General features: G+C 39.1%; 4 protein-coding genes, 2 long non-coding RNA genes and 2 other non-coding genes across 53 annotated transcripts in view; 4 read left to right on the top strand and 4 right to left on the bottom strand.

Annotated features, from left to right (window-relative positions):
- Window positions 1-47800, bottom strand: part of LOC132657239 (uncharacterized) — a 50109-nt gene extending 2309 nt beyond the window's left edge. Inside the window, exons 1-4 of one of the 2 annotated variants that reach the window (XR_009595105.1) lie at window positions 41944-47800; window positions 32112-32248; window positions 28792-28932; window positions 28262-28449 (exon numbers count right to left, since the gene is read on the bottom strand). This is a non-coding gene — a long non-coding RNA (uncharacterized LOC132657239). Of the gene's footprint in view, window positions 1-25368; window positions 28450-28791; window positions 28933-32111; window positions 32249-41943 lie in introns of those variants that run through there. The other variant, XR_009595104.1, reaches the window with a different exon arrangement.
- SAMD7 (sterile alpha motif domain containing 7) lies at window positions 11506-28280 on the top strand. The gene is made up of 7 exons (XM_004003176.6): window positions 11506-11609; window positions 12845-12969; window positions 16624-16702; window positions 17949-18577; window positions 19558-19679; window positions 22720-22830; window positions 27111-28280. Exons 1-7 carry the CDS (start codon window positions 11509-11511, stop codon window positions 27303-27305), a joined length of 1362 nt encoding a protein of 453 aa, XP_004003225.4. The 5' UTR covers window positions 11506-11508; the 3' UTR covers window positions 27306-28280.
- A 69-nt stretch (window positions 47801-47869) lies between the features above and the next one.
- On the top strand, window positions 47870-81440 carry SEC62 (SEC62 homolog, preprotein translocation factor). The gene is made up of 8 exons (XM_004003175.6): window positions 47870-47921; window positions 56673-56781; window positions 57988-58093; window positions 63988-64192; window positions 64439-64531; window positions 72295-72355; window positions 74179-74298; window positions 78550-81440. The coding sequence occupies exons 1-8, from the start codon at window positions 47886-47888 to the stop codon at window positions 79014-79016; spliced, it is 1197 nt and encodes a 398-aa protein (XP_004003224.1). The 5' UTR covers window positions 47870-47885; the 3' UTR covers window positions 79017-81440.
- Window positions 81441-116666: 35226 nt separating this feature from the next.
- On the top strand, window positions 116667-176971 carry GPR160 (G protein-coupled receptor 160). 6 transcript variants are annotated; one of them, XM_027958494.2, is made up of 4 exons: window positions 117575-117683; window positions 171435-171550; window positions 175022-175134; window positions 175584-176971. In XM_027958494.2, exon 4 carries the CDS (start codon window positions 175647-175649, stop codon window positions 176661-176663), a length of 1017 nt encoding a protein of 338 aa, XP_027814295.1. In that variant the 5' UTR covers window positions 117575-117683; window positions 171435-171550; window positions 175022-175134; window positions 175584-175646; the 3' UTR covers window positions 176664-176971. The 6 variants fall into 6 exon arrangements, with proteins under 6 accessions (XP_060249991.1, XP_027814295.1, XP_060249990.1 ...); XM_060394007.1 differs by lacking the exon at window positions 175022-175134 and adding an exon at window positions 126737-126892; XM_060394008.1 differs by lacking the exons at window positions 117575-117683; window positions 175022-175134 and adding an exon at window positions 116667-116859.
- Window positions 167014-167140, bottom strand: LOC114111350 (small nucleolar RNA SNORA40). Its single transcript, XR_003587420.1, has one exon. It is a non-coding gene; the product is annotated as a small nucleolar RNA SNORA40 (small nucleolar RNA).
- Window positions 176972-177760: 789 nt separating the features above from the next.
- PHC3 (polyhomeotic homolog 3) lies at window positions 177761-257490 on the bottom strand. Of its 40 annotated transcripts, none has more exons than XM_042234650.2 (17): window positions 257449-257490; window positions 255230-255306; window positions 254804-254969; window positions 251037-251192; window positions 249880-249957; window positions 233008-233166; window positions 230694-230792; window positions 223999-224245; window positions 215573-216444; window positions 215238-215285; window positions 211107-211260; window positions 206081-206331; window positions 202668-202827; window positions 196601-196715; window positions 192442-192574; window positions 192119-192350; window positions 177761-186660 (listed from the first exon to the last, which is right to left on the bottom strand). In XM_042234650.2, exons 3-17 carry the CDS (start codon window positions 254945-254947, stop codon window positions 186506-186508), a joined length of 3003 nt encoding a protein of 1000 aa, XP_042090584.1. In that variant the 5' UTR covers window positions 254948-254969; window positions 255230-255306; window positions 257449-257490; the 3' UTR covers window positions 177761-186505. The 40 variants fall into 40 exon arrangements, with proteins under 40 accessions (XP_042090584.1, XP_042090582.1, XP_060249836.1 ...); XM_042234648.2 differs by having other exon boundaries at window positions 255230-255291; XM_060393853.1 differs by having other exon boundaries at window positions 251037-251180; window positions 255230-255291.
- LOC114111199 (U6 spliceosomal RNA) lies at window positions 193532-193636 on the bottom strand. The gene has a single exon (XR_003587290.2). It is a non-coding gene; the product is annotated as a U6 spliceosomal RNA (small nuclear RNA).
- Window positions 257061-258323, top strand: LOC114109543 (uncharacterized). Its single transcript, XR_003586210.3, has 2 exons — window positions 257061-257256; window positions 258114-258323. It is a non-coding gene; the product is annotated as an uncharacterized LOC114109543 (long non-coding RNA).
- The last annotated feature ends 30035 nt before the right edge of the window (window positions 258324-288358 follow it).

The following is a 288358-nucleotide window of genomic DNA, read 5'->3' as shown; positions in this document are numbered from 1 at the left end:
CAGGGACCTGGAGGCAGCTTGCTGTGTTAGTTGTAGGGTAGGGGTATCTCAGGGGAGACTCTGCCGAAACTGGATCAAGAGAACTCTTAGGGGCTCAGGGTAGTGGCTATTTCCCAACCAGAAAAGGAGAATATCAGTATTTTAACAATCAACACAGCTAGACTGGTCAAACAGTCAATTCTAAAAGAAACCAACCCTGAATATTCATTGGAAGGACTGATACTAAAGCTGAAGCTCCAATATTTTGGCCACATGATGCAAAGAGTCAGCTCATTAGAAAAGACCCTGATGACGGGAAAGATTGAAGGCAAAAGGAGAAAGGGGCAGCAGAGGATGAGATGGTTAGACAGCATCACCAACCCAGTGGAAAAGAATCTGAGCAAACTCCGGCAGATAGCAGACTTCCCCGGTAGCTCAGCTGGTAAAGAATCTGCCTGCAATGCAGGAGACCCTGGTTTGATTCCTGGGTCGGGATGATCCCCTGGAGAAGAGATAGGCTGCCCACTCCAGTGTTCTTGGGCTTCCCTGGTGGCTCAGATGGTAAAGAAACTCCCTGCAATAATGAGACCTGGGTTTGATCCCTGGGTTAGGAAGATTCCCCTGGAGAAGGGAATGGCTCCCCACTCCAGTAGAATTGCCTGGAGAATCCCATGGATAGAGGAGCCTGGTATGCTGCAGCCCACGGAGTCGCAAAAAGTCAAACACAACTTAGCGACTGAGCATCAGTAACGACAAGAAGACTGATGTGTATTGAGGGGGTACCAGAAGCTCCCACTTCCAGTCAGAGCCCCAGACTCTCCAGAGACTACTGTTTCTCCTACTTCCCGCCTTGTACCTGTCCGGGCTCCAAGCCTTCCTTCCTTCACATAGTCTTGGTCTACCCTCATGGCAGGAGTTGGTACAGAGAAATAAGAGGAATATGACAGCAAGTGAGAATCCAGGTACCTCGTCCAGGGATCGGGGGAAAATGCGTCATTCCTGAACCCCGCGGGTACTCTAAACACATTTCCAGAAAATAAAAGAATTATAAATGATAGCTCCATATTGAAATGAGCACAGCTTATGCCTGGTGTGGGAACCTAATTACCCTCCAGGATGTTGCATATATGGAAACAAAGCATTTTAAGTTCCCACTGAGCAAAATATAAACAAGCCTTTCAGACACAAATCCTCTAAGACTACTAGAATGATGAAAATCTATATGCATTTATTATTTGTTAACAGAAACTTCAAAACATACATATAATCAGAAACTTCAAAACATGCATATAATGCAAGAAATAAGACATGAAGGCAAAAGGAAAATAATATTAGGAAAAACAAGCCATAGATAATTTCTACTTTAAAAATGCAAACTGAAAAGCAGGCCACAAATTTGACTCTGAGCTTTCTAGAAGCTAATGTGAAAAAATAAATCACTAGTTACACAATTCTTGAGATTCTATCTTGGCCAGATTTCTTAGGGAAAAGCCCATTTATTCCTATTTCTATAGGCTGAAAAAAAATGTCTCCTGTGGAACTCAACAGAGGACTTCATGGAATGTAGTTATCTAACACACTAACTAACAGTCAATGGGAAAATACTTTGTCTATATTGTTACCTCACATCAGAAAAACTCTATGAGGCTCTTCTGAGATAGGGAAACTGAAGCTCATAGAAGTTTATAACTTGGGGAGATTGTATAGCTCAGATACAGTGGGCCTAGGTCTAGACTGGATCTTTTAGTCATCTCAAGTCCCAGCTGCCACTGTTTCATGAACAATCACCATAAAATGAAATCAATACATCCCATATTAAATTTGTCATAATGACCTCAATATCCAATGCTAAAAATGTGTGTCAACAAAGCAGCCAATTATCTTCACACTAGAAGCCTAAAGCATTACGTATAACACAACTTTAATTTTTTCATACTGAATTCTTATTTTGTACTGTCCACTGGTAAAATTGTAAGGAATGGTAAAATAAGGATATTCTTTTTCAAGACTTCAGTTGTTTCTTTAATAAAAGAGCAGATCTATTTCAAAATCCCATATTTTCTCTTTCTATAGATTACAGCTCTCACACAGATGATGAAAGATTTTTTCACTGTCTATGAAAATTAAAGTACAGTTGCCAGTTCTAGAAGCTTCTTTCTTAAAGAGGCTGCCATCTTTTGTTTAATTATGCAGGTCTGTGGAAAGTAATTTATTTTCCTTACTTGTAGAAGAAACTTTTCCACTCAAAACCTGTTGATGATATAAAGCAGTTCTGCTGCCATCAAAGAAAAGCTTATTATTTATTCACACAGTATTTTACTTTTGTGTCAAATTGAAAAGTAGCATTAACTGAATGCCCACAAAGCATCTTAAAGGCTAAAGAAGGATTAAAGTAAAGGCTAAACTCTGAGACAGGTTTATGTACACTATTGTGCATTTTCCTGGGGCTTAACGTCTTTTCTCCTATCTGTAGAGGATATAGAGGGCAGCGTTTCTGTCATGAAATAGGACTAATCAACTTAGCTGAGTTTGTATTTAAAGGAAGGTGAATTAATTGAGCAGCCTGACACCCTTGTCAGATGTGTTTTTCAGCCTGCAGTCAGAGAAGCTTCTGCAACTGAAAGACAGTCTCTCGAAGTTTCTTCCATGAGCAATGTCTAAACCAAGACATCTTCTCGGTGGATGTAAGTACACAGGTCAACACACTGATTAGTCCAAACTGAGGCTAGTTACTTTCAGAAAAAATGTTTGTCTGTGAAAATAAATGATCAACTTTATCTTAAAAGGAATACCAGTTCTATGTTGGTCTAATGAAAAATGAAAACATAAGGAAATATTCTTGTGGTTTTTTTTTTATAAAAACCATCAACAACATTCTTCCTCGAATCACTGGGTGTACTGTAAAACACAATACGCTTGGGAAAAATAATTTTTTATAAAGAAGTACTTAGATTTATCTATAAATTTTATTGGTTTCATTATTAACAGTATGTTTAGCTAAAAAATTCTTATTTGGCTCAAGTTACTAAAGAGTAAAGTTGCTATACTGCTCCTGCCAAATAGATATTGCTTTGATTTAGTTTGTTTTTAAGTAAAAGTAAAAGGAAGATTATTTGAAATAAAGCCACTTCAAAGTTGCATGTAAATTTATTAAGTGTTTTATCATCTTTAAGTAGATTAAGTACCTGCTTCTGTGTGTTACTGCTATATGTTTACTCCCCATTCTTACTTTAATGACCTTCCATTACTGCAGATAACTATATACAAAACACTGTCATGATGTATGGATCATGAAATGACAGAGTTGAAAATCTGGGGGAAAAAATCATTGAGGAGCAATCAGTGATAATCATAAAAAAAAATCTTATGTTAATATTTCTTAACTCTTTTAAAAGATCTAACTAAAATATCTAAAATTCTGTTCAATCATATGAGAACTGCTAGAATTTCACTTTATGTAAAAATTTACATATAGTGGGGTTTGCTTCACAATCTTTTGAAGAAAACAAACATGATGTATATATACTACAGAAAGTGAAGTCACTCAGTCGTGTCCAACTCTTTGCAACCCCATGGATGGTAGCCTACCAGGCACCACCGTCCATGGGATTTTCCAGGCAAGAATATTGCAGTGGGCTGCCATTTCCGTCTCCAGGGGATCTTCCCAACCCAGGGATAGAACCCAGGTCTCCTGCATTGCAGACAGATGCTTTACCGTCTGAGCCACCATCCCTCTTCCCCATATAAACTATAGTAGCACTTAAATTATGTGGATTTCAAGAAAAGACATCACATAATTTATACATGCTTAATGATAACAAAAATTTGCCTCTTTTCATTATAACACGTAAAATAGCCCTAAAACTTTTCAGTTCTTGGCCAACTGGGGAGAGGATGTGTCAGTTCAAGAAGTCATGGATGGATCTGATGACAATGAGCTTCCATAGTGAAAAGAAATAGGAGGTGAGGATAGCACGCCCAAGCCATCTGTCTTCCAACGACTCTCTAGGGAAGTGCTGTGATGATGTGATGCATTTAGAAGAGTGCTCAAGTCTATGCCCTCAGGAGAAGTGAAACATACGTCAGGGCCACTGCCAGCTGCCTCAGTATGAACTGTTTTGTTGTCAGCGCTACTTGCCACTATAGTGTTGACACACTTTCATTTATCCCGTGCCTGTATAACAGAGAAAGTGCTTCCGGTTTTTTAAAACCAAAATTAAGCCTATTGCCTTCTAAAGGAAGATGTTAGCAGTATAAATCAAACCAGTGGAAGAGAAGTTAAAATTCTCTCCTATCCTCAGCAAAGATGAGGAGGGGAGGAAGATATGAAGAGACCAGAGTCAAAAGTTCATGACAGAAGGCTCAGAGCTGACCAAGAAGCCAGATTTGCATTGTCAGAATTGCCCAAAGGAATGTTTCACAATGGAGAAGTCTAAGGTTCAGTTTTAAGTTGTTTTTGACACATCCTCTCCCCAGTTGGCCAAGACCTCGGTAAAGTCAGCAACACACACGTTACCTCGCATGAGTGTTTTTGTGTGGGTACTAAGGGAAGGGGACTGCATTCTGAATCAGTGCAGAGCAGATGGGAGAGAAAAGCTAAGGGAGTAGACAGGGAACCCCACAGGGGCATAAACTCAGAATCCGAGTACCCACCAACATGAAATCTCCAGGACTGGGCAGAGCTTTGGGGAAGAGGTGGGGTGGGGGCTGAAGGTGACATCATCAGCTGCTCAGATTTTATGGAGCAATGTCATTCATCTTGTTATCAATGAGCATGCTGCATGCTTGGGTTGAAGATATTTTAAATGTATTTCTTCTACTTCAGATAAGTGCTTGGATAATTTCAGAATTCCCATGTAATCTTCTCAGGAAATATGTGTATCTACATTTAGAAACAGTCAAATATTTTATGCCAATTATCCATCTAGTTTTAGCTTAAACTTTATTTCGATTAACAAATGTATTTTAAATAGCAATACAATTATTTTTATTTTATACAATTAAACAAGAATTAAATAATTATTTTTTTAAAATTTTCCTATTTGTTATAAAAACAGACTCTTCATTTCTATTTCTAACTATACTTCTAACTATATCAATGAATACAGTTATATATATAAATGATATATATAAATATATCAATGCAAAGCTGCTATGATCTCTCTTCTCACAGCTAGGTTTTCTGCTAAAAGTATTTGATCATGAAGTGCTTTGGGGCAGCTCTCTTGGTCTTCTTAATTAAAAAAAAAAAAAAGACCTCCCATTTATTACTATAAAATACTGAAAATATACTTAAGGACATGTGAATTACACTTTAACATTAACATGCTTTTAAGAACTCACATTAATATAGGACACCTAGAAGAGTAAATTTATGAAGCTACCAAGGATTGTTTTTTAACTTGAACAAAAGACCTCTAAGAGTATCTCCCTCTAGTTTTAATTTATATTTATTTTTCTCAGAATTGTAGAAATATTTAATTCTACTGATCACCTTTCAAATGTAAAAACTTACCTACTATAGCAGTTATTTAAAATTTAATTTATCTTAATGAGTATAACTCCAGGATTCATGCCTCATACATGCAACAAGTATTCTATATATAATTGTTCAAATTTTCAGTTTCAGTTCAGTCACTCAGTCATGTCTGACTCTTTGCAACACCATGGACTGCAGCACGCCAGGCCTCCCTGTCCACCAACTCCCAGAGTTTACTCAAACTCATGTCCATTGAGTCGGTGATGCCATCCAACCATCTCATCTTCTGCTGTCCCCTTCTCCTCCCACCTTCGATCTTTCCTAGCATCAGGGTTTTTTCCAAATGAGTCAGCTCTTTGCATCAAGTGGCCAAAATGTTGGAGTTTCAGCTTCAGCATCAGTCCTTCCAATGATTATTCAGTACAGATTTCCTTTAGGATGGACTGGTTGGATCTCCTTGCTTGTTCAAATTTAGGGTTGACTAAACTTAAATTGTACTGACTTTAACAAATGGTTAGAGTAAAGCCATGTAAAGAAATGTAATGAAACTGGCACCTGGTTGCTGTGCACAGGCAAGCATTGTCGGTAGTAGGAGTACTCAAGTCAATATCTGCTGATTCGGCAAGGGCTTTAGTTCATGGAGTTCATGTCTTACTACTATTGCCCTAATCAGTTGAGACAGAATTAGCACTGGCTAAATCGTCTGTGTGCTGCCTGGAGGGGTTTGTTGAGGGTAAGAGTCTGAAGACAGGGATTAAGGAGTCTTCATCCTCCTAAAGTGCTGGGCATCCAGGATTAGAGCTCTAGGTCAAAGAAATCCAGCCCGAATGCAAACCTAAGCATCAGTGCATTCTCACATTGGGGATTATCAGACACGCTCTGCATTCAGAACAGATATCCCAGTCTATACTTTGACTCAAGAGCACTTCATCTGCCACAGCAAAGTGACCTTGGTTCATAACTGTCTACCTGTAGAAGAAGGTACCCTGAAAATGTGAAAGTTAATGTTTAAAGACTCGGGGGTAGATCCATGACTGAGGAACTCCAAAATGGTGAGTTTGTAGAAACATACATTTGGAGTTTCAAATAATTATCTACCTGGCTGGTAAAATGAAAGATATGGTCAACCCCAGAATATTTCCTTAGAGGTGTCCAACTCCATTTGCTTTAAAACATAATTTGGTTTAGAGTAGTGAAACTGTTCTATATGAAACTATAATGGTGGATTCTTGTTGTTGTTGTTCAGTCACTCAACCGTGTTTGACTCCTTGTGACTCCATGGACGGTAGCTTGCCAGGCCCCTCTATCCATGGGATTTCCCAGGCAAGAATACTGGAATGGGTTGCTATTTTCTTCTCCAGGAGGTCTTCCCAACCCAGGGATCGAACGTGCATCTCCTGCTTGGCAGGTGGATTCTTTACCACTGAGCCACCAGGGAAGCATGTCATTATACATTTGTCAAAACCCAAAGAATGTGCAACCCAAACAGTGAGCCAACCCTAAGCTAACCTATGGACTTTTGGTAATAACAATGTGTCAATGTAGGTTCATCACTGTAATGAATGTAAGACTCTGGTGCAGGATATTGATAGTCGGGATGCTATGCATGTGTAGCGGAGAGGTACATATGAATTCTTTCTACTGTCCACTGAGTTTTGCTGTGAACCCAAAACTGCTCTAAAAAATAATGTCTATGTAAAAATAAATAGACATATAATTATAAATATATACATATATGAAATTTGGAACATTCAAAAGATAACAGGTACAACATTTAAAGGTCCCTTCATCCATTCAGGATGCTATAACAGAATAGTATAGTCTGGGTGGCTTATAAACACAGAAATTACTTTTTCTCAGTTCTGGAGGCCAGGAAGTCTAAGATCAAGGCACTAACAGATTCAGTGTCTGGTGTGGGCCTGCTAATGGTCTTTTTCTCACTGTGTACCATGTGGAGGAAAGGTTGGGGGAACTCTCTGAAGTCTCTTTTCTAAGGATACTAATTTCATACACGAGGGCTTCACTCTCATGACCAAATCACCTCCCAAAGACCTCACCTCAAAATACCATTGTTTTGGGGGGTTAGGTGTCAATCTATGAATTTTGAGGGGAGACACAAGGTCTATAGCACTGGGCAATGGTTTTTTTTTTTAATTGGGGCATCAAGAGATGTTATAGTTACATATAAATGAGCACTTACTCACAAGCGTAAAGATGAACAGAAAGTAGGGAAGCCAAGCAGAGCCCAGACAGTCGCACGCAGGTGTAGTAGATGCTAATGACTCCTTGTCCTCCCCAGGGACTTTCCTGACATAGAGACATTTCCCAGACTTTGGAATAGTTCACATCTTAAGTAAAAATTTGGTAGGCCAATTAAAAATAATAAATTACCATATCAGAAGGGTTACAAAATTTTATAGATTATATTCAATCCCCCTGGTATTGCACAAAAGGAAAGAAAGCAGACCCAAGCATTGTGGAATCCGGAACAGGTATGGTACCAAGGAGGGCTTTGGATGAGACTTATCTCTGATGCCTCACTTCTTCAGCTCCATGGGCCTGATACCTTTGAGTTCCTCACTTGTTTCACTGAACACATGAATAACTGAAAAAAATCATGCTGTGTGGTTGCAGACCATGGACCCTACAGAGCCTTGTAGGAACATGCCTCTGCCTGGCGAATCCGGAGGTCCAGAAGAAAGGCATTTGTGTCGATTATCCGGTGGAATGACATTAGAAGGTAATCACCTGGCCTCACAGAACCATGCATCATTGCTGCCTTACCCCGTTAACCTTTCTGAGTTCACCTGTAACCACAGAGGCCATATCCCATCTCAAGCCCCTGCCTCTCTCTGCTTCAGACTGAAGGCTTTCACCCACACTGTAGGAGCTAGTTGGATCTAGCTTAGACATAACCTGGGTGCAAGGGAGAATTGTGCCCTCTAGCAGGGGCTGACAGAAATCAAAGGGTAAATGGCCAACTCTACATCTTTCACTGGGACAGTTATGAGGGGTGAACACAATTTTTTTTCATTAGAGTATTCCCAGCAGGGTTGCCCACAGTGGTAACTCACACTTTAACTCACCTCTTGTGGGCTTTCTTCCCTCCCTGGTCTCACTTACCCACTCCCTCATATAGGCTTCCTGGGATTCCCCTCCCAAATGAATTGCGTGTATGTGTGTGTGTGTGTGTGTGTGTGTGCTCAGTCGTGTCTGACTCTTTGCAACCCCATGGACTGTAGCCCGCCAGGTTCCTATGTCCATGGGATTATTTAGGCAAGAATACTGGAGTGGGTTGCCATGCCCTCCTCCAGGGATCTTCTGGACGGAGGAATCGAACACTCTTGCATCTCCTGCATTGGCAGGCAGATTCTTTACCACTGCACACCTTACCTGCATTCAAGTCCTTGGCCCAGCCTGCTTTGGAGGAATCCCAAAGTGAGATGATCTCATCAACTTTTGGTTAACGAATCTCCATGGCACTTCCCTGTGGTAACACGCGTAAGGTAGCAGGGTGGTCAGCCTCTAGGCAATGCTTGCTCTGGAGGGATTTTGTACTGCTCCCTTTCTTCGTTCCCCTTCCTCCAAATTTGCCTCAGGCATCTCATAACATGCAAGATGAGCATGGTACATTATAGCGTCAAAGATTCTGTCTCACTCGTAGGTAAGTTCAAACTTCTACCAGAATCTGTCAATTCATGACACAGATCAATGTTCAGTAATGTTTCAAAAGGAAACATCAAGTTGTGTCCTTTGTCATTGTTGTTGTTGTTGTTTTTTCCCATGGTGAAAGAACAGAGTTCTCAAACCTTTATTAAAATTACTTTTCCAAAAACTGGAAGAGCCCACTACACCCCGGCTACTTAGCACAAACTGAGCACCCTGGCCTAGCCTGTTGTTCTTTTGTATAATGAACTATGGGAAAAATGATGGCTGTGCACCAAACCTCAGATATGGAGGAGCCAAGCCACGGAACAGCGTCCTCACCAGAGATGCAAGCCCACAGCTGATACACCTGGCCTGTGTTCTTTCCTGGCATCTCACCCTGGCTGGCAGGCATCTGGCAGATATATGTATCCTGAGTCTGACTGGTCACTACCCTGAGGCCACTATCAGAGAAGAAATTATACTGGCTTCCCAGATATACAATGAAAATAAATCCACATAAAGAACTTTTTAAAAAATTTATGAATGTGAAAGCCAGTGTTAAGTGACCTATGGACTTGAATTTCCAATTTGATCAGTAGGTTTAGATCTAGAAAAGAAGCTGAAGAAGTGATTGCTTACTTGCATGCAAGCGTGCTAGGTCACTTCAGTCATGTCTGACTCTTTGCAACCCCATGGACTGTAGCCTGCCAGGCTCCTCTGTCCTAGGGATCTCCAGGCAAGAACACTGGAGTGGGTTGCCATGCCCTCCTCCAGGGGATTTTCCCAACCCAGGGATCGAACCCACCTCTCTTATGTCTCCTGCATTGGCAGGCAGATTCTTTACCACTAGCACTAGCCCGACCTGGGAAGCCCCAATTGCCTACTTAAATACCATTATATTTTTAGTTTTAGAATCATATGAATGTATTAACTATTTTAAAAATTAAATATATACATGAGAAAGAGAAAAAGAAACATTGCTACTTTGAAGAGTAAGAACATTTTCTTCCTAATTTCCTTTTTTTTTTTTTAAACTGTTGTCTATCTCAATTTTTAAAAAAGTAACAATTGAGGATGAAGAAGCTAAAGTGACTTGTTTGACTAGCACTCTTTTAATATTTTAAATTATTCAAAGAATGTTAATAATTAACAAGAAAATATAGGACAAAATTTTATCTCTTTTACAATGGTCACATTTTCTGATCACTAGGTTCTAGATAAAGTTGTGAAAGCTTGTGTTTATGTATTATATGTTTGGATATAACTTGTTTTAGTTAGACACAGTCTCGTGAAATCAGCCTCTATTCATTTTCAGTTCAGTTCAGTTCAGTCGCTCAGTCGTGTCCGACTCTTTGCAACCCCATGAATCGCAGCATGCCAGGCCTCCCTGTCCATCACCTACTCCCAGAGTTCACTCAGACTCGCATCCATCGAGTCAGTGATGCCATCCAGCCATCTCATCCTCTGTTGTCCCCTTCTCCTCCTGCCCCCAATCCCTCCCAGCATCAGAGTCTTCTCCAATGAGTCAACTCTTCACATGAGGTGGCCAAAGTACTGGAGTTTCAGCTTTAGCATCATTCCTTCCAAAGAAATCCCAGAGCTGATCTCCTTTAGAATGGACTGGTTGGATCTCCTTGCAGTCCAAGGGACTCTCAAGAGTCCTCTCCAACACCACAGTTCAAAAGCATCAATTCTTTGGCTCTCAGCCTTCTTCACAGTCCAACTCTCACATCCATACATGACTACTGGAAAAACCATAGCCTTGACTAGACGGACCTTAGTCGGCAAAGTAATGTCTCTGCTTTTGAATATGCTATCTAGGTTGGTCATAACTTTTCTTCCAATGAGTAAGCATCTTTTAATTTCAAGGTTGCAATCACCATCTGCAGTGATTTTGGAGCCCCCCAAAATAAAGTCTGACACTGTTTCCCCATCTATTTCCCATGAAGTGATGGGATCACTTTAATTAGATGTATTTTGGGCCTTTAGGAAGATTTTCCTCCTCTTTTCTGTTTTAATCTTTTCAAATTTAACATATGGGAGTATACATGCATTTGTGCATCAAGAAGTATAGAAATCAAAATGAGTTGTAATAAAAGAAAATGGTATTTCTGGAATCTTGCAAAACTGGTTTAATTTTATTATTGGTCATCGTGTGGTGTGGTCTTTGTGGACTCTCCAACAAATTCCAAAGGCACACAGAGTTTAACAATTGTATCTGGGTGTTTACAATGGAGGGGTTTTTGTGTAACTGAAAGCTTGGTATAGCTAGTCTTCCCAAGTATTGGGAAAATACAAAAGGTGTTCATCATTTCAAGAATTCATTTTGCAAAAAATGGAAGTATATGTTAACATATCTATCTTTTTTTTTTTTAGAACTCCATCAGTGGCGAGAGATATTGATGATAAATCCAATGATGGCCATGAACCCTTTACTGCCAGCATCAGGGCAGCAGAGAATTCCAGTGATTCCCTCACCATTTGAACCTCCAAGTGTGGATAGGTATTCCTTTCCAATGTGATATTCTGGTCTAAGGAGAAAATGGAGGCTACTAAGTTTTCAAACGCTTTAACCTCAGTGTTGTCTTATAGTCTAATGTTATCTCAAGGAACTGTGGTGCAGTAAGTCTGGGGGCCACATCTTCAACAAAGTTCCCATCACTTCCCCTCTGAAGCCTCTTTGACACCCTCTCTCAGTAAATAGCTAATGAGCACCTGCCATTGCACAGGCGCAAACGTGGATGGGAAGTCTGCTAGGGCTGCCATAACAAAATATCACAGGCTGGGTGGCTTAATTTTATGTCTCACAGTTCTAGAGGCTAAAAGTCCTAGATCAAGGTGCTGGCCTGTTTGGTTTCTCCCAAAGCTTCCCTCCTCGGCTTGCAGACTAGACTGCCTTTTCACTGTGTCCCCACATGCCTTTTTTCCTGTGTGCAAGCACTTCTGGTGTCTCTACTCTTTCTTGTAAGGACACCAGTCCTATTGGGTGAGGGCTCTACTCTTATGACTTCATTTAACTCTAATTACCTCCTGAAAGGTCCTATCTCCAAAACAGAGTCACATGGGGTGATTAGGACTTCTAACATGTGGATTTTGGAAGGGGGCACAATTCAGTCCCTAACAGTGTGATATCCTAGGTTTCCTGTGATAGAAGAACTCTTTCTTTGCAATAAAAGTGAAATTATCAGTATTTTGGTTGTACATTCTGGCACCTTCCTACCTTCTTTTCTTTTGAATATATATTCTGGACTCTGGTGAGGAAGTAAAATTCATGATTATACTTGTTCAGGGGGTATGAACAATAGAGTTGGACTTCTAGAGACCACTGAAGTTTGGAGAAGTAAACTGTCCATCCAGGTAGTGACTGATTCCAGATGGCAAAACTCAAGCCAGAGTGTGTTCGCCAAATGAGGAAAGACTGTTATGGTCAAGAACAGTATATAGTCATGAAAAATCAAAGATTGGTATTGATTTGATTCGATCATATTTTCCCTAACATCCCTAAAATTTCCCTGCTTTCTCTGTTATGTTGTCAGGTGGGTCAGTCCTTCCCTCCTAGAGTCCTGCCTCCCCATTTTTCTTCTTAAACCAACAGAGATTGCAGAACTTTCATACCTCATTTGGGGAAGAAATGATAGAATCCCATATGGTAATTTAAAAAAAAATCTCACTGCCTATGCAATGGAAATTTTGTACAAATCCATTTTCATTTTACCTATTTTGTATCTTTTTTCTTAGAGATTTATTGCCTCCTACTGTAGCACCAGCTGACCCAAGACAGTTTTGTATTCCTTCCCAGTTTGGATCTTCTGCTCTATCAAATGCAAACATGCCAAACTTGCTGTCCAATCGTGTCTACTCAGGTATGAGAAACTGATGTCTCTCATCTCTGGAACCACTGTGAACTGGACTGCTGCATTAAGCTTGCCATGAAATTTATTGCTAAATTTTGGAGGTGAAACTGTATGGTGATAATGCTTATAGTTTCTACAATTACTATCTAGGTTTAAATCTTGGTTCCACCACTGTGTAAGTTGCTTAACTCCTCAAACCATCAATTTACTGATGAATAACATGAAAATCTGCAATTAATATCTGTCTTACCTTACAAGAAACTGATAAAGTAATAAGGAGATGAGATCTGAGAGTAAAAGGCCCTGGGGCAGTTTGTATTTGGTCTGATAGGCCAGTAAGAACTTGCCTTCTACTTAGGAGAACAGGGAAAGCTCTTGAGGAGTCTGAGCAAAGGAATGACATGGTCTGACTTACATTTTACCAGGATCACTCTGGCTGCTGTGTCAGGGACAATCTTGATAGGATTCAAGTTCTGGAGTTAAACTGATGGGAGTTGATGGGCTATTAGAATAGTCAAAAGATGATGATGGCTTGGTCCTGGGTGGTTACAGTAGGAATAGTAAGAAATGGTTTGATTCTGGAGGGAGAAACAACAGGATTTGCTCAGAGTTTAGATATGAGATATGAGAAGAGGAGAAGTATTATGGAAGACGTCAAAAATTTTGGCTGAGAAATGGGAGAGGGGAAGTTGCTATTCACTGAGTTGAGGAAGACTGTGAAAGGAAGAGTTTTGGGGTGGGAGAGATAGCACAGGCATTTCCAATGCCTGCTTGACAATCAACAGGAGATGTCTAGAAGGCAGCTGCAGTCCAGAGAGGACATCTGGAGATAACCTGGAAATATAATTTTGGAAACCATCAGTATATATGAGACTCGATGAGATCATTTATAAAATGAGTTAAAAAGGATGAGTTAGAAGTTAAAAGGATGACCCCTAGGACACACCAACAGGATCTAGAAGATGAAGGGAGATATAGAAGGAGCAACCAGTGGGGTGGGAGAAAACCCAGGTGAGGATAGAGGCCTGGAAGCCAAGGGAAGAAAGTGCTTTTAAGGAAAGAGTAAGCAATTGTGTCAAGCATGCAGCTCAGAGATCAAGTAAGACGAGGACCAAGAATATATGATTAGATGTAGCTTTGCGGAGGTCATTAATTATCTCAATAGGAGCAATTTCAGCATAGTGTCAACAAAAACATGAATGTGGGGCTCCAGAGAGAATAAGAGGTGAGAATTTCCTCACAATTTTGAAGATGAAACTGATGCATCTTATCTTCTCAAAACTGTATTCAATGAGTTTCTGTTTGCCCCAGTTCTCCAATTCCAACAACTTTTGATAGGAATAGTATGAGTAAAAAGCCTGAGACAAAAAGAAATATGATTGGTGCCAGGGCCATTGAAGACGCTGACCTGCCTGGATTTGAGCATATTGCATACCGCAGTGCATGGATCCACTTTGATGAGTCTGAGCAAGGGCCAGATCTGAAACTGGACAGGCCCAACAGCTGAACCTGGATGGTAGCCCACTCTGGCAGCAAAACCCCAGTAAATACATAGCCCAAAGTTATAGGTAACAGCTAAGCAGACCTGTGAAATAGTTGCATTGCTGACCCAGAGAGAGTTTTTTAGTGGTTAAAAATCCGGAAACTGCTAATAGCTGGATACGAACAGGCAGGCTGACAACCTGCCCCAGGTACAGAGATCAGTCTCCCACCCCAAGGCTGATGTGTAAGAGAGTAAGCAAGAGCAAGGCAGGGCCTCAGTCCTATAAAAAATGAGCTACTAAGTTAAGTTGGCTTCCCTGGTGGTTCAGTGGGTAAAGTGTCTGCCTACAATGTGGGAGACCTGGGTTCGATCCCTGGGTCAGGACGATCCCCTGGAGAAGGAAATGGCAACCCACTCCAGTACTCTTGCCTGGAAAATCCCATGGACTGAGAAGCCTGGTAGGCTACAGTCCATGGGATCGCAAAGAGTCAGACACGACTGAGCGACTTTCCTCTCCTAAGTTAGCAAAAGAGAAATTGAGACAGGGATCAATCTCAAAAATTGGGATGTTAGGTAAAGAGTGTATTATTACAACTGGACTAGCACTAAATTTGATGTCAACTATTTAAGAAAGAAAAAGAAACTTGAAATAGATTTGATGAGTCCAGATTTTACAGGATGATAAAATCTAGGTGATGAAACCTGTGCCCTCTGCACTGGTCTTTTTACGCGGACGTTCTCTGCATCCTTGGGGATTAGCCCATGGGTTGGCAGGTTCATGCTTGCCTGCTATCTCAAGGAGCATATCTTGAAACCACTGAACAACAAAAACGTAGAGTTTTAGAGTCAGAAGAAGTTTTAGAGGTTATGTCATCTAGCCTCTGAATATTACAACTGAGAAAGAATCTCATAAAAATAGTGTATGGTGTACTTCAAGATAGGTTATTATTAACAGGAGTTTAATGAGCTCTGCTAGCTTGGTGCAAGGCAAATATAAATCTGTTCTAGCCTTCATGATACTAGCCCTCTTGTTGGGGAGAACAGATTTATACATGAAAACTATCACTGGACAAAACTATGTATAATCAGTGTCATTGGTGTGTCTGTTATTGTTAGAGTGTGGTCTGTAGACCTATGCTGGTCTGAGAAGTGTTTGAACAATAAATGCTTAGACAGAAAGGTTTAGAAACTTTTACAGCCATTTGACAGGGTAATTTTATGTCTATTAATCTGATCATTTCAAATTGTGCTTGTGTTCATTCTTGTTTTCATTTCAATTTTCTAAAACATCATTTATGTATTTTTAAAGAGTCCATGATGGGTTGGAAATTTTAAAAGAAAAAAATAATCCTTCACCATGGATTATTTGAGAAGCACCAGCATAGACTCTAAATGTGTTAGGAATCCAGAGAAAGAAAAAAGAAAAAATCAGTATAAGCATGAAGTTACCAGGCAAGAATAGAGCCTTGAATTCTGATGACACTGACATTATTTCAAGACGTTTTGAAAGGTTGACACAAAGAATGTAATTGCTATTCAACTCCATTGAAATTGTTTTGTAAAAAGTATTTGCCTCAGCTGCACCAAAAAGTCAACATAGAGAACTTTGTATTTTATCCCCTTAAATCACTGTATTTATTGCCAGGGATTTCAGTACATCAGGAAGCACTTAGTTACTTTTTTTTAAGGTCAACTAATTCTTCTTGCCGCCCTCCCCCCCACAAAAAAAAAACAAAACAGTCATCAATTTTTACTTCAAAAGCAAGTAGTCAAGAGATCCACAGTTAATTTCATCTTTTTCCTTTTGAAGTATGGTAGGAAAACATTGCCAGTTATGAGACCCATACTTAAAGAAAAAAAATTATCTGGGGGATTTCCTGACAGTCCAGTGGTTAGGACACAGTGCTTTCATTGCAGGACCCCTGGTTCAGTATCAGGGAAATAAGATCCTGCAAGCCATACAGTACAGCCCCTCCCCCCAAAATTATTTAGCGTTATCATGCCATCACCAAAGTGACTCTAAGATGCTGACAGTCATGAATTGACATCATTTCCAACATTGTGCTCAGTTGGTATTTTTTTGCAGATACTGTTTTAAATCATTATATTTTCTTTTTATTATCTTCAAGTGGATATTTTTAATTTGTTCATTGGGTGGGATCGTGGTTTTCTTGTTTAAGGTTGGGGCATTTTGCCACCTGAATCCATAAAGGCAATGGCTAGAAGAAATGAAATGATTCAAAGGCAGCATACTGCCAGGTAATGTAACAATCTTGTTTTAATTATTTTCTTATCATTCACTTGTCTGTGTATTCATTTAATATAAATACATATATATATTATTTATATACTTTTTAATATATTCATTCATTTATTATATTGTGGTTTTTGTATATGTTGTTACATTTGTATATATGTCATTGTTGTTTAGTTGCTCAGTTGTGTCTCACTCTTTGTGACCCCATGGGCTATAGCCTGCCAAGCTCCTTGGTCCATGGGATTTTCCAGGCAAGAATACTGGTATGGGTTGCCATTTCCTTCTCCAGGGATTTGTATATGTGTACTCACCGATTATATACATATACACACATATTCTGATTCCTTCAAAAAGTATTTCAGGAATACTACAAAAAGAGACATATACAAACATGTACACAGGTTGGTTAAAGATAAAAGCAAGATTAGAGATTACACAGTGAAGCTAAGTTTATAGATCATAATAATCAGTCGATGTCTCATAATTAAATGCCTACCTATGATTCTTTTGAAATTCATATTGGCAATTCTGTCTTAAATGACTTCAATTCTGCCCAAAGATAGGAGTCAAGCTTGCCAATCCCACTTCAAACTATGCCATCAGAGCCCAGACAGCCCCCTCATTAGCCTAAAAGCAGCCTTCAGCAATCAGGAGAAGACAGTAATAATGACCAGGGATGGCTGTGGGTGAAAAAAGGCATCAGAGTCAACTTTCTCATCAGTGGACACTAAGGGGTTCAGGTGATGACCAATAAGCAAAGTAAAGTAAGCAAAAATGCCAACAAGCCCTCCACTCCTCCTCCCTTCCCTTATTCTTACCATGTCATTAATTTTAGCAGTTGAGACCCACTGCATTTCTTGAGTCTCACTAAAATTGTCCTGCAACATTTAAAACCTTCTTCCCAGGACTTCAGTTTCTTTGAGGATCAATCTCTGGCAAGAAACTACTCTGTGTTGTGTTCTCCCCATCCCTGCTAAAATTGCCTTATCCAGTAGAGATAATGTTCTAAAGACTGGCCTTGGACTTCCACTGTGAGACTTGGCCAAACCCTTCATCCTCTGATCTTACCCTAAACTCTCTTCCAATGGCTTTCAGGGAGATTCATGTTTATGCCCAACAAACTTCAGATAAATGGCCTAAAGACTTACAGGAAAAGCAGAGATGCTACATTAGGGAAGGCAGAGGGCCATTAAAAGTATTTTTCTAATGGTTTTCTTGGGTTTATAAAATATTTTGTTTTGTTTTTAGGATGGAAATGGAAATGCATGCCATTTACCAGCAAAGGAGAATAGAAAAAGTTAATTCTAAGGGACTAGCAGGCCTAGGGATCCCATTCATTTATGGCTCCAGTATCCCTGTGGGCCCAGCCACCTACCATGGCAGGGGCATGCTCCCAGCCAGTGACCTGCACGTTCACAGAAGCACCCTGAGAAACCTTCAGGGAAACCCCATGATAGTGGCGACTGGTCCACGCTTTACAGAGAACTGGGGGCAGAAATGTCGTCGTCTCAGGAGAGGTACTGGGAGTCAGAAAGCTCTAGACAGTGACCCTGGGAGTTCTAAAAGTCAAGTAGAAGAGAAGCCCCTAGGCCAAACCCATGCAGTTCTCTATGAAGAGAACGAGTATACAAAAGACCCAGAAATGGAGGCTCTGGACAATCACATGTTGGGTGAAACCAGTGAAAAGCCAGCTACAGCTCTTGCTGACACCTGTGGAAAGCTGGAGCCCAGCCACAGAAAGCCTTGGGGAGCTCAGGGAACTCCCCTGGAAGAAAAGGCTTGGGACGACGGGAAGGAGAAGCCCTCAGAGCATGGTTTGGCAGCCTGTGGAGAAAAGAACGGGGTGTACCCCCCAGCTCATCAATCATCTCAGCCAGGTAGGTGTCCAGGGGCCAGTCCTCAGGAACCACACGTTGTCAGGTCCCTGAAATTATTACACAGTGATCTGTAACCATTGTGTTTCTTTTTATCCATCCTACTTAGAATTACCGCCTCTTGAAAAACTTATTACATTAGTTGCAATCAGCCATAACAGTGAAATGTACCTGTTTTTATATATTATTATATAGAGAATTTTCAGTGAAGTCTAGAAAGGTATAAATATGGGGAAAGATGGGAAAACCTACCAGAATTTTTAATTAAAATTTTAATCTAATTTAGTCTCTTCAGCACAAAATAGAGGGGCTTCTTTCTTAGAAGTATGATTCAATCTCCCCTGTATTTAAGTGTAGTAATAGAAAAAGTAGACAAACAGACTCTCTTTCAATGTTCATTATTGTTATGATACAGTTCAATCTAAAAGTATTAACACACTATCCCCTGCCAAACACACTAAATAGTTTTCTAGAACTTTTTTAGTTTAAAAAAAATATAAAACTGGAATTTCTTTAGATAACAATATTTTAAAACACAGGGATTGGGGCGTGTGTAATCTAGCCACCACGCCAGCTTGTTTCCCTGACAAAGTATTAATCTGCCATTTTGATGAAGATGGAGCTAAATTCTTGTATGGCTTAGAGAGCATCATAAATCATGTAACATCATAGAACATGGTGTTAATCTGGAGAATGAAATCCACAGGGTATTTCTATTGAAATCTGAGAGAAGCTGGAACTTTGTTTTTATTTATGATAAGGCAGTCATTAAAGATCCTTTAGAGGAAGAAAAGAAAGGAGACAGCTAAGCTTTTTTAGAAATCATCTCTCAGTAACTCAATAGCTTTTAAGGGGGTTACATAGATCTACATCAAGGAGCCGCTCTGTGGTAATAGAATATGCGACAATTAATGTAACTATATATACAGCTGTACTGTTAGCTTCACCTTTTCCCACAAAATAATTTCCTTTCCATTTTAAAGGAACACACGTCCTGCTTACAATCAAGGAAAATCTATCTTTGAATGAAGATATTCAAAAATGGACCGTGAATGATGTGTACAACTTCATTAGTGGCCTTCCGGGTTGTTCAGACTATGCTCAGGTGATGTAACATTTAAATACTTTTTTTAAAGTAAAGTGACTTAAAAAAAAAATAAGACATTTTGAAATGTACTTTCTTCATAACGAGCTCTAACTTGGTTTTGACCCCAAAGAGCATTCCTAGTGATCTCTTCCTTTTTATGTCATTGGCGCTCCTGGAACAGAAGCCTCCGACTGATGAAGCTTGAGTCATGTACCCACACCCCAGCTTCAGGGAAAGCTGGGAAAGCCAGTGTCTGGCTTTAGTTTCAGTCTCCTCAAGACTCCTGAGATGCGGGGATTCTCCCAAAATTAGGAGGTTCAAAGGTCAAACATCCAAGAAGAATGAGAGAGATCTACTATATTCCCTATTCAACCATTTAGCAAACATTTTGGAGGCATGTACTTCTGTATCACAAGTTTTAGGCTACTCGTCGTAATGACAGAAATATGTACTTTATTCTAAAAAGGACGAGAAGGAAATATATTTGAAAAGTAGGAAATTAACTATTTTAAAATTCCACTTTTGTGCTAGGGCAATATGTTAAAATGTCTACACATATAATTCAATCTGATAGATAAATACTATTTTTTAAATTATAATGAACTGCTAGGATAGTTTAGAGAAGGCAATGGCACCCCACTCCAGTACTCTTGCCTGGAAAATCCCATGGGCAGAGGAGCCTGGTAGGCTGCAGTCTATGGGATCGCGAAGAGTCGGACACAACTGAGCAACTTCACTTTCGCTTTTCACTTTCACGAATTGGAGAAGGAAATGGCAACCCACTCCAGTGTTCTTGCCCGGAGAATTCCAGGGACAGGGGAGCCTGCTGTGTTGCCGTCTATGGAGTCGCACAGAGTCGGACACAACTGAAGTGACTTAGCAGCAGCTAGGATAGTTGGAGACACGACTGAGCAACTTCACTTTCACTTTTCACTCTCATGCATTGGAGAAGGAAATGGCAACCCACTCCAGCGTTCTTGCCTGGAGAATCCCAGGGACGGAAGAGCCTGGTGGGCTGCCATCTCTGGGGTCGCATAGAGTCGGACACGACTGAGGCAACTTAGCAGCAGAAGCAGCAGTATAGTTGGAAAGTAAAACCAGTATCACCTATCAGTGATAAAAATGCAAAAATCAGAGATAAAAATGGTGGATTGGCAAGTTTTTGAGGTTTATGTCAATGTTACATTTTCAAGTATATAGTTTACTTTTTCAAGTGATTTTAATAACACAATTCCAAGCAATAATGTACCAACTAAATCTGACATCATTATCTTTGGTTTATATATTAAAGGGAAAGAAAGCAAGAAAAGGACATTATGATTTAACTACATCATAATCAATTGATGTCAGAGATTATTGTTTTCAGATCTTATTTTGTGATATTTTCCTTCAGTGTAATGCTGTTAATTTTTAAATTTTTCTTTTCTTTCCTCTTTATTTCTCCCTTTGTTCTTTTCATGGGATCAATGGAAAAGTCACAGAGTAGTAATTAAGAGTATGACTTATGAAAGTTCAAGTTCAATTCTTATCTTTTCCACTCTCTGGACATGTGACCTAGGACAAGTTGCCTCTCTCCTTGGTGTCTCATTTTTTTCATCTGTAAATGGGGATAATAGTATAATACTTTCTCCAAGGACCATTGTATTAATGAGTGCCTGGCACCTTGTAAGTACTCAATATATTCTAATTTCATCATTATACCTGAGGCTTCTAGAGAAAGCAGAATCTCAAGTTACTTATGAGGCAAGTTGTATTCTTCAACTCACTTTATTTTTTGCATACCTGCTACAAATGTTTGTTCTATTTTTTCCTACTCAAGGAGTATAACCTTTTTATTTTATTACTAGTCATTAACTGTAAGTAAGTCACTTTTTAACTTTATCTGTGCCACTTATCAAGTGCCACATCAACCACTGGTACAATGGAGTTACAAAATTCTGATAGCCGGAAACATGAAATCCCATGTATAACGAATGTTACATTGCTGACTTCTGACGGACTGAATCTGTTTGAACTCGCTATTTTTAATCAGTAAGTAATTCACAGTCAAAAAATGAAGTTTATAATAACTACTCTAGTAATAAATAATATCACATGCATTTCATACTTTATAATCCCAAATGTTCCCTTGTGGGTACCAAGAAGCCACATAAACTCGAAGACCCCAAACTTTACTGACTCATTATCTCTTACCAACAGGATGTGAGTGCTTCCTTCCCCACCCCTAGGAGTGGCACAATTATTTCTAGGTGTTTCTCAAATGTGTTTAGGATCAAGTCCTGCTCTTGTTTCCTCACTGAAGTTGGTTCCCCTCCCAGCAATTGCTGGTGTTATCAACAGCTCTCACTTGCATTTTCCTCTCCTCCCTTCACTGCTCATCTAAGGCAGGGCACAGAGGCACTGTGTCTGTAAATGTGAGAGTTTGAAACTGGCCTGAAATGGTTTTTACCCATATCCCTTCACCAGACTATTTGTTCATTCGTTGATTTGTCCAGCAAGGAGGACTGCACATCTGTTTTGTACCAGGCACTGCATTACAGATACATCAGTGAGTAAAATATGGGCCTGCTGTCAAATAAGAACTATTCCATGTTGAAATTGAGTTCCATATTGAGAGAATTGGGTGGTTTAGACAGTAAAGAATCTGCATGCAATGCAGGAGATCCAGGTTCAATCCCTGGGTCAGGAAGATTCCCCTGGAGAAGTAAATGACAACCCACTCCCATATTCTTGCCTGGGAAATCCCACGGACAGAGGAGCCTGGTGGACTACAGTCCATGGGGTCACAAAGAGTCAGACACAACTGAGTCACTAACACTTTCATACTTTTCACTCTCATAGAATTGCAATGTACCCCAAGGGTTGTTAAAGAACACAAACAACACGCCATTGGAGCACAGAAAAGAGAGTAACTGAAAATAAGAAATGTTACAATTTTTGTGTCATCCTCAAGCAGTTCTAATGTTTCCTCCAAAGCTGAAAATCTATACGTAAAACAAGATTTTTTAAAAAAAAAAAAGACATTTAAACAAAGTTGACATCTTTTATGTTTAATAAGGTATTTAAAGATCATGCAATTGATGGAGAAACTTTGCCATTACTCACAGAGGAGCATCTTCGAAGTGCTATGGGATTAAAGTTGGGACCAGCACTGAAGATTCAATCACAGGTAGGGTGATTTTTCATAACTAAACATGCATTCATGTTATGAAGCTTAAGAGAAATATGTTACTTGCTTTGGCTATAATATTAACAATACCTGTCTAACTTCTTTACTAAACTTTTGCCCTCTATGGGTGTGGACATAATAGAAAAAGGGAACCTGAAAATATCGGACGGGGCGTGGTACATGTCCCTATGTTCAGTTGGGAAAGCACCAAGCAATGGTGTATTGGGCAGTGTTTAACGACCTGCTCTCTTTAAAAAGGAACCCTGATTCACAGTGTTTGTCAATTTCTGTAGTGTAAAATACTCCCAGCATGGCTGACAAACTCCAAATGCAACTGAATACAGGATTGGGAAGAGATGCACAACAGCACCCTATTTTAGACTCCCTTCACCATGTGGATAGCACAGGTGTACACAGCCTACTCCTTGGAAGAAAAGTTATGACCAACCTAGATAGCATATTCAAAAGCAGAGACATTACTTTGCCGACTAAGGTCCGTCTAGTCAAGGCTATGGTTTTTCCTGTGGTTATGTATGGATGTGAGAGTTGGACTGTGAAGAAGGCTGAGCACCAAAGAATTGATGCTTTTGAACTGTGGTGTTGGAGAAGACTCTTGAGAGTCCCTTGGACTGCAAGGAGATCCAACCAGTCCATTCTAAAGGAGATCAGCTCTGGGATTTCTTTGGAAGGAATGATGCTAAAGCTGAAACTCCAGTACTTTGGCCACCTCTTAAGAAGAGTTGACTCATTGGAAGAGATTCTGATGCTGGGAGGGATTGGGGGCAGAAGGAGAAGGGGACGACAGAGGATGAGATGGCTGGATGGCATCACTGACTCGATGGATGCGAGTCTGAGTGAACTCCGGGAGATGGTGATGGACAGGGAGGCCTGGCGTGCTGCGATTCATGGGGTTGCAAAGAGTCGGACACGACTGAGCGACTGAACTGAACTGAAACAGCCTCAAAAGCAGTGATGATAATAAACAATTATAGTAAAATAAGTAGATAAAATAATTAAGTGATAAGTTTGGAGCATTTAATATTTTGTTGTTCTTTAATTGCTAAATCAAGTCTGAGTCTTTGGGTGCGACCCCATGGACTATAATGTAGTCTGCCAGGATCCTCTATCCATGACATTTCACAGGCAATATTACTGCAGTGGGTTGCCATTTCCTCCTCCAGGGAATCTTCCCAACCTAGGGATTGAACCCACATCCCCGGCATTGCAGGCAGATTCTTTACCACTGAACCACCTGGGAAGTCTATTTAATATTAATACTTCAGCTTTCTATATAATATATCTAATTGTAACTTTATATAATTTAGTTTTTAATAATGGCATTTTTAGGGTTTCCCTGGTGGCTCAGTGGTAAAGAATTCACCTGCCAATGCAGGACACATGGGTTCAATCCCTGATCCTGGAAGATCCTACATGCTCTGAAGCAACTAGGCCACAACTATTGAGCTTGTGCTCTACAGCCCAGCAACCACAACTTCTGAGCCCTTACGCTGCAACTATTGAAGCCTGTGGGCCTAGAGCCCATGCTCCACAGTAAGAGAACCCATCGCAATGAGAAGCCTGTGCACCGCACCTAGACAGCAGCCACAAACACCCAGAGCAGCCAATAAATGTGTAATAATGGTATTTTTAACAATTAGCTGGCAAACTTTTTAAAGTTTACCAGTTGGTCGCAAGAGCTGAAATAAGCCATAGCACCCCTTCTCATCACTGCCTCCACTGCTTCATTCTGGTCTAAGGAACCACTGTCTCTCATTGGATCACTGCATCAGCCTTCTGACTCTTCTTCCTGCTCTGCCCTGCCCACCCAGAGCCTATTCACACAACAGTAAAGAATGATTCTTCTAATACATGACAGATCACGTCACTCTTCTGCTCAAATTCTGCAGTAGCTTCCCATCTCTTTCAAAGTCATATATTATTTGTGCTCCTCCCCACCCGTCACCACCCTTGCCTTCCTGGCCTCATCTTGACATCTCTCTCCATCAGTTACTGCTTTTGCCATTCACCTCTGGATGCTGTTTGAACATCTAGGCAGGCTCCACCTTAGCACATCTCTCTCTGGCTGTGGTGCTTCCCCCACCCCCCAGACATCCTCATGCTTTGCTCCCTTCATCTTTGCTCCACTTTCCCATCTCAGTGAGGTTTGTGTGGTTCATGCTACTTAAAACTGCACACAGCCCAGCCCCATACATCCTCCTGCAATCCCTTTTTCTGCTCTTCTCTTTTCCCCCATAGCACCTATCACCTTCAATCACACAATATAGTTTACTCATTTATTACCTTTATATTTATTTTTGATTTCTCTCTGACCCCACTAGAATGTAAGCTCAATTAGAGCAGAGATCTTTATCTGTTTTGTTGACTGAATAATCTCAGAATGTGCAAAACCCATAATAGGTTAATAATTATTTGTTGAAAGAACGAGTTTCCTAAAACTGAAACCAAGAAGCCTCAACTAATTCTTTCATAATTTATATAGCACTCTACCTATTTACAACACATATTCAGACCAGGTACTGAGTTTCTAAAATGTCCTTCAAAAATCATTTTTATTTATCTAAACTTTTTAGGGTAAAGAAGTTCTTTACTTCTAATGGAAATGCTTCAAGGTTTCCATTGGTGGTGTTTTTTCAACTTCTTATTCTGGAATAACTTTAGGTACAGAAAAGTTGCAAATAGAGTGCAGAGAGTTCACCTAGTTTTTCCCAGTGTTAACATCTTACATAACATGGCACATTTGTCAAAGATAAGAAATTAACATTGGTACAATATGATATTCACTTTTAAATGATTTGTTTTTCTTTAGTTAGGATACTATATCTCTTGGAATACTTACAAAAATACTGCACAGTTCTTTTTCCTCAAATCAGATTTTCTTTGCTTTGATATATCACTTTGGTTGGGTTTTTATTTTGGGGTTTTTTTTTTTTGTCTTCATAGTGTGGCCAACCCCAAGTCATTCTTAATCTTCTCCTCACTTGCTTTTAACATTACCCCTCTATATCATTTTCATGAGGCTGTAGTCATTTCTTCTGTTCTTGATATATGTAAATGCCTCCATGCAGGCCAACTGAGCTATTACATCCCAGGCTCCATCTGCCAGCATAACAAGGAAGGGCTACCACAGAAGCTGTGGGGAAAGGGGAAAGGGAGGGGGAGATCCCACTGATGCCAGATGTTTAACCAAATAGAACAGTTACAGAGTCCTTGGGATTGGGATTGCCCAGGGATCCAACTGAAGCAGGAAAAGTGAAAGGTTATGAGCAACATCTGAAAGTCCCAGAAGGTGAGCAAGCAGGAGTGCATCTCAATCTCCAAAATGGGAATCAAGGGCAAAATTCCATTACAGCGAGAACTGCTAAGAAGGAGGAAACCCACACTTTAGAATAGAAACCTAGGAGATCGACCTGGACTGAGCACACAAGGAGAGGGGTAGGAGAAGAAAACACTGGAATTTGAGAACTCAGATATTATTAGAATGGAGGGAGCTTGGTGTTTGAGCTACAGCAGTGTGAACAATATAGAAATCTCCTGGGTCCCCCTCAGGGTCAGGTTTGTGCACGAGCACACTGGTTAGTACTGGGCACCAAGTCCCAAGGGCTTCCCTGGTGACTCAGTGATAAACTACCTGCCTGCAAATGCAGGAGACTTGGGTTTGATCCCTGGGTCAGGAAGATCCCCTAGAAAAGGAAATGGCAGCCCACTGCAATATTCTTGCCTAAAGAATCCCATGGACAGAAGAGTCTGTCTGGCTTCAGTCCATGGGGTCTCAAAAAGGTCAGACACAACTGAGCAACTGAGCACCTAAGTCCCAGAGCCACCTTATTTATGTCTCAAAACAAAGCCCACTGAAGGCCAGCTGTGTGCTGAGGTTCTAAACAGTTTCAGCCCCAGCCAGAGGAGGATGGTCTGAGTGCTGGTGATGGTGGAGTCTGGTGTCTGTGGGAACTCTTGTGGGACCCCTGGAAAAGGGAAAGCTGGGGGAATGCTGAGTGAAATAATCATGTGTGCTCATGAACCGCAGCAGGACCAAGAACGGGAACTGGTAAGTTCCTACCATCTCTATACCCAGTTTTACATCGCAAACACTATAATTCTGGAAGAAAAAGCCTGCCACATCCTAGAATCATGTCCTCCACAATTGTGTAGATTCCCTATGCCTGGAATTACCTCAGCCTCTCTGCCACCTGTGTCTTTGAAGAATATGCTGAGTTATTGAATGGATTCATAGATTTAATTACTATATTTTGTCTTCAAAGGTATCTCAGCATGTGGAAAGTATGTTCTACAAGAAAAGTCTTTCACTTCCTAACCACACGAAACAAGCATTCAATCAACCAACAGATACAAACCCTCTTTTGGATTTTAACTCCTGGAGTGATACATTGGATGTTCCTTGTTCCCAGGATATGATCGTTCCTAAAGGAACTGAGCGAGATAATATGAGAAATTAAAACCCTCCTGGAGCAAGAACAGTCTTAATTGTTTCTCAAAAAACTCTAGGATATTCTGAAAGGTGTGTAAGAGTTTCCCAGAACCAGATGGAGGCTCAGAGAGAGTGAAAGCCTGTCCACCCGAGCTGTCCCAGAGGGGTCCTTGCTCAGGCTTCAAGGAGTGACCTCAGCTTCAAAGTGTGTGCATATGTGCATGTTAAGTCACTTTCAACTCTTTCTGACCTTATGGACTGTAGTCTACCAGGCTCCTTGGTCCATGGGGATTCTCCAGGCAGGAATACTGGAGTGAGTTGCCATGCTCTCCTCCAGGGAATCTTCCCGACCCAAGGATTGAACCCACATCTCACGTCTCTTGCATTGGCAGGTGGGTTCTTTACCACTAGCACCACCCACCTGGGAAGGCCTCAGCACAAAGTAGCTGGTGTGTGTTAGTCGCTCAGTTGTGCCCGACTCTTTGCAACCCCATGGACTGCGGCCCACCAAGCTCCTCTGTCCACGGGATTTTCCAAGCAGGGATACTGGAGTGGGTTGCCATTTCCTTCTCCAGGGGATCTTCCCAATCCAGGGATCGAACCCAGGTCTCTTGCACTGCAGGCAGATTCTTTACCATCTGAGCCAGAAGGGAAGCCTGACTATGATGAAATCGTTTTTGGTGACCACAAAAATTATGGATGAGAGGCTTATACCTGACGTACAACTGTACTTGACATACAAGTTGGAGTTTTCCAGCTGAGAATTAACCCACTAAAAAATGTGTGGCAAAGAACAAAGAAGACAGAAACGTAGATATGAAAGTGCTCAAACTCTAAAGCACCGCTCAATTACCAGCTATTAGTCAACAATCCAGCCCTATTACTTAGAGTGAAGCTTCTGGTCATCATCTTTGTGCTCAGTTAACAAAATCTAACAACCAAAATTTAAAAATTAAAAGGAAATACTAACATCTATCAAGTTACCTCATAGCAGGCGTCAGAATCTAGACACGTGTAAACGTTCTGTAGCATAGTTAATGTCCTGCAGCAACACTCTCCAGTGAGACTCCCTGACAGGAAGCTGCTTTCAAAATGGAGAGACTTTAGAAACATCAAGAAAGCTGCAGTTGAGTGTTTCCAGGAGGAAATCTGTGCACGAGCCAGAACTGACTCTGGAAAAAAAAAAAAAAAAAAGAGCTTCTTTACCGGTTTCCCATCCCCTAACCCAGAGAGAGACAAAGGCAACCCAAAGGAGCCAGAAGAAGCCAGAGAGCAGATGTAGGAGTACAAGACAGAGAAACAGAGGAGCTGAACACAGACTCCCACCCTTCCTCACTGCAGGCATCCAGCCTGAAGGAGGCCAGAGAGCGGACAGGGCAGAAGCTTTAACTTGAAAGTTCAGTCAGTTCAACTGCTATTCAACATTTCCTTCTGATACGAAACCATGTTATGACTAAAAATATCTGGAGGACTGCTTATTATCTAATAGGGAGAGGAAAAGGCATAGTAACCACCTCAGAGTGCACCCAGGAGGTGGGGGAAGAGTTATCTCCGCAAAGCAGGACTGAATTGGCAAGACGGAGGGGAGGCGACGGCAGCGGCTTCTGTTCATACCCATGGAGCTCCACTCTTCAATTTCACGTTTAACAGAAAGCCTGTGAGAAGAGCCACAGGAGACTGATAAGCGTTTGCTCAATGAGGGGCCTGAGTGTCAGGGAGGTGAGGGAGACTTCTTACTACATACCCTCTGGTATATTTAAAATTTTTAACAATGAGAATGTAGTTTCTGTGTTTAGAATTTATATTTAAAATAAACAAACTGAAGTAGGCAGCCTCTCGGGTGGCCACCCCTGAGCCAGGTTTCCTGGTGTTTATACCTGTGTGATCCCCTCCCCTTTGGCCTGCACACAGGAATCCTTTCTAAGGGGCAGAACGTGGAGGACGTGAAGGGGTGTCTGTAGCCTCTGTCTCAGGTACTCTCTCTTGCTCTCTGGATTACTCACTCTGGAGGCAACCATCTTCTCTATGTTTCCAGGCTGTCTGTGGAGAGGCCAGTGTGACTGAACTTGGAAATGGATCTTCTGAGGCATCCAAAACAGCCCTGTGAGGGAACTTGAAGGTGGCTCTTTCCTATGTCAAGCCTTGAGATGACTATCCAGCTCCTGCCCACAGTTTGATGACAGTCTCATGGGTGACCCTGAGCCAGAGTTCCCCAGCTAAGCTTGGATTCCTGACCCACAGAAACTGTGGGGTGATAAGTATGTGTTTCCAGCCATCAATGGAATAATTTGTTTCACAGCAATATTTTCCTAAAACAAACAAATTTAAGTTGCACTGATAACAATATATAGCAGGCTTCCCACATTCACTTTTTGATTTAGAAGGTAGGCTTTTGAATTCATTTCCCCACAAGTCATGCTAACTTAGTTGATCTTTGCTTTCTTTCATTTTTAACATGAAGACAACAGGGTTTTTGAAATAAAATTATACTATACTACCAAATATGCATATGGACCAAAAAAGGACTGTTGTTCCCTTTATGTGGGGAGAGAGAGACTCAGAAAAAGAAATAATTCTTGCAAATTTCAAAATTTTAAGAACTATTTTGTCACATGACCTTTTACCTACTGTAATTCCCAGCATGTAGAAGTTTCAGCAAATACCAAACGTGAGTTAACAGGTGTTATGGTAAGGGATAAAATAAAAGCTTAATTAATACTTTAAGTGGCAAAGGGATAAGGATCATGTGATTCAATCCATATGATAGTTTTTGAATTTCTTATCCCTGCTACATGAGTCAGTTGAGCTAGTAAATGATTCACTTGAACAGATGTGTCTCAGTGTTGATCTAATGAAAATGTTCTGATATGCCATCCTGGCATGTACTATCACCAAAAAAAGCACTGTGTTTAATTTTAGAACCATGCATAAAAAAAGAAACATGTAAAAGAGGCTCTCCCCAGCTCTCAACACTCTTCTTTGGAAGAAAAGAAGACTGAAATTGCTTGTCCATACTAAGATTCTTTCTTTCCGGATTCATGACTCTAGGGTACTTTTTAAGAAAAGATCCACGTTAGTGATAAAAATTATTTTTAAAAATTATTTTAAAAATTTCACTCATAGTATCATGTAGAAGTAGTTTTTAACTTTTCTGCAAATGCAACTTTAGTCTTGAGTATGCTCTGTACCTTTTGTGAGAATAAAACAAAGAACAGCAAAAACGACAAAACTCTCTCGTGTTTGAAAACCAATCACGATAAAAATGTGTTTGCTAAATAGGATCTTCTAATTTACAGAGCATTCTGTTTAGACAGGTGCAATACATATCCATACAATGGAGTACTATGCAACTGCTCCTCTCTGGAAGTATTATACCCATTAAAAGCAGTGATAGAATTTAAGTATCACCGTTTTGCACACCTAAAAACTAAAGGATCTAAACGATGGTCATAAATGACCTTTCTTATAGAGTGCTACTTTATTTATTCTTTTATTTATTTGACTGAGCTGGTCTTCGTTGCTGTGAGAGGGCTTTCCTTAGTTCCAGTGAGCAGAGGCCACTGTTTGTTGTGACGTGCAGGCTTCTCATTGCTGTGGCTTCTCTTGTGGAGCACAGGCTCTAGGCTTGGGGCTGCAGTACTTGCCTCTTGTGGGATCAGTAGTTGTGGCTCCTGGGCTCTAGGGCATGGGCTCAGTAGTTGTGGTGCACGGGCTTAGTTGCTCCACGGCATGTGGCATCTTCCTGGACCAGGGATCGAACCTGTGTCCCCTGCAATGGCAGGCCAACTCTTATCTACTGTGCCACCAGGGAAGTTTACAAATGACTTTTAACACCACAAAAAGGGAAAGAGATAGTATATACTTCTTCATGGAAGCTTATGAAACAGTTATGAAAACAGCAAAATCCAAACTTTGGAAAAGTGTGTAGTATAAATAACCTAATTTTATTCAACAAATGAATTTCAAGGAAAAACACAACAGGAAAGGAAAACCAATAGATTAAAAGATACTAAGGATTCAAATCACTGAGAATGTAAATGTTTTAGAAACAGATGGTGATGGTGGTACATGGTGACTCATTAATGCCGCTGAACTGTACACTTAAAAAAATGTACAAATTTTATGTTATATATATTTATCTAATAAAGTTTTAAAAGTTCATATAACTCAATACAGTTATGTGTATGCCTATTAAATACACTAAGAAAGAGAGCACGAGAAATAAGTGGGGGAATTTGAACATGATTGGGGATATTCAATGCTATTAAAGAATTATTGTCTGTTTTCTATATGCAATAGTAGTGATTTTTCTATTGTGGTAAGAACATTTAATATGAAATCTTTCCTCTTAACAAGTTTTGAAGTGCACAATACAATATTCTTAAGGAACAACGTCATGTAGCAGATCTGTAGAATTTAGTCATCTTAACTTTTTTTTTTTTTGAGTTCTTATATCTTAGAGCTGTATACTAAAATATGTACAGATAAAATGATACATGTTGGATTGGAGATTGATTTTACCTGAACTACAATCTCCATTTATTATTTTGTGGAGCCTGAGAGAATACTCAAGGCCTTGGGTCAGAGACAAAGGTCTTTATTACTCATGACACAATAACTAACACAAACATCAGCATCTTGCTCTCGGGTGCCACTGGGGTAGCACAGATGGGTCCAGGGGATGCCTGCCCAGGCCCTGAGTTGCTTCACAGCTGTGGAAAGCTGATCTTGGGAAACTCACTAGTTTTTATAGCAAGCAGTAAGAGGAAAAGCAAAAATCTACTCCTTGTCCAGGGCTGAAGTGGTGTGTGGAGGGGTGGGGAGGAGATGTTACCTCATTTCTTAAGGTTCCTGAGCACATAACCAACTTTGAGAAATGGACCTGGTACAAGAAGTCAGGACCTTGCCATCTTCATCCACCCAGCAAGAACAGTAGGGACATAAGAGGCCCATGAATTTGCTTCAAAGAATCTGTTGAGAAAAAATGGCTTGGTAAGTCAGTGGGAGTATAGCGAAACAAGTCTGGCTGTGAGTCGACCCTTGTTGAAGCTGGCTTATGAGTATATGTGAGTACTTAAAGCTTACTATACTATTCACTTGGAGAAGGAAATGGCAGCCCATTCCAGTATTCTTGTCTGGAAAATTCCATGGACAGAATAGCCTGGAGGGTACAGTCCATGGAGTTGCAAAGAGTCAGACACAACTGAGCATGACTAACACACACACACACACACACACACACACACACATACTATTCACTGTTCCTTTGCATATGTTTGAAATTTTTCACAATAAAAATTTTTTTGAAATAAGTTTACCAAATAATTATCTTATACAATATGTATGGGTTCCAGTATTTTTAAATAGAATATGGAAAAATATATATTTGCTATTTTAAATTTATGAAATATTTTGTTCTGCCTAATAATACTAAGAATATACTTCAAGCAAATGTCATACCTCATTATGGTAAACAAATGCATTGTTATTTTCTTACAAATATATGAAATGTCTGTTTTATGGAGAGTTATGATCAATTTACAGTACTTTTCCATCTTGACCTTTGCAAAATGAATCTGTCTTCATATAAGCCAACAACTTATAGGTGCAAGGTCTTTAATGTATCTGCTAAGAGTCTTGAGATGTCATTGTGCAGTGAAAAGCTAATCTCCCCAGGAAAGTTAATAGTTCTCTTAAAAATCACTGGGTGCCATTTTGAAAAAATATGCATGCTCTTAGGCTGTGTGTATATCTTTAAATTTTTTTTTCATGTATTTTGGGCTCTCCTGGGTCTTTGTTGCTGCGTGGGCTTTTCTCTTGTGGTGAGTGGGGGCTACTCTTTGTGTCCGTGCACAGACTTCTCACTGCAGTGGCTTCTGTTGTTGTAGACCACAGACTCTAGAGTACAGGCTCAATAGTTGTGGTGCACAGGCTCAGTTGCTCCTCGGCATGTGGGATCTTCTCCACACAGATCGTACCTATGTCTCCTACACTGGCAGGTGGATTCTTTACCACTGACCACCTAGATAGCATATTCAAAAGCAGAGACATTACTTTGCCGACTAAGGTCCATCTAGTCAAGGCTATGGTTTTTCCTAGTGTCATGTATGGATGTGAGAGTTGGACTGTGAAGAAGGCTAAGCACGGAAAAATTGATGCTTTTGAACTGTGGTGTTGGAGAAGACTCTTGAGAGTCCCTTGGACTGCAAGGAGATCCAACCAGTCTATTCTGAAGATCAGCCCTGGGATTTCTTTTGGAAGGAATGATGCTAAAGCTGAAACTCTAGTACTTTGGCCACCTCATGCGAAGAGTTGACTCATTGGAAAACACTGTGATGCTGGGAGGGATTGGGGGCAGGAAGAGAAGGGGATGACAGAGGATGAGATGGCTGGATGGCATCACTGACTCGATGGACGTGAGTCTGAGTGAACTCTGGGAGTTTGTGATGGACAGGGAGGCCTGGCGTGCTGCGATTCATGGGGTTGCAAAGAGTCGGACACGACTGAGCGACTGAACTGAACCAGGGAAACTGCTGCATATTTTTTTAAACTACATTTCTAATGTATTTTACCACTATCACCTCTTTGGCTCACTCCCTAAGGAGTGATTATATTTTGCTAGCTAGAATGACAAAAAGTTTATTGATTGTTTGTTGTTCATTTCCTCAGTCATGTCCAACTCTTTGTGACCCCATGGACTGTAGCATGCCAGGCCTCCCTGTCCATTGCCAACACCTGGAGTTTATCAAACTTAGGTCCATCCAGTCGGTGATGCCATCCAACCATCTCATCCACTGTCGTCCCCTTCTTTTCCTCCCAGCATCAGGGTCTTTTCTAATGAGTCAGTTCTTCACATCAGGTGGCCAAAGTATTGGGGTTTCAGCTTCCACATCAGTCCTTCCAATGAGTATTCAAGCTTGATTTCCTTTAGGATTGGCTGATTTGATCTCCTTGCAGTCCAAGGGACTCTCAAGAGTCTTCCAGCACCACAGTTCAAGAGTCAATTCTTTAGCGCTAAGCCTTTTTTATTGTCCAGCTCTCACATCCGTACACGACTACTGGAAAAACCACAGCTTTGACTCTATGGACCTTTTGTAGGCTAAGTAATGTCTCTGCCTTTTAATATGCTATCTAGATTTGTCATTGCTTTTCTTCCAAGGAGCAAGCATCTTTTAATCTCATGGCTGCAGTCACCATTCACAGTGATTTTAGAGCCCAAGAAAATAAAGTCTGTCACTGTTTCCATTGTTTCCCATCTATTTACCATGTAGCGATGGGACTGGATGCCTTTTTTTTTGTTTTTTGAATGTTGAGTTTTAAGCCAGCTTTTTCGCTCTCCTCTTTCACTTTCATCAAGAGGCTCTTTAGTTCCTCTTCGCTTTCTGCCACAAAGGTGGTGTCATCTGCATATCTGAGGTTATTGATATTTCTCCTGGCAATCTTGATTCCAGTTTGTGCTTCATCCAGCCTGGAATTTCTGATGAGGTACTCTGCATATAAGTTAAATAAGCAGAATGACAATATGCAGCCTTGGGATACTCCTTCCCAATTTGAACCAGTCCATTGTTTCATGTCTGATTCTAACTGTTGCTTCTTGACCTGCGTACAGGTTTCACAGGAGGTGGGTAAGGCTGCGTGATATTCCCATCTCTAAGAATTTTCCACAGTTTGTTGTGATCTACACAGTCAAAGGCTTTAGCATAGTCAATAAAGCAGAAGTAGATGTTTTTCTGGAATTCTCTTGCTTTTTCTATGATCCAACAGATGTTGGCAATTTGATCTTTGGTTCCTCTGCCCTTTCAAAATCCAGCTTGTGCATCTGGAAGTTCTCGGTTTGCATACTGTTGAAGCCTAGCTGATTGTTTAATTGAATTCAATCAGTATTTTTTTCATTTTGCTAAGAAGTTACTCTCATCAAATAAAACAAAAACAAGAATCTCAAATACCTTGTTACTGTAAACAAGTTTACTTTTGTCTCAGTTCTGGCCACTATAATAAAATAGTATAGACTAGGTGATTTGTAAACAACAGAAATATATTTCTCATAGTTCTGGGAACTGGAAATCTTAGATCAGGGTGCCAGCAATCTCAAGTACTAGTGAGGGTCCTCTTCCAGGTTGTAGACTGATCGCTTACTGTATCTTCAAATGGCAGAACTCAGAAAGTTGGAACAAATTCCTATGTCCCTTCTTAGAAGGGCATTAACGCCATTCTTGAGGGCTTGACCTTCATGACTTCACCACCTCCCAAAGGCCCTACCTACTTCCTCATACCATCACACTTAGGGTTATGATTCAATATGAATTTTGGAAGAACACAAGTATTCAGTCTATATCACCTTCAGAACCCATTTTCTGTTAGTCTTCTCTCAACATTCTTGGGGTTTTTGTTGTCTAAAAGTTATTCAGCAATCTCAGATACCATTCTGTGACTTTTGAGGGGGTAGGAGAAATAGCAAATTTCTGGACTTTTCTTTTATAATTACATTCCTATACAGAGAATAGCCAATATCTCTTCAAAAAGAATGTTTCCCTCTTAAGGTAGACTGGGCCACTTGAAAATGCCATTCAACTGCTCCTTGAACACTGCAAAGGGTTTTGTGGAAGCTAGAAATTTTGGTGCTTTCCATATGGGCCAAGAAGATAATGTGCTGAACCATCAACTTGTTTTTTTGACATTTGTGGGACTAATTCAACCAGTTCTGTGAAAGAAGCACAGTATTTGTAGGAGTTACGTCACATGTAGTGCTGTGTTTTGCCTTGATAACAGAACTTTGTTGCAGTTTTTTTTTTTTTTTCCACTTTCAAAACAGGTATTACAAGTGTTTACGAAAAGCATTGGCATTATTTAATAAATAACAGTGGAAAACAGTTTTCTGATATTTTCAAAACTTCAGTTACACTTGGAGTTGCAATTGGTTACTCCACGATGCAAATGGCAGAAAACCCAATTCAAACTGGCTTAACCTACAAGAAGGACTTGTTGGATCTTGTAACTAGAAAGTCTAGAATTCTGACTTCAGGCAAGGTTTATGCAATGGTTCAAATGATGTAACCAAGTATCCAGTTTCTCTTTGAGCTGCCTTCCTTTAACTCCACTGTTAGCTTCTATAGAAATGGTCCTGGGCCTCTTCTCCTGGTAGTAAAATGCTTGTAGCAGTCAAGACCTAATATTATCAAATCAAAGGACAGAAAGTAAGAAGACTTGATTCTTCTAATAGGAGTGACTGGGAGTCAGTCAGTCTCACTGATTCCTTTGGCTCCTGTGCCCAATACCTATGAGCTAGATACACTAATTGGCTCGTCCTGAAAGCCTGGATTTGTACGTATATTTTAGCTCCTTAATTTTGTTTTTCATTTCTATTATCTCACTCTTTTGGGTTATTAGCCTCTTGAAAGCAGCAACTACGGATTCTAAATTTCTTGCACATTTTAAAGTACCCACGACAATAAACGTTCAACAAACAAGATTGATGTGTTGTGATGATTATAATGATCATTCTTTTGTTTATGAACTGTCTCTAGTATCCCAAAGTACTTCATTAAAATTATGATAGAGTTATAGGATGATGAATGTTCTCCACTGGGAGTAGGAAGAAAGAGAAGTTATAGTATTTATTTAATCCTTGAGTTCCTTTTCTGCAAGACTGCTTTCCTCATGAGGGCCACAGCTCCTTCCAGGCAGCCCATTCAAGGAACAATGGCTACCACCCTTCCCAAGTTCTGGATTCTGGAAAACCAGCCCCTCCTCTTGTCATTTCAGGCTCAGGGATGAAAAGCTGTTCTGCTATGGCTAGTTCTCATTGGTTTCCCTTAACTCCATTCAATGCATCTGTGTAAATGGTCCTTCATTAAACTCCCTTCCATTATCTTGTTTAAGTGTGCCATTTGTGTCCTACTAGGACCCTGACTCACACACACACACAGAATTAGAAAATCAAACTCAAATTGGTTTAAACCATCAATGGAATTTACTGAGTCATATGGCTAAAAAATATAGACATATACACTATGGAGTATTACTCAGCCATTAAAAAGAATACATTTGAATCAGTTCTAATGAGGTGGATGAAACTGGAGCCTATTATACAGAGTGAAGTAAGCCAGAAAGAAAAACACCAATACAGTATACTAACACATATATATGGAATTTAGAAAGATGGTAACGATAACCCTGTATGCAAGACAGCAAAAGAGACACAGATGTATAGAACAGTGGACTCTGTGGGAGAGGGAGAGGGTGGGATGATTTGGGAGAATGGCTCTGAAACATGTATAATATCATATATGAAACGAATCACCAGTCCAGGTTCGATGCAGGATACAGAATGCTTGGGGCTGGTGTACTGGGATGACCCAGAGGGATGGTACGGGGAGGGAGGTGGGAGGGGGGTTCAGGATGGGGAACACGTGTATACCTGTGGCAGATTCATGTTGATGCATGGCAAAACCAATACAATATTGTAAAGTAATTAACCTCCAATTAAAATAAATAAATTTATATTTAAAAATATATATATAGACATCTTGCTTCAAGTCAGTGCAGTGGCTCAAATGATGGCATCAAATCAATTAGAACTGGAAGGAACTTTATTAAATAGATTGTTATCTTGATTACAATATAATCTGTGTGCAGGAGGGATGAGAGGAATAAGGAAAATAGTCTACCGATCCAATTGTTTCAGAATCCTATCTTAGCACTCAGTAAACATTTGAGATAAATAAATGAGACCTTTCAGAGGCCAAAAGCAAAACTAACTCCACAGAAATATATGGAACCTAAAGGAAAAATAATTGTTTCATCATTTCTATTTTTGCACATTATTCACAGTATCTAACACTGTCCTTACAGGGTAGGCTCAGTAAACTGAAGAATGATGGGAAAGCAACTAGTTCTTTTCTCTCATGTGATTCTGAAGATAGTATGGCAACTATACAGGTGGTGCTAGTGATAAGAACCCATCTGCCAATGCAAGAGACCTAACAGACATGGGTTCAATCCCTGGGTCGGGAAGATCCCCTGGAGAAGGGCATGGCAACCCACTCCAATATTCTTGCCTGGAGATCCCATGGACAGCGGAGCCTGGTGGGCTACAGTCCACAGGGTCACAAAGAGTCAGACACAACTGAAGCGACTTAGCACACACAAAGTAACTATACCATGTACCTCTGTTCCCAAGCACTTGTTGGCTATTCCTGCTGATTTCATATAATGGAGAGACTAGAGAAGACCAAGGGCACTGCAAGTAAATGATTTACAGTAACCAAAGACACAGAGAAGGCAATGGCACCCCACTCCAGTACTCTTGCCTGGAAAATCCCATGGATGGAGGAGCATGGATGGAGGGGTCGCTAAGAGTTGGACATGACTAAGCAACTTCACTTTCACTTTTCACTTTCATGCATTGGAGAAGGAAATGGCAACCCACTCCAGTGTTCTTGCCTGGAGAATCCCAGGGACGGGGGAGCCTGGTGGGCTGCCGTCTATGGGGTCACACAGAGTCGGACACGACTGAAGCGACTTAGCAGTAGCAGCAGCCACCAAAGACAGCAAAACATACACCAGGTTTACCTTCTTCAAATAAAAAGACTTTCACTCGGTTCACGTTATTTCCAATAACAATATAATTTGAAAGTTAAAGAACAAGATAGCTTAAAGCATGCTCAAAACTTTCCCATTGTTTCAAGCACTTTGTCTTTCCCTATGAACACAGACAATTGTCCCATTAAACTGAAATGCTTGTATGAGATTTAACACAGCTGACCTTCTCTCTCAAAAACATTCATCTACACTTCTAAGTTAGAAAAAGATTATTTAAATGTTTTTGATTCTTTCATTATTTATTTTAGGTAACCAAAGAATGTGTCTCTATTGTTCCATGTTATGCCATTGATGGCAGTTTTTCCCTTATTTAGCATGTACAAGCATAACAATCAAGAGAGTAATACGACCATGAGAATTAATGCGAAGCACTCACTGCCCAAGAGGTGGGCTTCCCTGGTGGCTCAGCAGTGAAGAACCCACCTGCCAGTGCAGAAGACGCAGGAGATACGGGTTTGATCCCTGGGTCAGGAAGATCCCTTGGAGAAGGGAATGGCAACCCACTCCAGTATTCTTGCTGGGAAAATCCCATGGACAGAGGAGCCTGGCAGGCTACAGTCCATGGGATCACAAAGAGTAGGACACAACTGAAGCAACTGAACACACCCAAGAGGTGGTAGATAGGGTAAGATAGGGCCAACGGAATGCAGGCACAATCCCCTCCTCACCCCACCCAACCAGGGTTTCCCAAAAGCCAGAGCTTTGGGGGAGGCTCGAGATCACCAAGGACACTTCAACCACAGCCCACTTGGTTCTCTGAAGAACTCACATAGCATGTCTTGGCTAATTTTCTTCATTAAAAATAACTTTTTCCCTTATTCCAAAAGCAATGCATGTTTATTATGCAGAATATAAACATTTAAGATTAACAACAAAAAAAAGAAGAAAGTGGGTGAGAGTAGCCTTTAATTTCCCCTCTTAGAAAGGACCAAGGTTAACATTTTGGTGTATAGTCTAAGCTCACTCACTCCGTCTCCCTCTCTGGGATTTTACTATATAAATAGCCTTTTGAATATCTTTATACACCATTCATTTTATTCATCTTTTATTCCTCAGAGAACCAAACACAGTCCTACATGAGGAAGTATTCAATAAAAAGATGAATGGCTGAATGTTCAAATCTGCTCCTTTTTTCACATGCTGCTAGAGCTAACAGAGGAACTTGCTCTATCACTCTGCTGCCATGCGCCTGCCAAAGGAATACCAGCTATTGGGACTCATCTGAAACCACTAAGAAATCGCAGTATTTGCTAACTCCACCAGAAAACCCTTCTTAAAAGGAGTGCTTCACAGTGAGGAAACCCTTACCTTGCAACTAGAAGATTCAGGTTTGACTTCTTTAAGCTTCCACCTTCTAATCTGTAAAGTGAAGGCACTGACCTATGACCTAAATAGGATCCTGAGCAGTTCATATTCTATATCTTTATGTGTCTGTCTATCCATCCAACCAACCAAACATGCATACTTGTGTGTATATATATTTAGAATTTTTTTCAGTGAAGAAAGGAGCCAAGTGCTAGGCTTTGAGGTGCTATGACAAAATCTGGGGTTGTTGCTTCTTTTCTAAAAACTGAAAGTCTTAGACGAAATTTAGCCAACATGTTTTCATGTCCACAAACACTTTCTGTGGCTGATTTGGGAAAATCAAAAGCATGAAAACCAAAAAAGAAAAATAATGAAAGCATCTCTCTACATGTAGCTTTTATTAATTCTCAGTCAGATGATTGTGGTTCTCTCTAAAGCTCCCTTTTTGGTTTCATAACTCTTTCACACTCTGTTGTATCATTTTCAAAATACTCCCTCCCCACATTTCCAAGGTTACAAGCAGAGAATCGTTCTTCACCGATCTGCGAACAATGAGTTCTGTTTGGTAAGAGAACTTGACAACTGAAGCAAAAGAAATCCTAACATTAAAACAGGTTGAGACAGGAAAATGATTAGTAACTCGTGTCTGGGTGGAAAGGGATTATGAACTTTCAACACCTACCCATTCCGTCCTGTCAAGCTCGGAGCCATGTTAAAACCCCATAATTCAGAAAGACACATATAGTGCAGTGTTCACTGCAGCACAATTTACAAGAGCCAGGCATGGAAGCAACTTGAGTCCATCAACAGATGAATGGGTAAAGAAGACATGAGATATATATATGGGTATATATATACACACACACACACAATAGGGTGTATATATAACAAGGAACAAAGCTGGGTCATTTGTAGTGATGTGGATAGACCTAGAATCTATCATACACAGAGTGAAGTCAGGAAGAAAAAAAATAAATATCACTATTAATGCGCATATATGGGGCTTCCCTCATAGCTCAACTGGTAAAGAATCTGCCTGCAATGCAGGAGACCCTGGTTTGATTCCTGTGTTGGGAAGAGCCCCTGGAGAAGGGATAGGCTACCACTCCAGTATACTTGGGCTTCCCTTGTGGCTCAGCTGGTAAAAAATCTGCCTGCAACGTGGGAGACCTGGGTTTAATCCCCAGGTTGGGAAGATCCCATGGAGAAAGGAACAGCTACCTACTGCAGTATTCTGGCCTAGAGAATTCCATGGACTGTACAGTCCATGGGGTCACAATGAGTCAGACACGACTGAGTGACTTTCACTTTCATTAGAAATCTAGAAAAAATGGTATAGATGAACCTATTTGCAGGGCAGGAATAGAGATGCAAACGTTGAGAACCAAATTAAAATATAGCTGATTTACAATGTTGTGCTCGTTTCAAGTGCACAGAAAAGTGATTCAGTTTCATATATATATTCTTTTTTAGATTCTTTTCCATTATAGGTTATTACAGGATAATGAGTGTGGTTCTCTGTGCTATATAGTAGTCCTTGTTGGTTATCTAGTTTATATAAAATAGTATGCATGTTTTAATCCCAAATTCCTAATGTATCCCTCTCTGACACACAGTTCTTTTCATTGATACAGTAAGCAACTTTTACCAAGGGTCATACTCTGCCAGAGGTTTGTGCTCTACATCAGAGGTAAGTTCTACCTCAGTGGTCTCAATCTACATCTCCTCTGAAGCTAGTGTTCTGTTTGGGTCTGACTTACCAGATCAGGCTTTATTTCCTCTTATAAGGAGCTCCCGTTGTCCTCATGCCCCACACTGTTCTTTCCAAAACTCTGACTCCCCATGTCCATCACACATGTTGTATATGCCTTCACAGAGTTCAAGGTCTTTTTCTTGGAAAGATGTTCAGCCCCAGTGCAGATCCATGGATAAAAACAGATTCACAGTGAGAGAGAAATCTCTATCGTCCTCTCTACAAAACCACATAAGTTCTTTCCAGATCAGCCCCAACCAAAAAAAAAAAAACAGCTCCACAGATACCACAAAAGGAAACAATTCTTAGGGGTAGGGATGGAGGTTGTCATATTAATTCTCATTCACAATTCCTAACTGATGGCCTCTAGAGAGTCAAGCCACATAGATAATTGGAAGAGTAAATTAATAAATAAACTATTTCTTACAATATTATTCCAATTAATATATGTAGAAGGAATGATAACAATCGAAAGTCAGCATCTGGCAAACACAACAGTAATAATTATTTCAGGTAAAGATAATTAATGAGTGCTAAAATGAGTGGTCAAAAGTATGCTGGAAAGCAGAATATTTACCTGGTTTCAAAGTAACCCTCCTTAGATGTTAACTAATTTCAAAGGGAAGAACTGTAACTAAGTGGTCAAGGTTAGTATCACCAGTGACAGAACACATCAACTTCCTTCCTCCTAACAGAACATGCTGAGCAGGGTACACTGTCACTTCTGTGACAGTCTTCCCCAAAATGCATAATCTTAATATTCAGTTCAGTTCAGTTGCTCAGTCATGTCTGACTCTTTGCGGCTCTATGAATTTCAGCATGCCAGGCCTCCCTGTCCATCACCAATTCCCGGAGTTCACCCAAACTCACGTCCATCAAGTCAGTGATGCCATCCAGCCATCTTATCCTCTGTCGTCCCCTTCTCCTCCTGCCCCCAGTCCCTCCCAGCATCAGAATCTTTTCCAATGAGTCAACTCTTCACATGAGGCGGCCAAAGTACTGGAGTTTCAGCTCTAGCATCATTCCTTCCAAAGAAATCCCAGGGCTGATCTCCTTCAGAATGGACTGGTTGGATCTCCTTGCAGTCCAAGGGACTCTCAAGAGTCTTCTCCAACACCACAGTTCTAAAGCATCAATTCTTCGGTGCTCAGCTTTCTTCACAGTCCAACTCTCACAACCATACATGACCACTGGAAAAACCACAGCCTTGACTAGACGGACCTTTGTTGGCAAAGTAATGTCTCTGCTTTTGAATCTGCTATCTAGGTTGGTCATAACTTTCCTTCCAAGGAGTAAGCGCCTTTTAATTTCATGGCTGCAATCACCATCTGCAGTGATTTTGGAGCCCAAAAAAATTAAGTCTGACACTGTTTCCACTGTTTCCCAATCTATCTGCCATGAAGTGATGGGACCAGATGCCATGATCTTCGTTTTCTGAATGTTGAGCTTTAAGCCAACTTTTTCACTCTCCTCTTTCACTTTCATCAAGAGGCTTTTTAGTTTCTCTTCACTTTCTGCCATAAGGGTGGTGTCATCTGCATATCTGAGGTTATTGATATTTCTCCTGACAATCTTGATTCTAGCTTGTGGTTCCTCCAGCCCAGCGTTTCTCATGATGTACTCTGCATAGAAGTTAAATAACGGGTGACAATATACAGCCTTGACATACTCCTTTTCCTATTTGGAACCAGTCTGTTGTTCCATGTCCAGTTCTAACTGTTGCTTCCTGACCTGCATATAGGTTTCTCAAGAGGCAGGTCAGGTGGTCTGTATTCCCATCTCTTTCAGAATTTTCCACAGTTTCTTGTGATCCACACAGTCAAGGCTTTGGCATAGTCAATAAAGCAGAAAAAGGTGCTTTTCTGGAACTCTCTTCCTTTTCCATGATCCAGCAGATGTTGGCAATTTGATCTCTGGTTCCTCTGCCTTTTCTAAAACCAGCTTGAACATCTGGCAGTTCACGGTTCACATATTGCTGAAGCCTGGCTTGGAGAATTTTGAGCATTACTTTACTAGCGTGTGAGATGAGTGCAATTGTGTGGTAGTTTGAGCATTCTTTGGCATTGCTTTTCTTTGGGATTGGAATTAGGTTGATCATATTTTATTTTGATTTAAACATATTTATATTAAATTTTTTCTTTGTGATAACAGCATTAAGTCACTGACATTATCAGTTAACATATATTAAAGTGCTTTTATAAAAACAATGCCCCAGAAGATCTGGCCATTATTTGCTATGCTTCCCTACAATTTTTTTCTTTTCAGTTTAGTCATACATATATACTTAACATACCAAATGGACCCAGAGGAAGTGTTATTTAAAACAAAAACCTAAATGTATCAGTGTCCAGTTTGCATATCCCTGATCAATGGGAATACACATTTATATACTATTTATCCCCTTCTACTTCCTGGGATGGTAGCTTCCAGGAAACTGAATTCTTCAAGTCCTCACCTATTCATCAGTCCTCCAGTGAGGGTATCAAATCACAGAACTCTTTGCTTAGCAGAGCATGGTAATGAGTTTTTATATTTATGTATCCAAAGGAATCTTATAAAGAGTAAAGACATCAAATTCTCTACTCCATATGGCAAGAGAAATTCTGAGTTTCAGAGACAGCCCTGGGGAGAAGAAGTGAGAGTCAAGGGGTAAAGAGCAGTTTTGCTTTGACAAAAGAAAGGGAAAGAGGCAATATCCTTCATTTGGGAAAGAAATAAAAGCCAAGTGACAGGAATGAGATTGCAAATTCAAAAGGAAATCAGAGCAACAGGAGAAAACTCACCACTACCACCATCAAAGATATGATGGGGTGATGATAAGAATGCTTGAGCTATTTTTATATAGATATTAAGTGGATGTTAGACCCAGAACGTCACATTTGGGTTATAACTGTAAACTTAGTCATTCTTAATGTTGCTATACACAACTGGGGAGAATGGGCAGGGGGCAGTTAACAATGAACAGAAGATAGTCTATAGAGTATAGAGAGGGTGGAATTGGGGGGAATGATTAGGAGGCTTTTGCAACAACAGTTCAGGTAGGAAGTGATAAAGACTTGATCAAAGCAATGGCAGTAGGAAAGATGAGGAAGGGAAGATTCCAAACATCTCAGCTGTAGACTCAACAGGATTGTTGACTGACCGGTTGGGATAACTTCCTTGAAGGTTTCTAGCATGAGTGATTAAGTGAACAGTGATGCAGTTAAAAGTTTAAAAATACAGTAAAAGGGACAGATTTTGCCAGGGAAATGGTGATTTCTAGTTGGCCATTAATTGGAGATATATAGAAGACAGTTAGAAATATACATTTATGCAGTACTTTGGAATTAAGCTATTAAAATGTAAAAGAATCTCCAGAATGTATAGAGAAAAAGGAAGAAGATGAACGTGGAAGCATGGTGACCATGAACATTGACAAGCTAGGTAAAGAGAGAGGAGTCAAAAGAGAAATAAGAAGGAAGAACCCGATATCACAAATGCCAAAGAAGGAGCATAAATTAAGTGCATGGTCAATATTGTCAAATCCTTAATATGATGCTGCAAAAGAAGCTATCGAATTTGACGTGAATTATTAATGGATGGTGGAGGTATAAACCAAAGTGTTTGAACCTGAGTCTCTTGTGTCTCCTGCATTGGCAGGTGGATTCTTTATCACTGAGCCACCTGGGAAGCCCATTCTCCAAATACAACAGTACAAAACAGATCTACCCTGATTCTGGATGGGGAGGCCTGAAGGAAATAAAGACATTTCATACTGTATTGTTTTGGGTTAATCAGTAAGAATCACTTTTTCCTTCACCCCTCTCTGACTATACATACCTTGATTCTAGATTATAGATGGAAAAGGAACCAAAGGACTTGCTGGGAAAAGGAACCAAAGGACTTGATACTGTTTCTGGAGTGCAGAATTTCATAGTTCAAAAATGAACTTCAGCTATCTTATTTTATAAAAGAATAGGCATCAAGATGCCACTATTCACCTTATTACGTACATACTATGGAAAACAGATAATTTTTTAATGATATATGTTCAACATAACATTAAGTGAAAAAGGCATATTATGCAATATGATCTCAATTGGAGGAAAGGGAGAAATATATAAGTACACACAAAGTATAAATACTAGAAAAAAATAAACTAAAATGATAACAGATTTTTGAGTGGTAGCATTAGGGATTTTTATTTCCTTCACCTTGCTTTTCTACATTTTTCCAATTTTCTACTATTTAAAATGCTTTAAAACCTCCGTTAAAGTCACGAGAATTTCTATCTAGAAACACTTACTAGCAATTTAAGCCCATTCTCTTTATCTGGGCAACTCTAAAATAACAATGATGACACCACCCTTACAGAAGAAAGCAAAGAAGAAATAAAGAGCCTCTTGATGAAAGTGAAAAAGCTGACTTAAAACTCAACATTCAGAAAACTAAGGTCATGGCATCCGGTCCCATCATTTCATGGCAAACAGAAGGGGAAACAATGGAAACAGTGACAGACTTTATTTTTGAGGGGGCTCCAAAATCACTGCAGATGGTGACTGCAGCCATGAAATTAAAAGACGCTTACTCCTCGGAAGAAAAGCTATGACCAACCTAGACAGCATACTCAACAGCAGAGACATTACTTTGCCAACAAAGATCCGTCTAGTCAAAGCTATGGTTTTTTCAGTAGTCATGTATGAATGTGCGAGTTGGACTACAAAGAAAACTGAGCATCGAAGAATTGATGCTTTTGAACTGTGGTGTTGGAGAAGACTCTTGAGAGTCCCTTGGACTGCAAGGAGATCCGACCAGTCCATCCTAAAGGAAATCAGTCCTGCATATTCATTGGAAGGACTGGATGCTGAAGCTGAAACTCCAATACTTTGGCCACCTCATATGAAGAACTGACTCATTGGAAAAGACCCTTATGCTGGGAAAGCTTGAAGGCAAGAGGAGAAGGGGAGGACAGAGGATGAGATGGTTGGACGGCATCACTGACTGGATGGACATGAATTTGAGTAAGCTCCAGGAGTGGGTGATAGACAGGGAAGCCTGGCCTGCTGCAGTCCATGGGGTCGCAAAGAGTCAGACACGACTGAGCGACTGAACTCACTCACTCAAAATAACAATAGTTATAACTAGTCTCCCAGGTACCCTGCGATCTTCTTAATTTCAACTTCTTAGATGTTCTCTATTTATCTTATTAGTTCCTCGTACCTCCCTGAGTTCTGACTCTTGGATTCTAAAAGAGCGTTTTGAGAAGCAACGTGGAAAATGGAATGCGGAATCCAAAGTTTGTGTCAGATGAGCCCAACTACTCTCTACATTGTATGGGGAAAGATAATTGGGCTTCAGTCTAGGATGTGCCATTTACTAACCATGGAGCCTTAGATAAACCAGTTCATATCGCTGCACCTCCGCTGTCTCAGTTTTCCCACCTTCAAAATGGGAGTAGAATTTACAAATGGGGTATGGATAGGGCAGGGCTCACTAGCGAAAAAGGAAGTATCACAGTCGAAGACTGTCTAGAATTCCATCCACTGCTATGCTATGTCACTTCAGTCGTGTCCGAATTCCACAGGTCCCAGTAAATCCTAGGGGAAAAGCTCCACCCCAAACCGACTGACTCCGAGGGGTGGGGCCCCGGAATCTGTATTTTAACAGCTTTCCAGGTGAGTCAGATGTCTAGTGAAGAGGACTCTTTCCAGTCCTCCAGCTCTTTGATCCACTTATTAACTTCCTTCTGGTCCCAGCGATTTCCAGTTCCCGCAAAAAAAGGAGCCGAAGAAAGAGGGGAGAAAAAGTATATCCAGGGTCGGAGCGGCCGATACCGGTCACTCACCAGCTTCCTTCCTCCCCCGGCGCCAGCCGCCAGGTTACATAACGGGTCCCGCGGCGCGCTCTCGCGAGGTTTCCACCGCCCCCCGCCTCGGTCCACGTCAGAGGGAACCGGGCGGAGCGGCCAACATGGCGGAACGCAGGCGACACAAGAAGCGGATTCAGGTAGCAAAGCAGAGCCCTTGGGTAGGGGGCTTTAGGGCGCTCGGAAGTGAAAGATGCTGGGAAAACTCCTGGGAAGGGCGAGCGAAATCGAGGACGAGGTGGGGTGGGGTTCCACCGCGAGGCCGCAGGTTGGGGGCTGCGTCGTTGTGAGGGGCCTGAGGAAGGGCGGCGTTGGAGACGGCGGAGGTGCTGGGGCTGCAGCGGAAGGCAGCAGGAGCTGAGCTCGGAATCGGCCGTGGAGGCGCGGCCGTCAGTTCAAGGTTCCGGTGGAGGCGCCGGCCTGGGCCTGTGCTGGGAGGTCAGCGCCCTCCGAGCACAGACATCGACCCTCTCGAGCTCCTCCCCTCCCTTCTCCACCCCATCTTTTCGCCTTAGCTGTCCCGAAATTGAGGCCACGGTAACTAGGGTAGAACGTGGAGGACTGACCTAAAGCTACCCGTTCTTTGTGCGCGGATAGAAGGACCGTAGGAGGTGGGAGTGAGCGGGATTTGGTCAGCTGTCCCGAGGCCCAGGCGGCGAACTGCGTATCCAGGTGTTCGTTTGCTAGTACCCTCCTTTCTCCTTTTTATTATGAACGTAAGCGTCCAGTTGAAGCTTTGTGGCTTTCTTTCAGCGACACAGTGTAAATAAACAAAACTCTCAACCAGCGGGTACTGCAATGAGCGGGTCGCGCCCAGGAACGTTTGACATGGCAGTGTGTCATCCTCATAACCTACATAGCATCCCTCCCTCATTCCACAGGCCTGTCATCTGTGTATTTCTTCCCTACAATTTTCCCCTGTTGTTCATGCTCTCTGCTGAGAGGATTAAACATGTGGAACATCTTAGACTCAGGATGTGTGTCTGCTTGTTAGTTTATGTGCCTAGAAACCTTCATATGTCATCATAAATTGGGCATGTTGTAAATTGTTAATATGCTAATCACAAATTGTTACACTCATTTTCTTTCTGTTCCTTACTATTTCATTGCTTAGAATGACTTTCTGTCTGATGTTTTATTTCCCTGTTTTAAAAAAGTTTATCACTTACACCATGGGTGATTTAGGTATGCAAGTTAAAATTATCCTTAAAAGTCTGAAGTACTAGGGGAAAAAAAAGATGTGATCAGTAAATCTGGAATTTTGGAATTGGGAAGAAATAAGAAAGTAGTTTCAAATAGAGTACAGAAGGGGACCAAAATGAGACAAATCCTGCCCCCTCCCCCAAGTTCAGACAAGTCATAAAACCAAGGCTTAAGTTTATTGTGAAAGAAGTTTATAATTATACTATTCCTAGTCTTTCAAAATTTAATGTTATTGGTCAGTTGTGGATACATAATATTTTTATTAGAATTTGTATTGAAGTTGTCAAATTAATACTTACTGAATTTCTTATATTTACACATATGGTACATTTTATGGCCCTAAATAAACTTTTTTTTAAATTTCAACTGTTCTTTACTGTGGTCACAAAGGTGATCTTAATTTACTTTGAATAGCTGCTCTATTTCAATTGTGATCTTATATTAAGCAAAAAGATTAAAAACTGGTATAGCAGTGGTAGTGACTGGGAGCTAAAACTTGAGCCATATTGTGCCTGTTTGTACCCCAGTGTCAGTAATTATTAGATGTGTAACTTTGGTCAAATTACTTAGCTTTTTTCCTCTATTTCCAAATCCATAAGAAGGAATATTTACCTTGAAAAGAGATCCTCTTTGGGTTGTGGTGGAAAAAATACATGAGTGGATGACTTGTTATTAAAGGTTATAAAAGCTGTGAAAATAGTATTTGGTACATAACTCTCTTATTCCACCTCCCTGAGGATGAAGGGTTTAGGATAACTTTTTTTGGTTTTTGCTAAGCACTCTGATATGCTGAAGAAAGATTAACAGTTACCTATTCAGTAAATAAACCTTTGAGTTGTGAGTGCCTTAAAAAATTTTTTACTTACTATTGTTTAATTGTGGATTAGCAAAGTATGTGAGGATCTGATTGTTAAAAATCAAGTTGTTATACTGCTAAGTGAAAATAAATGACATTTCTCAAATCCTCCAACTTTTCTGTATAGCTGTGCTGTGTGGAAGGAATGTTATAGAGCTCTTGGGCATGCTACTTGGAGTACTACTATGCAGTCTCAGCAGATTAATAAAAATATACAGTAGCTTATCAATCTCCCTTTTTTTTCCCTCAAAGAATCAGAAACTGTAATATTGGCATTACTTTAGACAAAAAGATCAAATGTAGTGGCCATGTTTACAGTTGAAGTTACAGAAAAAATCCTATTGTAAGACTTTTTAAGACAAAAAGTTCTGTAATATCAACTCGATTTCCTGTTGTTTATTACTTGATATTTCATGTTTACAAAAGATTTCTACATATAATAGAATTAGGGACCTTGAATTGTAATTTGTATGTTGGGGGAAAGGATTGCTACATGTAAGTTCGGGGTTTTAAAAAGTAGTTAATCTGTATGCTTTTTCTAGGATAGACTAATTTTAGATTTCTGGTATTCCATCAAAGTTGGAAGCAAGAGGACTATTTCGTCACATTTCCTTCTTGGACTCACTTTACTGGCCACTGAAAACCAAAAGTGAGCTATGTGTTCATTGACATTACATTGGGAAGTTTTCTTGTTTGAGATTCCCAAGTGAAAGGTATCTCAATTCAAATTAATAAAATATTTGAAAACAAATAATTGTTACTTTTCTAAGATATGCAACCATGTAAGTTCAAGAACGTACAATAAATGCTTATAGGTTAACAAAGTGCTGTTTACTAGAAAGGTTAGCTTAAAATCCTAGTACCATCAAATTTCAGAGTTGAAAAGGATTTTCAAATTGGGTTTTTTGGAAGCCTCAGTAGTCACTACTATACTAGCATTATCCCTCATCCTTTAAGCTACTATGTGACTTTAAGCAAATGATTTATCTAAGATCTCCTCTGGCTTTCAGATTTTAACTTGAAACCTATTTGCATTTTCACGGATATTTTACACTGCTTGTGAAAGTGTTTGTCGCTCAGTCGTGTCTGACTATGTGACCCCATGGGCTGTATGTAGCCCACCAGGTTCCTCTGTCCATGGCATTCTCCAGACAGAAATACTGGAGTAGGTAGCCCTTCTCCAAGGGATCTTCCTGATCTAGGGATGGAACCCTGGTCTCCCACATAGCAGGCAAATTCTTTACCATCTGAGACAATACTGCTTGTATAAAAATACAAATGGACAATTGGTGCCCTAATCTATTTCCTTTGCTCAGTTTATTCAACAAGCTTATTTATTACCTAAAGCCTCTTGATGAAAGTGAAAGAGGAGAGTGAAAAAGTTGGCTTAAAGCTCAACATTCAGAAAACAAAGATCATGGCATCCGGTCCCATCACTTCATGGCAGATAGATTGGGAAACAGTGGAAACAGTGTCAGACTTTATTTTTTGGGGCTCCAAAATCACTGCAGATGGTGACTGCGGCCATGAAATTAAGAGACACTTACTTCTTGGAAGAAAAGTTATGACCAACCTAGATACCATATTGAAAAGCAGAGACATTACTTTGCCAACTAAGGTCCGTCTAGTCAAGGCTATGGTTTTTCCAGTAATCATGTAAGGATGTGAGAGTTGGACTGTGAAAAAGGCTAAGTGCCAAAGAATTGATGCTTTTGAACTGTGGTGTTGGAGAAGCCTCTTGAGAGTCCCTTGGGCTGCAAGGATATCCAACCAGTCCATTCTGAAGGAGATCAGCCCTGGGATTTCTTTGGAAGGAATGGTGCTAAAGCTGAAACTCCAGTACTTTGGCCACCTCATATGAAGAGTTGACTCATTGGAAAAGACTTTGATGCTGGGAAGGATTGGGGGCAGGAGGAGAAGGGGACAACAGAGGATGAGATGGCTGGATGCCATCACTGATTCAATGGACGTGAATCTGAGTGAACTCCGGGAGTTGGTGATGGACAGGGAGGCCTGGCGTGCTGTGATTCATGTGGTCGCAAAGAGTCGGACACGACTGAGCGACTGAACTGAAGATTATTTCTGTTGAATAAATTGATTTTAAAATTTTTTCATCATTTTGAGGGTAGGAGAATGAGGGAGCAGAAATTCTAAGTCAAAAATTCTGTAAGATTGAAGCCCATGGCTTACTGACTCTTGATCTAATTTTTTTTTCTCAAAAAGGTTATCTTAAGTACCGGCTAAAATAATATATAGCTAGAAATGGTAACGGAGAAGGCAATGGCAACCCACTCCAGTACCCTTGCCTGGAAACTCCCATGGACGGAGGAGTCTGGTAGGCTGCAGTCCATGGGGTCACTAGGAGTCAGACATGACTGAGAGACTTCACTTTGACTTTTCAATTTCATGCATTAGAGAAAGAAATGGCAACCCACTTCAGTGTTCTTGCCTGGAGAATCCCAGAGATAGGGGAGCCTGGTGGGCTGCTGTCCATGGGGTCGTACAGAGTCAGACACGGCTGAAGCGACTTAGCAGCAGCAGAAATGGTAACCCCAGTTTCATTGTAGTATTTTTTAATGTTGATGTATTCTGAAATAAAAAATAGTTTTTGTTAAATAATTTAAAAAGAAAGTTCTACCCTAGCTTTCCATTTTTGTAATTTTGTACTGTGAGTTGCAACTGCTGGCATCTTGTTGTTTGGGTTGGCAGTCCACCCTCAAAATGTATTGCTTCTTTGCTTGCTCATTCTAAGATGTTTGGGCTCATTCATTGAGCTACAAAGTTCCCTTCATTGGAGGGTTGATAAACTTGTTTCTCTCTTTTAGTGGCTGATGCTGTTCCCAAAAGACCTTCAATTTTGTCATTAGATTTCTAGAAAAGTTAGGAAAATATTCTGAAGGTAATGTATATATAGACAGGAAGAAGATAAGACTGTTTTAGCCTGCAGCAGGGGAGCAGTGAGAATGAAGATTCTGTGGCAGGCTCTTCTGTATTACTAGCTTCCCAAGTCATGTTATCTTGGTATGCTTCAATAACAGTCTTTCTGGCTTCAAAGCCCAGCAGATGGCACAAATCCTAAACTCCTAGAGGCAGCCCACAATATGTGTAAGTTATATGTGGTATAATGAACATGTCATATTTCACAGAGGATGATAGAAGTTTTTTAAGGATTTGAACTTGAAGGAAGAGCAAGGAAGATATCAGTTCTTTTGTACAAATATCTTAAGAATTCTAGTCAGATGTTTTAGGGAAGTTACTGATACTTTAAGAAAGTATCAATGAATAAGGAACTCTGTGTCTAGTTGAGAGAGATTATTCAGGTCCATGTTTTCTGGTCCTTTTCTATTTATTCATGCTCATTAGTGCCTTTACCAAGGAGGGGAAGGGAAGGAAGATAGAATACTTGAGTATGTTTTTGCAGTTGTGGAAAAGAGCTTGGTGAATTTGAAGTTAATTGTTAAAATGAGGTTTTTAAACTGTTGTGGATTCATGTAGAATCCGATTCCGTACTGTATAATAATAGAGTGAACTTTTCAGTTTCTTTTGGTTCCTTATAACATAGTTCACATGTGATGCCTGTATCAACAGTCAGTAGATTGGTACCATGTTTAGTTAATGGTTTGAGTGTTAGTATGAGTGTAGACTTGTCATGCCTAAAGTTGATGTGATTGTTTCCTCCCAGAATAACCTTCATTCCGAAATTCTATTATTGAAAAACTGTCCTTTTAGTTGATCAAACTAGAAATTTGACATCTTTTATTAATTTCATTCATCCTTTATCATTGAGTCCTTCCTATCAGTTCTACACTTGAAATGTTTCAAATATCAAAATCCTTCTTAGTCCAGAGTATCATGTCACATCCTACTTGAACACTAACTAGTTTCCCTGCCTTATGCATTTATTCCCCAGTTCATTCTACATATAGGCTCCAAAATAGTGTCTCAGTCATTTTTTTTCTCATTATGTCCTCTTCCTAGTCAAAAACTTTCTGTGACTTACAGGGTAAATTTAAAATTTCTCAGAATGCTCTGAATACTATTTAGCCCTATTATACTTACATGTACTTAGCCTCAAAATGCTTTCTAACTTGTCTCTAGTGAAACCAAATTTTATACTCATTTTCAGCCACAGTATTTTTATACTATTCATTCAGCTTATCCTGAACTTGTTCATCTTTCAGAATCTAGGTCCCTCTTCCAGGAGATCTTTCATAGCTCCCATTCTGTACTCCTAAAATATTTTTCCTACCACTCATTTTGAAAAATAACAGTTGTTGTTTTGGATAGTTGTAACATACTGTAGGTATTGTGCCTTAACAAATCTTTGGTATTAACTGTAGCACCCAATGGTATTTTAGGGTAAACAACTCAGTAAGTGTATGTTTGAACAATTTACGTTTATCTCTATTGCCCCACATATCATTTTTATTCAAGCATATCCCAGTAACAAATCAGTCAATTGGATAAATCTTTAGATTGACAACAGATGCATTAACTGAGGGAAAAATTAAACATATATGGGTGTGATTATAAAATAGTTTTGGTCTCTATAAAGCCAATTATACTATCTCATTATTACCAACTACTTATATAGTATGACTTTTTTGGCTGTATATGAACATACAGGATATTGTTTACTAATAGATAAGGCTTCTAGAAATTCAGTGTTACTCAGGCATAATTAAATGCTATCATTTTACGTATACGAATGTATTTTAGTATGATTTCAAAAACCAAAATATAGAATACTTTTTAGCTTGTGAGAACTATATTTTGTGAAAGTGAAAGTTGCTCAGTCTTGTCCGACTCCTTGCGACCCCACGGACTGTATAGTCCATGGACTTCTCAAGGCCAGGATACTGGAGTGGACTGGACCCCAGATTAAATAATTATGAACACTGTAGATGGTAGTGAACTTGGTAGTGTTAAAGTTTGAATTTATAGCTTTTTAAGATTCTATTTTTCTGTGATATTTATTTTTATATATAAAACTAAAGGTCTTTTATTCTGATAAATATTTGGTTTTTATTATAGTCATTTGGATTGAATGGTTTGGGTTTTGAGTTTTTCTCTTTTTTTTTCAATTTTTATTTTATACTGGCTTATAGTTGATTTACAGTGTGTGGGTTTCTAGTTTTTATTGTCACAAATAGTAACCCACAAATGAGTATGACAGTATAAAAATCATGCACTGTGTTAATTGGCTGTTTGAAGCAGAGAAATTGGGAAATGCAAAGGAAGAAATCCAAGAAGTAGCTGCCTGGTGACCCAACAACAAGGGCACAGATTTTCCCTTCATCTCACAAATTACTCCTCTTCAGGATAAAGTTAAAGCTGAGACTTTGTTAGTTGTCCCTTATTTTCCATAGACATAAGTGAATTCAGACTCCTTTGAAATTTGTGGAAAAACTGACGTAAATACAGATGATTTAGATAGTTTATTTTTCCTTTTTTTGTATTATTAGAATGTCTTGCCTAAAAGATAACTGTCTTCAGCATTATTTGTTCTCAGCAGTCTAGATTCTTGGCAGTTAATTCTTCACAGTTATTTGGCACTTTATTCATTTTAAGAAATAGACCTTCATGAAATCATTCACGTTTAAATTATATGTTGCTAGAAATATTGCTTGAGTTCTCTATATATTGTGCTTAAAAATGTGAAGACAGTGCTTTTATTTTGATATTAGTAGCTTACAGCAGTAAGACAACTTCTAAAAGTAAAAAAAATGCAAGATGTATATACAAATGAAAATTGCTCTCATTTTCTTCAGTATATGAGTGGAGAGAATAAGTACACTGCTTTTAACTACTCAAAAGTAGTTCAGAAGATAAGGAAATAACAGCAAGATGGGAAATGATAAACAATGAAGTGGTAGAAAATTTGGAAGAAGGAATGGGAAAATTTTAGAAAACAGGGAAGGATTAAAGCAGCCTTTTCAAAACTCTTTGTTCACTTCCATTAATCAGTTCTTAAAGTGAAAGTCACTCAGCCATGTCTGATTCTTTGCAACCCTCCAGACTATAGTCCATGGAATTCTCAGTCCATGGAATTCTCCAGGCCAGAATACTGGAGCCATTCTCTTCTCCAGCGGATCTTCCCAACCCAGGGATCCAACCTAGGTCTTGTACATTGCAGGTGGATTCTTTACCAGCTGAGCCACCAGGGAAGCCCAGTCAGTTTTAAATGAGATTATAATTTACTTGTCTATTGCATTTAAAGGCAAGGTGAGAAAGGATTCCCTGAAAGTATCTAGAATTTGTAACCCTAAAAGGAAAGGGAATACAAATCTTCAGCATCTCAAGTAGTATCTTGTATCTGGGACCACACTGGGACAGCTATCTTTGGTTAATTTGAGAACTCCTCCTGCAATCTCTAGTCTTTTGTGTAGGGTACATAACTTTGGCTGTTACTTAACATTTATTTATGGCACCTGTTTCTACTTACTTTGGCATTTGGGCACTCGCTATTGACAACCTCTTAGTGTTTTGAATTACTGTCTTATGGCTTGTAAAGAGAGACCAAGCAAGGGTAAAGATGAACTGGTACAAAGTGGTTACCATGCTGAAAAAACAACTCAAAATAAATGCCTTGTAGCTGAAGCCAAGAGAGAAGCAACTTTGGGCCCTGTCAACTTGTATTTGAAAGATGTGTAATTTTTAAAATTTCCGTTCTGTCTTTTGTATAGATTACCAGGTCTGCTCTAGAAAAACCTTGAAAGAAAGGCCTGTAGTACATTTTAAAAGATTTTCCGAAAAGATCTGTAATTTATTCTTCAGTGTATGAATGTCTCAAGTAAATGATTACGTTAAATTTAATATTGTTACTTTGCAGGAAGTTGGTGAACCATCTAAAGAAGAAAAGGCTGTAGCCAAGTTTCTTCGATTCAACTGTCCAACAAAGTCCACCAATATGATGGGTCACCGGGTTGATTATTTTATTGGTAGGATTTCATATTTAAATTACGTTAATGTACATATTTTATAAGGAAAGAAAGAAAGTGAAGTCGCTCAGTTGTGTCCAACTCTCTGCGACCCCATGGATTGTAGCCTATCAGGCTCCTCTGTCCTTTGGATTTTCCAGGCAATAGTACTGGAGTGGATTGCTATTTCCTTCTCCAGGGGATCTTCCCGACCCAGGGGTCGAACCCGGGTCTCCCACATTGTACACAAACGCTTAACCGTCTGAGCCACCACCTAATTTGGGGATAGGCAGATGTTTTAAAAGTGCTTTGCAAGAATGATTAGTGAAGCTAGGTGAGGGGCATATGGCACATGATTATCCTATTCTTTCCTTTCATGATTAAAAATGTCAATAGTAAAAATAAAGTACTTTTTAATGACATTTGAGATATTTTTATAGTATAATAAGATTTATTTTCAGTACTAATTTTTTATCAGATAGTACATGTACTTAATGATATATTTTTTTTAAACTCCAGCATAGAATTTAGTGTGAAACCAGTCTGTTGGAACCAAGTTGGGAGATTTTTTTCTTCATATAATCTGAACAACTTCATTATAAGCTAATATCATCTGTAGTATTGCCCCATAACTTATAAGTCAATAGTTGTTGAGTTTGCCTGTCTGATCAGTTAAGATTGAATTGCCATTATAGAGAAGAAATTGCTTTGTATTCTCTTTAGTGCTATAATTAATGATTTTGCTAGTCATTAAAAGTTTGAAAAATAGACATGCTATTCTTTTCAGATCTCATCTATTTAGCTTTTTCTAGTGACAGCAGTAGATTGTTCACAGAACTTATTCCTTGGTGGGTAAAGCTTAGAGACAGAATTTCTCTTAACTGTAGTAGAGGACGATTTTTGGTTTGTCTTATATTTTGATTATTTGATAAGAGTGATATTTACATTTATTTTGAACTTTTTAAAGAACGTTTTCTCATTAATTTATATTGCTTGAGTTAATATTTTTTATTTATCATTTATTTCACAGCATTACTTTAAAAAGCTGCTTATCAGTATGTTTCACAAATTGAGCTATTTGTCATGATTGTGTCAGACTTAAATTTTCTGTTGAACTTGGTTTTATTTTTGAATGCTAGAATGTTGAAATTTGCCTTATAGAATATTATTTAGATAGACTCAAGTTCTGCTGTATACTAAATTTAAAATAATTAATTTCTTCTTTAGCTTCTAAAGCAGTGGATTGCCTCTTGGATTCAAAGTGGGCAAAGGCCAAGAAAGGAGAGGAAGCTTTATTTACAACAAGGGAGTCTGTGGTTGACTACTGCAACAGGTACTCTTTATTTCTTAGTGAAGGATAATGTGACTAGTAATTTAAAAACGGTCTCCATGGTCCTAAAGCTCCTTCCCTGTTTTCGTTGTTTAGTTCTGTTGCAACATAGCTCAAGCATGACTTTTACACATAACTTGGATATCTTCAGTATCTCAGGAAATGCATTTATTTAGAGTTAGACCATCATATTTTTATAGTTTTTATTTGTGTTCTGTTAAATTTGTATATTTGCAGGCTGACTGAACTGAGGGATTAGCAATAAAAATCATACACCAGTGCCTATCGTGAACATAAAAGTTCTTTCTTTTCTAGAGAAAATAGGTGGGGAGTCTTTTCCAAAACTTTGTCAGGGACTCCTGATTGGCCTGTTGTCCCTGTTGTTTGTGTGTCTACCCACTGAGCCATTAGCCAGGTACACTTTTCCATTTTGTTTGTGATTGCTATTGTATTCCTTCTGAAATCAAGGCAGCTGTGACATCTATCTTTTCTTGATTCCAAGATGAAGTGTAGACAGTTCAGTAACATATCCATGTGTTTTATACATACTTCTTCTTTGGGAAAAATGTTTCATGGTGAATGGTGTAAATAAATCCGTTTTCTGGGAGTCCAGTGGTTAGGACTCTGTTTCCACTGCAGGGGCCATAGGTTCGATCTCTGGTCAGGAATCTAAGGTCCCTCATGCCATATGATATGCGCGGCACCCCCCCAAAAAAAAATCACTTTTCTCTTGGAAAGAAGTATGCTGGTTTTGTGGTCCCCCCCCCCACAGTTTTTCCCCTTGGTTTATTTACTACTTGAACATATTTATTAAGATGTTAGTAAATCAGACTGCTTCTGTGACAATGAATTTTACAATTGTGGGAGTTTGACATTTTAGATTATCTTATATATTTGGTAGGGAGATACACATAGCATTTACTAATATATTGATTAATGGCATTTAAAATGGCAGCCACATTTTAAGTCCTCAGTCATTGAGTTGTGTCTTAGTCTTTGTGATCCCGAGAACTGTAGCCTGTCAGGTTCCTTCTGTCCATGGAATTTTCCAGCAAGAATAGTGAAGTGAGTTGCTGTTTCCTTCTCCAGGGAATCTTCCTGACCAAGGGATCACACCTGAGTCTCCTGTATTGGCAGGAGGGTTCTTTACCATTGAGCCACCTGGGAAGCAGCAGCCACATGAGAACCCTCTTAAAAAACTGTGAAAAAAAATTTCACAGTCTGTCTGCTAAAGCTGTAAAGTTGAAGAATTGTTAAATGTTTCTTAGAATTCTTAGCTGCCAGGGAATTCCCTTGTGGTTCAGTGGTTAAGACTCCTACTTTCACTGCCATGGGCCTGGGGTTCGATCGCTGATTGGGGAACTGAGACCCCATAAGCTGTGCTGCACAGCCAAAAAAAGAAGTTTCTTAGCTGCCAAAAACTGGAATCATGAATGGACCTTTCAGAAACAATGAAAATTTCATTGTTGGGGCAGGGATTAGCTAACAGCAGTACAATCACTATTTTCCTTTGTAGCCATCTGTATATTAGAATTCCAAAGTGCAAATTTCCCTACCTGCCTCAAAATAGACTTATATTTTATACACAGTAGTAAGATGCTATAAATGCACAAACAAAGAACTTAAATCACTTACCCAAAGTCACAAAGCTAGTAAGTGGCGAGCCAAAATTCTAAATCCAGCCATCAGGCTTTGTAGTGTAGTCCATGCTCTTAAACACTGCACTATACGATCTCCTCCAAAATAATGATCCATTTAATGAAGCAAAAATTAAGATGAAGGATTAACCTGTCAGTATTGTTTGAATATTAGTGCTTTCTTTGGCAGCACATACACTAAAATTTAATATAAAATCTGAGCCCAACTCTCCAAGATAAGCAGCCAGTATTAATATATTTCTCTTGGCGTTTTAGGAGACTTGATACTTTGTTATATGAAAAGCAAAAAAAAAAAAAACAAACCTTGAGTATGGAGATGGTTCTAGCAATACACTCACTTTTTGTTGTATATGTTATTCCCATTCATATCAAGCTTTTTGTGTCCTTTTTGCACTAAGATAGAGAAGCATAAATTTTTCAAAACCACTTATAATAATAACCATAGAGACCTCATGATGACCAGCTCTCATGGGTTCCTGACTGACTACAGGCAAAACCACAGAGAGACACTAGTCCTGTCTCATTCTCTGAAGTGTGCTTGAGGGAGGTTGAGGAAAAACAAAAGAAAACAGGAAACTGTAGTATGATACACAAAACAGCCTTTTCTAGTACACTCCATGCCTCTTCATGGCCTGTTTCAAGTACAGACTCTTAAATCTTGTATCTAGTGTCATCCTGACCTTCCTGTGACTTTGCATCTCCAACCCCCCAGTCCACTAATGTCCTTTTCACTCTCATTCATATACCACACTCATTCTCTTTTCTGGTCTTTCTTAGGTAATAGCCTACCACTTCCCCAGGTGGTTCTATCCTGCCTGCCTCTCAGTATAAGTCCCCCACATTCCATCTTTACCATTTGGCATTCCCCAGGTCCTCTAGCTTGCATTAATCTAATATTCGACAGAATTGATAAAGGTAATATCATGCAGTTTGGTCCTTACCTGTTTAAATAGATTTGTTACATGTGTATATGTTTTTTTTAATTTCTTGCCTGCTAAATCTGAAGGCAGTTGGAGGACTGGTCTATACTTTACTGTAACTCCACAGCAGTTAGCTCAATGTGGGCATTTAATAAAACCTCACCCTTGTTAGATAAGTTAAAGTCCTAAACACATGTCTGGCGTTTAATAAACATTTACTAAACCTGGGAAAAAATTCAGAAGTGAAGAAAAGTAATAAGCAATTTAGTGACATTTTGCAGGCTGCTTTTAATCCATTTATTTATTCTACAAGTACTTACCAAATATCTATTACAGGTCAGGCCTCAGGAATACAGAGATAAATGTGACTTGGCTCTTGCCTCCAAAGCACATATTGTTGTCCCTTAGAGACAATCTGTGACTAGTTACAATACGGTGTGTTCTGCAAGAAAGAAAGGAAACTTCAAGAATAGCCTCACAGAGAAAACGTTTTAATAAAATTTTGAAACGTAAAATAGGTGATTACCCAGCAAACAATAGGGGAGTGGACATTTGATCCTGGCAGAGGGCATAGAGCATCCTGAGTTAGGAAAGTATGAATAGTCTGTGAAAATGTCAGTTTATGTAGATGATTTGTTCTATACGGTGTGTTTAAAGCTAAATAAATTGAGGCACTGATTTTATTACAGTAGTGTCATCTCATTTTTTGAGGCATACGGTGAATTGAAGTAGACATTCCCTATCAAGGAATAAGTCAATGATTCTACTTATTAATGAATGGAATGAGGGTATAATGTAATGATTTATAAACCAAATGTGTTTTCCGTATTAAATGAAATTAATGATCTCACTACAGCACTGGTGATGGCTAACATTGAGAACATGCATTCCAGGTACCATGGTATACAATCTGTATGCTTCTCATTTAGTTCTAGAAACCCCTATGAAATAGATAACCCATTTTAGAAATATACTAAAATTAAGTAACTTACCCAATACTGTGAAGCTAATTAGGTGATAGAGGTGATATTTGAACCCATCTACCTGATTGTGAATTTCTCATTACCAATTTGATTGGTTAATAATCTTACTTTTCTCTCATGGCGTGGAGCAGCTGTGCAGGAGAAGTAATAGAAGCAGATGTTCCTGCTGATTCTGTCCTCTTCTGTAACTGCTTGTCAGGGGAAGAATTGTTTTTTTCCCTAAAGTTCTGTGGTTTATTTTTTTAATTATTTATTTATTAAGAACATTTTTTTCACTAAAGCAAAGAAAACTTTGAGAACGCAAAGAAAGCAGAGAAACTTGAGAAAACTTTGAAAATGATGCAGAAGAAAATCCAAAGTACTAATGATGTTGCCCCGGGAATAATTACATTACCATTTGAGACTATATATTCAACTATCTGTATATATACACATGTACTCTTAATATATGGAGAGCTATAATATGAACTGTAATATGAAATACTGCTCTTCAATTAACATACAATGAGTAAGATGTTTTTTCATTTTCATACTAAATTGTAATGAATGATCCTGATAGAAAATCTGGAACTTATGTAAGTGAAAAATAAATTAGAATATTTTCATTATAAATTTTTGTAAGAAAGTCTGAAGTAGAATGAAAATTAAAGATTCCCCCTCATTCAGATACTCACCACTACTCTTAAATCTCACTTTCTGCTCATAAGTAGTTAATTATTAAGGGTCTCATTTCAGATTTTTACTTGTTTACATATATGTGTATATGTAAACAGATATTCATATATGTATATGTAGTAGATATTAATCGGAGAAGGCAATGGCACCCCACTCCAGCACTCTTGCCTGGAAAATCCCATGAATGGAGAAGCCTGGTGGGCTGCAGTCCATGGGGTTGCTAAGAGTTGGACACGACTTCACTTTCACTTTCACTTTTCACTTTCATGCATTGGAGAAGGAAACGTCAACCCACTCTAGTGTTCTTGCCTGCAGAATTCCAGGGACGGGGGAGCCTCATGGGCTGCCATCTGTGGGGTCGCACAGAGTCAGACACGACTGAAGCGACTTAGCAGCAGTAGATATTAATGCTAGATTCTTTGGGGACATTTCAGACAGTTGCACAATTGTATACTATATAGTTCTTCTGAACAAGAAAAAGTCCAAATGAGGAGACCTAGAAATTAGCTTTTTGGCAATGTTCATGGGATGGTCCTAATTGGACAGCAGAAAGAAGCCCAGCCAAGCAGGTCAAAACATGGGTAAGTACAACATAATCATCAGAAATAAGTCGTATTTGGCCAGAAAGGAAGTGTCTAGTTAGCAGGTGCTATGATGTATTGGAGCAGGCACCAGTGGAGGTAGAAAGGTGGATAGTTACCATTAACAGGCCCAGCTGATGACAGTGAGACCTAGCTTCTAGGTTGTGTTTTGATAGTTATCCTTTATCAAGACAGTAAGGAAGGAGCAAATGAGGAACTCTGAAACTGGAACATAAGATTTGAAAAGTTTTTCTTTTAGATTATAAAAATAAGCGTAACCCGGTTGCTTGAGTGGGATTAGAAAAGATTGAGTCAACCAAGGTTGACTTAATTTGGTCTCAGCTGAGCTTCCAAACTCATCAGATAAAAAAATGAACAACAAAAAAAGAACAAAGCAAGCATCTTACTCTTTAGTTTATAACAAATATAACATGAATTGTATTAGAAGAAAAACTGCTGTGGATAAGATAACAGAATGTGTTGAGAGAAACACATAGTGTTGTCTTGCCAAATACTTTATACAGTTTTTATCTTGATACTGTGAAGAATTGTTTTCAGAGTTCAGAAATCTCAGCATATTTAATTATTCATTATTTAATTGAAGATATTTCATTATAGTGGCAGGCTGAGTAGTGAGGTACATGGAGAGAAGAAATTAACATCAAGAAAGACATCTGAAGACACAGTTTGGATCAACAGATCATGAGCACATTTTTTATCTGTTAACATTTAACTGTTTTATTTATTTTCCCCATATATTTATATTCTACTTATGTCTACTCTTGAATTTGAGATTTAACTTTAAATAAAGCAGAATTTTGATAACTCCTTAACCTAAAGAAAAACTTAAGGAATCTCGTTAAATTACATAGTTGAAAATTAGATTTCATATAATCAGGTTGACTGCACAAGTTTTTGAATAGCCTGTTTTTCCATGGACTTACTAGTTGTAATTTTTCTTGTGAGTTGCCAATGTATGTCTTTTCTTTGTTCACTTTATTCAGGTCTTGATATTTTTGCTTTTCAGTCTACATCTACATAATGGATAGGGAATATAATGTCATACCTTTTTTTTTTAAGGCTTTTAAAGAAGCAATTTTTTCATCGGGCACTAAAAGTAATGAAAATGAAATATGAGAAAGACATAAAAAAAGAAAAAGAGAAAGGAAAAGCTGAAAGTGGAAAAGAAGAAGATAAAAAGAGCAAGAAAGAAAATCTAAAGGATGAAAAGACAAAAAAGGAAAAAGAAAAAAAAAAAGATGGTGAAAAGGAAGAGTCCAAAAAGGTGATTTCAACTAGAATTAAGTAAAAATTAAAAATTTATTACATGCACGTTATCACTACTGGCATATCAAGACTTTTAAAATCTTACACAGCAACCACTTAAACCATATTAGGGTTTTTATAAATACCATGATTGAAAATTTTGATTTCTGTGTCTCATATAGTAAAACTTTGAGTCTATGAATGTCATATTCCTTTTTGCTTGTTTGTTAATACTTTTTATTCTATTCAACTTGTTTTTTAATAGGAGGAAACTCCTGGAACTCCCAAAAAGAAAGAAACCAAGAAAAAATTCAAGCTTGAGCCCCATGATGATCAAGTTTTTCTGGATGGAAATGAGGTGAGAGTATCTACTAAAAGTAGAAACCCAATTTTCCATAGGAGTTTTTAGAATTATCTTTGATGCCTTCACTAAGAAAAGAAGTAATTTAGATAAATTTAACCATGTAGATATAAAATTACCCTTTTTAAAAATGAATTTCTCTGAATTTATATTTATAAAAAATTTATTAAATCAGTCAGAAATACGTTCAATTGTCTGTGATAGGTAAAAAACATGAAATAACAGTGACTTAAGATGGATACTTATTTCTCTCCCATTAATGAAATCTGATGGTAAGCAGATACAGCAGCTCCATGGTGGATTTAAGTTTTCTGCCTGTGTGAGGCAATTAGTAAAGATTATCTCCTGGTCCAAAATGACTGCCAGCCTTATATATACATCCAGAGGAGGGAAGGAAAGTGAGGGACATGCTTCTTTTTTCAGTATACTATCCAGAAAACAGGCAGGTTCTGGCCAATGGAACTGAACCATTGGCCAGAACCTACTCACATGGTCATGCCTTCCTGCCGTAAAGTCTTAGAAACATGATTTTCATACTGAGTAATCCTTTGCCCAGTAAAATACAGGGTTTCCATTACAATCAAAAGGAAAAGAAGCAGAATGATTAATGAGGAACACATACTGATTTCTACCTCTCACGGTCAGACAGATTACTATAAGAGTCTAAAATTTTCAGCATTACTTGATGCTTTTCAAAATCATTTTAATGTATTTAATAGAATGTTTGTGTGGTGGTAGCCTTCCATGAAGACCACTTAATTTAGTCATTTAACCATTACAAAAACATTTAGTTATATACTAGCCATTGAGTTGTGAATTTATTTCTGTGCTTAATACAAAGGTAGTATAAATTTAAAAAGTAGTCGTTCTTGGAGCTGTGAGCTTGAAATTCTGGGAAGGCTTTTCAGAAAATGTGCACTAGGCTCATTCCAGACATACTTGCATGAGGATCTCTAGGATGGAATCTAGAGTGTGTATGTGTGTGTGTTTTGTATTATATTTCCCTGATTGATTCTGATGTGAAGCCCGTTTAAGAACCAATGTAATAGAAAACCACAGGTCTTTCTTAATGTGAAAGCTCAAATGCCTTCAGTTAAACGTCAGGTTAACTCTATGCCAAGTCATTTTTATAGGTGCTGGGAATAGCATGATAAAAAGATAAAATTCTCTTCTTGAAAACTCTTAGTCTAGCAAGCATACAGACCAGACATACCTCATTTTGTTGTGCTTCAGAGATAAAGTGTTTTGGGAGGGGGTTTTGTTTTGGTGTTTGTTGTTTGTTTGTTTTACAAGTTGAAGATTTACAGCAGCCCTACATTGCATGAGTCTATCGACTTCATCTTTGCAATAACATTTGCTCATTTTGTATGGGTCACATTTTGGTGTTTCTCACAATATTTCAAATCCTCTTCTAGCAAAAAAAAAAAAAAATTTGACTCACTAAAGGCTCTGATGATGGTTAGCATTTTTTAGCAATAAAGTATTTTTTACTTAGGGTATGTACATTGATTTCTTAGACACGATGCTATTGTACACTTAATATTGACTATAGTATAGTGTAAATGTATCTTTCATATGTACTGGGAAGACCAAAAAATAAAAAATTGTATTACTGCAGTATTACTGGAGCTAATCTTAGAATATCTGAAGTATGCCTGTACTGTATTATGACATGGGATAGTATTATGATGGGAGAATACCAATCAGGGATGGTTAATCTAATCAAAAGAGGATTAAGAATGGTCTGGAGATCCTGGATACTTGAGCTGAGCCTTGAAGGCTGACTGGCAGATTGCCAGGTGCACTGCAAAGGAGTTAGAGGCCTATTAAACAAAGGAAGCACCCTGAGCAAAAGCTTGGGTGCTTGCAGTCCCAAAAAGGCTAAGGTTTTATTCTGTACAAAGAAGTGTGCTTTCAGACTTTTTAAAAAATTTTATCTATTCTTTAGTTGAAGGATAGTTGCTTTACAGAATTTTGTTGTTTTCTGTCAAACCTCAACATGAATCAGCCATAGGTATACATATATCCCCTCCCTCTTTAACTTCCCTCCCATCTCCTTCCCCATCCCACCCCTCTAGGTTGATACAGATCCTCTGTTTGAGCTTCCTGAGACATAACAGTAAATTCCTATTAGCTATCTGTTTTACATATGGTGATGTAAGTTTCCATGTTACTCTCTCCATATATCTCACCCTCTCTTCCCCTCTCCCCATATCCATAAGTCTGTTCTCTAGTTCTGTTTCTCCATTGCTGCCCTGCAAATAAATTCTTCAGTATCATCTTTATAGATTCCATATATATGCATTAGTATACAATATTTATCTTTTTCTGACTGACTTCACTCTGTATAATAGGCTCTAGGTTCATCCACCTTATAAGAACAGACTCAAATGCACTCCTTTTTATGGCTGAGTAATATTCCATTGTGTATATGTACCACAACTTCTTTATCCACTCATCTGTTGATGGACATCTAGGTTGCTTGCATGTTGTAGCTATTGTAAATAGTGCTACAGCGAATATAGGGGTACATGTGTCTTAGTTTTGGTTTCCTCAGAGTATATGCCTAGGAATGGAATTGCTGGGTCATATGGTGGTTTTATTCCTAGTTTTTTAAGGAATCTCCATACTGTCTTCCATAGTGGCTGTACCAATTTACAGTCTCACCAACAGTGCACAAGGGTTCCCTTTTCATCACATCCTCTCCAGCATCTATTGTTTGTAGACTTTTTGATTATGGCCATTCTGACTGGTATGAAGTGATACCTCATTGTAGTTTGATTTGCATTTCTCTAGTAATGAGCAGTATTGACCATGTGTTAGCCACCTGTTTGTCTTCTTGGAGAAATGTCTGTTTAGGTCTTTTTCCTACTTTTTGATTGGGTTGTTTTTCTGGTATTGAGTTGTATAAGCTGCTTGTATGTTTTGGAGATTAATCCTTTGTCAGTTGTTTCATTTGCTATTATTTTCTCCCATTCTGAGGGCTGTCTTTTCACCTTGCTTATAGTTTCCTTTGCTGTGGAAAAGCTTTTAAGTTTAATCAGGTCCCACTTGTTTACTTCTGTTTTTATTTCCATTATTCTAGAAGGTGGGTCATAGAGGATCTTGCTTTGATTTGTGTCATCAAGTGTTCTGCTTGTGTTTTCCTCTTAAGAGTTTTATGTTTCTGGTCTTATATTTAGGTCTTTAATCCATTTCTAGTTTATCTTTGTGTATGGTGTTAGGAAGTGTTCTAATTTCATTCTTTTACATGTAGCTGTCCAGTTTTCCCAGCACCACTTATTGAAGAGGCTGTCTTTGCCCTGTTGTGTATCCTTGCCTCCTTTGTCAAAAATAAGGTACCCATAGGTGCATGGGTTTATTTCTGGGCTTTCTATCTTGTTCCATTGGTCTATATTTCTGTTTTTGTGACAGTACCATACTGTCTTGATGACTATAGCTTTGTAGTATAATTTGAAGTCAGGAAGCTTGATTCTTCCAGCTCCATTCTTCTTTCTCAAGACTGCTTTGGCTATTCGAAAATTACTAGAGCTAATCAGTGAATTTAGCAAAGTTGCAGGATATAAAATCAACACACAGAAATCATTGCATTCCTGTATACTAACAATGAAAAATCGGAAAGAGAAGTTAAGGAATCAATCCCATTCACCATTGCAACAAAAAGAATAAAATATCTAGGAATAAACCTACCTAAGGAGACAAAAGAACTATATACAGAAAATTATAAGACACTGATGAAAGAAACCAAAGATGACATAAATATATGGAGAGATATTCCATGTTCCTGGGTAGGAAGAATCAATATTGTGTGACTCTACTACCAGAGGCAGTCAGTCTGCAGATTCAGTGCTATCCCTATCAAATTATCAATGGCATATTTCACAGAATTAGAACAAAAAATTTCACAATTCATATAGAAACACAAAAGACCCTGAATAGCCAAAGCAGTCTTGAGAAAGAATGGAGCTGGAGGAATCAAACTTTTAAAGATGGGAAATGTCTTTTAAAATTTGTTTCTTTAGAGTGCTAAATGGCAAAAGTGACATCTGTAGATCTGATTTCCCAGATAAATATGCAGAGTTAAAAAAGAGGATTGTTGGAACCAGATCAAAAAGACAGTAACAAAGAGCTTTGGTCAAAATAGAACCAGGAAATGGAGGACTACTGTTATTTATAAAAACCAAGAGAATACAACTAAGAGTTTTATGGTTGATGAACAGAATTCTAATTATTCTAGATGAAATTTCTGCTGTATAAAGTAAGCTTTAAAGCAGCAGTTCCCAGCTTTGGGGCAATAATATTATTGCAGAGAGTCATCTTTTATGTTCACTGAGCATATTTTTTTTTAATATTTATTTTAATTGGAAGCTAATTAATTCACAGTATTGTATTGATTTTGCCATACAACAACATGAATCTGCCACGGGTGTACACGTGTTCCCCCATCCTGAACCCCCCTCCCACCTCCCTCCCCATACCATCCCTCTGGGTCATCCCAGTGCATCAGCCCTGAGCATCCTGTATCATGCATTGAACCGGGATTGGCAATTCGTTTCACATATGATAATATACGTTTCAATGCCATTCTCCCAAATCATCCCACCCTCGCCCTCTCCCTCAGAGTCCAAAAGGCTGTTCTATGTATCTGTGTCTCTTTTACTGTCTTGCATACAGGGTTATCATTACCATCTTTCTAAATTCCATATATATGCGTTAGTATACTGTATTGATGTTTTTCTTTCTGGCTTACTTCACTCTGTATAATAGGCTCCAGTTTCATCCACCTCATTAGAACTGATTCAACTGTATTCTTTTTAATGGCTGAGTAATACTCCATTGTGTATATGTACCACAGCTTCCTTATCCATTCGTCTGCTGATGGACATCTAGGTTGCTTCCATGTCCTGGCTATTATAAACAGTGCTGCGATGAACATGGGGTACACGTGTCTCTTTCAGTTCTAGTTTCTTTGGTGTGTATGCCCAGCAGTGGGATTGCTGGGTCATATGGCAGTTCTATTTCCAGTTTTTTAAGGAATCTCCACACTGTTCTCCATAGTGGCTGTACTAGTTTGCATTTCCACCAGCAGTGTAAGAGGCTTCCCTTTTCTCCACACCCTCTCCAGCATTTATTGCTTGTAGACTTCTGGATAGCAGCCATTCTGACTGGCGTGAAATGGTACCTTATTGTGGTTTTGATTTGCATTTCTCTGATAATAAGTGATGTTGAACATCTTTTCATGTGTTTGTCAGCCATCTGTACATCGTCTTTGGAGAAATGTCTGCTTAGTTCTTTGGCCCATTTTTTGATTGGGTCATTTATTTTTCTGAAATTGAGCTGCAGGAGTTGCTTGTATATTTTTGAGATTAATTCTTGGTCAATTGCTTCATTTGCTATTATTTTCTCCCATTCTGAAGCCTGTCTTTTCACCTTGCTTATATTTTCCTTTGTTGTGCAGAAGCTTTTAATTTTAATTAGATCCCATTTGTTTATTTTTGCTTTTATTTCCAATATTCTGGGAGGTGGGTCATAGAGGATCCTGCTGTGATTTATGTCGGAGAGTGTTTTGCCTATGTTCTCCTCTAGGAGTTTGATAGTTTCTGGTCTTACATTTAGATCTTTAATCCATTTTGAGTTTATTTTTGTGTATGGTGTTAAAAAGCGTTCTAGTTTCATTCTTTTACAAGTGGTTGACCAGTTTTCCCAGCACCACTTGTTAAAGAGATTGTCTTTTCTCCATTGTATAGTCTTGCCTCCTTTGTCAAAGATAAGGTGTCCGTAGGTGTGTGGATTTATCTCTGGGCTTTCTATTTTGTTCCATTGATCTATATTTCTGTCTTTGTGCCAGTACCATACTGTCTTGATGACTGTGGCTTTGTAGTAGAGCCTGAAGTCAGGCAAGTTGATTCCTCCAGTTCCATTCTTCTTTCTCAAGATTGCTTTGGCTATTTGAGGTTTTTTGTATTTCCATACAAATTGTGAAATTATTTGTTCTAGCTCTGTGAAAAATACCATTGGTAGCTTGATAGGGATTGCATTGACTCTATAGATTGCTTTGGGTAGTATACTCATTTTCACTATATTGATTCTTCTGATCCATGAACATGGTATATTTCTCTATGTATTAGTGTCCTGTTTGATTTCTTTCACCAGTGTTTTATAGTTTTCTATATATAGGTCTTTTGTTTCTGTAGGTAGATATATTCCTAAGTATTTTATTCTTTTTGTTGCAGTGGTGAATGGAATTGTTTCCTGAACTTCTCTACTTTCTCATTATTAGTGTATAGGAATGCAAGGGATTTATGTGTGTTGATTTTATATCCTGCAACTTTACTATATTCATTGATTAGCTCTAGTAATTTTCTGGTGGAGTCTTTAGGGTTTTCCATGTAGAGGATCATGTCATCTGCAAACAGTGAGAGTTTTACTTCTTCTTTTCCAATTTGGATTCCTTTTATTTCTTTTTCTGCTCTGATTGCTGTGGCCAAAACTTCCAAAAGTATGTTGAATAGTAGTGGTGAGAGTGGGGACCCTTGTCATATTCCTGACTTTAGGGAAAATGCTTTCAATTTTTCACCATTAAGGATAATGTTTGCTGTGGGTTTGTCATATATAGCTTTTATTATGTTGAGGTATGTTCCTTCTATTCCTGCTTTCTGGAGAGTTTTTATCATAAATGGATGTTGAATTTTGTCAAAGGCTTTCTCTGCATCTATTGAGATAATCATATGGCTTTTATTTTTCAATTTGTTAATGTGGTGAATTACATTGATTGATTTGCGGATATTGAAGAATCCTTGCATCCCTGGGATAAAGCCCACTTGGTCATGATGTATGATCTTTTTAATGTGTTGTTGGATTCTGATTGCTAGAATTTTGTTAAGGATTTTTGCATCTATGTTCATCAGTGATATTGGCCTGTAGTTTTCTTTTTTTGTGACATTTTTTTCAGGTTTTGGTATTAGGGTGATGGTGGCCTCATAGAATGAGTTTGAAAGTTTACCTTCCTCTGCAATTTTCTGAAAGAGTTTGAGTAGGATAGATGTTAGCTCTTCTCTAAATTTTTGGTAGAATTCAGCTGTGAAGTCATCGGACCTGGGCTTTTGTTTGCTGGAAGATTTCTGATTACAGTTTGAATTTCCATGCTTGTGATGGGTCTGTTAAGATTTTCTATTTCTTCCTGGTTCAGTTTTGGAAAGTTGTACTTTTCTAAGAATTTGTCCATTTATACCAAGTTGTCCATTTTGTTGGTATATAATTGCTGATAGTAGTCTCTTATGATCCTTTGTATTTCTGTGTTGAGCATAATCTTTAATAATGATCCTTTGCATCTAATCAGTTGGAGAGAACAGGATGGAATTGAGAGCTGATGGATCTGTCATAGGACCTGACTACAATCTGTCTTAACTGTGCTCTTTGATTGATTTTACGCTGCTCATGCCTATATACATCATTACCTTAGGGACAGAAGGCTGTACAATTGTTGGTCTTTAAGTTGAATAAGTAATGATTTGTACCCAGGAGTAAATTGTTAAAAACATGCAAGTACATGAAAGTGTACTTAACTGTATTACCTAATTTATAGTTTTAAAAATAATTTTCTGACTGAATAGGTACCCAAAAAACCACTGCTACTAAAGGAAAGGTCTTTGAAATTTGTTTAATCTTTAAGTAGTTCTTATGTATTAATAGGTGGGAACTAACTGTTGCTGTAATGTGATCTTAGAACTTTAAGCACTGGAGTTTCTTGATTCTTCTAGGTATTTGTGTGGATCTATGACCCAGTTCACTTTAAAACATTTGTCATGGGATTAATTCTTGGTAAGTACACTCTCTAAAATTTAGAAAGGAAAGTAAACAATGCAGAAGTTAGAAAGAAAATGTTTAACATAAAATGGCTATTTTTTTAAGTACATTTTAAATAAAGCCAGAATATAAATGATAAACTGAGGAAAATATTTGCACTACCTTAAAGCAAAGATCTTTAAGAAATTAACAGCCTGCTAGAAAAATGGTAAAGGTAGCTCACAGATAAAAGAAATACAGTGACCAATAATTGTGAGTGATACTTAATCACCCTCATGTTAAATACAAATTAAAACAATAGCAATTATCAAGAGGACTATAAAGTAGAATAGTACCTATTATTAATGAAGGTCCAACATTTAAGAAAAAGCACTACTATGCTCTAATAGCTGTTGGTATGTTCATTGTTTTATTTTTTATGGAGAGAAGTTTGATAATATCTTTCAAATTTTAAATGTATACACACTGACCCAAGTGTTCTGTTTCTAGGAATTTATCCCATGGCTGTTCGTAGTAATAAAGTTGCATAAAGTGTCTGTTTAGAAATGTGCATTGACATTTAATTCTAATCCAAATTCTTCAGACTGTAGTTAGAAGGATAATTAGCAAATATCTTTCAAGTTTTAAATGCCTTACTTTGTGACCTAATAGTTAAACTTCAGGGAGTTTATCCTATACCTTAATCAATTGCACACATGGGCATTGGTAATTGTTGCACTCTTGTCAATAATAGGATAAAGCTAGAAGCAATTCAAGTCTCTGAATAGGAGGATGGGGAATAAATTACAGTACTAATACATGCTAGAATGTCATGCAGCTTTGAAAGAATTAGATAAGGTGTACTCTCAGAAGGATACTTAGAATATATTAAAATTGTGAAAGAGAATACTGTAAACTCTTTTTTTTTTTTTTTTTTAAATCTGTATGACTAGTTTTAATTGTATACAGGCAGTTTCTGGGCATACAAATAAGAAACAATAATAGTTAACCTCTGGGGAGTGGACCAAGAATTGGGTAAAGACTTCACATTATACTTTCTGGTTTATTTTTAATTGTTTTTTCCTATATTGTTTTATTTATTACCATAGGTGTGTGTTATTCCTGTGAATTTGGTTGGGGGTAGGGGTAGAGAATGATTTAACAAGTAGAAAAAAATAGGTAGCAGTTGAACAAATTTGATCAATATGTTATCATAGGATCCCATTCAAGTAATAAATTCAACCCTTAGCTTGTAAATGAAATAGCCAGAATTGGAATCCTGGTTTCTCTTGCTCTAAACACCTAAATACCAGTCATTAATTTGGTTATTCCATGTGGTCCCACTGTACTTAGGAAGAAAAACTGGAGATGCTTGTATATGGTTTCCCTGTCACCAAAAATTATCTGTATCAGAATCATCTGATGAGCTTTTCATTCAGCAGATGCCAGAGTTTCACCCCAGAACCAATCTCCAGGGAGGGATCTTTGGAATTATTTTTGGTTAGTTTTGTTGGTTGGTTATTTCTTTAAGCATCCCTTTTTGGTAGACAGATATCTTATAGTTGAAGTTGAAAACAGCAGCAGTTGATCATTTAAGGAGCTAACAATTTCACATTTTTAGATAGCACTTTTCTAATTATATGTAATTTATACTAGAGAAATGTTGACCTAATATGAGAATAGTAGTTAAAATGTTAGGTTGAACTATGTAGTGATTGATAACTGAGCATTTTATATGTTTCAATAAGTTTATGTTTTAATTCTCCCCCTAGGGTATGTATATTCACTGTCTTGGCAATTGAGCCATTTAAAATTTTAATCTAATGTTTCTATGTGTAACTTTTCATCTCTTGTTCCAGTGATTGCAGTGATAGCAGCCACCCTCTTCCCTCTTTGGCCAGCAGAAATGAGAGTAGGTGTTTATTACCTCAGTGTGGGTGCAGGCTGTTTTGTAGCCAGCATTCTTCTCCTTGCTGTTGGTAAGTATTGTTACTAGCAAGACTGACCTCAGTAAGAGGTAGCTGTTGAGCAGTTTGGACTATAATCTGGAGCTTCAGTAAAACTTAATAGCAAAATTAATGTAGGTAAATTAAGAAGTATATGGGCCTACCTTTTTGGTCATATCCCAAAACTGACTCAGGCTTCCAGTAGTATATGTGTTTAATTAGATTTACTCTGTGTGATGAAAGGATTTAATATGTCTTAATCTGCAAATGGGCTTTCCTGGTGCCAGTGCAGGAAATGCAGATTTGATCCCTGGGTCGGGAAGATGCCCACGAGAAGAAAACGGCAACCCACTCCAGGAAATCCCTGGAAATCCCTGCCTGGAAAATCCCATGTACAGCCTGGCAAGCTATATAGTCCATAGGCTTGCGAGAGTCAGACATGACTTAGCAACTAAACAAGAGTCTGCAAATGGATATGCTTTAAAATTTAGCTGCCATAAGGACTTTAATATTTTTACAGTGATTGGTCATTTAATAAACATAATACATTCAGTAAACATATTTTTTTTTACTTAAGACAAATGAAACTTATGTTAAACATTTATATTTTATACAGTAAATGATTATAAACAATTGATTTGCCATTTTTAGGAAAAATCAGTTTGTACCATGGACCAGAATAAGTTCTTGATGCATTAACAAGTTTTAAAATCCTTTTTGAAAATTAATAAGAAAATATAAATAATGTTATTTTACTTTTCTGAATGATTAGGGGCTTTCATAGCTAAAAATAAAGCATTATAAAAATAATCCAGTTCAATTCAAAAGAGGAAATTAAAAACAAATGATTAATAAATATATGAAAAATGCTTATCACTGGATGTCAAATAATTAAGATAATGAAGTATTTTGGGCTTATATAATTAGGAAGATTTTTTTTGAAATGGAAATACTCAATGCCAAGAAGGATTTGACTATAAGGAAATACACCTAAATATATACCTAAATATAAATGGTGGTGATAGTTATGAGTGATTTTAGGATTCTTATTTACACTTGTCTATATTTTTTACAATGACCATGTTATTTAATATGAGGAAAAAAACAAGTATTATTTTGCTTAAAATTATAGTCTTTGAAGATTTTGCAAAGGATAAACTGGTCTAATTTAGTTTTTCATTTGGGAAATAGCAATGTTTTTCTGCTTTTTTAAGCTGTTTAGTGATTTTTTTTTTCCTATCATATATAATTCTTTGAATCATTGAGAGCTTATGTTGCTATATAGTAACTAAGTTCTGATTATTTTCCTCAAATGACAAATCAGCTTTTCTACCAGAACATATAGGAGGAGTACTTTATAAAAATATTTTAAACAATCTGAATACTAATTTAATGTCTGTTTTTAGAGGACAAAATTTGACCAATATTGTCTGAATGAGATGTGTGTTACTCTGAGATTCTATGACATGTAGTGTAGTAGATTATTATGTTTATAAAGCATTACTGCTCTAGCCCTAAGCAATAGCCCTAAGCAATTTCCCTCCACCCTGGACATCAAGGGGTCCTGATTTGATGCTACCATCCATAGACCCAGGGATTCATCAAGTATTTTCATTCAGTTCATCATGTTTATGGGCCTCCATTTATGGGGGGAATTTCTGACTCTGTGTGAAACCTTATTCATCCACCTTTCAGTTTTTCCTTCCTCTAGCCTATTCACCTTAAAAATAGACCCTGAAGCTTCTGCATGTAACAGCACATTTGCAGGCCAAAAAAATAAATGTCTAAGAGTGTGAAGCAGGTAACTAGTGGTAATATACTACCTGCACCAAGAATGAGAAGCCATTAAATTTTATCTGCCGTTAGATACACTAGTCAAGTTGATGTCTTCTGATTCCCAGATCCCTGAAAACTTAGAAGCTTTTTGAAAATTTTCAGCAAAGGTTAATTTCCACTGAATAGAATTAACCCACTTGCTTATCTTTCATTTAAACTGATATTCACAATAATATATGGTTATTATCTTGTTTTACTCCTTAAAGTATTGTTTCTTTAGCAATTCTTTCTATAATTTTTCATTTTAAATATATTAGAAGTTTAAGTAGCAATGTATGTTAAAAAGCCTTGTCAATCAAATCAGAAAATAAATCCAACATTTTTGTTACTTCTCTTAGAAAATTCCAAATATACTTTTAAATGGTTTGATCTGTATCCGACTTGTAAATTGGATATCATATTATCTCATGAAGTATTATTTATTGGTCAAATTAAATTTGGTGTTGCTTTGAATATGTATATTTAGTATTGCCATTTAAAATAAGACCTCTAGCAATTTTCTGAATGTGTCACTTTTAGTATAGAAATGGTTCAGTTCAGTCAGTTCAGTCATGTCTGATTTCTTTGCGATCCCACGGACAGCAGCACGCCAGGCTGTAGAAATGGTAGTTTTTCTACCATTTCATATCACATTAGTATATGTGATAATACATATCACAGTAGTTTTTCTCATGATTCTTCTCTTTTTGCCCTCAATAATATACTGGCATATAGAGAAAAACTGTTGAACAAAAAGAATTCTGCTATACCCACAGGGATGCGATTTCATTTGCCACTTTAATGTTGCCTTTTCTTGGATTTCAAGCAAGATTTCATATTATGAACTATTTGTTTTACAACCCTTCAAAACCTATTTTAACATCATAATTCTGTTTAGAGGAAAAAAATATGCAGCTTCCTTAAGAGATGTTCATTATTTATCAGTGGGGTTTATTCACTGGTTTATTTCATAATTTCAAGCATATTTGCCTTTTCTGTTTGTATGCAGAAAAGATACCAGTGTGTATACAGTCTTTCAGAATATTTATGTTCTTTTGTGAAAACAGAAATTACTGCTTTATAAAAGTCAAGGCAGCTATAACTATTTTTGTCTGAAGCTAAATAATGGAAAAAACATAAATGAGCTTTTCTTAGACTCTATTAGAAAACAATGATAGGATTATCTGTAAAGAAAACGAAAACTAAAGTGAAACCCAAGAAACCTGTCATAATTAATTAGCTCATAACATTCACATAATTGTGACCTTTAAGAAAGTAAAATCCAGACAAATCACTCAGCTCCATATATGTGATAAATTAAAAGAAAGCTATATGAAATACTGGGGTTTGTGATAGTTCATTACTATAAACTTAAAAATTCTCAATTTCTTCCATTATCTAACCATTGTTGATCCCATGGACTATAGCCTGCCAGGCTCCTCTGTCCATGGAATTCTCCAGGCAAGAATACTGGAGTGGGTAGCCATTCTCTTCTCCAGGGAATCTTCCCAACCCAGGGATCAAACCCGTGTCTCCTGCATTGCAGGCAGATTATTTACCATTTGAGCCACCAGGGAAGCCCATAGTTGTCATACTGCTCTAAAAGAGTAACTTCAAACCTATATGTTAAACCTATCTGAATTTCATTTGCATTGTATGTTACTTAATATTGGGAAAATGTTGTCCTTAAATAAAAAGAAATTGCTCTTAGGAAAATGTTCTCTTATTGTTCAAAAGTATTTTAACTTAGAAGACTTAACCTTTAGGCAGGGTCAGTACATGCCTTGAACTCATGATACATTTAGGGACCCGTGGAAATAATTTCATTTTCATTTCTTCTAAAATCAAAAGTAACAATATATACACTTCTCTATAATAGTGAGCCTGTGCAGGGTTATATTTGTGTTTATACCAGAATGGTTGTAAAAAGCATAATTTTTTCTATTTTTTAATGGAGAAATTGCCTTATAAAGGCAAAAGTATCTAGAGAAGTCATAGTGCAGCCCTGCTTTCTCCTTTCTAAGACTTCTTAAGATATCATTCATCTCTTATTTGCATTTATTTCCTTTTTTCTTCTACCGTGATTTCACGCATACTTCCAGGGTCCAACTGGCAGCTGTGCTTATTGAACTGTAACATAGCAAAGTATATAAAGTATAAGTATATCCAAGAAATAAGTGGATACTTGGATATAAGTATATCCAAGAAACAGTGCCCAGATGAAAAAAACATAAAAGCACTTTTTTGAATGGCATTGCAGCATTGTGCCCTTAAGTTCAGAGCAGAATGCTATGGGCCCGGAATACTCTTGATAGCTGCTAAACTAAGATTTAACTGTTTATATTTAAGGTGCATGTAATATGCAAATAAGAAGACTCTGAATGTTTTCCCACTTTTTCATTAACAAATATTCCCTGCTGTCTGAGTCAATGCTTGAATTATTCAATTAGAGAAATTTTTCTCCCACAGCTCGTTGCATTCTGTTTCTCATCATTTGGCTCATAACTGGAGGAAGGCACCATTTTTGGTTCTTGCCAAATCTGACTGCTGACGTGGGCTTCATTGACTCCTTCAGACCTCTGTACACACATGAATACAAAGGACCAAAAGCAGACTTAAAGAAAGATGAGAAATCTGAAACCAAAAAGCAACAGAAGTCCGACAGTGAGGAGAAGTCAGACAGTGAGAAAAAGGAAGATGAGGAGGGGAAAGTAGGACCAGGAAATCATGGAACAGAAGGCTCAGGTGGAGAACGGCATTCAGACACAGACAGTGACAGGAGGGAAGATGACCGATCCCAACACAGTAGTGGAAATGGAAATGATTTTGAAATGATCACAAAGGAGGAACTGGAACAGCAAACAGATGGGGATTGTGAAGAGGAGGAGGAAGAAGACGATGGAGAAACAACTAAATCTTCACATGAAAAATCATAATCTGACTAATTTGGGGACTAAATATGTGCAGGAGGTTGGATTTTCTATGTTGGCCGATCATCATAATGTACACATGGCATTTGTAGCATTCTTTAAATCCATTTACTGAAGTGGATTTGACATCCAAGCAGTTGCATTCAGTCCTTCATTTCATATAATACTATTATTGATACAGTCTAAAGCCATTTATAAGTTTTATCTATTTGATAATTTTACAGTAAATAGGTCTCATTTATTTTGACAATTATCAAAGATGCACTTTCCACAATGACATTTAGATTAATGGCATTTTTGATAGTTGTATGGCTTTTTACTGTTAGACTGATCAGAATAACTAAAAGGGATAAAAATAAACACCAGTATTTCAGATTAAGCGTAGTTTTGTAGCCATTTCACAGTTTCTTTGAGATGAAATGCTTAAACTTATTCTTATTAGTTTAGCTTTTGTTGATTATTAAATCATACCAGAAAACTTCTAAGATTCTAACTTAGCAGGGTTCAAAAACATTTTGTGGAAACAAGCCAACTAGTAATAATGCAGCAACACTTTTAGTTTAGCTACAAATTCTCCTTTTCCAACTTAGGAAATCCAAACTGATTTGTATGCCTGATTCAGAGGAAGATGGTCATCTCCAACAGAGGAAGCAAGCAGAATTGGCTGGAAGGTGATGGTTCTTCCCATTTCCTTGTCGTAAAGTAAAATGTATTCTGTACATAATTTACAAATAAACATTTTATTTTAATTGTTACTTATTATTTAGACATTTTCTCAACACTTAAATTTGTACAATTAAGACCATTTAAGGGTATGTTTTTAGATGGAAGTTTCAATAACCCACAGAACATCTGTGATCTTTCTACAGCAGCTTCAGTTTTGTGCCAACATTCCATGTATTTGAATATGAGTTGAAATGATCTTTATTAAATAAGAGCAGACTTAAAGTAGCTGTTTGTACGCCTTAATGTTTATTTTGATTTTATCTTAAATCTCTACATTCAGAAATGGGGTACTATATTATCAGACCAGGAGAACTGCTATGAAAGATAATTTACTGTTCTAAAATATCAATTTAAAATAAAGAGCATAAAAGAAAACATAAGAGAACTATTGGACTCTAATTGCTTTCAACTAGTTTTGCAGTTTGATTTCATGTCTTGCAAACCTTAGTTACAAATCTTTAGGAATATCGTGTGTTTACTTATGAGCATAATCATTCCTTGAAGTTATACTCTTACAAAATGATAGTGAATATTGAATTATTTTCCTTCAGTCACAGAGCGTTTTATAGTTGAAATAGGTGGTCTGTATAGTTCTTCATTTTTCTTTAGGCTGTTTACCATCTAAGTGTTAGACTAAAGATTTAAATTTTTGTAAGTGTGAAAAACTACACTTTCTGTATGCTAACACTTTTCGTTAAACATGTCTTGTTTGCTTCTTTATAGTATTCCTTGTAAGTGGACAGAAATGTGGCTATTTGATGTTAATGCAGCTCTCTCAAGGCTGCAATGAGTTTAAGTTTCCTCCTAGCAAATATTCATTGATTTAAGTGCCTGGGTGTTTTTCCCTCACATTTCAGAGCTCTCCTACTTTATTTCCACAATAAGGGATGTATAATTATAACTTCTGAGCTTCTTAATCATCAGTAGCATTAATACCTATTTTGGGATATGATAATGGTACCAAAAGTGTCTTTCAGAAATAAAAGTGATTTAACCTTTACTGTTGTAACAATGCCCAGGCACTCAACATTCATCCATAAGCTCTTTATAATGTATGTACTACGTCTCATCTTTAAGGCATTTGAAGCCTGACAGGAAAGTCAGCTTCTTATTGATATGTGTGGATTCTTAAAGAATGTTAATCCAATTTTTTGAAATATTTGAAGGTCCCTGGGGGAAAATGTCATTCTTAATGTGGCTAGGAAGCAAGTTAGAAATTTCAGCTCTTTTACTATTCAAAGTTACTTACTTTAAACAAAAAATCAAAAGACTGCCACTATTATATTTCTCAAGAATAATAGATGGCTGTCTTTGTTGACTAACATCAAATATTCTTATGCCAGAGCATGGGAAATTGGTTACATTAGTCAATGGAATGGTGATTTTTTTTTTTTTTAAAAAGACTTCAGGTTTGCTATGCTACTGTAAATAGAAGCATAAAGATTTTGGATAATGTAGGATTTATTGTGGAGTGGGTATAAATTGGCCTAACTAATAAGCAGGATTGAATTAACCAACTGAGTCCAGATAATAATGCATTTGTGATTGTAAAGTCAATGTATTAAATAGATTGTTTTTCCTTTCCCTCCCACTGATTTCTTTAATTTTCAAGCTATATGGCCTTCTAGACAACTTTAATTGAAATAATTTGGATTTAGCTGAATACTATCAAAAAGTAATAAATTTTAATATATCATATTAAAATTATGCTCAGGTTTTAATGTTTTCCCTCTTCCTGGTTTTGCATTATGAGTGCCAATTAGTTGCTAATATAGAAAAATCATCTGTGTCTTTTGTAAATTGAATTTTCTTTCTTGAATCTTTATTAGGAACTAGAAAACAACACATATCATCATTATTCATGGTGATTGGGTTCTGTAAAGTTACCATGTTGCGTGCTTGCCAAGTTGCTTCAGTCATGTCCAGTTCTTTGTGACCCTGTGGACCATGAGTCCTAGAGTGGGTTGCCATGTCTTTCTCTAGGGGGTCTTCCTGACGCAGGCATCAAACCCACATCTCTTACAAAGCCTGCGTTGGCAGGCAGGTTCTTTACCACTAGCGCCACCTGGGAAGCCCATAAAGGTACCCACCAACACAGAATTAGCAGATATGGAACCGTTGCTCCTAGGGGGAATACTGGGGTTATTCTGTGAGTCCCTGGGACTCAGTCCCTGTTTACCAACTAATCAACACATGAACTTGTCTCAGGTGTCTTTCTGTTTTGTTAACTTGCCAGGGTCCAGCCCCGGTGGATCCAGGGTAATTCAAAGGTGGGGACGGAATTGGCGTCCTGGAAAAAACTTATTTAATTACAGATATAGAGGGAGATTAGAAACAGATAGTGTAGTAGAATTAGTGGAGAAAAGAGGCTGAATAACTGGTTTACATGGAATACCAATCACCACCTACATAGGCCACAGGCGTCTTTCCATTCTCCCAAAGGAGAGGAGGCACTGAGGCCTCCCCGGTCCGATCTCAGAAGCCCAGGCAGAATTAGCAGGCTTAGTGAGTACCCACATTTCAGATGGGAATTCAGCCAGGAAAACGGGGAGTGAGAAAGAAACAACACGGGGGAATCAGTCTTTCCAGAAACTGATCCGATTTCTTTATTTTTCAGGTTTGTTTATATATCTTTTTGTTATACATAGGGATGAATACAGAGTCACGTGGGGGTCAGCAGATCTGACCCTTGTCACAATCAGGTGCTTCATATAAAATTATACAAAGGTTTTATGAGTTTCATCATCATCTGGCCATGAGGTCTGCTGACATTTTATGGCCCTTTCTGATACCGGTCAGTTAACCAGAAAACTTATTTTTCCAGGGGTGATTTTTTCTTAAATCAGGCACCACCCTCCAAATAAAGTTGCATTCCTATAGGGTGAGGGTGTAGTGAGTTACAATCAAGAAAGGAATTTACTTAACCTAAGGTTTAACATGATTAATCTTAAAGGTTAATACTTATTTCTCCTATATGCTAGTTATATTCATTATAAGGGCAGGAATATGGAGATTTAGCAGCAAATATTGGCTCAACAAATGTAAACCCTTCACCAATGTTCCCCTTAAGATCTATTTTGTCTTAAGATAGTGATAAAGTTACATTTTTGCATAGCAAGGACACAGTGATTTATAACAAAGTACAGTGGTCTATAATAAAAGAAAATTCATTAACTCAAAAAGTCTAGTATTGCTAACATCAAAAACTATTATATTTCCTTTTCTATATTCCAAATACATTGATTAATATATTCCCAGGTGCCTAAGGATATGGAGGCCTGATGGCTATCACTGACTCATCAATGAAAAAAGCCCTACACTAATACTCCAAACTCTCTGTGCTGTTTATGGTTGAGAGGCTGTCGCACAAGCTAGTCTGTCAGCAGAGAGGTTTGACCTGAGACATCCTTGTCACACCCAGGGCAGGGAATTAGCAGTAATTATTGGCAGGACAAATGAAAAAACCCTTCACCAATATAATTCCTAATCAACCCACTATACTATACTAATGATCTTCTAACTTCTCAAAAGAGTCTGTATTTAGAAAGTTTTAAAACATCCCGTGCCTCTCAGTTGAGAGGCTGTAAACAATCACATGCGGCCGGACGAGCCTGATCAGGCAGGCCAGAGAACCTTCAGAGTTCGTAAGTTGAAACACTCTTGTCATGCCCAGGAATTTTTATTAACTGGAGCTGCAAGTTAACTTCTTCTCTGAGAGAAATGGTTATGGGGGAGAGCTCCCGTAAAGTACTCTGGTTTTGGGGGTAGATGCTCAGGAACAGGGGGTTTCCTGAGGCTTGATCACGCCTTTGCGTATGCCAAGCTTCTTTCCTCATGACCTTTGCCATGGGCGGAGTTCCTCACGCTGGCTCCCAACATTAACATTGAATTCATGGGTCAACAGCACCATAACTTCATGCCCAGGCCAAGTTTATCTAATACATGTGCTTCCTCCATAACATCTGTCACTGCCGTCTAGTACTTACACACTACACAGCATTTCAGCACTTCATTTGGGAGCCATTTTAGGGGCCATTTTAAACAGTAAAATCACCAATTAAAACAACCCAAAATGCAAAAAACAGTGTGCTAAATAGAGCAAAGGATGCTTGTTTAAATTATATGAACTGAACCAAGAACACAGCATGTCATCTTGTCACTCTCAACTGGGAGCATATGCATTGGGCTAGGTCAAATTTTTCACCACTCCATGCATGACTGTGAAAGCACCACAAAAGTTTTAAACCACAGGCAAATTTACAAATAAAGAATCCACAAATGAGGATGAACTGTACTTAACTATTATAAAGCTGTGATGTATCTGATCTACAGAACAAAATTTATTGCTGAACCATGCTCCAGTATTTCCATAATATTTTAAGTATCCATTCTGACTGAAAGTAAATATGTAGTTCCTATTTGTAGTTTTCTTTTACTCTGTGTTTCAGTAATATTTCAGTTCTTCGTCTGTTCATTCAGTAATACCAAAAGCTTAACATGCCAGAATTTTAGGCTAGCTGTAGGTTTTTTTGTTTTGTTTTGTTTTGCCATCTTAGACCATCAAATAGTTTGAAAATCACTGTGGTAGGAATTTGCCAAGTGTACTGGATATCTCTTCCTCTTACAGTTCCACTCTGCTTTTTGTCCCCAAAAGGCTGATGAGTGGGCCACAACAGTGCGCCCCTTCGCCTCCTGGCTTCTGGGTAGGTTTGGCTAAGGAATGTCGTGGCTGGAGATCTGAGGATGGTCAGGGATGGTCTCGGCTCTCCCACAATGAGCTATCTCAGTGCTCAAAGGTAACCACTTCCTCTAAACTTTGCTTATTTCTTTAGATTTGCCACTCCTTGTTCTCTTCCCTTCTGGCCAAGGGGTGATGCCAGATCTGCTGTACTAGCCAGGAGTTGTTGAAGCTATTGTGTTTCCTCTTGTGAAGTCCCCCACACCCCACATCTTTGTTAGTATCTCCTCAAAGTGTCATCATTTAAGAACTATCTGCTTCCTGTTGGGCCTCAAGACCAGTAAACCAAAGAGAAGTTCCTAGAGAACAATTCTGATGAATTCACCCCTGATGGGCCCTTATCAACAAACATTGTTAGAAAGTATCTCACAACCTTACAGAGTGTGCCCTTACAGTTTGGATAACTGAAATCCAATTCTAGTGGATACCTATGCAGGTAACCGCACAAAGAAATGAATTTGTCTTTAACAAGCTCTTAAGCCACTGTTTGTGGCATTTAGTTAACGTGTTTTTGAGTAGATCCAAATTCATTTGCATCTAGAGCTAGACATCCTGGAATGTGAAGTCAAGTAGGCCTTAGGAAGCATCACTACAAACAAAGCTAGTGGAGGTGATGGAATACCAGTTGAGCTATTTCAAATCCTAAAAGATGGTGCTGTTAAAGTGCTGCACTCAATATGCCAGCAAATTTGGAAAACTCAGCAGTGGCCACAGAACTGGAAAAGGTCAATTTTCATTCCAATTTCAAAGAAAGTGCGAAAGAATGTTCAAACTACTGCACAATTGGCCTCATCTCACATGCTAGCAAAGTAATGCTCAAAATTCTCCAAGTCAGACTTCAACAATATGTAAACCATGAACTTCCAGATGTTCAAGCTGGTTTTAGAAAAGGCAGAGGAACCAGAGATCAAATTGCCAACATCCACTGGATCATTGAAAAAAGCAAGAGAGTTCCAGAAAACATCTATTTCTGCTTTATTGACTATGCCAAAGCCTTTGTGTGGATCACAATAAACTGTGGAAAATTCTGAAAGAGATGGGAATACCAGACCACCTGACCTGCCTCTTGAGAAACCTGTATGCAGGTCAGAAAGCAACAGTTAGAACTGGACATGGAACAACAGACTAGTTCCAAATAGGAAAAGGAGTATGTCGAAGTTGTATATTGTCACCCTGCTTATTTAATTTATATGCAGAGTACATCATGAGAAATGCTGGGCTGGAAGAAGCACAAGCTGGAATCAAGATTGCCGGGAGAAATATCAATAACCTCATATATGCAGATGACACCACTCTTTATGGCAGAAAGTGAAGAACTAAAGAGCCTGTTGATGAAAGTGAAAGAGGAGAGTGAAAAAGTTGGCTTAAAACTCAACATTCAGAAAATGAAGATCATGGCATCTGGTCCCATCACTTCATGGCAAATAGATGAGGAAACGGTGGCTGACTTTATTATTTGGGGCTCCAAAGTCAATGCAGATGGTGATTGCAGCCATGAAATTAAAGGACGCTTACTCCTTGGAAGGAAAGTTAGGACCAACCTAGTTCAGTTCAGTCGTTCAGTTGTATCAGACTCTGCAACCCCATGAATCGTGGCACACCAGGCCTCCCTGTCCATCACCAGCTCCCAGAGTTAACTCAGACTCATGTCCATCGAGTCGGTGATGCTATCCAACCATCTCATCCTCTGTCTTCCCCTTCTCCTCCTGCCCCCAATCCCTCCCAGCATCAGGGTCTTTTCCAATGAATCAACTCTTTGCGTGAGGTGGCCAAAGTTTTGGAGTTTCAGCTTTAGCATCAGGCCTTCCAATGAACACCCAGGACTGATCTCCTTTAGGATGGCCTGGTTGGACCTCCTTGCAGTCCAAGGGACTCTCAAGAGTCTTCTCCAACCATAGTTCAAAAGCATCAATTCTTCCGCGCTCAGCTTTCTTCACAGTCCAGCTCACATCCATACATGACCATTGGAAAAACCATAGCCTTGACTAGACGGATCTTTGTTGGCAAAGTAATGTCTCTGCTTTTGAATATGCTATCTAGGTTAGTCATAACTTTCCTTCCAAGGAGTAAGCGTCTTTTAATTTCATGGCTGCAATCACCATCTGCAGTGATTTTGGAGCCCCCCAAAATAAAGTCTGACACTGTTTCCACTGTTTCCCCATCTATTTGCCATGAAGTGATGGGACCAGATGCCATGATGTTCGTTTTCTGAATGTTGAGTTTTAAGCCAACTTTTTCACTCTGTTTCACTTTCATCAAGAGGCTTTTGAGTTCCTCTTCACTTTCTGCCATAAGGGTGGTGTCATCTGCATATCTGAGGTTATTGGTATTTCTCACAGCAATCTTAATTCCAGCTTGTGCTTCTTCCAGCCTTGAGTTTCTTATGATGTACTCTGCATAGAAGTTAAATAAGCAGGGTGACAATATACAGCTTTGACGTATTCCTTTTCCTATTGGAACCAATCTGTTGTTCCATGTCCAGTTCTAACTGTTGCTTCCTGACCTGCATATAGGTTTCTCAAGAGGCAGGTCAGGTGGTCTGTATTCCCATCTCTTTCAGAATTTTCCACAGTTTATTGTGATCCACACAGTCAAAGGCTTTGGCACAGTCAACCAACCTAGACAGCACATTATAAAGCAGAGACATTACTTTGTCGACAAAGGTCCGTCTAGTCAAGGCTATAGTTTTTCCAGTAGTAATGTATGGATGTGAGTTTGAGTATACAGAAAGCTGATTGCAGAAAAATTGATGCTTTTGAACTGTGGTCTTGGAGAAGACTCTTGAGAGTCCCTTGGACTGCAAGGAGGTCCAACCAGTCCATCCTAAAGGAGATCAGTCCTGGGTGTTCATTGGAAGGACTAATGTTGAAACTGAAACTCCAATACTTTTGGCCACCTGATGCGAAGAGCTGACTCATTTGAAAAGACCCTGATCCTGGTAAAGATTGAGTGCAGGAGGAGAAGGGGACGACAGAGGATGAGATGGTTAGATCGCATCACCAACTCAATGGACATGAGTTTGGGTAAACTCCGGGAGTTGGTGATGGACAGGGAGGCCTGGCGTGCTGCGGTTCATGGAATCACAAAGAGTAGAACACGACTGAAGCGACTGAACTGAAGTGAACTGAAAAGGCTCATAATCTCTTAGCCCCGCCTTAGAGCAGGTGGGCTAAGGTTCTCTGAAGTCAGATCATCATACTTTGGTCTCATCTTGTTTCCAGTGAATGCTAGATCACTTCAACTTTTTAGTGCCATGGATCCTGTCTCAGAATGTTGTTTTTAAGTGCAGAAGTAAAATGCATAGCATTACAAACAGAATCAGTTATGTTGAGGTGTAAGCTTTCAAAATATGTGTGTGATAGAGTAATGTATGTGTTCACTTAATAATCAGATCTAGCAGAGGGCTTAATAGCTGCTATGACAGTGAGGCAGCATTAACAATATATTGAGATCTCTGCAACTGCAATGTGATATGAAAAGACTGGAATCCTATTAACGACAAAGTCACATTACTGTCTAAAACATCTCTGGATTATATGCATCTATAATTAAAAGGAATACTAAATTTTAGTTATAGCCTAGTGAAAAAAAAATTTTTTTTCCTAACCAATTCACATATCCTCCAAATTCTGACAAATTCCCTTAGAGTTCTGTGTACTCCAGGTTAAAAACCCTTTACCTAGATAATCAGATAACACCAATATCAAGTAGAACTATAACATTATATTCAAAGGTCAGGGATACTTAATTTAGCGTAGTTTAGTATTTAATGTAATTCACAGCTCACATCTACTTCAGTAACACATACTTAGCAAGTTCCAAGTTGGGACAGCCCGCAGGACCAGCCAGCTGGCATGCCTGTGCACAGCTTCACCTGTAGCAAGATTGTTGGCAACAAGTGGGAGGCCTGCCTGGGGCTGCTATAGGCTGAGTACACCTGAAGGATACCCTGGATGCTGGCCCAGAAGCACTGCAGGGCTGGCCCACGTGGACTTAACCAAGAAGCTGCTCAAGTACATGCCCCTAGAAGAATGATGGTTTGCTTAGAGTCTCTTCCTTTGGGGACCACTCCTCCTTCTGTAGCCTCCTCGTTCCATTCTAGGGAGACTGACCCCATGGAAGAACACATGACCCAATGCAGACCAAGTCCTCTCTTTATTGTCTATAATAGAGTTCTAAGGATGAAGTGTACCTGGAGGTGCCAATGACTCTATTTCCTCCAGGTGGACTGCGCCTGCCTAGAAATAAAACCAACATGAAAACAGCAGAACCAAGGAAGAAAAGACATAATGCCATCATGGAACTCCTGGATCTAGCCCTATCTAAAGCTCACCCTGGATTTTTCATGAGCAAGCAATTTTCTCATTTTTGCTTAGGCTATTTTGTGAGGCTTCTGTCACTTGGAACTGAAACATGACTGACTAATGCAGGATAGTAAGTATGAACAGTGATACTGAAGTACCTTTGGAGGGAATTGATTCAAAGGAAAGTGTCACAGTCTCATTTGCATCTTAGGCTATACTAACCACATGGAAATAGACTGATGACAAGCAAGTCTAGATAGAAGAGAAGATTTGGCTATTGGAGTGATCATATGAATATTTCTTAATAGTTCTTAAATTTAGATGTTCTAACCACAACTTCCCTCCTGCTTGAAAATAATTAGAACTTATTGTCTTAGTACAGAAAAGTCAGATAATACATAAAAGCAAAAAGAAAACCCCCAAATCTACCCTCCAGAAACAACTATTTTTAAAACATACATTTATACTTTCAAACTCTTAAGAGTATAGCTGTGTTCACTGAGGTGGGAAAATGTATTAAATGAATTCAAGAAACTTGCACTTAGAATATGCAAAAATTACTGATCTGGAAAAGGAACTTGTGTGAAACTACAGACTTAATATTTTGTCAAGAGGAAAAATTAACCAGCTTATGATTTTAAATTGTATTTCTGTTCACAAATTTCAAGTTTTGAAATATGAACTTAATGTTAACTTGAGACTTAGTATATACCAAATGCATGTTACAAAGATTTCACATTACACTATGTTTGATGATCGACACAAGAGGGGATTGGAAGAGGAAGATTTAATAATTAATATAACCAAATCTTCACCTCTTACAATTATAGCACTTTGTACTTCAAAGAAAAAGTTTTACTAACAACAAATTAATCTGAAACTGAGGAAAATAGCAATGAGTATATAGAAACTGGTCTGCACTTGTATAGTCTACACAATATCTGTCAGACTTCACAACTGGAAAAAGCGATTAGATGCTACACAAGACAGCGCATTTCCATCCCTGCTCTCTAGCTGCATATACTCTGCAAGGTTTACAAGACTGAAACTCTAATTCTTAATAACTTTATTCTCACTGTTTAATAAAAGAAATCTCAGGATTCTCCACTTCTCAAAACCCTATGCATTTGCTTCTGCCTCACCTTCCAGCCTGCCCTAGCTTAATCTCTTTCCAAAGGTCAGTTTGCAAATTTTATTTCTTAAAAATGGCATATGCAAGGACTCTGAATATGTCTAGTGATTCCCACAGTTGCCAACCAAAGTGACTTATTAAGTAGTGTTGGAGGTGAGCATGGAGTGGTAAAGCTAGTGGAGAGGATGGAATTCCAGCAGAGCTATTTAAAATCCTAAAATGTTAAAGTGCTGCATTCAATATGTCAGCAAATTTGGAAAACCCAGCAGTAGCCACAGAACTGGAAAAGGCCAGTCCTCACACCAGTTCCCAAGAAGGGCAGTACTAAAGAATGTTCAAACCACCGGACGATTGCACTCATCTTCCATGCTGATAAGGTTATGCTCAAAATCCTTCAACCTAGGCTTCAGTAGTATGTGAACCGAGACCTTCCAGATGTTCAAGCTGGATTTAGAAAAGGCAGAGGAACCAGAAATCAGCTTGCCAACATTTGCTGGATCATAGAGAAAGCAAGGGAATTCCAGAAAAACATCTACCTCTGTTTCATTGACTACACTAAAGCTTTTAACAGGGTGGGTCATAAACTGTGGAAAACTCTTAAACAGATAGGAATACCAGACCATCTTACCAGACCATTCTCTCTCCTGAGAAACCTGTATGTGGGTCAAGAAGCAATAGTTAGAACAAAAGATTGATTCAGGATTGAGAAAGTACAACAAGGCTGTTTATTGTCACCCTGTTTAATTAACTTATGTGCAGAGTACATCATATGAAATGCTGGGCTGGATGCATTACAAACTGGAATCAAGATTGTCAGGGGAAATATCAGCTACCTCAGATATGCAGATGATACTACTCTAATGGCAAAAAAAAACAAAAAAAAAAAAAACAAAGAGAAACTAAAGAACCTCTTGATGAAGGTGAAGAAAGAAAGTGAAAAAGCTGCCTTAAAACTCCATGTTAAAGAAACTAAGATCATGGCATCTGGTCCCATCCCTACATGGCGAATAGAAGGGGAAAGGTGGAAGCAGTGACAGATTTCCTCTTCTTGGGCTCTAAAATCACTTCAGATGGTGACCACAGCCATGAAATTAGAAGACGATTGATTCTTGGCAGGAAAGCTATGACAAACCTAGACAGTGTATTAAAAAGCTAAGACATCACTTTGCCGACAAAGGTCTATATAGTCAAGGCTATGGTCTTTCCAGTAGCCATGTATGGATGTGAGAGCTGGACAATAAAGAAGGCAGAGCCCGAAGAACTGATGCTTTCCAACTGATGCTGGAGAAGACTCTTGACAGTCTCTTGGAAAACAAGGAGATCAAACCAGTCAATCTTAAATCAACCCTGAATACTCATTGGAATGACTGATGCTGAAGCTAAAGCTCCAGTACTTTGGCCATCTGATGTGAACAGCCAACTCATTTCCCTGATGCTGGGAAAGATTGAAGGCAGGAAGAGAAGGGGATGATAGAGGATGAGATGGTTAGATGGTGTCACTGACTTGATGGATGAGTTTGAGCAAGCTCTGGGAGTTGTTGATGGACAGGGAAGCCTGGCGTAATGCAGTCCATGGGGTCTCAAAGAGTCGGACACGATAGAGCAACTGAATTGAAGCGCAAACTTTCAGCCCCATTGCCTACTCACATTCTTTTTCCTTGACCTTGTTGCTTGGCTTGTGAAATCTTAGTTCCCTGACCAGGGATTGAATCCAGGCCACAGCAGTATGCACTAAGTCCTAACCACTGGACCACCAGGGAATTTTCCCAACTCATATTCTTTATTCCAGACTATACAGATTAAGAGGAGTGTGGTGACCAGTAGGGACAGAAGGAATGCCATTTACACTCCCAATATAGACCATAGAATGCTTTTCCATGAAGCAATTACAGTTTTCTGCAGGACTCAGGAGGTCAGGCAACTGCAGAACCTTGAAACTGGGAGACCTGATCCAACTTCCTTCTTTTGCTTTGTTCAGTCAACACTTACCGAGCCCCTACAATGTACCAAACAATGGAAATATGACATGAGGAACCTGTAGTCCCTGCCTCCAAGCAGCTCACAGTCCAGGTTAAGGAGCAAGCCACCAGCCTCTGCCCATACAAGAGCAAACAGTGCAGGAGATCCATCTTCTACCCTAAGAGAATGATCTCTGCCACCGGGAAGTTTCCAGCCTTGTGGGGGAAGATAAGTGAAAGTGTTAGTCACTCAGTCTTATCTAACTCTTTGCCACCCCAAACACTGTAGCCCACCAGGCTCCTCTCTCTGTCCACGGAATTCTCCAGGCAAGAATACTGGAGTGGGTTGCCATTCAGGCAACTGCAAAGTTGAACCCTGTGTGCCAGAGAGACAAAACGTTGGTGCTGTGGGGCTTACTTAGATCATGAGAGAGAGACTAGGAAGAAAAAAGGAAGACGAATGGGGTAGCCCTGATGCAACAAGCAAGGGTTTTACCGCTGCAATCACGCCTTCCCTTTTTACTATCCACAGATGCTTTCCAAAATTGGGAATATTGCCCTCTAGGAATTTACAAATCCAAGTGAAAAATAACCACTAGCTTTTGAAATAGAAAAGAAAGGAATAAAAGGATAACTCCCTGATCCTCTGTGAGAGAGTTCCAGTACAAAGCCTCAACATCTGAGACAATGTCAAATAAGCATTCTACTTATTTCTTACTTATCTCATGCTTATCATAGTCAAAGTTAAACCTGCTTAAAATAAAATCCATCAGGATGCTCGTTTTGTTTACCCTATGCTACACTACAAAGAGGAAGCAACCCAGGACATTGTTCTTTGCTACTGAGAACAATTCCATTTCCTTCCTGTTGGCTGATTTTATTTTTCTTGATACAGCATGTAATCATGGAAATTTTTTTCAAGCAGATTTGTACTATAAAATTCAGTCTCTCCTGCAGCAACATAAGATCCTCCTGCAGAGCAAAGCAGCCAAGAGCAGTACGTTTAGAGAAGGGGGTTTGCTTTAATATGTGTGACAAACTTCCTGTTGCCTTTTAATGTTCTGTTGCTAGAACAGCTTAATTGGATAATTAATTAAATGAGCACACACAGAAGAAATATTTTTAAATAAAGTTTTGGAATAAAGTGTGACATATCTAAAGAAAAATATACAAATCATGAGTGTGTGGCTTAGTGAATTATCACAAAGTGAACACACCCATGTGACGTCAACCAGACCTAGACGTAGGACACCAGCACCCAGAAGCCTCCAGGGCCCACCCAGCCACCTGACTCTTCCCTTTCCCACCTTGCCCACTTCTGCCTGTTCTCAATGTCCTATAAAATGGAACTATCTTACGTACTCTTTTATGCTGAACTTTTCAACATTGAGGGGATCCATACTGTGTGTAACAGCTCCTTCACGGTCTGTGCACAGATGACTAATCACCTCTGGATGGGAGAGAGAGCCACACAGACGAGTGGAGTTTCCCTCAGACTAGGACTCCAAGCTCTGCACCATCGCTTTGGCTCCCTGACCTGACACTGGATGAACAGAGGCACCAGTATCCACCGTGGTGGACAGAATAATTCCCTGAGATTCTCTGACCATTAAAACTCAATCCCTGTTAAGGAGCCTTCTGTTGCCTTCCTTGTGAATTCAACTAGTATTTACTGAGCACCTCCAATGTGTGAATCACTGTGCTGTGTGAGTGCTGCGTGAGTGCTGCAGGAATCACATTCCCAAGAAGGAGCAATGAGATGAGTACAAAAACAACCATCATTCAAGGGCTCAATCTGATTGGAAGTGATAAGAGAATATAAAGTACGCTGGAGTTTTACAGTCAGAGGAAATCACATTCAGGGAATAGAAAAAAACTGCATAAGTCTTGGGGTCCAGTGGGATCATTAGGTTACATGTTGAGTAAAAACAAGTAGAAAACAAAGACAGATAAGAGATACTTTGTGCAGAATAGTAAATGACCCAATTGACTTAATCTTAGGGAATATTAAGAATTTTTTAAAAGTATAATTGATTTACAGTGGTATATTAATTAATGCTCTACAGCAAAATGATTCAGTTATACACACACACACACATATATACATTCTTTTTTTTAAATATTCTTTTCCATTATGGTTTATTAGACTATACTGAATATAGTTCTCTATACTATACTAAAAGGCAAAATGGTTGTCTGAGGAGGCCTTACAAATATCTGAGAAAAGAGAAGCAAAAGACAAAAGGAGAAAAGGAAAGATATACCCATTTGAATGCAGAGTTCCAAAAAATAGCAAGGAGAGATAAGAAAGCCTTCTTCAGAGATCAATGCAAAGAAATAGAGGAAAACAATAAAATGAGAAAGACTACAGATCTCTTCAAGAAAATTAGAGATACCAAGGGAACAGTTCATGCAAAGATGAGCACAATAAAGGAAGAAATGGAATTGACCTAACAGAAGCAGAAGATATTAAGAAGAGGTGGCAAGAATACATAGAACTATACGAAAAAGATCTGCTCAACCCAGATAATCACGATGGTGTGATCACTCACCTAGAGCCAGACATCCTGGAATGTGAAGTCAAATGGGCCTTAGGAAGCGTCACTACAAACAAAGCTAGTGGAGGTGATGGAATTCCAGTTGAGCTATTTCAAATCCTAAAAGATGGTGCTGTTAAAGTGCTGCACTCAATATGCCAGCAAATTTGGAAAACAGCTGTGGCCACAGGACTGGAAAAGGTCAGTTTTCATTCCAATCCCAAAGAAGGACCTCCTATTCAATATCATACCAGAAGTACCAGCTGATGCACTAAGGGAAAAAAAGGAATAAAAAGCGTAAGAATTGAAAAGAAATTATATGACATGATTACATACCGGGAAAATACAGAAGAATTTACAAACAAGCCACTGGAACTAGGAAAGCTATTGGATAAAGGTTAACATATATTAGATTTAAAATGGAATAGTATTAATGTTTCTATATACAAACAACAAATAAGTAGAAATTAAAATACTACCATTTACAATAGCATCAAAAAATATAAAACACCTAGGATTAAGTCTAGCAAAATGTGCAAGCAATGTTACTGTAATGAAATAACACTCATCTACACTGAAAATTGAAAAATATTAAGATAAACTAACACATATTAAGACATAAATAAATGGATTAATATATAACATGTTCCTGAATTGTGACGATATTATAAAGATTTCATTTCTCCTCAAATTGATGTATATGTTAAATTAAATTCTAATCAATATCCCAACAGGGGTTTCTTTAATGAAAAATGATAGGCTGATTCTAAAATGTAGACAGAAATATCTACAAAAATCGGACCCAAAATAGCCAGTAGCCTTGAAAAAGATTAACACTCACATGTTTATATTCACTTGATTTAAAATAAATATGATACTCCAGTCTGGTGGGGAGTGAGTGTGAGTATATGGACAAAAGTACCTATATGGAAAAAAAATTTTGACCTCTATATCCTATCATACACAAAAATGAATTCCAGATGACTAAAGATCTAAACATGAAATGTAGAATAATAAAGCTTTATAAAAAAAAGAGAGGAGTATATCTTCATGACCTTGAGCATGTAAAGATTTCTTAAAGAGGTCACCAAAATCATGCAGACCATAAAGGGGGAAAAAATGATAAATTTAGCTACAGTAATAATAAGAACTTCTGTTTATCAAAAGACACTATTAAGAAGGTGAAAAGATAAGACTTGAAGGAAGTAAAGATATATATAATACTTACATCTGATTTGTATCCAGAACTCTTACAAATCAGTAAGAAAAAAGCAGAAACTCAAATAAAGAATAAGCAAAAGATTTGAACCCCCAGCATCTCCCAAGTATGCATCTGAAATGCTTCTCAAATAAACATGTGCAGACATCCTCAATATCAATAGTCATCAAATTAAAACCACAGTGTGACACCTCTACATAACCACTAGAATGGCTAAAATAAAAGAAAATTCAAGTGTTGGTGAAGATGTGAAGCAAATGGAATTTTCATGCCTTGTCAGCAGGAGAATAAATTGATATAATAGTTTCAGAAATCTGTTTGGTAATATCTACTAAAGCCAAACACATACCAACTCTATGACCCAACCACTCTACTCCTAGGAATATACCAAACAGAAGTGCGTCAAAAGATGTTTACAGATTCTTTTTTAAGATGAGTCCAAGCAGCATTATTGTGATAGCTAAACACTGGAACCAACACAAAGCTATGCTGTTTAAAGTCAGAATAGCCGTACCCTTGTTGAGGGACAGTGGCGGAAGGGTGGGGGATTCAAGGAGGTCTTCTCTGGTTCTGGTGTGTTCTGTTTCTCAGTCTGTGTGCTGGTTACCCTAGTGTAATCAGTTCATGCAAATTGATTGATTTGCACATTTATGGGCTTCCCTGGTGGCTCAGTCAGTGAAGAATCTGCCTGCAATACAGGAAATGCAGGTTCAATCCCTGGGTTGGTAAGGTCCCCTGGGGAAGAAAATGACAACCCACTCCAGTATTCTTACCTGGAAAATCTCATGAACAGAGGAACATAGGTACACTTTTCTATGTGTAGATTATACTTCAATGAAAAGTAAAGCAAAGACAAAAATTGTGGAGAGTTAGAGAATATGAGAAACGTCTTTTTATTGAAACATAATTGATTTACCATGTTGTGTTAATTGCTGCTATCCAGCAAAGTGGTTCAGTTATCCATGTATATACATTCTTTTTTCTTATATTCTTTTCCATTATGGTTTATCATCAGATACTAAATATAGTTCTCTGTGCTGTATAGTAGGACCTTGCTGTTTATCCATTCCATATATAACAGCTTACCTCTGCTAAACCTGGCTTCCCATTCCAGCCCCTCCCCCTTGGCATCCACCGGTCCGCTCTCTGTCTGTGAGTCTGTTTCATAGATGGTCCATTTGCGTCATATTTTAGGTTCCACTTGTAAGTGGTATCATATGGTGTTTGTCTTTCTCTTTCTGACTTAGTATGATGAGCTCTAGTTGCATCCATACTGCTGCAAATGGCATTATTTCATTCTTTTCTATGGCTAAGCAGTACTCCATTGTATATATGTACCTCATTTTCTTTATCTATTCATCTGTCAATGGACATTTAGGCTGTTTCCATGTCTTATCTATTATGAATAGTGCTGCCATGAACATAGGGTGTGTGTATCTGAGAAAAGAAGGCTTTAGTCAAAGTAGATGTGGGCTATTTATTTTTATGTCTTTTATGTACTTTGGGAAAAGACTGGACTGTTCCTTTCTTGAAGGTAGTGGGCTCTAGATCATGCATCAGGCGCTGGTAGAAGAGAACATACATAGGCCTCCTTATCCTTAAGGATATTCTGGCCTATGGCTTAGATCAGTATGCTACTCAAGGTATGATCTGAGAAGTGGTGCTGGGCCAAAACTGTGTTATTACTAGATCACAACACAAAGAGAGCTTGTTCAAGAATATAATCAACATACTGCTTACTTCACCAAGAAAATCTTGATCTGAAAAAAAAAAAGAATCAGAACTAAACAATGTGCTTAGTGATAGAGTTGATTTACATTCTGTTGGAAACCTCATCTGAATGCAGACCAATAGTAGCAACAACAAAAAGCCATAATATTATTTGAAAGTACACTGTGTTAAGTTAAAAATATATATTGTAAATTTTAGGGTAACTACCAAAATTTTTTAAAGATGCATAGTTAATAAGTCTAGTAAAGATTAAATAAAAACATAATACTCAATTGACTAGATTAAAAGGCAGGGAAAGAAGGGAAAATGAATTAAGAGCAGATCAAACAGAAAGCAACTAGAAAGATGGTAAATTTAGGGCTAACACTAAGACTAAGTGGTCTAAATACCCCCCAAGTAAAAGGCAGAGGTCGCCAGATTGGATAAAACTAAAAGCATAGATAGGCTAAAAAGAAAAGGATGGAAAAAGTTGTACCATGCCAGTGCAAATCAAAAGAAAGCTCAGGTGGCTTTGTTAATGTCCAAGTGGACAAAGCAGGATACTGCATGATGATAAAGGCATTAATTCATTAAGAAAACATAACCCTGAATATGCATGCACTTAAGAACACAGTTTAAAATGTAAGAAGCAAAAACTATTAGAACTGATAGGAGAAATAGAGACTGTTCTGCAAATATATTAGAGACCCTAATGTTATTGTCTCAGGACAAGTAGAAAAATCAGAAAGGATATAAAAGTGAATTACACTACCAGCCTACTTGACCTAATTTCCATTTATAGAACATGCTACCTAATGACATCAGAATACATGTCCTTTTCAAGTGCACATGAAACATTCACTAGGATAGACCATATCCTAGGCAATAAGAAATGTTCTACAGAATTGAATTTGTAGAATTTGTTCTACAAAATTTTCTAATCACAACAGAATTAAAACAGAAATATAAAATAGAAGTTATCTGGTAAATCCTCAAATGTTTGGAAATTAGACAACATACTTATAAATAACTGATCGGCCTAAGAGGGTATCAAAAGGACAATTAGCAAATGTTTTGAATCAAATGAAAATAAAGATAAAACATACAGGAGTTTGGGGCATATAACCAAAGTGTGCTTAGAGAGAAATTTATAGCACTAAATGTTTATATTAGAAAAAGAGAACTTTTTGAAATTAAGAGCCTAAGCTTCTATTTTAAGAAATAGAAGCAAATAAATTAATTTTTTTATTTTGTGTAAAGAGAATCACAGGTTTTTTGTTTTGAAAAATACATTTTCATAAAAATACCTTATTTATGTTAACCTATAATCTCTTTCACAGTTGTTTTTAAATTAATGAAGAATAGCTTTTTAAAATTTTTGCTCTTTTGGTTTCTAATGCAGTAAAATATTGCCAGAAATAATTCACAAAAACAGAAGTTTTTAGCATCCTCAATAATTATTAAAAGAGCATTTAAGGAGTCCAGAGATCAAAACATGTGAGAGCAGCTTAGCCTTTAAAAGATCTAGACAAAGGTGAGTGAAAATAAGGAGGGTTTGATGACACAGAGTGCTGTGGTTTAGGAAAAAAGGATAAAGGACTTTAGAAATGGAGGCAGACAGAAAAGGACCAGAAAACTCAAGTCTGGAGAGGTACACAAAATGGAGGGGGGGGGTGAGAGCTCTGAGGAGACTGTCTCTGGGGTGTAAATCATTCACCTGCTCAGCATGGACCAGCTGTACCTGGCAAACATAACAGAGAGGCAACTTGGGCGATTAGTTGTTGGAGACACAGGTATGAGTGCAGACTGTGACTGCATTTGCTAACAATACCACTTAAACTGCATCTGGCAAATAGGGGCACTGTCCAAGTCCCAGTGGCATCGTCATTAGCAGCTACCTTTCTGCCATCATGCATCCATTTCCATTATGAAGAAATTGCAAACTTACAGAAGGAAGAATAGGGGACTTTGGATTCAGAGAGCCCTGTACTCAAAGCCTGTCTAATCTAGCCTTCGTTTAGAAATCACTGTGTGATCTTAACCATTTCAGGCTTGCTGTGCTGAAGGTGTGTGCCTTGGAAACACAGCGGAATTGCTGTGACTTCGGCCCTTGCTCTGACATGAGGTTTCTCTGGCTGCAGCTCAGTATTTGAGCCTGATTCTCCAGCTTCATACATAAGTCTCAGAGCCACTCAGACTTTAGCAATAACTTCATCTTCTTCTTATAAATGAGGGTTCTAGTTTGCCACATCCTCCTTAACACTTGATACTGTCCATCTTTTTTATTATAGCCATCCCAGCCCAAGTTAGTTGATTTCTGTTGTTTGCTGCTAAAATGACTGTGGATAACCTCAAAATGAATTAAATCATAGATACTTCGTAGAAAACCCTCATTGTGTAACACTTCATCTTCCAAGTTGAGAAATTACTTTTGACTTGTGTGAGGACAGAGCAGGAAGAAGTCAACTATATAACCCTGGAAGGCAAGTAGCATCGGCGCATGAGCCCATAGAGAACTTTCCACACTTTTGGAATGAATACCTCCCGAACATCTTTAGGCCCAACTTCCAAGTACCAGCTCTTGTGTAGGTTCTCTCTGGCTCCCAGAGTCCACATATGAATCAGGCCGCAAGTTCCAGGGAATCAAGATATCTCAGGAGCAGCTTTCAACCAATGATTGCTAGGAGCTGGCAGATCAACATTCCAGCTCCCTCCTCCTATGAGCAGCAGAGTATTTTTAAACTTTGTGTCTCATTTTTTTTATTGAGATACAGTTTACATGCCATACAACTCACACTTACAAAGTGTACAGTTTAGCAGCTTTTAGTATATTCATACAGTTTTGCAACCATCACTCCTACTCAATTCCAGAATGTTCTCATTACTCCAAAGAGAAACCCAGTAGTACTCACTCCCCATCCTACCTTCTCTGCAGTCCCTAGCAACCACTAACCTACTTTTGGTCTCCACAGATTTGTCCTTTGGGTAATTTCATATCAGTGAAATCATATAATATGTAGCCCTTTGTGACTGTCTTCTTTCACTTATGTTTTCAAGATTTCATTCAGGGTGTACTATGTATCAGTACTTCATTCTTTTAATTGCTAAATAATATTCCGTTTTATGGGTATACCACATTTTGTTTATCCATTTATCAACTCATGGATATTTGGGTTGTTTTCACTTTTGCTACTATGAATAATGTTGGATTCATGTTTTTGTGTGGACATATAAATTTGATTTTCTTGAGTAAATATCTAAGATTAGAATCACTGGATAACTCTATGCTTAACTTTTTGAAGAACTAGAAAACTGTTTTCCAAAGCAGCTACAGCAAAATTTTCACCAGCATTGTATGAGAATTCAAGTTTCTCTAACACTTGTTATTGTCCATCTTTTTTATCATTAGCCATTCTAGTGGGTATGAAGTGGTATCTCATTGCTATTTTGATTTGACATGGAACAACAGACTGGTTCCAAATAGAAAAAGGAGTACGTCAAGGCTGTATATTGTCACCCTGCTTATTTAACTTATATGCAGAGTACATGATGAGAAACACTGGGCTGGAAGAAGCACAAGCTAGAATCAAGATTGCCAGGAGAAATATCAATAACCTCAGATATGCAGATGACACCACCCTTAGGGCAGAAAGTGAAGAGGAACTAAAAAGCCTCTTGATGAAAGTGAAAGAGGAGAGTGAAAAAGTTGGCTTAAAACTCAATGTTCAGAAAATGAAGATCATGGCATCCGGTCCCAGCACTTCATGGGAAATAGATGGGGAAACAGTGGAAACAGTATCAGACTTTATTTTGGGGGGCTCCAAAATCACTGCAGATGGTGACTGCAGCCATGAAATTAAAAAGCGCTTACTCCTTGGAAGGAAAGTTATGACCAACCTAGATAGCATATTGAAAAGCAGAGACATTACTTTGTTAACAAAGGTCTGTCTAGTCAAGGCTATGGTTTTTCCAGTGGTCATGTATGGATGTGAGACTTGGACTGTGAAGAAGGCTGAGCACCAAAGAATTGATGCTTTTGAACTGTGGTGTTGGAGAAGACTCTTGAGAGTCCCTTGGACTGCAAGGAGATCCAACCAGTCCATTCTAAAGGAGATTGGTCCTGGTTGTTCTTTGGAAGGAATGATGCTAAAGCTCAAACTCCGGCACTTTGGCCACCTCATGCAAAGAGCTGACTCATTAGAAAAGACCCTGATGCTGGGAGGGATTGGGAGCAGGAGGAGATGGCTGGATGGCATCACTGACGCGATGGACGTGAGTCTGAATGAACTCCAGGAGTTGATGATGGACAGGGAGGCCTGGCATGCTGTGATTCATGGGGTCGCAAAGAGTCGGACACGACTGAGCGACTGAACTGAACTGAATGCCTAATGATGTTGCTATGGACTGAATGTTTGTGTTCCCCAGAATCCATATATTGAAGCCTTAATATGATGGTATTTGGAGGTGGGGACTTTGGGAGGTAATAAGGTCATGAGCATGGGATCCCTTGATGGGATCAATATCCTTATTGGAAGAGAAAGAGAGGTAGCCCTCCCTCTCTCCTTCATATGCGATACAAGAAGACACTCATCTGTAGATCAGGAAAAGTCTTCCCCAAGAGTCTAACCATGCTGGCACCCTGATCCTGGGCGTCCAGCCTCTAGACCTGTGAAAAATAGATGTCTGTTGTTTAAGCCACCCAGTCGATAGTATTCTGTCAGAGCAGCTGGAACAGACTGACAGATGTTAAACATCTTTTCTTTTACTATACTGGCCATTTGCATGTATTTTTTGGAGAAATATCCTTGTCCATTCTAAAATCGTGTTGTCCTTTTGTTGTTGAGTTGTATCTGGCAGGATAATTCTGAGTTCTACACTGTCTGCAGAGTTCTCTCTCCATTTGGGATTAAGGTATATCTGGTCACACTGGTAACTTGCTAGATAACACATTCCTTACTGGGACCTTCCCTTCTGTGTTAGTCTTCTAGGACTGTAAGAAAGTTCCACAGGTTGGGTGGCTTGAACAGAAATGTATTGCCTCATAGTTCTGAATGCTAGAAGTCTAACATCAAAATGTCAGCAGTGTGGGTTCCTTCTAAAGGCTGTGAGGAAAAAAAATTCTGTTTCCTCCCTTTATCCCAGACTCTGGTGGTTTGCTTGCAATCTTTGGTGTTCCTTGGCTTGTAGAAGTATCACCCCAATCTCTGCTTTCATGTTCACATGGTATTCTACCTGTGTGTGTATCTGCGTCCAAATTTCCCCTTTTTATAAATACGTTAGTTAGTTTAGGGCCCAGTCTACTCCCTGTAACCTCCTCCTAACTTAACTCATACATGTGCAATATCCTAGTCCCAAATAAGGATACATTTTTTTTAAGTTAGTCAACTTCTTTTTTGTGTGTGTGTGTGGCCGTAGCGGTCTTCATTGTGTCTCATGGGATTTCTCTAATTGTGGCAAGCAGGGGCTACTCTTCTTTGCAACACATGGGCTTCTGATTGCAGTGACTTCTCTTGTTGAGGAGCCTGGACTCTAGGAGTGTGGGCTTCAGTAGTTGCGATACATGGGCTTTAGAGCGTGGCTTCAGTACTTGCGGTGCGTGGGCTTTAGAGTGTGGGTTCAGTAGTTCAGAGCGTGGGCTTTAGAGTGTGGGTTCTGTAGTTCAGTGCGTGGGCTTTAGAGTGTGACTTCAGTAGTTGCAGTGCGTGGGCTTAGCTGCTCCAAAACATGTGGGATCTTCCCAGACCAGGGATTGAACCTGTGTCCCTGGTATTACAAGGTGATTCTTTACCACTGGACCTCCAGGGAAGCCCAAGGGCAGGGCAACTGTGGGGACTCAGCCCTCTGCTTCACCTTAGCAGGGGTCCCAGAATGACAAAACATCTAACTCCTGTGCAAAGTCTCTTCTGGGTGGAACACTTTGTTAATTAAGTCACATAATTTAGAAGTCCCTTTTATATTATAACCTTGCAAACAATATTCCCCACTGTTTTAACCAAGAAATTTGGGGAATCAAACATTTTCACAGTCTCTTGCACTTAGTGGATATTCAATTAAAAATCTCCAGATTATGATTTTTCTACTCCTTAGAAGAATCTAGAATTATAGGACTAGAGGAGATATTTTTACATTTTAAAATTATTTTATTTTTGGCTCTGCTGGGTCTTCACTGCTGCACGGGCTTTTTCTCCAGCTGCAGCCAGCAGGGGCTACTCTCCAGCTGTGTGCATGGGCTGCTCATTGCCGCGGCTCCTCTTGTTGCAGAGCACAGGCTGTATGCCGCTCGAGCTTCGGTAGCTCTGGTTCCCAGACTCTAGAGCATAGGCTCGATAGTTGTGGCACACAAGCTTAGTTGCTCCTCAGTATGTGGATCTTCCTGGACCAGATATCAAACCCATGTCTCCTGCATTGGCAGGCAGACTCTTACCACTGAGCCACCAGGGAAGCCCTAGAGAAGATTTTAAACAAACAGAATCCATTCCTCTCATTTTACACATGAAGAAACATTTGCACAGACAGGTTACATGACTTTGCAAAGGTCATGCTACTAACTAATGGGAGAGCCAGAGGGATAGTACCCAGGTTGCCCAGCTCACATTCTAATGCTTTCTCACTATACCTCTACCCAAAGCATCTAGCACAGCCCGGAGCACACAGGAAGTGCCAGTTAATGAAGAAATGACTGATCGTCCACAAGGCCTGCCACTCAATTCAGATGGAAGTCCAAGAACACTAACCATGAAACTTCTCTGAAATGACAAGATCAATGTTTGAAGAACTGCCTAGCTGCAGGATTCCTGAGCATAGTTGGCCTGTGTTAGCGGCCTTAGTCGGAGAAGGCAATGGCAACCCACTCCAGTACTCTTGCCTGGAAAATCCCATGGACGGAGGACCCTGGTAAGCTGCAGTCCATGGGGTTGCTAGGAGTCAGACACAACTGAGTGACTTCACTTTCACTTTTCACTTTCATGCATTGGAGAAGGAAATGGCAACCCACTCCAGTGTTCTTGCCTGGAGAATCCCAGGGATGGGGGAGCCTGGTGGGCTGCTGTCTCTGGGGTCGCACAGAGTCGGACACAAGTGAAGCAACTTAGCAGCAGCAGCAGCAGCCTTAATACTCCGTTAGATAGCAGCTCAGACCTCCTTCTACCAGAAACCAGTTGGTTTCTGGCCAGCTAGAGATGATTCCTCCAGGATTGCTGCCTGCAAAAACAGGTATCCTCAAGGTGACTTGGGCTGAACTGGTGCTGTCCCAGGCCCCTGTCTTTAATTGCTGTTTTGCAGAACCAGGAGATTCAAAGAGCTGAGTTTCTTTCTCTGAAATAGTAACTTCCTGTCTTTGGGAAAAGACTATATAATCACCTTTAGACTTTGAATGTTCAGGTAGGAGACAAGCTGGCCTATGGCATGTTCCACAATTGTTTTTAAGTTACTCTCTCCTCTGAGCAATAAGAGATCACAACCCTCCTGATTAAACAGTTGCAGCTCTCAAAACTACAGCATCCACTTCAGAAATCATATGCTCAGAACCAGCCTAGACTTCTGACGTGACAAGTAGCCCCACTACAAAAACCTTCATGCTTGGCTTTTGGACTCCGCTCTTCTATCCCGTGGCTTCCCTGGTGGCTCAGAGGGTAAAGCGTCTGCCTGCAATGCAGGAGATCTGGGCTTGATCCCTGGGTTGGGAAGATCCCCTGGAGAAAGAATGGCAACCCACTCCAGTACCCTTGCCTGGAAAATCCCATGGACAGAGGAGCCTGGTAGGCTCCAGCCCATGGGGTCGCAAAGAGTCAGACTCGACTGAGCGACTTCACTTGTTTTTCTTTCTTCTACCCCATTTCTCATTCCAGGGCAAAAATCACAACAATGCTATGAATAGGGAGGAACAAAGTGACCTGGTGCAGACTTAATCACCAGAACTACCTGGAGCCCAATTCCAAATCCCTGCTTTTTGTTCAGGGGCTCCATAAAGTCACCCACAAATGCTCCCCAGAGGCCACGGTGGTCCTTCTGTGACCCTTTCATGCACCCTGCCCCCTCAGCCGCACTCAGGGACCACCCATGCTCTAGGCTCATCCCTTCCTTGCTATGCCCCTCTCCCCGCCAGGGCTGCTGCCCCTGTCATCACCCTCCTGATGTCATGTTGTCTTGTCCCAGACACCCTTCTGCTGGGTTCCACCTGTCACTGTTCTGCCCCTTGGAGCCTCCTTGCTCTCCAGTTCCACCATTTGTCACCAACAGACTGTATTTCATGAGCCATCTCCTCCTTTTTACAGGAAGGTGACACCGTGCTCCTGGTAGGCTGGACTGGAAGATGAGGTGAGCAGCACTGGCAGAGACCTGTCCAACACTCTGACACCAGAGTCTGCTCAGGTATCATGTGCATGAATTCCTTGCCCATCAGGTTCCCTCAACCCAGTCACTCACATGAGGATCTTAATCTCTGGTCCAGCTTCAGCCCTACTAGCAATGTATCCATCCATCTGTGCATGTGCGTGTGTGTATGCACGCTAAGTCACTTCCATCATGCCTGACTCTTTGAGAGTCTATGGACTGTAGCCCGCCAGGCTCCTCTGTCCATGGGATTCTCCAGACAAGAATACTGGAGTGACTTGCTGTGCCCGCCTCCAAGGGATCTTCCCTACCCAGGGATCGAACTTGCGTCTCTTGTGTCTCCTGCATTGGCAGGCAGATCTTTATCACCTGGGAAGCACATCCATCTATCCATTATTCAGTAAATACAAATGAAGCAGGCAATTCCAAGAACCGTGGATACAGCAAGTATAAGACAGACAAGGCCTCCAGATCCTTAGAAGCCTATTTCTCAGTGAGCTGAAATAGACAAGAAGCAAGAGTACAAACAATAAAATTTTAGAGAGGTATGTGTTTTTGAAGAAATTAAGATTGCACAGAGAGCAAGAGGAAGGTGAGCGCAATACTATAGATCAGACTTATGGAAGGTCCCTTGGAGGAAGTGACATTTAAATAGACAGCTGCAGTGGTGCAAAGATCCTGGGAAATGGCTCCAGCCAGGGGACCAGCACTGTAAGGCCCTCAGGCAGGAAGGAACTTTGCCTGCTCAGAATGAGACATCGTGAGTGAGGGGGAGCGTGGTATGTATGGTTAAGCGGGGAGAGGCCGGTGAAAGGCTGTATGTGCCAGGGGCAAGGGAGTCTGTGTGCTGATGGAAAGCAACCCCCTCAACCAAGCTGCTCTGTGGAGAGTGGACTAAAGTCAGGAGGCTGTGAAAGAGTAGAGAGTGGTGTGTATTTAGGGGACAGTGTGAGGATGGGGAAGGGAACAGACGAAGAATAAATTTTTAAAGTAGAGACAACAGGATTGTTTTAGGAACATGCAGTTCTGGAAGTTGGAGGTCTGACATGGGCCTCCGGGGCTAAAATAGAGGGGTCTACAGGGGTATTTTCTGGAGGTTCTGAGGGAGCAGCTGTTTCTTGGCCTTTCCGGCTTCTAGAGGCTGCCTGTCTCTTCCATATTCATGTCAGCGCTCGCTTCTCTCTGACTTCCGCTCTTGTCACACCTCCTCTGACTCTCTTGCCTCCTTCCCGTATTGTAAGGACCCTGGTGTTCACTTTGGGCCCACTAGAAAATCCAAGATAAACTCCCCACCTTGGTATTCTTAACTTTTTCACATCCGTTCAGTCCCTCTTGTCGAATGAGGCCACATATTCCCAGGTTCTGGGGATTAGAATGTGGACACCTTTGAGGGGGCCGTGATTCTGCCCACCATACTCAACCAGAGATTTTTTTTTTTTTTGGCTGCTTGGTTTATTGTCACCTTTAGCTATTTCTAGAGCTAAAGGCATTCTTTCAGTTAGTTGTTCAGGCCTTCCTTCCCCCTTCCCTTGTTGGACAATCACCTGTGCACTCACGGTGTGCTAAAGGTTATTCCAGGTGTTGCGTGGAGTGAGCTAGGTATCCACACTGTACCCTCAGGGAGCTTACAGTCGGCCTTCCTGGGTAGACTTGTCGCTGGTCTGATTAAGCTAGCTGGCCGGTGTAAGAGGACACTGCAGATGAGACAGATACTTCCAAAGGCAGTCACACTTCCAAAGAACTTGCCACTTCTGCTGAGTTTCTGCCATGGGAGTCATTAAAACACGGTCTAAGACTCAGGAAGAAACACCAATAAATTCACCAAACATGAAGAGAGCTAACAACGAAGTGGTGGGGTGGGTGAGATCTGAAGACCTGCCTCTTCCTGAGTGGGCGCCGCTCCCTCTCAGACTTTCTTCTCTGACCTCACGCCCCACCTCTCGCATTGCAGCTTTCTGGAAAACATCTAAGCCCTTTCTTGGCAAAGGTTCCCACAAACCAGTCTCAGGAAATACTTGATGAAACACTTGGCCCCCAAAGAGTTCTTATCTCTTAAAGATACATACTGAAATATTTATAGATGAAATTATGCCAGGTTGGGGGTTTGCTTCTGAACAAACATGTAGGAGGAAGTGGGTGGGTAGGGATGAAACAAGTGTGGCCATGAGTTAATCATTGTTGAAGGTGGGTGATGGGAACATGGGGGTTCATGATACTCTTCTATTTTTTTTTTCATGTTTAAAATTTTCCATAATAAGAAAAGAGGAGAAAAGGCCCACAATTTACCTTATGTCATTGAGACAAACAACTTTTGGATATATTTACAGGCAAATGAATATTTGACAAACAGTCATTTTGTACAGCGTCTGAAGTCACAGAAGGGAAGAGAAAGTACTAGACATCTCACCTGCTGCTTGTAACAGTTAACAAGCCTGTCCCCCAGGGAAGACACACATAAAACTCTGGAACATTATTCCAGTAATTGGATTCAAAGGGCTAAAGATATCATCTGGGAAAAAATAGTTTAACTTGATTAAGAGATAATTGCAGTTCTTTATGATGGAGTTGATGAACTGGCTTGACCTGTCTCAGGATTTTTTATACATTAATTTCCAGGCAACATATTAGCACTGTAGTCCCTCCGAATCATGAAACTGTACAAGTCTGAGAAAAACAACTGTGATTTTGATAGCCCTGTCTTTGGAACATCTCTACCTGCCTTTCAGTACTTCTGTGAGGCAGTATCATATACTGGAAAGTCCACAGGCTCTGGAGCCAAGAAAAGTTGACTTGATTTCCATCTCACACCTGCTGTGACTTTGGGCAAGTTATACAAGCTCCTGGGACCTCAGTTTCCTCATCTATAAAATGGGCCTAATAACCTCTACTCAGGATGGATGCTGTGAGGATTATGGATAACACCTCTCTCATCATAGATACTCAATTAATGGAGGCTTATTGTATTTGTAACTGCATATTTCTCTTTAGCCCACTCCACATCTCCCAATAGTGCCTAAAACTTAGAATGTAGTAAACGTTTAGTTGAATTACTCTAAACCTTGAAAAGATAGATGGAGTTAATTGGAAGAAATATTAAGGCTATACCAGAATCTTCTCTTCGCACGCCACTCATCCTCAGGAGAGCTTCTCCACCTAATTGCTCAAACCAGTAAACACAGACCCATTCATGATACCTCACACCTTCTCTCCCTCACATCTAGTCAGTCACCAACTTCCATCTATTCAAGTTATCAGTTATCACTAGAAGCTATTCAGTTCCTTCAAATCCTACTGCTACCACCTTAGTTCAAGACTGTCTTCTTTTTCACCTGGAGTGTAGTAAAGTCATGTCTCCTCACCTCTATTCTTAATCTTTTCTCTTCTATCTATTTTTAAGGCTGTGTAGGGTCTTGGTTGTGGCATGCACGGTCTTCAGTCTTTGTTGGGGCATGTGGGATCTAGTCCCCTGACCAGGGATTGAACCCAAGCCCCCTGCACTGGGAGCGCAGAGTCTTAGCCGCTGGACCATCAGGGAAGTCCCTTAATCCTTTCTCTGCTTTGTAACTGGAGGGATTTCTTTCTTTATTACAGAAAAATTTAAATATTCAAAAAATAGAGTATAATAAACTTCCATGTACTCATCACACCGTTTCAACAATAATCAATGAATGGCGAATTTTGTTTCATATATACCCCACCTACTTTCTCCAGTGTCCTTAGGTTATTTGAAGGGAATTGAAGAAAGCATAGCTTCTAGGGGGGAGTCTTTTCATGCATTCAGAATGAAATTCTAAATCTTTTAATGGCTTGCCATGATCTGATCCCTACTGACTCCTGCAACCACAGACCACAATTTGCTATTTGCCCTCCCCAGATTCAGTCAAACCAGCCTTCTCTCGGTTCCTGCAACATTTTATGTTGTCTCTTTACGATCCTCAGACCTTCAGACTGGGCTAGAGTCAATGACCAGAAAGCCTATCCTTTATCCTCCTTGACCCACTTTGCTCAGCTTCAGCTACTCCTGCTCTGCGATCACCCTGCACATTACTTTTCTAAGAGGCCCTCAGACAAAGGCTCAGTGCCGCCTTGTCTGCTCTCTCAGCGCCCTGTGCTTCTCCTTCAATTATACATAAGTAGCCATGCAAAGGTGTCTTCCCTGTTAAAAATAAACTCTGGGCATAAGAGTTGCTGCTGTTGCTGCTAAGTTGCTTCAGTCATGTCCGACTCTGTGTGACCCCATAGAAGGCAGCCCAGGAGGCTCCCCTGTCCCTGGGATTCTCCAGGCAAGAACACTGGAGTGGGTTGCCATTTCCTTCTCCAATGCATGAAAGTGAAAAGTGAAAGTTAAGTCGCTCAATCGTGTCCGATTCTTCGCGACCCCATGGACTGCAGCCTACCAGGCTCCTCCGTCCATGGGATTTTCCAGGCAAGAGTACTGGAGTGGGTTGCCATTGCCTTCTCCAGGGCATAAGAGTTATGTCTGCCTTATTCCATGATAAGGCCACCAGCATACAGTCCCTTCCTTTCAGGAAGCACTTGATAAATATTTGTTGAATGAGGTCCCCAAGAAAGGTAAAGACAAAAGCCACATGAACTTCATACTATAAACTGCTTATAGAACAGTGTCCTAAACGTTTTATAACCATAAGAACAATGCTCAGACCTTCGATTGTAAGTGTATTTTGTTATATTCAATGTGATTTCTTTTAGAAATTATGAGCTGCATTATGCTATACCCTGAGGATTTAAAGTGAATAATACATGGATCTTCAGAGGCTTCCCCATAGCTCAGTGCGTAAAGAATCCACCTGTGATGCAGGAGACAAAGTTTTGATCCCTGGATCAGGAAGATCCCCTGGAGGAGGAAATGGCAATCCACTCTAATATTCTTGCCTGGAGAATTCCATGGACAGAGGAGACTGATGGGCTACAGTCCATGGGTCACAAAGAATCAGACATGACTGAGCGACTAAACGACCACCACCCACTTGGTCTCAGAGAGCTGAGTCTAGTGGGAAAGACAGTCATTTAACTAAACAAAAATTGTTAATTTCTCATGTTTCATATATAGGAACTAGATTATTTACTTAGACAATCTATAAAGTATTAAACAACTAAGGAAAACAGGAATTTGCTTTAAAAACAACAACTACCATTTACTGGGTCCTTACTTTGGGCAGGTATGGTACATAGCATATTTCACACATTATTTCATGTGACCCTTACAACACCCTTTGAGATATGCCTTATTATCCCCAATTTACAGATGTATCTTAAAAACTACCAAGGCATTAAAAACTTAGATAACTCTCAGTCTGCCAGGATTTGAAACCGGAAAGTCTAGCTTCAGAGGGAGCACCCCTGCACTATTCTGGGGCTGAATGTTGCTGCAGGAAAATTATCAATACAATAAAAACACTTTCCAGTTCATCCGTGCTTTACACTTGGTGTCCTGGTTTCAGAAGTGATATGTGCACACTTTCATGGGAAAACAGCAGCTGTTGTAAAACCTGTTACTGATAAGGTCAGCTTCTGTTGGCCCAAGGCACTAGCCACTGAATTTGGACTTTGTACCAAAGCTTTCCTATAAAAAATATAACAGGAAACTTTCAAGTGCTGAAGCTACTGCCTGTCATGACCTTAGGCTATCTTCTCAGCCAAATTGAGAGTTCTGCGGTTTCCTTCATTGTACACTGTATCTTGTCTGCTTACCTCCTATAGGTGGGTTCTGACCAGAAGAAAATTTATTATATTTTAAAAGGAAAAATTCTTAGGGTAAATTAATTTCAGTCATGTACCACGGTAGACGGAATAACCCGCATGTATCCATCATCCTGCTTCAACAATGATGAGCTCACAGCTAATCTGTTTCACTTATATTGCCATCAACTTGCAAACTCTGGGAGACAGTGGAAGATAGGGAAGCCTGGTGTCCTGCAGTCCATGGGGTGGTAAAGGGTCAGACATGACTTAGCGACTGAACAGGGTAAGGGAGTCAATAGCTACCTTGTGGTTTTCTTGAAAATAATGCTACTAAACATTTCTGGTAAAGTTCAGGTACAGTGTGTACATGCTGGGCTTCTCCAGGAAATCTACGGAAATGAATGAGAGAAAACAGCAATGATAAAAAGCTTAGACAAGTCCATCTATACAAGCAAGAAAATAACTACAACCTTCAAAACCCAGGCTATGAAGAAATGTGGCTCTTCAGATCTTGACCAAGGTTATTGGGTAAAAAGGATGTTAGCAGTTCCTGAGACGCTCTCCGTTTATTACTAGTATGACAAACTGGAGTGGCTCTGAATACTCAAATCCCAGTTCTCTTCTTTACAACCTGTGTGTCTTGGGCAAATTCTCCCATCTCTCTGTGCCTCAGGCTCCTCATCTATATAATGGGGATCATAAGATTTAGGGTGGTTGTAATGATTAAATGAAGTAATACATGCAAAACACTTAGAACCAGATGCCTGGCCCATGTTAACCTCCCCATGTGTTAACCATTAAAAACAAAACTAGGTTAAGATCTGAAAAAAGTGAAGGATTAAGTTATGTGTTATTTGGAGAAGAGAGTTCCAAAAAGAGATAGCAAGGGTAAAGACCCTGAGGCAGAAGTCTACTTGGCATATTCAAACAAACCACCAGAGAACCTTGTTCGTTGGCTGGAGCAGAGAGGGGAGTATGGAAGGAGATGGTACAGAGAGGTAATGGCAATGGGCCCCCCCCCCCGCCCCCCGCCCATGTAGCTCTACAGACTGTTTTAAGGACTTTGAATGAGAGGGAAGCCACTGGAAAGTTTTCACCAGAGAGGGACAATATCTGACCTACATTCTAAAATAACTATTCCAGGTAATTCCTTGGTGGTCTGGTGGTTAAGACTCTGCTTTCACTGCTGAGAGCCAGGGTTTGATCCCTGATGGGGGAAATAAGGTCCTGAAAACTGTGCAGCACAGCCAAAAAAAAAGAAGACTGTTCTAGGTGCTGGGTTGCTGGAGGACAAGGAGGACAAGGACAAAAACAGGAGGCCATTCAGGAGGCTATTCCAATAATCCAATCAAGAGATGGATGCTGGTTTGCACCTGGAAAGGAAGCAGTAAAGTGGGGCGATGTGGTCAGATTACACAAATGGGTAAAAGTGTAGGGACAAAGATGTTCAAGGCAATGTTGTTTGTAAGTGAGATAAACTAGAGATAACCTAAATGTCCATTAATAGAAGACAGGTTAAATTAAGTATGGTATATCTTTTTTTTTTTTTAACTTAAAAACTTCTGTAGTGGTGGAAAGAATGTATTATTTTAAAAATTAAAAGCCAAAGTGAATAATACTAATTTTTAATATTATTCCATTTCAGCATAGAAGAATATGTTGCAGTTTCAACAAAAGCATGTTTTCGGACTCTTAAAACATCTTGTTTGGTAATTTAAAATACAAACCTAGAAGCATTGAAATTAGAGGTTCTTATTTTAAAAAAGAGAGAGAGCTAAACAGAAATATACAGGTGTACTTGCTAAATTAGTATACTAGTAATTCAGGGTTGGCCACTACAAAGTCTATGCTTCTATTCTTTTCCTTTCAAAAAATTTTGGTAGAGTGCATATTTTCTAGGAAATGAGGATGCAAGATGCTAGGCAAGGGCTAGTTTTTACTGAAACCTTAAGACTGACTTTGCTATTACAAGCATCTAAGATCTGAATCATTGCAGATGGTGACTGCAGCCATGAAATTAAAAGACACTTACTCCTTGGAAGGAAAGTTATGACCAACCTAGATAGTATATTCAAAAGCAGAGACATTACTTTGCCAACAAAGGTCCATCTAGTCAAGGCTATGGTTTTTCCAGTAGTAATGTATGGATGTGAGAGTTGGACTGTGAAGAAAGCTGAGCGCTGAAGAATTGATGCTTTTGAACTGTGGTGTTGGAGAAGACTCTTGAGAGTCCCTTGGACTGCAAGGAGATCCAACCAGTCCATCCTAAAGGAGATCAGTCCTGGGTGTTCATTGGAAGGACTGATGCTGAAGCTGAAACTCCAGTACTTTGGCCACCTCATGCAAAGAGTTGACTCATTAGAAGTAGACCCTGATGCTGGGAGGGATTGGGGGCAGGAGGAGAAGGGGACGACAGAGGATAAGATGGCTGGATGGCATCACTAACTCGATGGACGTGAGTTTGAGTGAACTCCAGGAGTTGGTGATGGACAGGGAGGCCTGGCGTGCTGCGATTCATGGGGTCACAAAGAGTTGGACACAACTAAGTGAATTCACTTTCACTTTTCACTTTCATGCATGGGAGAAGGAAATGGCAACCCATTCCAGTGTTCTTGCCTGGAGAATCCCAGGGACAGCAGAGCCCAATGGGCTGCCATCTGTGGGGTCACACAGAGTCGGACACGACTGAAGCGACTTAGCAGCAGCACCAGCAGGAAAGAGTCGGACATAACTGAGTGACTGAACTGAACTGAACTGAATATCTGAATAGACAAAAGATTTGTCTAAGGAGTGAAATAGTAAGTAGATACATGATTCTGAATCTACATATTAGAGGGACATCCACTTGGTGGCGGCTCTAAACTGATCATTTATTAATCATTCACCATATGCCAGGAAGCACTGTGCTTTGTATTTTTATGACAATCTCTAATTTTACAGTAAGTAATCTAATTTTACCAAAATTGCCAAAAGTCATTAGCTAACTAAATGGAAGAGCTGAAATTCACAGATTTGTCTCATGCCAAATCCCACCCTCTTTCTCCTATCACACTGTAGGGTTGGCTAGACTGATTTCTGAGGCTTTTCTTTGAAAAGAATAGTATATCCATTAGGATTGCACTTAATTGCTTGCAACAAACCAAGAGTGCTTTTAAAAAGTAAAGGGATTATTTTTCTCACGAAATAAGTCTGGCACTTGGCAGTCGGCAACAGGTGCAGCTCCTCCTTTTCCGTTATGTGTTGTCCTGTGGTCATAAGACAGTTGCTCACCTTCCAAGCTCACAGCAACCTCACAGCCAGAATAAAACAAAAGGAGAAAAGTGGTGGTGTCCACTTCAGGAGAGCAAAATCCTTCTCAGGAATCTCTAGATACCTTCCCTCTCCACCTCACTGATGGGAATCGAGTCATGTGGCTGCCCTGCAAGGGCTTCTGGGAAGGTGAGCATTTCAGCTCGGCACCTTGCCTTCTGAAACAAAATCTGAGCTCTCTTAGAAAGGAAAAAAGGGGGAATGGATATTGAGGAGGCAGTAAGCAGTGTCTGCCCTGTGAAAAATATCTGACAGATGTTGGAGGAGAAACAGCTGCCTCAGAAGTTCTGCTGGGTTGAGTGGATTCTAGGAGCCCTGGGTACCACTGTTGCTATATTTCATCACAAGGGAGGAAAGGAAATGCAGCCTTTGTCCTAAGCATCTCTGGGCTCAGCTTCAATTCTATTATTATGGAAAAAGGAGAGAATGGCTGTTAGGGAACAAAAAGGGCTCTGCCCCTGTCCCTCCACTGGTTCCTGAAACCCAGTTTCCTTTGGGAAACAGTCTGGTGTGCACAGCCATATGGTCTGGAATGCGATCTTGACAGGAGGGGATCTCAGGGCAGTTGTTGACACAGGCTTTGGAATGGAGAGACAGCAGTGGGCATCTGGGGATACTTGAGGATGCTGAGAATGTTTGAAGATAATTCAGCCTCTTGGATTAACCTGGAAAGTATCATTAGGAATGCAGGCTAGCTCCTGAGGGTCACCTCCTCCCAGCTGTGTCACTAGCAAGACATCTCACTATCCTAGACCTTGTTTTCATCTCCTTTAAAGGGGAGTAATAACCCTATATCATGTAGTTTGAAGTGATGCATGTCCAGTTCCTGTTTTATACTATACACTCCATAGATGGAGGCTGTTAGGTTTGATAGGAGCACGATCTGGCCCCCCACACCCCTGCTCTAACTCACTTCATATCCTCTTCTTCTCAGCTATCCTGACTCTTTTGCTATTCCTTTATCAGAACATGCCCTTTCCAGCCAGCTTTTGGCTTCTGAGTTTGGTCACGGTGGAATGTTGGCTGAAAAACTTCAATTCTGATGAACCCTGTAGTCCTTCAGGACTCAGCACACCTCTCCCCTTCTCCCCGTCTCTGACCTCCCCAGGTTGGGTCAAGCTGCTCCTCAGAGCCTCCAGGAGCTCACATTTACTTCTTACTGCACCTTTGGGCAGGCCGTTGCTAAGTTCCTTGTAAGACCAGTAAAGTCTTTCCGGGAGGTTAAGAAAGGACCAGGCCACTCCGCTGTTCAAGGCTCTTCAGGAAAAGCATGAGGAGAAAACTGTGGTTTTCTTTCTTTCTTCCTTGTTTGCTCTGCTGTGTGTGACACTAAATTCTCTCACCAGAGATCCAACCTGTGTATCTCAGTGGAAGCACAGAATCCTAAGCACTGGACAGCCAGGGAATTCCTAGCCTGTATTTTAAAGGATAGGAATTTCATATAATATTCTATATATTATGATATAATTTAATATAATTTAATTATATTAAATTCCCATCCTGTTTAAAGGATTGGCAAGTCGTGGGTACTCAACAAATATTCTGTTGAATAAATATAACAAATTAGTAATGTTGACAGATAAAGGTAATGCAATAAAAACGTACTGCTTGCAAATACGCAGTTTGCAGTTTGCAGTTTGATTTTAAAATGTGAATTCATAGGCGGTCATTTACATGAAGTTCTGTCACCCTGTGATACCCTCATCCGGAGGAAACTGATAGTGGCCGCGTGCGCACCCTGCTGAGGACACGGGAGCTCCTTGGGCAGGGGTAGGGGGATCTGAAGGCCCGGCACTCAAAAGGGGGTCTCATCTTCCACCCTACACCCTTGGGGCGTCCCCCGTGCCAGCGCCGACCCCAGCCCCTCTCCCGCGGGTCGAGGGGGCTGGCCTCGCACGCCTCTCGCCGCCCCGCCCGCAGGCGGCGCTCTCTGGCCGGTCTCCCGCCGGGGTCGCGACGGGGCGTGCGCGATCCAAGGGCTGCGTCCGCACTTCCTGGTAGCTACGCGCGGAGCGGCCGCGGGGTTATTGCAGGATACAGCGGTCGGGGATCGCCGCCCCCACCTGTGCCTGGTCACCTGGGGCCGGGCGCGGCAGGTGTCCAGACGGCGACCTGGTCGCGGGTCTGGTCCGGCGCCAGCGCCTCGGACGCGGAGCGCGAGCCGGGAGTCGCCGCGCAGCGGGTGAGTTGCGGGCTTCGGCGCCCGGCGTCTCGCCGCTGCTTCCCCACCAGGGACTTCGGGGCGCCGGCGGGACCGCGTCGCTCCCGGCGTCGCTCTGCGCTTCGGGGAGGGAGAGGAATTTCTTTCCCCGGGATTCAGAGGCTGGGATTGTCTAGTACTTGGAGTGGATAGGGGCCCTGGACTGAAAGCCGAGGACTCCCAAGCCTGACCCGTCCGGCTGAGGGGTGGTCGTAGTATTCGCGCCTGGGGTCGGTCCCGAGTTTGGGGCTCCGGGGCTGGGGTGCGGGCATGGAACCGGTGGTCTGGGTTGGTCGTTTACTCACACCCAGACGCTCCGCACCCCCTTGGCCGAGGAGAAAGATATTAAACATTATGAAACACTTGGTGTTTTAGCAATAGTGTGACTTTCCTCCCTGGCACACACAGGTGGGCGTATCGTCGCGGACGCACCTGCTCGTGTGTTCGTTGGGGGCGGACTTCGTTCGTTGGGCGTCCAGTCTCCTGGCCCCCGGGCGTTGGGGACGGTACCCCGCGAGCCCCGGACACTGGGATTAAGCCCGAGGACTTTTCAGGCTGTTTGTTCCCAGAGACCATGGTGTTCTGGTTTGGTTCATCCGTGACCGTCATGGATGGCTCAAAATTCTCTTAGTAGCCCTGCGGAATTTGTAGTCTCAGTGAAGCTTCGTTTCTCACCTGGGCAGGTGGCTTCGGGAGGTGGCAGCAGGGCCCGCCCCTTGCATTCCGGAGGCGGCCGCGGAGGAAGGTCCAGCCGGGAGGAAACACGCTGGGTTCACCCCATTGCTTTGCTTGTGCAAATAACTCAGGTAAGGGCGGGGTTGGGGGGAAGAGTGTTGCTCAAACCCCAGAGATAAACCCACAGAGACCAGAATTGCAAAGGACTTAAGAGTGAGTGTTTGGACCTCAGAATTGCTAATGGCTCAGTTCAAATCATCTCACCTGTGCTTTTCAGATTATTCTTAAGCTTCTTCAATGATAAAACTACTAATTAACATATGCTTTTTTTTTTTTTTTTCCTTGACAGCCTCTAAGATTGGGTTGTCCTTGTGGTATCTCTAGAATTGAATTATTGGGAGTTGCAGGTGAGGAGCAGCCTGCCAGCTGTGAGAATCATTGGGCCAGGGGAACCTGTGGTTTAAAAGCTATTTAAGAGACAAGAGGGCAGTGAGAGGTATAAACCTTGGTGGATGCTTATTTGATGAAAAAAAGTTTAATTGTGCCAGTAGGGGAAATTTGTACTCATTAGTATGAAGAATATTAGCTTTGTTTAGTTGCTTTAGGTAATGGTATACCGATTACAGTTTTTAAAAAACCCTTGCTGTTAGAAATACATTCTAAATTTGAAATATAGGTTCAGGATTTGCTGCAAAATAATCCAGTTTAAGGGAGGGCTGCCAATGGAGAAGTGAAGGGGAACAAGATGGAGACTGGACATGAATTGTTAATAGTTGAAGCTGGATGAAGGGTGTTGGGGTAGGGACTGCCTTGTACTGCTGACTCTACTTTTTTATGGCATTTTCCTTGAAAAGTAACACCACCTGTGGAGCTTTTTTTTTTTTTTTGTGGAAGATAGATTTGGAGGGTAACGCTAGTGATTCTAGATTCAAAGCCTTCTACAGATGTTCACTGTTAACCTGGTGTAAAGGCTGTCTCTCCACTCAACAAGTCTTTTTCTTCCTCTGGGGGGTGCCGCTTTATTTTGCTGTGACGCATACCCTATTTGCTGAGTGTGACAAAGCTGAGAGGATCAAGCTGATGCAGGTGGATGCTGGGTCAGCCTTTTTTTTTTAATACAAAGGGTATTAGCAAGCCTTGGGGGTTGAGCTGTCTCTAAACGGACAGGCTGTGTAAAATGTGTTAGCAGTTTTTCTGAACTGCCCAAATCCTTTCCAAGTTAAGCTCAACGACAACAACAAAAAAAACCCCAGAGCTCACAATAGTGAACAAAACCATACACACTTAGCGTTTGTGTACACTTCTGGAAGTACTGGATGCATCAATAGAAAGTCAACATTATGAAAACAGAGTGAGTGGAGACCCACCTGTTACCTGAAAGAGATCCTATCTGTGTGTGTGTCCTTCTTCCTGCTGTCACTTTGTCTGCTTCAGGTATCATGAAGTGTAAATACTTGGCAAGGAACTGGTTCCTAAAACTTCTGCACTTTCTTTTCCAAGAAGCCTGTTTTCAAGAGGAGGACCTTGGAAGTCATATTGACACATTCATCCAGCTTGTTTATTTTTACCCCCTCTGGATTTTTCCTATAATTCCTACTCATTCTGTCATGCTTGATTAGTAATTTGGAAACGTACGAGGGAGCTATTAAAGTTTAGTAGAGGGAGGAAAGGGAGGCATAGTCCTCAAAGATAAACCCACATTTCTTAGTAGCTTCTGTGGAACTGATTTTAATGCCTCCTTTCTTTAGAGAAAAAGATCAAGTAAATTATATCTGTGATAGCTGAAACTTGAAGTGTTAGATGAATCCCTCAGCATAGGCCTTGCCCATATAGATTCACTAGGATGAAGGTTGTAAAGATGCTTTAAGTCCGGTTCTGTTGAGGAAATGCCAGAGCACCTCCCAGTTTCCTTGTAGTGCATGAGAAAACGGGAGGACAAGAAAAATCCCCTTACTGCTGGAAAATATCACAGTGAATTCATGATGGTCCTTAAGTGGAATTCCTTAGCTTGTGATTTAGTTTTCTTGGTGTGAGTAAAAGAACAATGCAACTGTTAAGTAGTTTTGTTTTCTGCCTCAATTCTCTAAAACAAGAGCAGGGAGAGAGAAGAGAAGCTTGCCGCACCCTGTGGCCAGGGAGTGACCTAACTTTGCTTACCTTGGTGAGAGGATGGTGGGTTTGGGTTCTGGAGAGCTAATTGCTAATAGCCATTTTAAGGAATTACCACAAATGTGATACCATCTTCTCCTTGTATAGTGTTATAAAAGGGTATAAACACGCTGAAAAGCAAATTGCATACTACTTTATCGGACTAGAAATGAGAGAAAAGGGTGTTGGCAATCCAGTCAGTAATTATCTTTCAATTTATAAGCACTCTCCTCTCCATCACTTCATCCCATCCTGTGAGGAGGAGCAGCTGTGCTGGAGGATTATTTTCATTTTTAACAGATGAGAATGTTGAAAATCTAAAGAAGGGATGGCTTGCCAGGTGGCTTCTTTCGCGATATGGAGGAAGGAAATTTAATATTTGTTAGGAGTTCAAGTCGTCTTCACACATGTATTTTTAATTCTCACAAAGCCCTTTAAATTGGATATTTTCAACCCATTTTGCAGATGAAATTGTAGCCAAGAGAGCTTAGTAGTTCACTTGAGGTCTGGCAGCTGAGAGCCAGGATTCAAACCTTGACTGGCTGGATCTTACAGTTTACGCTATTTCCAGCCTCTGTGCTGGTCCAAACGCTAGCAGACAGCAAAGCTTCCGCCTCTAGAAGGTTGGTTGATTAGGCAAGCTATCTTTTTCTTAGCTTTCTGTTTTGCATTGGCGCATAGCCCATTAGCGGTGTTGTGATGGTTTCAGGTGTGCAGCAAAGTGGCTCAGCCTCGTCGATACATATGTCCATTCTCCCCTAAAGTCCCCTCCCAGCCAGTGTCAGGCAAGCTGTTTTTTTGTGCCACTGGTTAAAACTGGGGGCATGTGCCAACTGAAATGTTTTATCAGTCCAGTGCAGTTTGGGGGGAAAAAAAAATGAAGCTGAGCTAACATTGACAATTGAGAGATTTCAAGTATTCTGCCCCCAAAACTCCCGAAGGCAGCCTTCTGGAAAAGGTAGTGTACCCCAGTTGCCCCTGGTCTCCACCGCTCCATACAGTGGCCCCATCCTTGAGGCGGGGGACCATCGCACTTGCCCCACTGTTCTTACCGTAAGAGGTCTTCCGATGTGTACATCTACTCCACGCGGAGTAACCAAAGGCAGCTTGAGGGCTCTTGCCCCAAGAAAAGGGAAAGAGCATATTCCTTGGAGAGAGTGAAGACTCTTGTGTTTAGTCTGCAGCAATTCTGTGACAGAAAATGCAAGGGATGTCATCACTTTCCTCACATCCTGTCTGCATTACTCATTTACACAGAATAGTTTACTACCTCTACCGTACAAGAGCAGTGGAGAACACGTGTGGGCAGGCTGCCGTGGGAAAAAGAAATATCTCCAAAATCCCAAACCACTGACTCTTTGTGGGTGGGAAGACGGGTCTTGGGCACTCCCTCTTTAAGCAGCCTGACTTTGGCATCCAGAGGGACTCTGAGCTTGTGCGCTGGCTCTTTGTGGCTGCTCTGAGGGGTCCCAGAAGGTACTCACCTCCCCACGCTGTGCCCACCCTCTCCAGCTGGTGACAGGTCTGAAAGCTCCGCAGGTAGGAGGAACTGAGGTGCCCAAGGGTGGCCTGTAGGGTCAAGGGGCAGATAGTCTCTCCTCTGTCTACATTTGGGGTTTCATTTACATCTTTGTTACCTTTCCCCTGAACTCAGTGTTTGTGGCTGTGGGAAGGTGTGGGTGTGTGGCCGTGGGTGTGGTGGGTGAGGCAGCAACGTGACTGTAAAGAGGAAATGCAGATGGAGTCTTGTGGAGTGGTTTTGAAGAAGCGGCAGGTGATACTTGTTTTGAGACCTTTGTCGCTAGAGCTGTTGGTCTAGGTGTGTGCATGCCCCAGCGTGGGAAGAAATATGGGACAAGGAGGAGGTGGTGCCTTGTGTGGTTGAAAGCAGTGGTTAGAGGCCAGTGGGTTGATCGCATCCTTTCTGGAGAGCTCTGGGATTCAGGTGCGCGGGTGTGTTCTCAGGAGGGTGATTACCACTTCCTGGCCAAACCTGCTGCGGGCAGGAGGCAGGGCAAGGGTGTTGATGACCAACCAGAGCAAACAGGCGAGGTGAGGCAAGGCGCCCCTGAGTGTGTACTCAAGGCGCCCCTGAGTGTGTACTCTTGCCAGATCGCTGGTGTCTTTCTGCCTTTCCCACCACCTCCCTGTGTGACCTTGATTTTTTAACCACTCTGCCCTTCAGCTGCCTTCTGTGTAAAATGTTAGTGCTAATAATGCCCACCTCCTGCGGCTACGAGGGTGAGGTTGACTGCTGTTGTCGTTGAAGCCCTGTCTTCTTTGCTTTTACCTTTATATGGGGGATTTTCCCCCAGAATTTTAGAAGGCAGGCCTCAGGGTAGAAACGAGTTCCAGCTCTGACCTCTCTGTTTCCAGAGGGAGCCTGGCCTGCCTTGTGGCCTTGGGAACCGTTCTCCATGACAGCTGTCAACAGGGCTTTGGTGGACTGGAGCGGCAGCCTTGGAACTGACGGTGAGAACAGGGCCAGGACCCAGGGCTTTGGCCCTATTGTTTGGGAATTAAATGCACTCCGATTCTGGAAAGGAGAGGAGTCATTCCCCTGGCTTCCCCTTCACAGAGGAGGAACAGGCGGGGCCGGGCTCGCGGCCACCTAAGTTCTGTCCAGTACCTCTTCTGTCAGCTGGGGAAGCACGCTCCTGAGAATGTTTTTCGAGGAACTAACAGAAATCTTGACCCAGGCCCAGTGAAGTACTGAGTCTGACTTGCCCTTTTGTGGTGAAATCAAAAGACCAAGCGCTCCAGCAGGTTTACTTTTAACCTGGAGAAATAATAGAGATGCTGTTAATCTGTATTTACAGAGCGTTTTGTAGTTTTAAAAGGGCTATCTAATTTGCTCTTTGACCGGTGGTATGGGGTTATTTGTTTGCATTTGTTTCTGTTACCTTTCGCTCTCAGGAGGCATACGCGAGGGAACCGAGGTTTAGGCCAGAGATGGAAACAGGGGACTGGGCTAAAGGTTTACTTTATCCGAGAAGGTAACCAAATTCATGTTCTTTGTGCACTTAAGGAATCCTAGGGAGTGATGACATCCTGGGGGCGGGAAGGGAGAGATGGAGAACTGAAGTGTTCCCGGGGAGCTGAAAACATCCTTTGTTTCCAGGAAGGTAGCCAGTCCCTTCAGAGTCCCCTGCAAGCAGAGGAGGCAGAGGTCTCCCTATCGACAGCTCCTGCCCAGACCCATTCTGGGAAGTGCCGGCGGGCTCAGCGCGGAGGAGGAGCAGCTCTTCCCTCTCCTGCCTGGGTCTAGACCTTCATGAAACTGGGCTTTCTGCTCCTCCGCCCCCAGCCAGTTGTTCCAGGGGCTACTGAACAGCCTTCACCCGCACAGCCCTCCCCACCCCAGCTCGTGGCCACAGAGCTGCTCCCGTCTCACGTTCTGGAGGGGGTTTCCCTCCCCAGCCCCTGCCATCTCCCCCCACCCACCCCAGTTGGTATCCTTTCTTCCATTCGGCTTTATTCTGAGAAGTTGAAGGGAAAAAAATTCTCTATGACCCACTATCCAATGACCCAAAGACATCATTTTGACATATTTTCTTCCAGTTGTGTTTTGCCTTTGTTTGTTTGTTTTTCTTTTCTTTAAAAATTTATTTGCCTGCCCTGGGTCTTAGTTGCAGCATGTGGGACCTAGTTCCCTGATCAGGGATCAAACCCTGGGCCCCCTTCATTGGGAGTGCAGAGTCCTAGCCACTGGACCACCAGGGAAGTCCTTGCCTTTGTTTTTTAAAATAAATTTGATAAATTGTAATACTTTATAAACATTCATTTTATGTTAGCATTTTAAGAGCTGTCACACCAAGACTAATATTTATTATAGCATTCTTTCCATGTCTTTGCTATTATCATTTATAATAACCACATGCTATTTTAGCCTTTTTTAGCCATTCTCTTAATATTAGAGAGCTAAGTGTTTGCTCATTTTTTAATGTTGTGAATCATTCTAAGTTGAATGTGTGTAAACCTTCGATTCTGTGCTATAAGAAGTAAAGAGTTGTTCTACTTCTGTGGCTTATGAGCTCTTGAGGAGAGAAGCATCTTTTGTTATTCTTAATAAGCCCCTTTCTACCATACTTGAGTTTACCCTAATGAGCTGATTGCTGAGACTGGGGGTTGATTTGGGGGCTAGTTGTTGGAAGAACCAAGCATGTGATTACAGGGTTGGAATTTTCAGCCCCTACTTCGCTACCCCCAGAAGGGAAGAGGTGCTGGAGAATTGAATTCAGTCACCCATGGCCAGTGATTTAATCAGTCATGCCTGTGTAATGGAATCTCCATAAAAACCCTAAGCAAAGGCATTTGGAGAGCTTCTGAGCTGGTGAACCCATCAAGGTGTTGGGAGGATCATGTGTCCAGAGGGCGCAGGGAAGCTTTGTGCCCCTTCCCCATACCTTGCCCTGTGCATCTCTTCCCTTTGGCTGTTCCTGAGTTGTATCACTTATAGTAAACCAGTAATTGTCAGTAAAATGTTTCCCTAAATTCTGTGAGCCACTGAAGCAAATAATCGAGCCGGAGGAGGGGGTCATGGGAACCACTGATTTATAAGCACTTGGTAGAAGGTACAGGTGAGAGCAGGGACTTTCAGCGGCCACCTGAAGAGGAAAGCAGTCTCACTCAGTCCACAAGAGTGAGCTCTGTACTCACTCTGGGCAGTTACTGTCAGAACTGCTTGGTGTGGACAAACCCACATATTTGGTGTCAGCAGTATTGTGAGGAGAAACAGCATTTACCTTTCAGTTTCATTTCCTGTTATTTGGGATGGGTTTCTTTCTTTTTTTCGCTTGTGGGATCTTAGTTCCTACACCAGGGATTGAACCCGGGCCCCTTGCAGTGGATATGCAGAGTCCCAACCGCTGGACCATCAGGGAATTACCTGGGATGGAGTTTTATAAAAATGATTAGTAAGTCGAAGGTTTTTTTGTTTTTTGTTTACTGACATAGAGTTAATTTGCATGTTGTGTTAGATTCAGGCGTACAGCACAGTGACTCAGTTATATATATGTATAAAATTTCTTTTTCTTATTCTTTTCCATTATGGTTTATTATAGGATATTGGGTGTAGTTCCTTGTGTTATAGAGTAGAACTTTTTTTACATCCTGTATATACTAGTTTGCACCTGCTAATTCCAAACTTTGAATCCATCGCTCCCCTCGTCTCCTCCCCCTTGGCAGTGAGTCCATTTCTGTTTCTTAGGTAAGCTCATTTGTGCCATATTTTAGCTTGCACATATAAGCGATACCATATGATATTTGCTTTTGTCTGACTTATTTCATTTAATATGATCATCTCTAGATCCCTCCATGTTGCTGCCAATGGCATTATTTTATTCTTTTTATGACTGAGTAATATTCCATTTTACAGGGATACCGCATCTTTATCCATTCATTTGTTGTTGGACATTTAGGTTGCTTCCATGTCTTGGCTGTTCTAAACAGTGCTGCTGTGAACACTGGGGTACATGTGTCTTTTAAAATTATTTGTGTTGGCTGTGCTGGGTCTCAGTGCTGCGTGGGCTCGTCTCCAGTTGTGGCGAGCGGGGCCCTCCTCTAGTTCTGGTGCGAGGGCTTCTCCCTATGGTGGCCTCTCTGGTTGCAGAGCACACGGTGTGTGGGCTTCACTTTCATTAGCTGTGACTCCTGGGCTGTGGAGCACAGGCTCCATAGTTGCGGTGTGCAGGCTCAGTTGCTGCACAGCATGTAGGATCTTCCTGGATCAGGGATTAAAAACCATGTCTCCTGCATTGGCGGGTGGATTCTTTACCATCGAGCCGCCAGTGGTATCTTTTGGAATTCAAGTTTTGTCCAGATATACGCCCAGGAGTGGGATTGCTGAATCGTATGGTAGCTCTGTGTTTAGTTTTTTCAGGACACTCCATGCTGTTTTCCATAATGGCTGTACCAATTTACATTCTTACCAACAGTGTAGGAGGGTTTTCTTTTTTCCACACCCTTTCCAGCATTTCTTGTTAGTGGTGTGAGTCAAAGGTTTTGAATAGTAAAAGGTTTTCTTTCTGATTACGAAAGCAATGAATTTTCATTGTGGAAAACCTAGTAAGCATAGAAGATTCTAAAAAAGTAAACGCACATCCATATACTCACCTAGTCCCTGCAAGCCTAGCTTGGATCTGTCCCTCCAGGAAGTGCAGTCTGCAGCCTGTGTGGCCTGTGGACCAGCTGCATTGGGAGCTTGTTATAAGTACAGAACCTCAGCCCCACGCCAGGCATGCTACTGCCGCCGCCAAGCCACTTCAGTCGTGTCCAACTCTGTGTGATCCCATAGACGGCCTCCTACCAGGCTCCCCCGTCCCTGGGATTCTCCAGGCAAGAACGCTGGAGTGGGTTGCCATTTCCTTCTCCAAAGCATGAAGGTGAAAAGTGAAAGTGAAGTCTCTCAGTTGTGTCCGACTCTTAGCGGCCTCATGGACTGTAGCCCACCAGGCTCCTCCGTCCATGGGATTTTCCAGGCAAGAGTACTGGAGTAGGGTGCCATTGCCTTCTCCGACGCCAGACATAGTGAACCACAATCCAGCTTTTCACAGAATCTACATTCATGCTTGAGAAGTGTTGGTCTACAAGGCCATGACCTTACCAATCACAGGTGGCCTGGCATTAATTACCTCTGATCTGCGTATGTTCATATGTTTTTCCTGTTTACCCAATATTGGGATAATTCTGTATCCACCACTGGTTGCCATCCTCCCATCCCCTACCGTCAAGGCTGTCTGAGCACACCAGCTCACTCCCCTCAGTAACACTGATGCTCAGGGATCAGCTGAGTGTCTGAGTGGCATGGGGAGTTTTCACCACAGTGTCTCCCCATGTGAGAAACCTTGATATATACTGCTTTTATCTCGCTTCTGTCATCTAACATTGTATTGTCAGCATTTTCTGGTTCTTTAATCTTTCTGAAGAGCTTATCTTTCACGGCTGCAGATAGTAGTCCATCTTAGGACTGTCATAATTCATTTGAGTATGAATTAAGTCAAATGGATTATGACTATTTCTCTGTTGCGAGGAACAGGAAGAAAAGGGGACGATTGGATGGCATCACCGACTTTATGAATATGAGTGAGCAAACTCCAGGAGATGGTAAAGGACAGGGAACCCTGACGTCCTGCAGTCCATGGGGTTGCAAAGAGTTGGACATGACTGAGCGACCGAACTGAACTCTTGTGAGGTATTTGAATTGTTCCGATCCATTTGGGGTGGGAGTGTTCTGTAGGCTATTGTAAGTATGCCGAAGTGAGCTGCTCAGGCTATGCTTACTTCCTTCAGCTCTGATTATTTCCTTGTGATGAATCCTGGATCAAAAGGCACAGACCTTCTAAACAGTGTTTAAAAGGCAACAGGAGTATAGGAAGGACCCTGACAGATACCCTCCCAGGCACTGGACAGTGTGGTCTGCAGACACATTCTCTGGGGAGCAGCAAGCATGCCTTGTTTGTCATCGTGCGCATCAAGGCCCCGCTCAGAGCAGGTTCTAAGTGGGACTCCTGGAGGTTTGGGGAGGGAGAGGGGAGTTTCCTGAAAGATGGGTGACTGCCTGTGACGGTTTCTTCCTCTTGGCCAGAGTTCTGAATTGTAATAGCTCCTCAGGGTGTAGTCTGCATGTTTTCACTTGCCTTGCAGTGGAGCAGCGGGACGTGAAGTTAGTTAGTGGAGGCCTGATGTGACAGCCTCACTTACTGGTCCTGAACCTCCTGGACCTGACTGGTACCAAACTTGTTTTGGCTTCATGAATCTGGGACTGTTGGGCCACCTGACACTTTTCCTCCCGGGAGCGCACCAGGAAATTCATGTTAAATTGTGTGTACTGAAAGGTACACTCAGATCTGTCATGAAGAAAAAGTGAAATATCAACATCGTTTTTGTGACTGAGGCACAGTTTGAACTTGGGTGCCAGGAATATATTTTGGCCCTTTATAAATATGTTTGGAGTAGGTCAGTGAATAAATATGCAAACAATGAGTTTGATTATGTTAAATAACATATACATGTTAAATATATGTGTCTATCATTTGATATAATTAAAACATTTTTTAAACTGAATATTAAATCATTGGCCACTCATTTATATTAACTACTTGACACATTATGATTTTCAGATAGACATGCACATACCATACCTTCTGGACATAAGTGTGCTTGATTCAGAGTTTGTCTACAGCAAACAGACTTTTATGAATGAGATACAGTATACAATAGCAAAACAAAAGTGGCGTCTTTTGTCAGCATAATGCTTGTGAGCGTCGTGCATATTGTGTGTTTCAGTATGTTCTTTACGATGGCTGTTATAATAGCTTGTATTCCACTGCTTGATTATACCACCATTAACTCATCTATTCTTGGAAGGCCATTTAGGTTTTCAGTTTGGGGTTTAAATGAAGAAAACTGCTGTGAACTTTCTTTTACAAGTGCTTTTTAAAAAATAAAGTTTTATTGAGGTGCAGTTTGCATACCATGAAATCCAGCCATCGTAAGTGTACAATTCTTTTATTGTTATAGACTTGTACAGCTGTCACTCCCAAAGTTCCCTCATACTAACTTAGTCCCTACTCCTAAACCCAGGCAGCCATTGATCTGCTTTCTGTCTCTTGCCTTTTCTGGATGTTTCCTATAAATAGAATCCTAGTATATATAGGTTTTTGGTGTCTTGTTTCTTTCACTTAGCAGAATATTTTTGAAGTTCATCAATTTTAGCTCAGTCAGTAAAGAATCCACCTGCAATGCAGGAGACCCTGGTTCGATTCCTGGGTGGGGAAGATCTGCTGGAGAAGGGATAGGCTACCCACGCCAGTATTCTTGGGCTTCCCTTGTGACTGAGCTGGTAAAGAATCTGCCTGCAAAGCGGGAGATCTGAGTTCGATCTCTGGGTTGGGAAGAGCCTCTGGAAAAGGGAAAGGGGGGCTTCCCTTGTAGCTCAGTTGGTAAAGAATTTACCTGCAGTACAGGAGACCCGGGTTCGATCCCTGGGTTGGGAAGATCCCTGGAGAAGGAAATGGCAACCCACTCCAGTATCCTTGCCTGGAAAATCTCATGGACAGAGGAACATGGTGGATTACTGTCCATGGGGTCGCAAAGAGTCGGGCACGACTGAGCGACTAACACACACACACACCCACTCCAGTATTCTGGCTGGAGAATTCCATGGACTGTATAGTCCATGGGGTTCCAAAGAGTCAGACATGACTGAGCAACTTTCACTTATCAGTAGCTTCTTCCTTTGTATCATTGAATAGTATTCAGTTTTATGGGTGTACCACATTTTATTTCTTCATTAGTTGATGAACATTTAAATTGTTTCTGGTTTTTGGCTATTATAAATAATGTTTCTCTGAACATTCACGTAAGATGTATGGGGTTCTACATTTTTATTTATCCTGGATAGATTCTTAGGAGTGTAATTACTAGATTCTATGGTAAGTTTATGTTTAACTTTTAAAGTAAACTGTTTTCCAAAAGTGGCTATACAACATTAGAGTCACACCAACAATGTATGATGGTTTTGATTTCTCCATGTTCTTGCCAACACTCGATATTGTTAGTTTTTTATCATAGCCATTCTCATGGATATATGAGGGTATCTTATTACAGTTTATGTTTATGTTTTTTTGGCTGCACCACTCAGCTTGCTTGCCAGGATTAGTTCCCCAACCAGAGATTGAACCCATGCCCCCTGCAGTGGAAGTTCAGAGTCTTTACCACTGGACTGCCAGGGAATTCCCTTATTAAAGTTTAAATTTACATTTCCCTAATGACTAATGAAAAATCTCGACAGCATACTAAAAAAAGAAGAGACATCGCTTTGCTGACAAAGGTCCATATAGTCACAGCTATGGTTTTTCCAGTAGTCATGTGTGGATGTAAGAGTTGGACCATAAAGAAGGCTGAGTGCTAAAGAATTGATGCTTTCAAATTGTGCTGGAGAAGACTCTTGTGAGTCCCTTAGATAGCAGGGAGATCAAACCAGTTAATCTTAAAGGAGATCAACCCTGAATATTCATTAGAAGGACTTCTGCTGAAGCTCCAGTACTTTGGTCATGTGATGAGAAGAGCTGACTCACTGGAAAAGACCCTGATGCTGGGAACGATTGAGGGCAGGAGAAGGGGACGACAGAGGTTGAGATGGTTGGATGGCATCACCAACTCAATGAACATGAATTGGACCAACATGAATTGGGAGATAGTAACGAACAGGGAAGCCTGGTGTGCTGCAGTCCATGGGGTCGCAGAGTCGGACACGACTTAGGGTCTGAACAACAACAGTGACTAATGATGATTAGCACCTTTCCATGTGCCCTTTTTTTTTTTTTTTAAAGAAAGTGAAAGTGTTAGTTGCTTAGTTGTGTCTAACTCTTCACAACGCCATGGACTGTAGCCCACTAGGCTTCTCTGTCCATGGGATTTCCCAGGCAAGAATACTGGAGTGAGTAGCCATTCCCTTCTCCAGGGGATCTTCAACCCAGGGATTGAACCCAGGTCTCCTGCATTGCAGGCAGATTCTTTACCATTATTATTTATCATTTGTGTATCTGCTTTGGTGAAATATCTAGTTAAATCTTTTGCCCAGTTTTTAATTGGGTTGTCATCATCATACAGAGTTTCAAAACCTTTTTATGTTCTTTGAAATAGTCAAATATCTTTGAATAAGAATATGCAAATTTAAAAAAACTCTAGAGGCAAGGGTTTTATCATACGTGTATGACATGCAGATATTTTCTGTAAATCTATGACTTTTTATTTTCTTAACGATACCTTTTAAAGAGAAAAGTTTTCAATTTTGATAAAGTCTAAGACAGCAATTTCTTTTCTTTTATGGCTTGCACTAATTACATATCTAGGAAATATTTCCTAACTATGTGCAATCTTTTTTTTTTTTAATAGACTTTATCTTCTAGAACAATTTTAAATTCAGAACAAAATTGAGCCATCGTACAATTTCCCAGAGAGATATCCCGTATATTTCCTGTCTCCTTGTATGTGTTGCTTTATTATCAACATCTCCAGAGGTGGTACGTTTGTTACAAAATGAACCTGCATTGGCACATCATAATCACCCAAAGTCCATAGTTTACATCACAGTTCTCTCCTGGTATTGTACATTCGATGGGTTTGGACAGGTGTATAATGACATGTATTCACCATTATAGCACCATACAGAGTAATACTGGAAATACTTTGTGCCCCACCTGTTCATCCCTTCCTCCCCTCTAACCCTTGGCATACTCATCTTTTTGCCATCTCCATAGTCTTGCCTTTTCCAGAATGTCATATAGTTGGAATCATATGGTATATAACTTTTTCAGATAGGCTTCTTTCACCTGGTAAATGCATTTTTAAGGTTCCTCCATGTCTTTTTACGGTTTGATAGCCTTCTCTTATTTTTTAATGCTGAGTAATAAATTTATCTACTTTCTGAAGGATAGCTTGGTTTCTTCCAACTTTTGGCAATTATGAATGGAGCTGCTGTAACGGCTTGTGTGTAGGCTTTTGTGTGGACAAAAGTTTTACACTCCTTTGTGTAAATACCATGGAGGGCAACTGCTGGATCTTATGATAAGAATATGTTTAATTCTGTAAGAAACTGCCAAGATAAACTGTCCTAAGTGGCTGTACCATATTTCCACCAGCAGTGAGAGTTCCTGTTGCTCTACGTAACTCACTAGCATTTGGTATTTTTGGTAGTTTCATACCAGTTTCTTTGTGGACATGTATTTTAGTTTAGCAAATATCTAGGAGTAGGAGTACTGGATCATAGGATAGATGTGTATTTAAATGTCATACTTTTCCAAGGCGTTGTACCATTTAATACTCTTGTATCTTTTCTAACATTTGATACTCGTCTTATTTTAGCCATCTTGATGGATGTGAAATTGAATGGCTACGTGCTTTTAATTATCTTTTTCCTGATGACTAATGATGTTGAGCATCTTTTCACATGCTGTTGACCATTTGTTCATTTTCATTTTGAACTGTCTTTTCAAGTGTTTTGCCACATTTTTGTTTTGAATAGTTTGTCTTTTTATTATTGATTTTAGGCACTATTGATAGGTAGGTAGATAGACTGCCTGGTAGTCTGAGCACACATCCTTTGTTAGATGTTTGTATAGTGAATATTTTCCCCCAGTGTGTCTCTTGCTTTTTCATTTTCTTATATAAAGATTTTAATGAGTTTTCTTCTTAATTTTTTCTTTTATGGTTGTTGCTTTTGTGTTTGCTTAATAATTCTCTACCTACCCCCAAGGTTGCAAAGATTTTCTTCTTTGTTTTCCTTCTAGAGGCTTTAGAGTCTTAGCTTTTATGTTTAGGCCTATGATCAGTCCCAAATTAATTATTGAGTATGGTGTGATTGAGCTCCTTCTTTTTCATACAGTTATGCATTTGATATACATTTGATATAGAACCATTTATTGAAAAGGCTTTCCTCCATTAAATTGCCTTGATCAGTTCAGTTCAGTTCAGTTGCTCAGTCGTGTCCGACTCTGTGACCCCATGAACTGCAGCACGCCAGGCCCCCCTGTCCATCACCAACTCCTGGAGTTCATATCAAATTGCCTTGATACTTCCTTGTAAATCAAGTGCACTGTTGGAACTCTCTACTCTGCTATGTTTGTTCTTAAGCTAGTACTACACCGTCTTCAGCTCTGTAGTTTATCAGTCTTAAAATCAAGGTAGTGTAAGCCTTTCAACTTTGTTCTTTTTCAAAAATTTTCAACTATTCTGGCCCTTTGCGTTTTCTTTCTTTTTTAAATTGATTTTTATTGGAGGATAGTTGCTTTACAATGTCGTGTTAGTTTCTGCTGTACAGCAAAGTGAGTCTTTCGCATTTTCATATACATCTTAGAATCGACTTGTCAATTTCTACAAAAAAGCCTGGTTGGATTATGATCAGGACAACACTGAATCTACCGATTTTGGAAGAATTGAGATCTTAAGAGTATTAATCTTCCACAGACATGGTATATCTTGTCATTTATTTACATCTTTAGTTTCTCTCAGCAGTGTTTTATAGCTTTTAGTATTGATGGTTTGTACATATTTTAAAAGATTTATCCCTACTTTTTTTTTTTTTTTACATTTTAGAGTCTTAAAATCTAGTGTGTGTAATTCCCTGGGGGCTAGTGGTTAAGAATCCCCCTTGCCGTGCAGGGGATGCCTGGATGCCCGTGCAGGGATCCCTGGTCATGGAACTAAGATCCCACATACTGTGGGGTAACTTCGCCAGTGTGCCACAACTACTAAAGACTGAATTCTTTAGAGACTATGAGCCACAACTGGGGCGCCCACATGCCACACCTGGAGAGTCTGCGCACTGCAATGAAAGGTTCTGTGTGCCACAGCTAAGACCTGATGCAGCCAGATAAATAAAGAGTAGGACAAGAGAATGCTTTTACACAAAGTCTATTGTGAATGGCAATTTTTACATTTGCACATTTTGTTGTGTCTGTATCTATATACACATACATACATACAGTTTTAAAAATTGATCTGCAATCTTACTGAAGTCACTTAGCAATTCCAGTAAGTTTTGGGTAGATGCCTTAGGATTTTCTATATATATTGTTGTTGTTCAGTCACTCAGCTGTGTTCAACTATTTGTGATCCCATGGACTGCAGCACGCCAACCTTCCCTGTCCTTCACTATCTCCCAGAATTTGTTCAAAGTCATGTCCATTGAGTTGAAGATGCCATCCAGTCATCTCATCCTCTGTCACCTCATTCTCCTTTCTTTCCCACCATCAGAGTCTTTTCCAATGAGTTGGCTTTTCACATCAAGTGGCCAAACTATTCAGCCTCAATCCTTCCAAAGAATATTCAGGACTAATTTCCTTTAGGATGGACTGGTTTGATTTCCTTGCTGTCCAGTGGACTCTCAAGAGTTCTCCAGCATCACAGTTTGAAAGCATTGCTCAGCCTTCTTTATGGTCTACCTCTCAGATCTGTTCATGACTACCGGAAAAACCATAGCTTTGACTATACAGACCTTTGTAGGCAAAGTGATGTCTCTTCCTTTTAATACGCTGTCTATGTTGGTCGTAGCTTTTCTTTCAAGAAGCAAGTGTGTTTTGTTTTGTTTTTTTTACCCCCCACCAGGGAACAAGCGTCTTTTAATTTCATGGCTGCAGTCACCGTGCACAGTGATTTTGGAGCCAAGAAAATAAAGTCTGTCACTGTTTCCATGTTTTCCCCATCTATTTGCTGTGAAGTGATGGGACCAGATGCCATGATCTTTGTTTTTTGAATGTTGACTTTTAGGGCAGTTTTTTCACTCTTCTCTTTCACCTTCATCAAGAGGGTCTTTAGTTCCTCTTCACTATCTGTCATAAGGGTGGTGTCATCTGTATATCTGAGGTTATTGATATTTCTCCCAGCAGTCTTATTTCCAGCTTGTGCTTCAACCAGTCCAGCATTTATCATGATGTACTCAGCATATAAGTTAAATAAGCAGAGTGACAATATACAGCCTTGGTGTACTCCTTTCCCAGTTTAGAACCAGTCTGTTGTTCCATGTCTGGTTCTAACTGTGGCTTCTTGACCTGCATACAGGTTTCTTAGGAGGCAGGTAAGGTGGTCTGGTATTCCTATCTCTTGAAGAATTTTCTATAGTTTGTTGTGATCTACATAGTCAAAGGCTTTAGCATAGTCAATGAAGCAGAAGTAGATGTTTTTCTGGAATTCCCTTGCTTTTTCTATGATCCAGCAGATGTTGGCAATTTGATCTCTGGTTCCTCTGCCTTTTCTAAATGCAGCTTGTATATCTGGAAAGTCTCAGTTCACGTATTATTGAAGCCTGGCTTGAAGGATTTTGAACATTACCTTGCCAGCATGTGAAATGAGTGCAATAGATAAACTGTGGAAAATTCTGAGAGAGATGGGAATACAGACCACCTGACCTGCCTCTTGAGAAACCCATATGCAGGTCAGGAAGCAACAGTTAGAACCAGACATGGAACAACAGACTGGTTCCAAATAGGAAAAGGAGTACGTCAAGGCTGTATATTGTCACCCTGCTTATTTAACTTATATGCAGAGTACATCATGAGAAACGCTGGGCTGGAAGAAGCACAAGCCGGAATCAAGATTGCCAGGAGAAATATCAATAACCTCAGATATGCAGATGACACCACCCTTATGGCTGAAAGTGAAGAGGAGCTAAAAAGCCTCTTGATGAAAGTGAAAGAGGAGAGTGAAAAAGTTGGCTTAAAGCTCAACATTCAGAAAACGAAGATCATGGCATCTGGTCCCATCACTTCATGGGAAATAGATGGGGAAACAGTGGAAACAGTGTCAGACTTTATTTTGGGGGGCTCCAAAATCACTGCAGATGGTGACTGCAGCCATGAAAGACGCTTATTCCTTGGAAGGAAAGTTATGACTAACCCAGATAGCATATTGAAAAGCAGAGACATTACTTTGCCAACAAAGGTCCATCTAGTCAAGGCTATGGTTTTTCCTGTGGTCATGTATGGATGTGAGAGTTGGACTGTGAAGAAAGCTGAGCGCCGAAGAATTGATGCTTTTGAACTGTGGTGTTGGAGAAGACTCTTGAGAGTCCCTTGGACTGCAAGGAGATCCAACCAGTCCATTCTAAAGGAGATTGGTCCTGGTTGTTCTTTGGAAGGAATGATGCTAAAGCTGAAGCTCCAGTACTTTGGCCACCTCATGCGAAGAGTTGACTCATTGGAAAAGACCCTGATGCTGGGAGGGATTGGGGGCAGGAGGAGAAGGAGACGACAAAGGATGAGATGGCTGGATGGCATCACCAACTTGATGGACGTGAGTTTCAGTGAACTCCGGGAGCTGGTGAAGGACAGGGATGCCTGGCATGCTGCAGTTCATGGGGTTGCAAAGAGTCAGACACGACTGAGCGACTGAACTGACTGGCTGACTTGAACATTCTTTGGCATTGGAATGAAACTGACCTTTTCCAGTCATGTGGCTACTGCTGAGTTTTCTAAATTTGCTGGCATATTGAGTATAGCATCAACACTTTAACAGCATCATCTTTTAGGCTTTGCAGTAGCTCAGCTGGAATTCCATCATCTCCACTAGATTTGTTTGTAATGATGCTAAGGCCCACTTGACTTCACACTCCAGGATGTCTGGCTCTAGGTTTGTGATCATACCATCGTGGCATCCAGCTCATTAACAACTACTTGTACAATCTTCTGTGTATTCTTGCCACCTCTTCTTAATATCTTCTGCTTCTGTTAGTTCCATACCATTTCTCTCCTTTATTGTGCCCAACTTTGCATGAAATGTTCCCTTGGTATCTCTGATTTTCTTGAAAGGATTGTTAATCTTTCCCAGACTATTGTTTTCTTCTATTTCTTTGCATTGTTCCTAAAGAAGCCTTTCTTATCTCTCCTTTGGAACTTATCTCTTATCTTTCTTCTTATCTCTTATCTTTCTTATCTATTCTTTGGAACTCTGCATTCAGAGGAGTATATCTTTCCTTTTCTCCTTTGCCTTTTGCTTCTCTTCGTTTCTCAGCTATTTGTAAGGCCTCCTCAGACAACCACTTTGCCTTTTTGCATTTCTTTTTTCTTAGGGATGATTTTGATCACCACCTCCTGTACAGTGTTAGGAACCTCCATCCATAGTTCTTCAGACATTCTGTCTATCAGATATAATCCCTTGAATATGTCACTTCCACTGTATAATCATAAGGAATTTGATTTAGATATGCCTGAATGGCCTAGTAGTGTTCCCTGAGCTGTGCATGTGTGCTAAGTTGCTTCAGTCATGTCCAGCTCTTTGCAACCCTATGGGCTGTAGCCCACCAGGCTCCTCTGTCCATGGGATTCTACAGGCAAGAGTACTAGAGTGGGTTGCCATGCCCTCCTCCAGGGAATCTTCCTGACCCAGGGATCACACCCAGGTCTCTTTCATCTCCTGCATTGGCAAGCAGGTTCTTTACCACCTGGGCCACCTGATAAGCCCCAGTGGTTTTCCCTACTTTCTTTAATATAAGTCTGAATTTTGCAATAAGGAGTTTATGATCTGAGCCACAGTCAGCTCCTCGTCCGTTTTTTGCTGACTGTATACAGCTTCCCCATCTTTGGCTGCAAAGAATATAATCAGTCTGATTTCAGTATTGACCATCTGGTGCTATAATGTGTAGAGTCATCTTTTGTGTTGTTGGAGGAGGGTATTTGCTATGACCAGTGCATTCTCTTGTCAAGACTCTGTTAGGCTTTGCCCTGCTTCACTTTTTACTCCAAGGCCAAACTTGTCTATTACTCCACGTATCTCTTGACTTCCTACTTTTGCATTCCAGTCCCCTATTATAGTTATTGTTAATTTCCCCTTTCATACTTGTTAGCATTTGTCTTACATATTGTGGTGCTCCTATGTTGGGTGCATATGTATTTATAATTGTTATATCTTCTTCTTGGATTGATCCTTTGACCATTATGTAGTGTCCTTCTTTGTCTCTTTTCTCAGCCTTTGTTTTAAAGTCTATTTTATCTGATATGAGTATTGCTACTCCTGCTTTCTTTTGGTCTCTATTTGCGTGGAATATCTTTTTCCAGCCCTTCACTTTCAGTCTGTATATGTCCCCTGTTTTGACATGGGTCTCTTGTAGACAACATATATAGGGGTCTTGTTTTTTTATCTGTTCAGCCAGTCTTTGGTTGGGGCATTCAACCCATTTATGTTTAAGGTAATTATTGATAAGTATGATCCCATTGCCATTTATTGTTTTGGGTTTGAGTTTATACACCCTTTTTGTGTTTCCTGTCTAGAGAAGATCCTTTAGCATTTGTTGGAGAGCTGGTTTGGTGGTGCTGAATTCTCTCAGCTTTTGCTTGTCTGTAAAGCTTTTGATTTCTCCTTCATATTTGAATGAGATCCTTGCTGGGTTCAGTAATCTGGGCTGTAGGTTATTTTCTTTCATCACTTTGAGTATGTCCTGCCATTCCCTTCTGGCCTGTAGAGTTTCTGTTGAAAGATCAGCTGTTATCCTTATGGGAATCCCCTTGTGTGTTATTTGTTGTTTTTCCCTTGCTGCTTTTAATATTTGTTCTTTGTGTTTGATCTTTGTTAATTTGATTAATATGTGTCTTGGGGTGTTTCGCCTTGGGTTTATCCTGTTTGGGACTCTCTGGGTTTCTTGGACTTGGGTGATTATTTCCTTCCCCATTTTAGGGAAGTTTTCAACTATTATCTCCTCAGATATTTTCTCATGGTCTTTCTTTTTGTCTTCTTCTTCTGGGACTCCTATGATTCGAATGTTGGGGCATTTAACATTGTCCTGGAGGTCTCTGAGATTGTCCTTATTTCTTTTAATTCGTTTTTCTTTTTTCCTCTCTGATTCATTTATTTCTACCATTCTATCTTCTAATTCACTAATCCTATCTTCTGCCTCTGTTATTTTACTATTTGTTCCCTCCAGAGTGTTTTTTATCTCATTTATTGCATTATTCATTATATATTGACTCTTTTTTATTTCTTCTAGGTCCTAGTTAAACTTTTCTTGCATCTTCTCAATCCTTGTCTCCAGGTTATTTATCTGTGATTCCATTTTTATTTCAAGATTTTGGATTATTTTCACTATCATTATTTGGAATTCTTTATCAGGTAGATTCCCTATCTCTTCCTCTTTTGTTTGGTTTGGTGGGCATTTATCCTGTTCCTTTACCTGCTGGGTATTCCTCTGTCTCTTCATCTTGCTTATATTGCTGAGTTTGGGGTGGCCTTTCTGTATTCTGGCAGTTTGTGGAGTTCTCTTTATTGTGGAGTTTCCTCGCTGTGGGTGGGGTTGTACAGGTGGCTTGTCAAGGTTCCCTGGTTAGGGAAGCTTGTGTTGGTGTTCTGGTGGGTAGAGCTGGATTTCTTCTCTCTGGAGTGCAATGAAGTGTCCAGTAATGAGTTATGAGATGTCAGTGGGTTTGGAGTGACTTTGAGCAGCCTGTACATTGAAGCTCAGGGCTGTGTTCTGTGTTGCTGGAGAATTTGCGTGGCATGTCTTGCTCTGGAACTTGTTGGCCCTTGGGTGGTGCTTGGTTTCAGTGTAGGGATGGAGGCATTTGGTGAGCTCTTGTCGATTAATGTTCCCTGGAGTCAGGAGTTCTCTGGTGTTCTCAGGATTTGGACTTAAGCCTCCTGCTTCTGGTTTTCAGTCTTAAATTTTTACAGTAGCCTCAATACTTCTCCATCTATACAGCACTGTTGATAAAACATCTCCTTTCGAAGACAATGTGCTGCTTTTCTGGGTGCCTGATGTCCTCTTCCGGCATTCATAAGTTGTTTTGTGGAATTTACTCAGCGTTTAAATGTTCTTTTGATGAATTTGTGGGGGAGAAAGCAGTCTCCCTGTCCTATTCCTCTGCCATCTTAGGACTGCCCCAGTCCCCTATTATAAAAGGTCATCATTTTTTGTTGTTAGTTTTGGAAGGTCTTGTAGGTCTTTATAGAACTGTCAACTTCAGCTTCTTTGGTATTAGTGATTGAGGCATAGACTTGAATTATGGCGATATTGAATGGCATGCCTTGGAAAGAAACAGAGATCATTCTTTCCTTTATGAGATTGCACCCAAGTACTGCATTTCGGGCTTGTGTTTGACCATGAGGGCTACTCCATTTCTTCTAAGTGATTCTTGCCTGCAGTGGTAGATATATTGGTCGTCTGAATTAAATTTGCCCATTTTTGTCCATTTTAGTCCTGTTCTGTTCAGTCGCTCAGTCATGTCCAACTCTGTGACCCCATGAACTGCAGCACACCAGGCTTCCCTATCCATTACCAACTCCCATAGCTTGCTCAAACTCATATCTGTTGAGTCGGTGATGCCATCCAACCATCTCATCCTCTGTCATCCCCTTCTCCTCCTGCATGCCATCTTTCCCAGCATCAGGGTCTTTTCTAGGGAGTCAGTTCTTTATATCAGGTGGCCAAAGTACTGGAGTTTCAGCTTCAGCATCAGTCCTTCCAATGAATATTCAGGACTGATTTCCTTTAGGATTAACTGGTTTGCTCTCTTTGCTGTCCAAGGAACTCTCAAGAGTCTTCTCCAACACCACAGTTCAAAAGCATCAATTATTTGGTGCTCAGCTTTCTTTATAATCCAACTCTCACATCCAACATGACTATTGGAAAAACCATATCTTTGACTAGAGGGACCTTTGTCGGCAAAGTAATGTCTCTACTTTTTAATATGCTGTCTAGGTTGGTCATAGCTTTTCTTCCAAGGAGCAGGTGTCTTTTAAGATCATGGCTGCAGTCACCATCTGCAGTGATTTTGGGCCCAAGAAAATAAAGTCTGTCACTGTTTCCATTGTTTCTCCGTCTATTTGCCATGAAGTGATGGGACCAGATGCCATGATCTTTGTTTTTTGAATGTTGAGTTTTAAGTCAGCTTTTTCACTCTCTTCTTTCACTTTCATAAAGAGGATCTTTAGTTCCTCTTCACTTTCTGCCATAAGGGTGGTGTCATCTGCATATCTGAGGTTATTGATATATCTCCCAGCAGTCTTGATTCCACCCTGTGCTTCATCCAGTCCAGCATTTTTCATGATATACTCTGCATATAAGTTAAATAAGCAGGGTGACAGTATACAGCTTTGACATACTCTTTTCCCAATTTAGAACCAGTCTGTTGTTCCATGTCCGGTTCTAACTGTTGCTTCTTGACCTGCACACAGGTTTCTCAGGAGGCAGGTAAGGTGGTCTGGTATTTTCTACAGTTTGTTATGATCTGCATAGACATGATTATGCTTTGGCATAATCAATAAAGTTGAAATAGATGTTTTTCTGGAATTCTGTTGCTTTTTCTATGATCCAGTGGATGTTGGCAATATAACCTCTTTTTCCTCTGCCTATTCTAAATTTAGCTTGTACATCTGGAATTTCATGTTTCACATACTGTTGAAGCCTGGCTTGGAGAATTTTGAGCATTACTTTGCTAGCGTGTGAAATGAGTGCAGTTGCGCAGTAGTTTGAACATTCTTTGTCACTGCCCTTCTTGGGGATTGGAATGAAAACTGACCTTTTCCAGTCCTGTGGCCACTGCTGAGTGTTCCAAATTTGCTGACATACTGAGTGCAGCACTTTACCAGCATCATCTTTTACGATTTGAAATAGCTCAACTGGAATTCCATCACCTCCACTAGCTTTGTTCATAGTGATGCTTCCTAAGGCCCACCTGACTTTGCATTTTAGGAAGTCTGGCTCTAGGTGGGTGATCACACCATCGTGATTATCTGAATCATGAAGGGCTTTTTTGTATAGTCCTTCTGTGTATTCTTGCCACCTCTTCTTAATATCTTCTGCTTCTGTTAGGTCCAAACCATTTCTGTCCTTTATTGTGCCCATTTTTGCAAGAAATGTTCCCTTGGTATCTCTAATTTTCTTGAAGAGATCTGTAGTCTTTCCCATTCTATTGTTTTCCTCTATTTTTTTTGCACTGATCACTGAGGAATGCTTTCTTATCTCTCCTTGCTATTCTTTGGAACTCTGCATTCAGATGGGTATATCTTTCCTTTTCTCCTTTGCCTTTAGCTTCTTTTCTCAGCTACTTGTAAGGCCTCCTCAGACAACCATTTTGCCTTTTTGCATTTCTTTTTCCTGGGGGTGGTCTTGTTCACTGCCACAGAGGTACAGTGTCATGAACCTCTGTCCATAGTTCTTCAGGCACTCCTATCAGATCTCATCTCTTGAATCTATTTGTCACTTCTACTATATAATTGTAAGGGATTTGTTTTAGGTCATACTTGAATAGTTTTGTGCTTTTCCCTACTTTCTTCAATTTAAGTCTGAATTTGGCAATAAGGAGTTCATGATCTGAGCCACAGTCAGCTTCTGGACTTGGTTTTGGTTACTGTATAGAGCTTCTCCATCTTTGGCTGCAAAGAATATAATCAATCTGATTTTGGTATTGACCATCTGGTGACGTCCATGTGTAGAGTGTTCTCTTGTGTTGTTGGAAGAGGGTGTTTGCTGTGACCAGTGGGTTCTCTTGGCAAACCTCTGTTAGTCTTTGCCTTGCTTCATTTTGTACTCCAAGGCCACATTTGCCTGTTACTTCAGGTATCTCTTGACTTCCTTCTTTTGTATTCCATCCCCTATGATGAAAAAGACATCTATTTTGGGTGTTAGTTCTGAAAAGTCTTGTAGGTCTTAGGACTGTTCAGCTTCTTCAGCATTACTGCTTGGGGCATAGACTTGGATTACTGTGATATCGAATGGCTTGCCTTGGAAATGAACAGAGATCATTCTGTCGTTTTTATGATTGCAACCAAGAACTGCATTATCAATAACCTCAGATATGCAGATAACACCACCCTTATGGCATAAAGTGAAGAAGAACTAAAGAGCCTCTTGATGAAAGTGAAAGAAGAGAGTGAAAAAGTTGGCTTAAAGCTAAACATTCAGAAAACTAAGATCATGGCATCCGGTCTCATTCTTCGTGGCAAATAGATGGGGAAACAGTGGACACAGTGTCTGACTTTATTTTTGGGGGCTCCAAAATCACTGCAGATGGTGATTGCAGCCATGAAATTAAAAGACACTTACTCCTTGGAAGGAAAGTTATGACCAACCTAGACAGCATATTAAAAAGCAGAGGGAAGTGGGAGGGGGTTCAGGATGGGGAACACATGTACACCATGGTGGATTCATGTCAGTGTATGGCAAAACCAATACAATATTGTGAAGTAATTAGCCTCCAATTAAAATAAATAAAATTTAAAAAGCAGAGACATTACTTTGGCAACAAAGGTCTGTCTGGTCAAGACTATGGTTTTTCCAGTGGTCATGTATGGATATGAGAGTTGGATTATAAAGAAGGCTGAGCACCGAAGTATTGATGCTTTTGAACTGTGGTGTTGGAGAAGACTCTTGAGAGTCCCTTGGACTGCAAGGAGATCCAACCAGTCCATCCTAAAGGAGATCAGTCCTGGGTGTTCATTGGAGGAACTGATGTTGAAGCTGAAACTCCAATACTTTGGCCACCTGATGAGAAGAGCTGACTCATTTGAAAAGGCCCTGATGTGGGGAAAGATTGAAGGCAGGAGGAGAAGGGGATGACAGAGGATGAGATGGTTGGATGGCATCACCGACTCGATGGACATGGGTTTGGGTGGACTCCGGGAGTTGGTGATGGTCAGGGAGGCCTGGTGTGCTGCAGTGCATGGGGTCCCAAAGAGTCAAACACAACTGAGCAACTGAACTGAACTGCATTTTGAACTCTCTTGTAAACTATGAGGGCTACTCATTTCTTCTAAGGGATTCTTGCCCACAGTAGTAGATGTAATGGTCATCTGAATTAAATTTGCCCATCAGTCCCTTTTAGTTCACTGATTCCCAAAATGTTGAAGTCCACTCTTGCCATCTCCTGTTTGACCTCTTCTAATTTACTTTGATTCATGGACCTAACATTCCAGGTTCCTATGCAATATTGCTCTTTATAGCATTGGACTTCACTTCCATCACCAGTCACATCCAAAACTGGTCATTGTTTTCACTTTGGCTTCGTCTCTTCATTGTTTCTGGAGTTATTTCTCCACTCTTCTCCAGTAGCATATTGGGCACCTACCGACCTGGGGAGTTCATCTTTCAGTGTCCTATCTTTTTGCCTTTTCATACTGTTCATGGGGTTCTCAGGGCAAGAATACTGAAGTGGTTTGCCATTCCCTTCTCCAGTGGACCGTGTTTTGTCAGAACTCTCCACCATGACCCATCCACCTTGGGTGACCCTACTTGGCATGACTAATAGTTTCATTGAGTTCAACAAGGCTGTGATCCATGGGATCAGTTTGATTAGTGTTCTGTGATGGTGGTTTTCATTCTGTCTGCCCTCTGATGGAGAAGGATAAGGGGCTTATGGAAGCTTCCTGATGGGAGAAACTGACTCAGCGAAACTGGGTCTTGTTCTGATGGGTGCAGCCATGCTCCAAAAATCTTTAATCCAATTTTCTGTTGAAGGGCGGGGCTGTGTTCCTTCCCTGTTGTTTGATCTGGGACCAAACTGTGGTGGAGGTAATGAAGATGATGGTGGCCTCCTTGAAAAGATCCTGTGCAGGAACTGCCGCGCTCAGTGCCCCTGACCCTGCAGCAGGCCACAGCTGACCCACGCCTCTGCCAGAGACTCGTGGACACTCGCAGGCAAGTCTGGATCAGTCTCTTGGGGGATCCCTGCTCCTTTCTCCTGGATTGGTGTGCACACGGTTTTGTTTGTGCCCTCTAAGAGTCTATTTCCCCAGTCCTGTGTAAGTTCCATAATCACATCCCATTGGCCTCCAAAGTCAAATTCTCTGGGAGTTCTCAGTCCCTTTCCTATATCCCCAGATTGGGAAAGCTGTTGTGGGCCCTAGAACTTTCTTAACAGTATGAGAATTTCTTTGGTATAATTATTCTGTAGTTTGTGGGTCCTCCACTCGGCGGCTCTATGGTGGGGTAATGGCGACCTCTTCCAAGAGACAGCGCTTATGCCACAGGCTGTGTGACCTAGGTAGCTGCACCCAGAGCCTCTGCCCCTGCAGCAGGCCACTGCTGAACAGAGGGTCTGGCTCAGTCCCTGTGGGGTCTCTGGGTCCTGGTGCACGCAAGGTTTTGCTTCAGCCCTCTGAACATCTTTGGCGATTATGGGGTTTGATTCTAAACATGATTTTGCCCTTCCTACCATCTTGCTGGGGCTTCTCCTTTCTCCTTGGACCTGGGGTATCTTTTTTTGGTGGGATCGAACGTTCTCCTGTTGATGATTGCTCACCAGTGAGTTGTAATTTTGGAGTTCCTGCAGGAGAAGATAAACATCATCTACAAAGAGTTTTATTTTATCCTTTCTAATCTCTATGCCTTTTTTTCCCCTTGCCTTGTTCTTTTAAGGAAAAGGTGGTCAGTTTTTCACAATTAAGTGTGATGGTAGCTGTAGATTTTTTAATAGATAGCCTTTACCAGGTTGAGGAAATTTCCCGCAATTCCTACTTTCCTGAGTGGTTTTATTGTGAATGGATGTTGAATTTTGTCAAAGTCTTTTTTCTGCATTTCTTAATATGATTATATGATTTGTTTTCCTTTATTCTGTTCATGTGAATGTCTCTCTTTCATCTTTTGGCCCTTGTTCATCATGTCTACTTAGGGAAAAGACCACTGTTACTATTTCTAACACTTCAACATCTTGGCCTGATTCATTGGATGTAGGTTCAAGAGCATGATTTAGACAGTTTGAATCCAATAATCTCCATAAAATGCTTTATAAACTGAAAAGTACCATATGTATTTAGATAGAATTGACTTGAGGAGCCTACCTGCTCTCCAACACTTCTCTTAATCTCTGAAACTTCTACCATTAGTCTCATGCTTTAAAAAATCAATGTGAAGATAACAGAACTATGCACAATAAGATTTTGACCTTAAAAGGTCTTGCTTCCTACTTGTTGAGCTTGGGAGACCTGACTTACAGCTATGACAAAATACTTCCATTTGAGTGTCTAGTAATATTAATTAAAAACAATTGTCAAAAAAAAAATCTGTATATTTATTGCCTATGTCCCAGTTTTTCACTGACCTGAAACTCCTGGGGGACTGAGAAGTCTATGGTTCTTGGTCTAAGCACTGGAGAAATCAGTGACTTAAAAGGAATATCAAATAATTTTAGATGGAGCTAGCACCTTCCCAGACTTCATTCAAGCTACACTACAAAGTTACAGTGATCAAAACAGGATTGTATCAGCACAAAAACAGATTGTAGATTAATGGAACAGGATAGAAAACCCAGAAATAAGTTCACACACCTATGGTCAGTTGATCTGTGACAAAGTAGTCAAGCATATACAATGGAGAATAGACAGTCTCTTCAATAAATGGTGCTGGGAAAACTGGATAGCTACATGTTAAAGAATGGGATTGAAATATTTCATCTCACCCTTTAAAAAAGTAAACTTAAAATGGATTAAAGATTTAAATGTAACACCTGAAACCATAAAGATCCTAGAAGAGAACATTGGGATAACATTCTTTGACGTAAATTGTAGATTTTTCTTTTTGGATCTATCTTTTAAGGCAAAGGAATAAAAGCAGAAAGGAACAAATGGGACCTAATTAAACCTAAAAGCTTTTGCATAAAGAAACCATCTACAAAACAAATAGACAACTTACTGAATGAGAGAGAATATTTGCAAATGATATGGCTGACAATTGAGGTGCTGCAGAAGACTTTTGAGAGTCCCTTGGACAGCAAGGAGATCAAACCAGTTAATCCTAAAGGAAATCAGTCCTGAATATTCATTGGAGGGACTGTTGCTAAAGTTCCAGTACTTAAAGTGGCCAGCTGATGTGAAGAGCCAACTCATTGGAAAAGATCCTGACGCTGGGAAAGATTGAAGGCAAAAGGAGAAGAGGATGGCAGAGAATGAGATGGTTAGATAGATAGCACGACCAACTCAGTGGACATGAATTTGAACAAACTGTAGGAGACAGTGAAGGACAGGGAAGCCGGGCCTGCTGCAGTCCATGGGGTCACAAAGAGACACGACTTGAGACTGAACAATGACAAAGGCCTGACGAGGGGTTAATATCCAAAATAAACAGCGCAGACAGTGCAATATCCAAAAACAAACAAGCCTAATCACAAAATGGGCAGAATACTTGAACAGACATTTCTCCATAGAAGACATACAGAGCTCAACATCACTAATTATTCCAGAAATGCAAATCAAAACCACAGTGAGATATCACCTCACACTTGTCTGAATGGCTGAAAAGGAACACAAATAACAAATGTTCACGAGGGTGTGGAGAAAAGGTAACCCTTGTACACTTTTGGTGGACATGTAAATTGGTACCACCACTATGAAAACGCTATGGAAGTTCCTCAAAAAACCAGAAGTATAGTTGCTGAATGATCCAGCAATCCCACTCCTGGGTGTATATTTGAAAAGAAAAAAAACATGAATTCAGAAAGAAAACAGTGTACCCCAGTGTTCATAGCAAGCACTGTTTACAATAACCATAATATAGAAGCAACTGAGGCATCCATCAACAGTTGATTGAATAAAGAAAATATGGTATATGTATACGGTGAAATACTGCTCAGCCATAAAAATGAAATCCTGCCATTTGCAGCAATGTGAATGCACCTAGAGGATGTTAATGCTTAGATAATTCAGAAAAAGACAAATACTGTATGATATAATGTATATGTAGAATCTAATGTATATAGCAAAAGAGAAACATAGTCACAGATTATAAAAGCAAACTAGTGGTTACCAGTGGGGAGGGGGAAGGAAGGAGGAGCAAGGTAGGAGTATGGCATTAAAAGAGATACAAACTACTATATAAAATACATAAACGTCAAGAATATATTATACAATCTATGGAAATTATAGCCATTATCTCGTAACAACTTTTAATGGAGAATAGTCTGTAAAAATACTGAATCTACTGTGCACCTGAAACTAATGTAATATTGCAAGTCAACTCTACTTCAGTAAAAATAATAAAATTGTTATGCACCGAGCCCGTATCTCCAAACCGACCGAGAGAAAGCAAGTCCTCCGCAGTAATGCAAAAAGGCAGGAAGGGAGTTTATTTCTAGCGCGCTAGGGTCCGAGTCTCACCCGACACAGCGGAATCCAACCGGGACCCCGAACAAAGGGATATGGCGGTTTATATACAGTCAGTTCATTGTCTCAGTTACAGGAGTAGCTGGTGTTACATGATTGGCTAGACAGGGTGAGCGCATGTCCTGTCTCTTTCTGGTTGGTGTGTACGGGGAGTCTTCCTAATTTGGTCAAGGAATGCTGTTTTTTCTTCCCAGCTAACAGGAAACATGACTCAGGTCCCTGGTGCTATGCACCTCACTGAGCCGACCAGCCTGCCTAACAAAAATTAATCAATGTGAAATGTGTGTTATATTTTCCAAATCCTGAGAGAATGGGAAAAAACCAGTGGGTGTTTATGGTAGTAGAGTAAGCTGGCATAGGTCTGGAATGCTGTTGTCGATGACTTATAGGACAGCTAGACCCCAGGTTGATTGGGTAGGCTATCCCAGATTGTATGAAGTTGAAAAAGGGATCTTCCTTAGGTGGCCTAGTTTAGTTTCTCGGCAATAACCAACAAAGCCATAGTTTTAGAAACTATAGACAACTCTACTTGAGCAATGTCATCATCTGATTATTGAGTCATCCCAAGAGCCCGGGACTGCTGGTGAGGTCTCATTGAGTGTGAGTTTCTGATTGGTACTTTCCAGATCATTGTGTGCTTAAACCCCTTCCTTTGCTTAAGAGCAGGACTAAAGTTGAGGATAATCATTGAGAACTAGGAAGCAGTCTCTAGTTCAAAAGTCCTTTGAGGACTAAGCCTCTTTATAAACATGTTTACTAAGCATTAGTCCCATATATATTAGGACATTTATGGTGGTGATGCAAACACTAGCTCCCAAATAACATGTCCTGCTTTTGAACAACTCCCAATCTTATAACCCTCTAACTATTGCTCTTATGAGCGCTTTCCCCATATGTGTTAACTTCTTTAGGTATATTCCCGTTTATTGATATCATTCTTAAAATTTAATGGCAGGGAACTCAAACAAGCTCTCTGTATCAACTTACAAGGGTGGAATGGGGAGGGAGATGAGAGGGAGTTTCAAGAGGGAGGGGACATATGTATACCTATGGCTGATTCATGTTGATGTTTGACAGAAAACAGAAAAATTTTGTAAAGCAATTATCCTTCAATTAAAAAATAAATTAAAAAAATTTTTTTAATTTGGTGTCAAAAGCAATGTAAGGTATGGAACCCCTTCCTTCTTAATTATGAGCACTGCACTTGTGTTAATCTATTTGTTCCCACCAAAATGATAAAAGGATGAACACACGTGTGTGGAGTGTGCAATAAATAAGACATAGTCACATTATGAGGGAAGGATATAGGAAAATATACATCATTAGAATGTTAATTTATAAGCAAACCTAGAGCATTGGGTAAAAATTAATGATAGCCTTATGGAAAACTGAATCTCATCAATGTAACCTAATTTTTTCCAGAACATTGTAAGGATCTGGAGGAAATGGCACATACATCTTGACTTTCTCATGCTGCTGATTTAATTGTGAATAACATAATCAGCAGCAAGCCAGGGAAGCATAGTTCAGCTTATATGTTACCACAGTCAGATGGTGGGAAGGTCAGAGACATCGAGGACGTGCTGCTGGAGTCCTTATGGAGTAGCACTTACCAATTAACCCTTCAGAGGTCAGTCTGGGACCAACCAGTTCTTTGTTAGATAAACTTTAATCTTGTGTATACATTTGTGTGCCAGAAATACTGGAAACAGAAGTCAAAATAACCTGGATAAATTAGGTACTTACAAACTGGACAGTGTCAAATGAAGGCTAATTTTGTAAGCAGGAAGTTCACATTGGAGAATGGTTGGTTTTATGTCTGTTCCTGGCAGAAAGAGCCCCTGATCAGGGTGAACCACGAGGTAGCTGGACCATCAATAACTATAACATGTGTAAAGTACCACATCTTATAAGCCAGGGCTCTGGCTGAGGATACTTACATGAGGCTGAGAGCAGCCAAAGATACAGTGAAGGCTTACCGTGGATAAACATTTTGAAATAGAAGCAGGGACATATGCAGCTGGACGGGAAGGGTATGAAAAAGAAGCAATTGGAAGTATTTTGTATTAAGTAGAATAGGCTAAAATGCTGTAAAGTCAGGTAAAAACTACAGTGGCTCAGATGGAGTGCGAGTGTGTTTCTGCATGTAGCAGTCCTAGGTGAGCATTTGCAGCCCTCCATGCCCAGCTGGCGGCAGCTCTGCTTCTTTGACCGTGTGCCCTTCAGTGTTGCTCTGGCTGCTTAGAGAAAGAAGGATGAGTTTTGTCCAGAAATGGCTGACATCACATCTGCCCACACCCCATTGGCGAGCGATCAGTCACATGGCCATTCCTAACTGCATGGACGACTGGGAAATATAGGTCAGCTGTGTGCTTCAGAAGAGAAGAGAGCACAGACTTTGAGAACCAGTAACCATTTCTGTCATACCTCTGAGAAACAGCAGTTGAGTTGACAAATTCTTTTTTTAGTTTTCTTTTTTGATATGGACCATTTTTGAACTCTTTATTGAATTTGTTACAATATTGCTCCTGTTTTGTGTTTTGGTTGTTTTTTGTTTTTTTTTTTTTTTTGTCTGTGAGGCGTCTTAGCTCCCTGACCAGGGATTGAACCCATACCCACTGCCTTGGAAGGTGGAGTCTTAACCACTGGACCACCAGGGAATTTCCAACAACAGAGAATTTAATATTAGTTAAACCATCATTCAAGAATGGTCAGCAGTCCCTGTGGAGGAGAATATGGCAATATCTGACAGAAGTGTATAAGTAAACATTTACCCTTTCACCTGGCAGTCTCACTTATAGTAATTATTCCAGAGGAAACACCTCCACAAATCACTTTTGTAGAAAGTACTTAGTAACTATAAGCCAGAAACAAGTGATAAAGGGGGGGTCGATATGGGTGGAGGAAATAGCAGTGGAAATGGGACTTTTCTGAGTATCTGTTTTTATATAGTTTTTACTTTGAACCATGTAAATATTTAAATATTCAACTACATAAAGTTAAACAAAAATAAAAACAAATCCTGAAATTTAACATACAAAAAACAACTAATAATCAAAACCAGTATATCAAATTGATTGTTGTTGTTCAGTTGCCCAGTCATGTCCAACACTTTGTGACCCGTGGACTGCAGCATGCCGGGCCTCCCTATCCTCACCATCACCTAAACGCATGGCTCATAGCTTCATTGAGTTATACCAGCCCTGTTCGCTGTGACAAGGCAGTGATTCGTGAATGGGATCAAACTGATTATACAACCATAAATTTTGTTATTCTTGTTGTTCATTCACTGAGTTGTGTCCAATTCTTTGTGACCCTGTGAACTGCCGTGTACCTGGCTTCCTTGTCCTTCACTATCTCCTAGAGTTTGCACAAACTCATGTCCATTGAGTCGGCGATGCTATCTAACCACGTCATCTGCTGCTGCCCTCTTCTCCTTTTGCCTTCAGTCTTTCCCAGCATCAGGATCTTTTCCAGTGAGTCAGCTCTTCATATTAGGTGGCGAACGAATTGGAGCGTCAGCACCAGTCCTTCTAATGAATATTCAGGGTTGATTTCCTTTAGGATTAACTGGTTTGATCTCCTTGCAGTTCAAGGGACTCTCAAGAGTCTTCTCCAGCACCACAACTTGAAAGCATCAATTCTTCAATGCTCAGCCTTTTCTATAGTCTAACTGTCACAACCATACATGGCTACTATTTCACCATAAATTTTAAAAAAGAATTAATTAAAGTAACTTTAACAAAGTGCTACTCTGTACCCCTAGAAGGATATAGTCAAGGGCAAAAGGAACGGGAGAAGAAGCTGCACTGTGTTTATATGTTTAGTTCTTGGCAATGGTATCATTGTAGTAACTCGAAAACTAGTATGTACTGTAGTTAGTAGAAGTAAATCAATATCCTAATGTAACTGGGAACCAGGCTGTCACTGGGAGAAGGAAATAAAAATAAGGAATGAGGTAAGAAAGAATCCTATGATGTTAGCCTTGAAGTGGAGGTTATCAGTATCAACTCCTGATTAAAAAAAAAAAATTCTAGCCCTGCCCACTGAAAAGGCCTAGACACAGACACCTCAGTAATAATGTGCACACCTCTTGCTCAGAGGTGTTGTTTTCTAAATAATGGTTTTTGCTTTTTTACCCCCAAAAAAGAACTAGGGCTTCTTGAAAAAAGTGACTGGGTCTGCAAAAGTACATGGTGCCTGAAAGCAAATGAATGCTTAAGGACTGCACATGTTGGGAGGACAGAGTTTCAGACGGAGGGAACTCCGACAGGATGAATGTGGGAAAGTTTAGCTATTCAAAGGAATGATGATGTCAGTGGATTTTAACATACTGAGTAAAAGCAAATCCGCTTATCTATAATAGAAGGCCAAGGGAAAATAATTGCTAGTTTGTAAATGCAGAAAAATCACTGTTTTGCAATTCTCAGTGTGGTGATTGATTCAGGATGCTAGAACTAATATCAGGTTAGACTTTGTCAGGAAACAGCATCGTTTCATCAGTCTCAAGGTATCACCACCCTAGAGATTACTTATTGACTACAAAAGGGAACAGGTACCCCAACAGTAGAGAAATACAGCAGACACCTCCTTCATCAGATGCTCTAAATTCACATGACCAATAAGGAGATAAACTGACACAGTGGGACATACAGTCTAGTGTTCTTACCAAAAATGTTTATTGAATATGGAGGGAACAGTTAGACACATACAGATAGTGTAATATTCTATAAGATGATTGGCCTCGAGTCTTCAAAAATAAAGTATCAAAAAGAAAAAAATGGTAGAGAACTATTCTAAATTAAAAGAGACTGAAATGACGTAAGTAAATGCAATCTGTTATCCTTGATTGGATCTTAGACTTGTCTTTAAAAAGGTATAAAGGATAACATTGGGACAATTGGGGAAATTTTAATATGTACTTTGTATTGGATGGTATTATTTTGTCACTAATTAATGTTCTGGGTAAACTAATGGTATTGTAAATTTAGGAAAATGAGCATCTGATCACAAAATAAAAAATCATTATAGGGAAAGTGGGAAAATATAAGGAAAACCTATATGGAAATAACCATTGTTAAAATTTGGTATATTTTCATCCAGTTTACAAAACAAAATTGAGTTTTACCATACCTGGTTTTTACTATTGCTTCTTTTTGCTCCATATCATTGTCCATTCTCCATTTTATTAAGTAGACCTCAAAGATACTATTTTAAATGGTTATTTAATACTGTATGTTTTCTTTTTAATTTAAAATCGGTTTTCTGTTTTATGAGATTTATTACTGCTTTTCATCCATTCCAACATACTATCAGTTGTAAAACATTATTATTTCATGTACCACTAAAAAGAAACTATCTTGTCAAATTACGATGCTAGGGTGTTGTGTTTTTTTTGGTCATAACTTTTTTTGTATATGCCTTGTTAGGAAATTATAAGCAAAACAAATTTGGTTAAGGTCTTCCTAGAAATTCTTTGCATCCACTGTCCAACTTTGCTAAATTGTTTTCCAGTTAGGTCGTCAGCACCTGTGTTTCACACCGCGCGCCCACCCCCAGTATCACCATGAAAAGCATTGGATGGTATAGCATTCAGTAGTGCTCCACCATCTTTGAACTTTACACTTTAAGTGGATGAATTGTATGATACGTGAGTTCTATTTCAATAGCTGCTTTTTTTTTTTTTAAATGCTCCATTATTATGTCTGGAATTTTCTTCCAAGCTGCAAATTCTAATGTTCCCTGATCTGACAGAAAGTGCCAACAGAGAAGGTGTCAAACAGCCACCAGGACTTCTCAAATGGTCTCTAAATGGTAGTTGATCAAAACATTGAGTGATTGTATTTACCCAGTCATGCCACCGGGAATAACTCCTAAGTTCACTCTTGCATGGGCAGTGATGGGCCACAGCTGCCTAACAGTGCTTGTAACATGCTGTCAGCACCCTGCCTTAGAGATGTAAAAGTGTTGGGGAACAATGTGCCCTAAAGTAGGTGAAATACAATCTTGTCTTTTAAAGTAAAGTTCCTTCATTTTCACTTTATTTATTTTATTCTTTCTTTTGTATTTTGGCTGTGCTGAGTGGCATGGGAATAGTTCCCCAGCCAGGGATCAAACCTGCACCTCCACAGCGAAAGTGCAAGTCCTAACCATTGGGCCACCAGGAAACTCCTATTTTCATTTTTGTATTTATCCAAGTAACAAAAAATACATTATTCATAGGATTGTCTAGTTGGGTCATAAGGCAGGGGGAAAAGCCATTTCTCTGCCTGCTCCCTGCAGGTGACCTCAATCCCTTTAGCTGATAGCATTTACATCTGTACCTCTGGTAACATGTGTATACCACAGTTTTCAGTTTAAGCCTCACCTGTTGACTTTCTAAAGGGGAGATGATTATTTAGGCCTACTCTGCCTTTTCTGGCAAGCCCCACTACACCATCACGGTACCCGTGAGCACTTTGCAGATCCCATGCTCTCAATGTAACTGTTACAGTTGGGGTTAGATCAGTACTCATTCATAATGTTAAAGTTAAAATGACTGCAAAAGCTACCCACAGCTAACCAGTATAACATGTATAACATGTTCTTCCCTGAACAACCTTTTTGTTTTCCTTCGAGTGATCTTTTTTTCTTCTTTGTTTCTCTATACTTACAAATTCAATTGCAGACCCTTCCTTACTCTGTAAATCTCTTTAAGTGCACCCTGGGGTATTTGGAATTTTCTTCTTGTAGAAGTTTCTCCTATAGCCACATGCACTATTCTGTTTGAGATTGTGTGCTTTACGCCTGTTGTATCTAATCTTCTCCCTCCTAGGGACCCTTCCTCTTTGGTAAGGAATACCCTGTTTTCTGGATCCCATGTCTTTCTCTTTCCTAGTCGATTCCCTTGGTTTGATGGAAGCATGCCTTCCATTTTCCTCCTAAGAACTTTGTGTGATACAGACATTTTTGAGACCTGACATTTCTAAACATAACTTAGTTTTATATTTACACTTAATTGATTTTTATTTAAGTTAATTGACTTAACTTGGTGGGGAAATTTATTTTTTCCATTAAAGACTTAAGAATTGTAGATAACTTTAGTTTTTTCCTTATTCAGTATATTTTTTTGAGTCACATGGTTAGAATTTTTTATATTTATTTTTAATTGTGGAGTAATTACTTTACAATATTGTGATGGGTTTTGCCATTCATCAGCCTGAGTAGGCCATGCTGCTGCTGCTAATTCGCTTCAGTCATATCCAACTCTGTGTGACCCCGTGGATGGCAGCCCACCAGGCTCCCCCGTCCCTGGGATTCTCCAGGCAAGAACACTGGAGTGAGTTGCCATTTCCTTCTCCAGTGCATGAAAGTGGAAAGTGAAAAGTGAAAGTGAAGTCACTCAGTTGTGTCCGACTCTTAGAGACCCCATGGACTGCAGCCTACCAGGCTCCTCCGTCCATGGGATTTTCCAGGCAAGAGTACTGGAGTGGGGTGCCATTGCCTTCTCCATAGGTATACATATATCCCCTCCCTCTCCCGCCCCTCTAGATTGTCGCAGAGCAGCAGCTTTGGGTTCCCTGTGTCACACAGCAAATTCCCACTAGCTATCTGTTTTACATATGGTAATGTGTATGTTTCCATGCTATTCTCTCAAACCATCCCACCCTCTCCTACCCGTACTGTGTCCACAAGCCTGTGCTTTATGTCTGTGTCTCCTTTGCTGCCCTGCACGTAGGATCGTCAGTACTGTCTTTCTAGATTCCATATATATGCGTTGTGTGTGTGTGCTAGTCGCTCAGTCGTGTCTGTCTCTTCACAACCCCACGGACTGTAGCCCGCCAGGCTCCTTTGTCCATGGGATTCTCCAGGCAAGAATACTGGAGTGGGTTGCCATTTCCTTCTCCAAAAAGGCTGATGAAAGTGTGTAAAATCAAGATGATAACTGTACTTAACAGCACAGTTGCAATAAAGCATCACTGAGATCATATATATGCGTTAATATATGATATTTGTCTTTCTCTTTCTGATTTACTTCACTCTGTATAATAGACTCTAGGTTTATCCACCTTAATAGAACTGACTTACATGTGTTCCTTTTTATAAGCTGAGTAATAGCAATAACCTCAGATATGCAGATGACACCACCCTTATGGCAGAAAGTGAAGAACTAAAGAGCCTCTTGATGAAAATGAAAGAGGAGAGTGAAAAAGTTGGCTTAAAGCTCAACATTCAGAAAACTAAGATCATGGCATCTGGTCTCATCACTTCATGGCAAATAGATGGGGAAACAGTGGCTGACTTTATTTTTCTGGGCTCCAAAATCACTGCAGATGGTGATACCAACCATGAAATTAAAAGACACTTACTCCTTGAAAGAAAAGTTATGACCAATCTAGACAGCATATTCAAAAGCAGAGAGATTACTTTGCCAACAAAGGTCTGTCTAGTCAAGGCTATGGTTTTTCCAGTATGGATGTGAGAGTTGGACTATAAAGAAAGCTGAGCGCTGAAGAATTGATGCTTTTGAACTGTGGTGTTGGAGAAGACTCTTGAGAGTCCTTTGGACTGCAAGGAGATCCAACCAGTCCATCCTAAAGGAGATCAGTCCTGGGTGTTCATTGGAAGGACTGATGTTAAAGCTGCGACTCTAATACTTTGGCCACCTGATGAGAAGAGCTGACTCATTTGAAAAGACCCTGATGTTGGGAAAGATTGCGGGCAGGAGGAGAAGGGGACAGCAGAGGATGAGATCATTGGATGGCATCACCGACTCGATGGACATGGGTTTGGGTGGACTCTGGGAGTTGGTGATGGACAGGGAGGCCTGGCATGCTGTTGTTCGTGGGGTCCCAAAGAGTTGGGCGCGACTAAGCGACTGAACTGAACTGATTACTCCGTTGTGTGTGTGTACTGCAGCTTCCTTCTCCATTCGTCTGTCATTGGACATCTGGGTTGCTTCCGTGTCCTAGCTATTGTAAATAGTGCTGCAGTGAACATTGGGGTACATGTATCTTTTTCATTTATGATTTCCTCAGGGTATATGCCCAGTAGTGGGATTGCTGGGTCACATGGTAGTTTTATTCCTAACTTTTAAAGGAATGTCTACTGTTTTCCATAGTGGCTTTATCAGTTTGCATTCCCACCACAGTGTAAGAGGGTTCCCTTTTCTCCACACCTCTCCGGCATTTCTTGTTTGTAGACTTTTTGATGATGGCCATTTGATCAGTATGGGATGATCCCTCATTGTAGTTTTGATTTGCATTTCTCTAGTCATGAGTGATGCTGAGCATCTTTTCATGTGTTTAGCCATCGCATGTCTTCTTTGGAGAGATGTCTGTTCAGGTCTTCTGTCCACTTTTTGATTGGGTTGTTTGTTTTTCTGGTATTGAGCTGCATGAGCTGCTTGTATATTTTGGAGATGAATTCTTTGTCAGTTGTTTCATTTGCTTTTATTTTCTCGCATTCTGAGGGTTGTCATTTCACCTTGCTAATATTTTCCTTCATTGTTTTCCTTCACTTAAAGCTTTTAAGTAGGTCCCATTTGTTTTTGTTTTTATTTCCATTACTCTAGGAGGTAGATCATAGAGGATCTTGCTGTGATTTACATCAGAGAGTGTTCTGCCTGTGTTTCCCTCTAAGAGTTTCGGGTCATACATTTAGGTCTTTAATCCATTTTGAGTTTATTTTTGTATATGGTATTAAGAAGTGTTCTAACTTCATTCTTTTACATGTAGCTGTCCATTTTTCCTAGCACCACTTGTTGAAGAGTCTGTCTTTTCTCTATTGTAAATTTTTGCCTCCTTTGTCAAAGACAAGGTGTCTATGGGTGCATGGATTTATCTTCGGGCTTTCTATCTTGTTCCGTAGGTCTATATTTCTGTTTTTGTGCCAGTACCATACTGTCTTCATGACTGTGGCTTTGTAGTTTAATCTGAAGTCAAGAAGGTTGATTCCTCCAGTTCCATTCTTCTTTCTCAAGATTACTTTGGTTTTTGGGGGTCTTTTGTGTTTCCATACAAATTATGAAATTATTTGTTCTACTTTTGTGAAAAAATACTGTAGGTAGTTTAATAGGGATTGCATTGAATTTGTAGGTTGCTTTGGTTATAAGTCATTTTCACTATATTGATTCTTCCAGTCCAGGAATGAATGTAGTATATCTCCATCTGTTTGCACTGTCTGATTTCTTTCATCAGCATCTTATAGCTTTCTGCATGTAGGCCTTTTGTCTCTTTAGGTAAATTTATTCCTAAATATTTTATTCTTCTTGTTGCCATGGTGAATGGGATTGTTTTGATTTACAAAAAGAAAAATCTTTTTGATTTTTCATTGTTAGTGTGTAGGAATGCAGTGGATTTGTGTAGGAATGCAATGGATTTGTGTATTAATTTAATATCTTGTGACTTTACTATTTTCATTGCATTTGCAATACTGTAATACTGTATTCATTCATACTTTAGTGATTTTCTGGTGACATCTTTAGGGTTTTCTATATAGAGAATCAAGTCATCTGCAAACAGTGAGAGTTTTACTTCTTCTTTTCCAATCTGGATTCCTTTAATTTCTTTTTCTCTGATTGCTGTGGCTAGGACTTCCAAAATTATGTTGAATAATAGTGGGGAGAGTGGGCACCCTTGTATTGTTCCTGATTTTAGAGGAAATGCTTTCGGTTTTTCGCCAATGAGGATAATGTTTGCTTTGGGTTTGTCATACCTTTATTATGTGAGGTATGTTGCTTCTATGTCTGTTTCTGGAGAGTTTTTTTTAAAATCATAAGTAAATGTTGAATTTTGTCAAAGGCTTTCTCTGCATCTATTGAGATGATCGTATGGTTCTTATTTTTCAATTTGTATCACATTGATTGATTTGCATATATTGGAAAATCCTTACATCCCTGCAATAAAAACCGCTTGATCATGATGTATGATCTTTTTAATGTATTGTTGGGTTCTGTTTGCTATAATTTTGTTGAGGATTTTTGCATCTATGTTCATCAGTGATGTTGGCCTATAATTTTCTTTCTTTGTGGCATCTTTGTCTGTTTTTTTGGTATCAGGGTGATAGTGGCCTCGTAGATGGATTTGAGAATTTTCCTTCCTCTGCAATTTTATGGAAGAGTTGAGCAGGACAGGTGTTAGCTCTTCTCTAAACTTTTGGTGGAATTTGCCTGTGAAGCTGTTTGGCCCTGGTCTTTTGTTTGTTGGAAGATTTTTTTATTACAGTTTCAATTTCTGTGCTTGTGATTGGTCTGTTCATATTTTCTGTTTCTTCCTGGTTCCGTTTTGGAAGGTTATACTTTTCTAAGAATTTGTCCATATCTTCCAAGTTGTCCATTTTATTGGCATATAGTTGTTCGTAGTAGTCTCGTATGATCCTTGGTTAGGAGAATTTTAATAGTAGGGACAGTGTATTAAAGTCTCGATCCCATCATGACCCCATCTGACAAGTTCCTGCTGATGTTATCATTGTTTTTTGACCTAAGTGTCTTTCCAGGATTTCTTTATGCATATGTGGAACTATGTGTTTTGTTTTGTCTTCTTACTGCTTTTACACAAATGGTGGTGTGTTCTATGCACTGTTCTGTATCTTGATGTTTTCCTTAATAATGTTTCTCAGAGACATGTCCATGTCAGTATCCGGAGAGTTTCTTTTTAAAAAATAACTGCATAGTATTGCATTGGATGAATTTATGTAACTGTTTCCTTGTTGATGGATATTTAGATTATTTCCATCCCTTTGTTATAATAAACAGTGCTTCCATGAATAATCTTATAGACATTTTTTTCATGCATGAAAGTGAATCTATAGGATATATCCTTAGGAGTGGAATTGTTGGCTCAAAGGACATACACATATGTTTGCAACTTTGATAGATATTTTCAAATTGCTTTCCAAAGGAGTTTTTCCAGTTATACTGCTACAAGTCTCACAGATATACACTACTGACAGATTTGGGAGGGTGCCTATCTTTTTAAGAAACAGACAGGATAGTTTAAATTTCTGGTTTTCTGTGTGAGTGATGTTGATGTCTTTTCATGTATTTAGCAGCTCATTTTCCCTTTTTGTGAATTGTCTCTTCCGGTCCTTCGCTCTTTTTACTGTTTCGCTGTTGGACTTCTGATCTTTTCTCTGGTTGATCTGTAAGAGATTATGTTTTATATATTTTTTTCCAATTTGTGGTTTTAACTTTTCCTATAGTTTTTATGTCAGAAAGTGTTGTTATTATTTGCTTAAATTTAGCAATCCATTAAAGGTATTTCTGGCTTCTGGTTGTTGAAGAGCCTGATCCTAGGCCTTGTCTATCCATCCTTTATATAGTAGTTTCCATCTGCTAATTCCAAACTCCCACTGCATCCCTTCACCATCTCCCCTCCCCCTTGGCACACAGAAGTCTGTTCTGTTTGTCTGTGAGTCTGTTTCCATTTCATGGATAAATTCATGTATGCCATATTTTAGATGTCACATGTGTGATATCATGTGATATTTTTCTCTTTCTGGCTTCACTTAGTATGATAGCCTCTGTGTCCATCCATGTTGCTGCAGATGCCATTCTTTCATTCTTTTTTACATTTGAGAAGGCTTTCTTGCATTTCTAAAAAGTAGTTTTATCATCCAAGTGTTTGTCCCTGGAGACTATAGTCCTACACTTGCTTTGAAAAGTATTTGAGAGGTCTTTTACGTCTCTGTTTTAATGTATAGATCACGTCTCCATTCCTTCTATTGAAGAACTGGACCACTTGACCTTTAGGGTTTTCCACTGTGACTTTTGCTGATTGCACAGTCATTGTGCAGCTCAGTAGCCCCTCTGTGTTCATCACCTTGTTTAAAAACGGCTTTATTGAAGTATAACTGGCATACAGTAACTGCACATATCTAATGTGTACAGTTTGGTACCTTTTGCCATGTATCTATACCCATGAAACACCACCAGCATCATGGGAGAGTAAACACATTTATTACCCCGAAAGTTCCCTGTGGCCCTCTGTAATTTCTCCCTTCTCCCACTCCTGTCTCCTCAGCAAGTAGTATCTGCTTTCTGTCATTCTAGGTGAGTTTGTGTTTTCTGAGATTTTATGCAAATGGAATCATGCAGCATGCATTCTGGTTTTTGCCTGGCCTCTCCCACTCAGCATAGTTATTTTGAGACTCGTCTGTATTGTTGCATGTATTGATAGCTCCTCCTTTTTATTGCTCAGTAGTGATCCACGGCATGGGTCTCCCACTGTTGTTTATCCATTCACTCATTGATTGACATCTGGATTGTTTCCAGTTTTGTGTCCTTTGCCTTTCTTGCAAATTGGCAGCTGGATCCAGAGATTGGCAGACTCAGGTTCAGCCTGTAGAAGCCACAGAATGTCGGTTCCTCTCCCGTTGTGACATCACAGCCATAGATGCTTAGTGCCAGCAGCTGTTAATTCATGGGCGGAGTTTCAGGTCTACAACTTATTTTTCATTTACAAATTGGAACACTTTAAAGAGCTGCTTCCCCTCATCTTCTACTTGGTTACCCAGTAGTACGCCTCATATAAGGCAGCATAAATCCTGTATTTTTTCCCTTAATTCACCTGTTTTCAAGGGATCCCTCCTATCCCTTAATTCTTGGTATAAAATTTGTTTTCTCTTGGGAAACTGGTTATCTCTTCTCTTCTGTTATCAGTTTCGAAATTTCTGATGTATCTCAGCACAGGTCTATTTTCTTCCATCAAGGTGGAAGGTTTTCAGTCTTGAAAAGCTTTCAGTTCTAGAAAATGGTACACCTTTTTCTTCCTTGATTCCCTTCTTCCCAGTTTATTCTCTTTCTGTGATTCCTATTGTTCAGATTTCCCACCTGCTGGATTGGTTTTCTGTTTTCTTATCCTTTATCTTTTTGTTCTACATTTTCTGGGAAATTTCCTGAACTTTATTTTCTAACTCTACAGTTCAGCTTATCATTTCTGCCATCAGACTTTTATCTTCCAGGAGTGATTTCTTTTCTGTGGTGGTGGTTGGAAATAGCTTCCTCTTTTTTTTTTTCACGAATGCAGTACCTTCTTCCTAAAAACAATGAGTTTTTAAATAATGTTTTCTTCTAGCACTGTGTCTCTTTTCTACAAGTTATCTTTTTTTCTGCTTGTGGGTTTGACTTTTCATTGTAGAGATTTTCTTCGAATGTCTGAGAATGTGTGGATGTCTGGTCATACTTACGAGTAGAGCATAATCTGGAAGTTTCCTCAAGTGTCAGTGTCTTCACTGTTTTTTCCTGGATTGATCCCTAGAGAAGGATGTTTGGATCTTCATGTTTTGTCAAAATGGTATTCTTGCAATCTATGTGGGGAAAAGAAGGCTGGGGAGGTCTCAACTTTTAATGTGCATAGTTTTACTCAGAGTCTGTTTTCAGCCTGGTAGCCCTTCATCTTCAACTCTTGCCATAGTCTAGAGACTCTGAGTTCCCCGTGCCAGAGAACACCTCCATTCTCATTCCACAGTTTGGGAGAGACTGTTACCTGTTGCATTGTATTGGGGAAGGAATCTCGGATCTGTTTATTTCATTTGCAGGTAATCCTCTTATTTTTAGCCCCATCTTTGCATCCCTTTTCAAAGCTATCTGGGCCAACAATTCCTAAGCCTTTGGGGGGCCCTGAAGTATAAATTGAATTGCCACTGTGCTTTCTCTGTTGCTGGCATTCTTCAGTCTATTATCAGTATATATGACTCATCTGAAGATTTGATTAAAAATGCTGATTGATTCAACAGCTCCAAGTTGGAGCCTGAGATTCTGTATTTATAATAAGCTCCTTGCTACTGTTGTTTAGTTGCTAAGTCATGTCTGACTCTTCGCAACGCTGTAGACTGTAGCCCGCCAGGCTCCTCTGTCCATGGTATTTCCTAGGCAAGAGTACTGGAGTTGCCATTTTCTTCTCCAAGGAATCTTCCCAACCCAGGGATTGAACCTGAGTCTCCTGCTTGGCGGGCAGATTCTGTTCAGTTAAGCCACCTAGGAAGCCCATAGCAAGCTCCAAGGTGATGCTTATGTTCCTGTTTTCTTGGAAAGGAAAGAAACAGCTTCATTGGAGGTTGTATCCTAATTTGTATAGTGAATTTCCTATTGCTGAATATTTAAATTAATTCTAGATTTTTACTTTTAAATTTAACACTGTGAGATGAAAGCGTTAAAAATAAATAAAACATACCCATTTCCATGTTTGGTTTGAATTTTGAAAGATGTATATTAACTTGTTGAACTACCATCTCAATCCAAATAAATTACATTTTCATCTCTACGAAAAAGTTCCCTGGTGCCTCTGCCCCAGCCTGGTCCTAGGTTTCTACTGATGGTCTGTCTGACCCTATAGATTAGTTCTGCTGTTCTATAATCCCATATACTTGGAATTATACAGTCTGTACTATTTTGTGTTAGGAAGTTTTCCTTCAGCATGTTTTCTCAATTCATCCCTGTGTAGCATGTATCAGTACTTTACTCCTTTTCATTGCTGGAAAGTATTCTGCTGTCTGTCTACTCTACTACTATTCTATTTCCTATCCATAAAAAGTACATTCTGTGGGTATACTACTGTTTAGGTGGTGCTAGTGTTGAAGAATCCACCTGCCAGTGCAGGAGACAGAAAGACTCGGGTTCGATCCCTGGGTCTTGCCTGGAGAATCCTGTGGACAGAGGAGGAGCCTGATGGGCTGTGGTCCATAGAGTTGCAAAGAGTCAGCCATCACTGAAGTGGCTTAACACACAGTTTATTTATCCATTCTCCTGTTGGTGGACGTGTGGTGTGGCTTTTGGAGCCATGGTGAATCAAGCTGCCGCACACGTTTGTGTCTAAGTCTTTTTTTGTGGACATACATCTTCATTTTTCTTGGGTAAATACCTAGGAGGAGGATTATTGGATAAGTAATCGAATGTTAACATTGTTAAGAAATCTGCAAACTGTTTAAGCACTTTCAGGTTGTTCTACATCCTCGTCAATGCACATGGTGTGTCTTTAAATTTTAGCTCCTCTAGTGGGTCTGCAACAGTATCTCATGTGGTCTTTGTTTCCTGAACACGTCTGTTCAGATCTTTCGCCCATTTTTTGAAAGGCTAATTATCTTAGAGTTATAAGAATCTGTTTTTACTCTGGGTCTAAGTCATTGATAACTCTGAATATCATCTCACTGTAAAGTCTGTAGCTCTTGTTTTTCTTAACTATGCTTTTAAAGAGAAGTAAATATTTGCTTTTTAACTGAGTCCAGTTTATCAGCCTGTGTGTGTGCGTGAGCACATGTGCACATGCTGAGAAAGCTGTGGCCGCTGCAGTGGATGTCCAGTTGTCTTTCAGTCACCAAGTCGTGTCCAGCTCTTTGTGGCCCTATGAGCTGCAGTGTACTAGGCTTCCCTGCCCTTCACTGTCTCCTGGAGTTGGCCCAAACCATTGAGCCCATTGAGTCAATGATGCCATCCAACCATCTCATCTTCTGTCGTCCCCTTCTCCTGCCTTCAGTCTTTCCCAATATCAGAGTCTTTTCCAGTCAGTCAGCTCTTCACATCAGGTGGCCAAAGTACTGGAGTTTCAGCATCAGTCCTTCCAATGAATATTCAGGGTTGATTTCCTTTAGGATTGACTGGTTGGATCTCCTTGTTGTCCAAGGGACTCTCAAGGGTCTTCTCCAACACCACAGTTCAAAAGCATCACTTCATCGGTGCTCCACCTTGGTCCAGTCCTCACATCCATACATGACCACTGGAAAAACCATAGCTTTGACTATTCAGGACATTTGTCAGCAAAATGATGTCTCTGCTATTTAATATACTGTCTAGGTTTGTCATAGCTTTTCTTCTAAGGAGCAAAAGGCTTTTAATTTCATGGCTATAGTCACTGTCCACAGTGATTTTGGAGTCCAAGAAAATAAAGTCTGTCACTGTTTCCACTTTTCCCCCATCTATATGACATGAAGTAATGGGACCAGATGCCATGATTTTAGTTTTTTGAATGTTGAGTTTTAAGCCAGCATTTTCACTCTCCTCTTTCACCCTCATCAAGAGGCTCTTTAGTTCCTCTTCGCTTTCTGCCATTAGAGTGATATCATTGTATCTGAGTGTTGGTATTTCTTTCCACAGTCTTGATTCCAGCTTGTCATTCATCCAGCCCAGCGTTTCACATGATGTACTCTGCATGTAAGTTAAATAAGCAGGGTGACAATATACAGCCTTGACGTAATCCTTGCCCAGTTTGGAGCCAGTGCATTGTTCCATGTCCTGACTGTTGCTTCTTGACCTACATGCAGGTTTCACAGGAGACAGGTGAGGTGGTCTGATATTCCCATCTCTAGGAATTTTCCACAGTTTGTTGTGATCTACTCAGTCAGAGGCTTTAGTGGAGTCAGTGAAGCAGAAGTAGATATTTTTCTGAAATTTCCTTATTTCTATGATCCAGCAGATGTTGGCAATTTGATCTCTGATTTCTCTACCTTTTCTAAATCCACCTTGAACATCTGGAAGTTCTTGGTTCATATACTGTTGAAGCCTAGCTTGAAGGACTTTGAGCATTACCTTGCTAGCACGTGAAATGAGCGCAATTGTATGGTACTTTGAACATTCTTTGGCATTGCCCTTCTTTGGAATTGGAGTGAAAGCTGCCCTTTTTCAGTCCTGCAGCTACTGCTGAGTTTTCCAAATTTGCTGGCATATTGAGTGCAGCACTTAACAGCATCATCTTTTAGGATTTGAAATAGCTCAGCTGAAATTCCATCACCTCCACTAGCTTTGGGTCCCCCCTGCCCAATTCTTATTTATCTGAAATGCAACTTTGTTTGGAAATAGGTTTTTGCAGATGTGATGAAGATAAGGTCATACCAGAATAAGGAGGGCCCTGAATGCAGTGACAAGGGTGCTTACAAGAAGAGGGGAGGACACACAGAGACAACACAGGGGAGAAGCCTGGGTAAAGATGGAGGCAGAGACAGGTGTCACGCTGGCGCAAGCCAGGGAGAGCCGTGAGTCTCCGGAAACTGCTAGAGGCAGGGGAGGACGCTTCTCTAGAGCTGTAAGGAAGCACGGCTGTGCTGAGACCTTGACTTCAGATTTCTGGCCCCCAGAACTGTGAGAAAATTAATTTCTGTTGTTTTGACTACCCAGTGGTAATTTTTTATGGCAGCCCTTGGAAGCTAGTACACCTACTGGGATCACAAAGATCTGTTTTTTCCTACAAATTTCAGCTTCACTTCTACATTTAGTCTTATGATCCATTTGGAGTTTATTTTTGTGGATATGGATATATCCATATGGATATCCATTTTCCAGCACCACTTTTAGAAAATACTATCCTTCCCCTTCTTAATTAACTTGTCCTTTTGTTGAGAATCAACTGACCATAAATGTGTGAGTCTCCTGGATTCTTTTCTGGTCCATTGATTTATAGAACTATCCTTACAGAAATGCTGCTCAGTTGTGGCCGACTCTGTGCGACCCCATGGACTGTAGCCCTCCAGGCTTCTCTGTCCATGGAATTTTCCAGGGGAGAATACTGGAGTGGGTTGCCATTTCCTACTCCAAGGAATCTTTCCAACCCAGATCGAACCTGTGTCTCTTGTGTCTCCTGCATTGGTAGGTGGATTCTTTACCACTGGGAATCCTATCCTTATGCTGCTGCTGCTAAGTCGCTTCAGTCGTCTCTGACTCTGTGCAACCCCATAGATGGCAGCCCACCAGGCTCCTCTGTCTCTTGGAGTCTCCAGGCAAGAATGCTGGAGTGGATTGCCATTTCCTTCTCCAATGCATGCATGCATGCTAAGTCACTTTAGTCGTGTCTGACTGTGTGTGACCCTGTGGACAGCAGCCCACCAGGCTCCTCTGTCCACGGGATTCTCCAGGCAAGAATACTGGAGTGGGTTGCCATTTTCTTCTCCCCCTTATGCTAATACTCCCTCTTTATTTCTGTAGCTTTATAACAGTTCTTAAGATCAGATAATGTAAGTTCACTAACTTTGTTCTTAAAAATTATTTTGGCCCTGTTGGGTCCTTTATATTTCCATATAAGTTGTAGAATCAGCTTGCCAATTTCTACAAAATACTTGCTGAGTCTTACAGTCCGTCATAAACATCTTCATTGATTTAGATCTTTAATTTCTTTCTGCAGTATCTTTATTTATAAGCGTAAAGGGCTTTTAACATTATATGTGACACAGACAAAATTATTTGTCAATACATTTTTGAGGAATTTAATATGTTCTGATTCTTTCCACTGCCAGTCACCATAGTTCCTCCAGTGTTTGAGTCATACTCTTCAAGAGAGCCCTTTTAAAAAGAACTTTTGCTCAGTTCACAGTTGTCAGTCCAGAATTCTTTGAGGTCACCTTCTTTGATCTCCAGTGGGATATGGACACACTTCAAAAATTCCCCACCTGTAACCTTTGGGATCCAGTTTTCTCAAGCAGTTTATCTTAGGACCGTGTTTAGGGTCAGAGGAGACAGATCTGATTGGTTCTTAATTTTGCACACCCTCTAAACATGTATAAAGTTGAAGTCATATTCACTCCTAAGCTGTCACATCCTAGGACAGACCACTGAGCTATGCCATTACCTTTTGAAGTATAGACGTTGTGTTCTCAAGATGAAAAGTCTTAAAAAGTAAGCCATCCTTGTTTCATGTCAACACTAAAATTAGAGTACTAAATCAATATAATCATTTCCCTCATAGTTTATGCTTTTAAATTATCAGTTCTATAATCCTGGAAGCAACCTTTGTGTATATCAGAACCCACGTTACTTGAATCTGCTTTAGGTATCATGTTCCTTTTTATCTGTATCAAAATTGATGCTGAACAGTGAGTTCTGAGTTGCAAAAGAGGATTTAGATTTGTACCTGTCTATAAGTTTTTGTCCACAAATGATACAAAAGCATACACAAGTGCTATTTCTGAGTGTTTAAAATATTCAGAATACTGTGCTTGCATGTGGTTTGTTAAACTTAGCCCTACATTTTTCATATTTTTAATGCTATGGCAAATGTGGTTTCGTTTTCCAGTATCACTGGTATATAGAAATTGATTTTAAAAAATTAATCTGCAGCCTTGCTAAATTCACTTATTTTAGTAGCTCTTACTGTAGACTTTCTAAGTAATGATCATATCACTCATGATTAAAGACAGCTTTACTTCTTTCCTATATACATACCTTTTATTTCTTCTTAATGACTTCCTGTGTTAGCTAAGACCTCTAATGAAATGTTGAGGCGGATTGGAGGGTGGACATCCTTGCATGGCTCCTGATTGTAGGGGGAAAAGCACGACTCTTTCAGCATTTGGGTTTTTCATTGATGCTTTTTATCTGGTTGGGAAGTTGCCTTCTCTTTGTTTTTGTGAGAGTGTTTTTTTATCATGTTGGGTTTTGTTAAGTGTTTTTTCTACATCTCTTCAGATGATCATATAGCTTTTCTCCGTAATTCTGTTAACATGATGAATTACATTGATTTTCTAGTGTTGGAAGATTGTATTAGCTATGATGTATTAGATTATATTGTTATTTTTGTATATTAATGAATTTAATTTCATAGCATATGTTTTGTTAAGGTTTTTTGCCTCGTATTCTTGAGGGATGATGCTTTGTAACTCAGTTTTCTTGGAGTGTCTTTGTTTTGGTCTTGTAAGTTGGAAGGTGTTTCTCTCTTCTGTTCTCCTTGTCTGGTATTTCTTCCTTAAATGTTTGGCAGAATTCATCTGTGCAAGCATCTGAGCCTAAGATTTTCTTTGTGGGAAGGTTTTTAAGTACGAAATCAATTTCTTTAATAGGAATTTTAAACATGTGTTTATCTATTTATTTTTGGCCAGGTTGGGTCTTCGCCGCTGCACAGGCTCTTCTCTAGTGGCAGCACGTGGGGGCTGCTCTCTAGTCCTGGCGCAAGGGCTGCATCACGGCGCTTCTCTTGTTGCCAGCATCAGGCTCTAGAACACCTGGGCTCCGCAGCTGCCGCTGAGTGCACTGCTGATTGGGCTTCAGTCGCTACGGCTCCTGTGCTCTGGAACTTGCTGCTCGGCACGTGGGATCTTCCCAGATCAGGGATTGAACTCATGTCTCCTGCACTGACAGGTGAATTCTTTACCACTGAGCCAGCAGGGAAGCCCCATGAGCCTTATTTTTTTAAGGGATCTTTTTGAATGAGTTTTGGTAGTTCATGTCTTTCCAGAAATTTGTCTGTTTCATCACAGTTGTCTCATTTATTGGAATAAACTTATTCTAAATAGTCCCCTATTATCTTTATAATGTTTGTAGGGTCTGTACTGAGACCCTCTTTTTCCTAATTTTCCTAAGTTTCTTTCTCAGTTTGGTTGGAGGTTTACAGTTTTATTGTTTTGGTTTTTTTTTTTTTTTGTTTCAAAGAACCAGTTTTGACTGTTTTTTTCTGTTGTGTTTTAAAATTTCTGTTGTTTTCTGCTCTTTCTTATAGCCTTCCCTTAGTTGCTTTGGGATTTACTCTACTCTTTTTTTTTTTTTGGCCACACTGTGAACCACGTGACATCTTAGTTCCCTGACCAGGGGTTGAACCTAGACCCTCAGCAGTAAGAATGCAGAGTCCTAATCACTGGACTCCAGGGGATTCCCTTACTTTTCTTTTCCTTAAGGTGAAAATTTGGGTCACTGAATCAAGACCTTCTCTTCCAATATAGGCAAATATAAGAATATCAGAACAATATAGTGCAAAAGCAATTAGTTTAGTGGAAATTAAAACTGAATTTTGATTTTCCTGATTTTCTTATATTTGCAATGCTGCTTTTCAAAATTATTTTTTCTACTATAGATTTATAAGTTCTGATAATATAAATAATACATGCTATTCCTTAAGGAAATGTTAAAGGTCCAGAGAATTACAAGGCATTTTAAGTGTCAGGATAGGCCATAACATATAATCACAAATCCTTCCAGCTTGATATAACAAACTGTCTTCTTGCTTACACTGTCCATCCATTCTGAATCCCTGGGGGCTTTGCTGCTCTGCTGCACACAGTCACGCAAGCACCCAGGTTGACAGGTCCCACTGTGTTGAGCTACACCGTCTGGAATACATGCCGTTGATTCCCTGTGGCAAAAAAGAGTACCCTGAGGGACTCTGCTCCGCTCCTGTGGGTACCAGTAATCTACATAGTCACTCTTACTTGGAAAGTTCATTCACATAAATTAGATCCCCTTCTACATTTCCAGTTGTGAGATGAGCCATAATTGTGGCTTCCTGAAGAGTTTTAAAGTCAGACCCAAGGTTGAACTTCAAGCTTCAACACTTAACAGTCACGTATCCCGGGGAAATGTGCTGGTTAACCCCCGGGGAAATGTGCTGGTTAACCCCCGAGCATTTCCTCATAGGAAAAAAATGCCTACTTTTCATGATGCTTGTAGGGGTTAGAAAAAAAGTATGTGAAAACGCTGGACAAGGTGTAATACATTATTTCTCCCACAGGCTTTCTTCATTCAGGAGGTTCAGCAAATCCAGCTACAGGCTAATCTCATTTTCTGTGTAACAGTAGACCAGAATGTTAGCTGTGCTCATCTTCCCATCCTGTTAATGAAGACGGTTTTGTTAAATTTTTCTGTGATTGCATAACACAGCCACTTGATTGTAATAATGCTATGAAGTTATGTATCTTTTTTGTTTTACTCTCAAACTTTCATTAATGTGGAGCAGACTTTACAAAAGCTACATGTGTGATATTGCAGCTGATTTTTATAGATGAGAATTCAGCTGCCTGCTATTGAGCCAGATACTGACTGAAGTTATTTGTGAAATGAGAAAGAGTGCAACTGTGCTCACTCAGTTTTTTTGTTTGGGAAGAGAGAGTAATTTTTCACTTAAAAAAAATGTCATGTTAACATGGAACAAGTGCCAAAGGCCCTGAAACGAAGCAGTTTGAGAACTGCTAGTTAGGCTCTGAGCCAGTGGGTGAGGACTGCCGTGAGAGCAGGATTCTTGTTACCCGAACTGGTATCTCAGGGCCTTTGGTGACTTCATCCAAGTATCAGGGTCTCCCGGCAATGATACAGAACCTGCCTGCCACTGCAGGAGGCCCAGGAGACTCAGGTTCTCTTCCTAGGCCAGGAAGATCCCCTGGAGGAAGAAATGGAAACCCACTCCAGTATTCTTGGAGAATCCCATGGACAGAGGAGCCTGGCGGGCTACAGTCCATGATGTCTCAGAGTTGGACATGCAGAAAGAAAAACACAAATACGGCATATTAATGCATACTGCTGCTGCTGCTGCTAAGTCACTTCAGTCGTGTCCAACTCTGTGTGACCCCATAGACAGCAGCCCACCAGGCTCCCCCATCCCTGGGATTCTCCAGGCAAGAACACTGGAGTGGGTTGCCATTTCCTTCTCCAATGCATGAAAGTGAAAAGTGAAAGTGAAGTTGCTCAGTCATGTCCGACTGTTCGTGACCCCATGGACTGCAGCCTACCAGGCTCCTCTGTCCATGGGATTTTCCAGGCAAGAGTACTGGAGTGGGGTGCCATCGCCTTCTCCGATACATATGGATACATATGGAATTTAGAAAGATAGTAACGATGACCTTATATACGAGACAGCAAAAGAGACACAGATATAAAGAACAGACTTTTGGACTCTGTGGGAGGAGCTGAGGGTGGGATGATTTGAGAGAATAGCATTGAAACATGTCTGTTACCATATGTGGAATAGATCGCCAGTCCAGGTTCAATGCATGAAACGGGGCGCTCAAAGCCGGTGCACTGGGATGACCCTGAGGGATGGGATGGGGAGGGAGGTGGGAGGAGGCTCAGGATGGGCGACACATGTCCACCCATGGCTGATTCATGTTGATGTATGGCAAAAACCACTACAATATTATAAAGTAATTAGCCTCCAATTAAAATAATTTTAAAAAAATTTAAAAATCAGAGGTGACTGAGCACATGTGTGCACATACACCCACATACACACATATAATCTAAGTATCTTAGATTATATCTTTTATTATTAGATAATAGATTATTATAATTATTATCTATAATAAATAATAAATAGATTATTTATTTATTAGATCTCTTTTCTTCCTTTTGCTGGAAAAAAGATTATAAACAATTAGTTACTTGCTCTAATCCCACAAATAGTTTTTCTAAGCAGAGATCTGAAGGCAGTTGCACTGAGCTGCAATTATTTAGATGGCTATTAATGGTGGTTATTTTTGTTTTCATTCACACACAGCTTATTTGCATGGCATTTTGGTGTGCCAGGAACCAAAAATAAGATAATTAAAGGCAGTGAAACTGAAGTAAAATAGGAAGATCATCAGCCAAGAAGGGCCTATTGGAGGAAGCAGAGTAAGTATATAGTGTGTCATTAAGAATTTGTTGGGTTGTATTAACACATGGAAAAGCAGAGACTGGGTCAGTGAAAAGAAATAATGTTTTATTTCTTTCAGGATTAACAGTAATTGTTAATTGTAATTGTAAACAGTAATTTCTTTCTCTCAGTATTAACACTAGTACTTCTAAACTGGCCAGATCACACAGCAAGCCCAAAGATGCCTTGAAAAGGCCTTGCACGTTAACTTCTTAGGTTGTGTATAAGTAGTCTAAAACATCATGCAGGAAAGGATTGTATCTTAATAAATCTCTGAATCCTAGTAGTCAAGGGAAGACTGGGGACAGGTAACCTATCAAAGGACTTTCGTCCAACAAAATATTGCAATTTTAAATACTTTCAGTGGTTTCTGGGGGACGTGGGGTATAACATTTTCACCTAAGAAAGTTTTGGTTTCCACGTCATTTTCCAACATACTTCCCTTTAACTGCTAAAAAGCAATAAAAATTGCCTCAATTGCCTGTCTTCCCTGGGTCTTGTTTTTCTTGCCTCTGAAGTTTCTTCCAGCTCTGTGATTCTCTTACATATGCCATTTTAAACTTGTCTTCTCTCTTCCAGTCTTCTCTTGAAGAGGTTCCTGGTTTGTGACTCCTTGGCTGGGGCTGCCCCCGCCCCCTTCCTCTTCTCTGACCCTCCTTAGCCCCTGGGAGACACTCAGGGTTACTGGCCTGCTGTAGGGACCTGTCTTTCTCAAGCAGCTCCCCTCAGAGAGTTAGTGGTGAAGTGGAAACTTGCCACACATTCCTTGGATGTTTCCTACTTAAACACGATTCCTTAGCCTTACTTTTTGAATTTTGGATAGGAGTTATAAAGGATACAGTCATTTTATACTGATGATTCTTTCTTTTAATCCTAAACATACTTTTTATTTATTTATTTTTTTAACCCCGCCCCCTAAACATACTTTTTAAAAGTAGATCTTTATAAACCCATACCATTTCCCTTCCCCTCCCCCATTCCCAACATCTGCCATTTAAAACTAAGCCAGTTCTTTCCTTGGCACAAGGAGGATTTCATATGGTCTTATCATTCCACCCAGGTTTCTTTACCCAAAGCCAGTAGCATTCATCATGGTGGTAGCCATGATTCTGTGCCCTGGTGTATCAAATCTGGAATGGAACTTTTTTGAGAGGGTAAAGTTTATAGTGTATTTTGAGTATAGTTTAAAAAAAAATTGAGCATACACCCAGAACTTGTTTGATTTGTTCTTTTATAACGTATAGTTATGGAAATAGGTATTGGGTGATTTTTATAGTTATCTTTACATATATACATGTATGTGTAAATAGGTACATTATTTGTGTGCCTTAATGACAAGGTAGATTTATATCCATGAGAGTATGTTAAAGACAGAATTATCCATGATCCTTGTTAGAGAACAGTGAGGCAGACTTTAAGACCATGGCGATAGGCACGGGCACCACAATACTGGGGTTTTGCAGTCGGGTGTGGAGACTGGACTCAAGCTCAAATGCAGTAGAAGTGGGAATTTACAGCCAAAGAAGAAGGTAGGGGTCTGTGAATGGACTACTACCCAGGAAAACAGCAGTAGTGAGAGGGGATTCTGGTTAAACTGACATCAGAATTCTTGCTGAAGGCAGGTCAAGGTGGTTACACATCACCTGAAGTATAGTGAGGATGAGGAACCTGATCAGACATAGAGGGGGAGAGATTCTGGCTAAACCAACTAAGTAATATTCTTGCTAAAACTGGGTAATGTAAAGACAAATATAAAAGCTTAGAAGTTGGCCTAGTTGAGAAGAATTGAGAGACACTGTCAAATTACAGCTGATTTTGTCAACAGAACTAGTGACCAGCCCTCTCCCATACCAATTTCTTTTCTTTACCCTCAGACAGGATCCTCATAGCTTCCTTGAAATTGTGTTACCTGTTTCTAGGCAATTTTTTTTTTCACTTCTTATACTTGATACTCCCTTATTTTTTTTTTCCTTAAAGTTTGAGAAATTCAGAAAAACCTGTAGGTGGAATACTATATTAATAACTTAATGTGTACCTTTTTACTTTTTCTGTACATGTATAATATCTTTAAAAAAAAACATGAAGAATTGCTAGGTAAGTGCAAAGGAACAGGAATGGAGCTTGAACAGCTTTACAAGCAGGAAACAGCAATGATGAAAGAGGAAGTTCAAAGAGGAAGAAATCAGGAAAGGATGGAAGAAAAAGAAGGAAATTCAAGAAACATCCTAAAGACAAAAGGCACAGTTGACCCAAAGTTGTTTCTGCAAGACTGTTCTACCACTGTGTATAACAGCAAGGAAAAAAAACCCAGCCCCAACAGTAACAAAAAACTTACTCATGAATGTCAACAATTAGGGATAGGCTAAAAGTGATACCTCCTTATGATGGGCTACTAAGCAGCCATTAAAAATGTTTCTTGGGATAGGAAGACTTAGTTTTCACTCTATATTTTCTACACATTGAATGTTGTTATGCCTTGTGAATGTTACATGTTTAAAAAAAATACCATGATAAATTTCAACAGGAGGTTTACTTAAGTGAAACGCAGGATAAAAAATTACGCAGCTCCATTCTTGTTCCTTTGCACTTATGATGGCACCCACTCCAGTGCTCGCGCCTGGAAAATCCTGTGGACGGAGGAGCTTGGTGGGCTCCAGTCCACGGGGTCGCCAAGAGTCGGACACGACTGAGCGACTTCACTCTCACTTTTCATTTTCATGCATTGGAGAGGAAATGGCAACCCACTCCAGTACTCTCGCCTGGAAAATCCCATGGGTGGAGGAGCCTGGTGGGCTCCAGTCCATGGGGTCACCAAGAGTCGGACACGACTGAGCGACTTCACTCTCACTTTTCATTTTCATGCATTGGAGAAGGAAATGGCAACCCACTCCAGTACTCTCGCCTGGAAAATCCTGTGGACGGAGGAGCCTGGTGGGCTCCAGTCCATGGGGTCGCCAAGAGTCGGACACGACTGAGCGACTTTCCCTTTTCACTTTCATGCATTGGAGAAGGAAATGGCAACCCACTCCAGTACTCTTGCCTGGAAAATCCTGTGGACAGAGGAGCCTGGTGGGCTCCAGTCCATGGGGTCGCCAAGAGTTGGACACAACTGAGCGACTTCACTCTCGCTTTTCACCTTCACTTTCATGCATTGGAGAAGGAAATGGCAACCCACTCCAGTGTTCTTGCCTGGAGAATCCCAGGGACGGGGGAGCCTGGTGGGCTGCCGTCTATGGGGTTGTAGAGTAGGACACGACTGAAGCAACTTAGCAGCAGCAGCAGCAGCAATTCTTGATGTTTCCAGGTAGCCCTGCTTGGTCCCTGCTCCTTCCCTACCTTCTTTCATCTCTCCAGGTGCCACACTTGACAGGTCACATCCAAAAGATAAATCTTTCCTTTACCAATATTCTCATGATTTTCACCTGAACCATCTGTTTTATATCTTTGAGCTTTGGAGATTTATTTAAATGATGATCCTACGGCTAAAAGGCTTTGAAAACAGCTATACTAAAGGAGCCTCATGAGTATCATCTAAATTTCATGGGCAGAAAAACAAAACCAGGTAATGTCTAGAGTCAGAGCGGAACTGAGTCCGCACCTATCAGTGGATGATTGTTCTGAGTATTCTGATCAGGCTGCTATTTGAAGCCTGTATTTTGGCTCTGGTAAATAAAGTGTTTTATCTAGCTTTTAAAAAATATCTTGAATTTAAACAATTTAAATTGAAATCAGGAGGAGAAGGGCATTCAAGAAATTTATCCTCAAAAAATAAGTTAACTAATTTAAATAAAGCAGTTTGGTTATAGATGCGACCATCTGCATCTCAAAGAATGACCAGAGTATATGCATGAATTCTTCTCGATCGTGTTCTGTGTGAGAAATATAAGGTTAATTATTCAGGGAAGTGACTGGATTAAAATATTTGATTTTTGAGGTGCTTACTTTGTAAAGTTTTACAGTAGTGAGAACATCAAGATGGCATCAAGGTTTTCTTTTCACTTTTCTTTGCAGGGATGGAAAATCAAGTGAAGCAGTTTTATTGTAGCAGCAGGCCTTTGAAATTTAACTCAAAAAATGAGTGCTCTTAATTCAGAGAACTGCTCTTTTCAGTACCAGCTGCATCAAACACATCAGCTTCTAGATGGTAACTGTCTGTTATTCTTGATTATACTTGGGAAAATACTGTTAAATATCCTCACATTAGGAATGAAAAGGAAAAACACCCATCAAAATTTTTTGGAATATTTTTGCATTTCACTAGCATTTACTGATCTTCTACTTTTGGTGAATATTTCCCTTATATCTTATTTCAGGGATTTTGTGCTTTTGGGCATTAGATTTACTAAATACCACATCTGCCTATTTATTCAAATTATTTCTTTTACTTACGGTTTTTTGCATTATCCAGTTTTCCTGATAGCTTGTATAGATTATTACCTTTATTTCTCTAAAGCCACCAAGCTTCCATTTAAGTGTCAAAAAGTATGTTATTTCTTTACAATTATTTTAATTTGGATTTCTGTCCTTACTTATGTTTTGGGAGATCCAGCTATCTACCAAAGCCTGAAGGCACAAAACGTTTATTCTCATCAATGTCCTTTCTATATTGGTGCTCAGAGTTACTGGCTGTCATTCTCCATGGTGACAATCTTATTTATGGGTTTTATAACCTCTTGGTCAGAAGTCATTACCTTGGTACAGGCTGTCAGGATAACTTCCTACATGAATGAGACTATCCTGTATTTTCCGTTTTCATCAGACTCTTCTTATACCATGAACTCTAAAAAAACACTCTTGCCCAAGTTGATCATCTGTTTTCTTGGTACCTGGTTACCATTTGTACTACTTCAAGTCATTATCCTTTTACTTAAAGTACAGATTCCAGCTTACATTGAAATGAACATTCCATGGTTGTACTTTGTCAATAGTTTTCTCATTGCTACAATTTTTTGGTTTAATTGTCACAAACTTAATTTTAGAGACATGGCATTACCTGTGGATCCATTTGTCAACTGGAAATGCTGCTTCATTCCACTTATACTTTGTAATTTTGAGCAAATTGAAAAGCCTATATCAGTAATAATTTGTTGATATGTTACTATGTTAAAACTAAAGCTACAAGACTAATAATTTTACAAATAGGAAAGAATGAGGCCTTGGGAAATATAAGTAGTTAACTGAAGCTCTCCCCTGACCCCAAACTTTCATACCTTTTCAGAATGTGTCTTTTGGGGGCTTTATTTATGAGTTTTAACAAAATACTTCCAAAAACATATTTATATCTGTTGGCCATACTCATGTTCATGTTACCCAGAAAACTACTACATACAAACTGTTATGTAAATCTGAGATTCTTCTGCCCACTTTTCAGATTTAAATAAACATTTTTATTAAACTCAGAGCAAGAAAATCAAGATTGTTTTCTTTAAATAGTTTAAATATTAACATAAGGATTAGCTCAGTTTAAATTTAGCTAATTTTTAAAAATACATCTGTTCTTAATGCAAATATTCCCAAGAGCAGAGTTTTTGTTGCTCACCACAGAGAGCTGGGACTGGTGACTGGGTCTCCTCCATGACATACCAGATTTGTTTCCAGCTGTGACTTAGATCTGTCATAGAATCTGCATGGCAATCCACAATCACATTGGCAATATACCATCGTATGACAGAGTTTATCCTTAGCACTGTTGATGTTGTAGGTTGGATAATCCTTTGTTGTGGGAGCTGCCCCATGTACTATATAGGATGTTCCGGAGCACCTCTGCCGTTCCTCCACCAGATGCCAGTAGAACCTCCTTCCCCAGTCACCACAATCAGTGTCTCCAGAAATTGCCATACTTACCTTGGGCAAGTTCATGTGTGAGAACTACTGAAGTGAAGCAATCTGAATGGCAGAGTAATCTGAAATCACACTGTGAGTTAAACTACAAAGACACCATCTAATTTGTCAATGTCTAAATATATGTTCTGCTTCTGTGTTCCTTTCCTTCTGAATGTATGGCTTTCTAACTGACCATACATGGGACTGAGATATTTAAAACTATTTTACTAATAACTAGTAAAGACTTACAACTCTCTGCGAATTTTAAATCTGGAAAATGTATACTGTTTCTAGCCCCTTTTTAAGCTGCTGGTTTACAAGATGCCCCATTCTTCACAAGCGTTAAAAAAAAAAATTATTCAATAGACTATCCAAATGGAAGAAGCTTTTATTTGTAAAGAAATGAACTTACAACTGGTCTACAATATATTATTGTAATATAAACAATATAAATAAATGATCCTGTAGGCCCACTAACCTTCCATCCAGACCCACATGAAGCAATGTTACAACAATATTCTATGTGAAAATGTGCAGGTTAACAAAGGTGCAATTACAAGCAAGTTTAAGCAGCAGAGTATAAGGTGCTTTAATTTAACAGTTAATGTTGCCATCAACAAACATCTGAATGTTCCATTTTACTTCACTGAATACAGACACAACAAATATGAAAATCTAAAATTCATACACATGCTACTGTTAATATGAAAGTGCGTTCTCTTTTAAAAAAATACACCAAATGGACAATCTTTTTACATAGATCATGGTGTGCTCTTATAATGCGAAATTAACTTCATTTTCAGGTTATACATTTTAAAACTGGTAGCTACGGACACCAATCTAGGAACACTAATGCTAAGAGTTCTAGAACTATTTCATTTCCTGTGAGGAGGACTCTAGTACAATATCCAACATAAAGAATACATCTATATATAATCTTAACATTTGTTTTTGTAAAGATAAAAAATGTTTTCTTTCCCCTTGATGATGCTTTTTGTTCATTCTGCATGGATCAGTGTTTGAGGTTTTAAAATATGAAAATCCTATTTTAGGACAATGGGAGGAACCAAAAGGAGGAATTTAAATCAGTTAACATGTGCTTGAAGCATCAAAAATAAAGTTTTTTTTTTAAAAAAGTTTATCACAATCTGCCTTTGTTAGATCAACAGCAAAAAGTATGCTTTCAACAAGCAAGAAGACAAAAAGGACTGATTCAACAAAGAGGCTTGGAATGCCCAACACCCGTGTCAGCTTCCATTCTGCACATTGCTGTCTACAACTCCAATCTTTATCACAAGCTCACCCCTTACTGTGAGGATAATTTTTAGAGCTTACTTTGACTTTTTTTTTTCCTATGGGGAAAAACATGCTTTTGAATGAGGTGATTGAGAATCTAGTTAAATGTCTTGGAAATTAGATGTCTAAAATTATTACCATCTTTGCACACTCAAACTGGTCTTTTAAAATTTAGAATACACATACAAAAAATATTTATGTAATATTTTAACAGCAAAAATATTTGAAAAACTAGGTAAACTAAAATACTTTAGAAGTTTTAGCCAGTACCATGGAAAAAATTTTTTAAACCCAGACTATCTGGTTACTTGGATGTTAGTGTTCCTATTTACAAACACTTTATTACAGATTCTATTCTTAACACTTATTTGGACATTTTCCTGCTTTAAAAAGCTGTTTATGATACACAGAAGTTTTTTTAATCTTTTTTCATTTTGCATCTATTATGGAGAAATTAATAAAGTGTCAAACAGGAAATTACACCATAACTCAGAATTCTCTGGTGGCAAGGAAATTTCTACCCAGTTAAATCAATCCTCCCATTCTGTGTTTGCTCCCCAAATACTTGTAAATTCAAGCTCCAAGCATGGAACTGTTTTATTGTTTATAGGTTCTGCATGTTAAAGGAAACCCCTTTACTATGTAAAAGATGTGTGCTTTCTAAAAAGTAGATATTTGTGATAATTGTAGAATTTTATGTAGTATTTCTTGCTTTAAAAAGAAACACAAAAACTAAACCTGTTCAGCAAGCTCCTTTGAGATTTTTGTTTTCAGAAGTTACTGCACTGTCAATACTGGGTGTAAAGCTTTCTTAGTACAGAATGTATATAGTAAGCCAGCACCAGCTTTCCTCATGATCTTCTGCCACACACCCGCATATCAATACCTCTGGAACAGACTCGTGTCAAAGTAACTGAGAAATATGGGCTGTTCAAATAGCTTCAAAATGTAAATCCTAATATTAAGTACCTTTAATTTTATAAGCTAATTAGGTCCATGGATTATTATGCAAAATGTGTTATAGGAATTGTTATATGATTCAGTCAGACCCCTTGGATATCATCTAGCTTAATCCTTTACCCAATGAATAAATGAGCTCCAACTTTATATTCACTGCATTAAGTAATAATTTATGCCAAATGTTTTAATAAACATTTATGACAAAATGTTTATGCCACTATCAAAACTGAGGGCAAGAGTTCCTTAAGTCAGGTATACCAACCACACACTGCACTCTACATAGTGAATGTTCAAATGGTTTGCTAAATGAATGGATAAATGAATGACAGTATTTAGATGTGTTTAGTGATTTAGCAAGCATTTAGAAAAATCTCGACTTCCCTGGTGGCTCAGACGGTAAAGCATCTGCCTACAATGTGGGAGACCCGGGTTCAATCCCTGGGTTGGGAAGGTCTCCTGGAGAAGAAAATGACAACCCACTCCAGTATCTTGCCTGGAAAATCCCAGGGACGGAGGAGTCTGGTGGGCTACAGTCCATGGGGTCGCAGAGAGTCAGACACGACTGAGCGACTTTCACTTTAGAAAAATCTCAATTAGCTCATCTGTGTGAATTTTCTACCTTAATCCTAAGGAGAACAAAGACTGTGGGTGTCCCAGGAAATGGATCATAATAAATAATTATCTTTTAGCCAAAGCTCTTAAGCGTGAAACAAACCATTAAAAAAAGAAATTAAGAGAGAAAGAAGTAGGAGCAACTTTAAAAAATACCCCACTATGTGGTCTGGAATCATAGTTTATACAGCTTAAAGATGATTTAAACAAAATCAACCTTTTGAGTAGTATAGGCTCCATACTGAATATTCAGAAGAGGGAACAGGTTATAAACTTAGTAATGGCCTAAGATATCACACAGCTAATTTATGAACTAGCAGTAAAACTCCAGTCTCCCAGCGAGTATTTTATCTTCACTTACCATGTTCATTTAATGATTATGTCCACCTATTGTTTGCTACTGTTATTATTTGCTAAGTTATTATTTAGTACTACCTAAAATTATGGTTTTAACATAAATATTAGAAAAGATTTTAGCAATGAATACATCTGGTTTGCTTGAGGCAAGACTAAAGTTCCTTTTCTAAAACAGGTTGATGTTCATTTCACTACTATTCCTCATCACTCTCTTATAAATACCAACTGTTTCACCTCCATCCATTAAAGCTCCACAAAAATCAAGGATTTAGCACTGATAATAGTCCCTAAAGTATAACTTTTAAGTCAATAAATGACAACTACTATCAATCCTTAAGATTACTGGCATCAATTTAAATAGGTGGTCTAAAAGGGCTTACTTTTATTACTCTTATATTTAAAACTGTACCATGTTAGCATAATAAGTGCTTTAAATTTATATTGATTTTTTTGTCCAAATTAAATTTCATTCATTACTTTTTAAAATATTTTAAAACCTTGGCACAGGCTTCTTTCTATGGATTCATACTGATGCTACCAATATCATTCACAGCAACTGTACTTTTCAGTAGAGAAAAATGTTTTAATGTACTTCTTCCCTAATGTCGGAGGTTGAAATAGTCACCTTTAATAAGTAAAGTTAAATGTTCATAAGCTGTTCAAAGGGGGAAAAAAATGAAACTGTGGAAAGCATTTCCCAAAGCTTCCATGAACATGGCACTTTAAGAGGTGTGTTGTCAGAGTAGAATGGGAGAGCTTTTATTAGAGAAGCTGGGCTTCAAATCTGAGGAGAAGGGCAGGTCTCCCTTTTCATGCAAGTATACTAAAAGGCAAGTTCAGAAAAAGCCACATGTTTTGCTCTGGAATATGATGATTATTATTTGTACTAGTGCTTTACAGTTTTCAAAAACAACTATCATAGTATTTTAAAATAGATTAAATAAGCTCTGAAAAATATGTAAAAAGTTCTAAAAATTCTTTAAAATTTAGGAATTTTCCAAAGATAATATAATTTTCAACATTTTTTACTGAAGAAATGGCTTATATTAGTGCTGAGTAAAACTATATGATACATTTTTTGATCTTCTAACAAAAAAGGAATTATCTTCCCAAAGAATCTTTTTAAAGTGTACAGCTTATAGGTTGAAATTAAATTTTAATAAGATTGCATATTTACTTTCCCTAATACTGCATTTTTTGTGCTTATTTAATTGAATCACAACTGTTAGATAAAAATCAAATGCTCTAGATTCAGAAATACCAATTTTGATGAAGGTAGATTAAACAGTTTTTTCAAGAACCACACTACTGTGCATCAAAGAAAGAGGTAGGCTTGTAGTTACTGAAATCCACACTAAGAAAACAGAACCCTACAGCTCTAGTCATCCGATTCTCAGACCAAGACACAATCTAACAAAATACTATCCGTGGATACTCTCTCCTCTATATAATTCTGATACCTCATAAAACCTTTGAGTTCTTGACAAATACTCTTCCCAACTATACCAGCTGTTAACCTTCCTCAGAAGTCAAAAATCACTGATTTATGTATCACTGGAACTGTTAATGTGCTCCTAAGGGCAGGATCATTTGACCAGGAGAGTAAAAGAATGACTTTGATTGCAGGTAAATCTTGACATTAAGGAAAAAAAAAACAACCCTACACCCTGTTTATTGCAGTAAACGGAACCCAACCATTACAATTTATTTGAACTACGAATGGCCATATCTATACAATACCACCTCACTCAGTTAACTGAATTATCCTCTTGGGTCTGGAATGCTTTTCTTTCTGTTTGTCTCGTCCCCCACTTCCCTGTCATTTCCCCTAGAAAACCTTCCCCAAGGCCCAGCAGTAGTGTGCAGGAAACATCTGAGAGGACACTGTGCAGAGTGGCCAGCTTCCACTGCCCAGAGGCTGCTCAAAGACAGGAGTCGAGTGCTAGGTATTAGAAATTCCTGCCCCAGTTAGTTCCTCCCTGAAATTAACCCTACCACAGAGTTGTCTGTAGGGCCTCTCAGGCAAAGAAGAAAGTTATCAGTCTCCTTCGGGCTTGAGGACGTAAGGGAGAATGAGGCCCTTTCATCCTATTAGGCAATAGTGTTCCTCAATGCCCGTTGCTCAGAGGCAGCATGAGTTCTTGCCATTCAATGAGGGGAGAGGGAGGATCTTCAAACCACAAAATATAACCAAGCTGTCCTAGTTGAAAATACATTTTTGAAATGTTCTAACAGTGTGTCCAGCCAGGGATTTCTTCCACATGATATGGCTATGAAGACAGCATCTTTCCCATGCATCTGTACTAGTCTCTTTCCAAAATTCTTTACACACATGTAAACACAGCCTAAAACTACACACAATCTATGCATTGCCTCACTACCATACTTTATGCCATGGTGGTACCAAAACCTTGCAAATGCAAACAATGGGTCTTCATAATATTTAGATGAACAAGTCAGGTGACATGAGGCACTAGGACAGATTTCAATCCAAGACTGGTATCTGAATACACTGTCTGACTATAACATCACACTGGATATGGGAAAATTAGCTATGCCAAAAATTTAAGTGGGCTACCTAAACAAATTTTTTTCTATTTAAAACTAGGTAAAATGAGTATTAACTTCAAGAGTACGGAGATGTGTTCAGTGTTAAGATGGGATAAACTAAACGTGGCAGGTCTCCTGTCTGCTTCTCCTGTCCTCAAGCTCCATCACTAACATTGCTTTCCGCCTACTCCACATTCTCTGTTCAGAGGGGACAGCGTTAAACTGGGACTTTAGAAAGGGTCTGTTTAGAGAATGCTCCAGCAAATTAAAAGTACCATCATGGGAAAATAACCAGCCCCTTAGAAAGCAACAGGTTGTGGGACAGCACTCTCATACTGATCTTATCAAAGCTGCACCACTGTGTAAGACACATGCCCACATAAGGCTTGAGGAAAACGCGAATCATGTAAGAAACAATTTTTACAAACCAGCTGTTTACTTTCTTAAGCACACATGACTTAACACAAGTAAAATTTCAGACTTGTAGGGATTTCCTTCCTCAATGGGAAAAGAGTGCCTCAGTATGAAGAAGTCAGAAAATGCAAACTTAGGTAGCAAAAAGAAAGAAGAACTTCCCATGTCCCCTTTCTGCTCATCATTCCCTCTCAATCAAAATCCTGGAACAGGCAGTAATATGAAGGGAAAGGAGAATGACAGCACTCACCCCGCCTATTTCATGCTAAAACTGTGCTTAGAGCTAAGGAGGGAGGGGGGCATCCAGTGTTATCATCTATATCCATTAAATGTAGAGCTGAAATTTTAGAATTCACATGATTAAATCATCCAGAAAGAAAACAACTGTGTCAATGGTAAAGCTACTACTTAAAAGCCAATGAGCCATTTCTAAAATAAATTGGAAAAAAAGCAAGTGTGTTTTTTCAGTATGTTTTGAGTGGGGACAGCAGATCTCGACTGTTTTTAACATTATTATACCATTTAGGATTATAAGGTGCTCTCCAATGGAAACCCCCTCGTAAACGTTCTTGGACACCAAGCACGGTGTGAAGCACAGGGGCTCTGGGTAGGTACATGACAACTGGGATCAGAAGAGCAAGCGAGCAGGAGAACCTGTAATGCAGGTTATATGTCGATAATATAGTTATGGGAGGTGCTCATTACTGCTAGAGGAGTCTATCCCCAAAGAATCAATTTTGTGTGGACTGTCTATGGATCGTCTATGACAAAGTTTTACTTCAGGAGAGAGTTTCCTTTGTGCCCTTCAGCCCTCATACAGTGGACCGGCTCCTGCTAACGCTTCGCCTTCACTTGTGTCCTGAAATTGCAAGCTGAGGGGGAAAGTCAAAGCAACTCTTGTCATAAAGATTAACTGCTAATAAATGAAAACTGACTGTAGAGTACCTACCTTTCCTTGGAACTTTAATCCAGTAATTAAAAATGTGATATAAAAGAAATATGTGACATACACTACAAGCTATTGTAGGTCTGGAACATGAGCCTTATACTATATTACATATTCTAATCCTACACATAACTATCAGTAAACATCTTTTTTTTAAAAAACATTACTACACAAAAGAATCCCACAAAGCATACATTCAAACAAGAGGCATCTAAAGGTTAAAAAAATTACCCACTGTATTTTTGTATAAAAATAATCAACATTCTCTAATGTACACAAAGCCAAAAGATAAATATCTGTGATGTCTTTAATGACATCTTTAGTCTTCTAATAGCGTAACACAATCTTTCTGAAAAGATCAGTGACAATGACTGAAACCCATGGACTCTTCCTCACTTACTGAACGTCTGCCAAATATCTGTGTATGTTCCTTCAATTACTAAAAGATTTCCATTGTATGGTAAAGAGAAGATGATAAAAGAGTCAAATGTTTTTGATGTCCAGGACTATATATAGTTTACAGGGCTCCTACAACAACTTTTAGTGCCATAACTAACGCAACACTAACTGTTCAATGAAAAATTTTGCTTTAAAGATTTTTTTCCCTAAAACATGTACATACAAAATTAGACTCAATTTATCGAAGAGTGCTTTGCAGGAAGCATACAAGGATTTAGTCTAGGAAAAAGGAATGTGCATTCTAGCTAGATCCACCTTGTTCAACACTAGAAAAATCCAAAAACCAACCACATAGCCACCACAAACTAGCGCCCTGCCAGCAAAGGCCGAGCCCTTGTTCTTAAGGCATAATCATATTATGCCTTCATCAGTGCAGAGATATGAAAGATTATTATTATGAATCAATTCTGAGAGTCAAATTATTGGTATGCTAGTTCTCATTTTATATGCCAACTTAATGGATTTCCCATTTTCTAGAATGCATAAAGCTGGGAACAATATTCCAGCAGAACATTAATGCTATCTGAAATATTTCCATTATACAATGTATTCCTTATTACATCCCATCTTTTTTTTTTTCCCAAAAAATATCCCTCTGGGTGGAAAAGACCAACATTAATCACTCCTTCAATATGGTTTCTCAGCCTTAGCACTACTGACATTTTGGACCAAATAGCTCTTTGCTGTAGAGGGCTGTCCTGTGCATTTGTAGGATATTTAGTGACATCCCTGTCCTCCACATGCCAGATACCAAGAGCAACCCTCCCCTCCCCTAACCCTGAGGCTGTGACAACCAAAACGTCCCTTGACATTGTCAGATGTCACCTGGGGAACAAACCTGACCTCGATTTAGAAGCACTGCTCTAAATGAACAAAAACTAAGAGGAAAACGAACTTCCAAATTCTTGGTCAAGTTTGGAAGAGAAACCAAGTCTTCTAACTTCCAGATCAGTATTATTCATGCTAGAATGCAATTCTTTTTATAGATAAAGCAACTGTTTAACAGACATGTTTTTTTTAAACATACACTGATATCTCATTGCATACAATTCCAGTCACTGGACTCCAAAATTATTCCTTAATTACTCCTAAATTTATATCTCTCATGACAACCTATAGAAAACTTATAGGGTAGAAAAATGTATATAAGAAAACCAAATCAAAAGAGGAGAAATGTAAATTATTAAGTTACTTTCAAAAGGATTTTTATATTAATGATAAACATCACCTTTTAAAAAATTATCTAGTAAAACACTTTGAAAAATATCATGACCCTCTGTAACAAGTCTTTCAATGTTGTGTGTAACCTGTAAAATTAATTCACCCATGTTAGCTAATTATGAAAATGTATAATGAATTACTGTATCTGTACAAGTGTCAGCCTTTGATGCAGGGATCCCAATGTGCTTGGCTATCCGCCACAGTAAGTGATAATATTTTAGGCCAACTTGAGCCTTTACCCTTACAAGTTGGTTTAAGAATACAATTGCTGTTATCGCAAAGCCTCATGATCCTGTTAAGATTCCTTCAGAGAGTTGATGCGTGCACAGATCTTTAGGGCTGGGCCTAGCTTGATATTCATTGCACTCATGAGATGGTCTTCTTTGAGCAAGAGAAGAGCCTGTCCATCAATCTCCTGTGCTCTGAACTCATCTGCGATATCCTGGCAGCCTAGAATTTCATCAGAGGAAGGATGTTAGAATTAATACACAACAATCTGACATCACTGCTAACAGTCACAGATAAGTCACCCTGGGTGACTTAACACAGGCTGAGAAACAAATGAAATTTACTGATGGCAGTCGTAGGCTCACTCTGGAAGAAGGCAGTATTTCTTGGCATTCTAAAAGAAATTAAAAATTTGAAATCTAGGTAAAGCAATTTACTTGGAATTCTTGCCTTAAAAATAATATTGCAGAAATAATTAGTAAGAGGTTAAATGTACAGCTCGTTCAGTCCAGACGTAACACACCTTCATGAAAGGACCATGCTGCCACCTGAGAGCACACCACACACGCAAGCCTGGATTAACTGCTTGTAACGCCTCGAGAACTCTTCTCTGTATCCGATACCCTTCACATAGAGGTACAAAAGAATACAGCACACTGTTCTGCCGCTTAATTTGGAAATATTTTCTCAAGTACCACTTTCACTGTCATTGGTAGTTTTATTCTGATTTACAACCTTTGACTGCCAGGCACATCTGAAACATTTTTATTATTCACTCAGCATAGAACCAATCCATCAAAATTATAGTATCAATCTACTGTCGAAATGTATTACAATACTCAATTTGTAATTTCAACTTCAAATCTTAACATCATTGGACTCATCTCCACTTCTGATAAGAAAACAAATTCTTAATGAAATCTTGAGCTTGCTGGGCTAATCTCTTGATGAATAACCAATATTTTACCTTTCAGCATAAACTGGGTGCTTTAGAACAAGTAACTGTGAACACTCTACTTGACCCTCGAACGTTTTTATTATCCACCACATTTTGCACAGCTAATGAACTTCCCCACTAAGGGTAAAGAAACCAGCAGGGAAAGTAATGAATTAAGGACCCATGAGAGGAGAGAATACATAAACGTGGAAGCTTCCTTATAAAAGACAAAATTATGAAAGTGAATTTAAGAATAAAAAAACTAAGAGCTTCAAGTCTCTTTTCTTCAAATCAGCATTCTAAGGGAAAACACAAAGAAAAAGATAATGCACAATGACAATGGTTACGTTATATCTTTGGGTAGGACTCTGCTGGAGTCATTATTCTTTCTACTGCAAATGTATCATCCTCTTGTTTATGTAAGGTAACAATGAAATCCCTATAACCCCAGTACCAAACACAAAACACTGCAGGTGCTAAACACCTGTATTTTTGGGTAAGTGAAGGACTGAACCAAAACAGAATCTGCTAAAAAGGAGCCATCTGTAAGAGTAATGCAGATTTTTTTTCCTGTATTCAGCTGTGTGGCCAGCTTTTCTCTTGCTTCTTTCTTTCCCAGCTTCTCTCCTGATTGTAACCTGCCTGTCTTCTATGTGGCAGTCAGCTTTTCAATTCCTCTATTTTAATAATTTCTCAGATTTTTAAAAATTGCTATTTCAAAAGTACCCTCCACAGAATTTTTATGGTTTTGGCTATTTACCATATAAAAGAAACTAAATAGTTAAAATGAGATTACTCACCATAGAAAAGCCCCTTTTCTTTTCCCAGAGGTAGCTCTCAAAACTGAGCAGACAAAACTGACTAATCTTGCATCTAGTTGTGACTTCATCCTTCTTTTTATGAAAGAACTAATGTTCTTCTCTCTTCAGTCTTACTTACAAGAACACAGGAAAGAAGAGAAGAGAAAGACAGGGTAGGACTTACTTAGATTCAGAAAAGAGAAGCAGTGAGAAGTAATGAGGACCATAAGAGCTACATTTGGGAATAGAAACAAGGAGTTCTCCATGAAGAAATTCATAGTATGTTCTTATTCCTCAGTATTATTAGATCCCTCTTCAAATGTCTTCTTGTAGGTAGACAAAATATGTGTTAGCGAAATAATAAAGAACAAAATGTGGGGAAACAGCATGATCAAACAGGAATGATCTTCAGAATTTTAGATCACAACTTTCTTAAGCCAACCACAAAAAAAGGATGTTTATACATTAGTATAGAAATGAAAAAATAAAGTGATTTTAAAAAGGGGAGGCAGAGGCAAATCTAGATGCCCAAGGTATACTGAGCTAAAATTCTATGAATTTCTGACGTATTCAGAATCTACATCTATAGAACACAGCTGGTGCTCCAGGGACATTACAGAACATACCCTGACTGCAACAAGCAGTCAGCTCAGCTGGCTTCACATCCCCAGAAGCAGATCAGGATGGGATGGACCTCTGCACACAGACATGGGTCCTAAAGGAACCTCGCAAGTGCCCAGTCACATTTCCAGCTAACCCTAAAACAAAATCACCCCATACAAAAATTAACCTCGGTAAGGATATGAAAGGCCATCACCTGCGCTCAACATCACAGAACAAACGAGTCCCAATATCAATATTATGAAACCACAGTAAATAGTCATGTTTTTAAACAATACCTACTTTTTACACCTACACAGAAACTAAACCTACTGCAGATTCACAGACCAACAAATACAGACTAAAGTGACCTTTGCAAAACGCAGTTCACTGTATCAAGGAAGAGTTAAAGAAGATAACTGCAGTAAACCGAGAGTACAAAGAACCTTTCCTATAGAGAACTTTTTAATGTACAAACATTTAGAAGAAGATAATATTTTACTCTGGTAACAGCTCTGAGACTTGTCTGCATACCAGCTCTAATATGGGCCCACCAAGATGGTTCACAAGATGACTACAACAAGAAGAGAAAACTCTAGGAATAAATACAGGTGCCCTGATGAAAGAGGGAGACCCAGCCTCAACTGAAAAGAAACAAAAATGCAAGAGATTACAAAATTTACAAGTTCATTCATTCCAAGAGAAGAGCTCAGGGGAAAAAATAAAATACAGCCCAGTATGAGCTGAAAGAGGCTCAAAAGGATTTACAAAGGCCAGATGAACACAGAGAAATGACACTAACGGCCTTTTCTGGCTGAGATTTACCTTAAGCCACAGGCATTATTCAGAGAAAAACTCTGAGAAAGAAGATGTAACGCATCACACAAATAAGCTTGTTACTCAGCCTATCAAAGCAGTTTAGAAATACTCCCATTTAATCAGTAAGAAAGTAGTTATATTCAGCACATTCTTAATACCAAGAAATTCTAAATTATAAAACAGTCTGGGTCTACCTTATATGTAATTTTCTCTAAAAGGCTGGCAACAAAATTGTCTTAACTCAATAAGGCAAGCATCTCAAGTTATAAGAAATAATTTTTTTCAATTCAATGAAGGAAGAACAAAACAAAAGAGTTAGCCTTTGTCCTAATAAAGCAGCCAAGAGTGGCCTTGTCGCAAATAGATGCTGGGGAAAATTAGAAAACTAGCCCTAAAAAAAGCATATGAAGTGACAGAACAATCAGCAGCAGCTGTTATTTGTTATCTGTTTGGCCAACTACTTTCCTCCTCCCCAAAGGAAAAGAAATATTTCCCCCCTCCAAATGAGAAATCAGGCTAACAAACAGCTCATATATCCCATCTGGAAGACTGAGACTGTCTAAAGATGACAGTTCCAATGTTAATTCTCAAGACAGTTAGACTGGTGTAAAACTTAAAATTTATTTCATTAACTGTTAAAGCCACACCCTGTGAAGACGCACCATTCTCTAACGTATCAGCTTTTTAAAGCAGATTCTAAACCCACATGGTCAGCACTTGAATCACACCTAAGTTTTCCTAGGTGCATGCTTAAAAATCTTCCCAGGAAAAATGTATCCCTTCTTTAAACAATTTCATCTTTCTTTAAAAGTGACCATATCTTGTTTAATAGAAAAAAAAGCTTACTTCACATTTTAAAAATAAGCCATTAAAAAATAATTTAATAAAACTCGAGTTCTGTATATTTATCTCCCTCAAACTTGACATCCTGATAAAACCACTGAAAGTTGAAAACATCAAGTCAAAAATGCATTTGACACACCTAAACTTCCAAACATCATAGCCTAGCTTAGCCTACTTTAAACATCCTCAGAACATTAAGAATACCCTACTGTAAGTAGGGCAAAGCTATCTAACATATAAAGGCAGCTTTATAATAAAGTGTTGAATATCTCATGGAAGTTACTGAATACTGTACTGAGAGCAGAAACCAGAATGAGTGCATGAATCAAGCATGGTTTCGTCAGCTATTCACCCTCATGACAGCACGGCTGATGGAGCTGTCCTGCCCAATCTGCAGAGAGTATCATGCTTCGCATCAACAGCAAAAGATCAAAATCCAAAATCTGAAGCACGCTTTCTACTTAATGTATATCACTTTTGTACCACCGTAAAATCCAAAGTTCCTTAAGTCTGTCCATCACAAGTCAGGAACCATCTGTGTAAGGTAAACTGGCTAACAGATTTAAAAAAAAAATGCAGAATACTTCTGAATATATTTTCTTCAATCGTAAGATTTTAGCTATAAGTCTGCTTCTGAGACAGTGGTCACCTTCATAGAAAGACTGATTACCAAATATAGGTGGATTAGTTTTAGTTAAGTCTGGACAAGTTCAAAGGGGATGTATTTTTCTGGAAAGCTTGTTTCAAGAGAAACGGTATGATTCACCAAAAACCCAAAATGGAGCAAATGTTTTTAAAAATCTTACTTTCCACATTCATAAAGTTAAAGTGAATGATAAAAGATTTGCTGATTAAAAAAATACAAACTGTCTCAACATATAGAGGCAGTGTGGGTCTCATCATTGGCAAAGGTGGTCTTCAGTACCCAGCCCAGTAGAGAAAGTGGATATAAAAGATTATTGTTTAGTAAAGATAAAAGAACATAACGACTTAAGCTGATGGAAAGAATACCAAATGAGAGAGCAGGAAATATAAATAAGAAAGTAACCCTTAATATTGGAATGGAATATCATAACTGAATTTCAGTTGCCTACTTAATTTCAGAAGTGTTCTTGATGTCTTAAACTTTCTGCAAAGAATCAAAGAATGCAGCCTCCTTTAAAAGAAACAACATTTTTGGTTTAATTTTTTTTAAAGAAACCAAAATTTTATCACACTCTGAAAGGTCTTGATTAGCTTTCAAAAATGTAAAAAAAAATTTTGATCTGTGTTATTTCATTTAAAAAAGGTTAAATTAGGAAATGAGGAGGAAATATTGGTAGACTAGAAAACTGGAAGAGCAGAAGGGAAGAAGTGTCTGACTCAATCTCTCTACTGACCTCTCGAGAGAAATCAGACTGAAGAGAAGAGAGCACCTTTAATATCTTCACCGGCTGAGGAGTCACAGCAGAAGCAGGACTAGTCAGTTTTTATCGACTTGGGGGGTATGAGAAAATACCCAGTTGTGCTGAGGGAATAAGCAAGAGGAAACAGATCACATTTCAATAGCAAATGCCATTTAATGAGTATATATACACAGAACTTCTCTAGCCCTTTTGTGCAACAGGGGTGGATGGATCTAATGTCATTCCTCGGTGTGTGCACAAGGCAAAAATCAAGGTCAAAGTGGCCAATCACATACCGGGCAAAGAGTGGATGAAGGCCCAGACGTCATCAACTGTCCATATAGACGGCTCTGTTTGTGCCACTGGCAGCAGGCCGCTGTTTTCAGGCATCTTCCTCATCCTCACGTCCCGAAGCTCACGCTCTCTTTCCCGCTCACTCTGCCTGCGCAGGCGTGTTGTCATAGCAGATGGCACAGCATCTTCGTGAGAAGCCAAGTCTTCTTCTGCAGATGGATAAGTAATTGGAAGCTGGAAAATGTAGTACAAGTAAAATACAGCACTGCACTTTCCTTGTCTTTCTGAAAAGGGTATTGCACATTGAATCAAGGTTTCTACAGACCTGCCTAAGGATGTGTTCTCTTGCTGCCCCATCCGGGCCACTTGGACGACGGCCACGATGCCCGAGACCTTGATTATCAGGCTTACGATTCCAACGACTAAGTGCAAATTTTTTAGAACAGCTAACATTGTACCTAAGAAATTCAAGTAAGAAAAAAAACATTAAATGATGTGTGGGATGCTCCACTTAGTAATTATGACCTTAATTAAAGTGCAGTTGTGAATCAGTAAATGCCATTTATTTCATTATGGATTATAATACCTCAGAAAGTAAAGCACAGTGTTCAGTAAATTTATTATGCTAATAGTAAAAAAAAAATGGCCTCGTTATATATAATATAGCTCTCAATATAATACTGGACGCCTATAACAAGGTACTGATATCTCCTAATAACAGCATGATAGTGGGAAACTTTCTGCAAAATACAAACAATAACTCATTTTTACAGCTGCAAAATAATTCAAGGTTCCAGGAGAAGAAATTATTAGTTAACTATTTAGATGATCATTCAAATGGTTATTTTCTTGGGTAACCATTTCTGAAGAGATTTTTTTTTAAGAGATTAATATAGTAGAGAAGAGGAAATCTCAAATGGCTAGTAAAATATTTGTCAAATATAACTAAAATCAAAGACAGAAAGGTAAAGTTGAGTTATCAAAGTTATACAAGGAATTCATGGTTCTTAGGAATTCAGGCAATTCAGATATAGTTCAATCCTTAAAACTGGCTGGAAAAGGACCTCCCTGGTGGACTAGTAGTTGGGAATCTGCCTGTCAACGCAGGGACACAGGGTGATCCCCGGCCTGGGAAGACTCCACATGCTGCAGAGCAGCTAAGTGTGCACCACAACTACTGACATCCACATACACGTAAGCCTGTGCTCCTCAACAAAAGAAGCCACCACAATGAGAACCTCACACACTGCAACTAGAGTAGCCCCTGCTCTCCAAACTAAAGAAAGCCCTCGTGCAGCCATGAGGACCTAGCACAGCCAGTGAATTTATTTTTTCTTTAAAAAAACTGGCTGGAAGATCATTTTTATCAAAACAGACTAATATTTTTAAGTGTATATTTTAATATATACATATTTTTAAATGTGGAACATTTATTAATTTGCCTATCATTTTATGCAGGGACCATGCTAATCTTCTCTATAGCGTTCTAATTTTAGCATATGTATTGTCAAAGTGAGCACTCATGACTTTTTTTAACATCAATCTTTATAAGGCCCTGGTGGCTCAGATGGTAGAGTCTGCCGGCAATCCAGGAGACACGGGTTTGATCCCTGGGTTGGGAAGCTTCCCTTGGAGAAGGGAATGGCAACTCACTCCAGTATTCTTGCCTGGAGAATTCCATGGACAGAGGACCCTGGCAGGCTACAGTCCACAGGGCTGCAATGAGTCAGACATGGCCGAGCAAATAACACTTTCACTTTCTAAGGCATGATGACAGTTTACTGGGACTTTACTGGAGGTCCAATGGTTAAAAATCCACATTTCACTGCAAAGGGTGCAGGTTCAATCCCTGGTTGGGGAACTAAGATCCTGCACGTTATGCAGTGTGCCCCCCCCCCCACCACCAAAAGACAATCTTTTGCCATGTATTGGGTTCCAATGCCCTAAACAGGGGCTGGGCAACTTTTTCTATAAAGGGCCAGATATTAAATGTTTTAGACTTTGTAGGCCACACAAAGGTTCTGCCACAACTATTCAACTCTGTGATTGTAACATAAAAGCAGCCACAGACAGTAATGAATGAGAATAGATGTGTTCCCGTAAAACTTTACTCAGTGACACTTGGGGCCTTCCTGGTGGCTCAGATGGTAAAGAATCTGCCTGCAATGCAGGAGAACTGGGTTTAATCTCTGGGTGGGGAAGACTGCCTGGAGAAAGGCATGGCTACCCACTCCAATATTCTTGCCTGGGAAGTCCCATGGTGGAGGAGCCTGGCAAGCTACAGTCCATGCAGTCACACACACGCTCAGTCAGAATGAGCGATACATTACATATAGTGACAGTTAAACTGAATTTTATTAATTTTCATGTGTCACAAAATAGTCTTCTGATTCTTTTTCAACCACCTAAAAATTTAAATACTATCCTTAGTTCAGGGGCCATACAAAAACAGGATACAGAAAGGACTCAGCCTGGGTATAGTCCTCTGACTCCTTCCCTAGAAAGAAGAGTGAAAAGAGATCATCTAATAAGCAAATTTCATAGTTCCTCTTTTTTTACACATAAAATTGCTGTTGTAATTTCTTATTTTCAAAGTTCTTTTTGAAACTCTTTTGCTCTAAGATGATTTTTCAGGGAAATGACAAGAATAAATCCCAGTTAACTTTGCTATTGAAAACTGTTTTACCAAAAGAAAATTCCCTCACTTATGTTTATGAAAATATCAATGAGGTGGAAGTAAGAAGTACTATGAGAGTAAATAGGCTATTTTTCCCCTAAAAATATAAAAAAGAAAAGAGGGTCCTGATGGTCACTTCATTTCACCCTGAAACAATTAAACAAGCTCCTCCTGTGTTCAATATGCTCATCTGTGGGCTCAGCTCTAAAGGTTTCTGATTTGCATTTACATCAACTAACAAACTTCTTTCCCAACTGACTAAAGAAGAGAGAAGGGAGACTAACTTTACATTTGCTATTTAGTCCCTAAATACTGAGATAGCGAAAAAAGATAGCTAGGCATACATGTAAACAGCATTTCTTACCTGACCTAACTTACCCTCCCCTCCTTACTCTTCTCTCCACTGTATTTTCCTACCTTAGGACCTCTAAGCCTCTAAAGAGCTCCACCTAAAGGTATACTACCTGACAACTCAACAATCACCTCTGGGAGAAGAGTGATGGTAGTGTGTTAACTGTCCTGAAATATTTCTGAATAGTTAAGAAGTTTAAAATATTCTGAAAGGCAATCCTCCTCTCAGTTTTTCATCCCTTTGAATCAGAGAGCCACTATTCTTTCTTGTGGTATATGCAAACAAAATAGGAGTTACAAAATTTGATTAGGACTATCAAAATAACATGAAAGAATATCTGAATAACAGATTGACAAGTGAAAAACCATTAACCCATTTTCAGAAGAAAATACTTCTGCTTATTTAAGTTTTACTAAATATATTTTAGGTGCACCATACTAAATAATGGATTTATTTAGGGAGCAAGAAATTCCCTGCTGCTGCTGCTAAGTCGCTTCAGTTGTGTCCGACTCTGTGCGACCCCATAGACGGCAGTGCACCAGGCTCCGCCGTCCCTGGGATTCTCCAGGCAAGAACACTGGAGTGGGTTGCCATTTCCTTCTCCAGTGCATGAAAGTGAAAAGTGAAAGTGAAGTCGCTCAGTTGTGTCTGACTCTTTGCGACCCCATGGACTGTAGCCCACCAGGCTCCTCCATCCATGGGATTTTCCAGGCAAGGATATTGGAGTGGGTTACCATTGCCTTCTCCGAAGAAATTCCCAAGATGTATCTTTAAGATCTTAAATTCTTCGAGAAAATAACTTTTGGAATACAGAACAAAGTTCAAAATAAACTGTGCACACACTTTACCTTCAGTGGGAAATACCTGTATTAGGATTTATTAACAGAATTAGAGAGGCTTTCTTTAAACTAAATTTGTGACTAGATCAATGAAGATACTAAAAAGGCTTTTTAACAGTAGTACTATTTACCTATAATATTACTGGAAAAACCTTTAGAAAAGACAGGCATTTTTGTTATCAAGTAATATAACAATGTGGAGAATTTATGCTACAGATGTCCCACTTAAAACCCTAAAGTAAACAGGATATGGTTAAAAGCAATGGAACATTTTAAAATATAACAAAGTAAATCCAGGTATTTCAATATTGTTAAAACAAAGGACTAGCAGTGTATTCACAGGAGGGATTCTCCTAACCATATTCTTACCACCTGGAGATTGCTACTTCAATATCAGATTATGCTATATGTCATTAGATTATGCTATATGTGTTATGAATACAGTTTTCGCCAAGTTAAATTTAACAACTAAATAGCAAAGTAGCTCCAGATAACGTCTATTTGATATTATTCTTCTACAGTACCTAATTGTGACTAATGGTAAACTCTGCACGTTTTTAAGTTTTGTTACAGCAGTTTTTAGCTTATACTCTAGGAAACTTGAGAACAGAAATACCTTTTGGCACATGACATAGTGCAGAATCGTTTTGACCGAAGAAATTCATTAGCATACCCCATCTTTCCACAGAATTCACACTTGAGCAACTCACTGTCCATTTCTTCTAATGTCTCTAAAAAAGAAAAAAACAACGAAAAAAATTCCAAAAACTTAATTGTGGCAAATTTTCGTTTAGCTTCTACTTTGGTAGGATGCTGCTAGTGTTCAGACCCTACAGGAGACTTAAAAGGAATGGTCTTAACTTTTCAATCCACAGCCACTTTGGCAAGGCAAAGCCCCCCAAAACAACCACTTCCACCAATTTCCTCTAGCTCCTGCATAAAAATCTTACCGAGTTTTCTCTATATAAATAAATAATACCTTTTTGAAGGTTCATTTGCAAAGAATCCAACCTACCTAAAATGTGCAAATAAAGTCACTACCTTCCAAAAAGTATTACGTAGTATATGAATTTTGATACATTGTGCTATGTATAATATACATAGCAAAGAACACAATTCTACCTGGAGAAAATGAGGACTCCAAAAAGAAGACTTTGACGTCTGATTTCAGAAAAGCATTTAAAATAGTTAACACTCTCTAAGATCTACAGTGTACAACAGAATATATAAAGATTTATCTAATTATAAAAGTCCCTTTTAGTTATATTAAAATAATTTACATTTATCTTCAAAATCATCAATAGTTTTATATTTCTAACCTCTGCTCTTTTTTGTCAGGGTGCTCTCTGTTAATTAAGAGTGTCCTTCCTCTACCTCTGTATCCATAACTTTCTTCGAGTCATACCACAGGACCTAAAGAAACTTCCCACCTACATCCTCAAGTATCCAGCAGCAGTCACCTATAAACAAGCAACTTAATCTTCAAGACCCACAGTTTTCTCATCTGTAAAACGGGGCTTATGATACCTTTCCCAAAGAAATGCAGTTAAGATTACATGAATGCCTAACATATCAAGCATAAAAAGTGACAGGTCCACTTCCTATATTCCACGTAAGAATCAGCAGTACCAAGACCTATAACAAGCAAACACTTCAGTGAAAACTGTTTAATTCTTTAAATCACCATATTTTACTATTTTCATGCATCAGCATAATTCCTATGCTGAGTCATAAAATATACCAAAAAAAAGAACTCTAACTAAAGCTTTTAGCTATGAGCTCTTTATGTGCTTTTCTATGTTATTCACTTAACCAAGACTTGTTAAGATGAAGAAAGGGACTCTGAAATGTAGACATGAACATGCACTCATACGTTCAAGGATCGTTTTATCCCAGTGTTACTGGAGAAGCAAATGGCAAAATGCTAAATTAAGTGAAGGCAGCAAAAACACACTGTGAAATATTTGAAGTGTCAAGGGACATCCAAAGACACTGTCATGACCAATCAAGTCATAAACTAGCAAATGATCATCTCAAAGAAATTCTCAGGACTATCTTCATAAGCAACTCATCTGTTTAGTGCCAATGAGGAACAAAGAGTCTCAAACCAAGTCAAGTAAAAGCTGTTTCTTCCAATGACCCAGAGATGGCTTTCACACAGCTCTGCCCCACAACACATTCCTGGGACCTAGTGTCATAACTTCCAGGAGTATTGTTTCTAGTTTGTCATGCCTATAACCAGATCTGACCTTGAAAAGCCTGTACTGGATATAGAACCTCTCATCTGACCACCAATCCAGCCCCAAAGAGCCCATTCTTTGGGCTGTTTCATTTTGACTCTACTGAAAGCTTTATTTCAAAACCTTTAATTAATTAACATAAAAATATGCAACACTTGATAACAGGTTAGACAACCTTATGAAGGAGAAGGAAATGTTTTTGCTGAGGAGAGATGCAAGATCCCAAACAGGTATGGTCTAAGGGTTAACAACCTGACAAAAAGTTTCATCAGTTTTATTTCTCATAAAGATGAGAGGAACATTAACAGATTCAAAGAAGTCCAGTTCTAATTTTGCTCAGAATTTCAACAAATTTGGGAATGTTACCAAGGCTACTTTTTCACATTTGTAGATAAAAAATTACAGAGCCAAGTAAGTTTTAAAAAACTACTGCTTGAGATAATAAAGATGGGATTCTATACAGAAACAGCTGGCAATTCCCTAGTATCAGCTCTTCACTTTTCTCCCCCAGTAACAAAAGCCTAACTTTTAGCTAGGAATATAGCCACTGAGAATAAAAAGTACAACTGCTGCCCTATGTGTGGCCAATTTCTGACCAAATTCCAGGTGATGCCCTATCTTACTGATGAGAATGTGATCATGAAGATTAGCTATCTTGGAAATGAGAGCAACACTCCAGGGATGGCAGGGCCATGAGACACTGACAGCTTACGTGCCCAACGAAATGGAGCCCTGCACTGCTTACCTTTACACTATGTCAGAGAAAATGAAACTTCTTATTTAACCAGCTATTACTCTGGGTGTCTAATGGAGTGGCCAAACATATATCCTAACTAATAAAGATCCCCAATTTTTTTTGTGCAAAGAGGAATTACTTTTCAATTTTCCTGAAGACTTGAGATCATCTGATGATCAGCAGTAAGAAGGCAATGAGACAGAAACCATCATCAGCATGATGATTTACCAGGGATGACATCAGACATTTCGATAAATCACATTTTAGATGGAGATTCTGGTTATACAACCAGTCCAAACAGAGATACAGTTTATCCTTTAAAAAAAAGAATAATCATTACATTAAGTTCTTTATACTGAATTAAACAGCATACACTCGTAAAGCCAAAGCCACTAAATAAATGACCCCACCATTTCACCCTCTAGTACTTCCCATGAGAAATACTTAATAAAATTACCATGGGAAATTATGAAGTATTTTAAAAATGGATACATTTTCAGTAAATGTATCTCCACTATGAAATAGATTCATCTTTTTTTATCCACAGTTAACATATAATACTGTGTAAACTTAAGGTGTACAAGGTGTTAACTTGATACATTTATACAAATGACTGCCTCAGCAGAAATTCTGAACATTTCTATCACATTACGTTTTTATCTTTTTAGTCACTGGGATAATTAAGTTTTAGCTTAAGTTAGACTGATGATTATAGTACAATATTGTCAATATTCACTATACTGTGCACTAGATTTCTATGGCTTATTCATTATTCATCGCAAAGATTAATCATCTTTAAACCTTCCTTTTCCTTATTCTGGTATCCTGTTCGTTAAAACTACCCTTTGCCTTGTCTGCCATCAATTCTTTCCTTTCCCTTCCCACCGTGACTACAAGTATCAATTATATGCCAAACCTCTACTATTCATCCAACATGACCAGCAGTTTCAAAAACATTTTTTCATGTCACCTGCCTAAAAATTTTCAGTAACCATTCTCTTGACAGCAAAATAACTCCTAACTCCATAATTGAATCTCAAGGTACGCTAGAATCTGACTCTGCCTTACTGCCCACTATCTTCTCTAACCCAACTGCCTACTCTTCACTGCCCCCTCCTGAAGTTACTGAGCACTTGCACATCTTCTATGCATTTATTCGTGGTATGCTAACCTGAGAGGTTCTTTCTGTTATCTTAAATCTATGCTTTATCATCCAAGACCCAAATCAAACCCCCTCTTCACAGAAAACTCACCAGTCTGGCATTATCATCATCCAGCTTTAAAGTGCCATGTTCTTACTGTCTATATAATTCACTTAATACCTAGCATATGCTGCTTCTTAGTTATCTTTCTGTTGTAGAGATTGCTACTTCCTACTAGATCGACTGCATGCAGATCCAACCAGTCCATTCTGAAGGAGATCAGCCCTGGGATTTCTCTGGAAGGAATGATGCTAAAGCTGAAACTCCAGTACTTTGGCCACCTCATGCGAAGAGTTGACTCATTGGAAAAGACTCTGATGCTGGGAGGGATTGGGGGCAGGAGGAGAAGGGGATGACCGAGGATGAGACGGCTGGATGGCATCACTGACTCGATGGACGTGAGTCTGAGTGAAATCCGGGAGTTGGTGATGGACAGGGAGGCCTGGCGTGCTGCGATTCATGGGGTCGCAAAGAGTCAGACACGACTGAGCGACTGAACTGAACTAGATCAAAAGCTCCTTGACGTTCTAGCACAGTCCACCGTATGTTTTATACGTATTATATTATAAACCATGAGCATCACAAAGTATACTGTGAAGTTTCCTAGGCAGTTTTCCATTTTTCTCCAATATGCGCACATAAGAGGGCACATTATATAGCTTATTAACCTAGAAAACTTTTGTTTATACACTTACATAGGCAAGAAAAAAAAATCCCTGTACATTTGTCTTTACTACTCTTCACCTCAAATGAAAAATTCTCAAATAAATAGTATGCATAACTATAATAAAAGCAAGTACTTAGGAATTAAATGAAATTAAATTCCGAACAACAAAAGGCTTCCCTGGTGTCAGTTGGTAGAGAATCCTGCCTGTGACACAGGAAACCCAGTTTCAGTCCCTGGGTGTAGAAGATCCCCTGGAGAAGGGAATGGCAACCACTGCAATATTCTTGGCCTGGAGAATCCCATGGACGGAGGAGTCTGGACAGACAGTCCATGGGGTTGCAATGAGTCGGACACAAATGAGTGATTACCTCTTTACTCCTAAACCACCACCGGGCACTTTCTGAACCCTGATTTGAACAAAATAACTATAAAAGGACATTTACACTATTTAAGTAATTATACAATTGAGGAAATTTGAATATGAACCAGGTACTAGATGACAAAGAATTATTATTAACATTGTTTTGGGTAACACAGCATTAAAATGTACATTTTATAGATGCACACTGAAGTATGTACTAGTAAAAAACAAGAACTATGATTTGTTTTTAAACAGAGGAAGAAAAGGGAAAGAGAAAAAGCAATAGAGAAAAAGAGAACGGGGAATGTAGGGGGAAAAAAACAAAGGGTTGCATGAAACTAACTTCGCAAAATAATGTTTAAAACTGGGTAGTAATATTGAGTCTGGGTGAGCTGAGATTCATTATACAGCTCTAATTTTAAGTATGTTTGAAGTTTTCACATTTAACATTCTTTTAAATTAAAAAAATCAAACTGAACTCAACATAAGTTAGCAGTAAAAAATTTTACACTACTATCAGTTCTTTGCTATTCAAATAACAAGTAAAACAGTGATAAATACATTGCAACAGTCCATATGTTACCAATAATGACAGAGATGCCTTCCTCTTAATCAGGAAAACTGTGAGCCAAGTCAGTATCTATTTTGCTTACGAGCATGCTATTTCACTTAATTTAGCAAAGTACAGGCGCACAGTACATATTCAGTAAACATTTACAAAGTGAATAAATTTAGATGAAATACACTAATATATTGAGGATAATTACTTAGACACAGATGTTAATTCACAATTGTAGAGCCCCGACCATACTACATGCTATTTAATTGAACAGTATCTACTGCAGAGCCATGATCAGAATCAATAAAAAACATCATTTTTGCATTTGTGTTTGTTTTCCTGAAGTCATTTTGCATACCACTTTAACTTTAATGAAATATTCACTGGTAGAACAAGGCCTATTAAAAAAAAAGATTCTTTGACACTAAGAAGATTTAGTGGTATTTTCCTCCTTGAACAAATTTAATCATCTTTTGATTGAAGACTTAACACAACTGTTAATACCCACCTGATATCAAACATAAGAATACATAAAATCTAAAACCAAACAACCTGGAAGCTCTAAATTTTTAAACAAGCTCAGTAAAATAGTCATTTAATAAAGTCTATTTAAAGAAGAAGATTGGTTGTTTTGATCCTAAAATTTTGAACTGGTTTCATATATAACAGAAATTTTCCCACTCACACTCCTTCAAAGGTCAAACTGGTATTATAAAAATTAACACCAATCTTGTTATTTTAATTAAATGGTCATTAAGAGTCTGGTTCGAGTTCCCATTATTTTAGTCAAATAATGCATTATATGAGAATAAAAGTAAATACTTCCAAGGGAAAAATCTGTGTATGATAAAAATCCATGTTCTGATTCAAGTAATAAATGCCAAAGTTAAAGAGTATCTTAAACAAAAATCCACAAACCTTCAGCAATCATGTCTTCCATCTCTGTGTCAGATGAATTATCTGCATGCTTTGCATTATTCTGTAGCTCTGGCTGAACACACACAGAATTTATCACCTGATTATCCAAAACAGGCCTTCTTTTCACAGGCTGTTCAATAAGCAAAGATGAACGACTCACCTTTAAAAGACAGAACAAAATGAAATGATCTTTTTAAAGACATTCAGAAATAATTTAGTTTAACAGTCTCTTGAAATTAATAGCATCTGTGATAATTTACTTGTACAATAATCAGATCCATTCATTTATTTCTTGAGAAAAGGTTATGTTCAGGTTGCCTAAACACTTTATATCACAGCTCATGAGCAGTATGACCAAAGTCTCAGTCAAATGGAACCAAGGGTCTTTGTTTAGGTGGGTAGGCTAAAAAAAATCTTTTTAAAAAATCAGTAATAAATTGTGATTATAATTACCTTTACCTTCTTCTGCAACAACCTTTAAGATTGATTTTTCATGTACAAAACTTTGTATTTATAGGATTCTTTCCTCAGGATAGATCATTACTATATTTTAAGATAAGGGAACTAATATTCAAAGTGTGCAGGTGATTTCTTGGTAACAGCAGAAACAGGACTAGAACTTAAGTCTCCTGACTCCTAGTTAAGTAACCTATTTTAATCACAAATAGAAATGGAAAATTCCTCAAACATTAACATCCAAAATCAACAAAAATATAGTCACTTATGTTCAGTACACCAATTTAAGTCATGAAAACTACTTACTTTAGAAATGCTTTCAGCAAAAATAATCTACAACAAAAGTATTTTGTTTTTTACTAGTGAACCCTCAGCTAATCTTAAGAGAACCTTTGATTCTATTTGAGAATGCTGGTCAAGTCTCCATCATTTTTTTCATACATAGTGAACAGCAGCTTATTGGAACTTTTTACATGTTACCCTGGAGAATAATCACCCATAAACTTTTTATTGGGCCTCGCTTGCAGGGATTGAACGCCCCTGCAGTGAAAGCACCAAGTCCTAGCCACTGGATCACCAGGGAACTCTCAACCCATAACCTTTTAAATTGTGTTTATTTCAGTTTGTATATGTAATTATGTCTCAAATAAAAATAGTGGAAATTATTGCTGAAAAAACCACTATTGAGTGCTGATGAGAGTATACACTTAGGGTATATGAATAAATTTAAATACTCTTCCAGAAAATGATTTGCCAATATATATCAAGAGTCTTATGAATACATATGTAATGTGATCTAACACCTATACTTCTGGGAATTTATGCTAAAGAAATAATATTTCAAATGTGGATAATTTACATACAAGAATATTCCTTTGAACAGCAAAAAAAATGGAAACCTAAATGTCCAACAGTATAGATGTTCCTCAGTATCTGCAGGGGATTGATTCCAGGACTCGACAGGGTGCAAAAAAACACCGATGCTCAAGTCCCTTATGTATAAATGGAGCGTTATTTGCATATAACCTATGCATTCTACCGTGTGGTTTAAATCAGCAAGGATACTGGAATGGATTGCCATTTCCTTCTCCAAGGGATCTTTCCAACCCAGGGATTGAACCCAAGTCCCCTGCATTGCAGGCAAATTCTTTACCACTTGAGTCACAGGGAAGCCCTTTAAATCATCTCTAGATTACTGATAATATCAAAAACAATGTAAATATGAAGTAAATAGCTGCCTGTGCATGATCAATTCAAGTTTTACTATTTGGAATTTTCTAGATTTCTTTTTTTTCTAGATTCTTGATCTACAATTGGGTTGACTCCCCAGTGTGAAACCTGTGGATATTTGGGGCGGGAAGTGGGGGGGAAGGAGCAACTGTAATTGAAGGATTATATAAATTATGACTGTCCAGAAAGTGAAATATTAGGTAACCTTTCAAAAGGTTTCCAAAGTACTATTAATCAAATGAGAAAATAAATATTCAAGCTATACTAAGCAAAAGAAGCTGATCTGTAAGGAATTCCCTGGCAGTCCAGTGGTTAGGATCCTGCACTTTCAATGCCAAGGACCCAAGTTCAGTCTCTGGTTGGGGAACTAAGATCTCACAAGAGGTAAGAAGAAAGGTGTGGTCAAAAAAAATTTTTTTAATTAAAAAAAAAGGGAATCTGAACTACATATACAATTATAGTCCTGATCATACGAAAATATATATATTAAAATACATTTTGTGGTATTACTATTTGCTCTGTACATTTTCCAAATTTTCAGTGAAAAAATAATACATATTACTACATAGAACAGTTACACACATTTAGTCTTCACAGTAACCGTAAGAGCAAAGCATCATCTCCATTTGCTGTATGAGCAAATGAATTTCAAAAAGGTTGAGTGGCCTGACAAAGGTTACACATTCAGTATATGGCACAGCCAGGATCCAATCTCTGAGACCAGGGAGGAAAGACTGTTTCTCCACTCATTATATCAGAGGTTCTTAGATCCCAGTTTGGTTCTTAGATCCTACACACAGTAAACTGAAAACAAAGGCAACTGGCTATAGTCAACTATCACTGTGCAGTCATAATACCCTACCTATGAATCTGAAAAATCAGATGCTTCAAAGGGCTTCAAAATACATAATTTTGTTTTCTCGTGTCTTTGTTTGGGGCTTTGATTTTGGCCATTTGTCTTGGTATATTTCCTAAGGAAAAATGTTCATTTCTAAACACAACATGTAATGTAGCTAACGTAGCTGTAACGTATAGCTAGTCTCAAATCAAATTACTTTTAGTGATAGGATACAGCATCTCAATTCTGATGTGTACATTTTGAAGCATTTATAAAATCTGATTGAAGCCTTAGATTTAAAAAATAATGAGAAAATATATTTGCTAATTAAAAACCATCAACTGGATAACTTCAGATGTATAAGATCATTGGAAGTTACTATTTCCTGTATCCAAATTAAAGTTCTCAAGTATCACATTATACAAGAAACACCTTTTAAAAGAAAATAATACACTTCTGGTGTCATTTCAATCCCCTTAAAGGGGAAAAATTGAAAGTTTCCTTCAGAGTGAACATCTAATTGCCTTCTCTAAAAATTATTTAACTAATATCCTTATACCCTGAAACTGTTTGCTTCCACCTTACACATCTAAATAGCTAGCATAAAATTCTTGAACTATTGATATATATGGAAATATACAAAGAGTAGACAGAAAGAAATTCTTTTTTTTTTTTTGACCCCATGGTCTGTGGCCCTCCAGGCTTCTCTGTCCATGGGATTTCCCAGGCAAGAATACTGGAGTGCACTGCCATTTCCCTCTCCAGGGAGATTAATAACTTTTGAAGTAAGTTTTTTATTAGAGAAAATACATTAGAGACCAATAGATCATACATTTTAAAATTATGCTACGTGAATAATTTTGAAAATGCAAATTTGCTTGCTACTTACAGGAAATGGCTCCAATCCCTCCTGAATCACAAAACCTTCAATAACATGGGTCAAGATCTGTGGCTTTACAATAGCCTGTGGAGGTTTGTTTTCAACACTAGGTACGCTACTGGGCATAGATGTACTATTACTTCTTGTGGTAGCAGCTGGAAGTAAGAGCGGAGGTGGAGGAACAGAAACATGTGAAGGATCTGAAGGAGATTTAATTACTGAAGCACTGACTGATGCCACTGCAGGTAATTCTACTTGCTCTGGGGAAAAAAAAAAAAAAAAAAAGTCACTTTTTAAATCTGTACCATTCTGCCCAGGCAAATATGAAAGAAAACTGGAGAACATTAATAACAGTAACAGTTTAATGTCTTATGTTTTAAAACAAAATTCTGAGACCCTTATATTTATTATCTCCTCTCTCCACAATTCATGCTAATTCGCTTCAATAGTATCTGGCTCTTTGAGACCCTATGGACTGTAGCCCACCAGGCTTCTCTGTCCATGGGATTCTCCAGCTAAGAATACCAGAGTGCGTTGCCATTTCCTCCTCCAGGGGATCTTCCCAAGCCAGGGATCGAACCTGTACCTCTTGTGTCTCCTGCAGCGGCAGGTGGGTTCCTTACCAGTAGCACTACCTGGGAATCTCCACAATAACCTTATGAGATATGTACTACTATCCCCATTTACAGCGGAAGGCAACAACTTGCTCAAAGTTAGCATTCCAACTTTGGTTAAAAAGAACTGTCCCATAAGACATGAAAATGTTTTAGAATGTCAACTTTAGAACAATTATTTTTAAATTTTAAAAAATTTTAAGCTACAGTTATTAAATTTCCTATGTTTCTATTCATATATTCCAAATGGTACTAGGGAGGGGAGAATATGCTTAAGAAAAAAAGATCATGAAATTGATAGAATAAATAGAAATTATAATGAACTATACAGGGCATTACCTTTATTTCAAGTAATCCACAACCATGCACAAATGTTCTTTGCTGTTGCTATTTTTAACAAATCTTCAATGACACTGTACATATCAGTTTGTAGGAACACTGCAGTACCAGGCAATTGCAAAATGCTAGGCTAGTTCACTTTGATTTTTCCCAGGCAAGCTCCGAGGACCACAGTAAGACAGATCCATAGCCTACGACAGAGACTTTACCTACCCATTTGTTAGCACTGAATCTTTACTAAGCTGTACCAAAGTGGAGAGATGGAACCAGGTGATAGCCAGGAATACCAGTGAGTACAAGATGGCTGAGAGAAGTAACAACAACAAAAAAAAAGGGGCATGTGGTAAAGATAATACCACTATTTACTGAGCACTTATGTGCCAGCACTTACATGTATAAATGTCTTTACACGTTGTAACACATTTAATCCTAGCTAGCCTACGGGTGCTGCTGCTGCTGCTGCTAAGTCACTTCAGTCATGTCTGACTCTGTGCGACCCCATAGACGGCAGCCCACCGGGCTCCTCTGTCCCTGGGATTCTCCAAGCAAGAATACTGGAGTGGGTTGCCATTTCCTTCTCCAAGCCTATGGGTAAGTACTGTTATTATCTCCATTTATAGATGTGGAGAAAAAAAAAAAAAGATTAACTTGCCTAAAGACATGTAGCTACTAAGCAGTGGAGCCGGGTTACTAACAGAGACAATGCTTTTAACTCCTATGGTAACTCCTCTCCACCATTAAGTATGAAAAGAATTGATATCACTATCAAAGATGGTCAAACATAGCCCAGTTAGGTACAGAAGAAAGAAAAATCCCTATTGAATAAAAATTTCAGAGACTTCTTTGGTGGTCCAGTGGTTAAAAATCCACCTGCCATTGCTGGGGACACAGGTTTGACCCCTGGCCCAGAAAGACCCCACATGCTGCAGGGCAACTAAGCCTGTGCACCACAACTGCTGAGCCTGAGCATCTTAGTCAATGCTCTGCAACAAGAGAAGCCACTGCAAAGAGAAGTCCTTGTAACACAACAAAGAGTAGCCCCCACTCGCCACAACTAGAGGAAGCCCACAGGCAGCAATGAAGAACCAGCACAGCCAAAGATAAACAGATAAAAATTTCCACTAATGAAACAGTGCAGTGATAACTGGTAGTGTCAAAAAAGGAAAAGCTAATGGTTCACACCTAGTAACTCTGATGTAATTAATATTACTATATAGCTTATTTATCACAGCAATATTATATCCATAAATTAACCTTGTTCCACCAAATAATCCACCAGGATAAACTGTACTAGAAAACCTATTTAAAGTCACACAATCCCTCATTAAAAACTAAAAGTCAGCAGTAAATACTGATTTGCTTATTTCCAGGAACAAATACACAATTGTACACATGTATTACAAGACTGAAAAACTCCATAAAAATCCTATCCCACATACCTAATTTTCACATATACTCCTAGAGTAAAAGGGATAAAAGATAATTCTGAACAGGAACTGAAAAGCAACTTTTCTGTTGGAAGGGAAATACAAATCTATGGAGAGCTGAAAAATAAGAAAAATTTAATGTCCCCTTACAGGTGTATAGATACTGCATTAAGTATAATGTTGTTTTTTCAGAAAATACTGCTTGGTATATATGTTCTAACTGATTTTTGGATCATATATACAAATAGACCTAAGTTTTGTTGAAAACTTATGAGTTATTGACTTTATGAAGAATGTTTACATGCCAGTTCATAATCAGCTGTTAAAATAAAAAACACAACACAGTAGAACAAACGCAATTATTATCCTCTCTAGATTTAAGACAACTGTGAATCGAGAAACCCCAAGTTAACAGATAAAGACTTTGCCACAAGTTACTCTGCCTGTTTGTAGTTTCATTTCCTGGGTGAAACCAATGAGTTTGTTCTACTTTTTTATAGATGCTTTTTATTTTTATTTCCTTATTTTTGGCTGCACTGGGCCTTTGCTGCTTTGCGTGGCCTTCTCTAGTTGTGGTGAGTGCCAGTTTTCATTGCGGTGGCTTCTCTTACTGCGAAGCACAGGCTCTAGGTGCGAGGCTTCTTTAGTTGTGGCCCACAGTCTCTAGAGTCCAGCCTCAGCAGCTCTGGTGCACAGGCTCAGCTGCTCCACCGTACGTGGAATCTTCCTGGATTAGGGATGGAACCCGTGTCTCCTACACTGGCAGGTGGATTCTTGTCCACTGTACCACCAGGGAAGTCCTTTATGGATGCTTTAAGAATTCTTAAAGACTTATGAAGACTCAATCCTGGTGGAAACAAGTCCCTCTATTTTTATAGGTTAGTTTATTACATGATTTGATGAGCAATCTGTACTTGCTTTTCCCTCTCATATACTACAGAAAAGTAGTTAAGCATGAAGAAAATTAAAGGAAGATTCAAAAATTTATAGTTTACTGAGGCAATTTAGCCAGAGGAATATGTCTGGCAGGATCTCAGATTATATTTCTAAGGAAATATTGTGAAGATATTGTTGAGATTCAATACTTCCAAAGTATTTAAATTTTCTTGAGTACCATCAGTAATGCTTATTAGGCAACTGAATCACAGTCACAATGCAGGGTTAGTATCCAGTGATATATATTTCTGCCTTTAAATAAAAACTCCCAAGATATCTGCAGCAACATGAATCCATTTTCAGTATACAAAAACTACAAAGATTTAGTACTATAGGTAAGTTTCCTTAGATCTGTCTTTTGAGGTATTATTTTGAATAAGCAAAGGCAATGATACTGAATTTGTCTTAAATATTTTTCATAATTTTATTGACTAAATGTTTTTTGTTTTTCAGGAAGGAGAAAAAGTTGGAGTTAAATTGGTTTTCTAGCTCCTTGCTTTCTGGAGATTCACACTGGCAGTAAGAAATAAAAGCTAGAAAGAAGACAAGGGTTAGAGATGTGGCACGCTGAAGGAGGAGAGGCTAAGTGAGTGCCCCATTATAGTTTGTTTCCGTGCCTGATAACATTGGTTCCTCTCAACTAAACATGATCATGAAGGTGATGAGATATTCAACAGGACAGAATACTTACAACAAAGCCTGAATCAAGATTAGCATTATCTGGGTGAGGGGGTCAGTAAACATTTTTATAAAAGACATATGTTCTCTGCAATGACCCCTTTGCTGTAGTAGTATAAAGGTAGCCATAGATAACATCTGAACAAATGAATGTGGCTACGTTGCACAGAATTTCACTTATGGACAATGAAATTTGAATTTCACATAATCTTCACATGACATGAATTAACTCTTTGATTTTTTTTTTCTGAACGTTTAAAAATTTTAGAACTATCCTTGGCTTGTGGGCCATACCAAAACATGTAGCAGAAAGATCTGAAGCATGACCTATCATTTGCCACCCTGATCTAAATAAAATATTCAAAATTAAAAAAAAAACCGAACTCCTAACCCAGAATATATCTTTTTTAGGACTTAGATACTGGGCTATACATCATAATGTTTTAGTGAAGTACCTAGGATTCACAGTCACTTTGATAATGTGCAGAGAATAGAGAGGATTAACTTGAACTCATAAGTAGTTCTAAAGTAGTGAATAAGAATTTGAAGGTGTTAGGAATGTTTTAATCCATGTCTCTAGTAAGAATCAGAGTGGCTTAATGTAAGTACTATCCAGAAAGCAACACTTTTAAAAGCATTTACTCAATCTGAATCACAAGCAATTATGAGGAATGTCAGACATAACTTCAAATGCTTTGTGATTTTTGGACAGTGTAATTGAAATTTTCTAATAAACTGCCTTGTTCTAATTTTTATGCTAGAAATAGCTTGACAAATAAATCTGAAAGAGCATATGAAACACATCTGTACAAACTACTACAACTTCAAAGACTGAAACGTGTTTTTGATTTGGGCAGTTCCTCATCAATTGCTCTAATAGTTTTTCATCAAAAAAAGCTCTTGAATTCTAATCTATGTTTTGCTGCAATTTATTATATAATAAATTAGTTTAAGATCATCTCTGGTGGAAAAAAAATGAACTTTTTCCATTACTAACATTTGTCTAACAGAAATTTCCCCCAAATTTAGGCACCTCCTCACCTAACAAGGGATGTTCAGAAGTCAAATCTTCTCCCCTCCCCACAGTTATAGCTGCTGGAGACAGCGTGGGTGGCGGCGGCGTCCTATCCATCCGGACACAGTCTTCTGACTCTTCTGGCATTTCTTCTTCACAGACATCTTCTACTTGATAAACCTACGACGACAAACCACACTGCCTAAAAATGTCTGTGAGACATTTAATAAGGTGTTCCTAATTTAATTAACAAAATAAATTCTAAGTGTTTCAAAATGTAAAAGACAAAAAGACTATTTGATCTATTGAAAGAGAAGCTTTAAAATCATTCAAATGAAGTTTTTCATAATACTTGACGATTCATAATACCTGATGATATTTTTCACTGGAAGCAAGTTGTGGATCAGTACCTAAGTTATAAATCACTAAGGTTTTCCCAAAAGGTGATAGTTGAATCAGGAATTACTTTAAATTTTGTTAACTTTTGAAAATGTTTTGAATTTATACACTCAAATAACTATTTGGAGAGTTTAATAAAATTTCTATTAACTTTCAATTGTCATAAATCAAAACAGATACTAATATTTTTCAAAGCATGTTAGGTGAATCTCCAGAACGACACATATTATATAAAGAAATGTACTGCCTAAATGACTATATCCCAAGCTCTTCTTTACTGTATTTCTGTAAATTAAAGAGCAAATTTTGAAAAGTAATGCCTGAGAACCTACAAAATTGCATGTGATTACATTTTTAATCTTCTAATTGACTCAAGAATCTAATGAATTTTTATAAGCTAATTATCAAGTAAACAAAAAATATCTGTCCCTGGAATCTCACTCACACACACACACCCCATCCTAAGCCATTTGACCTATTACTTGTATTTCTTTAATATTGTTCCATACTTACAGAAGCAAGTTTTTACATTTCTGCCTTGTTATCCAATGGTAAAGATAATACTTGAGGAAAACAGACTCAAAAGCACTCTGAGAAGGAACTTTATAACTAAAAAATATGGAACCTACTATTGATTTTTATTAAAATTAAGGATGAATTTTCAATGTCCACTTGTAACAGACTGACACAAGTATTTTAATTTGTCCTCATTTTTACTGAACCATTGTTTTTGAAAGACAGGTTACTAAAAGCAAAGCCACAAAGCAATTTACCCCCCTTCTTTTATGTACAAAGCTTATTACTTATGCTTATAAAAGTGAGTTAAGATAACTTACCTAAAGTGATTAATATTTCTAATGTCAAAAAAGTTTCAGTAACATTCACAAAAAAATTTTTAATCAAACTATTGAAAAAGTTTGATGATTTGAAATTAAAAATGATCAAGATTTCTGAAATCAGCATAAACCATGTGTGAGAAAAAGGACTATGAAGTTTTACCTACAAAGGCATATCTAACAACAGCAATAGAATTTAAAAACCAAAAACAAAAAAACTCCTAATTTTTCAACTCTATTAGGAAAAAAATTTCCCTTTTGTTTTAAAATTTTTAAATTCCTATTGTTACTGCTAGATTTTATATAAATATAATATTCAGAGTTGTGATCTGAATCAGCTACTAAGTAGGCAACATTTTTTAAAAGTTATTTGCTCTCAACCCTGCATCTGAAAACCTGTTTCACCAGGAGAGAGTCCTTGCCTCGTGTTTGGATCCTCGGTAGTGAAAGCAGTCGTTGGTTATTGTACAGTGCAAGAATGATAGCTGCTATTATCTGTTCATGATAAATTTTCTTAAATGATGATAATGTCCAATATAAGGAAAGTCATCCAAAAATAAAGTCCTGGGGGTTAAAGTAAAAACAAAAAAAAACTTCTAGTGAGGGGCATCTGCTGCAGTGGTCATTACCTTAATTTGGAAGAGTGGTGGGGATGTTGATGCATAGGTAGTTACACAAGTAACAGTTTTATCAACTACACTAGTTCAGTTTATCTATGCAGCATTCCTTTATTAGATAATTACTCTTCTTACAAAGGGCATCTTTTCCTTAAGTGCTGAAAACTTTTTAATATTAATGCTGTCACAAGTTTTTCAAACAGCTACTATAATAGCTTTTAAGGAATCAAAGATCATGGAGATCATGCATAGAATTCTGATTTTTAAAAAAACAGGAAAAGAGTTTTAAAGGATTAAAAGAGGCAAATACAAATAGCATATTCTGAAATAATCCATCAAACAATCCTATAAAATACTTTTCATTCTTTACAAGTAAGCCTAACTATACATACTTTATTCTAAATCTCCCACGTGAAGGCAAAATAAAGAATAAAAGAAGTAGGCAAAAACAGACCGGTCAGACACCAGGCACCATCAACATAAAAAACATAAGTACAATAACTAAAAGATTGAATAAAGCAAAGAAGTGAAGGTTTTGCTCACAAGATCATTTGGAAACTGTACATTACAATTTCTCTTTAGTTCATAACTATTCTATAACTAACAATGGCTGCCAAACTTACCTCAAAGTACATCAGCCTCATCTGTCACCCTTCCCTAAATAAACTGTGGAAAACATTTATTAGTTCTAAATTATCTACACTCATCATATCCTATTTATCATACCCAAATATCAATGAAAAATCTTTTAAAAAAATATTGATTTTACTTTGAAAATTCACACTTATGTTTGAAAGTTTCACATCTATTATTTAGAAGTAGATACCTATTATTTCTCTTTAGAAGTAAACATCTCTCTACCTTTAAACATTTGAAAAAACCTGGAAACTGTGAAGGAATAACTCATGAAGAAATCTGATGGTAAAAACATAGATTTGATAAAGGTAATAAGAGAAAAATACAGCAATGTAATAAATAGGCTATGGTACTCAAAAGTAAAAGAAAAGTAACATGGAAACATATATAGCAAATATAACCACACCAGTGATAGCAAAGAAAACTACTCTTCTCATGAAAAAAATTCCAAAAATTAAGTAACATAAATTTTAAGGAAAAAACACAAAATTAATAGAGGGCAGAAAATAACAAGATCTTAGATTTTTAGCTTTAATTTAAGGCAAGTGTTCTGTTTTTGATATTTCTATCCCCAATAGTCCTCCAAGATTTGCCCTAACAAAAATAATTAGAAAAATAAAAGGCACAGAGAGGAACTTTATTTTTTACTTATTAAAAGCCAATCCACTGAACTAGAAATTGAGAACATAGATTCAAATTAAATCTGATTTCTCTGAAGGTACTGTACACCTTAAAGACTGTGTTTTTATCTTACATTATCCATTGTAAACTCTTCAAAATCCATTAAAAGAAAATACTGAAATGCAAACTTATTTCTAGATGTCAACTGTTACTTTTGCCACGTTCTGTTCTGAATAAAAGTGGAATTCAACCTCTTCATGCTTATCAGTCAAAATGACAAGAATGAAGAATGTATAAATTTGTATCCTGAGAATCAAAATGTTGTCCATTAAGGAACAAACTTTGAAACTCTTTTCCTTTCTGAGCTAAGGTTATTTTGTATTTAAGTGTTAAGATCTCTTCAGTGAGGTTTGATATAAATCTCCTTTGGGAATATTGTTTTCCTCAGTTATAAATTTGATCATTCTAACATTTAGAGACCTTATTTCAATTTTATTATAAATTATTTTATAAAAGTCCTTTACAGAATGTTTAAAAGACAAATGTTTTTACAGAATAATTTTCCTCTCTGGGCAATATGTGCCATTTTTGTAGGTTTATTTTGATAAATTTCACCATAGTCTCAGTTATTCAAAACTTTTACTCCTCTCAATGAATTTTTTTATTCTCAGTATTCAACTCATCCTTTTTAGCTTTTTAAATGAGAAATATTTCAAGTATATGTTTTCCCTTAGTAGAAATTTAAAAATCAGAAGTTACAATTCAAAAGATGTTACAAAAAATGGTTACAAAAGATGGACTACAGTTAATGTTTCTTTGCAAAGCTGGATTCTTTCCTAGAATAACTTTTTTTTTTTTTTTACAAAATTTTAATTATAAAATATAAGTTTACCAAAAAATTACATCATACAAGCATACCTCCAACCTTGATGCAAAAGCCCCATAACGGCCTATAACTGCAGAATGCATACAACCAAAAAGGTTAGCTAGATAAACCATACGTTTAAGAACATACAAGCCAACAAAGGGATCTATGAAGGATAATCACCTTAAGAGAAAAAACTTTGTGCAGATGACACTGGTTCAAATGCATTCCCTTGGGGAAAAAAAATCAACTCTGTAAAGATAGCAGATGGATTTGTTTAAATAGTAATAAAATTAACGAGGGACTTTAATAACCATCACAAAGTATCAAGCATGCAACCATACTACAACAAATGGCATTTTTTTTGGCCCATATAGCATGTACGTCAGACACTGACAGATGGAAATTTCAAGCTTTTTAAATTCATAGGCATTTAGATCTAATGATAAAACACAACGTGGGAGAAAACTGTTTACTTTCAGTTCAGCAAGAAAGTCAAAGAGCTTCCAAGGGCTTACCACTGGTGGATCAACGGGTGCTGGTGGTTGTACTTGTAGGTTTACCGCAACAGTCTGTGGAGGAGGAAGAGTCTGAAATGGCAACTGGACCAAAGCTTCTGCAGCTGGAAGCTCCTCTTCAGACACCAAAGCATTCTGCACCAAAACCTGACCCTGGGACAGAATTTCAGGCTGCACTTGTAAAGATTGCATAGACTGCAGGGGCAGTGGTGGAATCTGAGCTGGAGGTGATGTCGACATCTGTGGAGGGGTTGCAATTGGGATTGGAGAGGACTGCAGGGCTGAATATTGCTGGTGTGATGTTGGAGACACAATCTGCTGACCTGGGGACACCAAGGTGGACTGCTGAACTGGACCAATGTGTACAACAGGGGAAGCTGGAAGTGGAAGGTGGGATGGAAGATTCAGCTGTGCTGTAGGCTGCACTTGATTAGCAGTGGACTGCTGCAAGTTTGACCCTGGCTGGAGAGCTGATGACACAAGAGGGTGTGGCTGAATAAGTGGTTGTGGATGAATAATTATAGTAGGAGACTGACTTGGTGAATGAGGTGGAGGAGGAGACACCACTACAGACTGCTGTGCTGACTGTGACTGGCTAGGAGACATTGCTAGAGGAGGGGGATGACTTTGAATTGGTGAACAATGCTGTGACTGGGCACTACTGGGAGCTGGAGGCAGGCCGTGGTTTTGGAGTGGTATACAGTGCTGGGAGGGCGCTGGGTCTTGAGTTGGACTTTGAAGTGTGATTGGCTGAATTTGTTGTTGCTGCTGTTGTAGTATCAGCTGATGATGGGAAACTTTGGGAGGTGGTGAATGAAGAGGAATCTGCTGATGTTTTATTAGAGGATGAGGCTGAATTGGAGGATATGATGCTACAAGAGAAAAAAATAACAATTAGTCTTTTTACATTACATAAATTTTAAAATAAATCTAGAGGAGGAAAGTTTTCACATCAGAAATCTATAACGAGTCTTCCGAATGATTTGAAAATGTAATGACAACTTTTCCTTGAAAAACTACATAATTTCATAAAATAAACGACACTGTGATAAGTTCCAAAAGAAAACTGCCTAAAACAACTGATATAAATCTGAATTTATACATGATTTATTCTTATTAAATTTTAAAGGTCATCAAATACTTCCAATGACTTTTAACAAAGTGTATCCACTTGAATCATTCTTTGGCAAGAAGAGCATAACTGAACAAGTATAATATCTTTATATTATACTATGATAACTCTAAAATCATAAAATAAAGACTGCATCCTTTTTAATCCATGTCTAAACATTCTTCCAGCTAACAGTCAATTACTTGAAAAGCTTCCAAAATAAATTCCCAAATTTAAACCAAGATAAACAGTTGGTACTATTTGACCCAGAAAAATTTTTGTATAAAAAGTTAATTCATTTAAGCAAAACACCTGTGTAACTCCTACAGCACGATTAAATGAAATTTAACCATGGTGAAACGAAATTTCAGAGGCCATTCCAAATCTAGGAGAGCACTAGTTTTGCTTGAAGAAAAAATGATACCGTCAGTCATGCTGTCTAGATAAAGGATCTTGGTTTACTTCTCTTCTTCCCCACACTCACAGAACCCTACAGTAATCTGTAAGTAATAACATCAGTTCTTTCCACAAGGGAGTCACTCATAACAGGAAAAAAAGTGTATATATACACACATATATATAAGAATTAGCAAAATCAAGTAATAAGTGGTTTCCACATCATTATGCCTCTTCTGTATACTGGTGCATATGTTTACATAGAGGGAGATGCTGATAAAATCCTATCTAAATAATGGAAACTAGGTTCACTGGAAGATAAACTGGAAAGACTGCTTAATATCATGTATCAATTACCACATTTAAAACAAACCTAAAGACAAAATTTTTTCTTAATTTCAGACTGTAACGCCTTTTATTTTTACACTGAACTACATTTGTGACAAAAACGTTATAAAAAATTCTAACAACTTATTTCAATCTTTTTGCATTTGGTTATTATTTAAAATTCTGGAGATTCTTTAAAGAAATTAACATCTGATTAACATCTCAAGAAAGAAGCATTTAGAAGGTTTAACAAATACCCAAGCATTGTTGAAACCAAAATGGAAATTAGATAATAATCTTCATATAACTAGACTAGCATTTCTTCATGTAACTAGACTAGCATTTCAAACTAAGACTGAAAATTTTACATCACCACCTTATAAATGTGTTGGTAAACACATCTTGGCTTTCTATAGAGTACCTTTCCACAGAGGGGCTTAAGATGCTTTCACATAATTTTCTTTTGTACTTACAAAATGCCTGTGGAATAGTTATTATTATTGCCCTTTTACAGCTAAGGAAATAGAGGTTTTGTGAGCATAATAGCAAAGGCCCACTTAACTTCAATTTTTTAAGTTATAATTAAGATTTACCATATTCTTGAAATACAATGGAGACTATACACAGGAATAAAAAGTCTCTCTGTGCTCTAGCAAGTAAGCAAACTTTGTTTTCTAGAGCTGGTAATTCACTGGAGTAATAGTTATCTTTTCACCTAAATTAAACTTTTCTTTGATCAGACATCAGAATGTGTCTATATATTTTATATTAGTCCTAAGTCCAACTGACAAGCACATATACTATAGAATAACTGTGAGGATACCTTAAACAATACTTCTGTATAAGAAAAGTCTCAGTGCTCAGGAGAATATGACATTTGTTAATTTTTCTTATTTTAACAAACACTTTAGTATTGTCAGGTAGTCTACATACAAAGTAGAACCTTTTATTATCACAAATAACTGTATTATTGTAAATTATTAAATATATCATTTCATTCCATAGTTACTACAACCCCATGAGGTAAGACAGGTATTCTACGAATCCAATATATTTCAGGTGAAGAAACTTTCAATAGTCAAGTGACTTGCCTGCAATCACCTAGCTATTAAGGGGCAGCACTGGGTATAAAAGAAGCCACAGTCCTAGCTGAGTCTGGGTTCCAACTATGGTCCAAATGTTTGTGTCCCACAAAATTCGTATGTTCAATTCCTCTTTATGTGACTGTATTTGGTAATGGGGCCTCTAAGGAAGTAATATACGGTTAAATGAGGTCAACGGGCAAGACCCTGACCCAACAGGAAAACCTGCTATGCTCTTCTCACACTCAGAAGACCACGTGAGGACATCAAGATGGCAGCCACCTGCACGCCTGGGAGAAAGCACTCACCAAAGACCAAAGGCCGCCAGCTTTTGATCCCGAGCTTTCCATCCTCCAGATCTGTGAGAAGATCAATTTCTGCTGTTTAAGCTACCTAGTCTACGGTATTGTTTAATGGCAATCTAAGCAGACTAATTAGGCTTTCATTAAGTCCTTCTACATACTTCATTAATATCTGCAAACAAGCATATTTTTAAAACTAGATTAATTTCATAAAAGCTCTAAAAACTGCTACTAAAAAACTTGAGTTCCAATACAGCTCATGATAATTTCCAGATATTTGGTTAAAATTTGCCTATATTTTATATATTAAGAAAAGGATTAATAAATATCAAGCAGGAATTCCACTCTCAAGAAATGGTAAAGAAAAGTAAATGATTTTAGCACCCTAGAAATGTATGTAAGGAAATAATAAACACGTCTATTATAATAAATATTAGGCTGTACATTATGTTAGAACACAAGTAGATTTTTTAATATTTGAAAGTGACCTGCAAGAGCGAACATTTTTCCAATTGAAGAAAAGGACAAATTACCAAATCAAGAATCTAAAAAAAAAATTTTAGCTTCAGACTAATACCCCACCAGCAAGAGGAGAAGACCCAAAAGGGCAGAAAAATTGTAACTGCTGCCTTGCCAACTTAGAACCAGGTATTAGGGGGTTCGAAGGGACTGAAAATCAAAAAGTGAATCTCTTTGCTTGAACTAACCCTGACAGACTTTGTACCTTTCTCTTTGGAAGGAAATTAACCTACCCTCCATTTAAACTATAGAAATCAGTAGAAATTTTCCCCTGAGCAGTCATTCCAAGCACAGTGAGTCACTGCCTCTCCACACTAACTCCTTCTATCAACACTGGCCAGGGAATTACCAGGCAGTCCAGTGGATAGGACTCTGTGCTTTCACTGCCGAAGGCACCATCCAAGGTACAACCCTTGGTCAGGGAACTGAAATTCCACAAGCCATGCGGTGTGGCCAAAAATAACCAAAAAACAAAACACTGGCCAGGGGCAGGTATGAGGCTAAGAATGCTCTAAACAATACAGAACAAAAATCCTGTTACCAGGCCATAGAGACAGCAGGACTGGGCACCCAGATGTTTATAAAGAAGACTTCACAGGTAACCACACTATCAATGGATTATTTTTACATTTTAACAATATCTTGAGATCATGTCATATAGAGAAAGTTGACAATATTAGCACAGAGGAAATATGAAAAGAGAAACAGGTTTAGATGGAGGAAAAGCAACCTTCAGCAGTGTATTAATAAAATGAAACTTTAAGAAGTAATGCACAGAGGGCGGTTCAAGATGATGGAACAGAAGGACGTGTGCTCATCTCCTCCTGCGAGAGCACCAAAATCAAAGAGCAACTAGCTGTTGAACAACCATCAACAGAAGGACACGTCAAAAAAATATACCTCGTGTCCAAAGAAAAAGAAGCCGCAGCAAGATGGTAGGAGGGGTGCAATTGCAATCAAATCAAATCCTGTAACTGCCAGGTGGGTGACCCACAGACTGAAGAAGAGAAATATCAAAGACGTTCTCACACTATTGTGAAGATTCTGAACCCCATTGTCAGGTTTCCCAGCCTGAGGATCCGACAAAGGAACTGGGAATCCCCAGGGAATCTGGCCTTGAGGGCCAGTGGGATTTGATTAGAGCACTTCCAGAGTACTGAGGGAAACAGACTCCAGTCTTGAAGGGCACAAACAAAATTCTGCATGCACCAAGACCCAGAGGAGAGGAGCACTGACCCCACAGAAGACCGAAATCAAAACTACCTGCTAGTGTTGAAGGGTCTCCTGTGGAGGCACAGGTGAGCAGGGGCTCACCACAGGCAGAGGCACTGCAAAGTACTCACTGGCATAAACCCTCCTGGAATTTGCCATTAACCCTACCACAGAGCCCACACACTCCAGGGCTGCTGGGTCACCTCAGGCCAAACAACTACCAGGGAGGGAGTACAACCCCACCCATCAGCAGATAATTGGATTAAAGCTTTATTGAGCAAGGCTCTGCCCACCAGAGTAAGACCCAATTTTTCCCATGCCAGTCCCTCCCATCAAGCAGCTTACACAAGCCTCTTAGCCTCTTCCATTAGAGGGCAGACAGAAGCAGCAATAAGTAGTAGTCTCATAGCAGCTAAAACAAAAACCATATGACAGAAAGTTAATCAGCAAGAAAAAGCAGAAAGTTATGTCTCAGATGAAGAAACAAGATAAAACCCCAGAGAAACAACTCAATGAAGTGGAGACAGGCAACCTTCCAGAAAAAGAATTCAGAATAACGGTAGTGAAGATGATCCAGGATCTCAGGAAAAGAGTGGAGGCAAAGATTGAGGAGATGTAAGAAATGTTTGCCACAGACCTGGAAGAGCTAAAGAACAGGGATGAATACTACACTAGAAAGAACCTACAGCAGAATAACTGAGGCAGAAAAACAGGTAAACGATCTGGACAGCAGAAATGGTGAAGATCACTGCTGCAGAACAAAATATAGAAAAAAGAATGAAAAGAAGTGAAGATGCCCTAAGAGACCTCTTCGACAACATTAAATGCACCAACACTCGAATTTTAGGGGTCCCAGAAGGAGAGAGAGAGAAAATGTTTGAAGGGATAATAGCTGAAAACTTCCCTAACATTGGAAAGGAAATAGTTAATCAATTCCAGGAACCACAGAGTCCCAGTAAGGGTAAACCCAAGGAGAAACACCCCAGTACACACAGTAATCAAACTGACAAAAATTAAACAGAGATAAAATATTAAAAGCAACAAGGGAAAACAACAAATAACATACAAGGGAACTCCCATCACGCTATCAGCTGATTTCTTAACAGAAACTCCACAAGCCAAAAGGGAATGGCATGATTATTTCAAGTGATGAATGGTAAGAACCTAAAACCAAGAATATTCTACCCAGTAAGACTCACCTTCAGACTTTATAGAGAAATCAAAAGCTTTCCAGACAGACAAAAGTTAAGAGAATTCAGCACCACCAAAAGCAGCTTTACAACAAATGCTAAAGGAACTAACTTCTCTAGGTAGGAAACAAAAAACAAGGAAAAGAAACCCAAGACAATAAAGAAAACAGGATCATACATATTGATAATTACCCTAAATGCAAATGGATTAAACGTACCAACCAAAAGACACAGACTGGCTGAGTGGATGAAAACACGTACATGTATGCACTGCCACTTACCACATCACTCTGCTTGACCCCCCAAATTGTATGTAATTATTTTATACTGTTAAGCTAATCATGTTCCTATTATAGCTTCAACTGTCATTATCTTTTATTTTTTGTCTGGCTATTGATCCTGAAAGCTGATGAATATCTTTTACTATTGTGATTACGTAACTGTTATTCACTTAATATCATTGTATCATGATTGGTCAACAGAAAAATAGAACTCTGTATCACCAAAACTAGGATCTAATAGAAAACCTTGTAATCACTTTTTAAAATGCAGATGCATTATCAGAATTATCTTGAAATTTTTTGAAAAATACAAATGCTCAAGTATTGCTTTTTTTCTCCAGAGCTCCAGATATATCTCCAATGAGCAATCATGTTTAAAAATAACTGGACTCTATGCTGATCTTTTCTTTTTATCTGGTCAGTTTCACTTTCTTCTATTTCATATTCAATGCTCCCATTTCATTCAGTTTATGTTCTCCAATTTCTCCATCTCTTTTTTACATTGTCTCTCAAGCCTTTATCAAGTGTAGTAGAAAAGCTTTTGTCTATGTATAAATATGTATAATATATATTTTACAAAATTTATGAATTTTTGTCTAAGTAAAAAAATTATGACATTTTGATTCCACTTGTTTGACTTAGTATGAACAGAATGCTAGATTTCTAATTAAAAAATAGATATGCAACAAGCAACAAAGGTTTACTGTATGGTCAAGGGAACTATAGATAACATCTTGTAATAACCTATGATAGAAAATAATTTCAAAAATAATATATGTGTATTTGTATAACTGAATCACCTTGCTCTGCACCTAAAACATTGTAAGCTAACTATACTTTAGTAAAATATATATATTATAAAAAGTAATGCATAATTATAAAAGGATAGAAAGAAGAAACTTACCTGATGAGGTTGGATCATAGGAAGATTTTTTTTTTTTTTTTGGTAACATATATGAAGTGCCTAGCTCAGTGCATGACACACAGACACATTTTCAATAAACAAATTAAACTGGTATAAAAACATATGTAGCTATCCCACTCCAGTACTCTTGCCTGGAAAATCCCACGGATGAAAGAACCTGGTAGGCTATAGTTCACAGGGTTGCAAAGAGTCAGACACGACTGAGTGACTTCACTACCACTATCACCAGATATATTAAGAATAGGAGAGATCTAAGTAGGCTTAAGAAGCAAAAGAAAGGATCAAGCATGAGGCAGACACAAGCTGCTCTAACTATGAAAGAAGGTCAGGAACCAGTTTTAAAAAAATGCAATCAATGACACAAGGAAATAGTGCTAACTTTAAAGCAGAAAGCAGATAATTCCTTATCCTACTAGAATTGAAGAAAGCTCAAAACTGAGAAATTCTGAGATGAACAGAAGACATGATAAGGAAACTCACTCTGCACAGCCCTGACCCTTTCAGCGTAAGAACCATGAAGGAAGATTATCTGTAGATGGCAAAGGGCACAGACATGGGTTTCAAAGGCTGACAAGAATGAAAACAACTTGGTTGGTTCCCTGACATCTTCCTCTCAAAGATGAAATCAAAGATGGAAAAAGAGCAATATGGTGAGGAAAATAATTATGCATAATCCTTATTTTTGGAAAGTGATAAATTCCTCCCACTAGTCACAACTTTAAAGAAAAATATATACTTGCTTTTTAAAAAAGCTTTTAATTTTGGACAAGTAAAGCATATTAGATAAACCACAGGCAAATTTTTTTTTAAAGCTAACAGGTTTTATCCATATAACAGGAGACTAGCACACAATGAAGATGTTAATCAAACGTCAACTGACCAAAAAAATCTATTACAATGCTTCAACTGTTGGGCTCTTCTTTTTTCAAGCTATACTATTGAAACATTCTTTTGTTAACTTACAAAATTCACACTTTATAATGTTTTAAAAGTATTCTTGTTCAAGTAATGGATATCTTTTGTTTTGCTCCTCCTGTGAAGAAAATGAATAATGCAACTATTTTCAACAAGTTTTTCCCACCTGGTGCTATTAACTGGTGAATACTTGATGTCCGGGTGACAGCTGTGCTTCGGGATTCCAGACTTGGACTTTCTCCTTTCTTATTACTTTCTGGAGAAGGATCTCGTTGGCTGATTTTAGAACTGGTCACTGTTGTTTTGTTATGACAAATCGTCAATGACTGAGTTTGACTAGTACTTTTTGGCGGACCATTTTGTGAGCTAGATAATACACCCAACTTCTGGCTGCGTAATGTTAAATTCTGAACCTAAGAACCACACAACAAAAAACAAGGATGAAACAGATGGTATTAATTGATGTGGTAATCACTACCATTATAACAATGACAACATATTTATATTGTGCTTTTTTATACATAAAGTTCCAAATACATGAAACAACTAATTAACCCTGAAGGAAACGGGAGTTGTTATTCTAATTAATCATACCTTAAAGATTATGTGGCGATTTTTTTTAAAAGACATGAAGGAAAAGAATCATTAAGAACTAAATAAAAATAGAATATATATACATATTGCAAAAGAACTATGAATAGGAGGAAATTACCCTGTAACACGCTGCATTTTAAAGTTACCAGGTCAGAGACAGTCAAAGGGAAGGAGAAACAGGAGGAGCATTCCAGGCAAAAGGGAAAACTTGAGCCAAGCTGCAGAGGTGGGAAAGCCCAGGACGCAGAGGGAAGAGTGAGCAATTCCTTCAACTTCACTCTTGAGTTCTCCACGTCAGCACTGAGAAACATTTCAAGCCTACAAACCCCTCATAAACTTGTGAGAAATTACTACACACAATTAGGGGAGTGTGAATACAATATTGCTATCTTAATAAAGATCAGAAAAGAGATAACAAAAAAGTTACTAGGTCTACAGAGACTATTATCTCTATAGACCTAGAAACTTTTTTACTATATATATATATAAAATAATAGATACAAGATCATAAGGGAACACCAACCTTCTAAGAAAACAAATTCATGAAATCAAACCCACTGTGACAATTATTAAAAGCATTTCCACCAACTAACTTTAAAGAGTTAGAGATTTTGTTGGGATGGTTATGAAACACTCATTTGCCTTTGAGAACTAGATCTCACTAACTGAAGAGACTGTGCATGGCATTGAAATGCTTTACTGTGATGACTCCTATCTGTGCTGTGCTCAGATAGTTGTGTCCCACTTTTGGCGACCCCCTCAACTATAGCCCACCAGGCTCCTCTGTCCTTTGGATTCTTCAGGCAAGAATACTGAAGTGGGTTGCCACGCCCTCCTCCTGGGGATCTTCCCAAACCAGGATCGATCCCAAGCCTCCCACACTGCAGGTGGAGCCCCACAGAGGCCTGACTCCTGTAGACGCCAGGGCTTCTACACACACTGCCAGTCGGGATGGTAGCAGAGATGATCCCAACTGCTCTCATCTGAGGTTTACGACATTTTAAAACAGTGAGACAGAAAATGCCTCTTCTGGACGTCTAACTTTTTGCCTCTCTGGAATGAACGCACCAAATACATTAATGCTAGGAAGGGAAACTGAAGTAAAAGAGATTTTAGGGTGACAAATATACGGCTGCTCTATGAATGTTCTTCAGTTTCATGTGTGTTTGGTCCCTACACCAGTACCACTAACTGATGCTCTATACCTTCTCTTTCCAAGTGCCAATGCAGTGTTCAGCCAACAGCAGACGCTGAATAAATGTTTACTTCAGCGCAGCTGAAATTTTAGTCAGTTCTAAGTTACTGAAAGAATTTTCTAAGTGAGACCATATGGAGCATCTTCTCTGATTTTTGTCAAATATTTCACAGCAATGTAAACACACTAAATCACTGCTGTATTACTGAAATTTAATGCAAAAATAAAATATGCTAAAATCTAGATTTCTCAGCTTGCCACTCAAAGTCCTCCACTGTCTGGGCCCAAATCGCTTTGAGCCCCTTTTTCCACTATTTCAGTTCACAATCCTCATTTTCTAGCCAAACTGTTCTGCTAATCCTTCTTCAAACACACCTTACACTGTCTTCATTTAGAGCCCTCGTTCAAATTCCCCTTGCCTCAACACGGTCTCCTGAAGTCCAACACACTGCTCAAGACCAGTTAAATTTCTACTCATTCTCCCAAAGAAACCTCTCCGTGTCTCTGGTTAGAAATCATTTATCTTCCTGTCTATACATTTCCCATAGAATTTGGATCATACTGGCCTGTACCACTGACAAGGGTCTAGCTTATTTTAGAATTAATAATGTCTGTGTCTGTGACATACTGAGGCTCTGAGTGGCAGGCTCTCACCTCTGACATTCATTTTTTTAATCCCCACAGTTCTGGCTGCAGACGTAACAGAAACTACACAAGTCTGAGGCATTTTCCAATATGTGATTCTGAAATATGTATGACATGAATTTTGTTAAGCATCTTGTTCTATTTATAGTTTTCTTAAGCTAACACTAAAATCTGTTCATGTTTAACCAAAAAAAATCTCAACAAATGTCTAGCAGAGGAATATTAAAATCTCTCAGGAAGCAAGGGAAAAAATCATAAAATTTAACATGTGCCATTGATAATACATAAAGTGGACCACCTAATGATGATATTCAAAGGCTGAATTATAGCCTGAAAAACAAAACTTTTCAAATTAAAAGAATATTCAAAGCAAATGAAGATCTGACACAATGAACCTTTAACCTGCAGCAGTACATTTAATATACTCTTTTCTTCTAATTTTCCCTTTGTTTTCTGGAGTTCTGAAAGAAAATGTGTGTGTATATACGTATTATATTTTATTTATATAAATGAATAAACTTCAGAATATGGCTTTACTATCTATGGTCATCTTAGCTTAAATATTTACAATAAATTTCAAACATGTAAACTATACTCCTGAGATATATACAGAGCCAATTGAGCTGTTAATAGAAAAACCACATGTTCAGATATCCTTGACAGAACTTCACTTTTAAAAAGAACCCACCCTTTCTAAGATAAAGAATATTAAGGCATCTAATGTCCAACTTTAATTTCATCTGAACTTTTCCTATGATCACTTTGTAGAAACTTTCTGACTTAAAAGAGTCTAGGTTTCACACAAAATATTCTTGCTAATTTCACACCTCATATTTTTATAGTGGACTACCCAAATAATCACTTGTTTTAATTTGGACCTAACTATGTGTGAATTATCGCAGCATCTCTTCTTTGCAGATACGGAAATTAAGAGTGCTGGCAGCAGAACTGTTTCTAGCATCTAAATCTAAAAGACTGTTTTCTCCTCAATTCTTATAATATTCCCCTGATATCCTTGGTAAGATTTCTTACTATTCCATAACATATTTTAGTATTATGATAACTTTCTGAAAGTCAGAATTTTTTTTTCAACGTAAGGATACAAGATGGAGCATTTAAAATAGTAAATAAGGGTAAGATAGTCCCAATTTCTTATTTTTTACAGTGTGCTATGAATTTTATTACTAAGGAAAAATTAACTTACACTGACTTTTGTAAGTTAAAGAATATTAAAACTTCAAATTTGGCATTTCTCAATTTGAATCAAAATATTTTAAAAACTGCAAACATATGTTTAAAAATTAACAAAGTGGAACACAAATTCTTCAAATGAACAGCCCTAAACTTGAGGAAAGTTACCACTGGAATACTCAAAAGTCAGATTACTAGAGAGCCACATACCTATAAATATCATATCTGGACCCAAAGAGCTAATTCTATAAATTACTTCGACTATGTTCACATTAAAGATGCTACTAAAGACAATGCAAGATGTTTTCTCCATGAGAACCCACAAAACAGACTGTGCTCTATAGGGAGTTTGTTAACTGTATGTTCCTAATAACTGGTTTATTTTACCTTGGAAACTGCAAATCATTTAAATGGTTGTGTTTCTCTCTTCACTATTAGCTATGTAAAAGCTAAGAACCAAATTTGTGACTCATCTTTAGACAGTGTATAACAAAAACAGTAATTAGTAGCATGTGATATTTTATGTGCCAGGCACTATGCCGTGTCTATTTATTCCTTGTAACAACTCTGAGCTATTACTTCCAGTTTAAAGTGAAGAAATTGAAGCTAAGCATAAGTAATAACAGCTAACATTTAGTGAATGCTAACTAGGTTAACAGAAACTTCCGTTTTTCATTTTATTAACCTATTTAATTCTCATTACAACCCTATGAGGCATTATAATTATTTCATAAATATTTATTTTACTTTATATTGTTGAAACTGAAGTGAGAGTTTAAAGATAGAAATGAGAAGGTGGTAGAACATGTGTTTGAATTCAGAGAATCTGGCTCCAGAGTCCAAACTTATAAACACCATGCTATGACCTGTCCAAAATGAATCAACTGGCAAGTGACAAAGTGACTTGCCGCAAGTCAGCTTATAAGCCCATGTCTTCCTATTCTTCCCTTTGCAGAGATGGTACTAATGAGTACCTATAAGATTTTGAGCACTAAATATATATTACTCTTCAACTTAACCCTACAAGTTTGTATAACCATGTATAACCACTAGAGACGTTTGGTAACTTGTCTAAAGTCATACACCTAATGAATGACTGCAGTGGAAGTTGGACTTAAGCCCATACAGGACTTCTTGCACTTAAGTTCAATGGCAACCTAACTCCAAGCTCCATGCCACTTTATAATTCTGGAAGCTGACAATGGTCTAGCTCTATTAGGTTTTACAAAAAGACAAAAACGGGAAGATAATTACTTCAATAAATTCACTCCACAAAGAGACATTTAAAGTTTAGAGCCCCAAACATCTTAATGCTAACAAAGGTCTCATTTTGTAAACGTGGAAAGTGACGTATACAAATAAGTTAAGGAACTATAGAGGGTCACATAACACATTAGGAGAAACCAGAGTTTAACTGATCACCACCTTTATATGCTGATAAACAAAAACAGACCTTTATGATTAAAAGAAAGATTCCATGAAAAATACCAAAGAATATTACTATCTCATTTTGTACCTTTTACCAGATGACTGAGATTATTAAATTAAAATTACAAAGCCAAAGATGACCTTAGGATATATTAACTTCTGCCATATGCAATCCAAAATATTAACAATGGAAAAATATAATACAAAATGGTATCATACAATATAAAAGTCTATTCAACAGCTTTAAAATGTACTCAATTTCATTCATTTTTATTAACCTGAGGTGTAACTTACGTACAATAAAATGAATGAACCAGTGCATTAAGTTTTGACATGTATACATCATGTTACCACCACCCCAATTAAAATATAGAACATTCCCTTCATTCATGCCCCTTCCCAGTCCATCTCCTCCACCTTCTGCTCTAGGTATCACAAATCCATTTTTTTTTCACTACAGATTAGTTCTGCCTGTTCTGGAATTCATATAAATGAAGTCACAAAGCATGCACTCTCTGATATCTGGCTTCTTTTACTAATTATGTTTCTGAGATGCATCAGTAGCCTGTTCCTTTTTATTTCTGAGCAATATTCACAATATGCTTATCCATTCACCAGTTAAAGCAGACTGGTTACTTCCAATTTGGGGCTATTCTCAACAGAGCTGCTATGAACACTCATTTAAAATCTTTATGTGGATAGATGTTTCCAAATCTCTCAGGGTAAACATCTAGAAGTGGAATTGCTGGGTCACATGTTAAGCATATGTTTAACTTTACATGTGATAGTATGGCTGCTCCACATTCTTGCCAAACATGGTATTTTCAGTTTCCTTCATTTCAGCCTTTCTAGTGAGTCGATAGTGATACTGTGGTTTTGGTTTACATTTCTAGAAAGATTAATTATGTTGAGCATTTTTTTCATGTGCTTATTGGCCTTCTGCTTATCCACTTTTGTGAAGTGTTAAATCTTTTGCCCATTTTTAACTAAACTGTTCAAGATCTCAGTGAGTTTTACACCTATTTTATATATTCTCAATGTCAGTCCTTTGTCAGATATATATATATATATAGTGTGAACATTTCCCCTCGGTCTGTGGTTGCCTCTTCATTTTTGTAGCAATGTCTTTTGAAGAACAGTTTTTAAATTTTGATAAAATCCAATTTATCATTATTTTCTTTTATGGCTGATTCTTTTTGTGTCCTATCTGAGAAAGCTTTGCCCACCCTAGAGCTATAAAACTATCTCCTATGTCTTCTAGAGGTTTAATAGTTTCGTATTTTGTCTTCAGGTCTACATTCTAGTTCTGTCTTATTTTTGTGAATGGTGTAAGGTGAAAATTAGTTTTCCATTGAACCAAATAAATATAAACAAAAAATTGAGTAATATCCTACTCAATTTTTTAAATTTAAGATTTATCCAACTCTATTTTTTTTAATTTAAATTTATCATTTTTAAATTAAAGAGCCGTCCTGACTTAGTTATTACTTAACTGCTTGCAAAGGAAACTGAATACATCTCACATAAAAGCAGCAGATCTGCTTTACAATAGATCTGAACATAAAATGTCATTGCAAAACCACATTAACTTCACTAATGTCAAATAACCTAAATATCCATGTTTCATGGCATTATATTGTCTACAGAACCAAAAAATGTTATTGAAGTTCTCACTATATCAAATGTTAATCTGAAATGTATGACCAAAAGCACTGAAACCATCAGTAACTTAAACACAAATGTACGTTAATCTTTAATCTGAAGACCCAGACCTTAGAGTACCAACTTATGAAGCTAGACAAGCTCACCTGAGTAGCTGCAGACTGACAGGAAGATGACGATGACGACGAGACAACAGGAATGTCAGACTGTACAGCAGCCACAGTGGTAGCGGGTGTGAAAATCAGCTGTACAGACAGAAAAACCAAAAAAATACCCTAAGACAAAAGAACATGTCCCACACACAATGTACAGCAGGCAAGAGAGACTGAAATTTGTGACAGAAAGACAATGCAGATTAGGACTGTCTCCTACGCAAAAGGTTTTACATGACAAGAAGTTTTTGATAATAGAGAACTCAAAAGGAAAAAAAAAAACCATAAACATTTCTCAAACAGTCCATGATTCTGATGAGTAGAAAATAAATCAGTGCTCAAAAAAGAAAATGTATATTTTGGCAATATAAAATCCACATACCAAATTTTTCCCCAAGTAAACTATTAATCTTTTCCTAGCTCAAAACTATTGTGGCAAGATTCCTAAAATGGAAGTTGTAATAGACAACCATTGTCACTGCTCTTGAATGCAAGTTAAATTTCAGTGAGAAACATGAAAAGAAACATCAAAAAGTCTTTTCAGTCCTCTTTACCCTCAAAGGACAACTATGCCACATACTATACTATTTCACTCACCTACACAGGATCTGTGTGTAGTACAAACCTAGATTGCTCTTGATTTTAAAAGTATTTGTAAAGAAATATTTATTCTAAGTATAAATGCCAAAACATGTCAAAATTCAACAACAAAATAGCTTGCAAAAAAAACTTTACATCAAAAAAAGACAGACATACTCTAATTATCACCATCTGTTTAATTTTTTAATACTGAAACAATGCCATTAATTTAAAAAGGTAATACAATCCACTTAGAGATTACCCAATCCAACTTAGTAAATTATGACAGTTGTTTCAAAGAACCTGTGAATATCTCAAAATTGCATCAAAAGTTATACAATTCCTCAAAAACCATTTCTGTTTAAATTAAAATTATCAATTAAGGGATCTTTTAAACTTCAGTTCTTTATATACTAAATTTAAGTGAATTAACAAAGTATAACTTTCACAAGAAGGATTCAACACAAACAGCTAAAAGCACTAATCCTAAAAAAATGTTCTATCTAGCATGAACCATATGAAACTGCCAGTTTTAAAGGTTAAAAACAGCCGAAACAGCAATCATTTCAAATGGTTTCCCTAATTTTGAAGTGTGTGTGTGTGCTAAGTCGCTTCAGTCGTGTTTGACTCTTTGCGACCCTATGGACTGCAGCCCACCAGGCTCCTCTGTCGTCCATGGGATTCTCCAGGCAAGAACACTGGAGTGGGTTGCCATGCCCTTCTCCAGAGGATCTTCCCAACCCAGGGATCGAACGGCATCTCTGACATCTCCTGCATTAGCAGGTGGGTTCTTTACCACTAGAGCCACCTGGGAAGCCCAATCCTGAAGCTTATTATCAATTAAATAAGATCTCATGGGGGGGGGGGACAACCAGAAATATGGTCATGTCTACTGAATAGTCTGTAAATAAAAAGAGGGTCATTATCACTGCTTCCCATTAGAAATATAATGGAAACTTTCTTCACAATTTTAGTAAAGAATTGGGAATCCAGATATATATTCAGTTCACTGGATATCAAAATATAAATAAATTCCTATCAGGGATAAAGCTCTTCTCTAGCAATCTGTAAAGACATCAAATAAAGTAAATGTCAACCAATTTTTACATTCCTTAAAGCTCAACGAGTAAATTAGGAAATCAGTAGCCAAATTAACATTCTTACATTAAGCAAAGATCAAAGTGATCATAAGAACATGAATCAGCCTGCAGATTTTAAGATGGGAACAACCAAAGACAAGACTCATCTGGTAAATTATCAAGAACTCCAATCCAGCTTTCAGAAGATTCCACAATATAAACTGTAATTATTAGTTAAAACCATGCTTTTAATGTTTCTAACAATTTCATCAAATCTAAAATGTCAAAGATACATGGTGATTTTATATATCACTGTAAGAACCAACTACAATGCCGGGGTCCTGCCCCAGCATTGTAATATAAAATGCATCTCAGTTTTGAGATGTTAAAATATGAAAAAAGGTTTGAAATAAAAGAAATTTGATATTAAAATATAATCACTCATGATACAGTATGTTAGCTACATCAAGAAGGCCTACTAAAGTAGAATTTTTCATGGCATAAACGTGTAGAGTTAATCACATACACACAAAAAAATTGTTAAACATTCCTTAAGTATTAAAAATGTCTCCTACTGCATCAAATCAAGAAACATTTTGATCTCTCTCAAGCTGTTAAACACTGAACAAATCTGGTAGCTCATATCTTACCATTTGAGCTCGGAGATACATTTGAGCTTGGCTGGCCGTTAGGGTAGGGGAGGTACTCCCTAGTAACATAGTCTGTTGGGTAATACTGCCACTGGTAGAACTGGAAGCCTGGGAACGGCTTATTAACTGTGCAGGTGTAGGAGAAGTAGAGAGGTTGATCTAAGGAAGAAAACATATCAGGTCATAGGCTTCCGTTTCTTGCTTCCATGTCACTGATTTTCACCAAGTTGCAGTTAGGCAATCAATGGTATATATTGTGGCTAAGGAACCTAAGAAAGGGCTTCATCTTTGACAGACCTGTCAGTTCTTAAGTGATTATTTGCACATATGCAAACAACAGCATGTATGGGTTAGTAATCAGGACCATTTTTAAGGATATTCTCATTGTGTTTCATAAGACTCCAACATCTTAAAATATCATTTCTACTACTTCCCCAAAATTAGGGCCATTATTCCATTATTTCAATATTCCATGTAATAATTTAAAACATCTGAATCGATAGTTTATACTATTTTGTCATTTTCTGTCACATTTTGAGGGATTTCTGAAATGAATAAAAGTTAAAACACAGATAATCCATTCACATGTATAAAAACATACACAGAACTAGTATAATCTCTTTCAAAAGTTCTAAGAACAGAATTGTTACTTCTCATACAGATGGAAAACTCCTTAATATTGGTTACAAGATTAAACTATAAAAACTAAAACTGTTGTTCAAGAATAAATTAGTGCATGGTCTAACTCTAGGCTATAAAAAAGAGACTAGTAACTAGTTTCATCTGTGAAGGCAAACCGGGTAGGACAGAAAGAGAACAGGGCAAAGGGACACGTGTAAACCACTACATCATATATTATCCACTTAAATATTTTTAATGATAATTAAAAATCCAACCTCTGGAGAAGGGAATGGCAACCCACTCCGGTATTCTTGCCTGGAAAATCTCATGGGCAAATGAGCCTGGTGGGCTACAGTCTATGGCACTGCAGAGTCGGACACAACTTAGCAACTGAACAACAACACACATCAGGCAGACTGTGATTTAGGGAAACAGTTCTTGATGAAAACATGACATAAAATGAAGACTGAAGTGACCGAGCAATATGGAATACAGAGTTTTGTAAGAAGTTAACATTTGTGTATAGAATAATAATTGCAAATATTCAAACAATAAAGTCCATGGCTAAAGGAAAAAATCCAACCTCATTCTTTTTATGGACAATGCAGAGAATAAAATTAAGAAATTTAAAAATAAAAAAGTTTATTAGACTTCTGATTCAAGGAACAAGGCAGACTGAGCTAATATACCATGTGCCCAAATGAACGCACTGAAAAGAAGATCAACATGAAAAATAATAATAATATATAGCTGAACCCAAAAAAAGGGAGGGGAAAGGGAAATTTCCAGGAGCCAGAAAGGAAGAAACTCAGATACAAGACCCAAGAACAGCAAGGCAATCTAGAGAGATATTGGCCCACAGAGCTAGAAGACCTGATTTTGAACCTATTTCATGGGGGACCTAGAAGTAAATCTCATTCTGAGCCAATATCCTCAGAAGGGCTCCTCAATAGGTGAAAAGCAGCTGGGAAAGCTCTGCCCATGCGTCCTGAAAAGCAGCAAGAAAGCTCGTTATATGCCCCGTTCCAGTGGAAGGAGAGAGGCTCTCATGAGAATCAAAACTCTAGGCTTGTGCCACACAGGGGTACACTACCTGCACAGTTCCATAATCTATCCTAAACATCAGCATTTGTACTAAACCAGGACATCTGTTATCCTCAACAAGTGACTGGAGGGAGTTGAGTGAAGGTTATACAGGGGATCTCTGTACTGTTTCTGTAACTTCTTGAGTCTATAATTATTCAAAAATAAAAAGTTAAGAAAACTGCATAGTGGGTACATGAGTTGGTTAACTAACTCTTGAAATTTATTTGTATCTTTTAAGTATTTCTTAATTTTAATAAAATATTGTCCATGGAATTTTCCAGGCAAGGATACTGGAACAGACTGCCATTTCCTACTACAGGAAATCCTCTAGGCCCAGGGATATAACCGGCATCTCTTGTGTCTCCTGCTTGGCAGGTGGATTCTTTACCACTCACGCCACCTGGAAAGCCCAACTAAAATCTGTAATTCAGTGCATAAACACAAGTAATAAAATACAGAAAATCATTCTATAATCTGGCTTTTATTCCTAGCACACCACTAAAATCCCATTAGCAAAAATCACCACTACCTTATGACAAATTCAGTGGATTCTTCTTAGAAATCTTTTTCAGTCTTCTTTACCAGCTCTTTCTAGCCCACCCACAAACTCTTCATCCTTTGTGCCCAACACTTTTCCTCTTCAATTCTTAGATTATCCTATCTACTCCCATAGTTTGAAATAATTCAATCCTAAAGACACTCAGTCCTTGATGACAAATCCTTCCTCTCCAGGTCCAAATGAGTAACAGAATACATCTTTCTGGATGTCTCTTAAACTGACTCAAACCCAACATGTTCAATCACCAAACTCATTATCATTCCTCCTTAAACCAGCTTCTTCTCAAATGGCCACTGACATCTTCTAACACTCTCCCAAGACAGACTATCTGGAAGTCATCATAATTCCTCCCTCTCCTATAACTCACACACAGAATCACTCACTATCTTACTGTTTCTATACCTCTATCTTCCTCAATTTCATTCTGATTTTGAATCACTTTGAGTCTCTGAGCCCACAGTACTTCCAGCTACTTTACCAGCTGCAAACTGATCTCCCTGCTTGGAATATTATCTCCTCTGACTTGCCAGATAATCCTTCCCATTAATTAACCATTTAAAAATCTCTGGTAACATTCAAATTCCCCTGACTACTGCTCTAGTATCATCTCTTCCTACTCCTCCATACGAACCCTTCACATTAGTCATATGAAGCTACTGACAATGTCATAACATCTCAGGCCTTTGTGGCTTGGCAACAATGCTCCTGACTTAATTGAGCATGACCTGCGACTATACACCACACCTCTTCCCCACCCCGTGTAGCAAATAACTCCCTCTCAAAAATCACCTGCTGAGCTTTATAAGGCATCCCTACACCCCACAGGAGAAGTGACTATTCCCTCTCCCTTTATACCTGTTATCTTCTATAACTTCCATATACTTCTGGCACATCCTTCTATCTCACTCGTCTAAACAATGATTTTTTTAAGAGTGGGGCCTATGTGTTATTTAATTTCTTATATTCAATATCTATAAGAGAGCCTTCAATTACTGTTAATTAACTTAATGAATGCCATGTTATTTTAAGGCATACTTCATACTTTAAACGTAGTATCATACAGAGTGAGTGTGCATGTGTGTAAGAAGAAAAACCAATGCTGGTACAGCCCCTAACAAAACACAGTAAAAATGCAGATAGTGTGGTGATACTAGTTTCACCTCTATCTTTGATGTGCTATATAATAAATTATTAATACCCCCCCCCCAAAGAAAACATATTCTTTTTCTACACCACTCCACACAAACGTTGTTGGATAAACCCTTGCCCCAAAGATTAGATCACTTAGCAGAGTAAAACTGGTCATGTTTTCTGACTCATTTTGGCATACAGGGTGCTTTCCTATACCCTGAGAGCTTGTTAATTGGGTCACTCTACAGTAATAATGCCTTGCCACTGTTTTCCAGTCAGTGATTCTTAAAAAAATAAAGGAAGGTAGGTACATAAGCAGGAAGGAAGGTACTCTAATAAAGGACAGACCACACACTCTTTAAACAAAAACATAAAAGTCTTAAAAACTGACCGCTGATAGCTAAAGTGCTTGAGAATACTCTGTAAGGAAGTAGAACAAAAAGTATTTACAAACAGAATGCTTTCTTTTTCTTAAAAAAGAAAAAAAAGGAACTAAGAAAACTAAACAGTAACCTCTGAGCCACCTGCATTTCACTTTGTCAAAGTTGTGAGATCAAAGAATAAATGTTTAAGTTCCAGATGGCAAGCACCATTTCACAGTGTCTACTAATGAAGGTGTAATCCGTAAGGGCAAGATCAGCATCCAACCCTGCAAGAAATCCTTTCCTTTCCAGAACTGATATGCTCTCCTCTATTTTCTGCTCTGCTCATCTAAACCAGATGCCCTAAACTCTTTGCATCATCTTCTTTGTCACTTCTATCTTAACATTCGTAATTCCCTTTCATTTTAAAGCCTTGGCCAATCCCGTCACGTCACAACCCATCCCCACACTCCATAAAATAACTTACTTCTTTAGCCTTATTACTGGAAGCTCTCTCTCTACTGACACTACAAGCGACCAAAGGAAACCCAATCAAGAAAAGCCATGTAACTTCCAACCCCTCCTTGGTGCCCCCAGGAGGAGGTTACACAGAGTACTCCCTGAAACCAAAGCCTATTTGAAATCCACCACAGCCATTTGACTCATTGGAAAAGACCCTGATGCTGGGCGGGATTGGGGGCAGGAGGAGAAGGGGACGACAGAGGATGAGATGGCTGGATGGTATCACCGACTCGATGGACATGAGTTTGAGTGAATTCCGGGAGTTGGTGATGGACAGGGAGGCCTGGACTGCTGCGATTCATGGGGTTGCAAAGAGTCGGACACGACTGAGCGACTGAACTGAACTGACAGCCATTTGACTGATCAGAATACATAAGGTGCATCTACAGAGACACGGTACACTGATATTAGAAGGCTGATGTATGTCTATACTCAATAGCATGAAAATATTTTTATGACCTACTAAGTGAAAAAAATCATAGAACATGTACAATACCAGTATCTGCATGTTCATGTATGGATATATAAATACCATACATGTGGAAAACATGTTAAAAGAGAAATGACTACATTATATATACATAGAATAATGCATACTCATAAAACTATCTGATTAGATTTGATATCACTATACACACACACACACATATTTGGAAGAATAGTCACCAAAATGCTAGAGGTGAATCATGCCTACTAGGGGTAAAATTTGGGAATCATTTATATTTTCTTTTTCACAGATTTTGTCTTTTCTATGTAGGTATTAACTTGAGAATCAGAGAGGAAATGTTTTACTTTCTTTTATATTTAGTACATTATTTTGTTTTTATCACATTAAAGCAGCATATACATTTTCTTGCCTCATTCAGTGGGAATCTGTATGTGAGTAATTCAGATACCTAGGAGTATAAAATATTACATAGAAATTTCAAGTAGTAATACCTATCCATGAAGGATTTCCTTTTTAAGAGACCACGTATTTTTAATAATGAAGTAAAATGCCTATCCTATTTATTACAGAAAATCATTATTTCTACTTTCTGCAATACAAGCTGTAAAAACAGCAGCAAAACAATCAAACAAAAAACTTCATGACCTCCTAACTACCCTCAGACTTTTGACACCCTCAGACACCAAAAAAGTTGCAACGCTGAAACAATTAAAACACTGGAAATAATGGTCCAGCAACAGAAATGATTACATAAGATAAAGTGCAGCCATACTGTGTGCAACACTATACAGTAGCTCAAGTAGCTGAGTGAGATAAAAAGCTCTGAAGACACACTGTTAAGTATAAAAACAAAATGCAGAACACCTACCTGTGTTTATGGTGTGTTTAAAAAATTGTATATTAAACACATACGCACACATTTCTTATACTATTTATGTTCTTAATGTATAAATAAAGACCTGAAAAGATATCCAGCAAACTGAGGAAACAGAGGACTGAAAGGGAAAGAAAGAAGGCTGAAGAGGACTTTACACTTTATCTGCACTACTGGAATATTTTATAAGAATCCAGTACAACTGCTCACAACCATACAAATATGAAGGCTACAGTTTTATTTTAGACTGCTGTTAAGTTGTGGAGTAGATTTCTAACTATCAGTTAAAATTAAATATTTTCAGAATCCTTGAAAAGAGTGAGTTTTAAAACTTAAAATACCTTCTAAAATTAATAGAACGTAAGTATCCATGGTTGTAAGCAAGTAATTTTCCCTCAGATAAATTTATAATGAATTCATTTGTTATGTAATTGATCTGATTTAGACATTTTTTGAGAAAACTGATCATTTATAAGGTTCTTGATCTAAAAACAATCTCACCAATAAGTACACTCTTAGGAAATTTTTTTAAAGAGCATTACTAGATAGAAAGACATGTAACATTCAATCCAAGTTTACTTATAACAACCAAAAAAGAAAACAAACAGAAAAGTTAAAATTGCTAGGAAGCGGAAAATAGTTTTAAGTAGAATATTATGTAGCCATTAAAAGTCATGTTTATAAAACAATAAATACTGAAGATAATGGGCCTCCCTGGTAGTTCAGTTGGTAAAGAATTCGCCTGCAACACAGCAGACCTGGGTTCAATACCTGGATGGGGAGATTCCCTTGATAAGGGAAAAGCTACCCACTCCAGTATTCTGGCCTGGAGAATTCCATAGACTATAGTCCATGGAATCGCAAAGAGTCGGACACAACTGAGCGACTTTCACTTCACTGAAGATAATGGTCTGAGCACACCTATTTGCTTCTCCCTCCTACTTACTGAAATAGCAGTTAAAAGACAATAACAAAAATGATTCGGGGAAACAAAAATACAAATTTAGACTGTGGAACAAGTGACCTGAGCTGTTTAAAAAAAAAAAAGGAAGGGGGAACAGGGGAGACTTTTTATATTAAAGGAAAACAGGACACTCACATGCAATGTGTGAGCCTTAACTAAATCTTGGGAAAATGTATTCTGGAGACTACTGGGGGAATCCAAATATGAGGCATATACTAGATATTGTCTCGATATTAAATTTCTTAGGTGTGATATGTGGCTGTGGTTATGTAAGACAATCTCCCTCCTGGATAATACATGCTAAGTACTTGGGACTGAAGTGTCATGATGTCTTCAACTTATTTTAAAAATGGTCAGGAAAACAGTGTATAATAGAGAGGAAGTTAACAACTGTTGTAGACAGCTACATTAAGAGTACACAAGGGTCAATGCTTAATCTCACCATTTTTTTGTGGGTTTAAATGTTTTTTCCAAAAAGAACTTAGGGGATTTAAAAAAAAAACAGTATCAGAGAAAACACACATACAGCAAAGAGAAAGAGAGAGGAGGGTACCATCTGCATTTCTGTAAGACCTAAAGAAGATGGGATCATACTAACAGATAGAGAAGGATGCTATAGTCCAGAATACAGGGGGAAACAGATTAGAGTGGATTAGACTCAGAAAAGCATCTGCCTCCAATGTGGGAGACCCGGGTTCAATCCCTGGGTTAGGAAGACCCCCTGGAGAAGGAAATGGCAACCCACTCCAGTACTCTTGCCTGGAGAATCCCATTGATGGAGGAGCCTGGTTGGCTACAGTCCACAGGGTCGAAAAGAGCTGGACACGACTGAGTGACTTCACTCACTTTAGACATGAAAGCAGAGGTTAAGAAGTGCAGCCAAATCCTGAAGGATTTTATCTACAGGTCTGTCTAGAAAAGAGACTTACCATACATAACCCCACCCCTCTCCCATGCAGAACAGGCACTGAGAAGACCTAGCAAGGAAGGAGACTTCTCTGAAAGCCAAGGAACTGTCAAGGCAAGGCTAGGCTTCTAGAATGGGTACTCATACCTGGAAGTAAAACTCTTACTCTGAAACTACCGGCTTACCAGCCTAACAGCCAGCTTCTAATCTGTATACCTTCAATTCTAAATCTGCCAAAGATATATCCTTCCCACTGTTACCACTAATGCTGTTTCCACCTGCAAAGACAGAAATCTTAAATTGGTCTTTCCACTAAGGAAAGGGAAAGAGGTCTGTTAGGGCCAGACCTATCTTCAGAGCAGTGGAAGAAAGCCATGCTGATTAATTCATATAATCATCTACTCTTAAATATAAACAGAAAACCAAGCATTTTAAGAGAACACTGCTTTCTAAGAGAAAAACCAACAGAAAGGAAAAGACCAAGATAGTTTCTAAGGAATATAAATGATTCAAGAAAAAGAATTTTGAAATCTGATAACAGAGATCTAAATATTTCATCCATAACAGAAACACAGGATTCTAGGAAAAAGAAAATGCTCTTAGAAATTGGAAATATGAAGGCTAAACTAAAATTTTCTTTTAAATGTAAAAAGAAGGGGGTTAAAAAAGGGGGGGGCAAGGAAATATGTCACAACAGAATAAAAAGATAAAGACAGAAAATAAGTAAAAAGCTAAACAAAGTAAAGGTTCAATCCAGAAAGACCAATATCCAACTAAGGAGTTTCAGAAACAGTGGACAGAGAAAAACAGAAGGAAATAAATTTTTGTTAAGACTTTAGTTTCATACACATGAAAACTAAGTTTCACAGTAAGAGGGTCCAAAGTGTCCTGAACACAATGACATCTAGACAGCCTTCATGAAACTCCAGAAAAACTAAACAGGCATACCTAAAAGCCCGAAGGGAAGAAGCACAGGTAGTGATGGTAAGACTTACATCGCCCTTTTTTTTGGGTCATGCTAAAAATTTGAAAACAATGGTTCCTGCTTTCCAGTTTCCTAAGAAAAATCATTTTCAATATAGAATTTATATACAAATAATTATGAAAAAGGTAAAGGGGAGGGAATTTTTAGGCCTACAAACATTCCAAATTTACAAGCAAGTTTTTAGAATATACTCCAATAAAACAAAGCTCCTATCACAGTGTTCTTTGACTATTTATATGTGTGCAGACTATATCCAATTGAAGGCAAAAGGAGAAGAGGGCAGCACAGGGTGAGATGGTTGGATGGCATCACCGGCTCGATGGACATGAGTCTGAGCAGGCTCTGGGAGATGGTGAAGGACAGGCAGGCCTGGCGTGCTGCAGTCCATGGGGTTGCAAAGAGTGGGACACAATTTAGCAACTGAACAACAGCAACAAGACTATATCCACTGTACTCTAAGACCTTCGTTCACTTCAGATCCTTGGCACCTAACACAATGCCTGGCACGAAGTAGGTATGCAGGAAGGAAACACTGGCACAGATTATCCTCAGGAGTCTGGGAGACGAACACAGAATCCCATTCAGGAATGAATCTCCAAAACTAAGCTCTGCTATTTCAGGATCATGAGCTCAGGACTGAGTCCTCTTCTCTCAAATTCCACGTAATTTTTAAAGCTCAGCTTAAGTCCCAAACAGAAAGCCTTCTTCAACTACCCAATCCCCAAAGATCTCTGTTAACTCCTACGGAATTTATCACTTGATTACATACTGCTGCCTTGTTTACTGTTTGTTATGTCTAGGTACACTGTGTCTGAGGGAGGCGACTTTGACTCCCCCAGGGCAACTAGCACAGCATAACACAATAAACCTGATAACTGGCTGTCTGCTCAAAACTAGCAATGAAAGAATCTCATCACCAAAGTCAGGACTTAGACTGTCTTCTACAATGCAATTTCAGGCAATCAGAATATATCCTAAAATGATTCTCTGCACTGAAGATAAACCACTTGCAGTAATCAAGAATTAAAATTAATAACTATGTATTGCATACTCCAGCTGATGATTATATTTAAACTTTATCTTTCAACAAATATTTATTATATACCTACTATGTGATATGCATTATTTTCCATAACACATATAAAACTATTTTTAAAAACCCTGACTAAACCTTATTTAACATTTAAACCACTGGTTTTCTCTTTTTTAAAAAAAAACAGTACCCTTTCTTCACACACTAACTTATTCAGAATTCCCAGATTCAAACATCACAGAACTGTTCTGTGGGAACAGAAGCTGAAGGGAAGGCTCAGAGCCCCATCCCTCTTAGTCTGCTGCGGCTGCCTTAACAAGGTGCCAGATGAGGTAGCTCAAGTTCCAAAGGCTAAGAGCCCAAGATCAAGGTGCCAGCCAATTCAGTTTCTGCTGAGAGCTCTCTGCTGGCTTGCAGATGGCCACTTCTCACTGTGTCCTCTCAGCAGAAAGAGGGACACGTTCATGTGTCCATTTCTGGTGTCTCTTCCTCTGATAAAGACACCAGGTTCACTGGATCAGAGCTCCACACTTATGACCTCATTTAACCTTAATCACCTCCTTAAATGGAGAATGGAATAGCAATCCACTCCAGTATTCTTCTGGAGAAGGAAATGGCAACCCACTCCAGTATTCTTGCCTGGAAAATCCCATGGACAGAGGAGCCTGGCAGGCTACAGTCCAAGGGGTCGCAAAGAGTCGGACATGACTAAGCAACTTCACTTCACTTCCAGTATTCTTGCCTGGAGCATTCCATAGACAGAGGAGCCTGGCGGGCTATAGTCCATGGGGTTGCAAAAAAGTCAGACACGACTGAGCAACTAACACACCTCGTTAATGACCCTGTTTCTAATATAGTCACATGTGGGTTTAAAACTTCAACATACCAATTTGGGAGGGACAGAATTCAGTGCACATTCAGGTTCATCTCTTGAAACTTCTCCTTGATCTAAACCCAGGAACATATGCATGAAAAGACTAAAAACCATCTAATTAGACAACTTAATTTTACATGAAAGAAAAGTGGGATGTAAGGAGGTTAGTCATTTGCCCTAAGTCATGCCACCAGTTAGTCACAATTAAGACTAGAAGCTAGGTCCCTCATGTCCTCCATTCTACCAAACTCGCTCATAATACTCCACAATGGGTAGTAAAGTCATCAGGTACCCTGGTTGACTGGAAATGTCAATGAGATGTACAAGGACTGTCATCAGTCCTGCCAATAGCCATTTGGCTATATGAACTCCAAATTCATATAGCCAGTGTCTATCAACATGTATGGGTGGGTGTCTAACACACATCATGTCTAAAACCAAACTCCTGATTTTCTTTTCCAACACCTTTGGCAGATCATTCCAGGCACTCAAGCCAAAATACTACAGTTTATCCGTGACTGTTTACCTTTCCTCACATCTTTTAGTCAATCCCTCAGCACCTACTATTAGCTATTTTCCAAACATCCAAATTTCTATAATAAAATATTGGTGGAAAAAATATTCAGAATCTTTGCTAACCACTTTTTACCACATCTATCATCACCATCATGGTCCAGCCCCCAGTATCTCGCTCTCAGATTACAGGAACCATTTAACCAGTCTCCCTACTTCTATCATTGCCCCCCTAGAACCTACTCAACATTGTAGCTGTTAAAGCCTATATGAGATCATGTCACATCCCAAATAAAATAACTTTCTAGCAGCTTCCCAACTCATGCTGAGTAAAACCCAAGGGTTTAATAATCTTTTCATGATTAGATAATTTCCTCTCTAAAGTTATCTCTAAACATACTCCCACTTTCATTCCACACCTGCCACACCATCCTCCTGTTTAATTTAAATTTATTTATTTAAATTGGAGGCTAATTACTCCTTTCTGTTTAAGCATCTTTGCCTCCCTCACCCTCCTTCACATGCCATTTTTATTAGCAATGCTTTCCCTGACCACCCTAATTAAATAGGAAATTCCCTCATCCCATTCCTCTTCATTGCTTTATTTTTCTCTGCAGAGCTTACCAACTGACATATTACATACTAAGTTACTTACTATCGATATATCCCTAGCTCCATACAGATTTTGTCAGCTGTGTCCCAGTACTAGAGGAGTATTTCAATGCTCAATAAATATTTGTTGAATAAATGAGTGAATTATGAATGAATAAAGTCATAAAACCAACTGGGCTTCAAAATCTCATCCTGGGATGCCCTGGTGGTCCAGTGGTTAAGACTTTGCGCTCCCAAGTCAGGGGTCATGGGTATGCTCCCTGGTCATAGAATTATGATTCTACATGGTGCAGCCAAAAAAAAAAAAGCTCATCCTCTCTGGCATCAGAGCTAGCAAGTTATAAAAAAATAAGGTTTTTCCTTTTTACTAGAACAGTACAGTGAATTAAAGTCAAAACATCCGGGATTAATGTAGATTCTAAGGCCAAAAAACAACAAAGGGAATGAGATACAAAGAGCCCTTGAATCATTTAAAGACTTACGATTCCAATTTCCAGCCACGTAACCCTTTCCAGCTGAAAATGCCCAGACTTAGAAGAGAAAGAGACAGAATGATGGCACTTCACTTACACTAAAACAGAATCAACCACAGGCCTATCTACTTACATTTATGTATAGAAATGCACAGTAAAGTAATAAGCTTCACACAAAACTCTGTCAGGGCAAAAGGGACTACTGAAATGGGATGTCACTTTCATGCATACATTTGTATTGTCTGTATCTAAGACAACAGAGCACTGATGTTTTTTTAAGACAAAATGAAACTTTTCAACCTACTTTCTCAAAGGTAACCACTGATTAACAGTTTGTTGTGTATTACAGATTTTCTTCCTACATAACCAGACAGATATAAGTTTTAAGAAATAAGGGGTAGGAATTCTGTTTCCAGAAAAGTGGAATAGACACATACTTTACCCCTAAGTATAACTAAAAACCCCATCACTGCACAGAAAATAAACATAAGAAAGTTCTAAAAGATGGAGAAAAGTAGACTCCAGGACTCAGTCAACCACGTGGTTGCACGCTCCCTGGATTTTTTTTAAAATCTCATATAATCCAAACAGAAAGCTGAACAAGTTAGTAAACCAGAAACAGGAATGGGTACAGACAAAAAAAAAGAAAAAGCTCCAATGAGCTGCTCTTTATAGCTGAGGATCAGAAAAGGGACAGCCTAGCAACACAGAAAACTTTTAGGCAGTAATTACTCTACTCCTGCCAAACACCACAGAAACACTGTGGCCACATCCACACTAGCAAAGACCCAGGCCTCTCCCCTCACCAGGCTGTAAGGAGGCACCCCCAATCCCATCCAGCGGGTTAGTGTCAGAGAAGGCCACGCAGAGAGCCAAGACCTTCATATCAGCCAAGCAGTAACAGACCACAAATAACAACCCACCTCAACCCTAAAGCATCAGTGGAGACCACATAGGGAGCAATGACTGGGCACTCCTTTCCCTCCTAGCCAGAGAAACATCAGTAGAGGCCTAGTGAGGAGCCAGAACCCACACTGACTCAGCAATTACAGGGAGCATCCCTCAGGTGTCACTGGAAACCAAACGGGGAACCTGGACTTCTACCTCCAATGGCAGTGAGGAGGTGGCACATGTTCCCCTTGGGAAGCCAGCCAAAACTTAAGATCCACAATCTCATAATACTCAATACGTCCAAGTTTCAATCAGAAATCACTCATTGTACCGAAAACCAGAAAGACCTCAAGCTGAATGGAAAAGGTAACAGATGCCAACACCAAGATGGAAAATATTTAAATTATCTGACAGAGATTTTAAAGCAGCAGTCATAAAAATGCTTTGAACAAGCACGTATGACCCAACTTGAAACAAATAAAAAATAAACTCTCAGCAAAAGAAAGAGAACAAAAAGTTTTAGAACTAAAATACAGAATAACCTATTAAATAAGCTAAATGAACTAATACTATATGTTCTTATTTTCACTTAATACCTAATGAAAATCTGTCTCTATATATACATATATAGCATTCTAAAGCAGCTGCAGTGTTTGAATTAACTATCATTTAACTAATCCTCAATTAAAGAACATTTGTATTGTTTATAATTTCCTATCATTCCAAACCATGCATATTTAATTATCTATGTCATCATTATCTCTCATATTTAGTCAATAATATTATTTCACTAAAAATTAGACTGCTATGTGAAAGGGCATGTGGTTCAAATTTTCATACACACTGCTAAATAACCTTCTAGAAAAGTTGTACCAATTACATTCCCACCAATAGGTTTATGAGTGTACCATACTTGTCAACAGTTATTGTCTCAATTTTTCCCCCGTTTTCTAATCTGACAAGTGAAAATAAAACATTGATGTTTTTACACTCACTTCTTTATTACCAGTAAAGTAAACATACTTTCATGTGCTTAAAAGCCAAAAGTAGTCTATCTTTTGAAAATTACCAATTCAGGTCTCTTGTGAATTCACATTATTTATCTTACTAATACAATACAGCCCTTGGTATTTCACAAATACAAGCTGTGTGACATACATGGTGCAAATATATTTTCAACCATTCTACTGTTTAACATTGTTGATGCTTTCTTCACAGAAGTTTTTAATTACATTGCACTTAATACAAGAACAAAGACATCCAACCTAAAGATTCAGTCCCAACTAATTTTAGAGCCAATCAATCAAACACATACAAACCACTCTCACTACTGGTTAAGACTATAGAATTAGCTTTTCTGTTCTAATTACAGGAAAGAAAAGGATGCTGGCACCCACTATACAATCAATTAACAATGGTTTTCTCCACACACAGTTTCCCCATGTGGTAGACTGGACTTTTTACCTCATTTTTTTAAATATAATATTCCATTTCCCCTCTGGCATTTCACTGCTACTCTAAATCCAAACCTATTTGTTAGGTGACTTGACAACCTACCTTGAACTCCTTTTATTTACGAGAGGATTGACCCTTCCCTCTTGGTGTTCATTGTTATCAGGCACCTATCTCAAAACAACCAAAATTCTGAAAACTAGCAGACTGCCAATAAACAATTCATTATTATCACTATCTAGGGATTTCTGCTATTATGCTCTGCCCCTCTTAAAAATTACTAAGCTACCCTGGGTATCATAATTTGGACTGCCAGTCAACTCACTTGAGCTACTGTTCAGCTGGGACAGAACACAAAACAAATGCAATGTATTATTCTCTGGTTTTTCTAGGCATCTATTCTCTCTACTTCTTTTCCTCTCACCAGTTATCCAGAGATTCTGGCAATGACTTATGACAAGTAGTAGTAACAATTTCATAAAAAATAACCACAATCACCAGAACTATGGTTCTAAAAGTCACATACACAAAATCGTAATGGAACAAAAATAGTTTTAAAGGATACCTTTTAATAATGTGAAGGGAAAAAAATCCAGAACACATGCTGTGCTATGCTTAGTTGCTCAGTTGTGTCTGGCTTTTTGTGACCCCACGGACTGTAGCTTGCCAGGCTCCTCCGTCCATGGGGTTTCTCCAGGCAAGAATAATGGAGTGGGTTGCCATGCCCTCCTCCAGGGGATGCTCCCAACCGAGGGACTGAACCCAGGTCTCCTGCATTGCAGGTAGATTCTATACTAGCTAAGCAACCAGGGAAGCTGAAGAATACTGGAGTGGGTAGCCTATCCCTTCTCCAGGAAATCATCTTGACCCAGGAATTGAACATGGGTCTCCTGCATTGCAGGCGGATTCTTTACAAGCCGCACTACCAGGGAAGCCCTCAGAACACATATCTCTGTGTGTGTATATATATGTATATACCCTAGTGCTATTCCAGTACTTCATAAAGAATTTATCTATAATTATTTAACTAGTTTACCAGTATGTTCCATAACTACCAATATATTAAAGATATTATCTGACATCAATAACCATAACTATATAGCATTATTGCTTAGGGCTAAATACATTACTTAAATTTTTCATTTTCTTCAGTCTAACATTTTCAAGTCATAAGTAATTTCTTTTGTAAGCAATGTTATTCATGTTCTAAGATAATTCCATGCTAAAATGGAATTTTTAAATTAAAAACATCAATAGCCCACAAATAACTATGTGCTCATTATACATGTACTTAGTAAAGACCACACCCTTAGCTGAAGAGATATAGCACAAGTTCAACTTTAATTCCTCAGTAATCTATAAACTATATTCCACTGGAGTCTATGTTATCAAAGTATTACCATCGTGGATCAGAAAAAAGTAGCTAGGAAGGACATTATTAGTTTAATTCAATGGTTCTCAACCAGGGGCAATTTGGCCCCTCAGAAAACATCTGGCAGTGCCTGCAGACAGTTTTGGTTGTCACACTGGGAAAAGGAGAAGGGCACAGCCTACTGACATCTAAGCTAGGGATGCTATCAAACACCCTACAAAGCACAGGACAGTACCCCCATAAGAAAGAATTATCTGGTCTATTATAAGGTCTATAGGGATGAGGCTGAGAAACTGGAAGAACTGATGAAATAGGAATATGAACAACAGTGTATCAATGTTAAATTTCCTGAATTTGACCTGTTTCATGTGGCTTCATAAAAGAATAACTTTGTTCCTAGAAAATACATATCAAAGTATTCAGGAGTAAAGGAACATATCTCAACTTATCCACAAATGGTTCAGAAAAAGGTAACTGTACATATGTAGGCAGAAAGAATGAATGATAAACCAGTGAGCCAAAATTGGTGAATCTAAGTAGAGAGTATACAGAAATTATTATTCTTGCAATTTGAAATTACATCAAAATAAAAGGGTAAACAAGTATTATCACACCTGTAAATTTCTTTTTAACTGGACTACTTTGCACAATTTCCCAGTACATATGTGCAATATAGCAAATCACCTTTTATTCTCTTCTCAAAATAAATTACACTATTTTGAATGGATACTTGTAAATGTGACCCAGATAACTCAAGCAAGCGTAAGCTGGGAAGTAAAATTTCTAAAATGTGAACTGCACGGAAAAAGCTAGAAACACTTAGATGTCTACCAAGGACATGACATTCTCTAGTACTTGTCAGAGTAAATGCATGACTTAACCTCCCTGCATTATATATTCCATGCTCTCAATGCACACTGAAAACTGCAACCATTCACAATCATAGACTATCTGAACACAATCAAGGGGAAAATATGTATAAGGAATAATACAAAAACATTTTTATCACTCAGATTTTCTGAAGTTTGACATTAGTTCCAAATTCTGGAAATTTACCATTCCTGTTTCTAGCCACTTGTTACTTAAACAGAACTCAACAGATCAACAGGAACAGCTTTGTAAATTTTAACAGTTCATTTCTGGAAAGCAATAATCTAAAATTTTAAAACCAGGAAAAAAATTAGAGCACTTACAGATGTCTGAGACATACTTGACTGTTGTGTAACACTTCCTGTGGGGGATGCAGGTGGTCTTCCACTGGACAAGCTTGCCTAAAATAGTAAGATCTTTATGTCTATAAGAAGTCTGAAGTTAAAGGTTCTTGTACCAGGACACTACAAAAGTCACAATAAAAGTCAAAACATCTATTTTACAGAAAACATGGATTAAGTTTTGGTCAAACAAATTAAGAAAAAAAGAAAATGCTGCATGGTGAAAACAGAAGACCCAAAGGCTTATCTTATTTTAAGGGCTGCACCCATTGTCGGTTTTACTTGATAGATCTCTTCTTTGAAGTGAAATTACCAATCCAATGTTATGAAAAATAAACTGGAGCTGTATCAAATGCCACTGGGTTTCAGTTTCCTATCATGAACAAGATGTTATTTAAAATTACACTAATGAGAAGAAGTAACAGCTGGGACGTGTTTAACAGAAATAAACCTTTTTCAGGTTCAGTCAACTTGAGATCCTACTCTGGCGATGAGATTTAAATCTCACATTAGAGTTTTATTTAAATAAACAATGCAATAATGATGAACATCTATTTGAAAACATAAACATTTAATCATAAAATCCTGATAGCACTAAGAATCATATGACTGGATTTTAGAAAAGTGCACATACACATTTTTATACAGAATATTTCTGGAGGGATGCATATTAAACAGTGGCCACCTCTGAAGAGTGGAAAATACCAGTGGGTGTGGAAAAGGAACACCTCTATACTTTACCTCTTATGAACGATTTTATACTGGTTGTTTTTTTTTTAATGAGTGTAAATTACTTATGTAATTTTAAAAAACCTTTTCTGGTTAAAATGTAAATAAGATTTATGTAACCATAACTATTCACTGTCATCCCTAGAATTTTATACACACAAGACTGGTATAGCATTTCTGCAATGTAGATAAAAAGCAGAGGGACAAAACTCAGCAACAGAGTAACACATTAAACATTCATTTTTTTAAACTAACTTTTATTTGGCAGCCTATTATACTTTCTTAAAAAAAAAAAAAAAAACAGGACATTTGAAAACTCTGCAATGATACCCAGTGTTTTTATTTTCAGTAACTGTCTGCAGGCAATGTCAACTTTGGCCTCGTAAGTTCTTAATTCGTTTCAGTCTCACCTGAACAGCAGCAAGGCTCTGAAGCTGGGAGCTGCTTAAGTGCTGCTGCTGGAGAGCCGCTGTGTGCAGCATCAAGTGCTGCTGCTGCGCGGCGTACATCTGCTGTAGATACTGAGCAGCTGAGCTGGGAGGGCGATGCAGTGCCTGTTGAATTACCTGTGATAAGTCAATTGAACCAATGTCAAACCATAATCTTAACCATAAAGTATTAGAAAAGCTGTATTAGAAATTTTAAAAAGTAAAAGTAACCATGATTTCACTCCTTTAGTATTCAATATCTTCACACTTATTAACAGTTCTCTCCTGGTTATATATCACTAGGATTCACTAATCTGTACAGATTAAAGTTACCCAATAGACGCAATTCACCAAAGGAAAAAGGGCTAAGTAAGCATTTGAAAATATCTTCAATCTCATTAGTAGTCAAAACTTACAAATTAAAACACGACACTCTTTCAACCTTCCAATGAATAAACATTTTAAAGAATACTACTATACTGGAGAAACAGATATGCTCACACACTGTTAGTAACAATGTAAACTGGAATACCCATTTTGGATAAAATGGAATGTCCATTTTGGATAAAACTTGTTAGAATTCGCGATTTGGGTATAAAAAGAATATGTATATCCTGCATGTATTACAAACAGTAATGTATAACAGATCAGTGCTGTCCAATACAGTAGCCACTAACCCTAAGTATCTACTAAGCACTTACAAGGAGACTAGTGCAACCAAGGAACTAAGTTTTTAATTTTACTGAATTTTAATTTAAATATAAAATAGCCACATGCAGCTAGCAGTTACTATATTGAACAGAGCAGATAACAACTATCAACAAAATCATTTCCAAATACATCATTAGGTGGGAAAAGGTCACTCAATAGTGTACAGAGTAAGATACCATTTATATTAAAATAAAGAATATTCAGGAAAACATTAAAAGACTACTGATAGGTAGCTAGATTAGAAGTGATTTTTTACCTGATTCTCATGTGTTATTTTTTTCTAAATGTCTGAAAAAACTTAGCTTCATTATAGTAATAACCACATAAAATTATAAAACCTTTTAGAAAATTACTAAGTAACCACTCATGTTTTTTAAATGTCAGATGCAATTGTTTCAACACAAAATAAAATTATTCTTATTAAAAAAAATTCTTACAAGTGTTCATTACTGTGACTATTTATTAGTAAAATGAAAACTCTGAACCCAAACTTCATAAATTGATAAATGTGAAACAGTCAAAAGAGTTCTAATAAAAGAGAAAAATCCTTTATCTGTCCAAATGGTACACTGGACTACACCAGTCCTCTGCAATCACATCCCAAAGTCATGTCATGCCCATGGGGACTCTAAAACAGCACCCTAAATCTCAGGATCAAATCAGTGTTTTCAAAGAGCTAATGAAGAAAAAGAGACATAATCCTATAGTTTGAGCTTCTGAGTCAGGATACCTTTATCACAAAGGTATGAATGTCTTTATTAAAATTCCAAGAAAGCACGTTTCCTTGTGTTTTTTACCTTCCTGCATTCATGTCACAATTCGTCAACAATAGACTGCTATACCTGCTTCAGATTCCTGTCACAAAATCAATATAGGCTTTTGACCCCTAGTTGCGGGAAAGTACAGACCAGCATTAAGTGCTTTAGAATCACAACAATATATCTCTTTGGTTAGGTAATCTGTATATGTGTCTCTAATTCCATAACAAAACTCTAAAATCAAACTGAAATTAAAAATGAATAACTTATTTGAATATACTTATTTTTTCTATTGTCAGCACAATTTTTCATTACCATTCAGTGCCATACTCATGGATGAGAGACTCTTTAAAAACAAGTTAAAGATACAGCACATTGCTCTTATTTTGTTCCTCTGGAGCAAGGAAGGTGAAAAGGATTCACAGGGTGGGGGGGGGGGGGGGGAAGCTGGAAGGTATTAAACTACTTAGGCAGGTCAATAAATATTGATTTGATTACATTTTAAGGGAAGCAATTCTATAATCTTGTAAGAATCAGAGTTAGTGTTGTTCGTGAGATATTATCTTCAACTACAAATCTCCAGTAACTGGTTTTTTATTAACTCAGCCAGCTTAGAAAATAGGAGAACAAAATAGTATTTCAAATATCACATTATGTTTATGTTCAAGGATCTAGATACTCTTCCCTGTTTCCCTTGCCTCAGAGAAAGGTGAAAAACATTAAAATACTATGTTCCAGTCTGAATTTCTACTGAACTGACGGACGAGTTTCCAACCATCCTGATTCTACTCCACAGTAATTTCAGAATACTAAGCCATATAACAGCTAGACAGTCAGTATACTGGGATCTGCACTCTAGAGAAATGGATCAGGGAGATGACAAACCAGGTCTGTTTTTTTCAGGGTGGAGTGCAATTATGCAGATTTGAGAAAGAAAACAGGTGTAATGGGAAAAACACTCAGTATTTAAGGGCACAACTCTAAAGTCAAGAGTACCAACTAGGTATGTGAGTTTAGGAAAGTTATTTAGCCAATTTAAAACATCAATTTTTCCATCTGTTGAATGGAAATAATCCATGTAAAGCATTTATCAAATACTTAGCACATAATTATTCAGTATGTATCAGCTACTATCATTTACTGAGTATATAATGTGCCCCACAAAATTCTAGATCCTTCGTCTAATCCTCATAACTAATTAAGCAGGTGGTCTCATTCTCATTTTATAGTTTCCTGAGGCTCAAGGAGATTATGCCTCTCACTCAAGGCTAGCTACAGTAAAGAAAATGGAATTCAAACAAAACCTGCATCAGCCTGCAATGCCCATGCTCTTTCTATGCAATACCATCTTGCCCCAACCTCCATTACTATAAAGGCTGCCTTGCTGTATCTCACTGTTTGCTGAAGCCAGGGTAGGCAAGGAGTGAGCGGGGAAGCTGGAAGAAGATGCAAGGAGCCAGAAGAACTGCAGACACGTTTCTTCTCTCCTGACTGGCACAGCAGGCTTAACAGTAGACACGCTGTATTCTCTTGTGGTTGACCCAGCGGACATAGCCATAATGCTGCCGCAACAGCTTTCCAGGTGGAGCTTATATAGGTTTACAGAACAAAAGTGGCCCGTGGTCAAGGGGGTACATCGCGACACACATGCGCAGTGCTATAAGTGATCTCAGCTGTTACACAACTGTATTTACAAAACGTGGGGCAAGAGATTATGGGCCGAGAGAGCCTGACCACCACCATCTTTGCTAATTTGCTCCTTCCCTACAAAGGTTAACCAGCTAAACTTTACTTTTTCTACTAAGTAAACAGCCTAAGACTTTTCCTAATATTCCCTTTCTCCTCTGCCTAATAGCTCCTGATGGATCCTCTTGCTTAGGGTTCTTGGGTTTAAAATGAACCTCTTAACTTATCTATAGAGCTGAATAAATCCTAAATCCAAATTCTGGGTTCAAATACACAATAATCCAGAAAAACCTAAAGCTATTTTCATGTTGGGGCTCTTGGTCGACTTTCCCCACTTGCAGCAGCACCTACAGACCTTCCAATTATAAGTTTCCTGACATTGTGTTCGAAGCTACAGGCTGACAAATGTAGGCCCTCCCAATAGAATGATTATTAAATGACGCTGTTGGTAGTTCCAAACGTTCACAATTCTAACTGTACTCATTTAGAGGGTTATCATGTAACTCATTTGAGGATATGAAACAATACATTTACCTGGCTTAAGCAAAAAGTAATGGCTAAGTCTTAGCCTACCCACCATGGTAACCGAAATACCTGTACAGCATGTCGGTCTGAGCCACTATAGACAGAGATCTGAGGCTGCTGCATTCGAGAGGAGGAAGTAGTGATGGTGGTGGTGGTGGTGCTGCTGTTTGTCGTCGACACGGAAGATGTTCCGGGGTTTGGTTCACTATCCATAGCTGTACTGTGGTCCTTAAATCTAGCAGATAGCACAAAGGATTCGTATTGGCAAAAGCGTTATACTGTTTAAAGAATATTTAATTATTCCAAGAAATATCAGAACAGTCTAAATTTCTAAGAAGGACCTCATAAAATACAGATAGCACACAGTCACCATAAACAGGTGAAAGGGAAAAATAATTTACAAAGATAAAGCATAATTAACAATTCATATCTACTAAATTTGAATCCAGAGGACTCAGGATACAGAACTCAGACAAAGCCTGGCCTAAAGTTTACCTTTTTATTGTTGAAGGAAGATGAATGTCTTGAAACCAAAACAGGTGATGACAGAATACTACCTAGGAAAATTAAAACTTAAGCAATATCAGAGTATTAAAATACTTCTTTATATTCTTTTGACCATACTGATTACAAATAAAATCATTCTTATGTAGACATTAAAAAAGGATGCCTGTGGACTTGTGCTAGCTTAGTTTAGCTTAGTCAATTAACTCAATTTTTAGTTACCGTATGTACTTTATTTAAAAATACGTTCTCTAGGAAAATAAGTTAAAAAATAATTTATTAACTCAAACTGCTTTCCCTCTAATTATTCTACAATTCTGTCCTTACCACATCTAATAGCTCTGAGTTAATACTTATAAGCAGATTACCCTGGGTAAATAAGAGAAGCAGTGGAAAACAATTTCCCCACTTGCTAACAAAAATCTCTTTCACAAAATTCAGCTCCAAATTTTGAAAACAGCGTAACTATGTCACTTTCCTTATGCATGAAGTGCAGTTTTGTACCATTCTGATTACCTTCCCTCCCACATTACAAACTCATTTCACTGCTGTGATACAAATACAGAATTTTTATTTCAATAAATTCAAACAACACATTAAGTCAATTCTGAGTGTTTTAATGTTGTAGAAACTAGAACTATAATATTTATTGTAGGGATAGAAATGCACCACAAAAAAGCAAACTTAAGAATATATTGGTTTTCTCTGCCTTCCTTATTTTTTCTTCTAAGAAACATAATATGACCCACCTCACATGAGAAGTACTGACAAGAACGTAACACTTTCTACTTCAGGAAAAGACCAAGGAATTTGGCACTAACTGTGTACGCATGCACTATTCCCAAGTAGTGTCCTCTTACCTACAAATTTTTTATATCACATATATAAACAGTATTTATATGTATAATCATAAGAGTACGATTGCTCTGTGAGGAATCAAATGTTTTTAAAAGCCCGATTTATAAGAGGAAACGTGAAAGGAAAAAAAGCGGGGAGCCAACTCTTACTAACCTTTTTGATTAATAAATGACTCACACACCTTTAGACTTCTCTGGGGTTTTTACTGGGGGGGGGGGGCGGGAAGGGTTGGGGAGCAGTTTGTTGGTTTTGCAAACTCCTTTCCAAGCATCAACTCACAGCAGCATATGTTTACAATTCAACATCATACAGGTCTGGTGGTAAACTTTTTACCAAATTGCTGCCTGTCATAACACTTCTGAACCACGCATCAGTGATATGCAAAAAGCCAGCTTTAATTCTGGTCCTTGTACAGTGCTGTTCTGCTCAACCATCTCCTCAAACCCTGCAGTAAGCAGTTCAGTAACTAAATATGGTCACAGAGAATCCAAAATCTAGACACAAGTCTAAACATCGGTGGTAGAACTGGCCAAATCATTAAACTGCATCTGGGGACCTGGCACAAAAGAACAATTTTGCTAACTCCACCGACTAGCCTTGTATATTGCCTGCAAAACACAAACGGCAGTTCCGCTGCACAAGCGGCCTACCCAGGAAACACTTAAGTTTGAGTCGCTAACTAAGCATACCATCACACCGCCACACAAGAATGTGGCCCTCTAGGGCGGCAACAGCACTGCAGACGGAGACCCGCGGGAAAGAAAGATCTTTCCTACCAGGGTGTTTTCAGCCCCGCCAAACACGCCATAGCCCCCGCCGCTGAGACCCTCCTCCGAGCCCGCCGGGGGAGGGAGTGAGCAGCCCCGCGTCTCGGGCTCTCCCACTGAGGCGCAGTGGGGTGGCGCCGGGGCGGGAAGGAGGCGAGCGAGAGGGAGGCCTGGCAGTGCCCGCCCAGCCCTACCCTGCCTCCGCGGGCCCCCGGTGCGGGCGGCCGTCACAACGCTGCCCGCGGGGCCCACTTGCAGGGATGACAGCCTCTGAGGGGCCCACCCGGGCTCATCTTCCGGAAGACCCCGGCGGTAGGGGTCCGAGAAGGGACCCTGCGCACAGGGCCCCGTAGATCCGGGACCAGACGGCGGAAGGGGCGCTCCCGCCTGGAGGTAACTGGACCCTTACAGTTCGGCTCCGTCCTCCGACAAGGGCCAAGCAGGCTCCTCCACGATAAGGAAGCTCTCGCGTCCCCTTTTCCCCGCACTGCCCGCGAAAGGGCCCTGAGCTTTCCCCTTGGGGGGACTTGTCGCTGCCCCCTCGCGCCCCCCAGTTACGACATCAGTCACCAGCAAGTCACTCACTCCGCTTCCGCCATCTTCTCTCCTCCATCACTAACATGGGCTGCGCATGCGCCCCCCGGCGGCGGCGACAGCGGCGGCCGCGGCAGAAAAAGGAGGAGGGGCGGGGTCGGCTCAGCCTCGGGCCCCCGAGGTCACGTGGCGCCTTCGTCTCCCAGTTCCTCCTCTCTGAAGGCTTGCTGGTTCGGGCAAGTGACCAGGTTTTGCCAATTTAGCTGTCAGTGTCTCACGTGCACCCTCCTACTGGGTAGGGGTGTCTAACCGAGATATGAAAAGTTCTGATTAGACTTAAATGACAAATTTTATGAATATCTAAAATACACCAAAGCTTGTGCAAACTGCAAAGAGGGAGAGGGAAGAGAATAACGCCAGGATTGGATGCTGAGGTCTGAGTAAAAGGAAATGCCATAGTAGCTGCAGGGCTTATTACCTGGGGCACATGGCAATTTGGGGATAGAACCAGCAGGCCCTCTCAGGCTCAGAGATAGAGTTATGGCTGCCCATTCGTTGGACAGTTAAGGTATTATCATATTACCCTATGAATATCACCCACTTCTTTGACATGAGTTTACTGAGCGCTTAGTGGAGATTACAAATTTGCATACCGCAGAGAGAACAAGCGGGAATAGTCACCAGTTTGCTAATATAATTTACTGTATTCTACACAGGTGGCAACTAATCTGAAGCAGGATGAGACAAACATATGAAGATGAGTGAACCAAGCCCCTGTCTTCCAAAAAGTCTTAATCGGGATTTTACAGAGAGAGTCACACAATCTAAGTGTTCTGACATAGATCCATTAAGTGCTTTGGAAACTTAAATTCAAGGAATAATAAATCTTCACTGCCCTTCACCAAATAAAGCATTTTGAATACAAACATGCCTTCTTTTTGCACTTTTTAAGATGGTGGAGTCACATTTCAAAACTGAGAAATGAGGAACTTCCCTGGTGGTCCAAAGTTTAAGACTTGGTCCTTCCAATGCAAGAGGCCAAGGTTTCATCCGTGGTGGTGGAACTAGGGTTCTACATGCTGCACTGCAATGGCAAAAAAAAAAAAAAACTGAGAAATGAATTACTGATATAAATTCAACACAAAGTATAATATGGTCTAATGAAACTATGCTCAATCTTACAAATCCTGTGATCAGGATGTCCCTAGGGGAAGGAAAAGACCACTTTCAATGTCGGCTAAATTGTCCCTTTACCACATCTCCCTGTATGATAACCTTGTTTCTTTACCTTATTTTCTTATCTGAAAGCAAAACCCTTCCTACTATCCCTAGGAGAACTCACTGAGAAAGTCCCCTTTGAAAATTCCCTGTGGATGCTTAAAAATAAGATATTACTACTTCATCTTTCTTTTCTGATTTGCTCAGATGATGCTGGAGAAGGCAATGGCACCCTACTCCAGTACCCTGGCCTAGAAAATCCCATGGATGGAGGAGCCTGGTAGGCTGCAGTCCATGGGGTCGCTAAGAGTGAGACACGACTGAGCGACTTCGCTTTCTCTTTTCATTTTCATGCATTGGAGAAGGAAATGGCAACCCACTCCAGTGTTCTTGCCTGGAAAATCCCAGGGGCGGGGGAGCCTGGTGGGTTGCTGTCTGTGGGGTCACACAGAGTTGGACACGACTGAAGTGACTTAGCAGCAGCAGCAGATGATGCCATTGCCATATAATTCCCAAGAATCAACTGTTGAGACTTCCCTGGCAGTCTAGTGGTTAAGACTGCACTTCCAGTACAGGGGGTGTGGCTTCAGTCCCTCATCACAGCAGAATTAAGATCCTGCCTGCTGTGTGGTCAAGAAACAAGTTGACCGTCTACTGGTATCGCTGAAATTTTCATTCATCAAAACAAAACTGAAGAAAGCAGTCTTAAGGACTTCCCTGGTGGTCCAAGGACTGAGAGTCTGCACTCATAATGCAGGCAGTCCAGGTTTAATCCCTGGTCTGGGAACTAGATCCCACGTAGAGCAGCTAAGTTTGCATACCACAAGTGAATATCACGCATGCTGCAGCTAAGACCTAGTGCAGCCAAATAAATTAAAAGTTTTTAATTTTTTAAAAAAGCAGTCTCAGAGCTAAACATGAAAATGCATAATCCAAAGGAATGTTTGGAATAAATGTGCCAAAATTGTTCCTTTTCATCCTTCTTTCTTTGAATATCCAAGGCCTGTATCTATATTGTTATCTCACGCAGATTGGCCTTAAAAGTCATAATACATATTGGATAAAGTCAGGCCAGTACTGCTTTTTTTTTTTTTTTTTGCCACACCCAGTGGCTTGCAGGATCTTAGTTCTCCAACCAGGGATCAAACCTGGGCCCCAGAAGTGAAAGGACCAAGTCCTAACCACTAGACCACCAGAGAATTCCCAGTACTACTTTTTTAGAAACATTTCAAACCCAACATTTATTATAACAACAACTAGTATTTGTCTAGCCTATTACTGAAGGCAGAGGATTTCCACAAACTCATTTGATCTTCACAATTATCATTTTCATTTATCACAGAAATATAGTGAGGTCAAGGTGATTAAATGACTATGGTAACTGCTAGAATGGAGTTCCAGAATTGGGGTTCTAACTTAGGCTTTCCATGGCCAAAGTCAAGTTTTCTTCACTGCATCATTCAGAAAGCCACTGTGTGAAATGTTAGAGAAGACAAAGTATGATGCAAGACTATCTCAAGAAACTTACCATCACTTATCTGATGAAACAGAGGAAGGTGTTTTACCTCTTTGTGATTTCCTATGGAAAAGATTTATGTGTCTTGCTAATAGAACTTGAAAGTTTCTAAAGTTTCCAGGAAGTGTTGCTATGGGGAAGTGCTAGCATCCTATATAATTTTAGAAAAATCCCTCTAGCAAGGATGCTTTGGAGGAAAATGAAACTGGAGACCTGGAAACTAATTGGAAAACTCTATTAATCCCTAGAGAAATGGTAAAAAAAAGTCTCCAGGAATGAAAAGGAGGGATAGATTAAAATTTTGTTTCCTTAGTTGTACTAGTCACACATCAAGTGCTCAATAGATATATGTGGCTAGTGGCAACTGTATGGTACCATGCAAATATAAAACATTTCTATTATTACAGAAAGTTCTATTGGACAGTGCTGGTCTGAACACTAGATCGAGCATTGGCCAACTACTATTTCTGTCTTAGTTTGGGCTGTTATGGCAGAGACCATGCACTTGATGGCTTAAATGAACTTTTTTTCCCACAGTCCTGGAGGCTGGGAAGTCCAGGGTCAAGGTGCAAGCAGATTCAGTATCTGGTGAGGTCCCTCTTCCTGGTTGCAGGCAGCCACCTTCTCACTGTATCCTCACATGATGGAGAGAGAAGGCAGAGGAGCAGAACTGGGGACCATGGAATTCAGCCCACTTCGTGTAACTCACTTGTGGCTTCAACACCTGTCCAGCCCTGTTGTACTGACCAGGGTTCTTGGCCTTCCTCAATCAATAGAAATTGACTAGAGGCCAGAAAAGAAAGTCAGGCGAGGCTATACTGGGGCCCCTGCTGCAGCAGGGGTAAGTGAGAACAATCAACAGATTCCCTTGCTTTTACTTGCTCCCTGTGACAGGGGCAAGCTTATTCCCCAGCAGCAGCAGGGGTGTATTCAGGGGTCAAGGGCTTAGGTGGTTTGCCTATCGCTTAGGTGGTGTTGTATGCAAGGGTGTGACTTTTCTTCCGACACCCTGTTATTGCTCCAGGCTCTTCAAAAGTGTGGCAATCAGGTTTTTATAGTCCCACACAGTTTCTTTGTGTTTTGTGGCTTGAGGAGATGTGTGTCCAAGTGTGAGCAATGCAGCACTGCAGCAAAGGGTCCCAAGTCCCAGCCTGTCTCACTATCATGTATAATCCACTCCATTTGATGGGTAGGATATTGCTATGCACATTCAGCTTTACGGCCTAACAGACAAGATGATACTCAGTTCATAATGGGCAGCTCAAATTCCATGGTAATTTGGTGACCCATAATTAAGTGATCAGTCTCTACTAAGGTCAAATAAATTCTTCAAACCAGGCTTCAGCAGTATGTGAACTGAGAACTTCCAAATGTACAAGCTAGATTTAAAAAAGACAGACGAACCAGAGATCAAATTGCCAACATATGCTGGATCATAGAAAAAGCAAGGAAATTCCAGAAAAACATCTTCTGCTTCATTGACTATGCTAAAGCCTTTGACTGTGTGGATCACAACAAACTGTGGAATATTCTTAAAGAGATGGAAATACCAGACCATCTTCCTACCGCCTGAGAAAACTGTGTACAGGACAAGAAGCAACAGTTAGAAGCAGACATGGAACAACAGACTGGTTCAAAACTGGGAAAGGAGTATATCAAGGTTTATATTGTCACCCTGCTTATTTAACTTATATCATGCGAAATGCCGGGCTGGATGAATCACAAGCTGGAATCTAGATTGCTGGGAGAAATATCAATAACTGTAGACGTGCAGATGATTCCACTTTAATGGCATAAAATGAAGAGGAACTAAAGAGCTTCTTGATGGAGATGAAAAAGGAGACTGAAAAAGCTGGCTTAAAACTCAATGTTCAAAAAACTAAGATCATTGCCTCCACTCCTATCACTTCATGGCAAATAGATAGGGAAAATGTGGAAACAGTGTCAGATTTCATTTTCTTGGGTTCCAAAATCACTGTGGATGGTGACTGCAGCCACGAAATTAATAGACACTTGCTCCTTGGAAGACTACCTATGACAAATATAGACAGCATGTTGAAAAGCAGAGACATCACTTTGCCAACAAAGGTCTGTATAGTCAAAGCTATGGTTTTTCCAGTAGTCATGTATGGATGTGAGAGTTGGACCGTAACAAGGCTGAGCCCCGAAGAATTTAAACTCTTGAACTGTGGTGCTGGAGAAGATTCTTGAGAGTCCCTTAGACAGCAGGGAGATCAAGCCAGTCAATCTCAAAGAAAATCAACCCTGAATATTCATGGGAAGGACTGATGCTAAAGCTGAAGCTCCAATACTTCAGCCACCTGATGTGAAGAGCTGACTCATTAGAAAAGATCCTGATGCTAGGAAAGATTGAAGGCAGGAGGAGAAGGTGGAGACAGAGGATGAAATGGTTGGATGGCATCACTGACTCAATGGACATAAGTTTGAGCCAACTCTGGGAGATAGTGAAGGACAGAGAAGTCTGGTGTGCTGCAGTTCATGGGGTCACAAAGAATCAGACACCACTCAGCAACTGAACCAACAACAAAGGTCAAGGAGCAGGCCAAAAGCTATTTCTCAAAGGGCAGCTATCTGCAGAGGATGATAGAGCTTTGTTCCAAAATCCTAATCACAGCCTGGGCTGTGATTTACCCATAGGGGCCTGCTGAAGGCTTGCTTCAATTGTGTCTAACTCTTAGCAATCCCATGGACTGTAGCCCTCCAGGCGCCTCTGTCCATCGGATTCTCCAGGCAAGAAGACTGGAGTGGGTTGCCATGCCCTCCTCCAAGGGATCTTCCCAGGGATTGTACTATGTCCCCTGCGGTTCCTGCATTGCAGACGGATTCTTTACCTCTGAGCCACAGAGGGTTAAGGGTGGGGAGCAGATGCAACATTTTATCCTTCACTTTAGAAGGGATATCTCAACATGGTCCACACCACTGGACCTCCTAGAAATTTCACTGACATAAAAGAAGAAATGTCACTGAATTTTTGTCACTGAATTATTTTCCAGCCCCTGTCACACAAATGTCTTACCAACAAGTCTAGAGTTGTTGCTACTTTTTGCTCACTACATCCAATCAGCATGGTGTCATCAATGTAAAAGACCAATGTGATATGATGTGGAAGAAAAAGGTGATCAAGATTCTTGTGAACTGTGGACTCAGGACTTCCCTGGTCGTCCAGTGGTTAATATTATGTGCTCCCAATACAGGGGGTCCAGGTTCGATCCTGATCAGGGAACTAGATCCCACATGCTGCAATAAAGATAGAAGATCCTGGCAACAAGACCTGGCACAGCCAAATAAATAAATACATAAAAATATTTTTTTTAGATTCTTGCAAGCAGGTTATGACACAGGCTGGAGAATTGATTTAGCCCTGATGTAGGACTGTAAAGATGTACTGCTGGCCTTTCCAGCTGAAAACAAATTGCTTCTGGTGGTCTTTGCTAATAGGTATCAAGGAAAAAACATTTGTCAGATTGATAGCTGCATGTCAGGTACCAGGGGATGTATTAATTTGCTCAACCAATAAAACCACATCTGGCAGAGCGACTGCAATTGGAGTTACCACCTGGTTTAGCTTACAATAATCCACTGTCATTCTCCAAAATCTGCCTTCTGCACAGGTCAAACAGGCCTGTTGAATGGAAGTGTGGTGGCAGTGATCTCTGCAGTTCCTCCAGAAATTCAGTATTGCTTTTGGTTTACTATTTTCCTAAGTAGAAGCAGTTCTAGAGGCTTCCACTTGATCTTTCCCACCATACTAGCCCTCATTCCGCAGGTCAGGGAACCAATGTGGGGACTCTGTGAGGTGCTCAGTGTATCTATTCTAATTATTAATTCCAGGACTGGAGGATAATCACAGAATGGGCTTGGGGAGCCAGTGTCCCCGCTGTGAGACAGACTTGAGATAAAACTCAATCAATCACCTGACTTCCATAAGCCCCTCCCAAGATAGTGTACCACAGTGATGTTTGATCTCCTGGAATTCAGTTCAGAGCCAGCGTCCATTATTTCCCAAGTGGTCTGATTGTTTTATTTTTTCTCAGTGCACGGTTTCCCTACTAAAAAGATTTGAAGTCCCTTTGGTGAAGTCTGGAGAAAAATTTTCTGTATACATTTTGATGGCGTACCAGTGTCATTTCTCTGGGGGATGTAGCCTCCCCTTTACCTGAGGGATTCTGAGGTCTGTAAACTGTCTCAAGTCTGGGAAATGTTGGAAGGGATATGACTCTCTTTTTATGATTCGGGTTAGACTTCTCTTTACTTGACCTAGAACTTTTCTACTGATACTGTTTCAGTAGGAATTTAGTGGGGTTTCTGTCTATTTCACTTCTAGGAATACCATGATCAACTAGCCAATGACTCAGTTCCACGCAAGTCAGACCGTTCTGCTTGCTGCTCTGATTCTGCTGTCCGCCACAGTGACCATGCCCATCTTTGTCTTTGGCAGTGGTGTGCTGCCGCTTGGCCCCTGCTATACTAAGATCCAATTACTCCTATTTCATTTAGGTTTCTCGGTTCAGTGGCTGCAGGTCCCACTGGCCTACAGAGAAGAGCAATCACCAACCACTTCAGGAATGCTGGAGGTCCCCTCACAAATTGCTATAGACTGAATTCTTGTGTTCCCCCAACATTCAAATGTTGAAGCCATAACCCCCAGTGTGATAACATTTGGAGACTTTGGGAGGTAAGTAGGTCATCAGAGTTGAACCTCTATAAATGGGATTTAGTGCTCTTGGAAGAAGATGAGAGAGGTGATCTCTTTCCACCACGTGAGGATACAGCAACAAGGTGGCCATTGTCTGCAAACCAGGAAGAAGTTTCTCACCACACACCACATTGAACCTGCCAGCACCTTGAACCTGGACTTCCCACTCTCTGGAACTGTGAGAAAGAATTGTTTGTTGTTTAAACTGCTCAGACTATGGCATGTATCATAGCAGCCCAGACTGACTAACACAAGCCTATGGGCCAAACCCAACCTGCTGCTTGTTTTTATACAGCTGTCAAGCTAAGAATGGTTTTTACGTTTTCTAACAATAGAAAAAAAAATATGAAAGGAAGAATAATATTTTGTGACAAGTGAGAATTATGTGAAATTTGTGTTTCAGTATCCATAAATAAGGCCTTATTGGAACACAGCAATGCTCATTCATTTACGTACTGTCTACAGCAACTTTTGTGTTGCAACGGCAGAGGTGAGCAATTACAATAAACACTATAATGGTTCACTTGGCAGAAAAAGGATGCTGACCCATGTTCTAAATCACTGATCACCTTGTGCTGGGCCCTTCCTCTGTAGTTAACATGGCATATACACTGTCCAACACCCCAACTACACTATGATTGCTTTCCTAATATGAGACAGAAGATGGACCGACTCAGATTTGAACACTGGTACAGACCTGAATGTAAAGTACTGAAAGTTTTAGTTTTATAATGTGAAAAAAAGAGGAACAACACCTTCAGGATTGTGATACAATCTTAAAAACCCAAATGTAAAGTCTAAAAAAGTCCTATTTTTAAAACTTTATTTATTTATTTATTTTTTCCTGCTCTGAGTCTCGATTGTTGTATACAGGCTTTTTCTAGTTGTGGTGAGCAGGCCCTACTCTCTGTGGGAGTGTGGGCTTATTGCAGTGGCTTCTCTTGTTGCAGAGCATGATCTCTAGAGCACGCAGGCTCAATAGTTGTAACACACAGGCTTTGTTGCCCTGTGGCATGAAGAATCTGCCTGGACCAGGAATCAAACCCATGTCCCTTGCACTGGCACTTGAATTCTTAATCACTGGGCCACCAGGGAAGTTCCTCTTTTACTTTTTGAAATTTTTATCAAGATCTTCCTTCACCTGGACTTGACTAAATACTCAGTAGGTTTTAAATGCTTGTTGTGGGACTGAATGCTTCAATATTTGCATGAATAAAGCCTAAAATTCTAGTACATCCTACATTCTAGTAGACTGGAATGGCACAATATATGGACTTGTTCTAGCTCTTCCTTGAAAGTAATACCCTAAAACCAAATACTTTAGTGAATAAAGCAAATAGTATTGAAACTGAGAAAAGAGTCTAGTCCTGCCACCTCTCATCTATTCTTACAATAATTGGTGTATTAATCAATGCTATCAATCTTATCTTGTATACCTATGGGCGACACTGTTCTTAGTTCTCTATATTTGCCTAGATGATAAGTCGTAGAGAAAGGGAACTTTAAAGTTTGAAGGGACATTAGCTATCACGTGCCCCAATGGGGAAGAATCCATAGTAAAAGCAGAATTTGAACTCTGGTTTCCTATCTACCCAATCCTGGAGTTGTCTACTTTGTGCCAAAAAGCCTTACTTGAAGCATGTAGGTACTTGATAAGCATTTGAAGCAGCTATTGACTTTCATTTCCATTCTTTTTCCCAGCTTTTATGCTGTATTTGCTTAGCATTGTGGCAGCTTGAAAGAGTTTTTATAAGTAGAGTGGTAGAGTTAGACAAACTTAGATTTGAATCCTGATTTTGCCACTAACTAGCTGTGTGACCTCTGGCAATGTCATCAGCTCCATCTTCAAAATATAGCCTTTACTGGAGCAGGCTAGAGAGGCAGGGTCATAGATGTGCAACATTGCTGTCTTTAAAGATAGCCTTCAGAAAGGAACACAGAACTGCTGACATGGTATTTTTAGCCAATGAGACCTGTAATGGACTTCCCACCCATAGAGCTATAAGAGATCAAGCCCCGAGCCTTTGAAGTGGGAGCACTTACTCCAAGACCCTAGACTACCAAAGAACTAACCCTAGGGAGTATCAAATAGTGAGAACTCATGCATAGGAAACCACTTGAATACAAGACCTGGCATCACCCAACCACCAGTATCATCCTGTGTAGGATGCCTCATGTAAACAACGAAGGAAACAAAAATACAAACCTAATCATCAGCAGACAGGATTACCAGCTCACTTAGCTTTGCCCATTAGAGGAAAAACAAACAAAAGCTCAGCACAAATCTCACCTTATTCAAAGCTTACACAAACCACTGGACCAACCTTAGGAAGGCAGAAACCAAAAGGAAGAAAGAATTCAACTTTGAAGCCTGGCGAAAGGAGATCTCAAACACAATAAATTTAAAAAAAATAATGAAAAGGAAAGAGAAATATTATACAAATGAAGGAACAAACTAGAAACACAGAAATTCAAATAAATGAACAGGAAATAGGCAAACTACCTGAAAAAGAATTCAGAATAATGATAGTAAAGATGATAAAAAATCTTGAAAACAAAATGGAGAAAATGCAAGAATCAGTTAACAAAGACCTAGGACAATTAAAGAATAAACATACAGAGACAAACAACACAATTACTGAAATTTTAAAAACTCTAGAAGGAATCAATAGCAGGATATCTGAAGCAGAAGAACAAATCAGTGAGCTGGAAGATAAAATGGTGGAAATAACTTTTGAAGAGCAGAATAAAGTAAAAAGAATGAAAATAACTGAGGATAGTCTCAGAAACCTCTGGGACAATATCAAATGCACCAACATTCAAATTATACAGGTCCCAGAAGAAGAAGAGAAAAAGAAAGAGTATGAGAAAATTATTGAAGAGATTATAGTTGAAAATTTCTCCAACATGGAGAAGGAAATAGTCAATCAGGTCCAAGAGGCACAAAGAGTCCCATACAGGATAAATCCAAGGAGAAACATACCAAGACATATACTAATCAAACTAGCAAAGACTAAACACAAAGAAACAATATTAAAAGCGGCAACGAAGAAGCAACAAGTAGCATACAATGCAAACCTCATACACTTAACAGCTGGTGTTTCAGCAGAAACTCTGCAGGCCAGAAGGGAATGGCAGGATATATTTAAAGTACTGAAAGGGAAAAGTCTACAACCAAGGTTACTGTACCTGGCAAGGATCTCATTCAAAATTGATGAAGAAATAAAAAGCTTTTCAGACAAGCAAAAGTTAAGAGAATTCAGTACTACCAAACCAGCTTTACAGCAAATGTTAAAGGGCTTATATAGTCAAGAAATACAAGAGAATAAAAAAGATCTACAAAATCAGCCCCAAACAATTAAGAAAATGGCAATAGGAATATATATATCACTAATTATTTTAAATGTAAATGGATTAAATGCTTCAACCAAAAAACACAGAATGATTGAATAGATACAAAAAGAAGACCCATATATATGCTGTCTACAAGAAACACACTTCAGACCTCAAGACACATATAGACTGAATGTGAGAGGAAATATATATTCCATGCAAAAGGGAAGCAAAAGAAAGCTGGAGTAGCAATCCTCATATCAGACAAAATAGACCTTAAAGTAAAGAAGATTATAAGAGTAAGGAAGGACACTACATAATAATCAAGGGATCAATCCAAGAGGAAGAGATAACAATTGCAAATATCTATGCACCCAACATCGAAGTGCATCGATGGCACCCTACTCCAGTACTCTTGCCTGGAAAATCCCACTGATGGAGGAACCTGGTAGGCTGAATTCCATGGGGTCACGAAGAGTCAGACACGACTGCGTGACTTCACTTTCACTTTTCATGTTCATGCATTGGAGAAGGAAATGGCAACCCACTCTAGTGTTCTTGCCTGGAGAATCCCAGGGACGGGGGAGCCTGGTGGGCTGCTGTCTATGGGGTCACATAGAGTTGGACACGACTGAAGCGACTTAGCAGCAGCAGCAGCATGCACCCAACATAGGAGCACCTCAATACATAAGACAAACACTAACAGACATAAAAGGAGAAATTGGCAGTAACACAATCATAGGAGGAGACTTTAACACCCCACTCACAGTAATGGCCAGATCATCAAAACAGAAAGTTAATAAGGAAACACAAGTCTTAAATAATACATTAGATGAGATGGATCTCTTTGATATTTTCAGGACATTCCATCCAAATGCAGAAGAATACACCTTCTTCTCAAGTGCACATGGAACATTCTCCAGGATAGACCAAAATCTTGGGTCATAAATCAAACCTCAGTAAATTGAATAAAATTGAAATTGTATCAAGCATCTTCTCCAACCACAATGCTATGAGACTAGATATTAATTACAAGAAAAAAAAACTGGAAGAAACACAAATACATGGATAAAATAATGCTTTTCTAAATAACCAACAGGTTACTAAAGGAATCAAAAGGGAGATTAAAATATTTCTAGAAACAAATGACAATGAAAACATGTCAACTCAAAACCTATGGGATGCAGCAAAAGCAGTTCTAAGAGGGAAGTTTGTAGCAATACAACCCTACCTCAAGAACCAAGAAAAACATCAAATAGACAACTTAACTTTACACCTAAAACAACCGAAAAAGAAGAACAAAAGACCCCAAAATTAGTAGAAGGAAAGAAATCATAAAGATCCAAGCAGAAATAAATTAAAAAGAAATGAAAGAAACAATAGTAAAGATGAATAAAACTAAAAGCTGGTTCTTTTTGAGAAGATAAACAAAATTGACAAACCTTTAGCTAGACTCATCAAGAAAAAAAGAGAGAAGAATCAAATCAACAAAATTAGAAATGAAAAAGTAGAGGTTACAACAGACAATGCAGAAATACAAAGGATTATAAGAGACTATTATGAACAACTATGTGGCAATAACATGGATAACCTGGGAGAAATGGACAGATTCTTAGAAAAGTTCAATCTTCCAAGACTAAACCAGGAAGAAATAGAAATTATGAACAACCCAATTGCAAGCATGAAATTGAAGCTGTGATCAAAAATCTCTCCAAAAACAAAAGCCCAGGACCAGATGGCTTCACAGAATTCTATCAAACATTTAGAGAAGAGTTAATGCATATCCTTCTAAAACTCTTTCAAAAAAATTGCAGAGGAAGGAACACTTCCAAACTCATTCTATGAGGCCACCATCACCCTGATACCAAAACAAAAGACAACACAAAAAAGGAAAACTACAGGCCAATATCACTGATGAACATAGATGCAAAAATCCTCAACCAAATTTTAGCAAACAGAATTCAGCAACACATCAAAAAGCTCATACACCATGATCAAGTTAGGTTTATTCCAAGAATGCAAGGATTCTTCAATATATGCAAGTCAATCAGTGTGATAGACCATAGTAACAAATTGAAAGATGAAAACCATATGACAACTCAATGCTGCTGCTGCTGCTGCTGGTAAGTTGCTTCAATCGTGTCCAACTCTGTGCGACCCCATAGACGGAAGCCAACCAGGCTTCCCTGTTCCTGGGATTCTCCAGGCAAGAACACTAGAGTGGGTTGCCATATCCTTCTCCAATGCATGAGAGAGAAAAGTGAAAATGAAATCGCTCAGTTGTGTCCAACTCTTAGCGACCCCATGAACTTCAGCCTGCCAGGCTCCTCCATCCATGGGATTCTCCAGGCAAGTGTACTGGAGTGGAGTGCCATTGTCTTCTCCAATGACAACTTAATAGATGCAGAAAAAGGCTTTAACAAAATTCAACACCCATTTATGTTTAAAACAGTTTGAAAAATGGTCATAGAAGGAACCTTCCTCAACATAGTAAAGGTCATATAAACTAAGCCTACAGCAAACATTATTCTCATTGGTGAAAAACTGAAAGCATTCCCCCTAAGATCAGGAACAAGACAAGGGTGTCCACTTTCACCACTATTATTCAACATAGTTTTGGAAGTCCTAGCTACAGCAATCAGAGAAGAAAAAGAAATAAAAGGAACCCAGATGGGAAAAGAAGAAGTAAAGCTCTTACTGTTTGCAGATGACATGATACTCTAAATAGAAAACCCTAAAGATAGTATCAGAAAATTACTAGATAGAGCTAATCAGTGAATTTAGCAAAGTCACAGGATACAAAATCAATACACAGAAATCACTTGCATTTCTATATACTAACAATGAAAATCAGAAAGGGAAATTAAGGAATCAATCCTATTCACCATTGCGACAAAAAGAATTAAATATCTAGGAATAAACCTACCTAAGGAGACAAAAGAACTGTACACAGAAAATTATAAGACACTAATGGAAGAAATCAAAGACAAAATAAACAGATAGAGAGATATTCCATGTTCCTGAGTAGGAAGAATCAATATTGTGAAAATGAGTATACTACCAAATGCAATCTACAGATTCAATGTACTCCCTATCAAATTACCAATGGCATTTTTCACAGAACTAGAACAAAAACTTCCACAATTCATATGGAAACACAAAAGACCCCGAATAGCCAAAGCAGTCTTGAGAAAGAAGAATGGAGTTGGAAAAATCAACCTTCCTGACTTCAGGTTATACTACAAAGCTACAGCCATCAAGACAGTATGGTACTAGCACAAAAACAGAAACATAGACCAATGCAACAAGATAGAAAGCCCAGAAATAAACCCATGCACCTATGGGTACCTTATTTTTCACAAAGGAGGCAAGAATATACAATGGGGCAAAGACAGCCTCTTCAATAAATGGTGCTGGGAAAACTGGACAGCTACATGTAAAAGAATGAAATTAGAACACTTCCTAACACCATACACAAAGATAAACTCAAAATGGATTAAAGACCTAAATGTAAGACCAGAAACAATAAAACTCTTAAGAGGAAAACATAGGCAGAACACACTTGATGACATAAATCAAAGCAAGATCCTCTATGGCCCACCTCCTAGAGTAACAGAAATAAAAACAGAAGTAAACAAATGGGACCTGATTAAACTCAAAAGCTTTTGCACAGCAAAGGAAACTATAAGCAAGGTGAAAAGACAACCCTCAGAATGGGAGAAAATAATAGCAAATGAAACAACTGGCAAAGGATTAATGTCCAAAACATACAAGCAGCTCATACAACTCAATGCCAGGAAAACAACCCAATCAAAAAGTGGGGAAAAAAATCAGACATTTCTCCAAAGAAGATATACAGATGACTAACAAACACATGAAAAGATGCTCAACACTGCTCATTATTAGAGAAATGCAAACCAAAACTACAATGAGATATCACCTCAGAATGGCCCTCATCAAAAAGTCTATAAACAATAAATGCTAGAGAGGGTGTGGAGAAAAGGGAACACTCTTGCACTGTTGGTGGCAATGTAAATTGATACAGCCACTATGGAAGACGGTATGGAGATTCCTTAAAAAACTAGGAATAAAACCACCACCAGTTCAGTTCAGTTCAGTTCAGTCTCTCAGTTGTGTCTGACTCTTCACGACCCCATGAATCGCAGCACGCCAGGCCTCCCTGTCCATCACCAACTCCCGGAGTTCACTCAGACTCATGTCCATCAACTCAGTGATGCCATCCAGCCATCTCATCCTCTGTCATCCCCTTCTCCTCCTGCCCCCAATCCCTCCCAACATCAGAGTCTTTCCCAATGAGTCAAAACTCTTCACATGAGGTGGCCAAAGTACTGGAGTTTCAGCTTTAGCATCATTCCTTCCAAAGAACACCCAGGGCTGATCTCCTTTAGAATGGACTGGTTGGATCTCCTTGCAGTCCAAGGGACTCTCAAGAGTCTTCTGCAACACCACAGTTCAAAAGCATCAATTCTTGGGTGCTTAGCTTTCTTCACAGTCCAACTTTCGCATCCATACATGACCACTGGAAAAACCATAGCCTTGACTAGACGGACATTTGTTGGCAAAGTAATGTCTCTGCTTTTCAACATGCTATCTAGGTTGGTCATAACTTTTCTTCCAAAGAGTAAGCATCTTTTAATTTCATGGTTGCAGTCACCATCATATGACCTAGCAATTCCACTTGTAGGCATATACCCTGAGGAAACCAAAATTGAAAAAGACACATGTATCCCTTTGTTCATTGCAGCACTATTTAAAATAGCTAGAACATGGAAGCAACCTAGATGTCCATCAACAGATGAATGAGTAAAGAAGTTGTGGTACATATACACGATGGAATATTACTCAGCCATAAAAAGGAATGCACTTGAGTCAGTTCTGATGAGGTGGATGAAACTAAAACCTATTATACAGAGTGAAGGGAGTTCATAAAGAGAAAGATAAATATTGTATTTTAAGACGTATATACGGAATCTAGAAGAATGGCACTGAAAAACTTTTTTACAGGGCAGCTTCCCTGGTGGTGCAGAGGTTAAAGTATCTGCCTGCAATGTGGGAGACCTGGGTTTGATCCCTGGGTCAGGAAGATCCCCTGGAGAAGGAAATGACAACCCACTCCAGTATTCTTGCCTGGAGAATCCCATGGATGAAGGAGCTTGGTGGGCTACAGTCCCCAGGTTGCAAAGAGTCGGACACGACTGAGCGACTTCACTTTCACTTTCAAAGGAGAAACAGACATAGAGAATTAAAAAAAAAAAACTTCATCAGAGCTGAATCACTTTGCTGTACACCTGAGACTAAGACAACATTGTAAATCAATTATATCTCAATAAAAGTTAAATATATATATGGAGAAGGCAATGACACCCCACTCCAGTACTCTTGCCTGGGAAATCCCATGGATGGGGGAGCCTGGTAGGCTGCAGTCCATGAGGTCGTGAAGAGTTGGACACGACTGAGTGACTTCACTTTCACTTTTCACTTTCATACATTGGAGAAGGAAATGGCAACCCACTCTAGTGTTCTTGCCTGGAGAATCCCAGGGACAGGGGAGCCTGGTGGGCTGCCATCTCTGGGGTCGCACACAGTCAGACATAACTGAAGCGACTTAGCAGCAGCATATATACACACACACACACACACACATAACCTTATCGCTGCAACACTAACATGAAGTGAAGTCACTCAGTCGTGTCCGACTCTTTTGCGACCCCATGGACTGTAGCCTATCAGGCTCCTCCGTCCATGGGATTTTCCAGGCAAGAGTGCTGGAGTGGATTATCAAAATACCAACTACATCAGTCGGATACTTTGCACCTAAGCCAAGCCACCAGCATCTCGGTACCACTGTCATAGGCTGACAGGTCACCCTGCTTATGTTCTTGCCCCTCTGTAATCTACTCTCCACACAGCTGAGTAAGCTTTTGCAATTATTAATGTACATCAGATCACGTCACTGTCCTGCTCAAATCATTCAGTGCCCGTAACACTCAGAAGAGAGCCCTGGGTGTTCTCTTGCTCCCTTTGTTGCAGCCACACTGGCCTCCTTGCTTTTTCTCCTCACACTTGTTACTTCCCCAGCTGGGAAAGCCTTTTACACAGATCTCACCTCCTCACTTAACTGGGACTCAGCTTAAGTATCTCCTCAGAGCTCACACCGCACCACCTTACCCAACATGGCCTTCTCCCTTCTCATCACTTTCTTTCCCTTGTCCCCCTTTACTTTTCTCATGACGTTTCAATGCTCTTGATACTATGGATTTTTGTTTTGTTTTGTTTTTGCCACGCCACACGGCATGTGGGATCTTAATTCCCTGGGATGGAACTTGGGCCCCCTGCAGTGCAAGCATGAAGTCTTAACCATCGGACTTGCAGGGAAGTTCCGAGACGTCATGTACATATTTGTTTATTTTTTATTTAATGCTCCCATTAACCATGAGGTTTTAAACTACACATTTTGTTTACTGCTGGATTCCTAGTTCTTTAAACATTGCATGCTTGCGAGCTCCGTTGCTTCTGTTGTGACCGACTCTTTCCTACGCCAGGGACTGTAGCCCACCAGGCTCCTCTATCCATGGGATTCTCCAGGCAAGAACACGGAGTGGGTTGCCATGCCCTCCTCCAGGGGATCTTACTGACCCAGGGATCGACCCCGCATCTCCTGCATCTCCCGCATTGCAGGCGGATTGTTTACCGCTGAGCCACCAGGTAAGCCCCTTTCAACATTAAGATCTCGACAATTATGCATTGATTGAATGAAGTTACTTCAGCTCTCTAATCCCCAGTTTCCTAATCTGAAAAATATGGACAATATTTACCAGTTATTATAGAAGTTAAAAACAGATGAAATAATGTATTTGAACAGTAGAGCATAATAAATGCTCACTAAGCATAACTGTCTTTATTTCTCACTTTTTAAAAATTTTGCCACTAATTATTTTGCGACATATTGTTATGCTTAAAATAAAGGAAATAATCCGTTTATTATGTTTCCAAAAGTCATGCAGTTTTAATGAGACTGTCCCTACTCTTAAAAATTAGTTAGCATCATACATTTTTTAATGTGCACATGCTGTATTTTAAAATATTTAGGGAATTCCCTGGAGATCCAGTGGTTAGGACAATGCTTTCACTGCCGCAGCCTGGGTTCAATCCCTAGTCTGGGGACTGAGATCCCACAAGTCTCACAGCATAGTCAAAAAAAAATTTAGTGTCTGCATCTGAGAATAGATTTTGGCCTGTGTGTTCTTAATGCATTGAAATAAACAGTGTCATATCAGTTTCATATTGAATCTTAATTATAATGTTCTATTTATGACAGATAAGCCTCTCATAATTACATAAAATGCCAGAAACAACAGGAGGCAAAACAAAATACATTATAGGGAACTAGCAAAGCTAGGGAATAGGGATGAAAAGTTGGGGGGAAAGTTATGTGACAGAAGCCTGTAATGATATAGAATTTAATTTTAATATTTATCGAATTGTGAATACAAAATTTCCAAAAATCTAAATAGTGCAGAAATATATATGAAATAGATCAGTCGTGTCCGACTCTTTGCGACCTCATGGACTGTAGCCTACCAGGCTCCTCTGTCCATGGGATTTTCCAGGCAATAGTACTGGAGTGGATTGCCATTTCCTTCTCCAGGGGATCTTCCCAACCCAGGGATCGAACCCAGGTCTCCCTCATTGTAGACAGATGCTTAACCGTCTGAGCCACCAGGGAGGTCCTTAGGAAATAAATAGAAAGTGAAAATCCACTGAAATCCACTCTTTCAAAAAATAATCATTATTTACAGCCTATTTTATATTCTTAATTTTCTCTGTCCTGACATACATATGTGTGTATCTCTTTTATCAAAAATGGTATTGGATTATATATGCTCTTCTGCACTTAGCAGTATATTCTGCCATGTCAGTGTACATGACTTCTTCCAGTTCCTTGAAGATGCCAAACTTTGCTTAGCTCACGACCTTCCATACAATCCTGGAATGTTCTTTCCCATACTTTGCAAAGCTAGTTCCTTGTTTCCCTTTAATCCTCTGTATAAATGTCATTTCCTTGGATAGATTTTTCCAGATCAATTTATAGAGTCCTTCCTACTACACAATATTTATTTCCCTTGGACCCACTACACAATATTTATTTCCCTTGGAGCAGGTACCACAGTTTGTAATTGTATGTTTGTTTACCTTTTTTTTTTTTGGCCTATTTTTTTCTCTAAATTGAGTCTTACAAGGACCGGGAACAAACCTGTTTTGTTCATTATTGTATATTCAGTGCCTTGCACAATGCCAGGCATGTAGTGAGCTCTCAATAAATATATTGAAATAAACATATAAATAACACACTGAAAAAAAATGTATTTGTTCTTTCATTTCCTATCCATGATGGATAGAGCATTGTTTTCTCTTTTTCTTCAGTTCTTTATTTATTCTTAGTTAAGAAACAATACCATACAGTTGGCCTTTGAACATCATGAGCTTGACCTATGCAGGTCCACTTATACGTGGATTCTTTTTTTCAATAAATGCATATTACAGTTCTTTCATGGTATACAGTTGGTTAAATCTGTGGGTGTGGATACAGAAGCCAACTGTAAAGTTATACACAGATTTTCAATAGCCCAAGAGTTAGTGCCCCTAGCTCCCTACATTTTTCAATTGTACTTGTCTGGATTCCCACCTGGGATTTGTTTTAATCAAATATGGTAAGGTGACAAACACAAGGACAATTGCTTTTAAAAGAAGAGTTTATTATTTACAGTTTTCAAGAGATAGTGGCATGCCACACCATGCAGGGCCACATGGGGAAGCAACAGAGTCAGTCTGGAGGCAGAAAGAGTGAAAGACAAAGCATAGCCCAGAGACTTTATTTTGGTTTCTGCAGGAACAAATGGGTGAGACAGTATACGAAAGTCTGAGTGAATTTGGGATTGGATAGTTAAAATAGTTTTGGCAGGCTCTGCTCTATAGGGGTGGTCTCTAATTTTCCAGTACCTAGCCTGGGAGTGATTTGGAGCAGCGGAAATATTGGCTTCATATATGAGAAATAAAGGAGGATTTGGGGGATATGGGTTTTGGATTGGATGGTTTCCAGAGGAAAAGCACATTCACAGGGGAAGTTGTTTGCTAGCTCTAGGATAACTTCCAGAGATCAAAGCCCTGGGAGGGAAATCCTCCCCTTCATCACTAAGGCCACCAAGATAGCAAAGCATCATAAAATATGCAAAATAAAAACCATGATGAATACATTTCTAACCTAATTTAGATATTATGACTGTTCATTTCCCAATTAAAATTTCCAGATGAAAGATATAAACCACATCTGTGTGTGTGAATTTTTTGTAAAGTTTAATGGAGGAAAATGGGCAGAGCCTGAAATTTGGAGTTAAGAAACTGAGTTTATGCACTGACTCTTCCCATTTCCAGTTGGATGCTCTTAGCCAATTCATTTAACCTCCCTGAACACCAAGCTCATCATCCCTACCACAGGGATGACAGTAATATTTACCAGATGAGTTTATTGCGAGAAATAGATTAATCTAAATGTGATTATATTTGTCAAAGCGTTTTATAACTGCAAGGCACCATATAATGTTTAAGTTTCACTCAGCGCAGTGTACTGCAGGGACTTTTTTCAGAATAAGAATTCAGGTTTTTTTGTTGCTGTTGTAATTGTAGAAATGTTCAAAGTGGCGATTAGAGGTGGAACATGAAAAATTCATTCAGGAAAAGAATAAAAATTCACTGCTTAGTTATTACACAGAATGAAATTTTGGATTTAAAAGATATTTTCCATTGATGTACTTCAAACAGCTTTGAAACATTTATTTATTTTCATACGATTTTGAAGTCAGTTAGGTTAAATTTGTTGTTATTTACTCTCTGAAAGGGAAATAAACACAGAGCAAGTTATATAACGGCTTTCAATTTTGTCATAGATTTCTTAGACTGGTGTGGCGCTGCTCCCTACAATAAACAAGCACCTTCTTTTGCTGGAATCAGCTAAGTTTTGGTGCTGGTGGTGGTTTAGTTGCTAAGTCATGTCTGATTCTTTGCGATCCCATGGACTGTAGCCTGCCAGACTCCTTTGTCCTGTCCTGGGCAGGACCCAGGGATCGAACCCAAGTTTCCCACACTGCAGGGAGATGCTTTATCCTCTGAGCCACCAGGGAAGCCCTAAAGTGAAAGTGAAGTTGCTCAACGCTTCCCCAGCCGCTCAGGAAGAAAAGCCTGCCAATGAGGGAGACCCAGGTTCCATCCCTGGGTTGGGAAGATCCCCTGGAGAAGGAAATGGCAACCCACTCTGGTACTCTTGCCTGGAATATCCCATGGATGGAGAAGCCTGGTAGGCTACAGTCCATTGGGCCACAAAGTGTTGGACAAAGTGTTGGACATGACTGAGCAACTTCACTTTTATCAAAATGCTTGCTGAATCAAGAAATTAATAGAGGAAGTCACTGAATAATCACTAGAAAATAATTTCTGGCAAATAGACCACATCAAGTGCCTCTAAGATATAGACATTGCTTTTACTTAATGAAATTAAAAATCATTCCCCATTCCCCATTTCCTCCAACTTCTGGCAACCATTAATCTGCTTCCTGTCTGTATAGATTGGTCTGTATTGGACATTTAACATAAATGGAATCATACAATATGTAGCCTTTTGTGTCTGGCCTCTTTTTGCTTAGCTTAATGTTTTCAAGGTTTATCCACATTGTCAAGTGTTTCAGTACTTCATTCCTTTTTGTTATTGTTGTTTAATTGTAAATTATGTCGGACTCTTTTGCAACTGTTTTAGGGATGTACCACATTTTTTAATCCATTCTTCAACTATAATGGACATTTGGTCTGATTTCATGATTTAGCTACTCTGAATAATGCTTATATGAACATTTGTGAACTAGTTTTTGTGTAGACATATGTTTTTATGGCTATAACCAAGTTCTCTTGGTTATATAACTAGCAAAGGAATTGCTGGAAGAAAAGTTATGACCAACCTAGATAGCATATTCAAAAGCAGAGACATTACTTTGCCAACTAAGGTCTGTCTAGTCAAGGCTATGGTTTTTCCAGTAGTCATGTATGGATGTGAGAGTTGGACTGTGAAGAAGGCTGAGCGCCGAAGAATTGATGCTTTTGAACTGTGGTGTTAGAGAAGACTCTTGAGAGTCCCTTGGACTGCAAGGAAATCCAACCAGTCCATCCTAAAGGAGATCAGCCCTTGAATTTCTTTGGAGAGAATGATGCTAAAGCTGAAACTCCAGTACTTTGGCCACCTCATGCGAAGAGTTGACTCACTGGAAAAGACTCTGATGCTGGGAGGGATTGGGGGCAGGAGGAGAAGGGGACGACAGAGGATGAGATGGCTGGATGGCATCACAGACTCGATGGACGTGAGTTTGAGTGAACCCCCAGAGTTGGTGATGGACAGGAAGGCCTGGCGTGCTGCGATTCATGGGGTCGCAAAGAGTCGGACACGACTGAGCGAATGAACTGAACTGAACTGATGGTAACTTTATGTTTAACATCTTGAGAAAATGTCAAACTGTTTTCCAAAGTAGTTGCACTTCTTTGCATTCTCACCAGCAACATATGAGGGTGCCAATTTCTGCACATTCTTTCCAACACTTGTTATCATCTGTTTTTTGATTACCATCAACCTAGGAAGTATGAAGTGATTGAGCTGCCTTTCCCTAATGACTAATAATAAATATTTTTCATGTTTTTTATGGCCATTTTTATGTCTTCTTTGCAGAAATGTATTTAAATTCTTTGCTCACAAAGAGAAACTGAGTTGTCTTTTTTAGTTATAAGAGTTACTTATATATCTGAATGTGTGTGTGGTCGTATCCGACTCTTTGGAATGGGATGGACCACCAGGCTCCTCTGTTCATGGATTTTTCCAGGCAAGAATACTGGAGTGGGTTGTTATTTCCTACTCCAGGAGATCTTCCCCAGCCAGGGGTAAAACCCACGTCTCTTGAGTCTCCTGCATTAGCAGGCAAATTCTTTACCACTGCACCACCTTATCAGACATCTGATTTGCAAATATCTCCCATTCTGTGAGAAGACTTTTCACTTTCTGGATGAATCCTTAGAAATACCAGCATTTTTAATTTTGATGAAGTTCAATTTACCTTTTCTTTTGCTAGTTGTAGTTTTGGTGACAATCTAAGAATCCATTACCTAATCTAAGGTCACATAGATTTACTACTGTGTTTCTTTCTAAGAGTTTTATAATTTTAGTTCTTATACCTAAATCTTTGATCTGTTTTGAGCTAAGTTTTCTAAATGGTTTAGATACAAGTCCAACTTCATTCTTTCATGTACGGATATTCAATTTTTTCAGCATCATCTGTTAGAACCAATTAACTCCAAGCCCCTGCCCCCCAAAACTATTATTTTCCCCACTGAGTTGAGGGGAACTCTTTGCTCACAAAGAGAAACTGAGTTGTCTTTTTTAGTTATGAGAGTTACTTATATATATGAAAGTCTGTGTGGTCATATCCAACTGCTTGCAACGCGATGGACCACCAGGCTCCTCTGTTTATGGAATTTTCCAGGCAAGAATATTGGATCAGGTTGTCATGTGTGGAGTTTTTGTTTTTTTGGTTTACACTTTCTAAATTTTTATTTTGAAATTAAATACATGCACAGGAGTCGAAGAGATGACAGAGAATATGTGTTTTTAAGTAAATATTGATACATATTTGTTAAGGTGAGCTCCTTGAGGGCAAGATTTTTTGCATTCCTACCTGCATGTCTCAGAGGGGACCATGACACAGTAAACCCTCAGCAAACATGTTCAATGAATGAAAAGCTGATTTGAGAATCCTACTGTCAACTTCCAAATACCAAGTCCCACAGACTTTGTTAGGTGCTGGGAAAGTTTTATATCAATACATAATGTCACAGTCTAGTAAGTTTTTCAGGGGTCCCAGAAGTTTCCAAGGGGTCCCAGAATCTTACAGTCCTAGACTGGAATGGGACTCGGAGATCATGAAGTGAGGTGAAAGTCGCTCAGTCGTGTTGACTCTTTGCGACCCCATGGACTATCATGGAATTCTGTATAGAGATCATGAACCCTCTCATTTTCCATTTTCCAGGAAACGCAGAGCTTAAAAGACTAAAAGGCCTGTGGCCTATCTCATATTAATTTGCCAGAGGATCCCAGTTCTCTTTGAAATTACATTATGACTTTACAACTTAACAAAGGATTTTTTTCAGTTAGTCCTTGATAAAGCATTTTTTCAGTTAGGCCTTGATAAAGTCCTCTCCCAATGAAAGACAACTACTTCTGTTTCATATCACTCTTATCTTCTCAGATAACTGCTATCAGAGATTAAAAAAACTTTTTTTTCCACTCTAGCTGGGCATAATCACTCCTTTCTCTGAATTCTATAGCTATTATTTGCTCTTCTACAAATTAGCAATTTGTTTTGTACTGCCCTATTGCTTTGGATTTTTATGCAATCTTGAATTGTTATTTGTCACAGGTTTATGTGTGAACTTCCTAAGGAGAGTATCCCAGCTAGAGCCAGGGGCAAAATTTGCATTTATATTTATTATATGACATTCAGAGCTTTGTACCAAGGTCCGTCTAGTCAAGTTTTTCCAGTGATCATGTATGGATGTGAGAGTTGGACTGTGAAGAAGGCTGAGCGCCGAAGAATTGATGCTTTTGAACTGTGGTGTTGGAGAAAACTGTTGAGAGTCCCTTGGACTGCAAGGAGATCCATTCTGAAGGAGATCAACCCTGGGATTTCTTTGGAAGGAATGATGCTAAAGCTGAAACTCCGGTACTTTGGCCACCTCATGCGAACAGTTGACTCATTGGAAAAGACTCTGATGCTGGGAGGGATTGGGGGCAGGAGGAGAAGGGGACGACAGAGGATGAGATGGCTGGATGGCATCACTGACTCAATGGACATGAGTCTGAGTGAACTCCGGGAGTTGGTGATGGACAGGGAGGCCTGGCGTACTGCGATTCATGGGGTCGCAAAGAGTCGGACACAACTGAGCGACTGAACTGAACTGAACTGAACAGATCCTAGTGGACATCCAATAGATGTTTCCTGATATTATTTGTGTTTTTATATAATTCATTTCTAAAATAAGAAGCTATTAGGTTTAAAGTTTCATTCTGTTTTTCCTTAGAGGCTCAGGGTGAAATTCTCAAAGTGATAAGTACCTTCTCTCCTGTGGACAATTGCTAGTGACCCTCTACTTGTTTTTATAAAGGAATGGAGATACCAGAGAACTAATAATTACGCATACATATTTCAGGGCTTCCCTGGTGGCTCAGACAGTAACAACAAAGGAGACCTGGGATCAATCCCTGAGTCAGGCAGATCCCATGGAGAAAGGAATGGCTACCCACTCCATTATTCTTGCCTGGAAAATTCTATGAACAGATGAGCCTGGCAGGCTACTGTCCATGGGATCACAAAGAGTTGGACATGCCTGAGTGACTAGCTTTCACTTTCAAGGTACATATTAACTATTTCTTAATATTACTATTGAAAGTTTTAAAATCCTGCTAGAAGGATAAAGATTTGTAGAATTCTCCTGAGAACCCAGTAAATTAAGCTATCCCTCAAGGGAACTTTGAGTTGTAGTTTTTAAATCACTGAGTTAGAAAGTAGAGAAAGAAGGACTTCCCTGCAGCTCCAGCGGTTAAGGCTTCCACTGCAGCGGGCATGGGCTTCAATCCTTGGTGGGGGGACTAAGAGCCTGTGCCTCATGCAGCATGGCCAAAAATAGAAAGAGGAAGAAAAAAAGAAAAAAGAGAGTAGAGGAAGAGATCCTGTTTCTCTCATCGCAAGCTTGCTTTCCAGTTACTAGGTGGAGGAAGAAGATGGAATAATCTAGCCTCATGTTGAACAGTGTTGCAGAACATAACCATCTCACCTGGAATTGTTTAACAGAGGTAAAAAAGAAAAGGTGGCTGAACAGAATGATAGGATATTCAGTTCATGGTCTTGCACCTACTGGAACACAGTGAGCCTGTTAATGGATTATGATAAAACTAGATTATGTGTAGATTATAGTGATTCTCTAATAACAATGAATCCAGACAGTGTTTTAGCATGTGATTAGATCATGGAAAACAAAGAGAAAACAAATAAAAACTAAGAATTTTGTGAAGTTAATTTTTTTTTCCTCATCTGCCAGAAACCAGTCCTTGTTTCAAATTCATGTTATGCTAAAGAATGGAAAACACTGGAACAATGATACCAATCATTGCCATTTCAGTACTTTGGACTTCATTTGTAAAATGAGGCTTAGATTTTTTGCTCTTCAAGCTGCTCTCAGGGAGACCAGCAGCATCAGACATTTTAAATCAGAATCTGCATTTTAACAAAACCCCAGCCTAATTTTTATGTTTATCAGAGTTTGAGCAGTCAAAGTAACTCCCAGCTAGTTAATTCTACCATCCCATGATTCTTTGGAAGATTCCATGTTGGTAAAAGGAGACTCACTTTCTTAGGAGTCCTATTTGACTTGAGTAAACAGATCGCTCAGCAAGTTGAACTAACTTTTCAGGTCATAGCTTTAACAAGGCAAAGCTGAAATAAAGACTTGCTCTGCTTGTTTGGTGTCGTCAGCTTCCTTCCTCTGACACTAAGGTTAATCTTGCATCTAAGTGGACATAAACCAACAGAAAATTATTTCAATATAATTTAATGTTTGTGGAATACCAACAATTTTCTCAGTGCCAAAAAGAACTTAGAAGGTAAGATTCCTGCTCTTGAGGCACCTAGGCAAGATGGTCACTTTGCTTCAAAAGTCTGTGATCTTATTTTCTTGGGCTAAAAAATCACTGTGGATGGTGATTGCAGCCACGAAATTAAAAGATGCTTGCTCCTTGGAAAAAAATCTATGACAAACCTAGACAGCATATTAAAAAGCAGAGACATCACTTTGCCAACAAAGGTCTATCTAGTTAAAGCTATAGTTTTTCCAGTAGTCATGTACAGATGTGAGAGTTGGACCATAAAAAAGGCTGAGTGCTGAAGAACTGATGCTTTCGAACTGTGGTGCTAGAGAAGACTCTAGAGAATCCCTTGGACAGCAAGGAGATAAAACCAGTCAATCTTAAAAGAAATCAACTCTGAATATTCACTGAAAGGACTGATGCTGAAGCTGAAGCTGAAGCTCTGATACTTTGTCCACGTGATGTGAAGAGCCAGCTCAGTGGCTCAGATCTCGATGCTGGGAAAGACTGAGAGCAGGAGGAGATGAGGCTGACAGAGGATGTGATGGTTGGATGGCATCACTGACTCAATGGACAGGAGTCTGAGCAAACTGCAGGAGATAGTGAAGGACAGAGAAGCCTGGAGTGCTGCAGTCCATGGGGTCACAAAGAGTCAGACACGACTGAGTGACTGAAGCATAACATGGGTTGATTCATAATTTGTTATTATCCAGGATGGGAAGCCATACCAATTCGGTAAAATACGTCATGCCTAAGTCTCACGGTGATAAGCACAGTTTGAAGGTAAGCTAACAGGCAGCTTTATCTCTGAAGTGCTGTTCCCTTTGACATTGTGCATGGGATTAAGCAGCCCAAAATCATTAGAGGGTATGAGCTCTGCTATTTCCCTTGATTTCTCTGTGGCCCAAAATAGGATGTGGTTTAACTCAAGGTCAGCAGAAATTTGATATGGAAAGATTTGAGTCCAGTGGGAAATAGGTGGAGGTGGTAGAGAAAATGAGTTAGTCCTCTGTGAGAGGGGAGAGGGGTTGGCAACCTTGTAGGGGAGAGGAATTTACTCCAGAGACTGAGACAGAACTCAGTTATTGAAGGAAGCCAGTGCTGGGGTGCTAAGCTGCTGGAGTGGGAAGAATTTATTAGGTAAATTTACATTTTCAGTTGGAAATGCCATCCTCAAAAACAGGTTTGCATTTTCAACTTGGAGGGTAGCTTACATTTAATGGTTGCTTATTGTTAGGGACTGCATACTTGGTATGCCAACATCATTAAACTGATACTTCTAAAAGAAGGCTGTATGTTGTTGTTGTTTTTAAAGTTTTTTTTTTCAGTATTTATTTATTTGACTGTGCCAAGTCTTAGTCGCAGCATGTGGGATCTAGTTCCCTGACCAGGGATTGAACCTGGATCCCCTGCATTGGAAGCACAGAGTTCTAGCCACGGGACCACCAGGGAAGTCCCAAAAGTTTGTATTTTTTTTTTTTTAATGGAGGCTTTTTCAACCTGTCATTTACTAGTTAACTTTGTGCTGTTCAGTCAAGCCAGACAGAAGTGGATTCTTCTGGTTCCTGAAGAAGACGAGGTAGCACTCAAGAGCTGTTATAATCATTGTCATTTACTGGTGCAGAGTTTCCCATCTGCCGTGTTCTTCTCTTCATTGGTATATGTCCTGATATCCTATCTGGATTGTAACTTTCTTAAAAAGAAGGAGAGAGCATAGTGCCTGCACCAGTAAACCCCATAGGAGTTAATTATGTTGAGATTTCTCAGACCTCTTTGGTTATTCAGTAACTTTCATTAAGTACATGTTTGGTTTTATCTCATTTATTCATTTATTTTGCTGACTCCTCTGCTTCATGGGACTCTCTATTGATAGTTTATTAAAACAAAGCCATTTTATTTCAGGCAAAACAAATTAAGGCTCAAACTGTTATATGTCATTATCTGTAGTGTGGGAGTGAGACTGGGGAAAGGCAGTGGAAATAAATGTATGTGGCTGGAATGAAGGGAGTACCCAGATAAAGCGGGCGATGTCAATAGGGCAGTAAAAGGGTATAAGAGAAGGGGGAAGGGGAGTTCTGGGGGTATTGTTTGCTATCTATGCTAACTCAGTAAAGTTAATTAACAGAATACAAACTAAACTCTCTCACTAACTTCAGCTGTCAGGACTCCAATCAGGAGTTTGGGTCATGACTTCTGCTCTTCAAGGTTAAGTAAAACAATTAATGTGATACTATTAACACACAATTACATAGGACCTGTGTCTGTCATTTATTCCTTCAGCAGGTTATTTCTGGACATATGGACAAGCATTCTGATAATGACAAAATGAGAGAATGTTGGACAAAAATATTTTAAATCCCTTAAGCTGATGGATTTGAGCATTAATTAATTTTTTTCAATTAAAGTAATTGTAGTAAGCCAAAAGTAGGTATCCTTCAGCTCATTCAGCCTAATATTTATCTCCACAGGTCATAAAGTCTGTCCAAATGGCCAGGACTTGCAGTTTAAACACTTTTCTCTCCTTTTAGTGATATTATCACATACTTAGTAAAACCACTAAAGAATGATAAGTTAAGGAAGGCAGGTTTTCAAAACTGCAGGTGTTAATAAGCACCATTTTAAGTATTGGGTTGGCCAAAAAGTTCATTCTGAACAAACTTTTTGGCCACCTCAATACAACAGAAAGAAAAAGGACTGTCAGAAGCTTTTTCAGAATGTCTACCATTGACTTACCATTTTGGATCATATAATTCTCAGTTGAGAAACAGAAATCAAAGATCCAGCAGCAGGATTTATCACGTGACATAAAGAACATCGCATACAAATTTTCATGTTTGATTTTGGCTTCAGAGCACACTGGTGGGGCTGGCTAAGATTGAATAGGAGTCTGCTCTCTGTGTCTGCATGTCCACTGCTGCCTTGCAAATAGGTTCATCAGTACCATCTTTCTAGATTCCACACGCATGTGTTAATATACAATATTTGTCTTTCTCTTTATGACTTACTTCAATCTGTATAGAAAGAATAGAATAGAGAATAATGTAATATGGAAACATATACATTACCATATTTAAAATAGATATCAAGTGGGAATTTGCTGTGTGACACAGGGAGCTCAACCCAGTGCTCTGTGACAACCGAGAGGGGTGGGATGGGGTGGAGGCGGGAGGGTGTTCAGGAGGGAGGGGACATATGTATACCTGTGTTTGATTCATGGCTATATGGCAGAGACCAACACAATATTGTAAAACAATCATCCTCTAATTTAAAAAAAAAGATTGACTATACAGGTCTACCTATTCTGATTAGACATTTTCTTGCCAGCTCAATCTGTAGAAAGGAAGCCAAATTTCCCTAAAGATATGATTAATGTGATGCTAGGTTCCTTTTAAACTCTTTTACAGAGTCCTGTTTTCTTTAAACTAAAGAGATAGTGTCTCATATTCTGTTACTAAAAATGACATGATCTCTACACCCTGATCATCCTATATGTTTAACTGTGTGTGCTTTATCTAATTTTAATTACATCAAATTGACTTTAAAAGTTAATGTCATAGCACTTCCAGAAACGGACACATGAGTAGCTCCTTTATATTCTCCCCAATGCAACAACCCTAACTGGTAGAAATTATAAATAAAAAAACAATCGTTGGATCAGACCATGAAACAATTTTATGCCCCAAGGCATTGTCAAAAACACTGGAGCAATCAGTTGCCAATTAGCAGAGGCTAACATCTGGGAGCTAAACCCCAGCCAAAAGCTTGATAGGGAGTTGAGGAGAAGAGACAGTCAAAGAAAATCAGACTAAAATCACTGTCATCCCCTAGGGGAGGGACCACGGGTCAGGGTGACAGTGTGCATGCCAAAGCTACACCCTCTGGGGAGAGACACTAGAGGCTGCACACTATGGAGGAAACAGACTCTAGTGACCTAGTCTGGCCAACTCAAAAACAAACAAGCAAACAACCACAGCCGCCAAGGAGCTGGTTTGGATTAGTCTTCAGAGTTGCCACAGTGGAAAGGTACAGTTTGCAACAACAACAAAAAGAACACGAGACATACAAAGAAACAGGCAATGGGACCCATACACACCGAAACTGTCTTTGAAAGGACATGTATATAAGACATAGCAGACAAAAACTTCAAAGCAGCAGTTATAAATACATTTTAAAAACTAAAAGGGGTCTTCCCTGGTGGCTCAGTAGTAAAGAATCCGCCTGCCAAGGCAGGGGATGCAGGTTTGATCCTTGGTCTGGGAAGATCCCACATGTCTCAGGACAACTAAGCCCATGGGCCACAGCTAGTGAGCCTGTGCTCTAGAGCCCACGAGCCTACTCGACTACCGTGCTCAGGCACCACAAATGCCGAAGACCACGCACTCAGAGCCTGTGCTTCGCAACAAGAGAAGCCACAGCAATGCGAAGCCCG

Source organism: Ovis aries, chromosome 1 (assembly GCF_016772045.2).
Source record: "Ovis aries strain OAR_USU_Benz2616 breed Rambouillet chromosome 1, ARS-UI_Ramb_v3.0, whole genome shotgun sequence".
Taxonomy (NCBI): domain Eukaryota; kingdom Metazoa; phylum Chordata; class Mammalia; order Artiodactyla; family Bovidae; genus Ovis; species Ovis aries.
Note: the sequence above shows the minus strand (reverse complement) of the source record. Positions and strands in the feature narration are given on the sequence as shown.

Bases quoted from the DNA above. Each gene is read 5' to 3' on its own strand.
- SAMD7 (XM_004003176.6), top strand. From the start codon at position 11,509: ATGATAAATCCAATGATGGCCATGAACCCTTTACTGCCAGCATCAGGG. The intron at 11,610-12,844 runs GTATTCCTTTCC...CTTTTTTCTTAG, and splicing joins GAACCTCCAAGTGTGGATAG to AGATTTATTGCCTCCTACTG. The intron at 12,970-16,623 runs GTATGAGAAACT...TTCTTGTTTAAG, and splicing joins GTCCAATCGTGTCTACTCAG to GTTGGGGCATTTTGCCACCT.
- SEC62 (XM_004003175.6), top strand. From the start codon at position 47,886: ATGGCGGAACGCAGGCGACACAAGAAGCGGATTCAG. The intron at 64,532-72,294 runs GTGAGAGTATCT...TGATTCTTCTAG, and splicing joins TTTTTCTGGATGGAAATGAG to GTATTTGTGTGGATCTATGA. The intron at 72,356-74,178 runs GTAAGTACACTC...CTCTTGTTCCAG, and splicing joins TGTCATGGGATTAATTCTTG to TGATTGCAGTGATAGCAGCC.
- GPR160 (XM_060394008.1), top strand. From the start codon at position 175,647: ATGAGTGCTCTTAATTCAGAGAACTGCTCTTTTCAGTACCAGCTGCAT.
- PHC3 (XM_015092556.4), bottom strand. The intron at 230,793-233,007 runs GTAAGATATGAG...CTGTCTGTACAG, and splicing joins TGTATCTCCGAGCTCAAATG to CTGATTTTCACACCCGCTAC. The intron at 206,332-211,106 runs GTGAGGAGGTGC...TTTTTTCCCCAG, and splicing joins TTCTGAACATCCCTTGTTAG to AGCAAGTAGAATTACCTGCA.